At 41.8% G+C, this 288,358-nt stretch overlaps 2 protein-coding genes across 8 annotated transcripts; one reads left to right on the forward strand and one right to left on the reverse strand.

Moving 5' to 3' along the window:
* Nucleotides 1-5,612: 5,612 nt before the first annotated feature.
* On the forward strand, nucleotides 5,613-96,434 carry ELK3 (ETS transcription factor ELK3). 3 transcript variants are annotated; one of them, XM_001364421.4, is made up of 5 exons: nucleotides 5,613-6,109; nucleotides 59,505-59,713; nucleotides 82,207-83,004; nucleotides 90,184-90,306; nucleotides 93,719-96,434. In XM_001364421.4, exons 2-5 carry the CDS (start codon nucleotides 59,507-59,509, stop codon nucleotides 93,815-93,817), a joined length of 1,227 nt encoding a protein of 408 aa, XP_001364458.2. In that variant the 5' UTR covers nucleotides 5,613-6,109; nucleotides 59,505-59,506; the 3' UTR covers nucleotides 93,818-96,434. The 3 variants fall into 3 exon arrangements, with proteins under 3 accessions (XP_001364458.2, XP_056654652.1, XP_056654651.1); XM_056798674.1 differs by lacking the exon at nucleotides 5,613-6,109 and adding an exon at nucleotides 6,519-6,538; XM_056798673.1 differs by lacking the exon at nucleotides 5,613-6,109 and adding an exon at nucleotides 7,389-7,407.
* A 1,357-nt stretch (nucleotides 96,435-97,791) lies between these two features.
* On the reverse strand, nucleotides 97,792-235,827 carry CDK17 (cyclin dependent kinase 17). Of its 5 annotated transcripts, none has more exons than XM_001364494.4 (17): nucleotides 235,342-235,827; nucleotides 174,215-174,363; nucleotides 157,619-157,783; nucleotides 153,213-153,346; nucleotides 139,814-139,939; nucleotides 126,676-126,732; nucleotides 125,403-125,517; nucleotides 124,688-124,782; nucleotides 119,450-119,512; nucleotides 116,936-117,059; nucleotides 112,205-112,325; nucleotides 110,113-110,210; nucleotides 107,567-107,672; nucleotides 105,554-105,596; nucleotides 101,258-101,348; nucleotides 100,088-100,165; nucleotides 97,792-99,548 (listed from the first exon to the last, which is right to left on the reverse strand). In XM_001364494.4, exons 2-17 carry the CDS (start codon nucleotides 174,330-174,332, stop codon nucleotides 99,511-99,513), a joined length of 1,572 nt encoding a protein of 523 aa, XP_001364531.1. In that variant the 5' UTR covers nucleotides 174,333-174,363; nucleotides 235,342-235,827; the 3' UTR covers nucleotides 97,792-99,510. The 5 variants fall into 5 exon arrangements, with proteins under 5 accessions (XP_001364531.1, XP_007503303.2, XP_056654649.1 ...); XM_007503241.3 differs by having other exon boundaries at nucleotides 97,792-99,912; nucleotides 235,342-235,778; XM_056798671.1 differs by lacking the exon at nucleotides 235,342-235,827 and adding an exon at nucleotides 206,842-207,312 and having other exon boundaries at nucleotides 97,792-99,912.
* Nucleotides 235,828-288,358: the final 52,531 nt, after the last annotated feature.

Genomic DNA, 288,358 nt, shown 5'->3' on the forward strand with positions numbered 1-288,358 from the left:
AAACTGTGGCAAACAGGCCTCCTCAAGGTCACATAACTAGTAAGCATCTGAGGCCACATTTGAACTCAAGTCTTCCTGAGTCTGGGCTAGGTGTTCTAGCCTCGCATCACCTAACTGCCAATTCCTAGCTATCGACACATTTTTCATTGTTGTTTTTGGTCTCAGTCTGTGATTCACTGGTATCAGGAACTTCTACTGTGCAAAAGTCTTGCACTCATTCAGAGCCTGAATACTTACTTTACAACTTAGAGTCTTCTAAAGTTACCTTTGGTGCCTAACAAATGCTGACTGAATTGAATACCCAACCTATTTGCAGAAGGGATTAGAACCAAGGCAGGGCAGCTAGGTGAAGAAGTGGATAGAGTGTTGGGCTTGGAATCAGGAAGACTCACCTTCCTGAGTCTAAAATTGTCTTCAGTCGCTTCCTACCGGTGTGACCCTGGGCAAGTCATTTAACCTTGTTTGCCTCAGTTTCCTTATCTGTAAAATGAGCTGGAGAAAGAAATGGCAAACTGCTCCTAAGAAAACCCCCAAAAGAGTCAGTCAGACATGACTAAAAACCAACATATTTGGGCTTCAACACATTATATATACATAAATATAAACAACACACACATATGACTGTAAATCCGAGAAAGATTTCTGGTTTCATTGGTAGGAGAATAAGAGGTTCCTAGGAGAGGAAGTTCCTTTACCAAAGCAGACACACATTTATGATTTAGTGGATATGGATCTTGGGGAGTTGCCTGAGCCCCTGAGAAGTTGAAATGACTTGGCCAGGATCACATAATCAAATTAAAGGTGGTAGAGGTATAGTAGAGATGATGCTGGCTCTAAAGTCCGGAAGGTTTCTTCTGTCTGGTCACTCCTCAGTCTTCTCATTGAGCCATCATCTCTGTTCTACCCTGTAACCGTAGGCGTATGACAAGGCAGTCCCCATCTCTCTTCTTAGTTCTCTCTCTATTCACCTCCCCTGTGTTCAGTCATCTTCATACAGATGACTCACAGATCAAAGCAGCTCTTTCCTGGGCACTACTACTGCATCACCAACTGCCTATTGGATGTTTCAAACAGCATATCCAAAAGGCATCTCAAATTCCACATGCCTAAAACAGAACTCATTCTCTTCCTTCCCAACCTATCCCTCCCCTTCCCACTTCTGTAAAGAGCATCATTGTTCTGTGGCGGCTAGGTAACACAGTGGATAGAGCGTCAGGTCTGGAGTTGGGAGGACCTGGGTTCAAATCTGACCTTGGGCACTTCTACTTGTATGACTCTGGGTGAGTCACTTAATCCCATTTGTCACCCCCCTTCGCCCCCAAAAATTGATACTAAGACAGAAGGCAAGGGTTTTAAGAAGGGGAAAAGAACAACATCATTCTTGCAGTCACCCAACTTCGTCACAACTTGGAATCATTCTGGATTCCTTTCTTTCCCTTAAACTCTCAGATCAGTTGCCAAATATGTCACTTTTCACCAGCTTTAGAATCAGACCCCTTCTCTCCTCTTACAGGATTCAGTCCCAAATAGACTGTCTCTGAATTGGTGCAGTAGCCTTGCTCTCCCTCCCTCAGGTCTGTCCCTTCTATTGTCCACATAGCTGCCCAAATGATTTCCTAAAGACTGGTCTATCTATCTCCTGCTCAGTCAGTACTTTACTGTTGCTCCCTATTGCTTGGAAAAACACAAACTCTTCTGTCTGATGTTGAACTCCCATTGTGGCCGGTCATCGCTGCTTCAGCAGCTTGCTTATTCCCTTTCGCCCACACTAAGGTCCAGCCATCCCTGCCCACTTGTTATGCCTCACAGGGGGCTGGCGCCCTTCTCTCCACCATGTTCCTCCTTCTCCTCCTCTTGCCCTCTTTGAAAGTTCAGTCCAATCACTACTTTCGACATGACTCTTTCTAATTCCCAAGCTACTAGTATTTCCCCCTCAACTTGATTGCCTTTTTAACATTTGACATTATTTATATTTAAATATGTTATCTCCAGGGGCAGCTAGGAGGTGCAGTGGACACAGTACTGGGCCTGATATCAGGAAGACTCCTCTTCTTGAGTTCAAATCTGGCCTCAGACACCTATCAGTTGTGTGATGCTGAGAAAGTTATTTTAAAAAAATCCTTACTTCTTATCTTAGTAACAACTCCAAGACAGAAGGGCAAGGGCTAGACAGTCAATGTTATGTGACTTACCCAGGGTCACACAACTAGGAAGTATCTAAGGTCAGATTTGAACCCAGGTCCTCCCAAGTCCAGTGTGTGCACTTTATCTACTGTGCCATCTAGCTATCTCATAAGTAAGTCACTTAGCTTTGTTGACCTCAGTTTCCTCATCTGTCAAATATGCTGGAGAAGGAAATGACCACTCCATCATCTTTGATCACACAAAGAGTCATACATTAGTGAAATGACTGAATGACAGCCAAATGTTGTCTCTCATGATAGATTGTAAGCCACTTGAAGGCAAGGACTGTTTCTTTGTACCTTTGTATCTCCTGGCACACGATGGGTGGGAGGGGGCGAAGAAGTGCTTATTGATTGGTTATATGCCAATAACCTGATGCCTGATCAAGCTGAGAGGGGGGAAGCAGGGCAGGGCAGCGGGGCAGTACTGTGTAGTAGCACCTGTCTAAACTAGCCAGAGGCAGCTAGATGGTGGGCAATACAACTCACAGAGCACTGGACTTGGAGTCAGGAAGAACTGATTTCAGATTTGACCTCAGAGGCTTACTGGCTGCGTGACCCTAGGCAAGTCACTTAATATCTGTCTATTTCAGTTCCCTCAATTGTAAAAGGAATAATAATAGCACCTACCTTCAAAGGTCACTGTGAGGATCAAATGAAATAATATTTGGAAAGTGGCATGGCACCTGGTACGCAGCAGGCACCATAACAATGCTTGTTTCTTTCCTTAGATTTCATCTTGCTGAATCTAAGTTGGTAGTGGGAGAGAGGGGTCCAGAACCCAACCAGTGCCAGTGGTTTATGAAGTGCCTACTATGTGTAGAGCACTAAACACTGGCAATGTAAAGAAAGGCAAAGGCACTGTCCCTGGGTACCACAACCTATCGGGGAAGCCAATATGGAAGCAACTATGCACATGCAAGATATCCGGACTAAATGGGAGGTTATCTGGGAGGGAAGGAAATAGGAGTAGACAGGAACAGGAAAGGCCCCTTGCAGAAAGTAGGATTGGAGTATTCAGGTATGGAACAGCCAGTGAAAAAGCACAGAGTCAGGAGATGGGAGGGTTTTGTTTGAGGAACCACAAGAAGGCAGGTATTTCTGGACAGTGGAATAAATGGAGGTAAGGAAGGATTATCAACTGGGTTTTGGATGGTTCAAGGAAGGAACTTGGGTTGTTCCTTTGGGAACAATGAGGTCACACAGTGGATTGAGAGCAGGCCTGGAGCTGGGAGGACCTGGGCTCAAATCTTATCTCAGACACTTCCTTCCTAGCTGTATGACCTTGAGCAAGTCACTTAACCCCAATTTCCTAATCCTTACTGCTCTTCTACCTTAGAATTAATACTTAGTATCAATCTATGACGGAAGGAAGATTTGTTTGTTTTTTGAAATTACTTGAGGGGGTGGGGGGCAGCTAGATGGCTCAGTGGATTGAGAGGCAGGTCTAGAGATAGGAGGTCTTGGGTTCAAATTTTGTCCTAAGCACTTCCTTTCTAGCTGTGTGACCCTGGGCAAGTCACTTAACCCCCTTACTTAGCCCTTACTGTTCTTCAGCCTTGGAACCAATATCCAATATTGATTCCAAGCCATAAGATAAAGGTTTAAAATAATACTAATAAATAATTTTTTAAAATTGCTTTGGACAGTCCACAAAGTGGGCGATTTTCTATGGATAATCACGAGTTGGAGAGTAAATCAAGCTTCTTGGATTTTCCTCTCACTCCGGTCTCCAAACTTGGCTCCTCTCGGACCCCTAAACCTGTCCAGCTCAGCAGGCAGCTTCTTCCTTGGGCCCATTTTAGGCAGGGGATAGTCACTCTGCCCTGAGCCTCCTTGAGAAAGGATCTGGCGGAGGGCTCCTTGGGTGTGAGAATGCACATGGCCCCCAGCCCCTCTGCTTGTCTCTAGTATGGGGCCATGGACACTGCATCCTCTTGGGGCTGCTTCCTGGTTGGAAGCTGCTGGTTTCATGTAACCCTCCCCAGCAGCCAGGAAATCAGCTCTGTGGCATACAGCTAGCCATATGGAATTCTACTCTGAAGTCCTTCTGAACTCCCCGAAAAGGACTTTTCCAATAGGAGCTTGACTTCAAGCTCTGAATATTCTACTTGAAATTGGATTCTCTTCTTTTCTTGCACATGCTAAAAAAAAAAAAATCTTGCCTGACTCTGGGTTGCCCAGGCAGAGGCTGTGTTAAGTCAAGGGATCAATTAAGTGTCTACTACGTGCCAGGCACAGGGCTAAGCGCTGGGGACAGAGAGAAAGGGAAAAGCAGTCCACACCCTCCAGGAACTCACAGTCTAAAGAGAGACTCTGGCAGCTTGCAAATAGCTGGGTACAAATAAGCTACCTGGGGCAGTCTCAGAGGAAAGGCACTATGATTAAGGAGGGTTGGGTGGACTTGTTACAGAAGGTAGAATCTGAAGGCAAGCAAGAGTCTGAGAAGAGAGGGGAGCAAATTCCAGGCTGGGGGAAGGGCGGAGGAAGAGACCCAACCTCCAGATGACACTTCTTCATCTTGGGAGATGCAGCAAGGAAGCCAATGGCACTAGATCACCCGGTGCCCTGGGGAAGAAGTCTGGAAGGGTAGGAAGGGCTTTAATAATGAAATAGAAGGTTTTGTGTTTAATCCTGAAGGTCATTGGGAGCCATGGAAGTTTATTGAATAAGGGTGTGCCATGGGCAGATTTTCACTTTAGGAAGATCACTTATGACTGCTGAATGGGAGATAGACAGAAGTGGGGAGAGATTTAAGGCAGGTAGATCAAGCTGTAGCCTCTTGATAAAACTAAGATGCTCTGACTCAAATGACTGCTTTGGGTCTCAGATTCTTTCAATGGAAAGTGAAGTGATTGGACTCCATGACCTTTCAGAAGGAACTCTTCCAGCTTTGATCCCTTAAGACTATAGAAAGAGAAGAGGGCCTCAAGGAGACACAACTGCTGCAATGGAAAGGGTATTAAATATGGGGCTAGAGGAACTGAATTTGATTCCCAACCCAGCCTGGTGATCTTGGACAAGTCCCTTGCGGCCTCAGTTTACCAATCTGTAAATAAGAGTCCAAGGGCCTCTGAGGTTCCTTCCAGCACCAGATTGGTAATCCCAGGATCTCCAAGGTCCCTTCTCCAATTTTACCATCCTGAGATGCCCACTGGCAATCCTGCTCTTTGAGGATGTAGGAGCTAAGCAATGATTCGAAATGGAGCTACTTCAGGATCATGAAAGGAATCCCCATCATGCCATGCCATCTCTGGGGCTGCCCTCTAGGGTGAAGTAGGAGAGTGTGGAGGATGGGGGACAAGGGGAAAATGTCTTATTTTTCTCCAACCCCACCACCTTGTCCTATGCTAGGAAAAGGCTGCTGTTGTATCAAGTTGGAGCTGCTTAGAAGCTCCTCCCCTGGGGTGGTGGAACAGGAAGAGGTGGGGGGTCAGGAGCTCGGCTGAGTCTGTTCGGGAGAGAGAGGGAGAGGGTGTATGTGTGTGTGTGTGTGTGTGTGTGTGTGTGTGTGTGTGTGTGTGTGTGTGTGTGTGTAGTTACCGTTACCATTTTATTATGTGTGTGTCTTATATTACAGCCATGCTGAACATCAGCGGCCAGAGAGAGAGGAGAAGGGAGGAAAAGCCTGTTTACACAGACTGCAAACCGCCTGGGGAATAATACAGTAAAGGAAGTGAGCCGGCTCTCTGTCTGACTGCTCCAACTTCCTGCTCTCTCTCGCACACACACAGCAGAAAAAAAGAGAGAGAGGGAGAGAGGGAGAGAGAGGGTGAAAGGAAAAAAGGGGGAAAAATCAGGATCTCATTACAAGAGCAACAGACCGTTCGCAGACGCCTGTCAGCATGGAAAATCAGGGGATTTTACCCAGTTCCTCTTAAAATATTACCCAGCAGAAGAATTGGGGAAACTCGTCCGACATCTGGGTAAGTCGAGGGGGCTTCGTTTGTTCGCTCTTGTGGTTGCAAAGTGAAAGTTGTGGCAAAGTTTGCGTGCTCTCGGGCCGGGGCTAGGGTTTTCTGGTGGGGATCTCTAGGGGGCCCCCTCCCCGACGAACGGCTGTTTTATTGCAGAGGCGGTCTGTGTATGCGTGTATGTGTCTGCAGCCGGACGGACACACTGACTGATGCTGCTCTGGCGGCCACTCCCCAGGGCAGATGCTCGCCCTGAGCCTCTGGCCCGTCTGCCCCACTTTGTCTGCTCCGACCCGAGGGGTGCAGGGCTGTTTTCTGAGGCTCCTCATACTGGGCTAGGGGAGACAAAAGGAGAGGGCATGCCCTTGCATCTTTGGGACCCTCCCCCTTTCTCCTGTTCAGAGGGTGCTTGCAGTAGGGAGTGAGGTGCACCCCCGCAGGGTAAGGAGGTGGGAAGGGGTGGCCGAGGAAGATTGGGAACTTCTGGGAGAGTGTCTGGAAGAAAAAGGGACAGAGACGACTGCTTTTTGTCGTGAGCTTAGGAGGGTGTGCTCATTTCAGCACTGAGTTAGAAGAGGCTGCCCCGTCCCAGGCGGAACCTCTAGGGCTGAGGGAGGGCAAAGGCTCCTCTGGAAAAGTGAAGAGATCTTGCGGGCCAAGGGAGGGAGCGGGGTGTAATAGGTTGGGGATGGGGGGACAGGGGGGATGAAGTCGTTTTCTTGGGGGAAGAGAAGATATAGGTTGGTTAGGGAAGAGAGTGAGGAGCAGTCACTTTGGGGGAGCCTTAATCTCCCTTCCCAACTCCATGTGGAACATTTAAAGGTCTGAAGCTGGCAGGGATTGGAACCAGGGCCAAGGGCTGGGGAGATCTAAGCTTCAGCTGTGCTAGAACTGCTTTCAGAGTTTGCAAATGTTTGTCAATAAAGTGTGGGGAGTAGGTAGGTGTGATATTGGAGGAGGGTTGATTGTGCATTTTCTAGTTATTTTTCCAGTCGAAAAAATGGGATCTGAGTTTGTTGGCTGGGCTTCCCCCAGCTGATCAAAGTGTGTGCAGGGGGAGGAGGAGGAGGAGGAGGAGGAGGAGGAGGAGTCATTTCTGGGGCCGGGGTGGGAGCAAGCGCTATGATTTCAGAAACTGCAAAAGGGGCTTAAAAAAAAAGAGGAGAGTGTCGGGAGAATTTCTGGCTTGTCTGGAAACAGGAGGACTAATTGCCATGCGCTTCCGCTTTGAAACTGGCACCAGACAACATCTTGAAAATGAGTCACTTCAGCAGCTCACAAAGAAACTCTGTGGTTTTTCTCCTGCTCAGGTTTATGTATTTGCGCTTTTTACAGTTTCCTTTGTAGTCTTCAAGAGTCTCTCCAGCCCCCAGTCCCCTATTCCCGCCGTGCCCCCCCCCCCCAGCTTTTTAAAGCTCCCTGGCCCATTTTGCCACTTTCCACCCTTCTGCAAAAAAAAAGGGGGGGGGGGAAGGAGAGAGTTGTTTTTGGATTTGGCTTTGCAGGAGAAGGTTAGAGGGACTCTGATGCTGCAGGGGGAAAAAAGTTCCCTGAATTTTCCACTGGCTTTTGCAGGAAGAGAGCCCCTTTAGTCACCGCTAAGTAATGTCTGCACACACACACCAACTAATCTCATTAGGAGTTTCCGTTCTTTTAACACAGGAGGGTTTTTGTGAAGCCAGCCCCTGTCCTGCTGCCTTTCTCAGACAGAGCCCAGCAACTGAAAGGGAGACAAGTTACATCTTTATTTATTTAGGGGCTCAGGAACAAAACAAGACTTGCCAGGCTCAGCATCCTTGCAAGAGAACAGCCCCTGAAGCTTTTGTGGACTCTCATCTCTCCCTTTGCTTTTCTTCTTCTTCGTTTTATTTTCTGGACAGCCAACTTGCCATCCCCCCTCCCTAATTTGTTTTGCATGTGCTTTGAGCCTTTTGGCTTCCAGAGGTTCTTGCAGACCCATCTTCTCAAATACTTACAGTAGTTTTTGTTGGGGCGGAGTTGGGGGGGGGCAAGAGGGAGGGAGAGAGGAGAAGCTGAAACATGTTCCAGACCTCTATTAATGACCCTAAATCAATTTCAGATCCCCGTTGCCAAGCCAAATAACCCTCTGATATCTCCCTGTCTGTTGTACAAGTTTATTTGGGAAAAGGTCCGTTATGAGTTTCAATTTATGGGGATTATAAAGTTGGAGATTGTCTTGGAAGGTTCCTGGATCTGTCCATAGAGAAAGTTGTTTGTTTGTTTTTTAGAGGTGCCAGTAATAAACTTGCAAGTAGAAACTGTGTGTGTGAAAGACTCTGGCATTTATAAAGTAGTTAGGGAAAGGAGGAAGGCTTTAGCGGACAAATTTGTTTTTTTTAAGACCATTTGTGATTACAGAGAAATGGAGTTGATCCGTGAAAGAGATAGAGGGGTGTGGAATTGAGGCAAAAATTGAGAAGGTGGGCTTGAGAGACAGGAGATGCTTGAAAAGGACCTGCAGAGCCTTGTCTCTCTTGGGGTATTATTAGAAATTGCAGGTGCTGGATACCCTTTGGAAAACCCAACAGTCCCACTTCAGGGGGCGTCTTGGTATACTGGGGAGTGTCAGAAGCCTGAAGTGAGTGGAATTGAACTGCGGTTCAAATATTGACTCCGTGTGACAGTGGGCAAGTAACAGAGCACCTTTGGAACCTCAGTTTCTTTGTTTGTAAGACTTGGATAGGAATACTTTGTTTCATTTCTCTCTAGATCATTGGGAAGAAATTCTTTGTAAACTGTAATGAACTTGCATGTCAATTGTTATGGGGAAAATGTTGGGTAATTGATATAGAGAGTTGGTCTCAGGGTCAGAGAAACCTGGGTTCCAGACCAGCTTGTGATACATACTAGTGACTCTGTGACCCTGGGCAAACAAGACCCTTACTCTCCCAGTTTCCTGGCTAACTAAACTCAAGTTTCATGAGAGGGTTCTAATTTGTGTTGGTAAGAGAAATTCTCTCATCCTCAAGTTTCCTGTATCAAAGGAATCAAATTCAGTCTCTAGCTTATTGTTATTAGTATTATTATTATTCGTAGTAGTAGTAGTAGTAGTAGTAGTAGTAGTAGTAGTAGTAGTAGAAGTAGTAGTAGTAGAAGTAGTAGTAGTAGTAGTAGTAGTAGTAGAAGTAGTAGTAGTAGTAGTAGAAGTAGTAGTAGTAGTAGTAGTAGTAGTAGTAGTAGTAGTAGTAGAAGTAGTAGTAGTAGTAGAAGTAGTAGAAGTAGTAGTAGTAGTAGTAGAAGTAGTAGTAGTAGTAGTAGTAGTAGTAGTAGTAGTAGTAGTAGTAGTAGTAGTAGTAGTAGTAGTAGAATGCTCTATCAAAGCAATCTGGCAAATTGTGTTTGTCTCCTCTCCTCTTTGACTGGGGACAGATATATACAGATTTGTTTCCAGCAAAGCTGTAACAGAAAGATTACTCTAACAAGAACCTTGAAGGTTGGAGACTTAGAACATTCCCATTTTGAGACTGTCCATCTAAAAATTGTAAAAGTCGAGGGGCTTCCAATTCAGGATTTTATTTGGAAAGTATCAAGCCTATATACAATTTCATATTTCACTACTGGACTTTGAAATTTCAAGGTGTAATCTGAAATTAAATTTGCTCTTTTTTTTGGAAAATATAATAAATTGCATCAATCTGATCACAGAGGCATCATTTTGTAGCCACTTTAGAAGAGTTATGGGTATCTGGGTATCTGGGCCTCCTCTAAGTAGCACTGGCTTTAGAACTGGGGGCATCCAGGGCAGGGGTTCTTGACCATTTGGGGGTGTTCTGGATCCATTTAGGTGACTGCTGAAGCTTTTGAATCCTTTCTCAGAATCATATTTTTAAACTACATAAAATAAAATCTATAAGACTACAAAGGAAATCAATCCTGTTGAAAAAGTTATGAAAATATTTATTAAAAAGTCCATGATCTCCCACTTAAGAACCCTAATCTAGTCCAGTCCCATCATAGCAACTAACATTTATGAAGCAGTTTAAGATTTTCACGGCTCTTTAGAATGCGGTCTCATGTTATCAATTTACATATGGGGAAGCTGAGGTCCAGAGATGGAAAGTGACTTTCACAAAACAACACAAGTGTCTAATCTCTAAGAGTCAAACTCAAGTCCTTGGATTCCAAATCCAATGTTCTTTCTACTGTCCCAAGCTGTTAGTGTATTGGATTCAAGAAAGATTTATTTGAGAGGGGCTACTGTGTATCATTGTAAGTAGAGTGAAGGACTAGGAGTTGGAAAGATTTGATTTCAAATCCTGCTTCATACCTATTTCCTGTATTACCTTAAGCACTCTGTGCCTCACTTTCCTCTTCTGTAAAATAAGGGGGTTGAACTCTATGACATAAAGATCCTTCCAGCTCTCAGTACTGCCCCTGAACTATGATACTACCTCACTTAACACACAAGACATCATCCTGTCATGACTTTGGACCTCTTCAAAAGGATAAAAAACAACCACCAACAACCATCACCAACCATCACCAAGCACTACCAACCACCATCACCACCACCCAACTTCTATCACCACCAACTCTCCACCCATAACCAACAACCAACGATAACATAGTTCCTAGAGACAGAGAGACAAAAAACAAAGAAATGTAGAAACAGTTCCTTCCCTCCATTCTCTTAGAATGACCGATACTAACTGAAGTGGGGGAGAAATTACAGATTATTTTCTGACCCTTCTGAATGTCATATTTTCCCGCATTGAAAGAGGAAGGGAATAAATATTTAGCAAGCCCCTGCTACATGCCAGGCATATGCTAAGCACCTTCCAAATGTTATTTCATTTGATCCTCACAAGTGCTGTTATTATCCCCATTTTATAGTGGAGAAAATTGAGGCAGAAGTTATGACTTGACCAGGATCACACAGCTAGTTAGTATCCAAGGCTGGATTTGAGCTCCAATCTTCCTACTTCTGTATACTCTACCACCTAAATGATCCTTTTTCCCTTTTTATCAGCAGTAAAATCTTAAAATGAAGAAACATGCTTGACTGTATCCTTAAGATGATGTCTGATTGTCTATATTTATGACACCATTAAGCAATTTAGAAATATGACTTGATTCTCTTCCTAAATGTATTTGTAAGTAAGATGACTTCAGGCAATAGGAGAAAAATGAAGTTTTCTTAATCTTAATAGTCCACATTGATAAGATACTTTGCCATCTATAAAGTAGCAATTGTGTTATTTAAGCTGTGTAATCAATCAGTAAATGATTAGGAAGTGCCTACCCTGTGCCAGGCACTGTCTTGGGTGGTGAGGACACAAAGACAAAAGGAAGCAGCTCGTGCCATCAAGGGCCTTAAGCTCCATTGGAAGAAAACAACCTATCTATATAGAACTCAATGCAAAAATAAACAAAATAAATATAAAGTAATTTTTTAGGGGGAGAGGGAAGTGCTAGTGTGTATAGCATTTGCGGGGACCAGAAAAGACCACAGGTAGGAGGTAGAGCTTGAGTTAAATTTTGAAAAAAGCTAGGGATTCTGAGAAGTGGAAATAATGCATTCCAGGAATTTATTATCATCATTATTATTTCTTTTTCAGTGCAGTTCCTATAGAAATAGACCAGGGATAAGTTAGCATCTTGCTATTATCCTTTTAACATTTTAGATTGTGCTTCTTGACCATTTGGGGGTTAAGAGTGCCCTTTGGCAGATCCCAATAAAACCTGTGGATGTCTTCGTTTTTAAATGCATCAAATAAAATATATAAGATTGTGAAGGAAATCCATTGTATTGTAATGAAGTTATCAAAACATTGAAACTCATTCATGGAGCTCTGTTCTAGAGACCAATGTTTTTGCTATTGTCTCATTCCTCAAAGCATCTAGGTTCAGAAATAAGAATGCTGGATTTAATAGTGATATCTTGCATTTATATACACTTCAAAGTTTGCAAAGTTCTTTACATCTAGTATCTCATTTGATAAGACACTACAGCCCTGAGAGGTAGGCATTTTTGTCCTCCCCATTTTTAAGACAAGGAAACCAAGGCAGGCAGAGATTGAGTGACTTGTCCAGAGTTACAGATAGTTGTGTCTAAATCTGAGGATTTAGAGTCAAAAGAATCACAGTTCAAATCCTAGTTCTGTCCATTAACATCTCTAGGATTACATCTAAAATTTTCTGGCAGGACAGCTAGATGGCTCAGTGGATAGCAAGCCAGTCCTGGAGACAGGAGGTCCTGGGTTCAAATTGGGTCTCAGATACTTCCTAGCAGTGTGACCCTGGTCAAGTCACCCTAGTTGCCTAGCCCTTACTGTTTTTCTGCCTTAGAATTCTAAGACAGAAGGTAAAAGTTATTTTTTAGTGTTCTTATACCCACTGTGTATTCTGTGATCCAGTAGCACTGGCCTCAAATTATACAACCCCCTTCCCCCATGACACTCATGCCCCTGACTCAGGGAATTTCTTCCCTTTTTTCCTTCCTTCCCCTTCCCTTCCCTCCCTTTCCCTTCCTTCCCCTCCCCCTCCCTTCCCTTCCCTTCTTTCCCCTCCTCCTCCCTTCCCTTCCCTTCTTTCCCCTTCCCTTCCCTCTTAGAATCAGTACTATGTATTGGTTCTGAGGTAAGTGTTAAGTGTTAGGCAATGGCGGTCAAGTGACTTGCCCAGGGTCACATAGCTAGGAAGTGTCTGAGGCTAGATTTGAACCCGGGACCTCCCATCTCTAGGCCTGGCTCTCAATCCATTGAGCCACCCAGCTGCCCCCCTTTTTGCCCCCCCCCCCAACTCAGGGAATTTTCACTGGTTATCATCCATGCCTGGAACTCTCTCCCTCCTCATTAGTGTTTTCTGCTTTCCTTCCCTAGTTTTTCTCAAGTCCTTCCTCAAATCCCAACTTCTACAAGAAGCCTTTCCCAATATAATACTTCAGTTAAGCACTTTTTTCTGTTGAAAACTTCCAGTCTCTGTCTCTGTCTCTGTCTCTCTCTGTCTCTGACTCTGTCTCTCTCTGTCTCTCTCTCTGTCTCTTTCTGCCTGTCTGTCTGTCTCTCTCTCCTTCATAGTTACTTACATGTTGTTCTCTCCATTATTCTGTGAGCTGCTTGAGGGCAAGGATTGATCCCCCCCCATTTGTTTGTTTTTCTTTAGATCGCCAGTGCTTGATAAGGAGGAGGTGCTCCCTAAATGTTTGTTCTCTAACTCTGTGACCTGGAACACATCTCTTAACTTCTTTGGGCTTCAGTTCCTCAGTTGTGAAAGAATGAGGGGTTTGAACTCGGTGGGTTTCTAAGGTTCCTTCTGGCTCTAATGCAATGATCCTATGCTCTTTGTTGACAGCAACCCTCTTGGGACAAGTCATTATCCTGATATTAGTTGTTGTTTAGTCACTTCAGATGTGCCCAACTCTATGACCCTTTGGGGGTTTTTCTTGGCAAAGGTGCTAGAGTGGCTTGGTTTGCCACTTCTTCTCCAGTTCATTTACAGATGAGGAAACTGAGTCAACTAGAGTTAAGTGACTTTCCCAGGATCACACAGCTAGTAAGTGTCTGAGGCTGTATTTGAATTCAGAAAGATGAGTCTTCCAGATTCCAGGCCCTGCGCTCTATTCACTGTGCCACCTAGTCATTGGTTTGTTTCGTTTCTTTTCGCCACCCTATCCTGCTTTTATGCTTTTTCACTTAATGATGTGTGATGGGTAGATGCAGAATTTTTTGGCAACTGAATTCAGATATTGTGAAGTAGCTTCTTATTACTCTTATTTTAGAAAGGAGAATACTGAGATTCTCAGAGGAGACTTGCTTTGCCCTCCATTCACATGCCACTGGACTTATGGCTGGAGGCCTGTTCTTGGACTCTTTCCGTGCCATTAGGTCCCCAGTGTTGTATATTTTTGAGTGCTTAAAAAAACAAACAAGCCTACCTGTGCCTCAGTTTCCTCCTCAGTACAATGAGGGGTTTGGACTGGATAACTTCTGAGATCCCTTCCAGGTCCTCTAAAGTCCAAATCCTGGAACTTCCCCATATTCCATTTCCAGAAGCACCTTCCCACAGAACGTTTCCAAACAATGGACTCATTAAAGAAATTAATTAAAAGCTCTCCACAGGCATGCTTTTACTTCCTGGGGTGAAGGAAGAGCTTTGTTTTCCCTGAAAATGATTTACTGCTTGCTAGTTCACAGCTATGCTTTCTTCTCTCCTAGGAGTGAATCAGTGGTCACTCTGAGAGCTCCCTGGGAGCTGGTGAATCCTTTACTCATTGTGGTTTTTTGAGGGCGGTGTGCCATCCAGTTTGTTCCTGGGTTAAAAAGAGGAGGAAGTTGGCAGTCAGGTTGCCAAAGGGCCAGGCACACACACACACACACACACACACACACACACACACACACACACACACACACACACAGAAAGAGGAATCCAAAGGGACATCTGGCCAGTCAAGGGCTAGGCAATAGGGGTTAAGTGACTTGCCCAGGGTCACACAGCTAGAAAGTATCTGAGGCACATTTGAACCCAGGACCTCCCATCTCTGGGCCCAACTCTCAATCCACCCTGTTGGCCCCCAACTTTCTCTCTTTTTTATAACAGATGAAGAAACTGGGGCTTTAGTGTAGGAAGTGATTTGCCCAATGCCAGACAGGCAATAAGCACTCTTACAGAATTTGAACCCAGGTCCTCCAATACCAGAGCCATTGCTTTTTCCTGTCATTCTTGGTGATCACAACCTAACATATCAAAGCACCATTTTTCTACAGGGACATTAGGTGTCTTTATAGCTTGATTGACTAACTCAACTCATCTTCCTGGAATGTTGAGCACTCTTGAAGGGTTCAGCTGCTGGGATGATGAAGTGGTTGGTTGCTTTCTGGGTGACTTAAGGATGAGTCACAATTTGCAGCTTACTATCAAGATAGAGTAACAGGAAGTCCACTCTACTACAAATCCAAAGAAAATGTTAAATAGATGATGGCAGGAAGCAAGCCAGATGAAATGCAAAATTACTTTGTCTCTTTCTAACAGGATTTCCTTGGGGATGGGAGGGAGAAGAGAAGGAGTTCCTCTACTCTTCTCACTGGTCCATCATCCCCAATTTGTTGCATTACTGGCTGGTGGACCAGACTTTTTGATTGTGAGAGATTAAATTTGTTGTTGTTGTTCAGGGCTCTTTTGATCGATGGTTATTCATCTGTGTAGTTAAATGAAAACACTGAAACCTGAGAAAGGAGCTGCTCTGGGGGTGTGGAGCGGTGGGAAGGCAGCTAGTTCCTGGGGGAGTTATGCCAATCTGAGTTTTCTCATTTTCCATCCAAAAGAGCTTTGTGCAAACCCCCAGGCTGGCCTCTTAACTGCTTACTCAAAATTGGACTGGTGTTTACTCCCTCCGATACAGCAAACCCGTGTGAAGTGCCTACAGGTAAATTTGACATTCCTGACTAGGGCATTCGCTTTGAGAAGAGGCAGATGTGACTTCCGGTAACTCTAAATATTAGCATGAACATAAGCAGGCAATTCCTGTAAAGTGGACTTGGATCCAGGAAGGCTTGGGTTTGAATCCAGGCTCATGTATTGGCTGGATGGGTGGCCCTGGGAAAAGGACTTCATTCTGCCTCGGTTTCCTTATCTGTAAAATGGGGTTGATAATAGTAGTACTCTTCTCACAAGGTTGTCATAAGATAATATACATGTGAGCTACTGTTGTTTTTTTTTTCCTGTGGAATGGGGAAAAGCAAGGTGAAAGGATTTGGGAAGAGACTTTTAGAAACTAGGTGTTAGGAATTGGTTAAAAAATGCACAGGCCACATTTCTAATCATTTACAAATGATTAATGGTCAGTTCCCTTTTCCATGCTCAAGGAGGGCAAGAGTGGAGACAGGAGGACCTGGGTTCTAATCCTGCCTGATAGACATATTACTTGTGTGTTATTGGGCAAGTCAACCTCTCTGGGCTTCAGCTTCCTTATCTGCAAAATGAGGAGGGCTGGAGAAGATGGTCACTGAGGTCTCTTCTGACTGGAGCTCCAGGATCTTGTGAACTTGTCATTATGGTTTGTAGGTTTTTGCCTGGAAGGCACCTTAGAGGGCATCTACCTCAATTCCCTCATTTTACAGGGGAGACAATGGAGGCTCAACAAGACTGACCAAATTGCCCAAAGTCATGCAGTCAGTAAGTGTTGGAAATGAGCTTTGACTGCAGGTTTCCAGATTCCCAGAGCTAGCATTCAGTTGTCACGCCATGATTAATGTTGCTTTGTAAATTACCATAAAAGGAACAAATCTGCCATATCCTCTGTTTTACATTTATTTAAAAGTAATTACTAAAACTAATGGATATATAGTTTTCTTTTTTTTAGTAATCAATCAGCAAATATTTATCATGCACTATGCAAGGCTCTGGGGAGGGCACAAGTACAAAGAATGAAATAGTCCCTACTTGCAATTCTAATGAAGGAGACAAGCACATATAAAAATAAATGCAGCATAAATATAAAGTTAATAAATAATAGTATGTAAAAGTAGTTAAATACAAGAGAGTTTGGGATGGAGACATGGCAATTGGAGGAGAAAGAAAGGGGAGATTACAAACATTTAAGTGCCCACTGTGTGCCTGGATGTGTTTTATTAATACATTTATTTAATCAATTAAAATTGATGAATAATAAAACTAATTAGCAGCAAAAGGGGAAAAAACTCCCTCCTCACCCTTTGCTGCTAATTTTAACAAAAGATATCAATTTATTAATTAAATATTTATCCATTTTAATTTATTTAAATAATTTAAAATTTAAAAAATTATTTTTAAATATTTTCCATGTTTATATGATTCATTTTCTTTCCTTCCCCTCTTCCTTCCCCTCTCCCAGAGCTGACAAGCAGTTCTACTGGGTTGTACAAAAGTTATCACTTGATACCTATTTCCATATTATTCCTTTTTGCTATAGAGAGATTTTAATTTAAATGACTTTTAATAAAACATCATTATTTTTAGTAATTTGGTATCTTACCCTAATAGATGATATAGTTCAGCCCCATCATTTTTCATATGAGGAAATTGAGAGGTTCAGTGATTATCTACCCAAGTTAAATTAAGAAACAGAGAGGTTTAAGTGATTTTCCCAGCTTCCACAGCTAGTAAGTAGCAGAGGTACAAGTGGAGAAGGAAGAATTTCTTCTCGCTTCCACCACTATCCAGAGCCCAGGGTGATTCTCCTTTAGAATCAGAAGGAGAAGACCTGGCTAAAGATTATGAGAAACTGAAGTCACTTTTCATTCCTTTTCTCTATGTGGACATGTTCTCTCTCCTTACAGAATGTAAACTCCTTAAGTGCAAGAGCTGCTTCATTTCTTTATTTGTACCTCCAGCACCTAGGACAGTGTCTGGTAACTGGTAGGTGCTTACCTAATAAATATTTGTGGAAGGAGCAGGTAGGAAGCACAATAGATACAGGGCCAGGCCTGGAATTGGGAGGTCCTCGGTTCAAATTTGGCCTCAGACACTTCCTAGCTGTGTGACCCTGGGTAAGTCACTTCATCCCCATTGCCTAGCCCTTACTACTCTTCTGTCTTGGAACCCAGTACACCGTATCAATTCTAAGACAGAAGGCAAGGGTGAAAAAAAACAAACCAAAAGAACCAATTACAATCAGCCCTCCTCAGTTGGGCAATCTATCTCCCGGCACAGCCTTGGTTGAAATCGACTCATGCTTTCCTATTCCACGGGGCTCTCCCATAAGTGGTCCACAAAGAGTCCATCCAGGATGCTGATCACCTTCCCATGACATCACATGGTCACACCTCACTCTCACCTTGTTGATGATCTCATCTTTCCCCATCATGTAATTTTTATTGACATCTTTTTAGTCCTGATCTCTTTTTGTGTTTTTCCTTGCTAATGTATGGTCGCTCACCCTCACCTGCCATGTGTCTCTCCATTGCCTCTGAAGTAATATTTTCTGTTCTTTTTTTTTCTTTTAATTCTTTTAAGGTTGTAGAGTTCTTTGACTCACTGTCCTAAGATTCACCTCCTGTTAAGGCATCCCTTCCCTAAGTTACTATGTATTTTGGGGGGGTATATTTTGTATATTTTTATGTGTTTTCTTCCTGGTATTAATGTAAGCTTCTCGAAGGTAGGGATCATTTCTCTTTTTTTCCTTTGTATACTCAGTGCCTGATACATAGTAGCTGCTTAATAAATGCTTGTTCATTGATTTATAGAATACAATGTAAGCTAAATACCAGAAAGGGCTTTCATTTAATTGGCTATTTAAGGCTGACTCACCCAGTTGGAAAAGATTGTAGATGAACTAATCATGTTTCAGACTTTTCCAGTCTTTATTGTACATTTGGCAGCGAGGTAGCTCAGTGGAAGACACCTGAGTCCAAGTCTAGCCTCTAACACTAACTAGCTATGTGATCCTGTGCAAGTCACTTAACCTGTTTGCCTTGGAGGCAGCTAGGTGGCTTAGTGAATAGAGAACTGGGCCTGAAGTCAGGAAGACATAAGTTCAAATCATACCTCATATTTGTGTGTGATCTTTGGCAAATCACTGAACTGCTGTTTGCCTCAATTTCCTCATCTGTAAAATGGCACACCCTTTTATCTGATTGGAGCCTCCTACAACCCTGTCAGGTTTGGGCTACAGGTATCATGGTACCCATTTTACAGATGGACAAAACTGAGGTTAAAAGAAGTTAAAATAATTTGTCTATGGTCACACATAAGCAATGAGTTTTAGAGATAGGCTCCAGATTCTGCTTTCTATCCACTGTGTGCTACCCTCCCTTTCAATAGGATTGCTTAGGGGATTCTGTTAGTTAGAAGAGATTCAACCTCATCATTATCTTCGTGCTAAGAAACACAGGAATGATTGTGTTAACTGATGCAGAGTGGGATAAGAAGACCCAGAAGACTGGGATACAGAGTGATGATGTTATAAGAATCTAAAGGAAAGGGTAGCTAAAAAGTCCAACTTTCAATGCCTCCACCATCAAGGATGAAATCAATTCTATCACGGTTGGTACCCAAGTAGCTGCTGATTGGTTGATTGATTCTGCCCTTGATAATCAAGACAATAATAAGGAAGGGACAGGAACAAGCATTTATTAAGCACCTACTGTATACCAGGCACTGTGCTATGGAGGTGGAATTATAGATAGAGCAAAAAAAAAATTCAAGAACTTTTGTCTTCTAAGGGAAATTTTTCTCAGATTCCATAGTAGTAATTGTCAACCTTTCTTAAGTGAGACTTAAGTAATCTTAAGGGATATTAAAAAAAATTCTTAGACCAAGAAAAATAACTTTAATTTACTTTTTAAAAATACTATGTAGTTTTCTTTTTCAACTCCTGGCATTTGTCTGCAGAATGGTTTTATCATTCTTAACAGCTTTTAGTAAGTGCTTAGCACAGTGCCTGGCACATAGTAGGCTCTTTGTAAACACTCATTCCCTTAGCCCTTCCCCTACTAGTGATCTTACTTAAAACCTGTAGAGTCCTACACCTTCTTCCTTCCCTGTTCGTCTTGTTTCTTTGATCCCATAGTTCTCTTCTCATTGCTTCCCTATCCTTTCCCTCATTGCTATTATGAATGGCACATGGGGCAGTGAGGTGCCTCACTGGACAGAGGCTTGGAGGTGGGAGATAATGAGTTCAAATGTGGCCTCAGACACTTCCTAGCTGTGTGACCCTGATTGCCTCATCCTTACCACTCTTCTGTCTTTGAACCAATATTTGGTAGTGACTCTAAGACAAAAGATAACGGTTTTGTTTTCTTCTTAAATGAGTGGAATATAAGTCCATTGAGGGCAGGAACTGTTGATCCTCCTCCTCATTATTAGCCATAGTTTCTGGCATAAAGAAGACACTACATAAATACATGTCGATTGATTGGTCAGTGCGGGGGAGGGGAAGAGAAGGAATTTTATTGGTCCAGAGAATAATTTTGAGTGATGAAAGGTTGCTATGTAGAACTTTTGGAAGGAATAGTTCAGCTCATAACAAATCAAACAGGTGACAGTCGGGTACTGCAGCTCTAGGGAGATGGGTTGTCACTCCTCTGGAGAGTTGTGTGATTTAAATCATATCTGAGCCACAACAACCCCATCTGTTTCCTCTTTGCCACATCCTTTTTTCTTTCCTCTTTTTTAAAAATCTGAGTTGTGAAAACCTCATAATCTGGTTGAATTTTGACACCAAGAGGAAATAAACTGTAGGAACAGATGACAGAAAACGCACAGTACTTTTTATTGTCTTATTTAAAAAAAAATGTTTTATCAATTTTTTTCCTTTTTGTCTTTTATTTCCTCACCATTGCTTTTCCTGGATATCGTCTCCCCCATTCTCTTCCTCTAGTCTTCTCTCTTATAAACTGAACCCTTTCTTGTAACAAATACACAACGAGGCAAAACAAAACAAAGCAACCTGATAAATTGTATTGGAATCCCCAGAGCTGAGCACTCTGTCAGGTGGGGAAGGGGTGGTGGAGTGGAGATCTGGTTTATTAGCTGTTCTCTAGGATCATTATTGGTTTTGCAATAAAGGTTTTACTTCTTTTTAAAGTGATCTTTTCATGATCATCATTGTAATTACTGTGTGGATTGTTCTTATCAGGTTCTTCCCGTATTTCTCTGCAATTCCTCAGATTTGTTATGTTTGATCCTTTTTTTTTTTAACCCTTACCTTCTGTATTAGAATCATTACTGTGTATTGGTTCTAAGGCAGAAAAATGGTAAGGGCTAGGCAATGGAAGTTAAGTGACTTGTCCAGGGTCACACAGCTGGGAAGTGTTTGAGGCCAGATTTAAACCCAGGACCTCCCATCTCTGGTACTGGCTCTCAGTCCATTGAGCAACCTAGTTTCCAACTCGATACTATTTTCTTGAAAGAATACTTTGCCATTTATTATTAATGGTTGCTGTTGTGATCTGCAGTGCTGTTCTCAGGTAGTGATTAACTTGGATGGTTCAGGGATAGAGAATCAGGAAGATGGGGAGTTCAAATCTTCTTAGCTGTGTGACCCTGGACAAGTCTCTTAACCTCTCTGCCTCTGTTTCCTCATCTGTAAAATGGAGATAATGATAGCCCCAACCTCCCAGGGCTGTTATGAGGATCCAATGAGATAATAGTAAGGTACTCAGTACATAGTGGATGTCATCTAAATGTTATTAGATTAGCTAACATTTTATAATATATTAACTAAGAATTTACATGCCACATAAATGCCATATAGTATTATTTAATATTTAAATAGCACCTACTGTGTGTCTGACCCTATGCTAAGTGCTTTACAATTATTATCTCATTTGGTCCTCACAACTCTGGGAGACAGAGGCTATTATTATCCTTTTAAAAATTATTATTGGAAGTTGAATTATTAAATTGGGGTTAATAATAGCCCCCTCCTCCCAGGGTTATTGTGAGAATCAAATGATATAATAATTGTAAGTCACTTGGCACAGTGCCTGGCACATAGTAAACATTATCTTAATGCTAGCTATTAGGATGATTTGTTCCTTATAAAAACCCTTTAATGAGATAGATGGGAAAGGAGATTATTAGAATATGTTTATCTTTTTACAGATGAAGAACCTTAGAAGTTGTGACTCTCTCCTTAGGGCTACTTATAGGGAAAGGAGAGTGGATTTGAAGTCAAGGATCTCGGTTCAAATCCTGTCTCTCTTGTTTTACTCTCCTGGATGATCTTGGGCCAATTCTTTAAGTTCTCCAACCCTCCATTTCTTTACCTGTAAGTTGATGAAGATAGGTTTTGGGAATACCTTCTGTTTCTTTATTTGTGATCCTAGTAAGCATTAGTAGTTGAATTTGAACCCAGATCTCAGCCTCTTCCATGTGACATTTCTACCATCATCTTGTGACTTAGGGTGGGGGCAAAAGAGAGTTCTTTTCCAATTTAAAAACAATTCCTTTTAGCAGATTCTGTTGTTTCATCTTGGTTTTTGTATCCCCAGCACTCAACACTATGCCCAGTGTCTAGGAGGCTCATCATTGGATGTGAGCTAGAAGGGGTCATCCCACCCTTCATTTCAATGAAGCAGAAAGAAATGAAGTCATTTGCCCTGAGTCACACAAACACCAGATACTGGAGAGGAATGAAATGTTTTGTTTTGTTTTGTTTTAACATTTTCAGACTTTAATTCTTTTTTAAAAATTTTAATTGAAAATTTTAATTAATTAATTTAGAATATTTTTCCATGGTTACAAGATTCATGTTCTTTTCAACACACAATTCCACTGGGTTTTACATGTATCATTGATCAAGTCCCATTTCCATATTATTGATATTTGTACTAGGGTGATCATTTAGAGTCTACATCCCCAATCATATCCCCATTAACCCATGTAATCAAGCAGTTGTTTTTCTTCTGCATTTCTACTCCCACAGTTCTTTCTCTGGATGTGGATAGCGTCTTTCTCATAAGTCCCTCTGAATTGTCCTGGATCATTGCACTGCTGCTAGTAGAGAAGTCCATTACATGGAATGAAGTGTTTAATGACTTATTAGTGTATATATTTCATGTATATAGGAGACCGATTGATATACCAGGGATCCATCCTTGGAGAAGAAACAGTGTTACCTCTTGTTCCAAAATAGGTCTGGATGGATTAACAGACCTTTAAAAGGCATTTTTTGGGGGCAAGCAGAGAGGGTTTGGTTTCTCTCTCAAGTTTTTGAAGAACAATCATGACTTTTCACCACAAAGTCTCAGGATGTTTTTGCTGGACCTGGAATCAGGAAAATCTGAGTTCAAACCTGACTTCAGATGCTTAATAGCTTGTAACCCAGGGCAAATCACTTAATATCTGCCTGCCTCAGTTTTCTTAACTGTAAAATGGGAGTTGTCATGGCACCTATGTCCCCCAGGGTTTTTGTGAGGATTAAATGAGAGAATAATTACAATTACAATAAGCATTTAATCTAGTACCTGGCACATAGTAGGTGCTATAGAAATGCTAGCTGTTGTTAGGGACACCTTTCTGAGCTGAACAGATCCAGCAGGTGCCATTCTTAGCAATTCTTTAGTGTTAGGATTAGGGTTAGGGTTTAGGGTTAGGGCTAGGGTTAGGGTTAGGGTTATCCAATAAATTTTGTTTGCTTGTCCAAAAAAAGTACATTTTAAGGGTGAAAAGTAAATTGTAGCACTGAGAAAATATATTTTGCTTTTAAAATTACTTGCTGGCCAGAATTAAAACAAGCTTTTTAGAAATAACCAACATTTTGATCAAGGACACATGTAAAACCCAGTGGAATTTCACGTTGGCTATGGGAGGGTTTTGGTGGGAAGGGAGGGAAAGAACATGAATCTTGTAACCAAGGAAAAATATTCTAAATTAACTAAATAAAATTAAAAACCAAAAGAAATAACCAACAGTTGCCTAAACAAGAGCCATAATATTTTAAAAGGGTCCCCTTGGGGGCAGCTGATGGCTCAGTAGATTGAGAGCCAGGCCTAGAGACAGGAGGTCCTAGGTTCAAATGTGTCCTCAGACACTTCCTAGCTGTGTGACCCTGGGCAAGTCACTTGACCCGCATTGCCTAGCCCTTACCACTCTTCTGCCTTGGAACCAATACACAGTATTTCCAAGACAGAAAGTAAGGGCTTAAAAAAAATAAGAAAAAGGTCCCCTTCAAGAAATTCAAGATTTTTTTTTTAAAAGGCTACTTTTCTGGAATTCTTTTACTTCTGACTTTTTTTTTTTAAATAACCCTTACTTTCTGTCTTGGAAATACTGTGTATTGGCTCCAAGGCAGAAGAGTGGTAAGGGCTAGGCAATGGGGGTCAAGTGACTTGCCCAGGGTCACACAGCTAGGAAGTGTCTGAGGCCAGATTTGAACCTAGGACCTCCCATCTCTAGGCCTTACACTCAATTCACTGAGCTACCTAGCTGCCCCCTACTTCTGACTCTTAAAAAATAATACTAAATATTTGTGTAACTAATTAAATTTGTTTAGCCATCATTTGCATTTAAATTAATTTCTTTTTTTTAAAAACTCTTAGCCTTGCATCCTGAATTGATACAAGTGTTGCTTCCAAGGCAGAAGGGCTAGGCAATCAGGGTTAAGTGACTTGCCTAAGGTCACAAGGTAAGAAGTTTCTGAGGCCAGATTTGAACCGAGGTCTTCTTGATCCTAGACCTGACACTCTATCCACTGAGGCTCCTAGCTGCCCCAGATTAATCAATTTCAATTTTACAAGTATAATACCTTTTTGATCCCTCCCTGTTGTCCTAATTACATCATACTATTCAATTACATTAATGTACCACAACTTATGATCTTATTGGACAATCTGTTTCCTTCATTTAAAAACAATAATTACAAATGCAGCTGCTAGAAAATCCTTGAATAAAGAGCTCTTTTGTGATTGATAATTTTTTATATTTTTGTTACATTCCCATCACTGGATTTAGGTAGTCAAAGGTTATGGTAATTTTAGCAGCTCTCCTTAAAGATTCTACTAGTTTGCAATTCTACCAGCAATGAATGAGTGTGTCTGTTTCTCCACAAATTCCCCAAGGATGAGCTTCTTACATTGTTACTACTTCAGTTACAATATTAGATCCAGGAGAAGAGATTATCTCACTTCTTTTCTTTGTGTCCTTAGGGCTTAGTAGACTGCTTGTCACTTAGTAAGCACTTAAAATATGCCTTTTCATTCATTCATTTATTCATGTTATGTTATTTTTACCAGTTTTATGGGTGAGAGGTAAAACCCGAGTTATTTTAATTTCTTTGATAATTAGTGACAATGATCATTTTTCAAGTGATTATTAACAATCTGTTTTTTTCACATTTATTCCTTTTTTAGAAAGTTATTAATTTGAGAGCAGCAAGGTGGCTCAGTATACAGTGTTACATTTAAATTACAATCTCCAAGTTCTTATTTTCCATAAAGTTTATTAATAGTCACTTGAGATAGAAAAGGTAGATAAGCATAGATTTAAAGTCTCTTTCTTACACTCAATTTGACCACATGCAGCCCATCCTGCAGGAATCTCAGTCTGTCCCTCATCCCTCACCTCTCTGCTCAAGGAAGTAGTGAATGCCAAAAAGACCCAGGTGGACTCCACCCATCCTCTTTTATTTATGACCATGGACACAGTGCTGGCTTGTAAAAAATGGGATGGACTGAGTCAGCAATCCAGGAGGGGGAGGGAATGAAATTCCCTCTACATAACAGAGAGCTAGTCCTAGAGTTGGGAGGCCCTGGGTTCAAATGTGGCCTTACATAGTTTCTCACTGTGTGATCCTGGGCAAGTCACTTACATCCCATTGCCTAACCCTGCATTGGTGAACCTATGGCATGCATGCTAGAGAGGGCTGCTTCCTTCCCCTTCTCCAGGCTCATCTGAAGACATTTCTCTCATCATCAATCCCTCTGCCCAGCAGCTCAACTGGAGCATTTCCTCCCTCCCTTGTCTGGGGTAAGATGGAGGGCTCACATGAGAGGCGAGGGTTGCAGTTTGGGCATTTGCTCTCCAAAAGGTCTGCCATCACTAGCCTAACCCTGACCACTTTTCTGCCTTAGAACCAATATAGTATTGATTCTAAGACAGAAGGTAAGGGTTCAAAAAATAATTATTTGTTTGTTACATTAAAGTTCCCAAGTGTCTCTTCCCCTCTTCCCTTTCCTGTACTATAGAAGGCTTCATTTGACCCTAAATAAATAAGTGTGTTTGTATGTGTGCACACAGGCACACTAAAATATGTATATATAAAACTATGTCATGCGTGTTCTCTCTCCGGAGGAAGATAGTCATAGATAGTCTTCAAACAGTATTTCTCTTGTGGAATATATTATTCTCTTGGTTCTGCATGTTTCATTCTTCATAATTTCATGTAGGTCTCTCTATGGATTTTTAAAAAAACAATCTTCTTCATTTCTTCCCACACAGTAGTATTCCATCACGATTATCTGCCACAACTTGTTTAGCCACACATTTATTCTTCACGTTTAAAGGCCAGCTTTCCTAGAAAGCAGATTTACGAAAAATATACGCCACCACTTTCAAGAATTTGCTTTCCATGCGGTCCTAAGTATAATGAAGAATTCGATTTTCTAGTCATTTGCAGAAGAGTGAATTATGTTTATGTCGATGATAAAATAATGCTATAGAATGGACCAGCTTAGAGCAGCCTTTCAGTTTTAACCAGACATAGTTCAAATATGCTACAGATGTACTCCAGATGGAGCTCTTCTGGAGAATGAGCATTCACTATTTATTATATAGTCCTTCCGAGGTGAATATATTATCATGCCAGATTTATAAACTTGGGTGCATTCCCCTAGTTTGCAGTACCTGAACCCTGAAATGTCTTACCCCCCAAAAGTGCAAAATCATATAGGATACCGAATGTAAGATATCTGGGATATTACAGTGTAATAGACTTGTAGTACAATATAATAACATAATAAGAACGAAATTGATAGGATTGTGGATTCCCGGGGCAGGTATAGACAGTACTACACAGGCGGAGGAAAACTCTCCAGAGAATGGATCTCACTGTCATACTCTCTTGGTAACACATCTTAAATGTCTCCGGACCTTCTTTATTTGCTTGTAACATTAAATTCTTATGGAGTCTCTAGCTACATTTTCCTCTTTGTAAAAACATCTTCCAGTACTTGTTCAGATCAGCAATTCGTCCATAATTCAGGGTTAGAGAACTGCCCACTGCCCGAGGGGCTGAAAGATTCCACTTTATCTCCCACCCCTCCCTCCACAACGCTATTGTTCTAAATGAGATTCAGAAGAGGGTGGGGTTAATTTAGCTACCATTTTGATCTGGGGCTTTGAGGTTTATAAAGGAATTTACAAATATCTCATTTGCTCCTCATGACAACCCCGCGGGCTAAGATCTATTGGTAATATTCCCATTTATAAGATGAGGAAACTAAGGTTTTAACTAGAGGTCAAGTGGCCTGCCCAGGGCTGTAAAGTTAGTAAGTGTCTGAGGCAGAATTTGAATTCCTGACTCCAGGTCCAGTTCTTTATCCACTGCCCTGCCTACTTGCTTTAGTCAAGTCTAGAATCATAGTCTTGAAATCTCCGTAGAAAGGGACCTTGGAAGGCATCTAACCTAATATGCCCTTGAGCAGGACTCCCCTCTACAATGTCCTTGACCAGTGGTCATCCAAGCAAAAAGATCCAGTGACTTGCAAGGCCACACAGCCAATATTTCATCAAGGCAGCAATTAAACCCAGGTCTCCCAGACTAAAATTTGGCTCTCTGTCCATATTTATTTCGTACTGTCTTTCTTTCCTCCAAGGATAATAATCTTTATGTGTTTGGATTAAAGCCAAAAGTGAACTTCAATGTAAATCTTCAGAATGGACATTAGAAAAGTCTAGCCAACTTTTTTAAGCCTTAGAAGAATAAATACAAATTTACAAATATCTTCATTTTAGTAGTCCTGTTATATGATATGGATTCTACCTCTTTAATTCTGTCTGTGTTAAAGCATTCATTGACATAGAGCTGAAGGAGACCCCTGCGCCTAGATTGTCTAATCCCTCATTTTCCAGATGAAGGAAACTGATTCCTAGGGAGGTGGTGAATTTCCAGTGTCCATCATATCGGATGCCCCTGATGTGGGATTGGAACTAGAGTGCTCTGGTCCTAGAGCTAGCCTTCTTTCTACATACCGCACTCCTCCCAAATACGAAATCTGTTACTTAGATGTGTATATGTGTGTGATGGTGGTCTTAAGTTTTGGTAATGTTAAAATTTAATTTAATTAACTAATCAATTAAAAATAAAATTCTTCTGGTTAATGTTGAGATTAGCCAACTATTATCAACATGCATGTAACTAAAAAGAATGCTTTAAAAATGAAATATTTTTCAATTGATTAAATGAATAAAAGTCTACTTTCTTTTCCTCCCATTTCCCTCTATTGAAAAAAAAAGGTGGGGGTGGGGGGAGGGAAGCTTTAGTGAATATACAAAGACAGGGAAAACTAATTTCTACATTGGCATGTCCAAAAAATAGATGTCTCAATCTCACCCTGAGATCATTTTTCAGACAGGAGGACGGGAGCCTTCTTCATCCCTGGCTCTCTGGAATCATAATTGGTTAATATGCTGCTTAGGGTTCTTAAATCTTTCCAAGTTGTTTGTTGTTCTGATTATGCTCATTCCACTCCACATTCGTTCATACAGGTTTCCCTGAAATCATGCCATTTGTCATTTTCTAATTTATTCAGCCATTCCCCAACTGATGGGGAATTCCTTAGTTTTCAATTCTTTGCCAGGATCAAAAAAAAAAAAAGCTGCTATTATAAATATTTTCATATGTACTAGTTAATCCTCAAGAAGGAACATTTCAAATAGATTTTTGGCATAGCTAAGTGGCCCAGTGGGTAGAGAGTGGAATTTGGAGTCAGGAAGCCCTGAGTTCAAATCCTTCTTCAGATACTCACTAGCTGTATAATACCAGGCAAGTGAAAAGAAAGTCTTTTCTGCCTCATTTTCCTCCTTTATTGAATGGGAATAAAAAGAACCTGCCAGGATTGTTGTAAGGATCAAATGATATTTGCTTTGCAAACATTAAAGTGCTGTATAAATGTTAGTATTTGTTAATGTTCTTAAAATGGAGAAGGGGCAGGAAGTACTAATTCACCCTCTTTACAACTACTTTTGGCATTGGGTTTGAGTATTTTAATAATGTGGTGGCACATTTATGATTATGGATTTTTCATTATATTTGCATTTATTTCACCTAATATTTCCCAATTATGTGAAATTTTTAAAACATTCTTTTTGAGTTCCAAATTTTCCCGTGCCTCTCCTACCCCTTGAGAAGGCAAGCAATATGATATCACTTATATATGTGAAGTCACATAAAATGTATTCCAAATGAGCTGTGTTGCAAAAGAACACCCCCCAAAAAAATCCAAGAAAAATAAAGTGGGGAAAAAAGCATGTTAAGATGGTGAAATTTCTTTTCTTTTTAAAAAAATTCTTTTAAAAATTAATTTACTAATTGATTAAATGAAAATTCCCAGGTATTTCTCTCCCTCCCTCCCTTTCTGTACCAGAGAAGGCATTACTTGCCAAAAAAAAAATCTACAAAGTATGTCTTTCGTATTTCTGTTTACTAGTTCCTTCTCTAGAAATGGACGTTCACAAGTTATTCTTCAAATGTTAATTCTGTAGCTGTATATAATGTTCTCTTGGTCCTACTTGTTTTGCATTTTTTTAACATTATCTTCTGTCTTGAAATTTATACTATCTGTTCTAAGGTAGAAGAGCAGTAAGGGCCAATATGCAATTGGAGTTGTGACTTGTACAGAGTTGCTCAACTAGAAAGTGTGTGAGGCTAGATTTGAATCCACCTCTAGGTCTGGTGCTTTATCAACTGAACCACCTAGATGTTTCTCATTTCACTTTTAATAATTTCATGTAGGTCTTTTCATTAAAAAAAAATTAACCTGCTCATCATTTCTTACTGCACAGTAGTATTCCATCACAATCATATTCCTTCAGACATTTCCCAATTGATGGAAATCCCCTCAATTTCCAGTTCTTTGCTACCACAGAGAGCTGCTATAAATATTTTAGAACCTATATGTTCTTTTCCTTTTTCCCCCTGGTCTCCTTAGGAAACCAATGTTAACAATCATATTGCTGGGTAAGCATGTACATGGTTTTGTAACTCTCTGGGCATAATTCCAGATTGTCCTCTAGAATGGTTGGATCAGTTCACAGTTCCACCAACAGTGTATTAGTGTCCTTATTTTTCAACATCTCTAATATTTGCTATTTTGTCCCTTCATTATTTTAGCCAGTCTGATAAAGTGTGAGATACCTCGTAATTATTTTGATTTGTATTTCTCCAACCAGTGATGATTTAAAGCATTTTTAATATGCCTATAGATGACTTTGATCCCCAAACTGCCAATTCATATCTTCTGACAGTTTGTCAATTGAGGAATGGCTCATTCTTTTAAATTTCACAAAGTTCTCTATATTTTTTTAGGTATGAGTCCTCTTTTCCAGAAAGGGTGTATAAAAGTTTTCCTCCTCTTTTCTGCTTTCCTTTTCATCTTGGTCACTAATATTTTAATTTAATGTAATCAAAGTTATCAATTTTATATCTCACAATTCTCTCTTCTTTAGTCAGAAATTCCTTTCCTATCTAAAAATTTAATAGGTAATATGTTGTTCCCTGTTCTTCTAACTTGCTTATGATATCTCCATTTATGTTTAGGTCATGTATTCATTTTGATCATATCTTAGTAAATAGTGTAAGATATTGTTCTATACCAAGTTTCTGCCAAATTTCTTTCCAATTTTCCCAACAATTTTTACCAAATAGTAAATTTTTATCCCCAAACCTTGGACATATATTTGTATAAAATACAAGGTTACTATAATCTTTTCCTACTGTTTATGTTCTGTTCTACTGCTATTTCTTAGCCTGTACCACATAGCACTGATAATTACTGCTTCATAATACAGTTTAAAATCTGGTATTGTTAGACTTTCTTTACATTAAAAAATTAATTTCTCTGACATTCTTGACTTTTGTTCTTTCATAGGAATTTATTTTTTTCTAGTTCAATAAAAAAAAATATATATATATATTTTGGTAATTGAATTGGAATGTCTTTGAATAAGTGGATTAGTTTAGGTAGAATTATTGTTTTAGTTATATTGGCTCTTCCCTCCCATGAACAATAAATATTTCTTCAGGTATTTAAATCTGTATAAAATGTTTTATGATTATATTCATGTAGTTCCTGGGGTTGTTTTGGCAGGTATTCTCCCAGGTATTTTCTTTGGTCTACCGGGTATCTATTCTTGTAGGCTTTTGTTAGTGTTATATAGAAATACTGATAACTTATGTGGGTTTCTTTTATACCTTACTACTTTGCTAAAATTATTGACTGCTCAACTAACTTTTTAGTTGAACTTCTAGGATTTTCCACAAATATTATCATATTGTCTGCAAAAAGAGATAGTTATATTATCTCTTTGCCAGTTCTGATTAATTTTATTTCCTTTTTTCCTCTTATTGCTACTGCTTGTATTCCTAATACAGTATTAAATTATATTGGTGATAATGGGATACTTGTTTCATTCTTCTTCTCATAGAGAAGGCTTCTAACTTAACCCCATTATAAATAATACTTGCTGAAGGTTTTAGGTAGATGCTACTTATTATTCTAAGAAAACATCTACTTATACCTATGCTTTCCATTATCTTTAATAAGAATGAGTGTTGTATCTTATTGAAAGCTTTTCTTCCAACTATTGATTTAATCATATGATTTCTGTTATTTTTGTTATGGATATGAACAATTATGTTGATAGTCTTCCTTATATTATATTATCTCTATTCCAGTTATAAATCCTCTTTTGTCACAATGTGTAATCTTTGTGATATACTATAGTCTCCTAGCTACAATTTTATTTTGGATTTTTGCTTCCATATTCATTAGTGAAATTGGTCTATAATTTTCTTTCTCTCTTTTTGCTATTCCTGGTTGAGATATCAGTACTATATTTGTTTCATAAAAGGAATTTGGTCGGATTCCTTCTTTACTTCTATTTCAAATAATTTATTTAATAGTAGAATTAGTTGATCTTTAAATGTTTGGGGGAATTCACTTGTAAATCCATCTGGTCCTGATGGTTTTTTTTAGGAGGTTCATTTATTGTCTATTCAATTTCTTTTTCTAAAATAAATATATTTTGATATTCTATTTTCTCCTCTCAATAGTCTAGGCAGTTTATATTTTTTTTAGCTTTCTATTTCATTTACATTGTTAAATTTATTGGCAAATTGGGAAAAATAGCTTATAATAATTGTTTTGATTTCATCTTCATTCATGGTATATTCATCTTTTTCATTTTTAATGGTAGTGAGTTGGTTTTCTTCTCTCTTTTTAAAATCACATTAATTAATGGTTTATCTGTTTTGTTGATCTTTTTAATAAAAGCAATTCCTATTTTTATTATTTCTTACATTTAATTTTACTAATCTTACCTTTAATTTTTAGGCTTCCTAATTTGGTGTTTAGTAGTGGGTTTTTTTTTTGTTTGTTTGTTTTTTAAACCCTTGTCTATCTTAGATTCAATATTGTGTATTTCTTCTAAACACAATAGCCACCTAGTTGGGGATTTTTAATTTGTTCTTTTTTTCATTTAAAAATTTTAGTTCCCAATTCATTGATCTGTTCTTTCTTTTATTGATAAACATGTTTAGAGATATAAATTTTCCTCTACTGCTTTTGCTATATCCTATAGGTTTTGGTATGTTGTCTCATTATTATAATTCTCCTTTATAAAATTACTTATTATTTCTATAATTTGTTTTTTAACCCACTCATTCTTTAAGATTAAGTAATTTAGGGAGCAGCTGGGTAGCTCAGTGGATTGAGAGTCAGACCTAGAGACTGAAGGTCCTAGGTTCAAATCTGGTCTCAGACACTTTCTAGCTGTGTGACCCTGGGCAAGTCACTTAACCCTCATTGCCTAGCCCTTATCACTCTTCTATCTTAGAACCAATATATTAGTATTGATTCTAAGGTAGAAGATATGGGTTTAAAAAAAGATTAAGTAATTTAGTTTCCTAGTAATTTTTAATTTGTGTTTCCATGGTCTTTTGTTATATATAATTTTTATTGCACTATGGTCCAAAAAAGATGTATTTAATATTTTAGTTTTTCTGCATTTAATTATTGGGTATATGCCACTGAGGAAAAGTTACTCCTTTCCATTTTCATTCTGTTTTTTTTCAGATACCTATATTTAGCTTATCTAAGATTCTATTCACCTCATTGCCTTTCTTGTTTATTTTTTGGTATAGATTTGTCTAACTCTGAGAGCAGAAGGTTGAAGTTTTCCACAATTATTGTTTTGCTGTCCATTTCCATATGTTAATTCATCTATCTTTTCCTTTAACATTTTGGATGCTATAATATTTGGTATATCGAGATTTAATACTGGTAATGCTTCATTACATATGTACTTTTAAACATAATATAGTTTCCTTCTTTATCTCTTTTAATTAACTCTATTTCAGCTTTAACTGTCTGAGATCATGATTGCTATCTTAGCTATTTTTGTATCAGCTAAAGCATAGCATAAAAACACCAGCCCTTTATTTTTACTCTATGTATGTCACTCATTTTTAAATGTGTTGTAAACAATATATTGGTGGGTTTTGCTTTTTGATCCATTTTGCTGTTTTTATTTTATGGGTGAATCCATCTTATTAACTATTTAAAGTTATAATTGCTAGTTGTATATTTCCTTCCATTCTGTTTTTCCTCACTGTTTGTCCTTTTCTTTTTGTCCCATCCCTCCTTTGAGGACTAATTTCTTCTATTCTTTAATTAGCACCTTTTCTAAGAGTCATTTCCTTATCCTTTCTTCTTCCTCTCCAAATTCTAAATCAGCTTGCTCTTCTAAGGGTCTCTCCCTTATGTGTTCCCCTTTTCTTTCTAGTTCTTATTCTATCCATCCTGCTGAGTATCCTACACTTATCCTATCCCCTCACTTTCCTCTTTCTCTTTAAGTTAAGAAGACTTTTATCCTACTCATTGTATATGGTCTTCCCTTTTTAACCCAGATCTGATGAGAATACGATTCTTTAAAAAAAAAAAAAACTTACCTTCCATTCTAAGATGGAAGGTAAGTTGCTTTTTTTCTAAGTCAGAAGAGTGGTAAGGGCTAGGCAGTGGGTATCAAATGACTTGCCCAGGGTCATACAGCTAGGAAGTGTCTGAGGACAGATTTGAACCCAGGACCTCCTGTCTTTGGACCTGGCTCTCAATCCACTGAGCTACCCAGCTGCCCCCAAGAATAGGGTTCTAGCATTATTGTCTCTCCAACTCCCCTTCCCCTTCATGGTAGCAGTTCTTTCACTTATATATCTTTTGTATGAGCTAAGTGTTCCATTTTGCCACTTCTTACCCTATATCATCATCATCATCATCATCATCATTATTATTATTGGCTCATTCCATTATATTCATCTTGGCTTCAAATCTTCTAACTATATATGCTCTTTCAACCTACCCAAGTAGTGATATAATTCTTTAGGACTACAGATAATATTTTCTTATATAAGAAGTAAACAGTTTGATCTTACTGAATCCCTTATACTTGGTCTTTCATGTTTACCTTCTTATGATTCTTGTAGATTAAATTTTCTACTTATTTCTGATTTTTTCCTTAATAATAAATAAAAATTGGGGGCAGCTTGGTGGCTCAGTAGATTAAGAACAAGGCTTAGAGGCAGGAGGTCCTAGGTTCAAATTTGGATTGACACTTCCTAGCCATATTTTCCTGGACAACTCAGTTAACTCCCATTGCCTAATCCTTACCACTCTTCTGTCTTGGAATTGGTTCCAAGACAGAAGGTAAGAGTTTTTTTTTTTAAAGGAATTTTTAAAAGGAAAGTCCTTTTTAGTTCATGAAATATCCATCTCCCCCTCCCCCTCAGCCCCCATATAAATATATTCAGTTTTGCTTGGTATATTATGCTTGGTTGAAAACCCAGCTGCTTTGTCCTTTGAAATATTGTATTCCATGCCCTTTGTTATTTTAAGGTTGAGGCTAAGTCTTGTGTTATTCTGTTTCACAGTCCTCAAACTGTTCCCCCCCCCACCCCCACCTCCCATTGCTTCTAATATTTTCTCTTTAACCTGGGAGCTGTGGAACACAGCAATAGTGTTTGTGTGAGTTTTCATTTTGGGATCCCTTTTTAAGTGGCAATTCTTTTAATTTCTATTTTACTCTCCAGTTTAGAATTTTCCTTAATGATTTTTTGAAGAGTAGTCTCAAAACTTTTTTTTTATCATAACTTTATGGTAAAATAGTAATTTTATTTTAATTTTAGTAAATTTAATTTTAGTTAATTAATTTTATCGCCTCACTTCAATCTGATTTTCAGTCTGTTTTTGTAATAAGGTGTTTCATATTCTCTTCTACTTTTTTTTATTCTTTTGATTTTGTTATTTCTTGTTGTCTGAGGAAATCATTAGCTTCTCCTTGTCTAGGTCTAATTTTTAATGAATTATTTCCTTTGGTAAGTTTTTGGATCTCTTTTTCCAATTGGTTGATCCATTTTTAAAATTATTTTCTTGCACTGCTCTTATTCTTTTTTCTTAAAATTTCCTCAACTTCTCTCATTTGATTTTTAAAGGATTTTGTAAACTCTTTAAAAAACTCTTTTTGGGGCTTATAATCATTTAATGTTTTTCTTTGTTATCTCAGAAGTAGGTATTTTAACTTCATTGTCTTCTCAATTCAAGCCCTGGTTTTCTCTTTCCCTGCAGTAGTTAACTATGATTGAGTTCTTTCTCTTTTGTTTACTCATTTTAGTGGCTAGTAGGCTTAGCAATTGTTAACTTTATGTTAGAATTGGATTCTCTTCCCAGGATGTGGAAAATGATATCTTAGATTTAAGGATTTTAATTTTGTAATTTCTCGAGCCCTACTTAGTTCTTCCAATTTTTATATTTCAGGGTCGTGTATTCCTTTCCCCCTCCTTATAGCCCAGTCTGTGAGTGAACTCAGGTGTTCTGACCAGCCCTCTCTCCCCATTGGGGTCACTGCAAGCAAATGCTTTTATTCCATACCCATGTTGGCAAACCTATGGCATGCATGCCAAAGGGGGCTGCTTCCTTCCCTTTCTCCATGGACACCTGAGGACATTTCTTACATGACCTGCCCCTCTGCCCAGCAGCCCAATTGGAGTGCTTCCTCCCTTCCCTATCTGGTGTGAGGGTTACAGTTTGGGCACTTGGTCTCTAAAAAGTTCACCATCACTGTTCTATGTGGTTCCCAGGTGACTGCATACACCAACTTGCCTCTCTGCCCTGAACTCTGCCCTTTGGGGAATAACCACAACAATAAGGGTCCTCACCTCTCAGCAACTACACCCACCCAAGTGTGCTCATTTCTTGCTCCTCTTCTCCTGAAACCACAGCCTGAGAAGGAGTGATATCTGGTCAGGAGACCTGAGTCCCCAAAGTCTTCCCCACTTCAGCTGACGAACTCTGCCCCTCCATGAGTGGGTAGGAATCTATGGAGTTGAGGCTGCTTTCTATACATCTGCTCGCAGGGCTTATTGTTTGTTGATTGGGTGGTATTTGCCCCTGGGATATAAACTCTCAAAAGAGGCTCTTTCCCCACAGTTGGCCCCAGGGCTTATTGTTTATATTGATTCTGTGGTATTTGCTCAAGGGTGCTAGGAAGTTGTCCTCTGCTGGACTATTTCCCCTCTTGACTCTTAACTATTTCTGCTACCTTATAGTGGACTCTGAGACACTATTTTTATTATTTGTGGGGAAATTTGGAGAATAGGTAATCGTGCTCCTTATTCTGCCATTGTTCCTATAGGTTGTGGATTTTCAAATGGAGAAAATAACTGAGCCAATGTGGTGTGATGGATAGAGGACCTGACCTGGAGTCTGGAAGACCTGATTTCAAATCTAAATTTTTGACACTGGCTGTATTACCCTGGGCAAGTTGCCTAACCCTAATAATTATTTGTTTCCTCATCTGTAATAGCCCCTCACTCCCAGAGTTGTTATAAGGATTAAATGGGTTAATAATTATAAGGCACGTGGCACATAATAAGTTCCATATAAATGTTAGCTATCATTATTATTAGAATAGGGTTAATAATAGCCCCTATCTTCCAGGATTGTTGTGAGGATTAGATGAGATAATAATTGGGTTTTTAAAAAATCTCTTACCTTATGCCTAAGACGGATTCCAATGCAGAAGAGTGGTAAGAGCTAAGAAATTGGGGTTAAATGACTTGCCCAGGGTCACATGGCTAGGAAGTATCTGAAATCAAATTTGAACCCAAGACCTCCCATCTCTAGGCTCTCTAGCTACAGAGCCACCTGGTGGTCCTTGAGATAATAATTGTAAAGTGATCAGCACAGTGGGTGCTGTATAAATGTTAGTTATCATAATTAAAGTCATCCTTTGTAGATCAGCCAGAAGAGAGGGAAGTTGAGAGTTTTCTTGTGTTGAATTTGACTTCTTGGCCCAGGGGACCTCCCTCCTCCCCCACCAGGAGAGAGCATGAATGTAGGAGAGGAGGTATTATCACTCTCTTTAATCCCCAACCACCTTAATGCCTGATGTATCCTGAGGAGAATTGAATTACCGATAAAGAGGAACCTTTTTGTTCCTGAGTTGAACCAAAAGACTCTCGTCCAAAGCCGAAGGAACAACACGCTTGTTACAGGAGAAGAGTGGGCCCAGCTGAGACTGGCAGCTAGCCAGCAGCGAAAGGTGCCTCTTTCTTTGGGTTGAACAGAAATATGAGTGTAGTGCAGGGTGCCCCCAGGTGTGTGTTCCTCCGAGGGATGGTGGTTATCCAGAGCGGGTGGGGATGTGCAATTTTCCTTTCCGTCAGGAGCCAATGAGTTTGGTCCTTGGCCTCAGAAGATAGCCATAGAGCAGTGGACACTACCTGGTAAGAATTGCTGGTGGGAGAGCTTCAGCCCCGGACCCCTGGCTAGCCTGTTCTAGGGCTCTCGTTTGCAGGGTGGCTGCCTCCTGAACCCCCCAAATGTGTCGCTTCAAAGGTGGGCTTTTCCGAATATGTGAGCACAGACCTACAATCTCTGCGTGTGTATATGGATACCCATGTATGCGTGTATGTCAGGGAGACATCAGAGGAAGGTATGAAAGTCTGAATGTGTGGGTGAGTGTGGTTAAGTTGGGGAAAGAAGAGGAGGAAGTGGTGAGAGAGAGACAGAAGGGGGATAGAGGAAGAGAGAGAGGGATGGAGGGAGGGGGGGAGAGAGAGAGAGAGAGAGAGAGACAGACAGACAGACAGACTGAGAGACAGACAGACAGACAGAGACAGACAGAGAAAGAGAGGGGGGAGAGAGAGAGAGACAGCGACAGAATGAGGCAGAGAGAGAGGGAGAGACAGACAGACAGACAGACAGCGACAGAGAGAGAGAGAGAGACAGACAGACAGACAGACAGACAGACAGAGAGACAGACAGAGAAAGAGAGGGGGGGAGAGAGAGACAGACAGACAGAGAGACAGACAGAGAAAGAGGGGGGGGAGAGAGAGAGAGACAGAGAGAGAGAGAGAGAGAGAGAGAGAGAGAGAGAGAGAGAGAGAGAGAGAGAGAGAGAGAGAGAGAGAGTTGAAGTAGAGTAGGGAGAGGCTGTCCAGTTCACTGAAAGATCTATATGTAGAATGTGAAATTCTGAGGATCTGGATTCAAATTTCAGCCCTGCCCACTTGCAACCTCAACCCAGAAGCCAGTCATCGGCCTTTTATTAAGTGTCTGCTTCATGTCAGGTCCTCTTGTGCGAGGCACTGGAAGTACAAAGACAAAAATGAAACCAATAGTTCCTGCCCACCATGAGGTACCATTCAATTGCAGAGAGGCCATTTGTGAAGGCAGCATGGCATGGTTGCTAGTGTTGAGTATTCTGGGCTTTGAGTCTGGAAGACCTGGCTTCAGATACTGCTTTTAAAACTTAAGGGCAGTTAGATAGTGAAGTTAATAGATAAGTGACTGGGCTTGGCATCAGAAGACTCATCTTCATGAGTTCAAATTCAGCCTCAGATGCTTATTAGCTGTGTGACTCTGGGCAAGTCACTTAACTCTGCTTTCCTTAGTTTCCTCAACTATAAAATGAGCTGGAGAAGGAAACAGCAAACCTCTCCAGTCTCTTTGCCAAGAAAACTCCAAATGGGGTCACAAAGAGTTGGACATGGCTAAAAAAATGATGGGATGACTATAGACCTAAGGCAAATTCATTGCAATTTTTCAATCTCAGTTTCCACATCAATAAAAAATAAGAATTGGACTTCTAAGATCACTTCCAGCTTTAAGTTTATTGGCCCCCTCCCCTCCATTTTAGGTATATGGGCAAGTCAATCAATGTACATCTCTCAACTTCAGTTTCCACTTCTGTAAAAAATAGAGTTAATCTACATAACTTTTGGAATCTGTACTAAATTGATCTTGTAAGCCATTTCACTCTTTCCTGCCTCCCTTTCCTCATCTGAAAAATGAAGTATTGGGGGTCTAGTGGCCTTTATGGTTCCTTCCCGCTCTAAATCTAGAATCCTGTGACCTCCCTTCATAACAAGTCACTTCTCTCCCTGGGCCTCAGTTTCCCCATCAATAAAATGAAAGGGTTAGACTAGAAGACTTCTGATGTCCCTTCCAGGTTTACTGCTCATGACTCTGAAGCAAATGAAGCTATTAGCAGCCATCAGCAGAAAAACTGGAACATTTGGAAGTTTACTTTGGAGAGCTGGGTACTTCTTTTCTTTTCCTTTCCTGAAAACAAAAGCCACATCTTCCTTTTCATTTTTTTTCTTCTTATGTTTCCACTGGGTGGTGCTGCAGGAATTCCTACCTTCTGCCTCTGATGGGGCACTTCCCAGAAAGACGCCCCTCCAGCATAATAGGAGGAAGTCCTGATTTAGAAAGTTTTTACTGTTTCAACACAATAGGAAAAAAGTTGGAGGATGCTCAGTCAGGAAATATTGGAGTTGTTGGAGGTGGAAAAGCCACCATTGTTTTATGTCAGACCAAGTATGTTCTTAATATGTATTGGAGGAAGGACCATTCTGACTTTCACTGATTCTTTTAGTATCTGATCTCAAAGAATTTTCAGCTTTGGCTGTGACTTGTCCAGGGTCACATAGGTACTCTACGTCAGAGGTTTCATCATCATTGTCCTCAGCACAACAACTAGAGTTTATATAACTCTTTAAGATTTACAAAGTATCTTTCTTATCTTACGTGCTCTTGTATTATGTGATTTTGTCCTCATAACACTCCTGGAAGGTAGGTGTTAATAGTATCCCCACTATTAAGAGGAAAAAATAAGCAGAGGTTGTGACTAGCCCAGGGTCATACAGCTAGAAAATGCCTGAGGCTGGATTTGAACTCTGGTCTTCCGGATTCTAGGGCAAGCATTTGTTACACTTAGAGGTGAGACTTGAACACAGGTTACCTTGACTCTAGGTCCAGATTTCTAGACACTCTAGGAATGGAGGCAATCCAGATTAAGTGACTTGCCCAGGATCATCCTGACGGTGCCATCATACACTATGCTGTTGTTAGCATCAAAGTTAGTAGTTTCGGTTACAAAAATCAGTTATCTCATCTCCCTGCCTAACATGCCAGAGGAGAGTATTATTGGAATTTTATAATATTTATTGATTGTCATAGATTTAAAAATATACTTATGTAACTTGTTATGTATGATATATTATACATAATAATTTATATGACAATTGTAACAGCTAGTATTTGTATGGTGCTTTAAAGTTTGCAAAGTATTTTATATATCCCACCTTATTTGATCTTCAGAAAACCCTGAGAGGCAAGTGCTATTTTTATCTCTATCCTACAAATGAGGAAACTGAGGCAGACAGTGATTAAGTGACTTTCCCGGTGTCTCACAGCTAGTAGGTATCTGAGTCTGGATTTGAACTCTGGTCTTACTGATTCCAGGCCTGGTGATCTTATCCACTGTGCCACCTAGCTTCCTCAAACATTAAATATAAAAGAGTTGGGGCAGCTAGACAGCTAGATAGCTCAGTGGATTGAGAGCCAAACCTAGCGATGGGTTCAAATCTGGCTTTAGACACTTCCTAACTTTTCTGCTTTGGAACCAATATGCAGATGGAAAGTAAGCATATGTAGAAAGGAATTATAGCAAGAGAGCAACTTAGCTTTGAACTGTTTCTTTTTTATTTTTGGTGATGATAATACTAAATTCTTTTTCCTGGGAGTGTGATTTCACAAATATGGGAAATTTCCAATGTAGAAATCCCCTTTTCTAGTGAAGACTGGCAACTCATGTCCAGCTTATAATCTTGGAAAGGCTGCTAGGTGGAGCAGTGGCTAGAGTACCAGGTCTGGAGTCAGGAAGATTAGAGTTCAAATCTGGCCTCAAACACTTCATTGTGCCAAGTCTGCCAGTGTATACAGTGCTCCACTCCCATAGTCCCTTACGTGTGCAGAAAAGAGCTGGGAACGTGCCTCTTCTCATGCTCTGACTCATTCCTTTAGAGTATTGGCTGGAAAGGGAAAATATTCCGACCAGGGCAGAGAGATTTCTCCAAGCGCTGGGGTCTTCTTTGGTATCCTAAGCGAGATCCAACTTGGAAGACGCAGAAGAATAGCTTGCTTAGGAGCAGACGTGAACGAGATGTCCTGCCTCGTCTCCTGCCTTCGGTCCCGTTGGAATTGAAGACAAGGCTTTTCTCTGAGCTGCCTGTCCTTCCATGAGTGAAGAATTAAGCCACTGTTAAAAAGCAACAGAAAATCCTTCTTGGGGATGAGTAAGGTGCTTGACGACTTGGCAGGACCCATTTAGAACTGGAAGGGTGGAAGAAAGAGCGAACATCTGGCTTCATGGCTTTCCGTATTGTAGTTGGCTCCCTCTGTCTGTAGCTCGAGAGGCATCATGGTATGGGAGTGGAGTGTCAGATCTGGCCATCGGAACAATAGTGTTTTCATGTTTGCGAAGCGCTTTACAAATATTAGCTCCTTTCATCCTCACAACAACGTTGGGAGGTGGGTGCTAACCTTATATTACAGATGAGGAAACTGAGGCATTGTCTAGTTCTGTGATGGCAAACCTATGACACACGTGTCAGCACTGGCATGCGTAGCCATTTTTGATGACACACAGCTGCATGCCAAGAAGGACATTTTTTTCCTGAAGTGACACACCATCCAAGTTATGTTTGGCTTTTTGGCAAATTTTGACACACCAAGCTCAAAAGGTTGCCTATCACTGGCCTAGTTGTTTCAGTTGGGTCTGACCCTTTGTGACTCCATTTGGTGTTTTCCTGGCAGGGATACTGGAGTGGTTTGCCATTTCTTTCTCCAGGTCATTTTACAGAGAAGGAAACTGAGGCAAGCAAGGTTAAGTGATTTGCCTACAATTACATGACTAGTAAGTGAAGCTGGATTTGAACTCAGGAAGGAGAAATCTTCCTGACTCTAGATCTTACACCATATTCATTGTACTGCTTAGTTGCCCTAGGGGAGATAGGTGCAAACTTTATTTTATAGTTGAGGAAACTGAGGCACTTCTTAATGCCCGAGACACTATTAGTGCCATTAATATGAGGCACAGGTTAAATGATTTGCCCAGGGTCACATAGCTAGTAAGTCTCTGAGGCAAGTCCAACTGCTCTATCCTCTGAGACACTGAGCTGCTTCTACAGCCTGAGTTTGAATCCTGTCTTAGAGACTAGCTGTGTGCCCTCAGGCGATGTGTTTATTCTCTATGAGTTTTGGTTTTGTCATCTACAAAAAAAACAAACAAAATCAAAGAGACTGAACTAGATGACCTCTGGGTCTCTTCCAAATCAAGGTCTGTAATTTGGAGGAAAAGGGCCTGAGTGAAAATGTGGCTTTGGGGATTGACACTGACAAGTCACTTGCCTGGGCCTCAGTTTCTTCATCTGTAAAATGGCCATAACAATAGAAGTTTTTGTGAGGATCACATTAATTTATGTCAAGTGCTTCATAGGATTATACACTGACAACTGGAAGTGATATTGGAAGCCATCTTGCCCAGAGAAGTGACTTAATTTGCCCAGGGTCACCCAGGTAATAATCATGTCTGATATTTCTGTTAAAATTTATAAGGCACTTTTCATATGTTCTCTCATTTGACCTTCATGAAACACTATTATTTATACTTTACTGTTGGGAGAATCCAGCGTGAGGAGTGAAGAGACTTGCCCAGAGTAGAGTCTCATAGCTAGTAAGTATCTGAGATAGAATTTAAACCCAAGGTTCTTGCTCCACCACCAGTGTTCTGTCCACTGTCATATGATCTCCCTGTTAAGCTATGCCAAGGAAAGTGAGTGGGATTTGAACTCAGGGCTTCTGACTTCACATCCATCCGTCTTCCTAGTGTGCCTCCAGTGGGAATCATTTTTGTTTATGGCTGGCACATCTTGGAGACCCTTGTCTGATCCATTATCTGTATCAGTTGATATATCTATTACAGTGGTGTGTGCAGGGTTTTCTCATTATCATCTCAAATGGTAGGACTTTGGCTTGAGGGAAGATCAGTGGCACCATGATGCACAGAGTACCTGGCCTAGAGTCAGAAAGATGCTTTTTTTCTGAGTTCAAATCTGGCCTCAGACATTTACAGGTGGGTGATCTGGGCAAGTCCCTGAACCTTGTTTGCCTCAGTTTCCTCATCTGTAAAATAACCTAGAAAAGGAAGTGGCAAACCAATAAATCTGCCAAGAAAACTCCAAATGGAGTCACAAAAGAACAGGCACAACTGAAACAATTAGACAATGCCTCAGTTTCCTCATCTGTAAAATCAACTGGAAGAGGAAGTGGCAAACCACTCCAATATCCCTGCCAAGAAAACTCCAAGTGGAGTCACAAAAGATTAGGCACAACTGAAACAACTAGACAATGCCTCAGTTTCCTCATCTGTAGAATGAACTGGAATAGGAAGTGGCAAACCACTCCAATATCCCTGCCAAGAAAACTCCAAATGAGGTCACAAAGAGTTGGACATGACTGATACAACTGCACAACAACAATTTTGGCTTTGGAATTGGAAGGGACTTTAGAGATGAGGCAGGCAAATTTCCTGGTTTAAGAGTTGAGATTCAGTTTCAGAAAAAGTGACTTCCCCAAGGCGAAAGATACTCAGAGCCTGAGCTAAGTTTTGAACTCAGGACCTCCAACTTCCTATCTAGTGTTTAAATTAAGTTAAAATAAAAGGTCAATAGAATTTTGCCAGTCAATTCTTTTGAGGCAATATAAAAATTATTGACATAAGGCCTTTGTTAGAGTTGAAAAGACCTCAGTTCAAGTTCTCCCTCTGACACATCTTGGCAGTGTGACCTCTGTGCTCTCAGTATCCCTGAGGCAGTGCTCTCAGGATATAAGTTGGAGAACTGCATCTTTGAGGAGGGAGTTCCCAAATCAAAGATTTTCCCTGCCCTGATGAAATCAGTTTGGAACCTAAATAAAGAAAATTTATGTATCATATAATAAATATTATATATAATATAGAAATATATTATGTATTCTAATAACATAATGTATAATATATTATTTATTATGACATATAAAATATATATTATGTGTTATATAACACAAAGCATAAATATATCATGTCATGATATATAAAATATAGATTATGTATAATAATATTGTATATAATGTACATATATATATAAAATAAAATGCTGAGTAGTCTTGACTTTTCATTTACTGGGAGTTTATCCATTGCATTATCATGCCTAAGGAATTCCATTTCCATTTTCATATTCTCCCAAGCAAAATTACATTCCAGTTTTTAAGATAAAAGTTTTATTAGTATCTTTTGTCAATAATAACAAAAATAATTTACGATACATAGATCACTCTCATTTCAAGATTGTTTCTCCTTCTTCCTCTGCCCTGCAACTGGGATTGAGCCCTCCTTTGTTCAAAGAGTTGAGCAGAAATGCTGGATACACTGATTGTGTTTGATGGTGTATGCAGTTTTCTGCCCTGGCAGTTCCCTACCTCTCCCAAGAGATGTATACAGTAGGGCTCCCTTATCCCCCTTTCTGCAGTCTTAATTAGCCAAGAGCATCCCTAAGGCCCGGAGATCTGCCCATAGACCTCCAGAAGTCTCCCTGCAACAGTTATCTGTCCTGGCTGCAATCTCTTCTGCTTCTACTTTCATTTTTTTTTCTTCTAGGTGAGGTGGGGAGTGGGAGTGAGAGGCCCTGGGGTGCTGAGCCAAGGAGAAGGGGTGAGGAGAGAGAGCATGTATACATGAGGTTGGCAGGTGTTTGTTTATACACTGCTGCAGTTTCAGCAGTCAGTGGTAGGTCTTGGAAGTTATCTTCCATGGATACGGGGGTGCTACTGTATTTCATGTGCCTTTTCCTTGACCATTATTGGTTTCTGAATTCCTTAGAATATGGCTTCCTTCTACTATTAGAACTGGGGAGAAAAAGATAAAAGGGAAATATTGCTTGTCCTAAAGAAGCTTATTGCATCCTTTTTGTACCCTCGGTGCTTGGCACATAGTAGGTGCTTAATAAACATTGATTGACTGGAATTAATTGGGAAGAAATGAATGTTGTGCAGTTGTTTCCTACTCTTCATGACCCCATTTGGGGTTTTCTTGACAAAGATACTCGAGTGGGTTGCCATTTCCTTTTCCAACTCATTTTACGGGTGAGGAAACTGAGGCCCAAGGTCACACAGCATTTATTAAGAGCTTCCCTGGCATATCTGTTTATTAGTAGTTCATATTCTAATGGGAAGACAACACATATTGAATTGTAGGAAAAACATATAGCAAACCAGTGTGGCTTGGCGGATAGACAGTGCTGGCTTTGGAGCTGAGAAGATGTCGGATCAAATCTCATCTCTGAAATATAACTATCATGTGACGTTGGGCAAGTCACTCAGGATTTCAGAGCTATAGATTCCTCAGTTGTAAAATGAGAGGGTTGGATTTTGTTCCCTCCATGTTAGCCTTCCAGCCAGGAAACTCCGATCTTTTTGTTGACATTTACTGATTCAAAGAGAAGGAAAGGAAAGCAGATCTGTAAGAAAAACCAATCTATCAACCCATTCGCACAGTGGGTACCATGTGCCATATTTTCTCATTTCTTCATGGGAGTCAAGGCTGGTCATTATAATTATAGTCAATAAGTAAACATTTATTAAGCACCTACTATGAGCTAGACCCTGTGCTAAGTGCCAGAAGTTAAAAAATAAAAAGATTTTGCCCTCAGGAGGCTCACAGTCTAATGGGGGAGAAAACATGTAAACAACTATGAACAAACAAGCTACATGTAGGATAAATCAATCAATAAAGCAAGAAACATTTATTTAGCATCTACTATGTGCCAGGTGCGGCAACTAGGAGACTCAGTAGATAGTACACTGAGTCTGGATTCAGGAGGACCTGAGTTTGAATCCAGCCTGAGGCATGTACCTAGCTGTGGGACCCTGGGCAGATCACTTAACCTCCATTTGCCTTAATCCACTGGAGAAGGAAATAGCAAACTATTTCAGCATCTTTGCCAAGAAAATCTCATGGACAGTATGGCCCATGGAGTCATGAAGAATCAGATACAGCTGAACATGTGAACAACAACAAATGTGCCAGGTATCCTTAAGGAGTGCCTATTAAGCTCTCTTTACCTTCAATGGCAGACAATAATCTGAGTGAATAAATTAGTATTAAGGATGTTTGGGGAAATTTTCCTGTAGAAGGTGAATTTTAGTTAGTAGTTGGAAGAACTATTTGGGATCATTCGTGTGTGTGTGTGTGTGTGTGTGTGTGTGTGTGTGTGTGTGTGTGTTTAAACCTTTACATTCTGTCTTAGAGTGGTTACTAAATATCTATTCCAAGGCAAAAGAGTAAGGGCTGGGCAGTTGGGGGTAAGTGACTTGCCCAGGGTCACCCAGCTAGGAAGTATCTGAGATCATATTTGAACCCAGGACTTCTCATCTCTAAGCATGGCTCTCTATCCACTGAACCACCTAGCTGCCCCTCTCTTTTAGCTCTGCTCAAAATGACTATCTATAACACCCTTTTTTTTTTTGGTATCATTGACCTCTTTTGGTTGAATGAAGTCTGTGAGTACTGTCTCAGATCAATGTTTTTACATGCATAAAATAAAATGTAAAGGATTACAAGGGGAACCAATTACATTGAAATATAGTTATTAAAATATTGGGCGGCGGGAGTTCATGGGTCTAAGCTTGAGGAGCCCTGCTTTAGGAGAAAGCTTTGTTATATTGAATAAAAAATATTACTGGGCAGGGGATAGGGGGAACAGATTGGGTGGTAGAAAATGTCCAAATGATTTGCCCAGGAAGCAAGACTAGAGGCATTCCTTGTCCGGATGGGGGTTAAACTAAACCTGAGACACCAGGCAAAATCAAACCAGAGCAGCGATTACAAACTGGGACAGATGTAAGAGGCCAGGTTTCCTGTGGCCCATTTTCCGGTTTCCTGAACTGCAACCTGCAGAAATAGAGGAAGCCAGAAATTAACGAGGAGACAGACGCTAACAATGTCCAGCGTCACTCTTTGGGGACAGTACTCGACTCACAAATGAGCCAACACCATGAACAAAAACAATAACAGAGAGTGGTCCAGCCAAATCGCTAGCCCTAGGGTGTCCGGAAAGGGGCAACCCATCTGTTTCAAGGGTCTGCAAAACATGGGCTTCCCTTTAAGTCTGGGGGCCCTGGTTGGGGGGAGCTAAGGGAGCCAGAGGCAGCCTGAAGCTTTTACAGCTGCCCTGGTCACGCAAGAAATGGTTCCCGTCTTAAGACAGTTAGTTAAGTGAGCGTTTTCCCTGGCCAGCCCTTCTAAATCTCTTTCATGGGCATGGTGATATATGAGGGAGGTGGATGTGGTTAACCCATGTGACGATAATGAGTTACAGACTTAGTACTGGGATGCTTGGTGACCACTTAGAGGCTTTGATCTATCTTGCTCTTGTTCCCTTAACTGTCCAATAAAACTTCAGTCTGATATTTTCAAAGAATGGCTTATGTGGAGATGCATGTTTATGATTACAAATAGACTACAGTATTCTTATGATGTATGATTTGTTTTTTGAACTGGACTTGTTCATTGATTTTCATTTTCATTTCAATAAATATTTTATCAATGTAGGATGCTCTCTTCCAAAGCAAATTGGCCCCTTCTCTGTAACAAAGTGTCACCTGACCTGGGGAATCAACCACAGAATTGTAGACCAAAGCTGGGAGGGCCCTTAGAAATCTCTGAGTTCAAACTTCTAATTTTGTATGTATTTTCGAGTTAATAAGCCCACCCCCCCCCCCATGTTCCCTTCTCCCCCATGCTGAAAAAAGGTTTGGAAGATGAGAAAGAAGGTAATAACCTTGTAAGAAATACATATAGTCAAGGGCAGCTGAGTGGCTTAGTGAATTGAAAGCCAGGTCCAGAGAAGGGAGGTTCTGGGTTCAAATCTGACCTCAGACACTTCCTGACTGTGTGACCCTGGGCAAGTCACTTGACCCCCCATTGCCTAGCCCTTACCACTCTTCTGCCTTGTAACCAATACACAGTATTGATCCTAAGATGGAAGGTAAGGGTTTGAAAAAAGAAATACACAGTCAAGCAATATATATATATATATATATATATATATATATATATATATATATATATATATATATATATATAGAGAGAGAGAGAGAGAGAGAGAGAGAGAGAGAGAGAGAGAGAGAGAGAAAGAGAGAGAGAGAGAGAATAGATGAGTTTAGATATCCCTATATCCCCATGTTGGACATATTAGACATGTTGACAATCATCATTTCCCTGGAATCATGGTGGGGCCAATGCATTAATCAAACCTCTTGGGTTTTCCAAATCTCTCATTTTACAGAGGAGGGAAGTGAGATCTAGAGAAGGTAATTGGCCTTCCCAGGACTTACATAGCCAGGATGTGTCAGAGGCAGGACTTGAACACATATTCTGTCTCTGAAACTTGTGCCATGTTGTGTCTCTCATTGTGGTGACCTGCTACTCTTGGAAAGAAAAAGGGAAACCATCAAAGTCAGTCAGAGTCTTGAAGGAGTTGATTTGTGAATGAGTTGTTTGTTTTTGGAAAAAAAGAAAAGCTTTCCTGATGATGTTAATAACATACTTATTTTCTGATTAACTTTGCTACCAAATGATAGCTTGTAACAAAGAAAAACAATTAAAGCCAATTAACATAGTAACTATGTCTGACAGCTTATGTAACATTTTATACTCAGAGTCCTCCAACTCTCTATTTAGAGAAGGAAGTATCCTATGACCCTAGATTTAGAGCTGAAAGACCATCTCCCCCCTCTTTCTCCTCTTTTATTCTGAAAAGTCTAACCCTAACCGACATTGCCCAGCCCTTACCACTCTTCTGCATTGGAACCAATACATACTGTTGATTTCAAGATGGAAGATATATTTTTTATACTTAGATTTATAAATATATTTAGATTCATAAAATATATATCTCAATAAAAAGCTTTTCTTTTATTTATTTCCTCCATAAAACCTTGGTCTCATAAAGATTACCCATGATCTCACTGAATTATATCCTTTTGTTTCCCCCCTTATGTTTCATCTTTTTTGTTTTGTTTTGTTTTAAAACCCTTACCTTCTGTCTTGGAATCAATATTGTGAATTGGTTTTAAGAGAGAGGAGTGGTAAGGGCTAGGCAATGAGGGTTAAGTGACTTCCCAGGGTCACACAGCTGGGAAGTGTCTGAGGTCAAATTTGAACCCAGGACCTCCCGTGTCTAGTCCTGGCTCTCAATCCACTGAGCTACCCAGCTGCCCCCACCTTTCATCTTAAAATCAAAACTTTGTTTTAGTTCTGAGGTAGAAGAGTGGTAAGGCCTAGGCAATGAGGATTAAATGACTTGCCCAAGGTCACAATGCTAAGGAGTGTCTGAAATAAAATTTGAACCCAGGACCTCCTATCTCTTGATGTCTCACTGAACCACTTAGCTGCCCCCTGAATTATCTTCTAATGTACCTTGAGAGAATATAGATTTTCAAAAGGAAAGAGACCTGCCTTAGACTCATAACAGAAAAACTATGATGTTAGTCAGGAAGTTATCAATATTTTGCCCAAGAAACTCATTTTTTCCCCTAGTTGGACCCTGGACTTTGAGGAATTTCACAAACAAAACTTTAAGACTGAACAACTTGGCAATTTCCAGTATTGCTTTTGAACAACAAGTTAGTCTGACTCAGACTTCTTATTTTATAAAGGGCACTGAGGCCAAACAAAAGGAGATGACTTGTCCCACACTGGGAAAGCCAAGAGGTGCTGGAGGCATTATTCAGATCTAGGTCCTTTGTCCTTTCCACAGGAATAGTGCATGGCCCACAAACATCACTTAGCTTTTTAAATGTGGGATCCATATTAGAGCAGGAACATTTATGAACATAAGCATCTTGGACGAGTAATCAGTGACAGTAATTACAACCTGTTTTGAAAATGGTTTTACATAATCTTAGTTCCTCCACCAAAGGAGTAATTTAAAACAACAAAAAAGAAAACTCCATCGCATTCATTTTAGGATATGGGTAATTTTTTTTAGAAAACGTATACATGTTTCATCAACGACTTTTTGGAAAATGTTCTCTTCTGAGAAACTGAAGTAGCTTTCAAAATATTAAAGTGCTTTTGGCTAAGTCTAGATTATCCTGATTTTAAGAGAGGCAGCAAGAGCCATGGAATGGTAGGTAGAATCCTGGGTATGGAGCAGAGAGTGTTAAAGTTTGAAACCCTGATCTGCTTTTGACTGTGAAATTATGGGTAAGTCTCTTCTATCTTCTGGGCTTCCAGATGGTCTCCTCATCTGTAAAATGGAAGGCCTGGACCAGATCACTCTGAAGGTCATTCTCAGTTTCAAATACAGATCCTTCTGAATTTTTTTGATTATCTAAAATGTTTTCTTTCCTTTTTTTTCTTTCTTTCCCTCCTTCCTTCTTCCCTCTCCTTTCCTTCCTCTCTTCTCTTTCTTTCTCTCTTCCCTTTTTGCTTTTCCTCTCTTTCCTCCCTTTCTTCCTTCTTTCCTTCCTTTCTGCTCTTATATTTTAATTTATTTTATTTTTATATAATCTTTTTCCCAAATGTATTCCTCTCTCCCAGCAAACCATCATGGGGGGGGAAGAAGGGAGGGAGAGAGAGGGAAAGAGGGGGAGAGAGAGAGAGAGAGAGAGAGAGAGAGAGAGAGAGAGAGAGAGAGAGAGAGAGAGAGAGAGAGAGAGAGACTTGAAAATCAATACAGCAATGGAGTCTCACAGTATATGCAGTGTTATAACCCTCTGCAAAGAAGGAAGGGAGATGGGTTTTCTCATTTCTTCTTTGGAGCCACACTTGGTTATTATAATGCATACAGTTTTGTTTTTTTCATTAGGTGATTGTTTTTCATTAGATATCTCTTTTTAGATAACTTTTTTTTACAAACCGATTCCTGTTTCCTGCCTAGAACGTATTGGGTATTTGATACATTTTGTGACTGATTGAACTATGATATGATGGCGGAGAAGTCAGTGCTAGATTTCTGTTCATGAGAGCCATTGCCTGATTTCAAAGTTTCTGGTGGAGAATGTAGAAAATCTGCTCCAACTTCCTAGTGACAAGATGGCATGAGAAATCAAGGTGTGGATTTTAGAAATAGCATATAATAAATAGAAAATAAACTCTCCACCAACACCCACTATGTACTTTCTTTGTATTTTGGAATACTAGGGGGAAAAAGTATTATTTCTTCCTTCCCCCCATTCATTGTGTAACACCCTAGGTTTGCTGGTTTCATTCATTTTTGCAACATAAAATCTTAAGGAAGGAGGTTATCCCCTGCCATGAATGTCACTTTCTTAACAAGAGCAATCAATAAGTGAATAAGAATTTCTTAAATAATCTTCAGCACCAGGCATTGTGCCAGGTATTCTGTTGGGTACTAGGGATGCAACTGTGAGTGAAAGAGTCCTTATTCTCAAGGAACTGAAATTCTTACAAGGAAGACACCCTCCAACATATATGTGTATGTGTATCTATATGTGCATGCAGAACAGAGAGAAAAGCTAACAGTAGCATATAATTTGGGCAGATACATTTCTTTGCCTTGGTTTTCCCATCTACAAAATGAGAGGGTTGGACTTGATTCTAAAGTTCCATTTAGCTCCAAACATACAGAAATTGGGAGCTGGAAGGGACTTCAGAGTTCCTTTTTACTCCCTCGTCTTACAGATAAAGAGACCAAGATGTAAAAAGATGATGTTCACACAGGTGGGATTTGAATCCAGGACCTATGACAGGAGCTACATCCTATATCTTTTCTATGATGAAACAAATAGATTTAGAGCTCAAAAGGACTTTCAAGGGAATCTGTCTAGACTAACCTCGTTTTGCAGATGAGGAAATGGAGGGCCAAAAACAGTAAGATGAAAGACATCTTAGGGATTATCCAGTCCAACTTCCTTATTTTACAGATAAGGAAACTGAGGCACACAGACGGGATGAAATTTGGTTGTCACAAAGATGGAAAGCATCAAAGGTATGATTGTCCTCTCTAGCTAAGTGGTGCAGTGGATGAAACACCAGACTTAGAATCAGGAAGACTCATCTTCCTGAATTCAAATCTGTTTTCAGACACTTACTAGCTGGGTGACTCTAGACAAGTCACCTAACCTTGTTGGCCTTAGTTTCTCCTCTGTCAGATGAGCTGGTGAAGGAAATGGCAAAGCACTCCAATATCTTTGCCAAGAAAACTCCAAATGGGATCATGCAAAGTCTGACAAGACTGAAACAACTCAACAAAAACAACCACCTCTGCCTTCAAATCGGACACTTTCTACTGGGCCATGTTGCATCTCTGCTACTTATTCTTTCTGTGGCTGGCCTCAGGCAGGTCACACTGGGCCTTGGTTTCCTCATCTGTAAAATGAGAGAGCTGGCCTAGATGATCTCCCAGGTCTCTTCCTGCTCTTGGTCTGTGATCTAAGTCTTTCTAGGTCTGTAACTCTGGTTCTATGAATAGGAAAAGCTGAGACAATTCAGTCTAGACTGGAGATTGGTATTCAGGCCACCCTCCCTCTATAGTAAGTTGCCTTGTGCCATCTTGTGGTAGGCACAGCACAGCACAGGCTGAAGAGTGATTCTCTGATCTACACCAAAGGAGAGAGGAAGGAAGAGGAGGGAGGGGAGTGAGCCAGAGGGAGACAAGAGTGGGAGTGCAGGGAAGAGAAGAACAGATAAAGAAAGGGAGAGGAAGGGGGCAGGCGTGGCGGGAGAAAACAGAAACGGGGGAGGAGAGAACAGGGAAAGAAGGAGAGAAGGGAAGAAGGGAAGAAGGGGGAAAGTGTGTAGGGAGGGGGGACAGGAAGAAAGGGAAAGGGAGGGAGAGTATGAGGCTGGAGAGAGACAGAGAGAGGAGAGAAAAGACAGAGAGAGGAGAGAAGAAAGAGACAAAGGAGACAGAGAAGAGATGGAGAGACGACAACAGAAGAGAGAGAGAAAGAGAGACAGAGACAGAGAGAGAGAGAGAGAGAGAGAGAGAGAAGAGAGAAGAGACAGAGAGCGATTTAGTCACACAAGCCTGAAATGGGGGTATGGGGGTACCCTGGACGTTGGGGAATTGGGCCTTTGGCAGATGTAGGGAAAAAGAGAGAATCTCTGTTCATAGTCTGGTTTGCTATGAGCACAAATTGGTTGAGCCGAGTGACCTCGGCTCTAAGGAAGGGCGCCCCTGTATATATATTGCCTATACCTGTTTCCATATAGTCTCCCCTTTGGCTGAGTCCATGTTCGCTTAGCCCAGTGCTTGGCACACAATGGAAGTTTTCCTGTTGAACAACTGGCAAAGTCAGGGGCTATGGAGCTGAAAGAAATTCTGCAGTCCATTTAGGCCAGGAGTTCTTATCATTTTTGTGAGCATTGACTCTTGGGACACTGCAGAATTAGGGTTTTTAAAAGAACAAAAGACATGATTACACTGGGAAACAATTATATTGAGATAATTATTTTAAATAGTTAATAATGTAAACATTAATAATAAAATATTTGATAATTTATAATTATAGGTTAAGAATCTTTGGTTCTCGATAGATTGGTTCATTTTACAAGTGAGGAAACTGAGGTCCATAGAGGTAGGGTCTGGATTCACACAGGCGAGACTGCTTTTGTTCCTCCTAAAAGGTCAGTATAGCACACTGCCCAGCTGCATTGGAGTGAGTCAGAGGATCACAGCTGTAGAGCTACAAGAGACTTCAGGGACTAACTAGTCCACTCTCCCTCATTTTACAGATGAGGAAACTAAGGCCCAGGGTGGGGAAGTCACTTGGCCAAAGTCACATAGTTAATAAGTGTCAGAGACAGGATTTGTACCCGTGTCCTCTGACTCCAAAACCAGGTGTGAGCCTGTGCTGTGCCCAGGAGAGCATAGGAAGCTAGGACCCACTTGATCACAAAGGAGAGAAGGGAAAGCATTCCTTGGAAGCATTAATGACACACCTGAGTGTTCTCTGGTCCTATGCAAAATATTTGCTCCAAAGTACATGGAGCCATTGTGGGCAGGCAGTATAGATTGAAGCTGGCAGAGACCTCAGAAGTCAATTGATTGAACCATATCATCCTGTTTTCACATTTTTTTTCTTTGTTGCCTCTTGTGTGTACACCAATCATTTCCTCTCCTGCCAAACCTTCCTTTGTATCAACCGAAAACAGAAACAAAACCAAATGATACAGTCCGACAGGATATGCAACATTCTGTACCTTTAACCCTGCCCCCCCTTCTCTATGGAGAGAGGGGAAGTATGCTTCCTCATCTCTTCTTTAGATAGAATGTGATTATTGCAAGTACGTTGGAGTTTGGCTTTTAATGTTTTCATTACGTTGTTGGTTATCAGGTGTATTATTGTGGCTCTGCTTCCTTTAGTCTGTATCCACTGATAAAAACCTTCCCATGTTTCTCTGCCAGTCAACTTTATATTTGTAATTTCTTATGGAACAAGAGTATTTGAGTTTGACTAATTCATTGCTGGTGGAGCTGTGAATTGATCCAACCATTCTGGAGAGCAATTTGGAACTATGCCCAAAGGGCGATAAAAGATTGTTTGCCCTTGGATCCAGCCATGGCACTGCTGGGTTTGTACCCCAAAGAGATAATGGACAAAAAGACTTGTACAAGAATATTCATAGCTGCGCTTTGTGGTGGCCAAAAACTGGAAAACGAGGGGATGCCCATCAATTGGGGAATGGCTGAGCAAATTGTGGTATCTGTTGGTGATGGAATACTATTGTGCTCAAAGGAATAATAAAGTAGAGAAGCTCCATGGAGACTGGAACGACCTCCAGGAAGTGATGCAGAGCGAAAGGAGCAGAACCAGGAAAACATTGTACACAGAGACTGATACATTGTGGTACAATCAAAGGTGATGGACTTTTCCATTAGGGTCAATGCAATGTCCCTGAACAATCTGCAGGGATCTAAAAAATACTATCCACAAGCAGAGGATAAACTGTGGGAGTAAAAACACCGATGAAAAGCAACTGCTTGACTACAGGGTTGGAGGGGATATGACTGAGGAGAGACTCTAAATGAACACTCTAATGCAAATACCAACAACAGGGAAATGGGTTTGAGTCAAGAACACATGTGATAACCAGTGGAATTGTGCCTCGGCTATGGGAGAGGGAAAGGTGGTGGGAGGGGGGGAGAGGAGGAAAAGAAAATGATCCTTGTTTCCAGTGAATAATGTATGGAAACGACCAAATAAAATAATGTTTAAAAATTTAAAAAAAAAAAGAGTATTTGAATTTGGAGTCAAGGACAGGTTAGAGTGTTAACTCTATCACCACTCACTTTGTGAACTTCGGCAGGGCACTTACCTAACTAGGCTGAGCCCCATTTTTGCCATCTATAAAGATTAGAATAAATGTCTGCTCAGGTCTCTAGTTTCTGGGTTATCATTCCATGATGTTCTCGGCCCACAGTGTGTTGAACCATTACCCCATTGTTGGGAGCCCCCTTTTCATTCCAGTTATTTTGTTCCCTCAAAACCTTTCCTATAAATATCTTGGCATATACTCAGCAGCCTATTATTACAGTTGGGGAAACTGAGGCCTATAGAGGTGCTCTAATTTGCCCAGTCACACAGGGAGTAGTAAGTCAAAGTAATTTATTTTGTTTTTGTAAACTCTTACCTTCTCTCCTAAAATCAATACTAAGTATCTCTATACATGTATACTCAGTGTATCTGTATATACTATATATGCTAAATTATATTATACTACATCTGTATACTAAGAATATCTGTGTACTAAGTATATCTGTGTACTAAGTATGTCTCTACATACTAAATTATACTATTTATGTATGCAAAATATATCTGTATACTGTACTATATCTGCCTACTAAGTATCAATTCTAAGACAGAAGAGTAGCAAGGGCAAGGTAAACAGGGTTAAGTGGCTTGCCCAGAGTCAGATAGCTGGAAAGTGTCTGAGGCCAGATTGGAACCCAGGTCTCCCCAGCCTCAGGCCCAGCACTCTTCCACTGCACTACCTAGCTGCTTGGTTAAGGGAACTCAGCAGGTATCTTAACTGTCCATCTTGGTAATAGGTTTTGGTTGTTGAACCTTCATGATGGGTGGGGAGGTAAGAGTGAGAGAGGTCAGACCTGAGAGGAAGACAAAGAAAAGAACAGAGTGTCACGCAGAGGACAGTTTCTCAGACTCAGTCGGTGAGGTAATAGCTTAGTTAGAAGAAGATTCAGGAGTCCTAAGGAAACTCTCCATATTATTTGCATTACCCTCCATAAATCTGTGTATTCTTTTCCCTGGTAGTTTTAAAGTTGGGATGCTGTTATAGGCAGCCACTGGGCCCTCATGTCAAATACTTCCTTTTCTATCCCTCTTCCTCTCTGGCTGGTATCACTGACCCACATCTATACCAGAGGCACATGACAGATAAGGACGAGATAGCCCAGAGAGAGGTTTAACAGAAGATTTCACTGTCTTTCCTGCCATCCTAATCCTTTCCCAACTCCCTTCTGGAACTTCATCATTCATGGCATTAAACTAAGTGAAATGGCATAATATAGTAGAAAGTATACTTGCTCTGGAGTCAGAGGACCTAGGTTCAAATCTTGCTTCTTCTATTTATACCTTGTGAAACTCTGGATAAGTTGCTTAACCATTCTGGACCTCAGGTTACTTCTCTATGATAAGAATTTTACATTTTTACCAACAATATTTATATCTTACAAATAAAAAATTACATATTTATTTAAAAGTCTTACAAAAATCTTTTACAGCAGTGAATCTATGATCCATGATATTGCAGGGGCAAAGAAGATCAGAAGAAGAAACCTTAGAGACACTTGATTCTAAGCCTCTTATTTTATAGATGAAGAGATTGGGTCCCAGAAGTCATAGGTAGTAGGTGGCAGAGACAGGATTAGAACTCAGACCATCCAAGTCCAGACTCATCACTCTTTCCATGATACCACATTGACACTTCCATCTTTTGTTTTTGTGGTTTTTGTTGTTTAGTTGTCTGACTCTTTGTGACCCCGTTTGTGGCTTTCTTGGCAAAGACACTGCAATAGTTTGCCATTTTCTTCTCTGGCTCATTTTATAGATGGGACAACTGAGGCAAATAGTGTTTAGTGACTTGCCCCGGGCCACACAGCCAGTAAGTGTGTGAGGCTGGATTTGAACGCAGATCTTTCTGACAGATGTGGCATTCTCTCCCCTGCACTACCTACCTAGCTCCCCTTGTTGCTCACATCTTAGTCTTGCTATCCCATTCAACATTTCTGTTCTATGTCTGATAAAAAAAGGTGGGAGGAAGTTGTTAGATTCTCATCTTTCATTTTGTAAACTCACTGGAAAATCAAGATAATTGGCCTTTCTGTATAGACTGAAGGCTTTTCCAGAAGCTTTGTGTTTAGCTCATTTGATTTTCCTAACAACCCCAAGCAGCAGGCACCAGAGTTACCGTTACCCTTAATTTACAGATGAAGAAGGTAAAATTGAGAGAAATTCAGTGACTGACTTTGGGTCATGCAGGATTGGAACTCAGGTGTCTCCTGTGTCCCTGAACAGATGTCTCACACTCTCTCTGAAATCAGTAATTATTAGTTCAGGCTCACCAGTCATATGTGTGAAAGGGAACTCAAATACTGAAGATGTATGTGGTTGGAGGATCATGGGAGATGCCCATGCATGTATTTTGAGTAAAGGAGTAGATTACATAATCTCAAGGAAAGGAAAAATCAAATCCACCTGCCCCAGACAGAAGAAACCAGAACCAGTGAGTCATGTCAGGTGGAGAAGATGTTAGTTACTCTTTGTCATCAGATTGGGATCTTAATCAGAGGAGTAGGCTTCCAAAGTGTGGTGTGGCGTGGCATGGCGTGGCATGGGGAGGGAAGGGAACCATGAGCCTGCCTTTCTGGGTTCCCAGGGCAGCTGTGTCATGTACTAACCCACACGTCATCACTATCTGCTCTGTCTCAATCTAGGCTGGGCACACTAAAGCCGGGAGTGGCGCAGCACTGGGCTAGAATTCAGTTTTGTTGTTGTTGCTCAGTTGTTTACATTGTGCCTGACTTTGTGACCTCATTTGGGGTTTTCTTGGCAAAGATACTGGAGAACTAAAACCACATGGCTAATTACTCCCTGACATTGGTCCAGCTCTTTAAAAAACTTTGTAAAAAGTTCACAAAGTCCTTTATCTCATTTCTGGTGTGGTGGAGAGGGCTCCAGAGTCATAGGGCATGAGTTGAAATCCCACTTTTTCCATTTTCGCAAATGAGGAAACTGAGAGTAAGAGACAATGAGTGAATAGGTCATAGCTTCACTACAAAATGGGATTTGAACTCAAGTCAACTGCAGCTTAAGTCTAGGGCTTTTCCCACTTCGTTATTGTGTTCTTTTTGTGGCCATGCTGCCAATCACATCCCCCCTCCCCCCCCCCTTTTTTTTAAACCCTTACCTTCCGTCTTGGAGTCAATACTGTGTATTGGCTCCAAGGCAGAAGAGTGGTAAGGGTAGGCAATGGGGGTCAAGTGACTTGCCCAGGGTCACACAGCTGGGAAGTGTCTGAGGCCAGATTTGAACCTAGGACCTCCCGTCTCTAGGGCTAGCTCTCAATTCACTGAGCTACCCAGCTGCCCCCTCCCCCTTTTTTTTTTAACCCTTACTTTTTGTTTTTTACCTTCACCTTGGTTTTCTTGTCTGTAAAATGGAGATAATATTCTTGTGACTACCTATATCAACTAGGCCAGTTTTGTCTGGAAGAAAGAGTGCATAAAAGAATAAGTAAAGGATAGAAGTGTTGAAAAATCATCTAGAACTCAATTGTGGAGGTCTTTAAGTGCCAAAAAAGAAGTTTATATTTTATCCTAAAGGGTAACCATTCAATTAATTAACATTTATTAAGTGCCTACCAAGTGGCAGGTACTGTGCTAAGCATTGGAGATACGAATAAAAAGGCAAAAGACAGTCCTTGCCCTCAAGGAGCTCATAATCTAATAAGGGAGACAACATGTAAACTATATACAAATAATATCTACAAGATAAATTGGAAACAATCAACAGAGTGAAGTCACTAGAATTAAGGAAGGAATCAGGAAAAGTTTCCTGAATAAGATAGAAGCAACAAAAAGTCTTTGAAGCTCATTTCTTGTTTTTCAGATTTCTCAGTTGGGAAACTGAGGCAAACAGAGGTTAAGCAACTTGCAAACAAAAACAAAAAAGCAAAACAAAACATTCCCCTGGTTTTCCATTGATCATCCCTGGTATGATGCTAGCAATAGTTGCTTTTGAAATTCCCTTGATTAGGCAGAGAATGGGATGCAAATGCTGGCTGGCTACTGTTGACCTTTGCCTACTTGCTGTTCCTTCAGGTATGGAGAGTGCAATCACACTGTGGCAGTTCCTGTTGCAGTTGCTGCTGGACCAGAAGCACGAGCACTTAATCTGTTGGACATCCAATGATGGTGAATTCAAACTCCTCAAGGCAGAAGAGGTGGCCAAACTGTGGGGGCTACGCAAGAACAAGACAAACATGAACTACGACAAGCTAAGTCGTGCCCTACGATACTACTATGATAAGGTAAATAAGCCCTTGACTTTGATAGAGACCAGCCAGAGTAGAGGGGAGAGATGGCTACTTTCTCATGGAGTTGAACAAAGCAATAAGCTGAGCTTGTTCAGGACAGTAAAACACCACTGAGTTTGTTAGTCAAGAATGAGAGGAATTAGCAAGACAAGGATTCTAGTCTTGTCTGGGATGGACTGGTTGTGTTCCTTGGGCAAACCACTTCACCTCCAAATCCTCCAAGCAGTTCTCTAATACTATAAGTTACCAAACAGTTGCTGCTTTCCTTGTCTATACTGATAAAGGGAGTTTCTAATCAACTTGTTAATCACTAAGCATTTAGCAAGCACCTACTATGTGCTGGGCACTCTTCTATGAAGCCAGAAAGGGGATAAATCCCTGCTCTTCAGGAATTTATATTCCATAGGAGTAGACAACACATATACATACAATTATTATAAAATCAGCCAGTCAGTAAGTATTAGAGTGCCTATTATGTGCCAGGCATGTGCTAAGCACTGGAGAAATATATATGAAATAGATAAGCTACACACCCATAGAGTCATGGGGTAAGGAGAGGCATTGACAGGGCACATCTGGAAACACATCTGTGAAAGTAGGACTTGGACTGATTTTTGAAGGGTATTATGGGTTTTGAGAGGGGGAAATGAGGATGGCATGCATTCTACTGATGGGTATCACCTGGCTGAAGGCTTGGGGATAGAATCTGGGGTCTGAGGAACAGCTTAGCTATGCCATGAGTTAAGGTGATTAATATCTAATAAATCTGGAAGGCTGGCCTGGAACCATATTACAAAGGGCTTTAAATGCCAAGAGGAATTTGTTGCATTTGATCCTAGAGGCAAGAGGGATTCCAATGGGGCTTCTTGAGCAGGAGACTGAAATAGTCAGAGCTATACTTCAGAAGAAGAAGAATGATAATAATAACACGTTTATATAGGGCTTTAAGGCTTAAGAAGTTTTTTCCCTATGCTCCCTCACCGCAAACCCTGACTTTTTTGCCTCAGGAACAGCACTAAGACAGAAGAGCAAGAGTGAGGCAACTGGGGTTAAGTGACTTGCCCAGGTCACACAGCTAGGAAGTATCTGCAGTCAGATTTGAACCCAGGTCCTCCTCACTCCAGGCCTGGCCCTCTATCCACTGTGCCACCCCGCTGCCCCCAGTTTGCAAAGTTCTCAATACTATCTCAGTCTACTACCCCACAATGATAGGTGAAAACAGAGGCAGACAGATGTTAAGTGGCATTCCCTGGATCATATAGCTAGTAAACAGCTGAGATGAAATTTAAACTTGGGTCTTCCTGACTCCAAGCCCCATGCTCTACCTAGATTGCCACCTAGCTGCCTCATCACATGAAAGGAGCTATATAAAGGTTTATTCCCTTCTCAATAGCGATTTGGAAGTTTCTTGTGCTCAAAAATGGACATCAGTAATCATCATAAGCTGCTGTGTAGATTAATTTTAAAAACCACTTATTTTCTGTCTTAGTAACAAGTCTAAGACAGAGAAGCAAGGTTAGACACACAGGGCTAAGGGACTTGCCCAGGGTCACACAGGAAGTGACAAGTTAAATTTGAACCCAGACCCTCCCAACTCCAGGCCTGATCCTCTGCCCATTGAGTCACCTAGCTGCTCTGGGTCTTGATTAATTCTGAAAGAGGATTAAGGAAATATTCAATATTAGCTCTGAATCTATATTTAGTGAATTCAGCCAGTTTGTCACTTCTTCCTAAGTCAATTCATGAAGAAGAAACTTTTCCCATAGTGGAAGTTATTCATTTGGAAACATTTATTCATTTAATATTAATTTGCTTAATAAAATGGCTTTGGAACACCAAAGGTATTCAGGAAAATCCAGCTGCTACTTTACACTGGCTGCCAGAGAGATGTCTTTATTTTTACCTTCTTCATATCTCTCCTTTATACTGCCTAACCCTCTTGCAACACTGCCACCTCCCTGGTGCAGATCCTCATCACTTCATGCCTGGACTGTTGCAGTAGCTGTTGGTGAGTCTGCTTGCCTCAAGTCTGTCCCTACCCCAGTCCATCCGCCATTCAGCCACCAAAGTGATCTTCCCAAAGGACAGCTCTGATTATGTCACCCTTGTTTCAGTACACATGGATTCCTGTTACCTTCAGGATTAAATATAAAATGCTCTGTTTGACTTTGAAAGGCCTTCACAATATGCTTCATTCCTATCTTGCTAACCTTAAAAAAAAACCCAAACCTTGCCTTCTGTCCTAGAACTGATACCAAATAACAGTTCTAAGGCAGAAGAGTGGTACCGGATAGGCAACTGGGGTTAAGTGACTTGCCCAGCTAAGGAAGTATCTAAGGTCAAATTTGAACCCAGGATCTTCTAGTCTCCAGGCCTGGTACTTTATCCTTAGCTGCCCCATGTCTTAATTGATTTTGAAAGAGGATTAAAGCTCTCCTTCAACTTCTAATTTTTTTTACGCCTTACTCATTGCCACATACTCTTCCATCCAGTGATGATGATAGACTTCTTTTGGTTCTTCACAAAGAACTCCATCTAATGAATCCTGTGTATATGAATAACAGATTTCCTCCCCTTCCCTCCTCCCTCCATCCCTTCCTCCCTCATTTCCTTCCTCACTTCCTCCTTATTTCCTCCCTTCCTCCCTCATTTCTTCCCTCCCTTCCTTCCTCCCTCATTCCCTCCATCCTTCCCTCCCTCTCTCCCTTCTTTCCTCCTTTCTTCTTTCATTTCTTCCCTCCCTTCCTTCCTCCCTCCCATCCACTTTTTTATATCAAAATAATTTCCAGATTCATTCCTCACCCCTGGCAATTAAGTAATTAAGAAAGCCCATAGTGACTTCATCTAGTTGTGTATGCCACATTCTGTACCTCTAGTCTTTCACCTCTCTAAGGAAAGATGGGAAATGTGTTTCCTCACATCTGGGGCTGGTATTCTCCCTTTTCTGTGGTGATGTGTTGAGCACAAACTCAGGCTGAAAGGTTTGGCTGCTTCTTTCCCCAGCGAGAGTTAAAGATGGAACAAAAGCCCTCTCTTGCTACATTTAAAACAAAACCATCACTCATGTCACCAAGCAAAGGCCTCATGTAACAATTTTTTAGTTAATTAGTGATATATGAGGACAACGATTGAGGTAAAGTCACTGACTGGGCATTTTCCTGGAAAGTAGAAAGCTTCCCTTCCTAACTTAATTGGATAATTCATTTAAAATTAAGTGGGCAATTGTGACAGGAGAACGTTAGTATTAATAATACATACCTTTGATGGAGTGCCTGTGTCATGAAGCCTGGACTAAGTATAATTATTTAACTTGGAAAAATAAATTTTTAACCAACAACACAATTTATTGTGAAAACAGAGAAGGAAGGAAGAGATGCCTCTGTGATCAGAGAATAATGGTATTCGCTATAAAATTCTGCGGCAGAGGTATCTGCCTTGGGCTCCTTCCAAGGGGCTGAAGTAACTAATTCTACTCACTGACTCTCCCTGGGCTTGGCTGCTCCACACCCACTACGCCCAGGAATTTCTATTCCTATTGTAGCAGCTGCAAGGGTTTGGACAGTAATGGAGGGGCCCAGTGACGTGTGTTTCTTCTGCCTTTTAGCATATATTGGTTAGTAGAGGGCAGAAACAGATCATGGTCTTAGCTGCCCCTGGAAAATTTTGATTATCTTGATCAGGTCCTTTCACATGAGAAGATCATAGGACCATAAATCTAGAGGTGGAAGAGTCCTGACTGTCTAGTCCAAGGGCTCCTAACCTGAATTAGAGGTTTAACCTGATTATTATTATTATTATTATATTAATTATATTATTATTTTTATTTATTTTTATTATTTATTTATTTATTATTAATATATTATATATTAATATATATAATAATAATTAACCTGAAGTGTGTAAACTAAGATAAACATTTTTTATGCTTGTTCTTCAATACAGTTGGCTTCCTTTATAATCCTATGTATTTTGTTTTATGCATTTTAAAACATTCTTCTGAAAAGGGATCAATAGACTTCACCAAACTGCTGACAAGTTTACCACTCATCAAAATCTGAGATTCATTGTTTTAGGTCAGAAAGAGCTCTTGGATGTCATTAAGTCCAACTGATCATTTTACAGGAAAAGAAACAAAGTTCTGGAGAGATGAAGGGGCCAAATCTCACTGGGATTTCCTGTTTCCCCCACCTTCCTTGCCAATTTCCTTTCATTCTCCTGGCTGCATGTTGAAATCCCCTCTCATTCTTACCCCCATTAGAGGGTTTCTGGAACCCCAATTTCCTTCTGATCCTTGAGCCTAGGTCACCTCTCTTAACAGCCTTGGACCTGAGCCTCTCCCGCTGAAGGGAAGACATGGTTGGTGACGTTGGTTTGATGAGCAGGGAATTACCAGCTACAGGGCTTCCAGTAAGATGGAGGACCACTAATCCTTTCCAGTTGTTTTCCTGCTACATTCTCCATATCATTGCCACAACCAAACCCCCCTCTCCCAGTTAGACTATGAGCTCCTTGAGAGCAGGAACTGTCCATTCATTCATTCATTTTGTGTTTAAAATCCTTTCGGGCCTCTGACATTTCACATTGTAAGGGAAAAGTGCTATGATTAAAATGATTCTGAGAGACTGATTTTGGGTACGAATATCAGTTTATTGATTGAGTCCAGTATTACAAGCAATAAAGTGATAGGTCTGTGGCCCCCTTGAACAACCAGAAATCCCCAAACTCTATCAGGCAAACCTATAAATAGAGTCTGAGGAGCTCATTCCTTGAATGTCCCAAGGCACCTCTAATTGGTTTATAGCTAATTAGGCAGTGGTCCATCAAAATAGCCACCCCATCCATCCACTTGTGATGAAGTTCATGCAGGCAGGAAAAGAAATCCCTGCCTCACTTTTCTAGTAAATAAACTTTGTTAAAAGGAAGACATTCATTGGAATTCCTAAGATAAAGAAAATGTAAAAAGCAGAATCTCAGGTCCAGAGAACCCAAATGTAGGAATGTACAGATTCTTGCTGATACAGACTTAAATAGAAATTAACATCATGTATGAAAAATAAATTCTCACAGAGGGAAGAAGCATTTATTAAATGCCTCCTATGTGCCAGGCATTATGTTAAGCCCTTTATAAATCTCATCTCATTTGTTTTAAGGGCCCTTTCATCTCTGACATTCTAAGTTCCCTGCATCCTTCCATTCTGTGCTAAGATCTTCTTCAGATTCTGTTCTAAAGCAGGTAGGTAGCACTGTGGATTGAATACTGGAATCAGCAAGATTTATCTTCCTGAGGACAAATCTGGGCTCAGACATTAATCGATGCATGACCCTGGGCAAGTCAATTATCTCTGTTTGCCTCAGTGCCTGGAAAATGAGCTGGAGAAGAAAATGGCAAATCACTCCAGTATCTCTGCCAAGAAAACCTTAAATGGGGTCACGAAAAGTCGGACACAACTGAAACAACTCAGCAATAGCAACAGGGCTCTTTCCAGATTTAATAGTCTGTATTCCAAGGTCCCTCTAATCCTTGCCATTCCATATTCCAAGGCTCCTTCTAGTCTGTCTTCTGAGCTCCAGCATCCTATGTTAGGAGGTCTCTTTTACCCCTATCAGTCTGTGATTTTTTTTTCTGGCATCCCACATTCCCCCAAACTAGGCTTGTTGCTTAGAGACCAGAATGGGGCTTGTAGACTTAGCATCAGCCATAAAACTCGTGTTTATGAGGATATCTCCATATTACATGCTCAGCTGCCAAAGCTTGAACCAGCTGGCCAAATGAACACTTACATCATACCACTGCCTGGAGCTAGCAACAGATGCCTGCTTTGCCAGGAGAGATTTTCTTGCTCCTGGACTTTTATTGGCCAGAAAAATGGAGAGGTTCATTTGTTGAAGTTTGCTGTTAGACATGAAGGCAAACTGATAGATAGCTTAATCATCTCATTTTGCCACCTACTGTCCCACCTTACCCTGTCCCCTCTGATCTCATCTCATCCCCTCTAATCCCTGGCCTATCCCATCATCCCATTTCCTCTTCTCCAGTCTCATCTCATCCCCTCCAATCCCACTCCCTCTTCTCCTGTCTTAAACCCACCCCCTCTAATATCAGTCTTTAGTCTCACCTCATCCCCTCTCCCAGTCCTTCTCCAATCCCACCCATTCTCTGCAATCTCACCTACTACCCTCTCCCTTCCCCTCCCATCTCCTCTCTTCTCTTCCTTCACTCATCAAGGCCTCTTGCCCCACCATATGCCCCCAATGTATTTTCCATCCTGAATTTATAACGTGCATGAGCCCTATCTAGGGATTAGTAAGACAGCTGACATATAACTAACCCAAATCGGAATCCTTTGCAGAGTATTCAAGTTAATTAAGGAACAGAGAAGCTGGCAGAGGCAAAAGGTCTTCGTGCCTCATTTATGCATTGAAAGGGCCATGGAAAACACCTCTCCCTCACAAGTCTTTGACTCAGCTGAAGTAGAAAGGTTTATTACAGCTCCTTGATGGCAAGAATTGCTTTGAATCCTCAAGGCACTGAGCATTAAAAAAAATGACCTGTAATTTCACCGGGAAGGAAACTCAGGCTTCTCTCTTCATACTTTGCAACTTCTGGGCTAAGAGAATTGCCTAGATTACTGACAAGGGAAGTGACTTGCCCAGAGTAACACAATCAGTAGGTCTCAGAACCAAATCTTCTGGCTTCTAGACCATCACTGGATCCATTCCACTACACTGCCAATTACATGTTGTTATTGTTCAGTCATTTCAGTCATATCTGACTCTGTGACCCCATTTGGCATCTTCTTGGCAAAGATACTTCAGTGGTTTGCCATTTCCTTTTCCAGCTCATTGTACAAATGAGAAAACTGAGGCAAATAGGGATTGCATGATTTCCCCAGGTCACACAACTAGGAAATGCCTGAGACCAGACTCTAGGACTGATGCTCTATCCATTGCCCACCCATTATATGATAGACAATAATTTCTAATCTCTCTCTCTCTCCTTCTCTCTCTCTCTCTCTCCCCCCCTCCTCGCTCTCTCTCTCTCTCTCTTCCTCTCTCTCCATCCATCTCTCCATCTGTCTATTTCTCTATCTATTTGTTTGTTTTTTCACTGGGCAATAGATTCTGCTAAGCCAGGTTGTGTTTTGAATTTGAAATAGGAAGTTCTGGGTTTTAATCATGTAGTCTACCCATCACTCTGACCTTTGGTTTCTTCATCTATACAATGGGGATGATAATATTTGTACTACCTATTCCCAGGGCTCCTGGGAGGAAACTTCCTATGTAAAAAAACAAGATCACTGGGATTCCTTCCAGATAGTATCAGCTTCTGTGAGGGAACCTATTCCTGTTACGACCAGAGGGGTTAATGGGATTTTAATCCTGTCTCTTTCTTAGGATTGGTTTTGTTTGACTGCTGTTTTTACTTTCTTTTTAAAATCTTTGTTATGAGACAGGAGAAGGGATATGTTTTGAACTCAGGGAGTTGTACGGGACATAATATGGAACCCCAAAACAGTAAAAATGAAAGTTATAAGGGACCATACATGCTCTATAAGCTACAGAACGTTAGAGCTCATTTTCTCACCTGTAAAATAAGGTTTGGAATAAATGAGCTGTATAGTCCTTTCTGCCTCTAAATCCTGTGATCCAGTGATGCTTGCTTGTTTTTGATTATCATTCTCAATTTGGTTTGATGGAAAGAGCATTAGCCATAGAATCCTGGCTCTCCACAGTGTAATAACTCTGAGACTTTGCAAAGCAGTATGGAGGGGGTGACTGGGCTAGGCTTGGAGCCAAGAAGACCTGGACTCGAATCCCACTTTAGACACTTACCAGCTAGATGACCCTGGATAAGACATCAAGCCTTTCTAGGTTGTAATTTCCTTACATATAAAATCAGAGATCTGGACTAGGTGGCCTCAGGCTGTCTTATCTTTATCTCTTCCTATTCTTCTTCTATTTCAGTCCCCTCCACTCTGAGGTTTGGCCAAGGTGGCTACCTTGCAATTCTTCACCTGTCTTCTATCTATATCTGGCCTTTGCATTGCCTGGAATGCACTCCCTCCTCACCTGTCCTTTTAAAATCCCTGTGTTCCTGTTAAATCCAGCCCAAGCATCTTCTACAAAAAACTTTTCCTGATTTCTGCTCTTTCATGATTAATCTTTATGGATTTCCACCATCCCACCTCAGCTGCTAGGGCTCACTTCTTGCAAATTTTTCTTGCATTTGTTTTGTATGTGCTTCTGTACATGTCACCTCCCTAACAGAATGTAAACTCCTAGAGGACAGGCAGTATTTCATTATTGTCTTTGCAGGCCTGGGACAGTACAGCTCATCACTTAGCAACAGCACTAGAGTAGAGGATGTAGGGCTCTAGAGAGCCTGGGCTAGAGGAAACCTTAACCTATGCCCACATGTAATGTGGGAATTAGCAGGACCCTTAGAACAAAGAAGATCATAAGAGGCAGAGACTTTGGCATCTGGTATGTCACCATTTAAAAGGGCCTTAGAACATAGAATGTCAGGGCTGGAAGGGATCTTAGAATACAGACTGTCAATGCTAGGTAAGACTTAGGGATATGGAGTGAGTGGCAAGACTAGAAAGAAGCAGGCAGCTGGGTGGCTCAGGGGTTTGAGAGCCAGTCCCAGAGATGGGAGGTCTTGGGTTCAAATCTGGCCTCAGGCACTTTCCTTCCTGTGTGACCCTGGACAAGTCCCTTAACTCCCATTGCTTAGTCTGTAAGGCTCTTCTGCTTTAGAACCAATACACAGTGTTGATTCTAAGATGGAACGTAAGGGTATATTAAAAAAAGAAAGACTAGAAGGAGCCTTAGAAACCAGGATGTCAGAGCTGGGTAGGACCTTGGAACATGCAAGAGTAGTGCTGATGTGAGGAATAGAGCCCAAGTGTCATTCATTGATTTACCTTATTCAGTTAGCAGATTGTATTCTTTCTTTTTTGGTCAGTGATAACATAACTAAGGTCTTTGAGTGCTCTGCAGAACTGAGGACTACTTCTGGTATTTGCTTTTCCTTTCCTTCTCTGAAAATAAATGAGTCCATTTTCTACATACAATTAAATTCATTGAGCTTTCTAACCTCTTGCATACACTATAACATCCAGTAAATGAATGAAGTAATCAAACAGTAGCCAATTTCCTCATTTTTTTCTCCTTGAAAACACTTCTTTATTCTCAGACTTGCCCCTAGTAGTTAATCAACTAAAGGAGCCCATTTGTACAAATAAAGTTGGAAGAGGCTGGGGGGGAGGGGAGAAGTGTAAGGGGGAAAAGAGAGTCATTTTTAAAGGGTTGGACTTGATTATTTAAGAGTGTGGTCGCCAGGAATTTAATTAATTCCAAAGAGATTTTATTTACAATTTATTTACAAAATGTGGGATGTCAGAGCTGGTGGGGGGTGGGGGGACCTTGGGATACAGAATGTGAAGAACTGGAAGGAATCTGGAATGTTAGGTCTTAGAATATAGGATGTTGGAGCTGAAAGAGATTCTGGGAACACACGATATCAGAGTTGGGAGGGGCCTTAGTGCCAGTACGGAAGACAGATTCCATAGCTTCTAGCGTCACTTCTAGTTATATGAATCTAGAATCCTATGATCTTTCTAATGTGGTCATCTATGAATGTGATCTGAGTACAACATGCACCTTCCTTCTCACTTCTCTCTTTTTTTAAGAGTGAAGAGAAAGTGAAGGCCACTGAAGATCACTTCCCTCAGTTTCCTCATCTGTAAAATGAGAAGATTGGGCTAAAAAACATCTAAGATTGCTTTCAACTTTTAATCTAAGATCCTAGCTAGACAGCTGAGGAGATAGGAGATTGGCTTAGGAGTCCAGAAGACCTGAATTCAAATCTAGCCTCAGTATGGACTGGCTAGGTGACCCTGGGAAAGTCATGTAACCTCTATCTCAGTTTCCTCAACTGTGAAAAGAGAATAATAATAGCCCCTGCTTTCTATAGTTACTGCAAGGATCGATTTAGAGAATATTTGTTAAATGCTTAGCATGGTGCCTGGCACACAGTAGATACTTAATAAATGGGAGGCAGCTGGGTGGCTCAGTGAATTGAGAGGGAGGCCCAGATACAAGAGGTCTTGGATTTCCATTTGGCCTTAGACACCTCCTAGCTATGTGACCCTGGGCAAGTCACTTAACCCCCATTGTTTAGCTTTTATGACTCTTCTGTCCTAGAACCAATATTTTTTTCCCATTGATAATTCATTTTTAAATTTTCATTTATTTATTTAAATTTTCACATTTTTTTTTAGAATAATTTCCTACAGTTACATGATTCATGTTCTCCCCCTCTTCCCCCTCCTGGAACTGACAAGCAATTCCACTGAGAGCCAATAGTTCTAAGGCAGAAGTTAAGGGTTTAAAAAAATGCTGGTGTGCATCCTCTGCTCATCCCCCTCTGATGCTCCTAACACAATTCGGACGTAGCCCAGCGCCCTTTACGCTCTTGCTCTTCTTCCTTGCGGTTGTTTAATAGCAGGGGAACAAACTCCCAGAGTGGCCCAGTGGCTTGCCCGGAGGCACCCAAGCAGTTAAGGAGTCCCCAGCCAGACCTCGTCCCTGCAACAAAGAAGGAACCGCCATCACTTGGCAATGCCTCGGCTCCTAGCTAGCGGCACCTCTGCCCAGTAGCAAGAAACAGGGGGAGTCCTTCCTTCTCTTTATTTGGGGAGCCCCTTTTCATTTGATTTTTATTCCACTTTAGAGGGCTTTAAATGAAAAGCGGCCACGAGTGTTTATAGAGAGCCAGGAGGCAGGCTGAGCTCTGAGCCCAGGGACAAGCGGTCAGCACACCAAAGGCAGCCCCCTGGCTTGGGTGAGAGCGAGCGCACAGGCTCAGCATATGGTCTAGTGAAGCCTAGCCAGGGCGCAGGGCCAGGGAAGGCTGGGAAGGCCCTCCTGGTGGCCCCACGCACAACTGACTCCATTTCCGTGGGCGAGGGGAGGGTCCCAGCCTAGCCGATTTTGGCTGGCTAATTTGGGTTTGGCTTCTCGCACAGGACAGCTTCCCAGGGCCGGGGAATAAGAGACTCCCTCTGCAAACCGCAAGGAAGGTCCCCTTGGGGTGGACGGAGTCAGCCAATTTGGGCTGACAGCAGCCTGTTATTCTTAGATGTTGGGAATAGGGTTGCTGTCTGCTAGTGGGTGGGTGTGCCTGCTCATATGTGGCTTGAGTGGCCAAGAGGAAGGGCTGATGGGAAAAAGGACTATTTGGGCTCCACTGGGGCTTTGTCTTTAATATGGTCACGAGGGACAGTGCTCTGCCCACTTATCAATTACAGAGAAGGTTTGGTCGTTCAGTCATTGTCTTTTTTCTTAAAAAACAAGCCAGCCAACCAACCAAAACCTTTACCTTCCTCTGCCTTAGAATCAATACCAAGTATTGGCTCCGAGGCTGAAGAGAGGCTACATAATTGGGGTTAAGTGACTTGCCAGAGTCACACAGCTAGCAAATGTCTGAGGTCAGATTTGAACTCGAGGTCACCTGACTTTATCCTCTGAGCCATCTGCCTGCCCCACTCCTTCAGTCATTTTCAGTTGTGTCCAACTCTTTGTGAATGCATTTGGGGGTATCTTGGCAGAGATACTGGAGTGGTTTGCCATTTCCTTCTCCAGCTCATTTTTGCAGATGAGGAAACTGAGGCAAACAGAGTTAAATGACTTGCCTAGGGTCACATAGCTAGTAAGTGTATGAATCCAGATTTTCACTCAGGAAGATGAGTCTTCCTGACTTCTTGCTTGACACTCTATTCACCGTGCCACCTAGCTGTTCACAGAGAAGAAACTAATCTGCGTTAGAAGAGGAAATTTTTTAACCTAGGAGTTCCCTATACAAAAGAAACCACAGATTCACTCCTGGTCATCCTCCTCCTCCTCTTCCTCTGACTCCTCATCTGTTGTTACCATTATGTACTGCTGAATGGCAGGTATTGGTGCACAATGGTAGCAGCTTTTCCAAGATGATCACGAAGCTATATTAGCTCTGGTTAGGACAGTGGGAGGAGCGCCTGAGTTTGAACCTCATCCTTAACCACTGTGGGCGACCTTGGGCAAATCATCTCCTCTCCGAGCTTTCCTCTCTTCTTGTGTAAAATGTGGGGGTTGGGTGAAATCATCTTTCAGGGCCCTTCTAGCTCTAAATATGAAATCCTTTCATTCCCGTCCTACTCATGTGCCTCTGGGCAAGCCAATCTCTCTGGGCCTCAGTTTCTTCACCCTTAAAAATGGGGATGTTGGACTCCAAGGTCCCTTCTACTTCCAAATCTATGACCCTGTGATCATAGTAAGCTAGTGAGTTCAAGAACACCTGAGTGTGAATACCGCCTCAAATTCTTTTTTTTTTTGGAACCCTTACCTTCTGCCTTAGTATCAGTTCTAGGACAGTGGAGTAGCAAGAGCTAGGCATTGGGGTTAAGTGACTTGCTCAAGATCACACAGCTAGGAAGTGTCTGAGGTCAGATTTGAACCCAAATCCTACTGACTCCATGTCTGGTGCTCTATCCACTATGATTAATCTATAAATAGAAAAGTGTTCTTGAGCTGGGCCCTGTGTCCTTTTTGAAGGCTCAGGAGGACTTAGAGCCTGCTTTTAATTAGTATGCCCAGTGACCTCACCATTCCAACATTCCAGGTGATCTCTAGATAACTGGGTTCCTGTTGACACAGAAACTACTAGCTGCCTTGTTATCTCCTGCTCTATTCTTTGGGTTCCCTTGGGTGTCTTGGTCATGGGACACTTGGTTCATTCCCGGCATCTGTATACCAGCCCCATCAGTCCCAGAGGAGACACAAGAGCTATGCTGAGTATTGGAGAACTTGCTTTGAATATTAATTCTCCTCCCATACTTCTACACTCTCTCTCTCTCTCTCTCTCTCTCTCTCTCTCTCTCTCTCTCTCTCTCTCTCTCTCTCTCTCCCTCTCTCTCTCTCTCTCTCTTTCATTCTCCTCTCCCTCCCTCTCTCTCTCTCCTTCTCTCTCTTGCTCTCTCTCCTCTTCCCTCCCTCCCTCCTTCTCTCTCTCCCTCTCCTCTCCCCCTCCCTCCTTTCCTCTCTCTCCCTCTCCTCTCCCCCTCCCTCCTTCCCTCTCTCTTCCTCTCCTCCCCCCTTCCCTCCTTCCCTCTCTCCTTCTCCTCTCCCCCGCTTACTCTCTCATTCTTTCTCTCCCTCTCTCTCTCATTCCCTCTCCCTCCCTCCCTCTCTCTCTCCCTCTCCTCTCCCCTCTCTTCTTCTCTCTCATTCTCTCTCCCTCTCTCTCATTCTCTCCTTTTCTTTCGCTCTCTCACTTTCTCTCCTCTTCCCTCCCTCCCTCCTTCCCTCTCTCTTTCTTTTTCCCTCACTCTCTCTCCTCTTCTCTCCATCCTTTCTTCCGTCTCTCCCTCTCTGCTGGTGCATGTAGTTAGATCACTTTATAGCGTCTCACATGAGGATCCTCTGTTATAATTCATAATGATAGTATAAGAAAAGGACAGAGTTAGCCCTCTGTAGTATTGCTCACATCTGACAACCATCTCCCTCCTCTCCAATGAATGTTGGTTAATGAATCTCAACCATTTGGGAATTTCTCCATAGTGAATGTCAAGTGATGCCCACATTAGATGTGAGATGCCAGGGGTATGGTGTCTGTTTCTTTTCTAGATCCAGCTGAATAAAGCATCCTGTTTCCCCAGTTCAATGGTGATATCTAAACCAGATGTCAATTTGCCTACTTCATGCCTGAACACATTTTCTTTTTTTTTTTTAAACCCTTATCTTCCATCTTAGAATCACAACTATGGCAGAAGAATGGTAAGGGCTTGGCAATGAGGGTTAAGTGACTTGCCCAGGGTCACACAGCTAGGAAGTGACTGAGGCCAGATTTGAACCCAGGATCTCCCATCTCTAGGCCTGACTCTCAATCCACTGAGCCACCCAGCTGCCCCCCAAAATATTTTCTAAGTGTTTTTTATTGAAACAATCAAAAAAGACATCTGCATTCTTCTAAAAGCTTGATATTAACAATGTAAATCATGAACAATAGTGAATAATAATAATACTATTAGGACCAGGGACTGGACATTAGGATAGGGAACAATGCAGGTCAGAACCTTTTCTGTAATTTATAGTCATAAAGTTCATAGACTATTGGACTTAGAGTCAGGAAGACCTGAGTTCATATCTTGCCTCATATACCTAATAGCTTGGGTAAGCCATTTTGCCTCTCTTAGACTCATATGTAAAATGGGGTGATCATGGCACTTGTTTTCCAGGGTTGTTGTGAGGGTCAGATGAGAAAACATAGGTAAAAGCACTCTGTAAACCTCATATAAAAATATGAGGGGCATAAGGTTAATAAGCATTTACTAAGTACCTATAAGGGGAGATAGGTGACAATGGGGCTAGAGTGCCAAGCCAGGAGGCAGGAAGACTGAATTCCTGAGTTCAAATCTGGCCACAAACACTTACACTTATTAGTTATATGACCCTAGACAAGTCATTTAACCCTTTTTGCCTCAGTTTCCTCATCTGTAAAATGAACTAGAGAAGAAAATAGCAAACCACTCCAGTATCTTTGTCAAGAAAACCCCAAATGAGGTCTCAAAGAAATGGACACACTGAAATGGCTTAACAAATACTTACAGAGGTGTCAGTGCTTTACAAATGCTACTAACTACAACTATGAGTGGTAGGTGCTAATATCATCCCTATTTTACAGTTGAGAAAACTGAGGCAGAAGTAAAGTGACTTGCCCAAGGTTATATAGGTAATAAATGTCTAAAGCCAGTTTTAAAATTTTGATCTTCCTAACTTTCTGCCAGGTCCTTCATCACTTTGTTTCTCAACATAGCTATCCTTCCTTTCCAGACAGCCTTTCACTAAAGTAAAAAAAAAAATGGAAAGAGATTAGGAACTCATTACTGCAAAATTAACTAAGACATTAACTGAACATGAGGGCATATGCAGTGTTCCTCACCCAGAGTCCTCCACTTTTTCAACAAAGAGAGGGAAGGACATTATTTCCCTACCTTCTTTAGGAACATGTGTTTGATCATTATAACTATATAGTGTCCAGTTTCTGCTGCTTTTCTTTCCATTTGCATTATAGTCATCATATATATTGATTTCCCGGTTTTATTTACATCATTCAGCACCAATTATGTAAATCTTCCCATGTTTCTCTGAATTTTTCATATTCATCTTTTTCTTCCTGGTGCAGTAGTATCTATTACACTTGGGACCACACTTTGTTGTTTAGCCCTTTTCCATTTCATAGGCAAATAACAACATGCTCTTCTTACAACTCTATGAGGTAGGAAGTGTAAGCATTATTGTCATCTTCATTGTGGAGATGAGAAAGCTGAATTTCAGAGGCTGACATGACTAGTATTAATGCCAGGGATCAAACTCACAAGATCCAGAGGTTTCCCTACTGTATCAAACTGTCTTCTAGTGTACAACCTAGGCAAAGATCAACCGCCAAGTCCTATTCTTCTAGCTTTGGTCACTGATCTCTATCTCAGTTCAATTTGCAGAGGAAAATAAGAGTCTTGAGACCCAGGACAGTCCTTGGGGGCAGAGTTACCAGCTATCATAACTATCTATTTTTCCTCGGGGCCTCAGGGCAAGAAAGCTGGAAATTCAGAGGCAGCTACACTGAAGGTACAGAAACCTTGGAAAGAGAGGGTCTAGGGTGTTTTTCAGCCCCCCAAGGGAGTGATAGTTTTGGGGAAATGCTCTGAAGGTGCACTAAGCCTGAGTGAGATTGTGGGTTCCACTTTAGTTGAGTGAAAAGTTTTTGAGCAGTGAGATCTCTAGGATAAAGGGTATAGCTTTTTTTTTTTTTAATCCTTACCTTTCATCTTAGAATCCTTAGAATCAATACTGTGGTTTGGTTCCAAGGCAGAAGAGTGGTAAGGGCTAGACAATAGGGGTTAAATGACTTGCCTCAGGTCACTCAGGAAGTGCATGAGGTCATATTTGAACCCAGGACCTCTCATCTCTAGGCTTGGCTTTCTATCCCTAGAGCCATCTACCTGCTCCCCATCACTTCTCTTTAAGGTGGAAGATAGAATGCTTCATTATGAGTCCTCTGGAATCCTGGTTGGTCATAAAATTGATCAGTGTTCTTAAGTCTGATTTCAGAGTCATTTGCCTTAACAGTGTTGTGATTGTATAAATTCTCCTCTTCATCCTGCTCATTTAATTCTTCATCAGTTCATACAAGTACTCCCAGGTTTCTCTGAAACCACACCTTTCATCATTTCTTATGGTACAATAGTATTCCATTACATTTGTATTATAGCCTTTTTTCAGCCATTCTCCAAGGGGACACCCCCTCAGTTTCTAGTTTTCCATGACAACAAAGAACGGTTACAAATATTTCTGTACCAGTGGGTCCTTTTCTTTTTTCTCTGATCTCTTTGGGACTTAGAATTAGTCGTCGTATGGTGAGGTCAAAGACTGCCTTTGGAGCCATAATTTCAAATTGTTTTCCAGAATGGTTGGTTGGACCAATTCATAGCTGTCATCCACATTTTTAGAGTACCTGCTCTATATTCAGTATAGGATGCTGGGGTAGAGGGAGAAGGATGGGATGTGGTGGAGGCAAAAAAGGGAATACAAGAGCAAGTGGGTCTCCTACTCTTTGGGATAATAGATTCAGTAGAAGCTGTTGGGGATTCATGTATCTGATAGGAGTAGCATGAGGCAATTCATGGAATCTATTCCAACTCTAAGATTCTTTGGAATAACCTTAGAACGTACTTAGGAGTTGATAGAAAGAAATACACGTGGATGTTAATGGAGATCGGGGAAAAGATTGTATTGTTATTAATGGTGTGAAAGATCCTTTTGGTATCTTCCTACAAGCATAATCAATCATACAAAGTAAAGGCCCTTGTCACTAGGGGGTTTCGATCTAAAACCTTTAGTTGAAGTGATATTCCAAAGACATAATTAGCTTTCCCACCCTGGAGTGGAATGTATTCCCTTCGGGTTGAATTTTCATTCCCTCTGGCGCCATGATTGTACCCCATCTGATTCCATTATTCTCTTTCCAAATACCCATACAGACAGATCAGCCATTTCTTGTGAATCAAATTTTAATGGGGAATTTAAAATGAGCTGATTCAACACCTCCCAGGTACAGCAGATGTGTGTGATTGTCCTAAAACCATGGTGAGCTACTTAGTAGAGCCCCCCATAGGTCACTTCTTGCCAGGTTGCCAGGCAACAAAAAGCATGAATCCCCTTATCCATTGCTATGAAATATTCTAGGCAACTGGCTGTCTTTCAGACTCCATAAGCTCCTGTCTCCTGACTCCACTTCATGTCTGATAGGCCCTGACCTTGTGGTTATTTATGGTGGTAGGTTCCACAGTCTATGCTACTTTTCCCATTCTAGTTGAAAGGCCTTTTCTTTTTCTATCATTCTTTTTTGTTCTTAGTAAATATAATCATCAACAAACACCAACATCAATATAAAAAGGATAAAAAATTATATATGAAATTTATAATAAACATGTTAATGAAATCACAAATGCTGTTAAGTTTATTTTTTTAAATATGTAATACATTCAAGGCACTAATTGAATTGCTGTTTTTCTGTCACTTAAGCCTTCCCTCCCCTCTCCCCCCCTTCTTTGTGCATTTCTAAATGTTTTATTCATCTCGTTTATATTTCTTGGCATTTCCATCCTTATCCACTACTTGCCCAGCGCCTCTAAAATGGAACCTATCTCTCATAATAAATGGACGTAGTCAATCAGAACACATCAACACTCAATCCGAAAATGAATGCTTTCTTCTTCCTAACCTCTTCCAGGAATGGGAAGGCATGCTTCATTAGGGTGTTCTGAAGTCCTGAATGGGTGCATCATTATCTTAACTGTTTTCTTTTGATTATGACCAGCTTGGAAATTGTTCTCCTGCTTCAGTTCCCCTTACTCTGCATCAGTTCATACAAGTCTTCTCAAGTTTCTTTGAATGCTGCATATTTCTCATTTCTTAACTTGAAAAAAAAACTTCTTGAAACTTTTTTTTTTTGACTGGGTCTCCCTATGTCACTCAGGCTAGAAGAGTACTGGCCACTCACGGAACATGTCCCACTGCTAACTGGCATAGAAGCTTTGACCTCTATTTAAGCCATTAAATAAAATAAATAATATTTATATAATATAAAAATATAATAAATTAAATAAAATTTACTTAAGCCATTTTGCTCCTCCTAAGCTAACCTGGTTGGTTCTCTGCTCCCTAAAGCTCACCAAATTGAAGCCAAACCTAGTACAGACACCTGATTGCTTTTAGTCCTGCTGAAGCTCAGAAATCCTGAATAAAGACATGTCCATCAGCCTTGGCTTCCCACTGTAGCCCATTGTATTCTTCATTTCCAAATCTTGCTCTCCTCCTCCTCTTCCTCCTTTTTTTTAAGTTGGAAGGAAGGAAAGAAAGAAACAAGGAAACAAGCAAGTTACTATTTATTAAACTCCTGCCATGTGCCAGATTCTGTGCTAAGCCCTTTGCTATTATCTCCTTTGATCTTCAAAATATCCCTACTATCCTCATTTTTACATATGAGAAACTGAGGCAAGAAGATTAAGTCACTTGCCAGGATCACATAATTAAAGCCCTGTCCTGTTTGCGTTCTCTTGACTTCTGTTCATAACTGGTGTTTGATATCCTTTGATAATCCCATTTTCTCTCCTTTCTCCTAATTAATTGCACTTAGTTTTTTCTTCTCTCAGAAGATAGGCTGTCATCTTGACTCTTCATTCTGAATTTTGGATTATTTTGCTTTCTGATCTTTTCACATGCTTTTGCCTCTTGTTATATTATAGTTCTGAAAGGCAGTGTGGCATAGTCAATAGAGAGTTGACTTTAGAGCCAGGAAGACCTGGGCTCTTCTCACCTTGGACAGGTAAAGGCTTCATGCCTCAGGCAGACTACTTAACCTCTTGGTACTCTAGTCAAGCTTCTAAGCCAAAAAGGAGCAGAGATGTTGACCTGCAATGGAGGAAAGATTGTCCTCCCTCTTATTCCAATGAAATCAGAAGTTTGGACCTATTCTCTGTTTTGTAGTTATCAGTTTTTATAATTAAAAAAAATATGCCTGTGTAAGTGACAACTTATTAACCAAAAACTGGCTCTTTCAATATGAATAACTTACATTTATATAGAATTTCTGGGGCAGCCAGGTTACACAATGAGTGTTGGACTTAGAATCAGGAAGACTTGAGTTTAAATATAGCCTCAGAAACTTCCTAGCTGTGTGACCTTGGGCAAGTCACTTAACCTTATTTGCTTGTGGATCAGAGATCCACTGGAGGAGACGATCAGTCACTCTAGTATTTGCCAAGAAAACTCCATGGATAGAGAGGCCCATGACATCATGACTGAAAACTCAACAATAATAACCACGACATAATAGAATTTCAAAGTTTATAGCTTTCTTTTTTCACAATAACTTTGGAGTCAGGTAGTATAGGTGTTATTATTCTCATATTACTGAGATTTTCCATTTGTTTAGGTATTTCTTAACTTCTGGATATTTGATTCTCCCCAGCTTTTTGTTATTAGTTTTATTTTTTGAGACTCCTCCCTATCACACCCAGGGGGATAGTTCAGTGGCCAGTCACTAGCTCTGACCTAGGCCAATTCATCCTTCCTCGGACAGCCTGGTGGCACCACCACATTGCATCTCATTGTATTTATTCATGGATGCTGGCTTTCATAAGGAATTGGCTTTGGTACACTGAAGCTCTGAAATCCTCAGCACCAGAGGTCTGCCAGCCTCAGCCTTATTGGTTCCTGGAAGGACAAATCTGCACCAGCACAACTGATCTCTAGTTTTTTGTTATTATAAACAATTCATTGAGGCAGTATGGTACGGTGGTTTATGTCTCTGGGTTTGGTTTGGGGCTGTGATGCCCTGGACAAGTCTTGATGTCTCATGCCACTCTCTAGGACTTAATCCACTAAGCCACAGGCTCATAGTGCTTGAAGGAACCCTAGAAGCCCTCTAGTTCAACCTTCTCATTTACATTTACAGATGAGGAAACTGAGGCTTAGAATGATTAAGGGACTAGCCCAGTTGATAAGTACTAGAAGAAGGATTCAAATTCAGATTTTTCCTCACTGTAGGTCCGGAGTTCTATCCACCACACCACTCTGTCTCCATCTGTAAATGAAATTAGAAAAGAAATTAAGTCTTTCAGCACCTGGACAGCAACACAGGCCTGGGGACAGAACATCCTGGCCCTCCCCTTTTCTGCACTGTGGCCCCTACAAGTCATTTTACATCTATTAGACTATGGTTATTCTTTTATGACTTCCTGGAGGGGGAGGACCATTTAAAAAGCTTTTTTGTATCCCTGGCACATAGTAGATGCTTAATAAATGTTTGCTGACCAACTGGCTGAACCTCTGGGTTTCAGCTGGCTCATCTGTAAAATGAGACAGTTAGAGTAGATAATCTGTAAATATTCTTTTCAACATGAACTTAAGAGCCTCAATATTAACTCCCAGCTTTCAGCTAGAAACATGTTCCTATGGAGGACCGAGGAGACCCCTGAGCCCATGGGATCTGGGGGCACTTAGGCTGGCTCCAAGTTTTGCTGATTTGTTTTGGACTTCAATTTAGCTGTGAGAATGAGGTCAGGTAGAATCAATCAGAATTCAGTTGGTGAAAATGTGGATTAGAGCCCAAGATACTGGCAGCAAACAGAAGTGGGGGGCTGGCAGAGCTGATGCCTGGAGAGTTTGTCCTGATGTTTCTGAATTTCAGCTCTTAGAATTAGCAGAGACTTTTTTAAAGCTGTTGCCATTAGAGATTTGTTGTTCTGCCATTTTTCAGTTGGTCAGACTCTTTGTGACCCCATTTTGGGGGTTTTCTTGGCAGATACTGAAATGGTTTCCCATTTCCTTTTCTTGCCCATGATGTCAGATTTGAACTCAGGAAGAGAAGTCTTCCTGAGTGGTTTCTTTAGGGTCACATGGCTAATAAGTTTCAGAGTTAGGTTTTGAACCCAAGTCCTGGACCTCTAAATCCAATGCTTTTTCACTGTCATTCACTCTATCATTGAGGCAGATAGGTTGTTCAAAAACAAGGTATGATTATAAGGTAACAAGAGCAGAATGTGTGTGTTTGTGTCTGTTTCATTAATGCCCTTTTGAGACAATCCCCCCCCCCCTCATTCTTTAAAAACAAAACAAAACTAATGTGGCTTATGACTGATAAAAAGGTGGATCTGGAGTCAGAAGGGACTTGCATTTGAATTCTGCCTCAAACACTAGCATGGTGATCTTGGCCAAGTCACTTAAATTCTGTCTGGCTCCGTTTCTTCATCTGTAAATGTGAGGATCAAATGAGAATGTTTCCAAAACCCTCTGCAAACCTTCAAGTGTTCTACAAATGCAAGTTATCATGATCATTACCATCATCATTAAGAGCATGTTCAGCTTTCTGACAATAGCACAGAAAGGGTCTTTTACAGTGCTAAAATTTCAGCTCTAAGGTCAAAGGATCAAATATCTTATATCTACATCTGTGAACTTTATTCTTTATTTAACTAATTTGTATTTGTTAACTTTGTATTTGTTGCATATATTTTATATGTGCTTGTTATCTTCCCATTAGAATGTAAGAAAAATGGGGGGGGGCAGAGAGAGAGAGAGAGAGAGAGAGAGAGAGAGATTGAGAGAAAGAAAGAGAGAGAGAAAGAAAGAGAGAGAGAGAGAGAGAAAGAGAGAGAGAGAGAGAGAGAGAGAGAGAGAGAGAGAGAGAGAGAGAGAGAGAGAGAGAGAGAGAGAGAGAGAGAGAGAGAGAGAAAGAGAGAGATTTTGAGCAGATGAATAAACAAGATATAAGGATAAAAAAAATTTCAGCTCTGCTTATAGGTTTCACCTATATCAAACATTCCCTCAATCAGTCATTTCCTTTAATTAAATTTTAAAATCCTTTCTTTCTGTACTTTAATTACATTAAAAAACCCTTTCTTTCTGTCCTTTAATTAAAAATTAAAACCCTTTCTTTCTGTCTTAGTAATGACAGAGGGGCAAGGGCTAGGCAAATGTAGTTAAGTGACTTGCCCAGAGTCACATAGCTAGGAAGTGCCTGATGATGATCTATCAACAGAACAACATGATCCTAAGTGTCTGTGGGTTCCCTTGCCTTATTACTTACTGCTGTTAACAGAGTTTTTTGGTTCACTGAGTGTAATGAAAAGGCTTTGGCCATAGTGGGCTGACCATCTCTGCTGATTATCTGTGTGATGATGATGATAGCCAAGTGATTTAGCATGTGGGCTTCTATTTCCTCATCTCTAAAAAAAAAAAAAAACATTGGGGTTGGACAGGATAGCCTCTGAGATCGCTCCAAACATTAGTCACGTCAACGCCTGGGTCTCAGTTTCCCTTGTGGCACTTCTCCTCAGTCTCTTTTCTCATACTGATGTTTCCAACCTCTCTTGTGTTCACAGAACATCATCAAGAAGGTGATTGGCCAGAAGTTCGTGTACAAGTTTGTCTCGTTCCCCGAAATTCTCAAAATGGACCCTCACTCCATCGAGCTCAGTCGGGAGAGTCTTCTGCTACAAGACAGTGATTGTAAAGTGCCTTCCGAGGTCCGTGACCAGCACAAACACAGCTTGTCGGCCCTCAAAAGTGCCAGCCGGAATGAGTACATCCATTCGGGCCTCTACTCATCTTTTACTATTAATTCCCTCCAGAACCAGCCAGATACTTTTAAGCCCATTAAAACGGAGAAGCTGGAGGAACCGCTGGATGGGGGCGCCCCTCCAGTGGATGAGGTCAGGACGGTCATCAGGTTTGTGACCAATAAGACAGAGAAGCAGATCATGAGACCGGTGGTGTCTCTGCCGTCCACCTCGGAGGCCGCCGCTGCTTCGGCCTTTTTGACCTCTTCGGTGTCTGCGAAAATCTCCTCCTTAATGTTGCCCAGCGCAGCCAGCATTGCCTCCACTTCCCCGTCCTCCTCTCGGTCTCCTTCCCTGTCCCCGGACTCGCCGCTCCCTTCGGAACCCAGAAGTCTCTTCCTAGAGTCCAGCTGTCGGGATTCAGACTCTTTGGAGCCCCTCAATCTCTCCTCTGGCTCCAAGACAAAATCACCGTCTCTCCCCCCAAAGGCTAAAAAACCCAAAGGTTTGGAAATCTCTGCCCCGCCGCTGGTCCTGTCCAGTAACGACATCGGCTCCATTGCCCTCAACAGCCCAGCCCTTCCCTCAGGATCTCTCACTCCAGCCTTCTTCACAGCACAGGTAAGACCCATCCATTGGAGTCTCTCCAGGGCCCCGACGATGGGTACGGCATACTCTGAATGGCCCGAGAATCCCTATGAGATACAAATGGGCGTCCTCATGCCAACAAGCATCCATGCTCTTTTCCCTCCATGGAGAGCATCAACAGGAGGAGAGGTGTTCTGCCTGGGGTAGCTTTGCATATTGGTCAAGGACCGCAAGGGGCCACGTTCTTTCCAGTGAAAAACCACTTTTCACCTACATGATTGGCTCTTTGCTTCTCATCATGGTCCTTGTTAGTTGGGCAGTACAAATACAGCCATCAGCCCCATTTCTCAGATGGGGAAGATGAGGCTCCGGAGGGTAGTTTATGGTCATAATCTCATGAATTAACCCTTTGCTGCAGATGAGGGAGAAGTGAAGCAGAAGAGACTGGTCTAAAATCACACACAGCAGTTGAGGGAAATCAAGACAATAAGGACTTGTTTGGGAAGGGAGTAAGCATTTATTAAGCACCTACTATGTGCCAGGCACTGTGCCAAGCGCAGGTGGTACAGAGAGGCAGAAAGTGCCCCTGCCTTCAAGGAGCTTACAGTCTCTGGAGGAGACAACTTGAAAATAACTTTGTACAGACAAGATAGGGAAAGGATAAACTGGAGGTCATCTTGGAGTCGGCTAGAGATAATCTCAGGGAAGCATCATTAACCCATTGGAAGCTTAGAGGCAGGGGACTAGCCTATGGCCACAGGGCAGTTAGTCAGGGTATTATCCAGTTTTACAGATGGGGAAACTGAGGATCAGTGAAACTGAGGATCTAGTTACTTCAGTAACTAGAAGGGAAGGTCACATAGGGTATAGGTTAGAGTTAAATCCATCGTCTCCACTGCCTTTCATTGTTCGGAGTGCCTGAACTGATTTCTGTGTTTGGAATATCATATGCTATACTGGCTCATAAAAAAGGTTGTACCCATTAATTTTGGAAAAGTCAAATCCATATTCTCTTAAGAAATGTTGAGGAGATAAGTTGAAATTTTCATAGGATCAGATATCTGGTGCTAAAAGAAACATTAGAGACCATTGAGCCCAACCCCTTTCATTGACAGGGACATTCAGGCCCTGGGGAAGGCAAGTGACTTATCCAAGGTGATATAATCACTTGGACATAGCCAGGATTTGAACTCCAGGATCTTGGACCTTCCCTGCATTAAGCTATCTCATTACTGCTTTATGAAACCTTTCTGGTACATACTCTTTCTGTGTACACATAGGAAACAGACATTTAACATCATTGTTGTAGGGGTGAGTGGTGGTGGTGTGCTGCAGTGGTCTTGAAGACAGGGGGCAGGATTCAAAAGGGTATGAAGAATTAGGTTAGCTAAATCAGGACTAATTTGTCCTGGGGAAATTCAAATCCCACATATGTAGTAGGTGAGGAGAGCAAAGTTCTTGAGAAATAAATGAAACATATTTAGCCTTTCCCTTTCTAGTGGGGAGATAAAATAAGCTTCACTTTAGAGAAATTTACTTTTAATCTTTTTTTTAAAATACTGAGTTTTTACAAAATCGCCTTGCTTTCTAAATACGTCCTTTCGCCATCCTCCCACCCACATCTAGTAAGCCATTCCTTGTAACAATAAGAGGGAAAAAAAAGCAGTTTAGCTGTGTCTGACAGGATTTGCAATATTCCACACCCCTAGCCTTTCACTTCTGCAAATAAAGGAGGAATATGTGTAGTTAATTTTTATTGATATTGTTTTAATATATCACGCAAACTCTAATAGATGCTATAGCATACAGCATACAGACAGACAGCACACAGTAGTTTTTTGTTTATTAACATGTATGTTAGCTAAGTCTAACCAGTGTTATCTAATGTTTGGGGACCGCATTCAGAAGTTGTCATTTTTCATCCAGCTGGGGTACTGTGTATATTGTTCTTTGATTTTGTTTTGTTTACTCTGCATCACTTCAAACAAATTGCTTCCATCTCTCTTTGAGTGCTTCATATTCATTGTCTCTTATGGGACTACCTACCTGTCTACCTATCTGTCTATCCATCCATCCATCCACTTATCTATTTCTCTATCCTCTGTATCTTTCTATCATCTATCTTTCTGTCTCTATCATCTATCAATCTATCTCTATCATTTCTTTTTCTCTCTCTTCTATCTATCCATCCACCTTTCCATATATGTGTGCATATGTGAATAAAATATTCCTGCCTCAGTTTTCTCATCTGTAAAATAGGGGTGCTAATCATAGCAACCACCACCTATTGTTAGCAAACAAATTACTAAGACAAGTAAACACAAAGTATATGTGGGCTATATACAAAGTGATTTCAAGAGGAGGAGAATACCAATATCTGGAGGGAGGTAGGGTGAGAATCAATCAAGAAAAGTCTGGAGTAAGAGGGGACACCTTGAAATAGATGGATGGATAGATGGATAGAAGGACAGATGGACAGATAGATGGATAGAGAGACAGACAGACAGATATACCTAGACTGGAATGGGGGGTTGATAGGGAGCATAGAGAAATGTCTTCTATTATTCCAGTTCAGGATGCTAGAGGATGTCAGAGTACACTGAATTTGCTAGGCCTGGAATTAGGAAGACCAAAGTTCAAATCCACCTGTAGACTCTTGTTAGCTGTATGACCCTGGGCAAGGCACTAAATTGCTGCCTGCCTCAGTCTCCTTCTCTGTAGAATGGGGATAATTTCAGTATCTATATCCCCAGGAGTTATGGCTAAGATTATATTTGTAAAGTGTTCTGAAAAATTGTAGGGACTTTTAAATGCTAGCCATTCCCTATTTCCTCATTACCCTCGAGGGCAGAGATGACTTCATGTCTGTTTTCACATCTCCAGGGCTTTGCACAGTGCATGGCACATTGGCTGGGCTTAATTCAAGCTTGTCTTGGGGAAAGTTGGCTTCTGCCATGAGCCCTCCACTTTAGAAGAAGTGATAACAATAGGTCATAACTATCTTTATTTTATTTTTAAAAAATCTTATCTTCTGTCCTAGAATCAGTAGTAAGTATAGGTTCTAATGCAGAAGAACAGTAACAGCTAGGCAAATGGGGTTGCGATGTGCCCAAGGGCACACAGATGGCAAGTATCTGAGGCCAGTTTGGAACCCAGATCCTCCCGACTTCAGGCCTGGTGCTCCATCCACTGTGCTCCCTAACCGCCCTGTCATGCGTATCTTTAGCATGATACCAAAAGAGATAATATATGTATATAAACATAAACACTTTATATAATATTAAAATACCATATAAATATTGTTGTTTGGTCACTTTTAGTCATGTCTGACTCTTTATGTGGGTTTTCTTTCTCCAGCTCATCTTACAAATGAGGAAACTGAGGCAAACAGGGTTAAGTGACTTACCCAGGATCATACAGCTAATGAGTGTCTGAGGATGGATCTGAACTATATCTACTGTGTCACCCAGTGGCCCATATAAATATCAGCAATCACATTATTATTTAGCACTTTACAGTTTACCAAATGTTTTCCTCAGTACTACCTTGGGAGGCAGGTAGAAGAAATATTTCTCTTTCTACTTTACAGATAGGGGAGCAGAGGCACAGAAAGATTAAGGAATTTGCCCACAGTCACATCTCTCTCATGACTGACCCAGACACAAAGCTAGTCCATGGCTTTCGCCTCCTGAGTCCGGTTCTGTTTGTTCTCGACCCTCTTTCCAGGACACACGAGGAGGCTGGGAAGGAACATGAGACCGGTCTGATGAGGCAGATCCATTCCAATAGCTCTGGCAGCCATCAGGGTGACAGATGTCTCAGCCAGATGGACTTCTCCTCCCAGGGAGAGCTTTTCAGGACAGCCAGCAGGGCTGCCAGGAAGCTTAGCCCCAGTTAGGCTCCTGGCATTTCTTCTCTGGACTAGGAGGGTCTTAGACTGTATTGTGCTTCACAAGTGGGGAGACTGAAGGGCAGAGGGGAAGAAGCATTTTTGCCTAAGGCCACACAGCAGCCTTAGTGGCAGATGGGAAGCCAGGTCTTTGGGCTCTCTGTCCATTGGTCTTTGCCCTCTGAAGCCTCCCCTGTCTGGGTAGGGCTCCAAGTTTTTGTTGGGATCTTAAGATTTAAAGCGATGCACTGAGAGGTTCAAAGCCGAGGCTCTTTCCCTGGCTCCTGACCCCTTGCCAGGCTTCCACATCACAGAAGGAGATCAACCTTCTTCATTTTACAGATGATGAAACTGAGTCCAGACGGGCCAAGGGAATGCAATCATAAATGGGATTAAGTTGGCTCATTTTCCACTGTGCTTGGTTTGTTTTATCTATGAAATGATGCTCTCTTATGTCTATTCCTGCTTGACTTGTAGGCAAGCAAGCTAGAAGGAAGGGGCAACTAGGTAGCACAGTTTGGGGGATGACCTGGTTCAGATCTGGCCTCAGATACATCCTAGCTGTATGTCCTTGGGTATGTCACTTATGTGACAGAGTCTGGCACTAGAGAAAAAGTGCCAGGCTGAAGAGTATGTGAAATTGATCACCTCCACAGGGGGAGGGGCCCCAGGAGTGGAATCCAGAGGAGGAGAAGACTCTGGCTGGGAGAGCAGCGAAGGTCTCTCAGTCTTGAGAGGCCGAAGAGAGAAGCTGGGGAAAAGACTTCCAGTCACCAGCAGGAAAAACTGGGTAACCCTCAGGAGAAAGTCTTTTTCCCAGTTTCTCCCTTTGCCTTCTCAAGACTGAGAGACCCTCACTGCTCTCCCAGCCAGTCTTCTCCTCCTCTTCAGCTTGGCACTTTTTCTCTAGTGCCAGCCTCTGTCACACTTAATCCTAATTGCCTACTCATTACTGCTCTTCAGCCTTAAAATCGATTCTTCCTATTGATTCTAGGACAGTGGTACAAATTTTCTTTTTCAAAAATCAATCATTAAAAAAAGAAATGAAAGCGATGTAAAAACAAGAAGAAATGCTTAAAAATTTAAACAGAAATAAGTGCAATCTTGGTAAAACTATTACAAAAACAGTAGGTTAATTGAATGGAAGAGAGGGAGGGAGGGAGACAATTTGGCTCATATAACTTAGGAAAAACTTATGTGGAAATTTGTTATTACATGTAATTGGGAAAATAAAATATCCTTATAGTTAAAAAAATCAATCAATAATAATAAAGACAAGTGATTTATTGTTACCACTTGATCCCTTAATTAATGATATTGAGACAGAAGGAAAGGATTTTAAAAAAGAAAAACAAATGCAAGAAGAAGCCTTAGAGGCTGGGACTAGATCTGGAGTCAGGGAGCCCCGAGTTCAAATCTGTTTGGAAATACTTACTAGCTGGTGACCTTGGGCAAGACACTGGACCTCTCACCTGCCTGTTCCCTCATCTCTAAAGTGGGATGATAATAATAGCTTCTATCACCTATGGTTATTGTGAGGATAAAATGAGATACGGTTTTAAAGCTCTTTGCAGACTTAAAGCATATAAATGCTTCTGTTGTTATTGCTGTGTTTTTTTTTTTTTCAGATATGGAATCTGAGGCCCAGGGAGGGAAAGTGGCTTGTCCACAAAAGTTGGTCTTTTGTTTGTTTATTTGTTTTTTGACCCTTACTACTGGCTTAGAATCAGTACTAAGTATTGGTTCCAAGGCCGAAGAGTGATAAGGGCTAGGCATGGGTTTGAAAGTGACTTGCCTAGGGTCACCCAGCTAGGAAGTATCTAAGGACAGATTTGAACCCAGGCTCTCCTGTCTCTAGTCCTGGCTCTCTATCCACTGAGCCACCCAGCAAGGAAGATTAGCTTTGGAATTGCCAGAGTCAACACAAATGGGAGCATCCATGGCATGCTGGGTAGGGATTAGGGAGAGATTACAAAATGTGAGAATGGGTTCAAATGAAATGAGACCCAGGTATTTTCACACTAAACAAAAATGTCAAGTAGCAAAGGGCAGGGACTAGACCAGATCTCCAAGGCTCAGCATGAAGAGTTGGGAAACTGCAGTCCAGCGTGGACAGCTCCAGAACTCCCTCCCATGCAATTCTTTTGTTCTTAGAATTTTTTTAATGTTGCAGAAATGGCACAATTCCGATATTGGTTTGGTATTTACGTGTCACCGGTTCTGGAGCTCTGGTTCTGGCAGGTTAAGAATGTGACCAGATTATCCCATCCTTCCTCACCCTTGAAGCCTCCAAGGGAGTTCAGCTTCTTTCTCCTTTGTTCACTTAGTCATTCAATAAGCATTTATTTGGTTCCTCCTGGGTACCAGGCACTGTGGATAAAAGGACAAAAGGGGAGAGTCCCTGTCCTCAAGGAGATGACCTGACATGAGTGGGGAACAATATCTACATAACTGTAAGAGGCAGCTTAGTCCAGTGGATGAAGTGCCAGAAAAACCTGAGTTCAAATCCTGCCTCAGACATTTACTGACTGTAATGACTTGGGGGGGCAAATTCCTGAATATCTTGGGGCATCTGTTTCATCTCTGAAATGAAGAGGTTGCTTTCTCTAGGCCACCTTTAAATAGAAATAAATCTATGCCCATTTACGTCCACAGATTGAGGGGAAGAGAGAACACTGGCAAGTGGGTGGAACAGGAAAGATCTCCCTTGGGAAGTGATATTTGAGTGAAGCCTCAGAAGCAGCCAGGGATGTGGGCGAGGAGGGAGAGCACTCTAGGAAGGAGGAAAGAAGAGCAGTCAGGCCAGGGCACTCTCTGGGTCTTGAAAAGGAGCGTAATAGAGAAAGGATAGCAGCATTAAAAAGTGTTTGAGGCTCATGGATAGGTTTGAGGATGGTGGGGGTTAAAGCCTTTAGGAGACGGTCTGTGCACGGCGGGGCCTGGCAGGCCATGCTTTGGGAGCAGAGGTTTTTGGTCTTTTCTGTATTGGGGGTCCTTTGGTGGTCTTATGAATTCTACGCATTGAAATATAGTTTTAGGGGGCCGCTGGGTAGATCAATGGATGGAGAGTCTGGCCTAGAGACGGAAGGTCCTGGGTTCAATTCTGACCTCAGCCACGTCCTAGCTGTGTGACCCTGGGCAAGTCACTTGGCCCCCATTGTCTAGCCCTTACCACTCTTCTGCTTTGGAACCCAGTATTGATTCCAAGACGGAAGGGGAGGGTTTAAAAACCAGTCCGAAGTACCTTCTTGGTGAATGAATGACTGAAAAGGCAGGCAGCAGCCTCTCTGCAGACACCTCCATGTGACTTGTTTGTGTTGCAGAGCCCCAGCGGACTGCTGCTGACGCCCAGCCCGCTGCTGTCCAGCATCCACTTCTGGAGCAGCCTGAGCCCTGTGGCCCCTCTGAGCTCCGCCCAGCTGCCAGGACCCAATACCCTGTTCCAGGTGAGCTTCTGGGGTCGGGGCCTTGGGGCGGGGCTCTTACTGCGCATCCTCCCCGGCTAGGCTGGGGGAAGTCCCAGGCTCCCTGCCTGCCTGCCTGCCTGCCTGCGGCAGGGCTGGGACACACAGATCTCTATGGCCGCGGGAAAAAGTAAGCATGGCACGAAAACCCTCCACTTATTTTTGTTACTGCACCGAAAAGAAAAATGGGCACCAAAGAGCTCCGTGCAGGTGGAAACAGGCCCGGTCTAGAGTCAGGGGTCTGGATTCTAATCCTGAGACCTTGGCCAAGCTGCTCTGTCTCGGTTTCCTCATCTGTAATAAGAAAGGGAGAAGAGTAACCCCGGGTCTCACAACCCGGGCTGTGGGAAGTGGGTGGTTAAAAAATACATCCATCTCATAACTACTTTAATAGCTCAGTCAACGAATGTTGGTCAGGACTGTGCTGAGGGCTGGGGACACAAAGGAAGCTCAAAGACAGCTTCACAGGAGAGGCCTTGTGCGGGCAGTTTCATACAAATGAGACTGGAGAGATTCGAACTCTTGTCTCTGGGACATCTATCTCCCTGGGCCTTTTTTTAAAGGGCATATTGGGGGAAAAAGGTAAGGGAATGGGAGCAGCAAGGTGGCTCATGAGCCAGGCATGGAGTGGGGAGGTCCTGGGTTCAAATGTGGCCTCAGACACTTCTCAGCTGGGTGACCCTGGGGAAGTCAAGGTTTTCGTCTCAGCTTGTCAGATTTCCTTTTCTTCTTTTTTTTTGGGGGGGGGGGGGGGAGAATTCACTCTGCCAGGCCCATTCTAAACCCGGGCCCTGGGTCTGCTTGAGTTTTAAGACCGGCCTCAGCCAGACCCTCTAGGTAAAGCTTCAGCTCATCATCTCAGACGGAGACCTCTCCAGCTTTCTATACAATGGCTGCCTGGCTGGGAGCAGGCACTGAACAGATCCTGTCTGCCTTCATTTACCATTTTAATCATTTTGGGACTTGGCAAAAGGGGTGTGTGTGCACCAGCTCCTCCTTTAGTCTTCAGTCAATGAATGGCAAGTCCAGGGGCATGATGGGTGACTGTAACTACAGCCACAGGGTCAGGGTTTTTAACCATTTTTCTGTCACAGCCCTCTTCCCAGAATAACATTCTTAAATGCAAAATAAAATACAGAGGATGGCAAAGGAAACCCGGCATACTGAAATAGTTGTCAAAACAAAATTCGTGGAAACCAGATCAATTGCTGCTGCATAGAAAACTGGGAATTTGGGGGCCAGTCCAAGAAATGATGGATAAACAAAGCCCAGCCCCTCATTCACGCCTCCCCCCCCCCATAAAAGGGGACATAACAGGGAGAGAGAAGATATTCCAGGCAGCCTGGGGGAGGCAATTTTTAAAAATTCATTGTGCCTGAAAATAACTCCCTGAAAAAAATGACTTCCCTAGACTCTGTCTGCCATCCCGGCTAGAATGTGAGAACCAAGCACAGACTTGGCCTCTAATGAGTTTTTAGCAAGGCTGGCAACTTTCCTGTGGTGATAATTAGAAGAGAAAACTCGATCCGAATCCTTCAGGTGAAAGATGACAGATCTCGGATGGCTCAGCCCCATCATGAAAAAGATGTTGAGTTTGGGGAGAACAAAAGAAATCAGGGATGACAGTTATGACAAATTAGTGGGAGACATCAAAGGAGACCAGAGATGATGAAAAGAACAACTCGTCCCTCCCCAAGAATACTTTGCAATTAAGACAATCTTAGGGACTGAAAGGCTGTAGGCAGGGAAAGGCAGAAAATTTCTCCTCAGTTCAACTCGCACATACTCATACAAACACACTCGACACACTCTCTCTCTGTCTGTCCCTGAAGTCTTGGTGCCACTTTAAACTTTAAAAGCTGAAATAGATTGGTAAATTCCCAAAAACACCAGCAAAGGGAGAGCCTGGAGAAACTCCTTACCCTTTTCCTTCTGCAAAAAAGTCATGGGGTTCTAGCTGTGTGACCCTGGAAAAGTCACAACCCCCACTGTCCAGTCCTTAAACAGTCTTCTGCCTTGGAACCATTACCCAGGATTGAGTCTAAAAACTGCAGCTAAGTGTTTTTAAAAAGTCATGGGTAGATAGGATGTGAGTGGAGAAAAGTTCTGGAATTTAGAGCCTTTAAGTAGCACTAAGACTTCTGGGACACATTGACTGGGACATTCATATCTTTGGCAGAAGAATCTGTACTTCCATCACATCCTTGACACACAGTGGTTGTGTGACCCTGGACAGGGCACTCATCTGTACTAAACATAGCCCACAACACTCCTAAGTGCAGCCAGAACCACATTAAAATGTAATTGGGAACTATTTAACAACATAAGTAAAAACGCAATAAAACAAGCTGTTAAAATTTGGAGCGGAGTTGCTAAGCCTGCAGGGATCTGGGTGCATGGATTAGTGCTCCCCCCCCCCCTCCAGCCCCCTATTTCTACTTGAGGTTGACACCTCTGCTTTAAGCCATTCCTCAGTAAGAGATTTTCAGAGCCTCTCAGTTACTAGTGTCCCCCACAAGTTATCTTCCAGATTCATAACCTTCATGTTGTCCCCAACGCCTCATTCTCCACCTCTCTCCTATCTTCCCCCTGCTCTCTACTTACACAGCAACCCCTTCCTTTCATGGAGGCCATCACCTCTTCCCTCAAGGACGTCCCTGTCCCCCCATCTTCTTGCTCTAGAGCACCCCCTAAATGACTGCTAAAGAAGTTTTCCATAAGCAGAGATCTGGCTATGATTTCTCTACTTGGGGAAGACCTCTCTAGAGCTTCCTATCATGTCTGCAATAAAATATGAACACAAAAACCCCACAAACTCTTACTTTCTGTCTTAGTAACAACTCCTAGAATGGTGAGGGTTAGGCAGACAGGGTAAAGTGACTTGCCCTAGAAAGTGCTGAGGCCAGATTTGAAACCAGGACCAGGATTGAGGCCTGGCTCTCAATCCACTGAGCCACCTAGCCCCCCCACTCCATACTGCAATTCCTCTATCACTTAGCAACTGGTTTGATGAACTGCGGTGGCTTTTCCCAATGGTGTCTAAGCTGGCCCTCAGACAACAGTCTTACACTGGGATCATACCCCCAAAACTCTTCTAGAGTGTTTTCATAAAGTGACATCACTGTCATGGTCACCTACCTTTCACGATGAGACAGGAGCACTTGAAATGTCACAGGAAGAGGAAATATTTCTCCTCTGCTGCCAACAGTTGCCTGGAGACCTCTCGGCACTCTCTGGAAAGCTGATGGCGAGTTTCGTGGAACATTTGTACAGTATTTATTCGTTATTATTGATTAAAAAGCCAATAAGCATGGCGCTGGGGGCTGTGCATCGTGCTCCAGGCTCCTCCTCCCTGGCTGGTGGTGATTTTGTGCTTTTTCTCCCCCTTGTCTAGTTCCCAACTCTGCTCAATGGACACATACCAGTGCCCATTCCCAGTCTGGACAGAGCCTCTTCCCCAGGACTGCTTTCTTCAAGTGCTCAGAAATCCTGATGCTCTCGGCATTAAGAACTCATTAACTGATCTAAGACATCTGCCACGATGGCAATGGGCTAGTTCTCCTGCGCCGCGACAAGGACATTGTGAAACCCCGTTACTATGGTTTGCACTTTCCATTACCTGGATAGTCTAGTTTGTTACCTTAGCATTTTTATCAACAGCTTTTTATATATATGTGTAAGTATGTATAAAAACCTGGTTTGCATTAAAGCATCTTTTCATGTTTTTATATCCCCTTAGCTCTCAAGTGTTGAACACTGTTGACAGTGAAGACTTTTCTTAATGGATTTCATTGTATCTAATAAGGATGTGAACCCCCCCCCCCCCATTCTGCGCCATGCTTATGTACACTATAACCGGCTGTGCCTTCCTTTGCATAATGTTTAATGTTATGTAAATGATTTATATATTTTCTAGTATTATGAGAAAATGGTTGAGAGACAAAAATTTGTATCCAACGGCGCTATGGTAGTGTTGCATTATTCCTCACAAGGAGGCAATGTGAAGGCACATTCATATAACTTTTTTACTTTGTGCTTTCCAATTGTATACAAAATTGCCTTATAATTTTTGAACTGAAAGACAATGGTAAGTCTACTGTCCAAAGTAGAGTTTTTTTAAAAAGAATAAACCAAGCCATATCTAGACAATGAATATTCACAGACTAAAATGTTCTGAGGGCATATTTAAAGCATCATTTCAAAAGACAAACGTTCTAGCTGCTGCCAGGACCTTTCTGGATTCTTTGCAAACAGAGACTGGAAGATGCAAAAGCCACAGAAGGAGACCCTCCCTCCATCCCCGGCCTGTGTTGGTTTGCTGCCAGTCATTACCTGGTCCATCGAAGATGACTTCCCAACTTCCATAAACAATGACTCATCTGACTAGATTTGCTGTGTCCATATGTGTTCAGGGTTCCTCCAAACCATTATACCATTATAGGTAGAATATCCCAAACCTAGTGTTTTGAAAGGGGTTCTCAATTTTGGAAATTTGGACAGAATGTTCTACTTGCTTGGATCTTACATTTATGGTCACGGTGAAGGAAACCTGATACAAGTTCAGATTAATTGTTTTCTGAAAGCACCGTGGTTGTTCATGAAGCTCGATCGAACTGTTTTCCAGTAAATTGGAATAAGCTGTATAGTTGATGTGCATTTGCAACTTAGAACCGTGATTAGGAAAATGTGTCCTGAGGGATGAAGCTAAGTGAAAGGCAACCTTCCTTCTAACTGTATTTTCTGGTTTGTTTTTTTGATGGCATATAGGCATCCTAATAGAGGATAGAAGAAAGGCCCTGGGATAAGTGTCTGGGACTGGTAAATTCAAGATTGGGTTAATGACAACCCCTAATTACTGGTCATGAAAACAATCTAGAGCAGTGGTTCTCCACCTTTCTAATGCCGGGACCCCACAATACAGTTCCTCATGCTGCGGTGACCCCACACCAAAACATGATTTTGGTGGCTACTTCAAAGCTGTAATGTTGCTACAGTTATGATCCGGAATGTGAATACCTGATATGCATCATGTACTCTCATTGCTACAAATTGAGAGGTTGAGAACCGCTGGGCTAGAACCATTACTATGTAGCTAATTGTTCTGGACCATCCATTAAAGGCACTACGATGGGACATCACTAAATATTAGCCTATATGTAAAATTCTTCTAAATATCCTTAGATATTTTTGATTCCAATTCTAATTTTTCAAATGCTCAGCGATTCCAAATTTTTGGATCCTTTGGAAAGGAACAAAGAAACTTGATTCTGTGAATAGCAACTATGTTAGGAGAAAAAAAATCAAATACACAGGCTACGACTTTTTAGTACAGTTAGCCTTGGTAGTTTATACCCATATCTCATTTCCTCCCCCCAAAAAGTATATAACTGACCAGAAACGGAATATAGCCCAAGGTAGGGGCCCGAGATTCCACTTACTTCTTCCTTTAAACGTGGCATCACAAAGGCCCAAGGAGATGAGGTGACTTATCCCAAATCCCAAAGATGTCACCGAGTCAAGATCTGATTCCCAACTTATTACTTTTCCCAATATGCCATTATGTCATTAACAGTGTTCCTCTGGTGGGAAAAAACGAGACGGCAGAATCCTTCTGACTGCTCGAGCCCCACAGAAAAACGGGGATCGAACAGTCTCTCAAATCCCCCAACCATGATAAGCGATCACTCCCACAACCAAGTTCCTCCAATTCTGACCAAGGACGTGTCCGGTGCCCTCGCTCCTCCCCCGTCAAAGGCTGGCACGTACCATGCAAGGGGATGCGAAGCCCCCACCCCAACTGCCTCCGACATCCATCACGCAAACCTATGGTGAGTGGCTGAAGATGGAAAAATACCATCCCTGATTGAGCTAAATGGATGCTAGCTGGAGGCATCTGAAGGGGCCGCTGCCCCTTCTCTCTTCCACACGGACCTCCCCTCCTCCCCTCCCCCAGCCTGTTAGCTAGCTCTTCAGGTGACGATAACCTCGATGGTGGACTCCGTACAGACATCTCACCAAATGGGCAGAGCTGAAAATCCTCATTCACTTGCATTTATATGTATCATTTTTACTGCTACATTTTTTTGTTCAATAAACAATGTTTTTTTAAAGTTTGTACCAGTATTTTCTAATGCACGCTTTGTCAGCAGCGGGGGGGGCTTCAGGAGGCTTGGTGGGGGGTGAGAGCAGCACCGGCTGGCAGAAGGCTGAGTAAGCAGCGTGCGCCGGACGGACTCCGGTTCTGCTCTTCCACAGGGGGGCTCTACCAGGGAAAATGAGTTGGGACGGACGAAGCCATGGCGTGGGAAGAAGACTTGTCCCCTCTTTCCAGTCCCAGTAAAGCACCGCCTCGACTAATCTGTGGCAGGCGGAGACCATTAAGGCATCAATGTCCGAAGGCCGGGTTGTTGTTTCCTTTTGTTTGTGAGACCCTGACCTTCTGTCTACGTATCCCTTCTAAGGCAGAAGAGCAACAAAGGCTAGGCAAGTGGGATTAAGTGACTTGGCCAGGAGCACACAGCTGGGAAGTGTCCAAAGTGAGATTTGAATCCAAGAGTTCCCAACTCCAGGCCTGGCTTCTTTTGAGGAAAATTTGGCATCATTTTTTTATGGGTTAGAAGTGTCATACGTTTGAGTCTGTAGGGAGGAAAGTTTTTACGTTGTCTCTGGCATTTTGGGGGATTATGTTTCTCAGCTGCCCACAGCACAGGGATGGGACTCAGTTGAACTATTCTATCTGAGCCCCCCCCCCCCCAATATTTGCCATGAATTAACTATGGAACAAGGGGATCTGCAATGCAAAAAAAAAAGACAACGGTGCCAATGAGGCGAGTTTCCATTTCCTTGTGAATCTGCACCAATAATTCTGAATTTGATACAGGGCTAAACCAAGCCCCACATCCCATCACACAGCCCATTTTTATTCATATAGGCATTCTTAATTGTCTAAAAAATAGGTTACCAAAAGGGTAGAAAAAATGTTTCTTACCTCTGAGAACTGAGCTGGTTTTCCATGAAAGGGAAGTTTCTGACAGGAACCCTAGGACAGAGGTTCGGGATCCTTCCCTCATACTGTTGGCCAGGGATCCCGGAGCAGCCCGGTACAGCGACACCGTAGAGAACAACCCACCTCCGTGCCCCCCCCCCCCCAAAAGAGTTTGGATGGCAATCACTGGAGATGTTTCAACTCTCTTGGGAGAAACTCAGGCTTTGGGGATGAACTTAGGCAGGTGAAGGCGGTGACCCACCCTCCACCCAATGCACAGAACCTCTATCCCACGGATCCCCAGGAGATGAAAACTGGTCCCTGCATGGCCACCACAGCCAGGGAAGGACAGAAGGAAAGGGTGCCCCTCATGGCCCTCCTCCAGATACCTCCAGACCTAAGGAACCCAAGGAGGGGAGGGGTGGGTGACTCTGCCCATCGGTCCCTCTTCTGTAGAAGAATCACAATTTGACAAAACCATATTTTAACAACATGGAGATTTTGTTATTATAAACTTCAAAACAAAACCAAGGAATTCCACATAATATTTATACTTTCAAAAGTACAATATTAATACGTGTTTGTCAGTTAGAAATAACAGCAGTTTGTTAGGTCTACAGGATTTAACGTAAAACCAGTTTACAAATGCTGGAAAGCAGTAGTGGTCCAATATTCACCAGTATACATGAATCTGTTTCTTCCAGAAAAAAAAAAAACCCAAATAATTAAATTTACCAGTATCATGAACTATTAATAATAAAACATCCCCCCTTGAACATGCCACAATCATTATTCACAAATAAAGTTAAAAGGAAATATACAAAAATTCACTTAATACTGTTAAATAACAATAAACTACAAGATTTCCTGAACAGAAATGGTAGGACCCCTGAATGTTTTACAGTGAATGTCAGGAAAAAAATTGAAGTCATCTATGACTATTTTCATGATATACCAGCCAGAGATTTACATGACCATTTCAAACTATCCCAATAAAGATTTACAGTCTGTAAGATGCACGACACAAATCAATTGTTAAAGGTGAACACAAATGCTTAAAGACCACCATTCTGTCATCCACCGGGTGCGTTTCTGACGCTCAGCGAGATGCCCAGGCAGAGCCAGACGTCCATCATCTCCGGTAAACGGAGAATGGCGACGAGCTGCGAAAAGCCTCCGAGTTCTCGGGGTGGGAAAGGCATGGAGTTAGTCCTGGCTCATGTCACCTACCTATCACAGCGTCCAGCTGACTGCAAGGGAACAGCATGGGGAGGCGGGGGAGGCAGGAATTCAATCTGTTCTCCAACAGAGAAAACCGCCCTGCTTCTCATCAAAGGAAACAATTTCAGAAGAACAACGGGACAAGGGGGCGGGCTGGATGGATTGTGCCTTAGTCCTTACTGGATTAAAACACAATGTGAATTAAGGTCAATGCATTGTACACATGTTCAGGAGCACGAGACGCTGCTAAACGAGAGCTGACGGACAAATGGACAGTCCCGAGGCTCGAGACCCCCCTCCAGGGGGAGGGGGCAGGAGGGCAGGTATTCACTGGCTTGAATCAACTTGGGCAACACGTAGCTTTGCTAAACATAATGTGCTTATAAATCTCAGAACGACTATCGCCAATGTTAAATAAGAAACTGTCTCGTGAAATTGAGAGCATTGAACGGTTCACCTCTCTTATGATGAGCAAAGCTAAGTTTACATTCCAGGAAACATTGCAGTTTAATAAAAATAACAGACAAACAAACAAACAAACAGACTGCAGCAGTCAAACAGTTTATGAGGAGAAACAGATGCATTCACATATCATAAAGCCATTGCAACTTCTTCAGGCATTCAACTGTTGTGTTAAATAGACAGACAGTAGTTACTTAGCAGCAATGATTCCGCAATAAATAATGCACTGTGTTTCTCAGTCCTGCACAAAAATTGCAGCTCCGGTTACAGCCATAGTTGTAACCGACTGGCTCTAATGGCAGAGGAGACCTTAAAACCAACTGTACAAGAAATTGTCACACTGTGACAACAAATATAAAAACATAATCTGCAGGTTGGAAATAAAACGACTCCACTGGGAAGAGGACAGCGTAGACAAACGGAGATTCCAAGTCCACCAAAACAAAGAATGGCCTTCAGATCTGAGTCCTTGATTGGTAAGGGAGGCTGGGGCTGAGCTTGAAATCCTGCTATCGAACTTAAAAGAGCATGCTCTGTCTTCTGTTCTTCCCGTGTCCTAAAATATAAAGTCATTTGGTGAGGCAGTTCAGAGTTCAGAGTTCACCCCACTTATCTGGTGACCGAGGTCACATCACGTTCCCACCAGCAAAAACTAAGACTCGGTGGTCGGGGCGACTGGAGGTTTTTTGTTTGTTTGTGTTAAATGAACCCATTTGGGGCCGGGGTCAGTCTACAGCTTCTATGCTTCAAAGTGATGAACCTGAAGGCTAGGTAAGCACAGGGTCCATCTTCTGCTTCGGGTACCAGGCAGGGTGCGGTCAATGATCGAGCCGGGCCCTCGGAAAAGGTCTTTGCGTCATCGGTAGCGTTCAGGCTCCCGGACTTGACCGAGTCTGATTTCTCTCTGAAGATACACTGAGCTGCCCACGTCATATAGAAAAGCGAGTTACGTGCGGTTCTAAAAGTATACCATTGTGGTATGCACAGGACACCGAGTTTCACATTAATAAAATGACTAACCAATTTATAAACAAAAAGCTTGTTTCCACTCAGAAATTCAAGATCGACATGTGAAATGGTTTATTACAAACACACCTGTCTCTGGATAAGAAGAATTTCGAAAACCGGGGTCCTTTTGCAACTGAATTTCTTTCAAACTGAATATTGAGACACCTAGAATGAGGAGGAAAACAGTCAGCTATAAAGGTGAAACAGCAGCACCCTTTGCCCAATTTCAAGACATGAAGAAAATCTAGACAAACACTCTTCATGCTTCTGCTTTCCCACAGGGGTTTCTCCTGCTGACACACAAGTTCTCTGCTTTTGCCACAACAGGCAAGGGATAAAGGAAAGGAATTTAAGAGCAACAGAACTGCCTAGTGATGACCACAGGGGGGAAGGAGAATGGAGCGTCATCCAGATGCAGGTTATATGTTTGGGCCCCGGATGCCACTTCAGCTCCATGGAGAGATAGAGCGGGGAGGAGAGCTACCACCACTGTCCCAAACATAAAGCACCATCATGGCCCAGGCACAATACCTCTGCCTTACGGCCCTTTCTCAGAGAGGCATTATTTTCTGAGAATATCTAAGAACTACTGAAGGAAATGAAAAATGGTAGGAAGGTTAGATTCCAAATAATTTTGCCACTGACTGCTATATGTCAGGATGGGGAAGTCAACTTGCTTTTTTTGGTAAGTGGCAATAGAACTCAAAAATGAATGGATATTGGAAGCAGGTAGCCCAGTGCCCGAAGGTAGGCACAATTCTCTACCATCCCACTTCCATTTTAGAATGAAAGTGTTGGGGGGAGAAGGAGAAGGTGATATGAGTAAATTCAATGGAGTCTCCTTTGGAGACTTTAGGAAGTATTCCTTATTATCTTATGAAAGTCACTGTAAAGACATTTTAATATCAAGGATAAAAAGTTAATGACAAAGAAATAGAAATCTAACCCATTAAGAGAAAAATCTATTTTTGAAAAGGAATCTTTTGGGGCCTTGAAATGCTGAACAACAAAATTGCATGATAACAGCTATACTTAGATCAATGACAGCATGTCTTTTACTAGAAAAGGCACATGTCAGTTTTGTTAGAGAGTTAAGGGCTTACTCCTACTTGTGATCCTTCACCTTTACACACTAAAATAAGGCGAAGAAAAGACTAAACTATCCCCTTTTGGAATGCTGGACCAATGTTGGCAAAGATAAGGCTCTTAGGTTTGAAGGAGAAAACGAATGAAAATACACTTGAGAATTCCTCTTACTTTCAGGTAAAGCATGTATTCTTGTTCCCAGACTTCGGAAGTATGCGTGTTTCATGGCTTCCTCTGCGGAAACCCTTTTCTTTGACTCATACTGTGAAAAAACAAAAGGATCATTTCATCCATTTTTTCCTGGAATTATTCTAATAGAAAAAAGAAAACATACTGCATTTTGGGTCTATTTCTCTACTCTTGGCTATTTTATATGATGACTATGTATGTTTTTGGAGACATCAGGCCTATTCATAAATGGAGGTCCTACTTCAAGTAGAGATAGAAGAAAAGTCATTTTCTAAAAATGAATGTGATCTAAAATATAATTTAAGTCTTTTTATAGGTCTTAAAATGACAGAAGAATCAGCTGATCTTGGTTTACCTCTCTTCTATAAACACAAATGATTAAAAGAAATACTACAATGCACTCGCTAAAACCATCAAGTCCCCGGTGCCTGTTACCGGAATCTCCTCCACTACTACATTCTAGGCAAATTCCACAGCAGTCTAGTATGGCTGGGCAGCAGAGGCCAAGGACTGACTCTCAATTTGAAAGCAATGATCAAAGAAACTGACGGGGGGGGGGGGGGGGGGGGAGGGGGAAGGGGGGAGGAAGAGGGAGAAAGAGAGAGAGGAAGAGGGAGAGGGGGGGAGAGAGGAAGAGGGAGAGAGATGAAGAGGGAGGGAGAGAGGAAGAGGGAGAGAGAGAGGAAGAGGGAGAGGGAGAGGGGGAGAGAGAGGAAGAGAGGAAGAGGGAGAAAGAGAGAGAGGAAGAGGGAGAGAGGGAGAGGGGAGAGAGAGAGAGGAAGAGAGGAAGAGGGAGAAAGAAAGAGAGAGAGAAGAGGGAGAGAGAGAGGAAGAGGGAGGGGGAGAGAGAGGAAGAGGGAGAGAGATGAAGAGGGAGAGAGAGATAGGAAGAGAGGAAGAGGGAGAGACAGACAGACAGACAGACAGAGAGAGAAAGAGGGGGGGAGAGGGAGAGGGAGACAGAGAGAGGGGAAGGGAGGGGGAGACAGAGATTAAGTGTAACATCAAAAGAAGTCCATGGGCTATTGAATGGTCATGGTATTGTTACACTAATGCAGCATTTAGCTCTACTGGAGGAGGAGGAGATAAAATGCTAGACATAAAGTGGGTTTTTCAGCAAACCCTCACCCGCACGCCCCCTGTCTGCACGCCCGCCCCCCCCCCCCCAGTCCGCACGCCCCTCGCCCGCGCGCCCCTCCTCCGCGCACCCCTCGCCCGCACTCCGGCCGGCTTTTGGATTCAGGCGGTGGGCCCTCTCTTGTGCTTCCATGGCGTGCAGAGCTTACAGGTAGGGCCCGTTCGAGGCAGGGCACTCCTCGCTCCCTCCTGCAGTGCTCTTCTCTGCAGAAGGGACTGTGGAAAAGGACGGGCTGAATTTCAGGCGTGTCTACAGAGTTCTTGGGCCCTTGGCCTATCCCACAAGGCTGGCCTCGCACCGAAGCAGCCCCTTTGGGCAGGCATTGGAGTGGAGCTGGCTGGCCTGTCGGTTGCACTCAGGACGTGGGCACGCCCCTGGTCTGTGGGCCTTCCGCCCGGGCCCCACAACCAAACCGGAGGGCAGCGAGGGGCGCTCTGGGCCCCTGTTGGCCGTCTGCGCGCTCGCTGGGCTCTCCCGCCCTCTGCCCTCAGAAGGCCACCCGAGGGCACAACTTGAAGCCTGCTTTTGTCTCCGGCCTTCCTTTCCTCGTGCCGTGCATGGGGCTCTGAGGGCATCGAGGTCCCGCACGGCTGGCGCACTCTCTGCGGAATTCTGGAGAGCGGCTGCCAGGGAGCCACTAGAAATACCGACGGGCAGACGAGGCGATCTGCAGTGTTCGTCTGCCAACGTGTACACGGGTCTGAAGGCGTCCCCTCCCCTCCGCGCCTGGGGACCACCGAAGGGCGGGCCCATCCCCCACGTTCTGTCTACCCCGTGCACACCCGAGCACTTCCTTTTTCTTTAAAACTGGAATCCTCCCGTGACGTCTTCCTATCGACTCTCAAACGGGAGGGCGAGGGAGGAAGCAGGCCGCCCCAGCACCTGGGGCCAGACCCCCGCGAAGCCCTTGTAACCTCAGGGCCCCCGCCTGGGGCAGCTCTGTCTGCCCCTTCTCCCACAGGCCAGAGGGAAAGCGTGGATGGCGAGGGGAACCCCAAGCACCGTAGTCCTAACACCATCACGAGACCCCGGCCAAGCCGGTGCGGCTTCCCAGGAGGCTGGGGACGGCGGAGCTGTCCTCGATCGATGAGACGGCATCCCCGGCTGCCTTCCAAGCTTGCAGGGGAAGAAGATGAGGACTAAGCGCCGGATCTGGGGCCTAAGGAGCGAGTTCAAATCCGGCTGCCACTCAGGACTCTGGTCCCCAGGCAGAAGCAGCGCCTCCTCAGGCCTTTCTCGTAAGAGGACGACTTGGTCCCTGGACCCCCAGATCCCAAGGCTGCGGAGCCCGGCTAGAGCTCAGCTGGGCACGCGCCCTTCCTCCAACGACTCCCTGAGGATTCCCAACGCCCCCTCCTCTGTGAAAAGGACGCAGCAGCCGGGGCAGCCTCTTCTGGGCCGGGGCCACGGCCAAGCACAGTTTCGTCGAGGATCCACATGTAGAGCCCGAATGCCCCGGGACAGAGGAATCCGGGGCCATAAGAAGGGGCCCGCGGAGGGACGGCCAGCCCAGCACGGGGGCTCCAGAGAGCACCCTCCCTCCCACGAGGAGCGACAAGCCATTCCCAGGGCTGCCCTGTCTTGGGCCTGAGAGGAGAGGCGGGAAGCGGCTGCCTCCAGCTGCGGAGCGGCCAGGCCGGCCGGCCCGGAGAAGCCGAGAATGCCAGGGCAGCCTGGGAGGGTCCCGGGAGGCTTCCCTGCTGTTGGCGTGCTGGCTTCTCGGGGAAGGGCAAGCCACGGTGAGCGGGGCCGGGCGTGCCGAAGGCTCAGGTGGGGCAGGACGGGGGAGAGCGCGAGGGCGGCTCATCCCGGGGACTCTCCCACTAGAAGGCTCACATTTTCTGAGACGCTGGCAAGATCTGGCCAATGAGCAACTGCCAAATGAGACTCACAGGGGGCGCTTCCTGCAAAGACTCGGGGCCAGCTTCCGGGGCAGCCCGGGCTCAGCTCAGGGCACAGAGGGCCACCAGTTACCGACAAGTTCCCGGGCTGCCCAATGTGGAGAGGAGCTTGTGACTGTTGGCTTGCTTATTTTGGGGCCCTCCCCTTCCGCCTTGGAATCAATATGCATGTCGGGTCCAAGGCAGGGCCATTTTTGGTTTGAAAATCCAACATTTACTGGAGTGTTTGGTACAAAAGTTTCCAGGCATAACACGTAGATGACGAATCAATGAAAAAGTCACTTGGCACACACGTCTACTCTAAAAGAGTGGTTGAAATGCTCGTCTAGATGGCCACGGCTCTCGGGTGCTCAGCCCGGCATCCTCCTATCCATAGTGGGTGCCGCCATAACTACTCAACTCAGTAACGTAAGCCCTTTTGACAGCAGCGCATCCATAAGGCCAGACGGAGCTATGGCCTTCAGTCATCATCTTTAGGACAATAGTTTAAGGCGGGCAGGGGTCATCGGCAGGCCCCGGGCCGGTGTTGCTGAGCTTTAGCATGATACCTGGGAAGGCCGCTGGCCCAACCCAATCAGTGAGGAGCCAAAGTGTTCAGGATCTTGGAGATGAGCTCATAGTACCTTTCACAAGAGTAGCCCCGCCCCTCCCCCCCGCCCCCCTGGGATCTTTTCTGGGGTCCTCGCTGCTGCCCTCAGCTAACGGCTGTTTCTTCCAGACGTTGGCATGCCGGGAAAAGGCATTCTGTTCACAGACAATAATGGAAGGTGGATGCGGGCCGACACAAAACAAGGAGAAAACGCCTCTCAATGATTTCAAAAGTGGTGCAAAGCGAAGCCTATTTGGGGGCAAGTCAAATTCTGTTTCCTGGGCTGTGTTGACGCTGCTCAATGTTTCCAAATAGTCTGTTTCCATTTTCTGCCAAGGGCTACCATGCAGTCACTGACCAGCTAACCTTCCACCTAAGAGCCTCCCTCTAGGAAGCCAGTTCTAAAAGCAGAGAGAGCTAGGAAAGGGCTCAAGGCACGCGTAATGAGCTCCTGGGCCTGCCTTACTCCCCAAGGACCCCCTTGGTCAGACTGGGGGGTCAAGTGACTTGCCCAGGGTCACCCAGCCAGGAGGTGTGTCTGAGGCCACATTGGAACCCAGGACCTCCCATCTTCAGGCCTGGCTCTCCATCCACTGAGCCCCCAGCTGCCCCCCCCCCATCTGACATTTTAACAATTAAAATGAACTTACCTGAAGAAATCTTGTTATCAATTCAATTCCTTCAGAGTCTAGCCTAGAAAGAACAACAAACAGGATCAAGTTTTAACTTTTTGCCTTATTGCCAGAACATTCACGAGCCCCGCGCTGCGCTGTGCCCGCCTGGTGCCTCTCAGCCCGGGGGTCGGCTCTGTTGGTCCACAAGGAATGGTCTGAAAAGGTGGCTGTGTGCCGGGAGAGCCAATCCCAGGGAAAAGGGCGCGCGAGCACACCCCACAGGAGGGACTTGGCTCGGGCCCTCCCGGAGCCTCGGACCAGCGCTTCGCCACTGGTAAGCACGAGGATGCCACCAGCATACAGGGAAGGACCCCGCTCCTTGGCCTCGCCTCCCGCCTAGGCCTCCCGCGGGCCAAACCCAGCCTGCAGAGCCCAGGACGCCTTCAGCTCCTCCAGCGCGCCTCAGACGGGGCTCCACAGACAAGCAGCCGGAAGTCCCGCTAGCAATCTACACAGGGTAGCCATGGAGCTCCTTCCCTGGGGATGGGGGGGGGGGGGGGGCGCTCGCTGGGTCAGCAATCGCTCTCTTGCGGGTCCTCCCATTGCTTGAGAATAGAAGCGGCCCCCTCGCAGAGGGACTGTTCTGGGCGCAGTTCTGGGAAGGAGGCCGAGATCAGGGCGCGGGGGGAGACGTGGGAATCGCGGCAAACAGGTCCAGAAACCTCTCCACGTGCCAACTGAGCGCCCAGGGCCGGGCATCCGCCTCCGCGAGGCCTCACAAAGAACCAAACATGCCAAGCCCCGCAGACAGAGGAGGCCCATCGACTGGGCTCCCGGGACAGGGCTGTGCAGGACCGCGGAGGACTGGCATGAGCCGAGGGGGATGCAGTGAGCAGAGCGAGGGGAGGCAACAGATGACACAAAATAGCTGAAAACACTGCAAAATCAGCAAGAAAAAGCCGGACCCCAAAGGAGAGCTCTGAGAAGACACACCTGCAAAGAGGCAGGGCCTGCCAGATCTAAATACTGGTATTTTGTGAATTTTTCTTTTTAAGAAGAAATTCATGGGGGGGGGGGGGGTGCAGAAAGGGATAGAAGGAAATACAAGCAATGTAAATGCAAAAACGAGCCGTAAGATTTAGAAACAAGTTTTTGTTGTCATTAAATGTTCTCTTTTTAAGTTTTCTGCCCTGAAAGGAATCTTGGCGCCAGACTGCTTTGAAAAAGGACATTTCTCTTATTTCTCTTGGAATGATTTCCATCCGATTTCTGAGGGTGCGAAGCATGTTCAGAATTCTCCAAAGGACTGTTTCAAAGCTTGATGACCTCCGAGCTGAAACGGTATGCGCTGGGCCAGTCCTTTATGCAAGAGCCAACAGAGCAGGGCCTCCCCGCGGTGCCAACCCTCCAAGACAGGGCCCGGGCATCGGCGAAGGGTCTCGGGGGTCCGGCTGCCTTTCCTGGGGTTGGGAGGGGCTGGTTCTGGAGGCCGTAACTTACGAAGCCCTGACGCTATGGAAACGGAATGGGATCCACAACCAAGCGGAGCGCCCGAGAAAGGCGCCAAGCGGGTGAAAAAGCTGGACCGTGAATCCGACTGTGCACAAGGCGGGCTGAGAGCAGAGGCTGATCCTGAGCCACAGGATCCTTTGGGGGCTCTGTGTCTGCAAATCTCGGAAAACCCCGAATCAGGAGATCACAGGGCGGCCCGAGAGCAGCAAACCTCTTTCCAGGGATAGCTTCTGCTAGAGAAGCGGGGACTGCAGGGCCAGGAGGGAGACCGAGGCAGACGACAGCCCACTCGATGGGCTCGAGCAGGCTTCCCAAAGGGACGAGGACAGAGCTGCTGAGGCGATGGGGCAGCAGCCTCTGTGGAAAGCAGCCAGGCCATCTGCTCTCCGCTTTAGACACCGACTAAGTACTCCACAAGTGGCTCAGCCTATCACGGCCCCTCAAGGGCCCTTGTCCTGGGCCTGGGCAAGTGCATGCTAAGGCTCACATGAAGCACAAAGATCGCACAATCTTTACTGACAGAACAAATACAAGTACCTGGGTGCATGATTGATTAGAGGCTGCGGCTTGTATTTAGGAAAGTTGTAGTTCTTGAAGTCATCGTTTGAAGAAACGCCCGGCCAAGTTTCTTGAGATGGCGTTCCTGGGTTTTGAAAGAGTACACACACAGTTAATACCATCAGAATGCCCGGGCCACCCAGGTGTATTAGAACTAAGGCAGAAGTGCTAAAAAAAAAGAAATGGGGGGGGGGGGGCGCACTCAGGGAGGCGTTAACAGACCGCCCGGTCTTGGCTCGTTTTAGCTCCCTTGTTACAACACAAGCGCTCCTTTCTGTAAAGATGGCGGAGGAGGATAGTGCTAGCTACCATCAGGCAGAGAAGGAAAAAAAGAGAGCCGCTGTCCAAACATAAAAGCAGGGCCCAGCCCCGGCACCAGGAAATCAGTAGGATGTGAGGGCGGGCAGGCGCTTCGCAAAGGTGATTGCATCCCCGGGAACAGTGACTCGGGTCAGTGCGTTGCTAAGGCTATGGTGGGCTCCTCCAGCAAAGGGGCCATTTCTGCAGTTTGACCGAGCTGGAAAGGAAGCTGGATGCCTGCTGCCCAAGCGTCAGGCGAGATAAGAGAGGAGAGGCTCAGCACAGGTATAACTAGACGGGGTTGAATTTTGTTTTACAATCATCAAAACATTTTTAAAATTTATTTCACCAAATTACACGTAAAAAGAGTTCTTAACATTTGAAAAAGAATTTTGGATCTCGAATTCTCAGACTCTCTCCCTATAGCTACTCCTGACTGAGATGGCAAACAATGGCAAATGATCCCACAGATTTTATATGTGCAATCACGTGAATCATACTTTCCATAATAATCCTTTTATGGAAGAAACTCAAACCAAAAAAATCAAATTAATGAAAAACATTGGCTTTGATCTGGATTCAGATTCCGTCCATTCTTTTTCTGGAAGCAGATGGCATTTTTTATCACGAGTCCTTGGGGATTGTTTTGTATCCGTGTATTGTACGGTAATCCCGCCATGCTGTACAACGTTCTCCTGGTTCTGCTCATTTCACTCTGCTTCAGTCAGTTCATGCAAGTCTCTGCAGGCTTTTCCGAGCCGCCCTACTCATCATTTCTTACAGCATAATAGATGAGCACAACCATTACAATCATATACCGTAACTGACTCAGCTGTGCCTCGGTTGATGGGCATCCGTCACTTTCTAAATCTCTGCCCCCTCAAAGAGCTGACGGAGAGGTTTTTGTACATACATAGATGTCCTTCCCATTTTTGTTTCAATCTCTGGGATACAAACCTAGTACGAGTCAAAGGGTATGTGCTGTTATCTGGGCATAGGTCCAAATGGCTCCCCAGAATGGCTGAATCAGGTCACAATTTCCCCAACAGTGCAAAAGAGTCTCAGTTTTCCCACAGTCCCTCCAAGTTTTGTCATTTTCCTTTTCTGTCATAGTAGCCAATCGGACAGGAGTGGGGTAGGATCTCAGAGTTTTAATTTGCATCCCTCTAATAAATAGTGATTTGGAGCACTTTTTATATGTGACTATAGAAAGCTTGACCATTTATCAACTGGAGAATGATTTGTATTCTCATATATCTGACTCACTTCGGTTATTTGAAAAATGAGGCCCTTACTAGTGAGACTTATTTTGGGGCACCATTATGATTACTGAATATTACTCTTGGTCCTATTTTTCCCTGTTTAGTTCTGACCACCCCATCCCCCAATTTGCCCTCTTTTCTATCAGTCCCACCCCCTTAACCCTCCAGGAGGGTAAGACAGATTTGTATACCCAGTTGATTGTGTGTACTCTTTCTCCACTGAACCATTTCTCTCCTCCCACCTCTCCTGTCTTCTCCCTCCACTAACAGGGATTAATTTTTCAAGCACAAACACATCTCAAAGCCCATCTCCTGAACTAGAAAGGATTCACATTACAGAATAAGGCGGAATGTGCTCAGAGGAAGGCAACCAAGGTGGTGCTGGAATTCAAAACCAAATCACATGAAGACAACTTGATGGATTAAGGGCGCTAAATCCGGAGAAGAGGAGATCATGTAGGCTTCAGCATTTGAAGGGTTGCCACATGCCCCACCAGACACTTGGCTTCGACTCCAGGCCAGAACTAAGGCCCAGTGGAGTGATGGTAAGGGAGACAGATTTCAATTTAATATTAAAGAAAACTTTCTTGAGTCTAAGAGCTGCTCTCAAATGAAAGTTCTGCTCTGGTAGCTAGTGAGTTCTTCAACATGAAAAAGATTTAAGCAGAGGCTGGAAGATCACGCACTAGCAATTCTGAAGAGAATTTACAATTTAGGGATTTTCTCCAAGGTTGGATCACCTTTGAGCTCTCTTTGAACCTCCATACCGATACTTGGCAGATGGTTAATAAATATTTCCTGAACCAAATCATTACAGGAAATGCTTCTCTCTCTGGGAGAGGAGAGACACGTGGGAGATGAAGATGATGTCAAAACAAGACAGAACAACAACGTTAAGAATGCGCTCAGCCAACCTTTTCAAAGCAGGCAATACGCAGGTGCAGAGAGGAAAACGACCCTTACCGAGAAGTCGAAAGATGAGGTGTAATTCATCCTCCACAGTAGAACCTGGGAAAAGGGGTCTTCCTGATGCCATTTCAAAAAATATGCAGCCAACACCCCTTTACAGTGTGCAGTGGGGGAAAAAGAGAGAGAAATCAATTGACACAAGATAAAGCATCACACACAGTCTTTGCTTTCAAATAACTATCTGGGAATTTTAATTTTTATCTGCTATCTGCTAGAAGATCTCCTGCCCAAACTGGTCACACTTGCCTGGTGGGCATTTGGCTCACTTGCTTGCATTCCTTCCTCGTGCCTCTGGACATATCATTCACCCTACATAAGTCCTCCTCTGCCTCCTCTCCACTAACCTATAAAGCAGCCTTCCCTACCCTTGCTCTGGAATACCATCCCTTTCCAAACACTTGACTCTGCAAGTCACAGTATTCTGACCCCAAGGATGGTCACTCGACGAATCTGTTTTGCTTAATTTTTTTCCTTTAAGTGCTTGTCCTGGGTATCTTGTGGTTGTCCATTTTTTTTTTAAAGATTTGTATTGCTCCAGTTTGTTTTTACAGCACCCTTATTGTCCTCTTCGTCCCTCCTTACCCAAGAAGGCCGTCTCTCACAACTAGAGACCCGACCTCAAAGGAATCTGCATCCTACTGAGAACAAACAGCCAAATAATGATGTGATTTCAAATAACTGTCCAAGGCAAGATAAAAGAGCTTAAAAGTCAGAGGGTTAGTTTATTTCATTCAGTGACTACTGCAGACAAAGAGTTTTAGAGAAGCTTTGAGGAGGGAGAAATCCCTCGAGGCTGGCTCATCCAGGAAGACGCGCGGTCCCGAGGGAGGCACAGGAACGGGCAGGTTATTAGAGATCGTGAAGCATGCCACGTGGGCTCGCCATGAGCAAATGCTCTGTGGCAGGAGAGGAAGGGGTATTTTCAAAGGGGAGCGCATGGAGCCAAAGGCTCACTTAAAGAAACAACCAGAAACAAGCGTCAGAAGCTGAGCTCAGTCCAAGGGGAGAGGACACATGGGCTTGTGAGTAGAGGCACAAGGGAACGGCATAAAATTTCCCCCAAGTGATCCCTGATGCTACCGAGTGTTCCCCACTGAAGCACACAGAGCGTGGAGGGGAGATGTCAAAGGCTGCATAGAGCAGCAGATCCAGGACGATCCCTTGGAGCCAGGCTCCATTCGGACAGGCTGAAGAAGGGAGTCGGGCGTGCAAGAGCACACTTTAAGGTGGGCCAAACACGCCTCAGGACCTCCCCAGATCCATGCAGGAGGGCTTCTTCTGCCCGCTTTGTGGCTCAGGAAGAGGCTCCTGTGCTGACAGGCGTGCCACGGGGCATGGTCAGGTGGAGAGTGGAGCCAGGGAAGGGGGCTTCAGGAGAGGCGGGAGAACGCCGAAGCGGTCCCACAGGGAATTTCGGAGTGGGCCTGGAGGACGGCACTTGTTAGTCTCTTCTGGGAGACAGATGAGAGGGTGGTCGGAGATGGGTAACATCACAATCGCATCTTGTTTGGGTCTGAAGAGGAGCTGCGGTGCAATGGCTCAGAGCCCTCTGGGGGCCGCCAGAGAGCAGCCGCGGCCTGGGACTAGCCTCTAAGATATGGGCTCTCTAGCCGTTCAGCGATACTTTGTGGTGCAGATAAGGGAGGGATGGCCATTTGGTGAACAAGAAGGCTTCTCTCGCGAGAAAGGTTTTGGGGGTTACAGAGTAGAATTCATTAGTGAACAGGGAACCCCTTACAAATACTTACTTTCCCTTTGTATGATTTTTAAGAGTTATAATAAATACGTTTTTCTTAATAACCAGCCTGAAAAGATTTTTCCACAATGCCTGGCGGCCATATTTCCAAGGGAAACTCGAGAGCCTGTCTACTCCTGACACAAATATTGGCCCCATCAATATGCCAATTATTAAAAGGGCCCGCACCCGTGTCAGCAGCTAGCCTTCAACACCCAGAACCCGAGTGACGGGCTCAGGGGCCCTCAAGCGGGGCTGTGAGACAACAGGCCGCTGCGTGGAGGGCTCCCTAGAAGTCACGGACAACCACAGCCCAAGGGCACGAGCCTGCCACGGCGCCCGCACACTCACCACATATCGATCTGCGTCGAGTACTCGGAGGAGCCCAAGAGCACGTCAGGCGGCCGGTACCAAAGCGTGACGACTTCATTGGAGTAGGTCTTTGTGGGAACTGACTTGGCTCTCGCTAGTCCTTTACGGAAAAATAAAACATGTAAGAAACACAGAACTGGTGATCCCTGCCCACCCCACCCACTTCCTAGCTCGCAGCCCTGGTTTCAAAAAGGAGCGTCTTTGGATCACTCCTTTGTACCTACTCAAAACTTGCCAGAACCTCCTTGACAAAGAAGGTGAAACATGCCAACTCCTTCCTTCCACATTTAATGAAGATTCTCATTGCTTTGAAGCATCCCCCAAATGTCCACTTCAAAATTACTTCCTAGATGAGATTATTATTATACCCTAAAAACAACAATTAAATAGGGACACCTCGATTTGATGTGCTATTTTTTCTTTTCTTTTCTTTTCTTTTCTTTTTTTTTTAACTCTTACCTTCCGCCTTAGAATCAATGCTGTGTATTGGTTCCAAGGCAGAAGAGTGGTAAGGGCTAGGCAATGGGGGTTAAGTGACTTGCCCAGGGTCACCCAGCTGGGAAGTGTCTGAAATCGGCTATGAAATTAGGATCTCCCATCTCCAGGTTGGGTTCTCTATCCACGGAGAGACTGAGCTGCCCCTCTGATGTGCTATTTTCATAAGTCTGTTTTCTCTTCTCAGCCAATTTTAAATTTCTTTTGCTGGACTCTTTAAGATGATCAATTCACCAACCACTATCGGTATAAAAGAAGCTTCCAAGTCACTCCAATAACCTCTGAGTAGCAATACCAAAGAATTCCCTGTTAGGACAGCCACAAAGAGTAAATTGTAGAAGCTGGTACAGAGTGGACTTGGTCGGAAAACAAGGCCATTGGTTTTGCGGGGTACGGGGGGGGGGGGGGGGGGGGGGGCGGGGCGGGGCGCGGCGGCACGGGGACGGCCTCCACAGCGCTCCGTGTCAGGAGGAGCTCCCCGAGGCTCGAGGGAGCCAGTGGAGTTCAGGTGAGCTTGAGGCCGACGGGGCCCAATCTGCCCATCAGGAGAGTCCCTTTGGCAGGTAAGGAAGGCCGAGATGGAGGCGGCTGGCCAACTTTGTGGGAAGCAGAGAAAAGGCACCTGCTTGCTCAGGCAGGGGCAGGAACAAGCCAGGGAGGGCTAGAAGAATGGTGAGTTGACAAAATAGGTCACTCTGGAAGCAGAGGAGGTTGGAGGAAATAGAAACAAAATGGTGAGTCTGGTTTAAAGTGTCTCATATTCAGCCAGCAATGTAGGACTGAAGCACAAGGGAGAGAATAAGGCTGGGCAGAGAGATGGTATGAATAAATAAAAATAAATCAATAACAGGTGCAAGAAAGAAACTTAGACAAGAACACTGATTTAACAACTCACAATAAAGAACATAAAGAGAACTTTACTAATAAAGTAAAACTTCGAACTGAAGAGAACCAAACCTTCCTGGGAAAAAGCAGCTGATGTGCAAAAACAGAGGGGCAAAAAAGAAAAAGGAAAGGCTTCATCTACACACAAATGGTGACAATAGCTCTTTCTGGGGTGGCAAAGAACTGAGAACTGAGGGATGCCCCTCAATTGGGGAATGGCTGAACAAGGTTTGGTGCACAAGAATAAAGGAATATTCTTAGGCTGTAAGAAATGACAAGCAGGATGCTTTCAGAGAAACCTGGGAAGACTTCCTTGAAATGACGCAAAGTGAAGTGAGCAGAACCAGGAGAACAGTGTACACTGCAACAGCAACACTGTTATGGATGACTGATCAACAGCAAAAGACTAAGCAACTCTGATCAATAGAATGACCCAAACTCCAAGGCACTGATGAGGATGAAAAATGTTGTCCTCCTCAAACAGGGATTCCCCCTGCCATTCCTTTACTTTTCTTCCTTCTCTGTTTTTTAACAAGGATAATGTAGAAATGTTTTGCATGACTTCTTAGGTATAATGGGCATATTACTTGCCTTTTTCAATGAGTGGGAAAGGAAGAGAATTTGCAACTGAAAATAAAAATGAAAAATAAAATAAAAAAAGTGTACTGTGGGTAGAGAGCACAAAAGAATATTGTATGAACCATTTATAGTATCTCTGTGGATACCATGAAGGTATAGCATAATTGGTAGAGAAATAAAGTTTCTTCATTACTTAGTTTAAAAGAGAAAGAATAGAAGCACAGGAGAAATAAGGTGTGTTTTTTTTTTGAAAGGGGCTATCAAAGGGCCATGAAATCACAAATTAGAGGCTTTCTGACTAAGTTAAATTGTGTAAGGTTAAAAAAAAAGGGCAAAAAGACTTAAAATGTGCTTACATACAAAAACATTTCTCATACCTGACCTTGATGTAAGCCTCATTCATGTCCTGTGATGAAAATTTCAAAGTGGCTAAAAACAAGTAGGACATTAAGTTCTTTCAGAGAAGAGGAAGAAAAAGAAGAAACAATCACTTGTTTAAGTTGTTGACAAAGCAAGGCGGAGATAACTGCCGCTTCTTTAAACGAATTTGATAAAGGTGGGTCCTGTGAAGAAGGCCCAGTCTGAGAGACAAGAGTTCAGATGCTAAAATCTACACATTCTCCCATCACCGAGGAAGGCTTGAGTGTGAGTGTGAAGTGAGTAGGTGGGAGCAAGGTGTTCCATTCAAACTCTTCCTTCCCAGTTCATAATGGGAACTGTGGCACCGGTGCTGGGATCAACGAAAGTCACAACGTCAGACTCGCCTAAATCTAGATTAATTTTTACATGACTCTAGTGTTATTCAAGCAATTTCCAAATACTTCAGATGAAAGCTACTGAGTTCGGGAAGAAGATTCGGAACAGTTTTTCAACTTGATCCAGAAAGAACAGGTAAATTGCAAACAGTTGGAAATCTGAGATCTTACTGGCTGTGTGTGTTTGTATGTACATGTCCACACTGGTAACTCCTTATAATAAATGGCCAGGATGGTAAGTAATTTCCCCTGGTAATCCATTTCAACTTCTCTAAAGTTTACTTAGGAAAAGAAATATTTTTTGTCCATAAAAGCAACTCCTGGGGGTCAATTACTGTACCAGACTGCCCGGAATTTTTCAATTCAGTAAACACTGGGTGCCTATGACACATCCATGCAAGGCCCTGACGGAAACAGTTTACTTAACCCAATGGCATACATATGACAATCAAAGGATAGGAAGCAGTCAGTACCTCCTTCCTATTCTCTTTTCTCCAGAATTAAAAGGGCTAAATTATGCCCATGACGATAGCCAGTCCTTGCTGGTGGCCTCTGAGACAATCAAGACTGTTTTAGATTTTTATGTAAAGGGAGAGGAGAGTCTATCTGACATATTCTGAGGCCTGGCGTTAGAGGGATTTTGGTGGCTGGCCTGGAGACAGGAGATACCACTTTGGAAAGAGGATGCTGAAAACAACATTTTCTTAACAATATCCTTTCAAAAAGGTTTGGTGGTCCTTGCTGTCTGCTTTCATTCCTCCCCAAATCCTTCTAATCGATTCTTAGTTGGGAACTTGGAACAATGGAAGTGGGGGTGGGGGGGAGAAGGGGAAGAAATCGGGATCAAGAAATAAAAATAAGTTAGGGTTAATTATTTAATTTTAATAATGCCTGAATACAAAAGGTGCAGTCTATGCAGGCAGATCTAAATAGAATGAATTTTTCTTTGTTGTCTGAATCATGTGTGCTCCATTTCCTTTATAAAGGAGAAAATAAGAAATTAACTATACCTTTCAAATGACCAAGGGATGGCTACAAAGAAGACTTAGCTCTACTCTTGACTCACCGTGAATACTAACCAGTTAATCAGCTGTTAAGTCTGACTGCTACCTCTCAATTTATCAAATTAGTGAATGCCCACAACTAATTAAAAATAGAAGAATACTTAAATTTTTACTAGGAAATTTTTTGGAATAAAATTTAAGCCCTGATAGGGAAAAACCACCCCAGTAATACATAAGCTGTTAGTTTTTTTTTAATTACATAGCTCTTTTAGAATAGTAAAGAGCATCATTCTGAGAAGAATGAACTTAAAATGATCATTCCTGAAGCTTCTACACCACCACATTCTAAATTCCTAAGGGGCAGCTAGATAGAGCACCAGGCCTGGTGTCAAGAGGACTTGGGTTCAAATCTGGTCTCAGATGCTTCCTGGCTGTGTGTGACCCTGGGTAAGTCACTTAACCTCAATTGCCTAGGCCTTGCCATTCTTTTGTCTTAGAACTGATACTAAGAAAGAGGGTAATTTTTTTTTCAAAGTCACTGTTGTTTGATTTTCAAGATGTTCTCTTATTTATTCTAGTCACTAGAATTACACAATCACCCGAGTTTAACAAAAAATAGTCATGAGATCCTAGACTACTGATCTAAAGCTAAGCCTTTTCAGAGCAAGAAGAAGATACTGAATTTTACTTTATTTTCACTCTTGAATTCTTATTCATTAAGAGACAAAAAGTGAGTAAGCAGCTTGCAATGTCAATGATGGCACAGAAAGCTAAGTGTTGCGGAGTGGCAGGCAAACAAAACCCTTTTGGAGCAGTCAACACAAAACACTGTTCTAGGTTACAGAACACATTTCTCCCTGCCATGGCCATGCCTAAGATCCTAACTGTCAAATAGCCTATATTTCTGGTAACAAGAAAACCACTAACTAATGACTGTTCCTTTAGGCTACAATCTAACCACTCTTAAAATATTTATATTTTATGTTTCATACCAAAGTCTGCTAGCTTTAATTCTCCTTTCTCATTAATGAGGAGGTTCTGTGGTTTCAGGTCCCGATGAAGCACCTTCCTTCTGTGGCAATAGGCCAACCCACGAAGAATCTGGTATAAAAAAAGCTAAAAAACAAAAAGAAAACATACCTATATCCACAAACACACACAGTTCAGATCAACAGAAATCAGTCTTCCGGACAAACAGATATTCCTTTGATTAAACAATTAAGCTTAAAGCAATCAGATGGTCTTGTATAAGGAAAACTCACATCAGGGACCAAAAAGCAATTGGCTTTGTCTGCTCTCAAATTCATCATGTTGTTCCTTTTGGTTTCGCGCATATTCGTAAAGCAGATGATATTAGACAGCATTTCAACATACAAGAACAGGCATTTTAAATACTTAAGCACTTGCTCTTGGTCATGAGATAGAATTTTAAATTGTTAAGTTATACTGGGTTAAGCTACACAAACTCCCCGTAGCCTGTTCTGAGATCAACTTTGTTAAAATAGGTCTGGGTCAAGGAGGCCTCTGGGTCAGAACGGGGGTTGTGAGGGCGCCCCCAAGAGGTCACAAGAACAGAAGCAAGGGCACGATGGAAAATGAGGTTCTTAATTATAATGTCTAAGTACGTTCTATAAAGAAGCTGATGCAACACAGAGCTCAAAGGCTATATAACATGTCATTATCCTCTAAGGCAGAAAAGTTTAGAAAAGGCTTACTTTAAAATTACCATCCTCACCGACCTTTCTGCTAAGAGAAACAAAGGCGCGGTTGCGAGACTTTGCCCTCCTCCTCCTCCATACACAGCAATCCAATGCAACAAACATTTAATACTTCAGTTGGGCTAGAAGCACAAAGACAAACCGGTCTAGCCCTCAAAGAGCTTCAATTCTATGAAGGAGAAGGGTAAAATATAACAGGTAGATGGGGAGACAAAGGGAGATGCAGAGGAGGGGCAGGAGAAGACGGAAGGGAAGAAGAAGAGAGGAATGAGGGGAAGGAGACTAAGAGAGGGAGAGAGGCTGACTGACCACGGCAGACAAGTGAGAGGAGGAGGAACAGGTCACAGTGAAGTCTCTGGGAGTCTGGGAGAGGGTAAGAGATGAGCAAAGGTGCCCTCTGATTTGGGCCTTAAAGAAAAAACAAGGATTCACTAGGTAAAGGTGAGGGCATTTCCAGGCCTAGGGCAGGGTATGTGCATGAGCGAGGAGCGGACTGAGAGCCCAAACGGCCCTGCTTTTTGGCAGGCATGCAGAATTCAGGGCAGAATCAAATAAGGATGGAAAGGGAGGGAGGAGGCAGCCTGCAGAAAGCCTTCCATGACGGTCTAAGGAATTTGTAGCTTTTTACTTTGGTGATGGGAAACTTTGGTGATGGAGGAGATTTCAGCAGGCCAGTGACATAATCTGTGCTTTAGGAATGGAGGCTCTGTGGAGAGCAAACTGGACATGGGCAAAGACTGGAGGAAGGTCAGGAGACCAATCAGGAGGCTAATATGAGTCTGGAGAAGATGATGAGAACCTGAACGAATAGAACAGCCCTGAAAATCAAAATAAGATTAAGAATATAGGATGCTGTGAAGGGACGAGGGACAAAATAACTTGTCACAAGCTCAACTGACCCTTGAAGGTGGTGCCTTCAACGGAAATAAGGCAGCCTGGAAGAGGAGGAATAATTTAAGAACATAAAAGGTGCCACCTATTTGTATAAACAATCTCTTAACAAATAATGGTCTTGGGTTGGTCCATACAAATTTTAAGTCATTTTGATCCAAGCTGTTTTATTTTTTTAAACCCTTACCTTCCACCTTAGAATCAATTCACAAAGACTAGGAAATGGGGGTGAAGTGACTTGTCCAGGGTCACACAGCTAGGAGGTGTCTGAGGCCAGATGTGAACCCAGGACATCCTGTCTCTAGGCCTGGCTCTCCATCCACTAAGCCGCCCAGCTGCCCCTGATCTGAGGCTTTTTTTAAAAGAATAATCAATTTCTTCCACTAGCTTCATCACTCTTTCCTGAGTTTGCACTGCATTAGTTACTGTACCAAACAGTACATCACACAGTGTTCCTTTCATCCTCAGATTTACAGAACAAAACAGAGATGGGTTCGATGTCTGAGTGACATTTCCTTCTAACTATATATAGAGACTAGAGGTGAAGTTTAAATGAAATCGCTTACATGCTGATCATACCACTGTAGCTATCCTTACATAACAGATTTAATTCTGACAAACAGATATAATTGCGGGGTGGAGGGGGAGAGGGTGGGGGTAACTGACTCATCTGTTGATGCGCCGGGGGAGCTCATCTTTTAAAGGATTACTTCAGTGAAATTAAATTAGGCTTGCTCCACCCTCCTCCGGCCCTTTTATTTATTTATTTTTAACATTCATTTCATCAAATAAATGAAAAAAAAATCAATATGAAGGTAGTGATGAAAGGAAAAGAGCTTCACTTTTAACAGGTTCATCAGGTTAGAAACAGTGTTCCTATGTGCTCATTCCGCTCACCTTTACATTATGCATGCTCATGATGTTGCCACAGTCATCCATGTACTGCTTTAAGTCTTTGTCCTACAAGAACAAAGTATCAGAATTTAGTACATAGCACAAAACGTTTAAGGTCCAAGTTCTTTCTAAATACTTCATTTAAAATATAATGAACTACTAAAAAGTTTTTGTAGAAACAAAACCAATGCAACCAAAATTAGAAGGGAAGTAACAAATTGGGAAACAATCTTCATAACAAAAACCTCTGACAAAGGTCTAATTACTCAAGTTTATAAAGAGCCAAAACAATTGTATAAAAAATAAAGCCATTCTCCAATTGAAAAATGAGCAAGGGACATGAATAGGCAGTTTTCAGTTAAATAAATCAAAGCTATTAATGAGCACATGAAAAAGTGTTCTAAATCTCTGATAATCAGAGAGATGCAAATCAAAACAACTCTGAGGTATCACCTCACACCTAGCAGATTGGCTAACATAACAGCAAAGGAAAGTAATGAATGCTGGAGGGGATGTGGCAAAGTGGGGACATTAATGCATTGCTGGTGGAGTTGTGAACTGATCCAGCCATTCTGGAGGGCAATTTGGAACTATGCCCAAAGGGTGAGAAAAGACTGTCTGCCCTTTGACCCAGCCATAGCACTGCTGGGTCTGTACCCCAAAGAGATAATGGACAAAAAGACTTGTACAAGAATATTCATAGCTGCGCTCTTTGTGGTGGCCAAAAATTGGAAACGGGGGGGGGATGCCCTTCAATTGAAGAATGGCTGAACAAATTGTGGTATATGTTGGTGATGGAATACTATTGTGCTAAAAGGAATAATGAACTGGAGGAATTCCATGGAGACTGGAACAACCTCCAGGAAGGGATGCAGAGCGAAAGGAGCAGAACCAGGAGAACAATGTACACAGAGCCTGATACACTGTGGTACAATCGAATGTAATGGACTTCTCCATTAGTGGCAATGCAGTGATCCTCAACAACCTAGAGGGATCTATGAGAAAGAACACTATCCACATTCAGAGGAAAAATAGTGGGAGTAAAAACACCAAAGAAAAACAACTGCTTGACTACATGGGCTGAGGGGGATACGATTGAGGATGTAGACTCTAAATGGACATCCCAGTGCAAACATAAACAGAGTGGAAATAGGTTCTGATCAGGGACAAATGTAATGCCCAGTGGAGCTGCACGTGGGCTAAGGGAAGGATGGAGCTAGGGGAGGGAGGGATAGAATATGATTCTTGTGACCAAGGAATAATGTTCTAAATTGACTAAATAAAATAAATGAATAAATAAATAAAATATAGTGAACTGCCCTTGTAAGAATAAAGCTGGGTCTGAGATTTCTACGAATCGGCTCAGCACCTGGGAAGGGAATATTTCTAAAACCCACATTATCACACTAATCTTCCATTAGAATTGCGGGGTTTTCTACTCAGTTCAATAGACTCCAAATCCAAACTCAGCCTACTCTTTGTAGTCTCAGTTCCCTTCTTTGTCTTCCCAAATGCTTATGTGTTTCTCTCAATGATCTGTCCGGGCACAAACACACATTACCTGCTACAGCTCCCTATTCTTCAAGGCAAGTATGCTAAGCCCTTTTCCCTGTCCTTGATCTTATGGGCAGTCTGTTGAAACCTAATGACCAATTATCAAAGTAACATTTAAAAATAACTAGAAGTTAGAGAAACCAAATTCATGAAGCCCCTGAACCGATCTACTGAATTCTTGGGGAAACTACGAGCCGCAGATGAAGAATCCCTGCTCCAAGTTGATCATCACCTCATTAATTCTTTTCTAAGCAAGACCCCCAAAGAATAGACATTTCAGTGATGAATTTGCTAGCACTCTACAATTCCTTTTTCCTATAAACTTTCACTATATCTAACTTGTCAATTCTAATGTTGGGCAGGCATCATTCATTTCCCTCAAATCCATTTAAAGTGTTGAGCAAAGTCTATGCCATCCAATCCCACAATAACTCAAACTCTCCACCTTCAACTAGATCCGCCCTCTTTGTCTTTAGTTGACACACTTAAATCCTAATGGCTATTCCAAATCTTTTCTACTATGACAATCATCTCTTGACCTTCCAATTATGAGTATGTGATCAACTACTAATCAACTCTCTCAACCTTTCTCCTATCTACCTCAGCCTCGATCTTCTCCTTTCCAAGGGGAATTCTTCTATCTGGATTTGGGGCCCGTCCCTCCCCACTTCCTCTGGGACCCTGCTCCACCAACTCTCTTCTTCCATTTCGGTATCTTCAGTCTCCCTGGGCAACTGCCCCTCTCTTATCTTCTGACAAATACACTTATGGCTATTCTGCCCTCAGGACTCCATCCTACAGTCAAACTGTTCCTCATTTTTATCCTGTCTATCTTGTTAAAGCCTAGCTAAAATACTCCTAAGCCAGAAGTCACCTTCATATGCTTCGGGAGCATTTTATTTTTACCTCTTGTGGTATTATTTAAAGTGTCCACCTCTGACCTGCTATCACTCAGATTCAGTTCCATCTTTCTCCTACTTACTGGCAGACTGGAAACGGTGGCACTCCTGCTTCTTAAGGTCAGTCTAATTTTTTTATATATCTCTGTAATCCTGGGGACTGGCATTCCAGGTGCTCAATGAGTAGTGTTGACATAAATTATTCCAAGTTCGCTAGTTCAAAAGGGCAAGGTGGGGGGGGGGGGGGGAGAGGGGAAAGGGGGGAGTGGTAGCTGGGTGGCTCACTGGATTGAGAGCCAGGCCTAGAGACAGGAGGTCCTAGGTTCAAATCTGGCCTCAGACACATCCCAGCTGTGTGACCCTGGGCAAGTCACTTGACCCCCATCACCTAGCCCTTACCACTCTTCTGCCTTGGAACCAATACACAGTATTGACTCCAAGACAAAAAAGGCAGGGCAGGAAAGGATCTAGAAAAATGAAGGTTCCCTCCAAGTCATCTGAGTAACTCTAGCCCTTTGATCTGAACTCTTCCTGTTCTAGTCCTTTATGGCTCTAGGCTAAAGTTGGCCTCTAAGCCATAAGTGGATTTTCTGCTATAGGGTTACCTGATTATCTTGGATTCTCTGGGTCCCCTGCCACTACTTCCCTACAAATGCTCTGGATCCTCCCTCCTCATGCTACCCAGGAGGGCCAAAACATCGGGAATAAGACTAAATCTCCAAGGTCTTCACCTCCTCACCCCATGTCCACTCATCCACCTTTGGTAATCTGACTCCGGCTTCCACTATGCCAATGAAATCATTCTCTTGAGGGCTAATCTTGAAGGCAATCTCCTAAAAGCCAAATCCAGGGCTACCATTTTTTAAAATGTCTTATTTTCTTATCTACCTCTCCATGACAGCACTGTTGACTATTCCTCTTCTGGAAATTTCTCCTACCATGGCTTCTACTCAGCTCTACACTTTCAACTGTCTTTGTCACCTTCTAAGCCCCCCCGCCCCCCCCATGGAAGTTCCGTGAAAGACTAGACTAGGTCTTGGTTCTTTCTTCTGCTTTCCATTCTTTATTCCTCAGAAATCTCAGTCATTCCCATGGCTTAAATGATCAATTTGATTCAATATTTAATTCTCGCCTACTCTATGTAAGCACTACGCCAGGCCCTGGGAATGCAAAGTCTACACCAAAATGCCACAGTTCCTGTCCTCACTGAAGTGAAATTCTACGCAAAGAATGAGGCTTCTCTACACAGAAGACTCAAAAATCTTTACTACCAACTTGCTCTATCTCCAGTACTCTTAAACCTATCCCATTCCAAATGGAAACTCCTCATTTGTATTCCAAATGCTACTTTCTATCTGACTTTCTCTAATCCTCTTGTTTCTCTTTCATTTAGGTATGAACTCCACTTTTAGGATTCCTTCCTTCCAATATCTAATCCCTCCCCAAATCCCATTATTCCAACTCTATGGCCAATAAGCACTTCGGAAGAGTCTCCGGGCCTTTTCCATAGCCATCGCCATTCACTTCATTCAGATGAGCGCGTCTCGCTTCCCATCTGAATTCATGGCCTTGCAGCTCTGCTCTAACCCATCTCCTGTTGGTCTAATCGTCCTAAAGCACCGCCTTAGCTTGAATTGAATGCCTTCTCCAATCCGGCCCAGACTGTCCTTTCCAGACTGCCTACTATTTCCTTCGTAAGGGTTCCATCCTCTAGTCAAACTGTTCCTCAATCCAGCTCACCTTGTGAAGGCCCAGCTAAAATACCACTAAGCCGGAAGTCACCTTCACCAAGCCTTTCTTTTTTACCTCTCGGTTCTCTGGCTAACTGTCTGTTTTCTCCTTCAGAGCAGGTGACGTACCTTCTTTATATTTGCATCCCCCGCCCCCCATTCTCCAAGGCTGACGTATGAGAGCTTCTTTTCCTAGGTAATACACTTGGTAGTGGAATAAAAGTCACCAAGACATATCCAAATTCAATTCACTTTTAAGTTTGGAGGATAACAATTGCTGTGATTTAGTTGTGTATTCAACCCAAAACTTGGCCACGTCCCAAGCAGGTGAGGCCATAACTCTCGTGGGCATCTGTAACAAACTGTACCAGCAGCTGGGATAGAGGGTGAAACTCAAAGGGGAGGGCTTATTTAGCGCCACAGGATTGTGGGCCTCGAAGGGTATCTCCACGTTCCTTCCGGCCGAGAGACTTAGAACCGTAATCTCCTGGCTCCGAGTTCCCACGGGGTACGTCAGACTGTAACGAAGTTTTCTTTCTATTATTCATATTACAACAGAAAGTGAGCAATTCTATACTTGAAACTAGAATTTATTCTCAATTATAATGAACTTTTTTTTGGTGGGGGAGTAGATATACATAAGTAAAATGGAAAGGAGTAAAAACACCTCGAGGACATCCCATTCCTGCCAGCCCACATCTACATTCATAATGGCACAGAAATAAGTTAAAGGTAATAATACAGTAAGCACGGTTCTGAGAATGTTCATTTCTAACCATTAACAAAGCCAACATAAAACCAAAATACCATTGGGGGTTAATGCTCACCAAGCACTCAGAGATCTGTCCTCTCACGGCCACTGCTCCATTGTTGGAGAGTTCTTTGACAAAGGCACACTCTCTTTGCAGGGAGGCAGCATATCGGATTTATATTGGCCCCCACCTCCACCCCCCAGGATGGACTTAACTGTTCGATGACAATGTGTGAGACCTTTTTTCTTATGTAATTCACTTGGAAGTAGAACAGAAGTAGAATAAAATGAAAAAAATAATGCTTACCAAGTACTCAAAGACTAGAGTCAAGGATTTGTCTGTGTGAACGATGTCATGTAATGTAACAATATTGGCATGCTTTAGGTCCTTTAATAATGAAACTAGGAAAAAGAAAATAAATAAATTGAATTAAAATCTGAGGGATTAAATTTATCTATAAACTACCAGTATGCTATTAGAAATGAATTAAAAATCAAATTTAATTGAAGTGAGTACAGTAGCCTCTTTCTTCTTTGAAACTTCTAACTTTTATCTAAGCATCAAGTCTAAGGTAGAAGAGCTACAAGGTCTAGTTAATTAGGGTTAAGTAACTTGCCCAGGATCACTCAGTAGGGGGTGTCTGAGGCCAGATCTGCACCCAGGTCCTTCAGACTCTAGGCCTGGTGCTCTATCGACTGAGCGACCTTGCTGCCCCACCTTCTAATCTTTAAAAAGCAACTCTGCCTAAATAGAAAGATTTTTACTTCATCACAGTACAATCCCACAAACAAGAAGGCTCTTGTGTAGTTGTGGAATAAATTTGCAAACTACATAGTCATAAGGTTTAATAAAATATGCTTGACATTTGCTCTTTTTCAAGGCTTGGACTATTCCCTTTTCAGATGTTTACTCTTTTTGCATCTTTGAGCCCCTCTCATTCACAAATGATGAAGTTAGAGCAGCCCAGTCCTAAGAAACCTTCCCCAAGACTCTCTTATTCTTATACATGTGACCATCCTACCTTCTCTTATGGCTGTGCACGGAGCTCCCTCTTCATGTTCCAAGCGGATCTCCTTTAATGCTACCAAGTTCTCGGTCAGTTTACTTCTTCCTTTATATACAGTTGCATAGGTTCCCTAGTATCACAGTTGAAAAGACAATATCATACCAAGAAAACCCACGATGTTCTATCTATGCCACAGAGATAGGAAAAGGCCTCTGCCACAGTGTCTCGCTGTATTGCATCCTCTACAGAAAACACCAGTGGGATGCCCTTTTGTTTTCCCAAAAAGGCACCAAGAAGCTTGTGTGCCAGATGCCTGGCTTCTGTATCTTCTGCATTCTACAGTAACTGTCCGTTTCCATCAAACATTTGGTCCAGGAGCTTTGGAGCTCTGAGTCTCCTTCTCTCTGCTCTCTGGAGTTGCCACCAATTCGGGGCTTTGGAATCTTCCTTTGGGTTACTGGCCACAACAGGCAGGTACTGCTGAACTTGACTGACCTCGGCAGAAAGATCCAGGTAGAGCATGGTCCATGTCTTAGTTTTATGACTTGATTAAACAGTAACTGTCTAGCTCCCAATGATGTCTGCTCTGATCATGCAGGATACCACTTTAAACCCTTGAGGATTTGGATTTATACTATTTGCTGTTCTTCCCATGCTAGTATACAGAGTTCTTAGCCTAGAAGTCCTAGTTCAACTAAAGGGAATTGGAACTTTTGAGATAATACTTATTTCTAAGTCAGCAGTATTTTGAAATTTCAGCAAAAATCATTATGAGAGCAATAATCACCTCCCCACTGCCCATTCTGGGGTCTATTTTACAACATTAAACGTCTTCTCAATAAAAACGACATCATATTTTTAAGTCATGAAGTAGATGTTATCTAGCAAAAGAAAGGCAAGAGAAGTTCTTTTAACGAAGAGGGATTTCTTTTTTTAGGCAGATAAAAAAAATAGTAAGCTAATAGGATTTTTTTCTTTTACAATATACTTGGATGGCCAACTAGAATAATTTACTCATCAATGTGACATACAGTATCACCTTAAAGAATGAAAAATGTGAAGATCTAAATATAAAGCAAAAATTGGAGCTGAACTAGGAACAACACTTATTGTCTGAGATTATTTTTGAAAAATCTGTCTAGGTATCTATAGAAATGCAGAATCACAGGAAATCAAGAAGGGTTATAAAGTGATTCATATGGGTAAGTTATGATACTTGTATTGTGAAGTATGCTTTTTAATGCAAAAAATGATCACAGAAAAGAAAAAATTTGTGTTCATTCCTCACCTCTCCAAGCTTTTCCAATTTGATATAGGTCTCCATTTTCCCAAATCCAATCTCCGACTACAATTAAAGCAGAAACACAAATTTCAACATTTCTTCTTAAAATGTCATATTCTCTGCATCTTCTGATATTGTTATCAGAATTAATGAGTTAATTAATGCGTACTACAGTCTGGTCCAATTTCATTTGGTGGACAGCTATTTACAAGATTAAATTCGACCAGCATGGAAGTGGTTGAATCAAAACAAAAGAATTTCACTGATAAAATGTCATCCTACATTTTACATAAAATGGTGCCTAACCAATATCTAGAGTAAAGACAAAATTATATATCTTCGAGGGACTGCAGTTTTCAAGATAATGAGGTCTTTGCAAAGACAAGTGCCCAACACTGCTGCTTTGATTATGATGTGGATTACAAGGAAAACTTTTCCTCCTGCCTTCCCCACTATTCCTTACTATGAGGAACAACAAAAAGGAAAAGTACTACAATGTTCATACCAAAAGCTACGGAACTTAATCACTAATGAAAAATCATACTCAGATGCTGCACAGAAAATGGTAGGTGAAGAACAAGAAAAAGCAATGTGTATGAATTACATGGAAAGAATCCACAAGCTTTCAAAAACCCTTTACCTTTTCTCCCCTTTCTTCTTCTTGGTCCAATTTTTTTCAAATGTTCTGATCTAGGAAAGGGGGTATCTATACATACTCTTGATTGGGCAGGTATAGGCTAGAGATTCACTACTTAAGAGAAATCCAAAGATGCTAATATGGAAAGTTTCAAACAGACAGAAAAAGAAAGGACATCTATAGAGCTGGAGGAGTCCTACAGAAAATGTGGAAAGAGAAAACATGAGGCTAGAGAAGAAAAGAAAAAGACTCACATATCCTAATGGCAACATGGAATTATCCAGGAGTGACTATGATTCTATGGGGTAAAAGAAGGATGATGGGGGACAAGGAGGTAGTGTGAGAGAGCTCCTGAAATACAAGAGATCATTATTCAGCAACTGCTCATGGTGAATAAAAGAGGCACTGGGGGTTATCTGTGAAGGGAGCCAGTTAAGAGATCTTTGTGGTGCTGTTTTCTTTATATAGAAATAAAGGAGCCAGAGAGGAAATAACTGTTCCTTAAAACTGTAATTTTGTTTCTCAAAGGAACATAAACCAGGCCAGGCTGTCAATGTCATCAGCAGTAATCTCTTTGGTCAGGAATAATATAGCATCATCTTTGGAGGATGAAGAATTCTTTTCTTGAATAGCCAGTATAATGCAAGACAAAGCTTTCTTTATCCTCTTCCATTCTCTCAGCAGAGGACTTCATCTCATTCTCTGCTGAGGAAATAGAAGACATTTGCGATGAGATCTCTCTTCAGTCCTCCTTTCTACCTCTCAAAAGCCCTGGACTCCACGCCTCCTCTTTTCTTTTTTCCCCAATCTCTGCTGAAGAGGTGGCCTTTTCCCTCACCAAGGTCTCCCCTCCCGACTCTTCTAGCTGACTGCCTCCACAAATCATCCTCTTCCCCTCTCATTTTCCACCACTCCCCAGCCACACGGGCCCATTCCCTGCCGCCTACAAACACACCCAGATGTTCCTCCACTGGACCCTGCCTCACCATGGCTGCCCTGTGCATCTTCCCTGCTTTACAGGCTCTCCTTGCACTCACTTCGCAGCCCCTTGAAAACTGGCTTTCAGTGTCTCTCCTTATATGCTCTCTCCAAAGCTAGCCTGACCGTCCCAAACAATGGCCTTCTCTCAGTCCTTGTCCTCCACTCTGCCACTGCGGCACTCCCCTCCCCCTCACACCTCTGAATCACAACTGTTGGTAGCCTGAATCCAACCAACCATTAAACATCCTCTGCCTTTCTTGCTGGCATAGATTACCATATAGTACTGAAAAAGTTCCCCAGGGTCCCAAAGCACATGCACAGGGGATCTAGAAATGCTACCCATTAGCGAAGGTTATCTTCATTCCTTGTTAAATTTCTATCCTCCTGCAAACATCCTCTTGGCATCATGCTCAATGTCTTTACAAAACCGTCATAATAGAGACTCTCTTGCGGAAAACAAATGCTTGCGGTTGATCTAATTTAATATTTGCATGTTTACACATCCACTTAGGGAAATGTAATTTGAAGGTCCAACACAAAATGACTTTTGTAAAATTCCAAATCTGAAAATAAGTTCCAATACCACTGACTTTCTAGATTACAGAACTAATTGTTGATATGGCTATGAATTATGCTGCAACCTCACTGAAAATCACACCACATACTCTTATCGCTCTCTGGCAGCAAAATCTTATGACTCATCAATAATGAGTGCATTTGTTACTCTTAAAAAAATAAATTGCCAAAAGCTAATTGATCCAATAACAAATCTATTAACTATAGATTAGTGCTGTCCATGATGTTGTAAAGCATTACTTAGAAATATTAGATCCTTGCAAAACGAGATGGAACAGATAACTCTTCCCATCACGGCTAAGGCCTTTCAAAAGGCATCAAACAGCCTACCATGCAGGTCATGACAACCTGATTTGGAAAAGCTCTTGTGTATGGGCCACATTTTATGCATGTCCTCTAGATGTATGCACACACATCTAGACTCCAATGCATTGGTAATTTTAGGCAGCAAGCATGCTATTTTTAAAAATTCTGTAACTAAGCCATGGGAGCCATGATTAACACACATATATCTGTCTAATAATTGTCACTATAGGATGCAGGTACCTGACTTAACACATGTGGTAGCACTTTAATTTTTCCCAGCTTAAAAAAGGTCTTGTGAATTGTCTCCAATAAATGCACTAAAAATTATTTGAGAAACATGGGAAAGCAACCAATATCAGTAGAAAACTTGCCAGATTTAATCACTTAGTAGGAGAAAAACAGGAAAGAATAAAGCCTTCTTAGTAACCAGAAGCACAGAGACTTTTCTGGGCAAGTTCTTTAACTATATACTTGAAATATCAAAGAACATCAACATAATATAACTTGTGATTAAAAACCAGAACCAGTTTGAAAAAAATCATATGGATTTTCAGGTCCTTACGGACAGAAACGTCACTGATACCTAGTGACAAATACATCCAATAAATGGATATATACAGTTCCTCTGCTGACCAGAAGAGCTATGTCTAATATTCCAAATTACAAAGAAGAGTTAGTTCTGCTTCCAGCCCCCTCAGAGAGGAATTCAGTGACATCATTAGAATTTGCTGACAAGCTATAAAAATGGAAAGTAAATACTGTACTGGAATCGTAATGTCAAATTTAGATTTGAACAGTGGGCTATTAAATAAAGTGACTGGCACTTTCACATGCCTCCCACTTAAACCACGAGTCTTGCTGGTTTATAAAACCCAGAATCATGAGTTAGTTACCCATCAGGCTCTTTTCAGGGATTAAATAATAAAAAGTCTAATAAGCCAATGTATATTCCTCCTTGTTAAAGTCTAAAATGCAAATCTGGGTGAGTACAGTTATTCTCCCTCTGTCTGTTCTCTGTTCAGCAGGACAAAACCAATGAGCTTACTAACATTCCTCCTTAGAAAATTCAAGAGACAGAAGTGAGAATGAACTCAGCAACAAAAAGGATGATTTTAGTTAAACATTCTTTAGGAGGGTACTAATAATCCCGGTTGCAAACTGGAGCTAGACTTTTAAAATTCTGGGCCAGCATCCCCTGCGCCCTTTCTGAATCTGCTTTCCCAACAAAAGAGCACGGTTTCAGTTTCAGCGTTTGGCACCACCACCAAACTCCAGTTCAGACAGGAACACTAGGGGATGCAACTGAAGTTCTGCCCAACCCAATGGAAATAGCTCCATTAATTCCTTCTGCCTTATTTCTCATATAGTTTTACTTAAGAAACTACCCCCAAACTCCAAACACAATACCAGCAGAGCACCATGAGCCTTCTTGTGGTTAAGCCCAGCACGTATTATTAAGGAAAAAACAGGGGAGAGTTCTTGATTGTGTAGGGACCTACACCCACACAGCTGAAATGGTTCCTAAAGAAATACCATTAGCATTGTGCCAGTTATGAATACAGATGTACATGATTATGCCGTTTAAAATTAGTTCAGGGATGGTTTTCCAAAACAAGTATAGACTTTCTATGACCTCAGAGCAATGACCAAAGTTGCTGAAATACTATCATTGTCTCTTCCCGGATTCTGTGCAATCCTCAATTCTATGTGAGAAAATTCAGTGGTATGTAACTCTTGGGGTTGGTGTTTCATTTCCACATAAGAAATGTGGTGGTATATTTATGTGTTATGGGTGCAATTTTGCTTTTAGATACTTCTTTATCCCTGGAAAATCAAGGAAGTAGTTAGCTCTAATACTTGTATTGATAAGGCCCACAGCTTTGTGGGTTTTTGTTGTTGTTGTTTTCTTTTGTTTTAAGGAATAAGAAAAATGGCAGTGAAAGCACAATCATCCTGCCCTATCATAGTTCTCTCCAAAGTGAAGTGTGGAAGATGGTCCACTAGAAAATGCCCTGATAACAGAGCCCTTTACTTGGGCTATTAATCAGATGGAGATATTTCACTTCTGGCATGTGGACCATCCTGAGGGAAGAGCTGGAATTGCACTATCACTGGACCGGCATCCTTGCTGGCTTGTTCACTTTCAAAAACCAATAGAAAATGATTAAAGATTACTTGTGCCAAGTCGACTTCAGGATGAACTAGTTTTAACTAAACTTAATGGCTTAAAAGGACTGAATGGGTTGAAGATGAATGTGAATTCAGTCAAACAAAAAGTAAAAGAACAATGCTGATATTTCTGGTATAGACTATTTGTCAAGCGTGTTGGTAGAAATAATGACAATTTAATTAGAACAGTAACAGCGAACTTCATCTTGCATATGGGTGTGCTATGAACAGTGACTAATGAAAGTACGATGTCATCATCATCATTAACAAGACATTTGCAACTTAAGCTTTTGTTGCCAAATCATGATGTGTCCTATTAAAAAAAACCCACATCTATATACTTTAAAATGTAGAAATGAAATTTTTCAACCTACTTACAAAACCTCAAAATTAAGTTATTTAATGGGTTTTGAACTCATTTTGTTACTGCCAATAAGTTTGCAAAAACGACTAGTTCACATAAAGGAAGACAGAAATTTATATATGTATGTATGTATGTATGTATGTATGTATGTATGTGTGTATGTATGTGTGTGTGTATATATATGTAGAGGGATATAAAGAGAGTTAAGGGAAAGAGGAAGAAAGATACTTGGACTCAAAAAAATTCACTGTACAGTTATAAGGAAAAAACAACTGAAGATATTACAACATGCAATACAGTTGCCAGAAATGTTAAGATATGCATTAAGAGAATCAGCAGCTAGGTGGTCAGAGTGCCAGGTCAGAAGTTGGGAGGACCTGCCTTCAAATCAGGCCTCAGATGCTTCCTAGCTGTATGATCCTGGGAAAGTCACTTAACCTCTACTGCCTAGTCCTTGCCATTCTTCGGCCTTGGAACCGATCCTGTGTTGATTCTAAGACAGAAGACAAAGATGAAAGAAAGAAAAGCAGTGTTCAAAACTAGAGAGAAAATAGTTCTTCCCTATCTGGGCACAATATTTTAGGAAGAGTATATAATAAGCCAAAGATGTCCAGAACGACCCCAGGAAGGTGAAAGCCTCTGAGTTCAAATCATATAAAAATCTATAAAAGAACCAGGGATGTTTAGCCTAGAAAAACATTTGGTGCAATATGATCTCTGTCATTAAGTATCTGAGTTCCAAGAATAGGGAACCAATTTGTTCTAATTGGCCCAGAGGGAAGAACTAGGAACAATTACGGGTAAATAATGGGTGACGAACAGGCAAACGTGGCCTTGAGATAAGGAAAAGCTTCCCAGTGCCCTCTTCCAGAAGGTAGGAGCAGGCTGCCTGGAGGAGGAGGGAGAGCTTCCTCCTCTAGCAGTGGGGATGCCCTGGTCCAAGGCAGACGGACGACTCAGTCCATCTGGGCTCTGCTCTGGAGCACGTTGTGGGTCAGGGTGAGGTCTGAATCAGACTGCTTTGGAGATCAGTTCTGTGATCATTTCATCATTTTACAGTCCCGCTTTTCCTACCTGATGTTTGCAAAGTCCCACTAGCTGTGCGGTGGAATAGTGGCCAAAGCTGCGTTTTCACACAAGATCCCTCTGCCGAGGCACTGGGACAGCCCGGAGTTGGATACTTGGGAAAATAAAGTGTTCGCTCCCGTGCATGACAAGAGTAAAGAGCATGGCCTATCGATCACCTGTCTGTTCACCAGTCCATTTAACTGAGGAGCCGCCAGACCCCAAAGTCCCTTTAGAAAAAGAAGCCACACGTATGGGCAATGGTACGTACTTCATCATGGCAAGACTGTGAAAATGGAGAATTAGCTATGCAGGCAACTAGTAATCAAGGTAGGTGATGAATACAACGCTCTGTTCCAGGACCATCCCAAGTGATGGAGGTGTGTAGTTTCTGTGACGTACTTTTTTTTAAATATGGAAAGCTTCATGAATGTGTGGCCATGCTAATGTTGTCTATGGTGTTCCCATTTCCTTCTATGTGAGCCAAAGCCAGCATGATGCACCGTGTTTGAAGGCAAGATGCGGTAGAAAGAAACCAGATGTGCCACAAGGCTTAGGCTGATTGTTTCTTAAAAGAGACCGAAATGGCCGAGGCTCGGCTGCAGCTTGTTGGTGGTCTCAGCTCCAAAGGTCTCCCTGAGGAGGCGACACTCAATGATCCTATTTTGAATATCCTTGCCGAGTATCCCTTCCATGCTATGGTCAGCTCCTTCTGGTAACTATGCGGATGAGCTAAACCAGACTGGCCTCAAGCAAGCCTGTCCTTCACAGAAGACGTAACAAATTTCATAGAAGTAGGTGGTCTTTTTTTAAAAGGTGCCATTTCAAAACAAGAAAATGTTTGCCCAAATTCTAAACATGAACCCCTGCACTGTTAACCAGCTCATGCAGGAATGACATGTTATAATACTAAAGGTGATACTGCAAAAGTTTTTAAACTTGACCTGATACTGAAAGTCTTCTAAAGCTTGGTTTTCCAGTAGTTTAAGAAAAAATTCAAGTGATATCTAAAATCAGAAGCAGTAAGCCGTATCAACAGTTGTACCCATCCACTGCAAGTCTCAAGTTAGGTTGGGTTAGGCTAACCATAACCCTAAGATTCAGTTTGCCCAATCTTGGACATCAAGGTTCTGAGGCATTACCCAAGGCTGGGCAGAAATTATAAGGTAGGAGATGGTGTGTGCATTTTCACAAACCAAAACACAGCTGGCAAATTTCATTTTCGGTCCCCAAGTTAAGAGAGAATAAATCTAAATCAAGGAAGGAGAAACAACAGCCAGGCCTCGAGTTCCTCTGGTGCCATTCTCAATACACTGAAAATTCATTAGAGGGCACTGTTTTCCTTAATTTCATCACAAAGCAAAACAGAAGCTGCAAATATGAAGTTTTTGGTTTTTCAAAATACCCTAATATTCCAAATCTAGAATTTCAATATACTAAGTTAGAACTTGTTATATTACCAAGCCTATCAATCTTTGATAAAGACACTGGAATTGCAGGCATAAAAAGAAATTTCAAAACTTTATTCTTAGCAGTTTAGTTCAGTCAGGACCACACTGTTAAACTTTATTTAATAATAAAGAAAATTTTCAACCAAGAAATGCCTTCCCAATTCCATATTCAAGTCACCTCCACACTAGCCGACCTTCTGCTTCTTGCCCATATCCACCCCTCCACAGTCCATTCCCCCTCATTTCTCCACTGACCCCTTGCTTGCCGCCCAGAATCAGGGGTAAATCTCCTTCCTTGAAAAATCTTTGTTACCCTCCAAAAGAGGATTTCTACATATGAAAGCAGAGGCTGTTTCACTTTGTTCAGCCAATCCATTGACATTAAAGCACCCACTATGTGCCAGGCACTGTGCTAAGAGCTAGAGATAGAAAGACAAATAAAGACAGTCCTTGACCTCAAGGAGCTTACAGTCTAAAGAAAGACAATGCACAGCTAAAGGGGGGGAGGGTACAAAGTGCCTTATACAAGGCAAACGTTTGTGCATTGATCTCTAGTTCTTTCTTCCTTTTCATAGCTGAATTTCCAGAAAACTCTCTCTTCTCATTGGCTTTGCTTCCTTTCCACTCACTCATCTTTGCCTTTGGTCCTGAGGGCCGGCTGAGCCCCGCTGCCAGTCCGGCTGGACACCTCCATCCTTGACGGCCCTCCCAGATATCTCAAAATCCAATACATCCCAGATAAAAGACATTCCTCTTTCTTTCTCAAGCATACTGTCACATGCGTGTTCCTGGCTCTGGCACAGACATCCCAACTCCTCCCATTATCGAGTTTACAATCTCCAATTCTGGTCATTCCTGCCACCTAGCAGGTAGTTAACAAATGCTTATGGAAGGACAGCCCTTTGAAGCTCTAAAATGAGCATCATTTCCAGAGCAACTCTGTGTAGAACATCTTAGCATAAAGCATGAGATATGAAGAGGCAAATTATACTTCGACCTTTAGTTAACTAGTAATCACAAAGCCTTAAAAACAGTTCAAGATGTCGTGATGCACAACTCCAATGAGCACCCGCAGCCACCTGGGCCTCAGAAGGGGGTCCTGGTGAGTTTCAGAACCTGAAAGATTCATTACTCTGGACAGGGAAGTCTAGTAATAGACCCAGACTTGAAGTCTTTCCAGACCGTCAGGAGTGCTAGGAGGTTGGGTGTGTGCTTTCTGTTGAAACGTTGTGGATGGCATTTCAGTTCAAGCAGAACATACTGGAAATTTGGGAACACTCTTCCTTTATATCCTGGAATGTTTGTAAAATGAATTGAGTTTACAACCTTGATCAAATGACCCAGAATCATTATGTAAAGGCTATAATGTATAAAACAAAACAAAACCAGAACATTTCTGCCTAAATAGACTGATGTAAGATCCAGGTAGGTAAGCTGGTTTTTCATTTCATTTCTTTTCTTTCTTTCTTTCTTTTTTATATCCCCAAAGCTTCAAACAGTCATTTGCCCATAGGAAACACCTAATATTTTTGTTGTTGAAGGAAGAAATTTAAATCTCCTGGAAAGATACAATATATACACAATTAAAAAGTCCTAGCCTTGATTTCAACGGCTATGACAACAGAATGAATGAGGAAAGATGTCAGACTAACCTCCATTTAACACCCACATAAGTTCCACACTCTTTCATTGCCCTTCATCTCTAAGATACTAAGGATAATTACAAACTACTAAGCTCCAGAGGGAGAGATTTAGTCAAATCTAGTGGCAACACTCCAAGGTAAATTCACAAAAAAAAAAAATCTCTTCTTTTTGATATTAACCTCAAGAATAAAAAGAAACTAAATGAAAGAGAAAAATCTTTTAGAGCAATGACAAAAGGTAGCAAATACATGGAGGTAAACTTATCAAGACATACAAGACACCTATATGTAAAAAACTCCAAAATGATTGGGAGAGGAATGAAGGAGACAATGGAGACTGAATGGATTATTCCTTAATCTATGGTTCGTCTGAATAAAGAGGGAATATCAACTAATTTACCAATATCAATGGAAATTTACCAATTGTATACAAATAGGTCTTATTTTTTTCTTTTCTTGATTTTTTGGATGATAAAGTACTAGCCAAAGAATCATTGCTTTCCAAGATGCTTGCAGTAGTACCACCAATGGATTTGAGGGTCTGCTACAGCAGGATCTTTACTTTCTTGGATTGTTATCACTTTTTTCTATTTCTCATTCTAGTGGGTATAAAATAGCAAATATAAAGTTTTTCTCAAATTCTCCACGTGCAATAACAATAAACTGTTAGGCAGAATTGGAAAACAGCTTATATGTCCAACACCTAAAGAAAGGCTAAATAGGACTAAATCTTTTGGTCTGTCCTTGAGATTTCACCTCTTGGAAAAACTTAGCACTTGGAAATTTCTTCCACTAGTGCAGATCAGCATCTTGGAGAACCAGCTAGGGCATAGGAAGGTCAAGCCATGCCAGGGCCACCCAGAGAGTATATATCAGAGGCAGGACTTGAACTCAGTTCTTCCCGACTCCAAGGCAAGCTGCCTCTCATAATGGAATCTTATGATATTATAGTGAAATGAAAAGGCAAAACAAAGAAATAGGTTATGACCTATTAAGTTATGAGAAACAAAGTCAAGAGACTGAGAACTATGCATACATTGACTATAATTTTTAAGGAGGAAGGGAAACCGAGAAGGGAAAGGGAGAGAAACATTGTAAACTTCACACAGATTATTAATCACTTATTATTGTTCGGGCACTGTGCTGAGTCCTGAGAGTAAAAATACAAGAAAATAAAGATAGCCCCTGTCCTCCAGGAGCTTCCCGTCTAACTGGGAGCAGGAGCAGAGAAATGGCCTAAGAAGTCAGGCGCTGAGGTCTGCTTACACAGGAGAGAGGTGACCCATCCCCTTGGAGCCAGAGCAGTTCTGGAGGTCCTCAGGTTCTGGGTCCTGGTGGGAGGGATGGGGAGAATGGCCAGAGTGCTGAGATCCTGGTTTGGAAATGCAGCCTTGCTGGGGGAATTCATTGAGCTCTAAACTTTTACTACAATTGGGGGATTCATACTGACTTATTTTTTTTTTTTGAGAAAAATTTATTTAGTCAATTTAGAACACTATTCCTTGGTTACAATACTCACTTTATTTCCCTCCCCCCACCCTTCCCATAGCTGATGTGCACGTGGTTGGTGTTTGCACTAGGATGTTCATTCAGAGTCTACATCCCCAGCCACATCCCCCTCGACCCATGTAGTCAAGCACATACTGACATTTTAAAAAAAGGTTTAGTTGCAAGCAGAGGTCATAAGTAGAAAAAGAACTCTTGGGTTCGCCCATTACAGAACAAGTGGCATCAGCAAATAAGTGAGGCAGACAGAAAAGCCCACAGAGCAGGTATGGAAAATTCACAGCTATTTTTCTCTGGAGGTGAAGCATTATCACGGCGCACTTTCATTTAAGCATGTGAATCAAGGTATAGCTTTTGAAACAGCTGATGAATAATTTCAAGAAATCTAGCAATTTGTACAAAATGAGTAAGAAATCATAAAAAAATTTTCCCAAAAGAAAATATGTCAGAGAGAATATCCACTCAACTCTGCTTGGAGAAGTCTGGGAAAGGTTCATAAGGGCAGAGGTCACAGAGGAATTCCATCCCCTTCCTTAAAGAGCCCCTCCTAATTCCAGATCCTGAGTGACTCTTCTAGACCCCACCAAGAACACAAAGCAAGGTCCAAAAGAAGGGAAAAAACTCATCTCTGAGTTATGGTAAAAATAAACCAGACCATATTCAAAATCCTAATCTTTTAAACTGTACTGGGAAAGCTTTGGTTACCTGGTGCTTATTTCTGGAATTTGGCTTGGATTCCACTAAAAAAGGAATTTTGATGGCTTATTCAATGATAGAGCCTACTCTAGTCTCTCAATTCTTCTTCAAAGCCTGAAAAGGAAAGCAGCCTTGAAGCCACTCTCCAATCTTCTACTTGGTCCCACAGATCCTTTCCTGGTCATGTTCTCTAAAAAAAGAATCCAGAATCTGTGGAAGAGAAATTCAACATGATTTCTCAGGAAGTGTTGTGGACATACAAGAATTTCTGACCAAACCCATATTGGGATAAACAAAGGCCACATTCCTATAACGAGATGGGGTCGGGGGGAGGGGAGGATATACATGTGCATACACACTGAAGTATATTCACTCATTAAAAGGTTTCATTCCATTTTATACAAATATAATTTTTTTTTAAACCCTCACCTTCCATCTTAGCATCAATACCATGTATCGGTTCTAAGGCAGAAGAGTGGTAAGGGCTAGGCAATGGGGGTCCAGTGACTTGCCCAGGGTCACACAGCTGGGAAGTGTCTGAGGCCACATTTGAACCCAGGACCTCCTGTCTCTGGGCCTGGCTCTCAATCCCCTGAGATACCCAGTTGGTTCCTACAAATGCAATTTTTGAGGAAAAGTACAACCTATATATGTATATACCAATTTGGCTAATAAGGTAATGATGTGAAAGGAATCTTCTTAATCTCTCCCTCTGTCTAGCTTAAGAGGGGAGAAAGCAGGGTCTCTCAGTGAATCAGAGAAGTAAGTCAGAGCGGAAGATTCTGTTGCCAAGGAGACCAGGACACCGAGGAGAGGAAGGAGGAACCGCTTTCTGGCAGGAAGGCTGTAAAAGGGCAGTCGGTCAGTGAGGAGATAAAGGAAGCAGCTGCTGAGGGAAGGGGGCTTTTTGGCTCTGGGATCTCTGAGCAGGTGGTTTGGCTCTCAGGCAAGGGGCTGCTGGCAGTTGGCTGTCGATTGTTGTAGGAAATTACTTAGTTAATATTTTACAGAGTAGAGTAGGTTAAGTCTGCTGTGCCAGGTAGAAGAACCTGTTCTAAGAAGACAGAGATAGTATTGGGAAATTTTAGGTAGTTATTAGGAATTATTTATTAGTAAGACTTAGTTTAGGTAGATTTATAGGGTATAAGATTAATAATCTCTCTTTTCTATCTTTCCATGCGTACTTCTTTCTAAATGAAACAACGTTTTTATTAAACTGCTCTCCTCACTTTGTCAAACTCCTACATTTAACTCTTACAATAGGAAAAATGAGAAACTAATACAAATATGTGCCTTCAACAAAACATAATGAACGAACCAATTTAAATGAAGACCCAAAAGAAATTTCTTAAACTCCGATCCAGGTGACCACATAATTTAAATATGTTGTGAATAGTAATATGCGTAGTTTCTGAAATAGCATAGGGCATACAAAATCATATCCAAGTACTGAAATAAACTTCAACAGTCAGAGATGTTGAACAAAAGTGATACAGAAATTCCAGCTAACCCAGCTCCAGCACGGGAAACAGAACGCGATCAAGCCCCTGGGCAGGCAGATTGCAGAGGTCTTCAGCACGCAGTCACCCACCTAGTCACAGACTCAATGGGCCTGACAGGGCAATATGAACTCAGGCCTCCTGGCTCTGAAGCCTCATAAAATTTAGAATGTTGAAACAACATTTGACGCTGTGTCCCGAGAAGGTCAGAGGCTGACTTGATCAGAAGGGGAAAGAGACTGAAAACTTACCAAGGAAGCTCTCCGAGACCGCCGGCTCATTGGCTGATCAAATGGAGGGCTATTTATCTGCAGCTTTTCTAAATAACCATCAGGTATTCTAATGTCGGCAGGAAGAGACAAACGTTTGTTTAAATCCTGAAAGAAAAAAGAAAAGACAACTCAAAATAACTTTAACAAGGTTGTTTTTTCAGTAGATCTCAGTGATAATTTGTTAGATTTTATTTGGGTTTATAGAATAAACTGAGAACATGAGCCAGTAGTCACTGAAGAGCAGAGGAGGAACATGATCCACCAGGCAACAGTGGGAGAGACAGATCGGAATTCAACCCTCCTCAGGCACTTCCACGAAGAAGGATCAAGGGAAGGCTGCACACCAGATGGATGCACTGTGTAGGAGCAAGTCAATGAGCTCCAAGGTCCCACCATTCTTCTAGGCCAACATTCTTTCAGACTCTATTCTTCACGGCTCCGAATGTCAGCTCTGCTAATAACCATCGAGCCTCTCTCTCTCCCAGCCTTCACCTTCTGCCTAGTTAGTTCTGTATTCCTCTCAGACCCTCATGTGACCCTCGCTATGTCGAAGGTGGAATTCATCATTTTCTCTCTGAATGAACCTGCTGTCCCAAACCACCATTTGTAAAACTGTGAGGAGGTCCTTGAGTCCTTCCCATCTATTACCTCCCAAACCCCAACGGCCCTCTGTCTAGTAGTTCTAGACCCACATTCCTTTGCCCCATCACGTCTTCCTCCTCGATGCCCTGGCACAGATCTTTCCTCCAACCTCACTATTACCACCTCATTGAGATAGTCACTGGCTCAAATGGGGCCAACAGCAGAAAACACTATCCTACCTCCAGATTTAGTCTTTCCATTCCAATTCTTCTTGAATACGGCTGACAATTTAATTAGAATGATCATCTAATTATGCCTCTTCATCCAAATAATTAAAACATCTGCACCATGCAAGACTGTTCCAGGGATTCAGATACAAACAGGCTTGGATACTGAAGGGGTTGCCTTCCTCATGGTGCAAGGGATGGGGGTGGGGAGTGTGGGGAGGCAGGGGAAATGGCCACCAGTAGCTGCAATAGGAAGAGTAATAACAGCCAGCATTTATACAGCACTGACCATGTGCAAAGCACTTTATAAATATGATCTCGTTTGATCCTCGCGACAACCCTGTGAGGTGGGTTATTAGCATCCCCATCCCACGGTTGAAGAAGCCGAGGCAAACAGATGCCCTGACTTGCCCAGGGTCCCACAGCTAGTGAGTATCTTAGGCCACATGTGAACTGGGTCTCCCTGACTCCAGATTCGGGGGGGCCGTGTTGCCCCCCCCAAAAAGTGCATTAATTGCAACAGTTCAAGTAAAGACTATGGGATATTGGAAGGTATCGGTATCGTACATGTGGGGGTGGGGAGGACAACCATTCCCCTCTTAAAGGTCTCTGGATTTTAGCAGACAATGTCTCGGCCCAAATGGTGTAACAAAGCAACAGAAAACAGCTAACAATGGCGCGAGGTCACACCGAGGCACTGGCGTCATAGCGGAGTCCTACTCGCCTCTGCGCCGATGATAACGCTGCTGTTACTTTGTTCCCCTCTGGCTGGAATTCAAAAGTGCCCAAAGAAAGGAGACAATGACGGTGAGAGACCGCAGACCGCGTCACTGGTCCCATCCAACTGGTTCTTCCTATTTTCTCCCTTCATAATCTTATCCACTCCCATAGTTCCATGGCCATCTCTCTGTATGCGTGTGATTCTGTACCTGTATCTTGACCCAGAATGCCAGTTTTACTTTCCATCGCCTGTTGCCTTCCCCACCCAGATAGGACTTCGCTCCCCTTTGCACTCGCCCTAAGCGTCTCACCCTCCAAAACCCAACTCAAGACCCTCCCCCATGAACCTTCCTCAGGGATCCCAGATGAAAACAACCCCTCCCTGGCATGGACAGTCCTTGTGGTCTTACCAGGCCTTGCACTATTGGCTACCATTTCACGAGGGTCTTTTGTCTCTCTAATCAAATGATGAGCTTCTATTTCTGCATATTTGCCACAGTACCTAGCAGATACTCAAAAATAAATGACTCTTTATGAGGGATTTAGAATCAGCCCCTTCCCAGGGGCCAGGACTCCTGGCTGGAGACTTCACTTAAAAACAACAACAAAAAGCTCAGTAAGTGAAAACAAAGGGCAGTTCCATACAACAAACCAATGATTCTACTCCAGCTGATAGATCACTGAAACAATGCCTTCTCTGTGGGACACAACAAAGTCTATAGAATAAGCAGTCCTATAGGGCCCGATTTCTCTCCCCAGAGACACTTGTCATATAAAGATAAACACAAGCCCACTGTGTGACCGAGAAGAATGTTCTCAGTCCCTAAGCTCCTCACCCGCCTGCTTGTCCTGACTTCCCTTTCCATCCCAAACATCAGCTCAACATCTCCAAAGCCACTTCAATCCCAAAGCACACACCAACACCGAGCAAGAAACGAAAAACCTATAGCTGTCGTGACACGATTCTAGAGATCATTAGCCACATTTTTCCAGGTCTGGGGCGGATCAGACATTTATAAAGAGAGCTACTGCAGGGGCCACGGAGATTTGTGAAAAGAATTAAGCGTGAGGTCCAGGGCTTACGGGATAATTCCTGGTGTAACGTTTGATAGCAGATGGTGGTAGGATCTAAAACTCTACGGACTTGGGTGTTTGGTGAGCTGCGTCTTGAAGGATAATTCTTATCAGTGGCCTGAAGGTAAGAAAACCCATTCCCGAGGGTCCTATTTCCGCAGAATCTGAAGGCTGAACTGCTCGTCGGAGTATGCTTGGTGCTCACCATCTCTCAAAACAAGCGGAACTCTTGGCAAGCCAGCTCTCTAGTCCTCCTACTTCGGACCTGTCAATTGACTCTTCACAAGTTTTCCCCAAATACGCCCTTGGGTCATTTCCAAGTTCTGACCTCAAGAGCAGAACGCATTGGATTTCTTTCCCAGCCCATAGCAGAAGGCAGTCATGCTGTTTTCCAAGTCTATCCCAGGCACAGGAGGGTGATTTTAGATGAAAGATAATGGGGGGAGAGGTACTGTGCCTCATGAAAGGGTTCTCTCAGGAGCTTCCCTTGACTGAGGCGAGCCTCGAGGAGGCACCCCCAGCCAGCCATTTAGAGAGGCGGTTCCTAGGTCCACCCTATACCGTGCTATCGCTCAGGAAGAGTCCAGTGAAAAGGAGAGAGGTAATAAGAGGTTGGTTAATTCTGACCAAGTCCAATTTAAGTTAGAAAAAATTTGTATAGCCTGGGAGAAAAACTCCATTATGTAAAGTGACAATAAATGGGATCCCCCCAACAGATAAAAAAATCCAATATGATAAACATGGCAAAAGCGGTTTTGGATGGCACCTCGGCCGGGGGGAATGGATGGGGCAGGAGAGGCAAGGGAAGCCTCCTGCTCACTGACGGCCACCAGAGCCCCTGGGCCAGGCTCCTCCTACAAGCCGGCTCACAAGAAGGGAGGAGCCTGGGGTGGACAGAAACGGGTTCGGGGAAGGGAAGAGTATCTCTACGGAGGAGCCTGCCATGGCATTTTTATAGCCAACCTACCTTCCTGTGGAGCTTTCATTCTCTCCACATGGACCCCAGAGAGGTCGGCATGCCAGGGAAGCCAGTCACACGCGGGCCTAGTCTGTGCCAGGCGCTGCCCTAGAGCGCCTCTGCTCAGCTGGAACAGGCTTGGGAAGGAGGTGGGACAGAAACATTCTCCTCTTGGAAAAACTCTCCCGGGGGAATCTTGGGTCCGTGGACGTGCTAAGAAGCGGAGGGACAGCGTGCTGAACCGGCCGGCCGGCCACGCCAAGACGGGGACGAGGAGGAGAGCCAAGGGGAAGGGCCGCCCGGAGGGGCCCCAAGGAGCTGCTCCCCGTTCCTGTCACGGTCTCTGCCCCGTGCTCTCCAGGGGCCCAGCGGCCCGCCCCCCGGACGGGGCCTGCTCCACCCTGTCAACGTGCCCAACGCGCGGTCAGCCTGCTTTTGCTCTCCCTTCTTCCACTGGATAATAATCCTTTTCACCAAGCTCGTCCTGGTCAGGCCTCCGTCTGGGTCTGCGGCCTGCGCCATAGCCCGCACTGCAGGCTCATCATCTTCGGCCCTCACTCGGGGCAGTCACGCGGCGTCATCTTCTGACAGTTTCAGAGTCAAGCCGGACCTTCTTCCTCAGGATCAGGTCTAAGACAGAAGAGCAGGAAGGGCCAGGCAGTGAGGGCTGTGCCCGGCCCGAGGTCCCATTTGAACCCCCAGCCTCTCTACCTACTGGGTTGGCCAGCGGCCATTCGGCCAGTTTAAACCTAGCGACGGTCCCTAGTCTCGTGCTCTGTCGGCCCCACCGCTTCCCGTCCCCCTCCCCGTCCTCGACTCACGCCATAGCTACAAACACGCGGCGGCCCACGCTCTCGCACGTGAGCTGAGGACACGAAAGGAGGAAGCCGTCGTGACGGCCAGGCCCAACACACCCTGGGAAAAGCCCCCTTCTGGGAGGGAAACGGCTGTCTGTGCCCCCACGCTGAGCCGAAGTCCATCCTGGTCAGGAAAGGGAATCCCCGAGTTCCTATGGGGGCACCCCTGGGGAGCAGCGCCGAGGCTCTTGCAGGTTAGCGCTTCATGAGAGCGCAGGGGACGATGCTTATCTCACAGGCTACGAGGGCTAAATAATCAGAAGTTTCCAAGTTTGGGGGGGAAGGGGAGTGGCGGTGGTGTAAGGAATTTCTGGTGATAAAAGTCCTGCTTTGTTGCCTGCCATCTAAAAAAGCTGCCTGGGAGCACCAAATCAGATTCAGTGACTTGTCCAGAGTCACAGAGCTAGCATGGGTCAGAGGCACCCTTGAACTCAGATCTTTGTGACTTTGTATGGTTGTTCTTTATCCACTATCCCACACAGCCTCCTGGAATACGCTGTTATAATAGCTTTAAAAATGTAGTCCAGGATTTTCTCAGAATACTATCATTAAAAGGGCACCGTGTATCACATTATGTGATAAAAGTTTATTCTCTTATTGCTGAAAATGGAAATTTCTTATTAATTTGCAGCTGGTCATCTTAGTAGTTATTAAACTTGTTATACTGAAAAGCCTACTGTATTCAAATGTCTGTTTTCCAAATGATTCAAGAAAACTTCTAATTTGGTTCCTAACTCTAACCTGTATAATTCAGGAGCCAATAAAATAGGCATCACTTCCTAAGTCCATGGAATAAAATAGCACCCCCCCCCCAAAGAGAACAGAAGGCATGCTAGCTGCAAATACAAAAGGAATGTGATGTTGCTGCAGCTCTCTCTTCTGATGGAGAAAAGGGTTAGGTCATGATTTCACAGTAACGTTGAAAAGTGAAGGACGAGAGCAAGCGAGGATTAAGACCAGCTAAAATCTTAGATGACTTTTTTCTCTTCCTGAATCAGCACAAGCTTTTCTTCCACCATCCATGATCTCTTTCCAATTACTCTGAATGACAATATTCCAAAGCTCAAATGTCAAGTAGTGGGAAGGAGAACATTTGAACATTCCCCTTCTTGTCAAATCCCAACCCCAAAGAATTCTCCATTGCTAGAGCAACAGTAAGAAGCCAAGATGCATCATTTTATTTATCTTCAGAACAGGCTGGACTCCACTTGAAAAGGGAGAGAAACAGGCACTGTTTCCCCATGATGATGGTTCCCATTCTAGCATTCTACTACAGCTTACCCATCTGTCTCGGGATTTCCTTCTCCGAATCATTGCAAAGGGGGCAAACTAACTCAGCAGAGGGGCCCTGTTCGGTTTGGGTTGTCTTTTGCCACAAGGCAGAAGGAGAAGGCTAGAGAGGGACCAGGCTGCATTTGGCTGCACGCTAAATGTGTCTGTTCTAGTTCACATGTCTTGGATTTCTAAGGCTCTTCCATTCTGGAGACTGATTATGGCACACACCAAGCAAGCTGAGTGCAGAAACAGCATACAAATGATGGTCAGGGCTTTTCCTCCCTACAAATTCTTCCCCAAAGCACTCCTTCCTGAATGCCCCTAAAACACTGTACACATTTTAGTATGAACTTCTGGAGCTAACCCATGAGGCATCTTCATTACCAACTAGAGACCAAAAAAGGCTCGTCATTGCAACATCAGCTGATGTCAGGCTGATTGGTCGCATAATCCGCAAAAGGTCAAACAAAACTGATTTGAGTTTGAGAAAAATCATCCTCAATTAGTTATCTCATGAGCCCAGCTTCTTTTCTGTCTTTAGAAAGAACATATTGGCTGTTGTCCCCAATGGCTCATTAAGAAGGCTGCTACAAGAAGGCTGCATTTGTTCACTGAAGAACATTCAAAGAGATCCAACCATGTATGACGATCTCTACAGGTTAAAGGAGACGATAAGCTGACCTTAAATCTCTCTATACTGCACATCAAGATGTATATGAAATATCCTCTTATATTTGATAAATTATTCATTTCAAATGACATCTCATTCTATACCCCACCCTACTTAGATCCTTCGTGAGTTTGAGCTGATCTATAACCAATGACTTTCAAAAAGTGGCCTCATTTTTATTCTCAGATAGATAAGATTTCTATAAAAATACTATTGAATATAAATTTAAATGGAGGGGCAAAAGGCTGCGAAGAAGATGGAGGCCATGAATATGCAGGAAGGACCCATGTTTCCAGAAACTCTTCTAGAAAAGAAATGCTGTTAAGTTAACATTTCTACAAGATTGAATGGTTCCCAGAATCATGGAATATTTTCAGGTAAAATATCAGCAGAGGAAAAGTATTTGTGATACAACTTTTTAGAATATGACAGATACAATCTGTTGTGACCAACTACTAAATTTACCTAATAATGCATAAAAGTAAATTTGATCCTATGGTCAAAATGGATATTTACTGTAGTTGAACATTTGAGATGAAAACAGAAAGAACAGCTTGAAGGGATAGTAAGAAGAGGGCACGATCATAACAGCAATTAAGTCTGGGGGAACTCATCTAATTGAGATATTTGAATGGTCTATGTCAAAATGAGAAGAAAAAATCCGTAGAGAAACATTTTCAAATGCTTAAAGAGTGAAATCACACCATTCTGTTGTGCAATGATGAAACTTCTCATTTGCAAATGGGGTTTGGAGAATGTTGGAAGATGACTCACGTTGTAGGATTTATTAATACACGGCAACCATCATTCTCTCTCGCACACTGCCAACAAATGATAATGTGCTTCTTTTTACAGGAAGTGAATGAAATCTTCTATATTTAACTGTTTAAAACTTGCTATTTTAAAATAAGATCCATATATTATTTCATTCATGCCAGTAGTCAAAATTACACTGACTGCTGCTCTATCCAGATTATAAAGCTATAAAATGAAGAGGTAACAATTGCTTTTCACATTGGGCCCCTGAATAACTATCCCAAACTACAAGGGGGTCTGATACTTTTAGTCTTTCCAACTACTTTTAAATGCTATGAATTAATCATGCCAAATGGGGCTTATTAGGTCTCTAATGAGCAAAGAAGTAACATTTTTAATTTTCTAGTCAGGGAAGTGATCTCTTTTTCCTTGAATATTCTCAGACCTATTTAAATTTTTCTAATACCTTAATCACCTTCCAATTTGTATTATAATTATTTATATGAAAGTCACATCCGACTACAAAAGCTGAAATGTAAGTCCTTGGTTTCTTACATTTTTCCTCTGAAAAAAAAAAGTCACCACAGCAAAGAGTCTTCGATGTCCTTCCAGCATGAGGTTTGCTGCCACTTTTATGAGGAAAAAAAGCTACTCTTTTGATACTGAAAGGAATGTGATCTTGAAGGGAAAATATGAATGCGACCCAATGGAAGTGCTTACAGAGAGAGGACCCAGGGATAGGGGATGTCCGTGGATGTTTAATTCCATTCCACAAATATTTCTGAAATGTTTACCACCAAGTCCTCATTGGATGCTTGCTTCTGGGGTTGGAGGTGGCCCTACCTGGGGGCTCAAAGACTCCATAAAGGAGGCAGAGAGAGCACCGGGCTGCAGCCCCCTGCGTCTGTGTCAACAAGGGCAAAGGGCCTGGGAGGAGGGAAGAAAGGAGCAGGCCCCGGCCTGAGGGCACCCACACACTAGGCAGACACACTGCACGGTGCCAGGCTCAGTGGACATTGAAGAGACAAGGTGTGGGCGGCAGACGGAAGGAGCGGGCCAGGAGCGGGCCGATCTCTGCGGCCGCCCCTCTCCCCGCAGCCCGCGGGCTGCCCCTCCCTCTCGCTCCAGGCCTGGCTTCCCTGGGCCTCCAGCCTGTCCGCAACGTCCGGCACAGAAGAGGGCTTAGCCAACGTGCAGGCTGATTCTTTAGAAACCAGTCCCAGGAACACAAACGTGCTCCTCCCTATTTGAAAAGAATGCTTTTGCTTGCCTGTTGTGGGGAGCTCCCAAAGAAGAAACTCCCTTTACCAGGGCAGATCTGAAGCGACAGAAATGCCTAGATGGCTGGAAGGAAATGACTTGCCCAGAGGTACAGGGTTACACAGACTCACGGGCGTTGTATATGTCTGGATCTGAACCCAAGTCTGCCTAACTGAAGCGGGCTGGGGGCAGACTCAGGATTCAAATACTGTGCCTGCTGTGGGGCCCTGAGCAATCACTGTTGCCCTCAGTTTCCACGTCCGTGCCTCCGGCTCCCGGCCCCTTTTCTCCGCCCTCCGTCAGAACCGATGGCAGCACCGAGCTCCTTCCCTCCGGGGGCCACAAGCTCCCCCGACATGCGGCCCCGGCCTGGCATCTCCGCGAGGGAACCATGAACAAAGCGCCTGTGGGGCTGCTGATGCTGTCCAGCTGCTTCCCAACGTGTCTGACCCGCCGTGACTCTTTTGGGGCTTTCTTGGCAAAGGGCGGCTTTTCCAGCTCATCTGACAGATGAGGAAACCGAGGCAAACAGGGTTGAAGTGACTTGCCCAGGGTCGCAGCGCTAGTAAGCGTCTGAGGCTCAGATCTCCCCGCAGACGCCGGGCCTGGGAGCGGACGCGGACGTACAGCTCCTACAGCCCAGCAGGCTCGTCTTCGTGAGCTGCTCCTGGGCGATTCCGGAGCAGAGGCGGCGCCGCTGCTTTGCTGGATCCCGAGCAGGGCCGAAGAAGGCTCTGCGAGGCCGGCGCCCGGCACAGCCAGGCTCCCTTTCTGGGGTTTCGCCTTCCGTACTTCCAAAGCCCCTAGAAGCGGCGAAGTCTGCGCCAGCCATGCTCTCCTCTGCCTCCATCTTCACTTCTTCTGAGGTTTTAGCTGCTGCTGGGGGGGGGGGGGGGGTGCACACGGAGCCAGCTGGGGGCCATAGGGCAGCTCTTGCTCCCATGAGCCTCCTCTACATGAGAATGCAGCTTCTGCCTGAGGGGGCAGAATGGGCCGGACCCCAAGGGTCATCCCATTAGATGGAGTTTGGCTGAAGGAATTTCACTTCAGAAGGGTCGTCTTCAGGACATTCCCCCACTGACCAGTGGTCAAAGGGTAGGGACAAGCCGTTGAAGAAATCAAAAGCATCCGCAATCCTAAGAAAAGAGCTCTCCATCCCTCGTGCCCATCAGTCTGGCCCACGGGAGAGCCAAGCAGGGACCACGGGTGGAGGGCAATTGGGGACGGCGTCTACCCCTTTGGTGCTGGGTCCGGACGCTGTCCTGGAAAGAGAATGAACGGGGAAGCGAGCATGGACAGAAGGACTGACAGCAGCTCTTCGTGCGGCCGCCCGTCCATCGGTGGGAGAAGGCTACGGTGGGTGAGGAGTGATGAGCAGGGCGGCTTCAGAAGTGGTGCGGTGAGAACGACCGGGCGGGGCCCAGCTCCTCAGCCAGAGCGCTGCCCGCCTCCAGAGGAAGATGAAAGCACACCCTCTTTCCCGTCAGCGGATTTAGGGTTTTACCGGGCTTGGGTGGACCAATACGCAAAAGAAAAGAAAGCCATGATGGGAAAGACTTGAGGTGAGCTTGGCCCACCTTGCAGGAGTAGCAAGGATCAGCTACAACGGCAGCCACAAGAGGAGCCCAACAAAGAAATGGGCCATGTCTTAAGACATGTAAAGGGCATGCTCAGTCAGCCAAAGGCAGATTCTGAGAGCCGATAACAAAGAATCAAACCGTGAAAGTGAACTTCTGTTCAGGGCACATTTCAAAAGTATCTGATGATAACAACTAGGATGGCACACATCGTAGGAATCCATCTTAAATGCCAAAAATAACAACAAACAAATTAATAAATCAATGTATGCAATAGGACTGCAAAAAGTATTACACATGACAAACCTCAAGACAGGTTTCATTATTATCCCTATTTTACAAATGAAGAAACTGAGGCTGAGACAAGCCAAAGTCATATCGCTCTTAAGCATCCGAGGAAGGATTCAAGCCCATAACATCCTGAGATTAAGTCCATCATTGTTCACCACACCACATTTTGGCTGAAAAGAGCTATTCACACGAAGAATACACTAAATTCTTACCTCCCTTGTTTAAAGACAATGTATTTGTAAATAAATCTATGCAGTAGATGTAGTATATAACTGAAAATTCATAATATGAATTGAGTGGTTCAAAAACAGGTTAAACCTCAAATTAAAAACAAATGCTTCTCTTCATTTAAAAATTAAAGAATACAAGAAAAGGAGAGGCTTTCCATTCATGTGCTTTAACACAGACAGACACAGACCAAAAACAGACCACAGAACTCCAAATTCTGCCTTGTGCTTAATATAATACAATCGGATTGCTCATCATTTGAAGGTCTGTCTAGTACACTCCTAAGAGGCAATGCCTTCAATTTCCCAATAGAGAAGGCAATTTATTACAGACTTGAAATCCATTTCTTCAAGGAAAAGAAAGCGAGTGGGTACTTGCAACATACATATCCAAATCAATTATCTATTTTCCTGTTAGAAAGCTAATGTAGGATTTTCATTTGTCTTAGCAAAACTTCTTAAAAATCAGGCCATCCTTAAGATGAAAGCTTCCTCTCTGTGCTGAAAGACTCCAGGAGATAAGGTCTGATTTTGTCAGTAGTCAAATGTTAGTCTCTTGCCATTAAGACTTCCTTTCTACTTCTAATATATTTATGGTTTTATTTGGGGGTTTTAGTTTTGTATGAATGTGCTCTTACAATAACCAACATGGAAGTGTATTTTGAGTGATAATACAAATAAAATCGATAAAAGAAAAAAAACCAGTCATGATGCACAAAACATTACTAACTATGAACATGTCAGATCATAACTTTTCTATACTTTAGCTTCTGTGAAATGGAGATAAAACGGCAGTTATAATTCCTATAGAAGAATGAAATAATTAAATTTCTAAGTTGGTAGTTTGCTTCAAAGATAAGAATGTGCTGAGGGCTCAGAGTTCAAATAAAACTTCAAAATGGAAGACATGGAAAACAAATGGAATGATCCAGAAAAAATAATGGAAGAGACACAAAATAATTCTTATGAGGTAATGGGAAAAAGAACTGGGAACAATAATTATAGGCTCTAATATTTATTGATCAAATTTTATCAAAGCAATGGTTAAGTAAAGAAAGTATGACAGTGAAGTGTTCATTTTCCAGCTCAATGACTAAAGGAGAATTCATAACCAAACAAGGGAGAGAAGCAATCACAAAAGACAAAATAGATAATTTCTATTACAAGAAAAAAAACTAAGCTTTTGTTGTTGTTTTTTTTTTAAGTCTTACCTTCTGTCTTGGAATCAATACTGTGTATTGGCTCTAAGACAGAAGAGTGAAAATGGCTAGGCAATGGATGTTAAGTGACTTGCCCAGGGTCACACAGCTAGGGAGGTGTCCAAGGTCACATTTGAACCAAGGACTCTGGGTCTAACTCTCAATCCACTGAACCATCTAGCTGCCCCCAAACCAAGCCTTTGTATGAATAAAATAAATAGAGCTAAAATAAGGGGGAAATGATGAAATGGGAGAGAATCTTTGCAACAAATATCACTAATGAAATCTTATCTATCCAAGATAAATAAGGAACTGACACAAAGTTACAATCATTCTCCAATCAACATACAAAGAATGAATAGGTACAAAATGCAAACCATGCATAACCATATAAAAAATGCTCCAGATCAGTAGTTAAAAGAGAAATGCACAATGAGCAAGCTGAAGGGGACAGCAATGACAAATGCAGCAGTGAGGTCAGGTGGGACGGCACCTAAGAAAAGGCCAAAGCTCTGGAAAGAAAGCAATCACTGACAACTACAACAAGAGCAATCTCTCTTGAGTGATGAGGTCAACAAACAGCCTGTTGATGAGTGAGAGAAGTAAGGGCAATGAGGATCGATAGCTTTTTTCTGGAGTATGGATGAGAAGAAAGGGAGGATTGATATTGGAGGAGAGTTTTCAGGGATGGTGGAGCCGGGGAAAGGTTTTCTAAGGGTGGGGAGATTTGGGCACATTTGAAGGCAATGAAGGAAGAGTCAGTAGATACAGGGAGGATGAAGCCTGGGGGGGAGCTTCCTGATGCCATCCGTTGGAGAATCCAAGATATGGAGTCAAGGGCACCAGTAGGAAGGCTCAGCAAGGAAAAGTCTTGCTTTCTTAGGTAGATTCCAAGTGGTTTTGAGAAGGGGAAAGAGGGAAATAATGGTGAACAGCCTCAATTTTCTCAGTAAGGTTAAGAGGCAAATCCTTTGCCTAAGGTGGGGGTCAGCAGGGTGGGGGGGTGGGGGAGAAGACTGAAGAAAGAAGAGTATTCAAATAACAATGATAACCACTTTTTTCTGCAAAAGCATTGAATGTATTTTTTTTTTTAAGGAAACCTGTATTCTAGAGGTTTGCCTCAAGATAATTACAGGAGGATATTCCCCATTTATACCACATCATTCCTGAATAGTTACAATATAAATCTCACCAAGAAAAATAACCATCTTATTCTTTAGTAGAGACACACAGGTGCTCTATTGTCGGATTTGTACTTGATAGTAAATGTGAAGATATAAAAGAAAGTATGTGTCCATTTATTTCTTTCATTTAATGTCTTGGAATATCTGAAGCAAAGAAAGATGCAGACACCTTTCCTACAGTACCGTGAAAATCAATCCATACACAAAAACATAGAGGAGTCAAGCTCAATTTTCAGACCTGTAGCCAAAGCAACTGTTCAGATTTATGAAAAAGAAAGGTTCCCAATTACAAAATACCCTGGTACTATGCACACTAACTTGGGTTTTTCCAACAAAAGGAAATATTCTCCTCCTCTACAATTAGGTGACTCATATTTGGTAAGCTACAAACACTGTCTAGGAGTTGTCAGATTCCCAAAACAAAAGCTATGATCATAGTTTTTCTTCAGTAATGTAAAAACATTGATTTTAGAATGATACAGTAGGCATTATTTGATCTATTTAAATAGAAAAAGTATTACCTCCATAGAGATTCGTCTGTGTATCCTGTTTCTGAGACAAACACCTGTGGGAGACTGGACTTCATCTGATGAGGTTCCAGAAGCTTGATCACTTTCACCATCTGATCCCATTTTTAAATTTTCATGAACAATATCTGAATCATAAAAAAATCATATTATTTTCTTTGAATGAATGGAACAAACTCTTGAGACATGTTTTCAAATACTGTAGAAGTTATCATTTAACTTGAGCTAAATTGCAGAAATTATGCAATGATTTTTTTAAATTCTAAGAACCAAGCATCCCAGTATAGATATTTCATTAACTGAATACCAAAACAACATCATTCCTCAAAGTAATTCTAGTCAATAGTTTAGGATTGGGAGGTCTATGTATGTATGTAGGTATGTATGTATGTATGTATGTGTGTATGTATGCTTAAGAGATAATGAACACCTTACCTTAATATGATGCAAAATAAAATTTGAAAAAAAAATGTGTACATGTCCTCCAACCCTTGCACACATCAATCACCTTGTGCTTTATCTGTCAATAGCAGAGTCACCTGCCTCAATTAGTTTAAATTCAACTCGGACTAAATCAAGACACTGAAGTAAACCATTGCCCTGCTCTGATCCTTTTCCATGCCAGACCTTTTGGGATGTTCTACATCTGCCAATTTGACTTCTCCTTCACTCAACACCCCCCACCCAAAGCTTTCCTCCCTGACAGTTGTCTGTAAGGTGACTCCTGAACTCAACAACCTCAAGAGTGCTTCCTCAGTTCTCCTTAACTACAATTCTCAAAGGCTGCACTTAGCACTCTTGAAATTCTTCAGTTTCTGACCAATCCTTTCATTTTTCAGACTGACTTCTTGAACCAGAACTACATGTGCCCACAAAGCTCTACCCTCTGCCCTGTTCTTTTCTTTTTTAAACTCTTAGCTTCCATCTTAGAGTCAAGATTAAATATCATTTCCAAGGCAGAGAAGTGGTAAGAGCTAGGCAATGGAGGTTAAGTGACTTGTCCAGGGTCAGCAGCCAGAAAGTGCCTGAAGTCACACTTGAACCCTGGATGTCCCATCTTTAGATCTAGTTCTCTGAACCCCCTAGCTGCCCCTTACTCTACTTGTTTCTCTCTGTAGATTCATTCTGCATTCAGTGGCTTGAGGAGCCTGTCACTTGGACACCAATTATCATCTCAATACGAGGTTTATTAAATTTCCAGCCCCGTCTCTTCAACACATAATCCTATATTTCCAACCGTTTTGTTTCTATTTTCTAAGTTTATTAAGTCAGCTCTGATAGTCAACATCTTTTAGTCTTTACAAAAAATGATGAGTGACATATTAAAACATTCCACACATTTTGACCCAAAGAGAAGATGAAAATACACTGCTCTCTATTGTTCATAACAGGCCACACTGGGTTGGAGGCTATAGATCATTGCTCAGAAAAAACTAAAGTAGGAATATACATGTTAATGACCCAATGCTGGACAGTTCATCATTCCACTTAAGAAGTCTCTGGCTCAAGAAAAAATTATATAGATACTAAATTGTTTTAAGTGACAATCATTCTAATTCTGTTCTAATACTGACGTGTCCAAAGCAAATGTATCAATTCATAAGCTGGAGACTATTGAGGAAAGTCACTTCCTAGCTGTGTTGTACCTTCTATTTACTTTAGTCAGATATAAAAATAAACCTTTTTTAACAGTTTAAAAAGCAAACATGTAAATGTACACACCCAGAAGTGTATATAAGTCAATAAAAATTTAGAATGCTACCACCTGCCTCAGTCATCTCCTAACCGTCTTCTTCTAGTCACTCAGTCTCTCACAGCACTGTCAGACATCCTTTATTATACATAGATCTGGTCATGGCACTTTGTATCCATAGCTCCCCATTACCCAAATCACAACCGTGCCTCACACCAAAGGATTTTCACAGTCTGCTGCCAGACTATTTTCAAGTTTCATACAACCTTTCAAGTATTGTACGTTCCAGCCAAATTAGATCCTGACTATTCCTTTACCTTTCCTGGGCTCATGCCTTTCTCTCTTTGCCTCCTATGACTAGGATGTCCTCTTTTCCCCTCGTGCTAAGCCCCGATGAGGGTTTCTCTGCCATTTCTGTCACAAATGACCGTTCTGACTGTGACTCAGAGACATGTCTCTGAAGCATCTCAGAGAACATCCTTAGCATGCACTGTAGACATCTGTATGAGTGTCTCCTTCCTCGTACACCATTAGAGTGATCTAAACTTGAACCTTTTCTAGTACCTACCATGCTTTTTAATACTACACATACTTCATAGACTTGCTGTCTTGATCTCAACATAGAAATTTATTGTGAGATTTATTCCAAAAATTGTGATGTTATCCATAAAAAATGAAATTTTAAACTATATCATTCCCCTCCTAATTTGTATATGTAAGAAGCATTCACCAATTAAAAATCATATGAGATGGTGTTGCTAATGTTTATGTCTGTGATCCTTTTCCCACTTTTCACATCAATGAACGTTTTCATGAAGTTTTCCTCTAAGACTGTCTAACCAAACTTCATTTAATTTTTTATATTAGCTAACAGAACTAACATTGCAATTAGTGGTAACATTCTGTTTCTTATTTTCCTAGAAAATATGAATACAAGGCTTGGGCAAGTTAATAAAATATTTTTTGCAGATAAAACACTTTAATTCAGTGAAAGCCTCAATAAGATGATCATATTAGCATCTTGGATTTTTTTTCAATATGTAGTATTAAAAAAATATAAAAAAGTAGTAGCAGCTCACATTGACATAGTGAATAGATCCTGCCCTGAAGACAGGAAAATGTGGGTTCAAGTTCTCTCATGAATACAGAATAGCTGGGACCTAGGCACAACCCCTGAATGCTATATTGAGTGCCCCATAGCAGATTGGAACATCTGTATTCCCTCCTAGAGTCCACTACAACAATGAAATCTCTGGTCAGGCCAAAAAACCCAAATGATTTCTATAAATAGTAAAAAAAAAAATTTTTTTTAAATTTAAAAATCTTTTTAACGATAGAAATAGCAACCTGAAATTAAACACTTCTCAAAACTAAATATTAGACTGGAGTAAACAGTTGGCTTCAATTACCACCCTTTTCCAAGTTGCGAGACACAAGTTTATGATAGGAATGAGTAGAGAAGCTTACACGTCTACCATCCTTTTCTTAATTAGATTTGTTTCTATTTCAAGCTAAGCAAAAGAGTCAACAATATAAAGAATTCAATGTAGAAATTGATCTTATTAGCCAGAACACAAAATGGCTTAGAGCCAAATTTAACAGCCTATTTGATAACAACAAAAATCAGCTTTTACCCCTAAAAATTATGCAGAAATGCAGAGTGGATAAAAAGCTAAATTGTATATGTAAACTACATATGTATAAAATATACTATTCTTAGTATCTAAATATATAAAAGTGTCATATCAAAGTATGATAAAAAAAAACAAACAACCTGAGATTGAACTACTTAGGAATCCTAACCAGTGGGTTCTTCGTTTCTGACCAATGATATTACAAGTACTTTGTGTTTTCTAACTATGTCACATTCCAAAATGTGTGGAATTGATCTTAGGAAATAGCAACCTTATTCCAAAAACTCAAATGAGACTCATTTTTTCTTCTCTTTGTTTCCATAGCCTATCTTAATACCAGTAATGAATGTCCCAAACTTATTTTGAACCCAGGAATTGGAAGCTACATATCTGATCAGAACAAATAATATTTATCATTAAGGAATGGAGCCATTCCACATATCAATAGCTTCCAAATAACTAATTTTAGTCCTTTAAATGGATAAAAATATAAAAATTACAGACCATTTGGTGGTCATTGAAGGTGTTTTCCCTGCATTCTCTACGTGCCCACTGTCTTCCTCTAATGCCTCCCCCAGGACTCCGGGTCTCCTGTGCTACGCCCTTGGAGCCTAGCTCTGTTAAGTCCTACTAAGAGCCAGGATGGGCTCAGAGACGACTGTTTGGCACAGCAGAGGGGCCCCGAAGGCTGGCCACCAAGTCATGTGTTTGAGGGTACGGGGGACAGTGAGATCCTCGGGGAGCAGAGGGAGGCCTTCGGAGGCTGCTGTACTATGCAGTAAAAGGAGCCTTCGGCTAGGGATGCCTTTTAAAGTGGGTTCCCTTTTCCCCTTTTGTCCTGCCTTCTTCCTCAGTCACAAGAAGCAATTACTTATAACTGTCCCTGTCCCTTCATCTGGCAAGCCGTCCCCTTCCCCAGGCTGACTTCCTGCTGCTCCTCTCTGCAAGGAGCTGGGCCGGGAGCTGGTTGAGCTGCCTGCCGGTTCTGCTTGACAAGTTCATGGAAATCAACGAGGGGAGCTGTGCGAGGTTTCAGACCACAAAGTAAAAATAAAATATCCACAATGAATTACCGAGTCTGCTTCCATTTCTGGGCATGGCCATGAAGGAGCCGAGGCTTCCCCCTATCACACTGTGCGGTCTCCGCAAGGGGGGCTTCTTGAAAGAGCCCGTGTACTGGTGGAGGAAGGAGTGCATGCTGTGCGACGCTGGAGGCCTGCCATTCTTCACAATGGGCTCTAGCATCCCCGGGGGCCAAAAATGTCATTCCATGCACATCCCAAGATCCAGGAACACGGCAGAGGAATTGGATAAGCAAACAAACAAACAAACAAAATAAAACAAAAACAAGAAAGTTACTATGCAGATCTCTGTAAATAACTCTTGTCTCCATCATGAACACACCTACATTAGGACTTCCCAGTAACAATTTCTGAGGGAGACCCTAGTAAAGCTTCATTCAGTATATGTTTCTTGTTCAAGTGAACCTGGAACATTTTGTCACATGCTTGTTAAAGCTTCCCAGAGGTTTATTTCCAGTTTTAAATTAAAGATTGTCTCAACTTTATTTTAATAAAAAAACTCTACTACATACATCTGATTTTAAAATCAACCAACACACAGCAGAGGAGCTACTCAGAGCAAAGTGGCGAGGACAGCATTTCCTGAGTCTTACAAGGGCACGCGCAGAACGGGGTTTGCTGTTCCTCCCCGCGATCTAACCGCCTCATCAGAAAGCAGCTGGCCATGGAGGGGGAGAAGACCTGTGGATGCAGCCGCGCGATCAAACCAGAAAACTAGGCAGGCACATAGCTGGGAAGCGCCAAACGCCCAGTTACTGGCTACAGATCGTCAGTTGTTCTGCATGTGAAAAGCCTTCACACATGTACACAGACACGTACACACACACACCCCGATAACAATGCCTTCAGGATTACACGTTTATAGAAAGTGCACTAAAATGCTAATATTGGAGCCAAACATATACTAGTTTGTGACCAACGACGCTCTTCGAGGAGCCGGACTGACACAACAGTGACAACGTCAACAACATGACAAAGACAACAACAGCCACCACCATGGTGCGGCTCTAGGAGCACTGCGGAGAGAGAATTGTTTAAAAACCTCAGGTTTAGGCTGAACTTTTATGTGCAAACAAATGTGCACACCACCAACATCCTTCACTGATTCCATGGACCAAACCAAGCTTTGGGAGCAAGCACGCTGGGGGTAAGAAGACGGTTTAACGGTGCCGATGTGGCTCCTGGGAAATCGAAAGTAGAAACACTGAAGTTTAAAATTCAGTCTTGTGTGAGTGGGCTGACTCGACTAGAGTGGGTGGAGCTTCTCAGCCCATGCTCAACTCTGGTCAGAACGGGGCTGGGTAGTAGGGCTGTGCAAAAAGGGGTAGGGATGCACCAAAGAAGAATTAAAAAATGTTTCTTAATGTAGCAATATTTAAAAGATAAATGAAAAGAGCTAGTTCTTCCCCAGAGGGATCTCTATTTCTAGGTGAAGATTCAGTTGAGTGACTTTTTTTAACACTTGTTTCTCAAAAATAATCTATTCTTCACAGTTAAGAAAGGTACATTTTCACCAGAGCAACATAAAAGTTCCGAGGCCCTAGTGTGACTTACTGATCAGTGTTTGTCTGGGAGGTCAGGAGTCAAATCCCTGATCTCCTTTAATTCACTCCCACAAACATGTCCAAGTGTGGGTGCAAAACAGACAACAGATCACCACAGAAGAGTAGGAAATGTTCAACAGGTGAACAGGCTGACGTGATGCCTTGGGGATAATGGGAGAAGAGGAAAAGCTGGGCACATGTAGCCCACTCATGCCCATCAACAGTGTTCCTGTGATGTAATAACAATAAAAGTCATTCTAAACATTTTAAGGTTACCAGTGTGCTTTACCTTTTGTCATCTCATTCGATCCTCACAACAACCCAGCGAGATAGGAAGTATTATTATCTGCATTTTAAAGATGAGAAAACTGAGGTCTGCAGGTTAAGTGAACTATCCAGGGGCCCATGGCAAAGTCTCAAGAACTCCACAATGCAGCACTCTATCAACTGTGTCATCTGTAGTATATTAAATTATTTAACCCCCTCAATAATTGCCAACCACCAATTATTCAATACTCAAGGGTCAAATACAATACTTTGGTATATTTGGGATACAAACACCAACAATCTCTATTCTAAAGGACTTTTAATTCTAATGAGGACGATGAAAAACATACACAAATATTTACAAATCAAATAAGCAAAGTTCTTTGTGCTGGAGATAGAAATGTTAAGCTGTAAAATCTTAAAACATATATATATGTATATATATGTGATACAAATGTTAAGCTAGAAAATGTTAAGATACTATGTTAAGTGCTGGAGATACAAAGGAAAAAAACCAGTCCCTACCGTCAAGGAGCTTATAGACGAATGGTGGAGAGAAATAAGACAATGTGCAAACAATTAAGGCTATATGGAAAACTGGTAACTTCAGGGGAAGGTACTAGCTAGCATTAAAGGGGATTGAGAAAGATTTTTTGAGAAAAGGATAATTATAACAAAATAGGATGTTGAGAAATGTACAATTGATAATCATAACTGTGAATGTGAATGGCATCAACTCACCCATTAAACAGAAAGGATAGCAGAATGATTAGAAACCGGAATTTAACAACATGTTGTTTACAAGAAAAAACCTTAAAAACAGAAAGATACCCAGAGTTAAAATAAGGAGCTAGAGCAGAATCTGTTATGCATCAATTGAAGTAAAAAAGGTAGGAAAAATAATCATGACCTCAGTCAGAGGATAATCAAAAATAGGCTTAATTGAAAAAGAAAATTGGGAAAACTAGATTTTGCTGGAAGATACCACAGACAATAATTTTACTAAACACATATGCACAAAATGGCATAGCATTGAAATTCCAGAAGGAAAAGTTAACCCAATCATAGGAGGAAATTGATAGTAAAAAACTATAATAGTAGGTGATCTCAATTTATTCCTATAAGACCTCGATAAATCTAATCATAAAAAAGTTACAGAAATTTTAGAAAAATTAGATATGGCAGGTCTCTGAAGACTACTGAATGGAAATAAAAAGGAGTATACTCTATTTCTCAGCTGGGCATTTGAAAGGCTTTTTGCATAAAATGAGATTTTAGCTGAGTCTTTAAGAAAGCCAAGGGAATCTAGGAGGTAACAATAACAAAAAGAGAATACCAGGCAAGGGGTTAATCAGAGGAAATACTTGATTCCAGAGGAACAGGAAGCCAGTAGACTTTAATGACTAACAGGAGGGAGAAGGGCAGTGGAGCACAGTTCAATCTGTACTTTAGGAATATTAACCTAATGGATAAGTGGAGAAGGGACTAGAATGGGGAAGAGTTTCAAGTCAGGGAGACTAGCCGGTAGGCATGAAATGATTGTAGCCTGCACCAGGCTGCCAGCAGTGTCACAGGAGAGAAGAGGGCACATACAGGAGATGTTACAGAGGTAGAATCAATAGGCCCTGGCATTAGATTGGATGTGGATAGGGGTGATAAGAAAGAACAGAGAATTGAGGACAACACTTAGGTTGAGAGCCTATGTGACTGGAATGATAAATAATAGGAAAGTTATGAAAAGGGGAGGGAACGGAGGGAAATATATCATATATAATATATATATATATATGTATATTATATATATGATATATATATATATGTAAGGCAGCTGGGGGGCACAGGGGATAGAGTACTGGGTCTGAAATCAGGAAGATTCATCTTCCTGAGTTCAAATCCAGCCTCAGACATTTACCAGTGCCCTATAACCTTGGGTAAGTCATTTAACTCTGTTTACCTGTTTCCTTACATGTAAAATGAGTTGGATGGAGTCATGGAGAGTCAGACATGACTGAAAATGACTGAACAAGTTAAATAAAGGACCATTTCAGAGAGGGGATAAATGGGGGAGGGAGACTAAGGAAAGGCTTCATGAAGGTGGTTCAAGGTTAAGGACTTTAAAAAGTTGAATAAAAGGATTTTTTGAGCAGGAGTGACATAGTCAGATCTGAATTTAAGGAAACTCATTCAAGAATACAGAGGATGACCCAAAGGGGGGAGGAAGGGAGAGGCGGGGAGAGAAATATGAGGCAGGGAGACCAATCAGAGGGCCAGTGCAAAAATCTAGGTAAAAGCTGATGAATTCCTGCACTCAAGTGGTATTTGTATGAGAACTGGTGAGAGCTGACAGCATTACAGACAGATGGGGTAAAAAAGAGTGACAAGTCAATGAATTAGCAAAGACATGAACCTGGAAGCTGGAAGGAAGGGGAGAGCTTTCCATAGCAATATGAAAGAGAGGGGAGAGTTTGAAGAAAAAGAAAAGTTTTAGTCTGTTTTAGTCATTTTGTGATTTTTCTTTTGGACGTTTTGAGTTTGAAATATCCCAGAAAAATCTGTAAGAAGGGTCCTACTTTTTACCATTTTACACATAATAAAACTGAGACTACAGAGAAAGAAAAAACTGACTTACCAAGGATAACAGATAAAATACCTGAGGCAGTATGCAAACCTAGATCACACTGACTCTGAGAATTTAACTCTAGCCTGAACTCCTCATTCTTTTTCTTGGTATGCTAAGATCAGTCTTGAACTTTAAGGAGTAAAATTTCATACTGAGTTTGAATATAGCCCATTCTCTGAAGTTGCACTTCAACCCCACCCCTTGACAGAATTAAGAACAAGGCCTGGGGCTTGTGTGTATAAGGGGTATTTGTGCACACTCTGGAGGGACAGCAGAAACCTCGTGGCTCCCTGGCACCCAGAAGACTGGCCGCTGATCCAGAATGAGATCAAGTCTACCAAATCAGAGAGACCCAAAAAAGTGACATCACTGGAAGATATGTTTGGGTCTGGAAAAGAAATAGGTCTCTTTTGCCCGGAACCAAGGAGAGAGAGGCTGCGAGGTAAGTGTAAGCTCAGGCAAGTGCTAAGTGCTGGCTAGCGAAGGACACTTGCAAAGGGAATGGCCAGCCATGTGTGGCTGGTGCCTTTTCTTCCTCTGACCCACTCTTTCAGTTTATCCTGTAATTATAAATTAAGATACAGTCTTCAGAGGATTTTCATCTTAACATTGCCTCTTCACAAAATAAAGAAACTTTAAGCCATATTTTCCAGAGTCGTGTAACACACGGGATAGAATTACAGAAGTCAGAAATAAAAGCAAAATCGAATGAGCAATGTAATTATAAATTACTGTCTGTCTTCCTCGATGGTGTAGCCAGCTGGTCCAACATTTACATTAAAAATAGTTGAGATGAGAAGCAATCCTTTGCTCACCACAGAGCCTAGCTTCAAAGGGGCATAGAGGTCCCGACAATTATCCCTATGGATGAAGGGGTTGTAGTGGAATGAGGGCAACTGTCTGCAGTAAGAAACAAAGTGTGAAATTATATCCTCTGACCCCCTGTCCGTGGGAGACTTGAACCTTCATCTTAGCTTGAATTTTGATTAAATGACGATGGACCATGAAAAACAGAACTTTCTGCCACTGGAACATTATATGTATGCGTGTGTGTGTGTGTGTGTGTGTGTGTGTGTGTGTGTGTGTGTGTATTTTATATTCTGAACTTAAATACCAAGCAAAATAGGCTTTTCCATTTATGACGTAGAACATAAAAACAAGACTATATATAAAAGGGTAGAATTCTCTTATGTACAACTTGTATTTCTTTTTAAGCAGATGACAAGCTTAACCTACGGCTTTCAAAGTTATCCTGCATGCCAATGTTTCTTCTGCGCCTTCCTTTGTCTCTGTCTAAAAGATGATTCTAGGATTTCCTTTTCTCTCCTTTGCACTGCCCTCTTTCTTTCCCTTTCACTGTCCTGCATACCCACACTATAAAAACTACAAAAGAAAAACAAGCCCTGTTCAAGGAGCATATACAGGTAAGCAAAGCCAAGTCCAAGGCAGGCTGGTTCTCAAGGAATGTTCTCAACACTGCCTTTTGCCTCTTACATCCATCATTTCTTTGTTAGGAAGTAGGCTGTGCTTTCCCAACGGTCCTCTGCAATTAGAGCTAGTTCTGGCACTGATCAGAGCTCTCCAGGCTTCGACATTGAAGAAACAGGCTTACTTATCAACAGTATTTTGGCCAAACTTGGCCACCAAAATCATGAACAAAACCCATTCCTGCCCTGCCCTGTCCAAAGGGTACTGGCTGGAGGAAGGAGACCCCATCCTGCTGCCCCCAAGCTTTGTTTCCTCTTCCCTATATAATGAGAGGCTTGAGATAAAAATGAGCCCTGAGATGCCTTCCAGCTTGAAACGCCACAGGGCCTGTGCCCTGCCTGCCTTGTGCACAAAAGCTATTTTTAGTGCTGGGTATGTGGTTTGTTTGGGTTTTCACAGGAGGATTTGCGGGGAACAGTGAGAGAGCCCTGGGTGGCTGGAAGAGAGCCAAATCATGAAATCTTTTGGACACGTCCAGATTAATTTTATCCCCTCTGCTTTGGGAAAGGCCTGACAGGTTACAGCTAACCCAAAGGGTATATCTTAAAACTGGACCTAGTCAGCCCCAGGGGCTACAGCACCCTGGCAGTAACAAATAGGGAGAAGGATTCTTCAACCTTATTCCACACTTGTTACCATCCGGGCTGTTTTGTAGTAGAAGGATCTTAAACATGTGATGCACCATTTTATATTTACATACTCCTTTACATGATCACCATTTAGTCCTCAAACTAGATCTATAAAATGTCTAAAAAAGACAGTGAGGTGCTTCAATGGATAAGCAGCAGGCCTAGAGATGGGAGGTCCTGGGTTCAAATCTGACCCCAGACACTTCCCAGCTGTGTGACCCTGGGCAAGTCACTTAACCTCCATTTTCTAGTCCTTACCATGCTTTTGCCTTGGAGCCAATACAGAGTATTGTCTCTAAGATAGAAAAGGTTTTAAAAAAAAAACCACATTATCCCCATTTTACCAATGAAGAAACTAAGGCTAAGGTTAATCATGGTGATTTGCCTGAGGTCATATATCAGTGACTCAAACTTGGATGTCCTGCCTGCAAAGTACAGAGCTCTCTCCATCACATCTCTCTGCTTCTGGTGTGTGCCAAATGTGTTAAAAATGATCTCTGTGCTTCTGTTGAAGTTCTTTTATTTATAATCAAGCTGGCTTCATAGAAGGTGTTTATATTTTTTCAGCACTGGCTCAGGCATTCCCAATTTCAACTTAATGTGTTCATCCTGTTCAAAAGAAAAAGAAAACCCTTGGCAAAGAGACCTCTTAGTCTACCTTCAAAATAGCAAAAGTAACTTTGAAAGAGAAATAGAGCTACCACGTAATAAGGAAGAAGGAAGAGAAAACCAGGAAGCTTAGGTTCTGAGAATTCTACAAAGGTCAGTTATAAATGCTCACATGGAAAATGGTTCACAATACTAGAATGAACAAAATTATTTTTTAAAGAAACTCTAACACAATTGTTTCATCTTTTTAAAAATGTTCAATTATCAGCCCGGAAGATAGGATGAATTCTACAGGTTCGGACTAAGTGCAGAAGCATCCCACCTACTGAATCCCACCAATCCCCAATACAACTTTAGATCAGGCACTCGGGCTTCCTTTTGCCCACCATGCTCAGCCTCAAAACCCAATATGGGAGTGGAGGACATGATCTCAGCTTGGGAAGGAGGGTCTGTCTGCCAGCTTTCAAAGCTCAGGAATGCTGCCGTGGGGGTTCCAGGTTCCCAGACCTGAAGTTGCAAGCTGCACATCTTTTAGGTCAACAGCCTTTTTTTTAGGACTTTTCCTAATCAATTAAAAACAAACAAACAAAACCCTAACATTTCCAGGGCAGGATCCGAATGTCAGGAAAATCACTTTGGCAGCTGAAGACAGGTAGATTGGAGCAGGAGGACCGCAACAGTCCAGGTGACAGGAGATGTGGGTCTGAAGGAGAGGGGATGGCTGTGTGGAGGGAATAGGGAGGACAGGAGGCATGTGGTGGGGGCAGAACTGAAAAGGTTTAGAAATGTCTTACGCACACCGGGAGAGGACGACTGAGGAGAGGATGGCTCTGGCTGCAAAAGCCTGAATGACAGGAACGATGATGGCGCCCTCAACAGAAATAGTAAAGTTAGGAAGAGGAATCAGTTGGAAGGAAAAGTTGTGTCCTAGAAATGCTGGGTTTGTGACTTGGGGTGCTTATGAAACGTGAGTTTTGAAATCGAGGGCACCAGGCTCGAGCTCAGGAGAGATGAAGGCTGCAGGCCCACACCTAGGAGTCATCGGCATGGAAATGGAAATCGAACACTTAGAAGCTGATCTTAAGGGTTAAGAGGTAAAACCTCTGATAGGTTAAATGTAATGAAAACACAAGGAAATGAGAGGAAATCAGATAGTGTAGGAAAGGGTGTTAACCTGACAAAGAAAAAAATTATTTTCAAAAAGCATTTTAGCATTTTTTAAAAATGTGCTCTGAAATACAAAAGTCCTTAAGTGACTTGCTTAAGGAAAATGTCCAAAACAAAACACTTCAAAAGGTATGAAAACATGGGTAAATGTCCATTCTCATTCCTTGGCATATACAGACACCTTTCTACACAAATTAAAAAAACAAAAAACAAACAAAATAACCCAAGATTAATAAGGCTAAGGAAAGTCATAAACCTATTGCCACTCTTGATAATAAAACAACTTTACATTTTTTAAACTTATATATGTAAAGGACTCAATACACTCGAAAGAACTATATCATGTAAGCCAACTCTTAAAAATAAATGTGCTTGAAATTTATCCAGAGGTAAAAATGTTTCTAAAAATGATCAGATCTGTACATTGTTAGATTATTCCAGTGCCAATGAAGATTCTTTTTCCTCCTCAAATTTAACATTTGTTTCTAATTCAAGTGAAAAAGGATTAAAAACTGGATCATTTGAGGTATAACCTATGATATATAAGAGAAGGGGGTCTGAGCAGGCCATACACATTAGTAACTTCTGTGTAGGTGATTTCAACCCTAGTCCTTACGGGGTAGCTAGGAGGATGCAGAATTCCACTATTAAAAATGTAGAAATGAGGGTGGGAAATGGAAGCAGTGTTGGGAGAAGAGGCATTCCTCCCCGGAACTCTGGCCGCACTGCCATGAGCCGCTCTCCCTTTTCCTTTCCCTCCTGGCTGCTAGCAATGCGTCCCCCATTTCTTTCAACAGCCTATTTGGCTTGTTTCCTACATCTTGATCTAGCTCAGAAGAAAGCAGCTGTTCAGAGGTGGATGCTAATGCTAACAGAAGAGAGAGGGCCTGGAAAAGAAACTGTGATATCATGGAGCAAACAAGCCCGTGTGTTGTCCTCATCCAAGGGACCATAAAAGCACCAATTATCTGAATTACTTGTGGGTTTATAAACACGAACTGCCTGCCCTTTCCTCCAACAATCCTACCAGCTCCCTGTCAAAGATGGAGGATTCCTGGAGACCTGGAGGGCTTGTTTTTATCAGAAATTGCTTCTATGTGACCATACCTTCCTCTCACTTGGGAAACTGGTGAAGGATGACATGCCCAACAAAGAAGGTTTCCTGAACTTTCTGTTCGTCTCTTACAGATTTGTTAGGTTTCACGCACATTCAACATCAGGGTGCCAGATGGTCCCTTTAATGCGAACATCAAACGCTTATTGGATTAGTCACTTTCAGCCCAAAGGGAGTGGAATGTGCACTGAGCCATAGAAATGTTGCTACCTAGTGGCCATCTAGACCAGTGGTGTCAAACTCAAACAGAAAGGGGCTGACTTAGAAAACCACAAAGTCACATTACCCACGTTGTACTGAATTTCTGCTTATTTTGTTCAAGCATTTCCCAGTGCGGCCCAGATCGCAGGTCCATGGGGGGCCCTCTGCCACAAACGAGGGCCACCCAGGCCTCCGGGGAACCCCCCCCCCATCTCCGATGGTTAGGAATGGCCCTCCTTCTGGCCCCAGGAGACCCCAAACCAAGTCCCATCCCTCTCCCAGCCTGGCGGTCAATCAAGTGAGCCACAGCCCCGGCCCTCAGGGAGTGTCCGTTCTGTTGGGGAATCAATGAAAGCAGTTAGACAGGGTTTCCAGCAGAAGGTGACTTCAGGGAAGCTGGGCAGCGCACCAGGGATTCTCGGGAGATGAGGAGCGAGCACGGCCCGGGCAGGGGGATACGGTGTGAGGAGGGTCAGGCCAGTGGAAAGAGCATCGAGGGAAGCGGTGTCAGAAGGCAGGTCGGAGCCGGGCGGCAAAGCACTTAAAATGCCCAACATGAGTGTGCATTTGATCCTACGAGTGAGAGCGCGCCTGGAGCCACGCTGGAAGAACGGCGCAGACTCGCGCCTGGAGGAGATCGCTGGCCCCTCGACGGCGCACGGAGGGCAGACAGGCAGAAGCCTCGGCGTGCAAACGTAGGGACTACGGTGGTAAGAGGTACCAGTACGAACGGACCAGGCAAGAGAGGAGAAAGGGGAGCAGCAGATGTAGAAAGGGCCGTGCAAGAGGGACGAGAGAACCTGGAAGACGGCGGATGAGAAAGAAGCAATCCAGGACAATGCCGCGGCTGCGAGAGGGAAACGAGTTCACTCCGTTTCGGACGCCACGTCGCCCCCAGAGTCCGGGGTCTGGGAGATGGGTTTGGGCGGAGCTCGGGAAATGGGTGGCAAATCGGCAAGTGACACAAACCGAGGAGAGGAGAGGCGCGGCAGGCGGTCACACATCAAGAACCAGGGGTGGCGTCCCCTCTCTCTCGTACGGCAGCGTTTCCAGTTGACTTCTTTTGTGCCGCTCCAGTTTGTGAATGGCCCTCTTCACGGTGCCAAGAATCCAACACAATAACCCATACAGAGTCACACTCGGCAAGGTACAGTGGGGCTATTATTTCTGGTGGTCTGGACACTGTAGTTCTATTATGCAGCCTGAAATGACATTAGCTTTGGGGGACAGCCTTGTCACACTGCTAACCAGGCACGGGAAGGCCTCGGGGCTCTCACCTTCCCGCAACCTTCCGCTGGGCCGCTGGCGCTCCCCCCAACTTAAATGCAGCCGTCCTGGCGCATTTCAATGCGCAAAAGTGTGATCCTTTACATTCTATAAGGCTTTGCTCTTGGCAGAGGACTTTCCTCACCCCACCAAAGGAGGCAGTACTGCAAGCAATAGCATCCCCACTTTACCCAGGAAGAAACCCCGAGTCAGAGGCTGCCCTGCCCAGCACACCTCGAGAACATGGAAGGGCTGGGCCTCCGTGCTCTTGACAATGTACCACACCGGGCGATGTTTATTATTCAGCACAGTAACTTCCAGATCTGTGTCAGGTCTCTGATAAAGAGGTTTATGCTCATCCAATTTAAAAAAAATGTTGATAAAAGCACAGTTAAGGGCTATATCATGCTATGAGAAATTCCCTTGTCTAGGCTGACATATGACTCTTTCCCTTTTAATTCTACACCTAAAAATTGATGAAAACCAAATAGCATTTTATCTCCAGAATGTCCCTAACCTAAGAATTTTTAACCTTATTTAAAAAAGGAAACAAAGGTATTCTGGTATGCCTTATTCTTCAGGACTCTATGCTAATGCAATCATCTCTTTTCTCCCTGATAAATGATGTAAGCAATAAAAAACTATGAAAAGGGAAAAACTTACTTATTATAAGAATGGACAGAGAAGTAAGTTCTCTAGGTTGCACTATACAAAATATTACAAAACAAACTGAACAGGCAAGGTGAATATACCTACCCTGCTGTTCTTACCTTACTCTCTCTGGTCCTCTTTTCCTTAAAAAAATTTTTTGTTTTCATTTAAATTTTATTTCTCCCTCAAAAAAAAAAAAAAAGAGAATCCAAGATTTTTAAAAGAACTTCGAGTCTTGAATTGTCTCCCCTCCTCCTGCTAAAACATTAAGCAGTCTTCTATAGATTTTACATGTGCAACCATGTAAAACATTCTTCCATGTTAATCTTCCTGGTCCTCTCTTCTAATGAGTACCTAGGACACTCAAGGGGACAAGTGAGGCCTGGACGTCATAATTTTGAGACAAAACCACCAAGGGCCTAAAGATTATGTCCACAATTGCAACAAATCTCTCTCTCAGTGGGCAAAGAGAACTCGCTCAGGTACCAGCTCAGCATTCAGAAACAATGGAAGGATAAATTTAGAGACACTTTTAAAAAGCAATTTTTTTAAATCACCACAATTTCCCCCAGTCTCTCTCCCAAAGAGTCATGTCATATAACAAATAATACTTTTTAAGGGGAAAAAAGGTTATTGTCTTTTTAAAATTCTGAAAACAAGTGTACTATATAATACTTGTGGACCACTCATCCTAGCAAAGGGCTGAGGTGGAATTACTATCTTCATATTTCTTCTTTAAGTCATGTTTATTCTCTGTAATTCTGCAATTATTCCCCATGCCTTTATTTTATATTTCTTTCCATTGGCCTTACTGTGTAAATTGTTTCGCTCTCTTTGTTTCCTTCACTGTCCCTGAGTTCATGTAGATCTCTCCATGCTTCTTGTCATTTCTTATATCACAGTGACATTCTTATCTCCAATTTGTTTAGCCATTCCCCAATCAATGGGCATCTATTTTGTTTCCAGTTCTTTTGCTCAATACTTTAGTGTACTCAGGTACCTTTTTCTTGTTAATGGCTTCTTTGGGGTATAAGCCCTGTAATGGAGTCTCTGGGTCAAAGTATATGGACATTTTAGTCATTTATTTTCATAATTCCAAATTGCTTTCCAAAATGGTCACACTGATTCTCAGCTCCACCAATAATGTGCTAGTGTGTCTATCGTACCACAACTTCTTCCCAATATTGACTATTTTCATCTTTGGTCATCTTTGTCAATTTGTAGGGTAGACAGTAACAGCTCATGGGGGAATGACTATTAGTTATATATGTAAAATCCATTCATTGTTTCTATATTTTGGATGCCAAATCCTTATCAGAGAACTGTGATACCAGGATTTTCTCCCCCTATTCAACTACTTCCTTAAAGGGATATTTCTGATGTAAATGCACCTGAAGAAACAAATGATGAGAATTATAACCAAGGCAGAGACAATGAAGAAAATGTAATATCTCCAAGACTAAAAAGAGAGAGAGCACAGAATGACAGGAATAGCGGACAATACCAAATGCTAGTGAGTGGTCACAGAGAACACTTAAGATTGTTCTTTTTAAGAAATTATTTTCTTCAGCAAATTTCTGTACCTCCTTTACCGGCTTTAGAAGAAGTTTTTTTTCTTCAGTGATTTTTTTGTGCCTCTTTTACTATTAGGTCAATTCTGTTTTTTTAAGTGTTATTTTCTTCAGTATGCTTTGGGCTTCTTCTGCAAAACTATTAATTCTCTTTTCAGAATTTTTTTGCATCACTCTCATTTCTTTTACCAATTTTTCCTCTGCCACTCTTTTATCTCTTTAACTCTTTCAGGAATTCTTGTTGGGCTTTTTTATTTATAAGTGCAATTATCGTTTTTCTTTGAAGCTTTGCTTGTAGCTATTTTGACATTATGTTCTTCTGAGTTTATGACTTGCTCCTTTTTGCCACTGTTATACCTATTTTTGTTGTCTGCTCATTTCCCCAGCCTATTTCTTGACTTTGAACTTTATGTTAAAGTACTGTGCCAAGCTTCAGACTTTTCCATGCTGTTGTTTTCAAATCTAGTTCTAGGGGACTGTGAGTTTTTAATGCTTTCAAAGTGGTGTGATCTGGGGAGAGGCATGGGCACTGCTCTCTTGGTACATGCTCTAGTCTTTCCCCGGAAAGGGCCCTATTTCTCTTGTAACTGAAGTAGTGGCACTCTTGTTCTTCCTGACCCGGTTTTCTTGTGGCTACCAGTGCTAGTGCTCCACTTTGGTTTAGAACTGTAACCAGGGCACCAGACTCCTTGTGAATAACCACAAAGGCTCCTCTCCACCCTGTAAGGATAACCCAAGACTACTTATGGGCAACAGAACTGCCAATCACTGCCAACTTCACACAATGCCAGCAAAGGTACCTCTGGAATCGCTAATCAGTTGTCCAACTTCTTTACCAACCCTGGACAGAGTTCCTAAAGCTGCTGCTGCTACCACCAAGGCCCACAGAAATAGAAGGAAGCAATTAAAAACAATTCACAAAACAAAAAGAACCATTCCAAATTAGTCTACTAAAAATAAATAAATAAAAGGAGAGGTTTGAACATAATATACAGAAAATAAAACTGTTTTCCAAAAATTTTTCATCCAGAGTAGCTGTTCACCATCATGAGAAATAATAATCTCACATGCCTTACTGTTGGTCCTGTTACCATGCCATCCTGCTGAACCCCAGATATTGTCATGTGAATTGTCAGGGAAACTTCAGGACTAGTAAGCCATGCCAGTCATCATGCAGCTCCACCTTAGTACCATCTGGCCCTTCCATATGCCTAGCAGGTAAAAAGGTATGTCTGTGGTGCCTCCCCAAAATAGAATGCAAGCTCTTGGAAAGCAAGATCTATCAACACACAGTACACACAATAAATAATTTTATTCACTTACGTCATTCTCTGACTCACCTAAGAATTTTACAAAAACTGATCATATACTAGGAAATAAAGAACTAAAAACAATGTAGAATGGTAGGAATCCTAAAGCATGTCTCTGATAGACCCTAATTAAATAAAATTGTAATCAATAAATGAAATAAATAATAGCTCATACTTGTAAAGTATTTTAAGGTTTGTGAAATTTTACTAATTAAAAAAAATTTATTTAAAAATATTCTTCCATGTTTACATGATTCATGTTCTTTCCCTCCCGTCTCACCTCCCCCTCCCAGAGCCAACAAGCAATTCCACTGGGTTGTACAAATGTCATCACTTGATCCCTATTTCCATATAATTCATTTTTGCTATAGAGCAATCTTTTAAAGCCTGGATCCCAAATCACACATCCATATATGCATGTGATAAGAAAAACTTACTAATTATGATCTTCATATCTGTGCCAAGCAAAGGACTTATTATTTCTACTTGATGGTAGCAATTCACCAAGTGGCAAATGATTAAAGGATATGAATCTTTTCTTTTTAGAGAAGAAACAGAAGATAAAAGAGTTATATAAGAAATGTCATAAATCACTAGTAACTGGATGAACGCAAATTAAACCAATTCTATGGTACCACCTCAAATGCACCATTTTGGCAAAATAGCCAAAAAAAAGGAAAATGACAAAAGTTAGATGTGCTATGGGAAAATAGGTATACTGATGTATTGTTGGTAGAGCTACAAACTGGTTCAGCTATTCTGGAAACAACTTAAACTATGCCACCCAAGCTGCTAAATTCTACATACCCTTTTGACCCAATGATCCTGGGTCTACTAGGTCTCCATGCAAGATATCAAAGGACCCATATGTACAGAATTATTTTTAGCAAATATTTTCTTGGTGGCAGAGAATTGCCACTGAAGGGTGTTCATTAATTGGGAAACAGTTGAAGAAGTTATAGTTTATGTATGGGATGGAATGCTATTGCATTATTTTTAAAATGATAAATTGGAAAAAATGTTCTTTACATTTTAAAAATAAATATTTCTAAAGAAAACATTTTAGAAAGAAATTATTAAGGAGATGGACTGAGAATAACTCAGAAGCACTTGCATGGGCTGACCTGATCAAAAGTCAAGTGAGAAGAACCAGAACAACTGATACAATAACAACAAGAGTACAAAGACAAACAACTCTGAAAGACTTAGGATCTCTGATCAACATGGTTGGGTTGGATGCCGCTAATATGGAAATTTGTTTTGCTCAACTATACATATTCCTAACAAGTTTCATTTTTCTTAATTTCTCAGTGAATAAGGGAAGGGGAAGGGAGAAAATTAAAAATAAAGCTAAACTTAAAAAATTATTCCTATTTTACAGATAAGGAAACCAGGCCGAGACAAGTTAAGTGATTTGACTTGCCCAGAGTCACAAAGCTAGTATGTGTCATGGCAGGATCTGAATCCAGGTCTTTTGGCTCCCAATTACTACACTGTACTCACATCATGTTGCCTCTGATATAAAAAAAGAATAATTCTAAGAGTCTAAAAAGTGATATTCTAAATAATGAGTATGTCAACAATCAAAACATAGAAACAACAATCACTAATGCCCTAACAAATAAACATATCTCTTCAGGGATATACCCTGTAGAGTATTACTAACAAAAAATAACAAATTGAACAATTAAAAAAATGTTTTGCAAATGAGTAAATTCTGAAAAAGAGTAACCGTTTTTCTATCTGATCAGATCAAGTACTCTAGAGATAATATTTTCAGGGTATTGTAGCCTTCTCATCATAGCAATTATTTTACAACTACTAAACTTCTCATTCTCTTCAAAAAGTTATGGTTAAGGAACTTAGTTTTAGAACAAGAAGAGACCTTAGATACCTCCTAACACACACAGCCTTTTATTACGGAGGAAGAAACTGAGGCTCCCAAAAGATAGGGTGTTATACAGGTAGTAAAGTTATATAGGGAGTAAAGAGGCAGAAATCAGGACTTGAATCCAGTACCTCTGATGCTAAATCCAAGTTCTTTTTCTACTGGACCACAGTTAACATGAGCCACTCACTCCCAACCCCCAAATTACGGTTTTAGATTGGTCACAAAAATTAATTGGGGAAAAATAAACAAATGTATTTACCATTATCCTTGCTACTGTTTTCTTCAATAGTCATTTGTTCAGCCAGCTCAGAAAGTGATTCATCAATGGTCTGGCTTCCACGAAGGGTGAGGGATAGTCTTCTCTTAAACTTTTTCATTCTACCAATTTATAGTCTGGCTTAGAAAAGCCTAAAAAAGAAAAAAAGGAAAATAAATTATAGCCATGATTACTTGGATACTTAGAAAACATTCTCTCTGAACTAGATCTTCAATTCACTGGAAATTTCTAGAATTGGGATATAGTGGAATCTTTCTTAATGAAGACAATGTATTTATTTTAATTTTTTTCCCCAAAGTTAAATGATACATATTGTCTCCCTTCCCACTTCTCTCCTGGTTCCCAGAGTTGACAAGCAGTTCCACTGGGTTATACATGTGTTATGACTCAAAACCTATTTCCACATTGTTCATTTTTGTAATGAGGAATCCTTTAAAACCAAAACCTTAAATCATATAACCAAATCAACAAATGATAAATCATATGTTTTCCTTTGCATTTCTACTCCCACAGTTCTTTCTCTAGATGTGGATAGCGTTCTTTCTCATGTCTCTCAGAATGGTCCTGGATCACTGCATTACTATTAGTAGCAAAGTCTGATATTTGATTGTCCCACAATGTTTCAGTTATTGTATATAATAACCTTCTTCTGGTTCTGCTTATTTCACTCCGCATCAGTTTATGCAGGTAAGATAATGTATTTTCATTTAAATTTTCACTCTAAAAAAAGTTATTAGTGTTATTTAGGCACCAGTATGTTAGTTTAGAAAACTTACTACCATTATCCAAGCATCAGAAAGTTAACCCAAAAAAAAAAAAGAAGTGTATAGTCATTGAGCCATTATGGAAAAACCAATATGTGGAATGTTGGGTGTGTTTGCATGACAATTTCAAGAGTTCTGCAGAAGTTCAGGGGGCCCAACGTTTTCTAAAGAGGTAATGGAATGAAGAAAAGCCCAAAGAGGTCATGTAGCTAACTAAGCCAGGAGCTAGAAGAGTTTGATGATAAATGGACTGAGCTATAGAGTAGATCTCACATTTTCCCAAATAGCCAACTAAGATGGCCAGAAGTGAGTGGGATGAATCAATGGTCCAGGCATTTGGAAAAAAAGTGGAAACAGCAGGAAAGATGATCAATTCTGATATTCATTTATTCTGATTTGCCCTCTCATCAATCATATGAGGCTATAAGGGACTTAATGAATGAATAATTACAAAATAAAATATTCTAAGAGAATTTTTCAGAGACTCGTTTGATCATCATACTTGTTTTAGTTTAATAGTTCTTTGATATCACCTCATACCCATAAGATTAGTTAAGATGACATGAAAAGAAAATAACAAATGCTGAAGGGATACTATTAGTGGAGCTAAGAACTAGTCCAACCATTCTGAAGAACAATTTGGAACTACCTCCACAAGAGCTATAAAATATTGTCTTAAACTTTAGTCCAGCAATGCTGCTACAAGTCTTCTATCCCCCCAAAGAAAAGCAAAGGAAAAGGCCCCGTGTGTACAAAAACATATATAGTAATTTTTTGTGGTGGTAAAGAATTGGAAATTATGGGGATCAGTTAGGGAATGACTGAACAAGTTATGGTATTTGATTGTGGTGAAATATCATTGTACTATAAGAAAAGGTTAAAGGGGTACCTTCAGGAAAACCTAGTAAGACTTATATGAACCGATGCAAAATGAAGGGAACAGAACCAAGAGAACAATGCACAGAGTAACAGCAACATTGTAATGATGATCAACTACAAAAAAGTAACTCTGGATCAATACAATGATCTATTGAATCCAAAGAAATCATGATAGAAAACGTTATTCACCTCCAGATAAAAAACTGATGGACTCAGTGCAGACTAAAGCAGATTTATTTTCTGTTCTTTGTTTTTCTTGCTCCCTTGCCCTAGAACAGAGCTAATTCAGAAACATGCTTTTTGCATAGTATATAATGGGTGTGGTATTTCCTGCCTTCTCAATAGGTAAGAGACTGAAGGGAGAGGATTTGTAACTAAAAATAAAAATAAATGTTAAAAAAATCTCTGATGGGAAACTTTCTAATATAGATAATTTCCTACTTTCTTATCCAGTAAAATGAATCCTGTTCACCTTTTCTATTGACTGACAAAACAAAATCACAGAAAGAGAAAACTGGAAGAAATCGTAGAGATTAGTTTCATTCAACCTCTTAACTTACAAACAAGAAATGGAAATCCAGAAAGGTTAAGAGACTTCCCAAAGATAACAAACTAAGCTAATTAATGGCAGGTTCAGAACAAAAGCCTAGGAAACTGGACCTTTACTCTGTTGGTGGTAATGCCAATAAGAATACTGAAGATTTTGATGCCCACTTGACTATAAGGCATCAGACTAATTAATTACTGAGCAATTTTAGTTCCAAGGTTGTCATCCTCCCCCCACCCCCCATCTATATCTATCATATCTATCAATATGTCACTTCTGGCTCTTATCACTAAAACTCTCTCTTAGTCTTCCCTCAAAATGATTCTTTAATCCTTAAGTCTTCTAGTTGAATCTCTAAGGACTCCATTAAGTGGACATCTAACCTCCATTTGAAGATGCTTAGGTCACAAATAACATCAATATCCAGTGATTTAAAATGTGTCTATAAAGGACTCATATTTCTTAGGACACAGACTAATTTTTTTATTTCCCAACATCATTTTTGGTTATTTTTCAAATACTTAAAACTAGTCTTGTTTGTCTGGATTTATTATTCCTAAATAATGGCAATTAAAACCCTAAATAAAAATTACAATAGTAACTCTAATCAGATATGGGTAACACCTTGTAGAGAAATTATCTACTGTCTACAAGTCTCCATTTTTACTTCTGATTCAACTCAAAACAGAAGGCAGGCTTGATCTAGCCTCAGACACTCCTTGTCCTGTGACCCTGGGCAAGTCAATTAACCCCAATTGCCTAGAGCTTACTGCTCTTTTGCCTTAGAACTTATACTTAGTATGTATTCAAAGACAGAAGGTAAGGATTTAAATTTTTTTAAACTACATTAAATAATGCTATGAATCACCTGTATTTTTTCTTTCACCAACTCCAAAGTCCATTTTTACTTAAATCTTCTGTACGGATACCTAGATTTATACAAACTTTTTAACAGGTCTAACTCAAACATTTAACAAGTGTAAGCTGAAATAAGCAGTTAATTGTTTTAAGAAATGAGTATCATTTCACTGGCCAGATTAGTCAGGTACTAGCTAAGAAACATTTTTTATATAAGGATGACATAGACACCTTATCAACTATATTTTTGCACATATTTCACAATTACATTTTCTTGGTCTATACCTAGGATTTTCTATATAAATTTACTTAAAAAAATACATATTATTCCAAAGGAAAAGACTAAATGAATAGAGCAACCAAATAGCACTATATTGTATGCTTCTATTTTACCTTACTATTTTAAAAAAAATTGTCTCCACAGTATTCATTTATATTTTGTTTCTAAGCTTTTCAATCACTTGACCTATTTTTTTTTGTTTTTTTTTTTAATTTTATAGTATTTTATTTGATCATTTCCATGCATTTTTCATTAAAGACAAAGATCATTTTCTTTTCCTCCCTCCCACCCCCCGTGGCCGACGTGTGATTCCACTGGTATCATATGTGTTCTTGACTTGAACCCATTGCCATGTTGTTAGTATTTGCATCAGAGTGTTCGCTCCGAGTCTTTCCTCTGTCATGTCCCCTCAGCCATTGTAGTCAGGCAGTTGCTTTTCCTTGGTGTTTCTACTCCCTCGGTTTGTCCTCTGCTTTTGGATAGTGTTTTTTTTTCCTTGATCCCTGCAGATTGTGCAGGGACATTACACCACCACTAATGGAGAAGTCCATTACGTTTGATGATACCACAGTGTGTTTGTCTCTGTGTACAATGTTCTCCTGGTTCTGCTCCTCTCGCTCTGCATCACTTCCTGGAGGTTGTTCCAGTTCACATGGAAATCCTCCACTTTATTATTCCTTTTAGCACAATAGTATTCCATCACCAACATATACCACAATTTGCTCAGCCATTCCCCAATTGAAGGGCATCCCCTCATTTTCCAATTTTTGGCCACCACAAAGAGTGCAGCTATGAATATTTTTGTACAATTCTTTTTGTCCATTATCTCTTTGGGGTACAGACCCAGCAGTGCTATGGCTGGATCAAAGGGTAGATATTCTTTTGTCGCCCTTTGGGCGTAGTTCCAAATTGCCCTCCAGAATGGCTGGATCAGTTCACAACTCCACCAGCAATGAATTAATGTCCCTACTTTGCCACATCCCCACCAGCATTCATTACTTTCCTTTGCTGTTATGTTAGCCAATCTGCTAGGTGTGAGGTGATACCTCAGAGTTGTTTTGATTTGCATCTCTCTGATTATAAGAGATGTGGAGCACTTCTTCATGTGCTTATTAATAGTTTTGATTTCTTTATCTGAAAACTGTCTATCCATGTCCCTTGCCCATTTATCAATTGGAGAATGGCTTGATTTTTTGTACAATTGATTTAGCTCTTTATAAATTTGAGTAATTAAACCTTTGTCAGAGGTTTTTATGAAGATTTTTTCCCAACTTGTTGTTTTCCTTCTGATTTTAGTTACATTGGTTTTGTTTGTACAAAACATTTTAGTTTGATGTAGTCAAAATTATTTATTTTACATTTTGTGATTCTCTCTATATCTTGCTTGGTTTTAAAGTCTTTCCCTTCCCAAAGGTCTGACATGTATACTATTCTGTGTTTACCCAATTTACTTATGGTTTCCTTCTTTATGTTTAAGTCTTTCACCCATTTTGAATTTATCTTGGTGTAGGGTGTGAGGTGTTGATCAATTCCTAATCTCTCCCACACTGTCTTCCAATTTTCCCAGCAGTTCTTATCAAATAGTGAATTTTTGTCCCAAGACCTGGGATCTTTGGGTTTATCGTATACTGTCTTGCTGAGGTCGCTTTCCCCCAGTCTATTCCACTGATCCTCCTTTCTGTCTCTTAGCCAGTACCAAATTGTTTTGATGACTGCTGCTTTGTAATATAGTTTGAGATCTGGGACTGCTAGGCCCCCATCATATGTGTTTTTTTTCATTATTTCCCTGGATATCCTTGATCTTTTGTTATTCCAAATGAACTTTGTTATGCTTTTTTCCAAATCAGTAAAGAAATTTTTTGGGAGTTCCATGGGTATGGCACTAAATAGATAAATAAGTTTGGGCAGGATGGTCATTTTTATTATGTTGGCTCGTCCTACCCATGAGCAGTTAATGTTTTTCCATTTGTTCAAGTCTAGTTTTAGTTGTGTGGCGAGTGTTTTGTAGTTGTGTTCATATAGTTCCTGTGTTTGTCTCGGGAGATAGATTCCTAGGTATTTTATTTTGTCTAAGGTGATTTTGAATGGGATTTCTCTTTCTAGTTTTTGCTGCTGAGCTGTGTTGGAGATATATAGAAAAGCTGATGACTTATGTGGGTTTATTTTGTATCCTGCAACTTTGCTAAAGTTGTTGATTATTTCAATTAGCTTTTTGGTTGAATCTCTAGGATTCTTTAAGTAGACCATCATGTCATCTGCAAAGAGTGATAACTTGGTCTCCTCCTTGCCTATTTTGATGCCTTCAATTTCTTTTTCTTCTCTAATTGCTACTGCTAGTGTTTCTAGTACGATGTCAAATAATAGAGGTGATAATGGGCATCCTTGTTTCACTCCTGATCTTATTGGGAATGCATCTAGTTTATCCCCATTGCAGATGATATTAGCTGTTGGTTTTAGATATATACTGTTTATTATTTTTAGGAATGACCCTTCTATTCCTATGCTTTCTAGTGTTTTTAATAGGAATGGGTGTTGTATTTTATCAAAGGCTTTTTCTGTGTCTATTGAGATAATCATGTGGTTCTTGTTGGTTTGCTTGTTAATGTGGTCAATTATGTGGATGGTTTTCCTAATATTGAACCAGCCCTGCATCCCTGGTATAAATCCTACTTGATCATGGTGGATGACCCTTCTGATCACTTGCTGAAGTCTTTTTGCTAGTATCCTATTTAAGATTTTTGCATCTATATTCATTAGGGAGATTGGTCTATTTTCTTTCTCTGTTTTTGACCTGCCTGGTTTTGGAATCAGTACCATGTTTGTGTCATAAAAGGAGTTTGGTAGAACTCCCTCTTTGCTTATTATGTCAAATAGTTTGTATAGTATTGGGATTAACTGTTCTCTGAGTGTTTGATAGAATTCACTGGTGAATCCATCAGGCCCTGGGGATTTTTTCTTAGGAAGTTCTTTGATGGCTTGGTGGATTTCATTTTCTGATATGGGATTATTTAAGAATTCTATTTCCTCTTCTGTTAGTCTAGGCAGTTTGTATTTTTGTATATATTCATCCATATCACTTAAATTGGTATATTTATTGCCATATAATTGGGCAAAGTAATTTCTAATGATTGCCTTAATTTCCTCTTCCTCAGAGGTGATGTCCCCCTTTTCATCTTTGATGCTGTTAATTTGCTTTTCTTCCTTCCTTTTTTTAATTAGATTGACCAGTACTTTGTCTATTTTGTTTGTTTTTTCAAAGTACCAGCTTCTTGTCTTATTTATTAAATCAATAGTTCTATCACTTTCAATTTTATTAATTTCTCCCTTAATTTTTAGGATTTCTAGTTTGGTTTTCTGCTGGGGGTTTTTAATTTGGTCACTTTCGAGTTTTTTTTATTTGCATTTCCAATTGATTGATCTCTGCTCTCCCTAGTTTGTTAATATATGCACTCAGGGATATGAATTTACCTCTGATTACTGCTTTGGCTGCATCCCAAAAGGTTTGAAAGGATGTCTCGCCATTGTCATTTTCCTCGATGAAATTATTAATTGTTTCTATGATTTCTTCTCTAACTAAACGATTTTGGAGTATCATATTGTTTAGTTTCCAATTAGTTTTTGATTTGGTTTTCCATGTACCATTACTGATCGTTATTTTTATTGCCTTGTGGTCTGAAAAGGCTGCATTTATTATTTCTGCTTTTCTGCATTTGTGTGCCATGTTTCTGTGACCTAATGTATGGTCAATCTTTGTGAATGTGCCATGTGGTGCTGAGAAGAAGGTGTATTCCTTTTTATCCCTATTTATTTTTCTCCATATGTCTATTAATTCTAATTTTTCTAAGATTTCATTCACTTCTTTTACCTCTTTCTTATTTATTTTTTGATCTGATTTATCTAAATTTGATAATGGTTGGTTTAAGTCTCCCACTAATATGGTTTTACTGTCTATTTCTTCCTTCAATTCTCCTAGTTTCTCCATTAGAAATTTGGGTGCTATATTATTTGGTGCATATATGTTGATTAGTGATATTTCCTCATTATCTAAAGTCCCTTTTAACAAAATATAATAACCTTCCCTATCCCTTTTGATCAGGTCTATTTTTGCTTTGGCTTTATCAGATATCATGATTGCCACTCCTGCCTTCTTTCTGTCACTTGAGGCCCAGAAGGTCTTACTCCATCCTTTAATTCTGACCTTGTGGGTGTCTACCCGCCTCATGTGTGTTTCTTGGAGACAACATATGGTAGGGTTTTGGATTCTAATCCATTCTTCTATTTGTTTACGTTTTATGGGTGAGTTCATCCCATTCACGTTCAATGTTATGACTGTCACTTGTGGACTCCCTGGCATTTTGATATCCTTCCCTAATTCTAACCTTTCTTCTTCAGCTCTACCTTTTAGTCCAGTCATTTACTTTAAATCAGTCCCCCTTGTATTTCCCTTTCTACCCCCCTCCCTTCTAATTCCCTCCCTTATTTTCCCCTGTAGTCTTTTTAAAAATTCCCCCCCACCCTCTCCCTCCCTTGTACTGCTTCCCTCCCCACCAGTCTGTTTTTTACCCTTCTACTCCTCTATAGGGCGCAAATCTATTCTCTTCCCCAATGGATTGGATTGTTCTTCCCTCTTTGGGTCAGTTTCAAAGTACGTAAGAGTTGAATATTTCCTATCTCCGACCTCTTTACCCTTCCAGTGTATCGATGTTCTCCCCCCTCCCGCCATGAGCTTCTTTGTGACATATAAATTTACCCCCATTTGTTTCTTTTCTCATTTCTTTTAGTCATAACCTCTTTTCTTTTTTAGCTTTAGTCATGTATATATATATACATACACATGTATATGTATTTATGCATGCATATATCTATATACCTATTTATGTCTTGTCCTTTTCTTGACCTATTTTTTTGAGAAGGGACCTCAAATAAATGTATGTTTATAAATTCTATCATTATAACATTTGTGTGTTCCTAAAATATACATGGGGAGAAAAAATAAAAAGGTAAGATTTAAAATGTTTTAAATATTTGTATTTTATTAGCAATATAAAAACCATTTTTGTTCACACTAAGTGATATTTTATAAGTGATTTTTGATTATGCTTGTTAGTTTTGAAAATTTTCTGTATATGTGATAAGGCAGGATAATAAATAACTCTTTGTTAGTAATTATTTGGGCGATTTAATTTATGTAGCTAGCCAATAGGTCAACTTCTTTTTTAAGATTCATTTTTGTTGGAAGCTACAAAATGTAGCAATCAAGTAACAGCTCATGGTAGCACTGAAGCTAACAACTCTTCTGCAAGAGGGGAGGAGGCACTATTCTCTGGATGTGGACGGATACCACACATAATGCCAAAACAACCACAGCAAAAGTAAATGATCTGCTTCCCATAAATCCATTCCTTTTTACTTCTGCTTCCTGGACAGTATCAATCCATGCATTTCCTGTTTGGATGCTGCAGTCAGGTTTGATAGGAGCATGAGGAAGATGGTGCTGGGTTTGAGTAGATTAATACATGGCAGGCTGGGGGCAAGTTTGTGAAGGATGCTGAAAAGCCAACCAGAAGAGTTTATGCTGGATTTTACAATGGACCACAATAAGGTATTCACTCTACTAATCAAGAAGTGGAGGCTACAAGATGTGTGTTCTAGAGACGTCCAGTTTGCTAGGGCATGGTCTCTGGGGGCAAGAAGATGGCAGTGAAGTCGACTGCAAAATAAATGGGTGAAGAATTGAACTGAAACCCTGGGTAAAGGTGTCCTGCTCTCTCCTGATTTATAGCAAGGGAAGTGCCACGCCTCGTATAATGTAAACTTTAGCAGAAAAGATTTCAAAGAATTTAGAGAACAATGTGGAGCATCCCTTGGCCTAGGCAAGACTTAATTCCATCCAAATATTTGTTAAGTTCCTACTGTGTACAAAGTGATGTGCTAGGCACCAGAAGAGCTAGGAAGTCCAAGAAGGAAAGACACAAGTGGATGACGGTAACATAGCCATGGAGGTATAGCTAGAGAAGAACAAAAGAGGTCAGAGAGAAGAATGAGAACGCTACAAGGAGAAAGGGGGCGGGGAGCAAGACGATTCTCTTAAGTAAAACACTGAAGATAATCACAAATGACTTTAGATGGCTTGCCAATTAAACCGGGAATAAGCAGAAAACTAGGGCAATAAACACAGTGAATGGCAGAATCAACACATATTTGCAAAGAAAATTGTGATAGGCAGGAATGAATGATGTTATCTATTAAGAAAGTGGATGGGGGCAGCTGGGTGGCTCAGTGGATTGAGAGCCAGGCCTAGAGACAAGAGGTCCTAGGTTTAAATCTGGCCTCAGACACTTCCTGGCTGTGTGACCCTGGGCAAGTCACTTAACCCTGATTGCCTAGCCCTTACCACTCTTCTGCCTTAGAATCAATACAATACATGGAATCAATACAAGACAGAAGGTAAGGTTTAAAAAAAAAAAGAAAAATAAAGTGGATAAGTTTTCCAAGGGATAAAATATACAAAATGAACAAAAGTCTGAAAACTGAACCTTAGGAAATATTCACACTTATAAGCAAGAAAAAAAAAAAGAGGATGAGGAAATTCAGAACAGGATACCATGGAAGACCAGGAGAAGAAACCTAAAATAGAGAGCAAGTCGTCAGCTGGGCCAAATACAAGGAGGGGAATGAGGTTGAGAGGAGATGCCCCTAGACTTCACAAAGTGGCCTTTGAGGGAAAGGGGGCATTAGGAGGGCAGGAATGAACACACAGTCTGTACAGAAAACAGAATTATTCTCTTTTGGATACAAAGATATCTGGCCTGTAGCCTTCCAGACAATGTTAGGGTCAGTACAACATTTTTAGAGGAGGGGAGCATTATCTGAACAAGGGGAAAAGCTGTGACCACCAGATGAGGGTAAAAAGCTGACTAGTCTGTAAACTCACCTAGCAATTTGAAGATTTCTACCTTATTTTTGTGACCCTACGTGGGAAGACAGATGACAATGTGTTTAAGGAGAGAGGTAAGGGAAAGTGCACTTTCAATTTTGCTTTTTAAAAGCCATATAAAGCAGCATCCTTAACTTCCTTTACCAAGATGCAAAACCTGTTTTAGCTGCATTAAAAGGAAATAACATTTTTTTCTACACATAGTGGTGCTATATTTGTACCTTAATTTTCCCTTCATCACTTCAGCAAAACTTTTCATTTCAGCTCAAGTGTTATAAAGCAGTATTCAATTCAGGATTCATTTCAGAAGAAGTCCCTTGGAAAATCCAGGAATGAGAATGAAAGCCAAGTCCAACAAGTCCAAAACCACAAGAAAATGGTTCTCTGTTCAAATAGTACTTGCCAACTAACCTAATCCCATATATTCCTTGGTTCTATTAACCTTAGTCCAATTAAAAAACAAGTTATTGAATATATAAAGGGATAAGCAGCATAAACTAAAGCCAGAAACAGTTTAACAGAAAGATAGGTACCTCAGTTCAATTTTTACATTCGATTTGAAAATAATTAAATACACTTTTAAAAAAAGCTTTATTCTAGAAAAGCAAGACAAGGAGGCCTTTGTAATCTGGTGATCTGAAATGTTGGGGGCTTCAAGTCAGTGGTAATGTGGACTAGAGGAAAGAAAACTGAATTCATAAAGAGCCTTCTTTGTTCAAACCTCTGTTCTCCTGCCTACATGGGAGACCAGAGGAGAATGAGTCACTTAAAACTCTCTGGGTCATTTTCCCCTTAGGTGCAAAGGTGGGATGAGTTACATAACCTGTAAGATCCCTTCCAGCTCTAAATCCTAGGATCTTCTAAATTCAAATGCTTAATATTTATTAAAAGAATTTTATTTTTCTCACCCTGACCTGACTTATAACCCCCTCATGGGTTATAAGGAGCAGAGGGGGTTGGAAGAGAAAATCAATTTCTAGTCACTGAATAAAATAAAATTTAATTACAGAAACAAAAACAAAGTTCAAATGCTTATGACACGTATTAGATAAATACGTCAACTTAAGCTTACTACAGGAGGTCAAATGTTAAATGAATCTTTCACTGCAGGCTTACACAATGAGTGCTGCACCCTTTGCCCATGGAATATTGAATTTATATTACATCTTTTCTGACATTGCAATAGGTCATGTGAAAAATGAAAGTTGACAACCTGGAGAGGCATTAGAGAAAACTCCAGCACAATCAACATTCACATTAACCATTCAAGATAAAAGCACTGGTGGTCAAAAGAAAGCACAAGATTTACAGTTTGGGGGCTAATCCAGATGGGCACCTTCTCCTCAAGTTAACTGTCTCAGATGTGCTAATGTCAGCACAGGAACCCAAGTGGTCCTGACTCAAGGACTAGGGGGAGGGGAGATATAGGGGACGAGGTGTCAGAACAAAATTACAACAAAACCAAGGGCTGGGGGAAAAAAGATTATTAAAAAATATATCTGATATCAAAAACAGACCTAGAAAGTAAATTCAGAGATCATTTAAGAAGTAATAAAGTCCTTGAAAAATCCTAATTTAAAAAATAAAACTGGACACTATTTCAACAAATGATAAAGAAGATCCACCTAGAGCTACTAGAACTAAAAGGCAAAGTGAAGATAGTGAAGAAAAAAAAAATCTATCCATGAGATCCATCCAAAAGAAATCCTTATAAAATCAAGTCCTAGAAATGTCACAGTCAAATCCAGAGCTCCTTACTTGAGAGGAAAAATCATGCCAGCATGCAGAAAGAAGCTGTTCAAGGCCCAAAGAAGTTCAGGTGGTTCTTACATGGGACACAAGTGCATTTCAAAAGGCAAGAGAGACTGGCTTACAATTAGGAATAACTTACCCTGAAAAGCAAAGCATAATTCCCCTAGAAGGACAAAAATACCCAATATGGAACTGAGGATTCATGGGGATTTCTGATGAGATCAGAGCCAAGCAGACAAACACAACAGTCCAGAGACTGTGTAACTGGGAGGATTTGCTTGATGATGTAGTGCTAACATTCTAATGGGGAAAAAGAAGTGTGTCCTTTCTAAAACTGAAGGTCTTTAAAGGAAATTGGGGCAGTAGTAAAAAAGTAAAAACAAGAACCTGGGACAAGAATGATTCTGTTGTGAGGACTCAAAAAAGGGAAAAAGAAGAGAGTGGTGGCAAAAAGTAAATAGAATAGACTAGTGCAAAAGGAGGAAGGAATGGAGCATAAGAGGGGGAAAAAAGCAGGAACAGAGGAAAGGGTGAGGGGAACGTGCATTAGATGAACCTCACTGATATCAAAGGGAAACAACACAAACATGCAATTCATGCAAAAATAGACCAAGAGAGAGGGAATGGTCACAACAAGCAGAGCCATCTTCCTGAAATGGAGGTGGGGGCACAAAAGAGAAAACAAAAAGAGAATCAAAATCTTAGTAAAGGCCTTAAATTGCCAAGCAGACACTGGGGAATGAATGGCTCAACAAGCTATCGTATATGCATGGAATGGAATACTATTGCATTGTAAGAAATGATGAAGAAAGATAATTTCAGAGAATCCAGAAAGCAGGAATCTATGCCAAGTGAAATGAGCAGAACCAGAAGAATAAATTTATAAAGAAAAACAAATAGGACACAAGACCTTTGATCAATTCAGAACCAACCCTGCCTCCAGGGGACAGGTGGTGAAGCAGCAGATGACTCAGCTCCTGACAAGCAGGGAGTGGAAGAAGAGAAAGACAGACATTTCTGTGCATGATTATGCAGAGAATTTTTTTTTTGCCTGACTTTATTGGTTACAAGGGACCTCTTTTTTTAATTGTGGGGAAGGGAGAGGTAAATGAAAAGAGAGTAACAGAATGATGCTCTGATAGAGTGCCAGGCCTGGAGGTCCTGGGTTCAAAACTGAACTCTAACACTTCCTAGCTGGGTGGGTGACTGAGCAAATCACTTCACCACAATTACCTAGCCCTTACCTCTCTTCTGCCTTAAAATGTATACTAAGACAGAAGGTATGGATTTTTTTAAAAAAATCACATGAGAACAGAAATTAGTATAGACAAATGGGATGGTTTTTTAAAGTAATGTGTAGAATTTATTATATACTTTTTAAAAAAGTAAAGCAAAATGGAAATTAACACATTCATATATAATTTTTTTTTGTATTCTGTGCATAGAGAAATGTCCTTTTTTGGTGTTCAAGTTCACCCCAAAAAGCAAAAATCAAATGGATTATTTTTGCAAATCATAAAATGACTACAGTTATGATTTAACATAGGCTGCTAAGTAAGGCTCTCAAAACTCATTGCTTCATTTGGCAAATGTTTATTAGATGCCTGCTATGTGCTGGGCACTGTGCTACACACGACCAAAAAGAAGATCTAACTAGGCCCGGAGAAGTTGAGAGACTTATTCGAGATCAGAGAGGTGTCAAATGTTGGAGCTGGGGTCCCCTGGCTCCCAATCAGCATCCTGCCTACTGCCCCAAAAGAGGGACAAAACTAAATGGCTCTCGGAAGAATTCCGCTTAATGGAAATACAAAGGAGATGCAGTCAACTTCTTGGGGTAACAGCAAGTGGAAAGGGCAGGAAGAGTCCCCGGCAAGGAGAGGTAGCAGAACAGTTCTCTGAAGGAAGCTGGAGTATCTCAAGAGGCGGCAGGGATAAGGAAGAGCATTCCAAGGGGCAGGAAATGGAATGTTGTGTTCAAGGAGTAAAGGGGCCAGGGGGCAGGTTTGGCTGGAACACAGAGTAAGAAGGAGAGTCATGTGTTTTAATAAGCTTGAAAAGTGGGCTGCAGAGATGGTAATGGGGGGCTGTAGGGAGATCTTGGAGCTGTCAGAGCAGGGCAGTGACATGCTGGGTTGGTGTCTGCAGAGGATGGACTGAAAGAACAGGAGAGAGCTGGAGAGGAAGAGAGGGGAGAGGGGTCGCAGGCACAAAAAACTGGGTGCCTGCTGGCACACAGGTCAGTAAATGTTTAGGAACTATCCTTCCCCTAGTTGTCCCCTGTACAAGCCATATTTACTCATCTGTGTCTTTCTTTGCATGTGCTATGCAGAGCAGATCTTTTCAGCTAATCTCAACCCAATCCCCTTCGAAACCCAATTCCACTTCTATTTTGTCCATGAAGTCTTCCTCAACTACTACGACCCACATTTCCCATCTCAACAATTCTTTGTGTTTCTGCAACTTTAAAATATCTTCTACCAGCAAGTGGATTACAAGTTCCTTAAAAGTAAAGAACATTTTGATTTCACTAAACATTGATTAAACACCCAATGTGTGTAGGGCACTGAAATAGGTGCTGCGGACTCAAGTATGAATTCAGATTGCTATCGTCTCTGAACTCAAGGACGTTCAAATGGGGAAGAGAGGGTGGAGTAAAGATAATACAGGTAAGCAAATAAATATTTTTGGAAATGAGAAAACTGACCAGAAGTCCAAGCCAAGGAAGAAGAGAATACTTCTAGCTGGGAAAATCAGAGAAAGTTTTTTCAAGTAGGTAGCACCTTGAAGGAATTTCTTTTTTTTTTTTTAAATTTGTATTTGGTCATTTCCAAACATTATTCATTGGAAACAAAGATCATTTTCTTTTCTTCCCTCCCCTCCCTCCCACCACCTCCCCCATAGCCAACGCGTAAATCCACTGGGCATTACATGTTTTCTTGATTCAAACCCATTTCCGTGTTGTTGGTATTTGCATTAGAGTGTTCATATAGAGTCTCTCCTCAGCCATATCCCCCTCCACCCCTGTAGTCAAGCAGTTGCTTTTCATCAGTATTTTTACTCCCACAGTTTATCCTCTGCTTGTGGATAGTGTTTTTTTAGATCCCTGCAGACTGTTCAGAGACATTGCATTGACACTAATGGAGAACTCCATCACCTTCGATTGTACCACAATGTATCCGTCTCTGTGTATAATGTTTTCCTGGTTCTGCTCTTCTCACTCTGCATCACTTCCTGGAGGTTGTTCCAATCCACATGGAATTCCTCCACCTTATTATTCCTTTGAGCACAATAGTATTCCATCACCAACATATACCACAGTTTGTTCAGCCATTCCTCAATTGAAGGGCATCCCCTCATTTTCCAATTTTTGGCCATCACAAAGAGCACAGCTATGAATATTCTTGTACAAGTCTTTTTCCTTATTATCTCTTTGGGGTACAGACCCAGCAGTGCTATGGCTGGATCAAAGGGCAGACAGTCTTTTATCACCCTTTGGGCATAGTTCCAAATTGCCCTCCAGAATGGTTGGATCAATTCACAACTCCACCAGCAATGAATTAATGTCCCTACTTTGCCACATCCCCTCCAGCATTCATTATTTTCCTTTGCTGTCATGTTAGCCAATCTGCTAGGTATGAGGCGATATCTCAGGGTTGTTTTGATTTGCATCTTATAAGAGATGTAGAACACTTTTTCATGTGCTTATTAATGGTTTTGATTTCTTTGGCTGAGGCCTGCCTGTTCATGTCCCTTGCCCAATTATCAATTGGAGAATGGTTTGATTTTTTGTACAATTGATTTAGCTCTTTGTAAATTTGAGTAATTAAACCGTTGTCGGAGGTTTTTATGAAGATTGTTTCCCAATTTGTTGCTACCCTTCTGATTTTAGTTACATTGGTTTTGTTTATACAAAACCTTTTTAATTTGATGTAGTCAAAATTATTTATTTTCCATTTTGTGACTCTTAAGGAAGGAATTTCAATGGATGGAAATGGGACAGAATCCGTTCCAGACACAAGAGTGTCATTACTCAAGATATGGCAATGAAAGGGGACAATAGTGCAGGGAATGTGGGCTATCTGAAGAGGGGTTGTATAAGCAATACTAGAAAAGCATCCATCCTGGAGCAGGGGTTAGGGAATGCTCACCTTACTTGGGGAATAAGTAATTTATAATAAAGAGTTCTTACCATTTTTTGAACAGAGAGGTGATATAACAAGAAGTCATAGGATCAGAGAAAGCTGGAAGGGCTCTATTATCTAACGTGACCCTCTCCTTCTGTGGGGGGAGAAACTCATGGTCCAACTAAGTAAAGTGACTTGCAAGGTCAAGAATTCCAAACCAGGATCTCACACTGAATCCAAAGGATTCTGCCTTACAAGTCCCTCCAAAGAGAGCTGATAGGAGGCTTGGTCTCTTTTCAGCAAGATGGATGGTCCAACTCATCCTCAGTCAACGACTTAACTTCTAGCCTCACTCCTAGGAGGACTATTTACTTCTTTTTTGCATTAGTAGGATGACTGAGGAAAAGAGGCTGAAAGAAGAAGGAAAAGGCCTCAGGGTCAATCTATTTTGTTCTAAATTATTCAACACTAGAAATTGTAGTGAAGTTCCTTCCTATCGGTATAGAATTTTTGCTTTAATAATTACAGGGAAAGGTGTAGAAATGAATTCAGAGAAGTTTAGAAAACACCTTTTGGATGAAAAGATTTTCACTGTTTGGTCATGACGCCAAACTTCTTTTCCCACTAACAGACATTACTGCTATTTAGTTCTTGTTGAAATGAAGTACATTAGAAATTGGAACAGGTCCATTCTTCTTAATCTTCATAATACTTTAGTGGAACAGTTTTACCTTTGAGTATAGCCTTCTGGAAGTAACATGATGTGCTAATGACCAATAACGGTCAATGGCTTCTGTCTAATTTTCATATTATCTTCCTCTCAATGTTTAAACAATGATAAAAGCGCAACATTCCAGCAGTCTTAAACCAACAATTATGAATACAATAAATAGCAACAAATGGGTACTTCAAAAATTACGGCATTTTCAACATGACTATATAAATGAATAGAATAGACATGAAAGTATTCCATTTTATTCCTCACACGTCTTGAACCCTCCCTCGGAATGATTTTTCCATAGGCAGTAAGTATGCATGTTCTTATAAACAACAAAAAGGGAAGACTTGGGGGTGGCGATCCTCCATTTTGGTCAAAAATCATGTCTTTGAAGAAATCAATGAGGAACAAATGCATTTCTTTTCATCTGGTCTAAGTAATGCCAATGTTCTATTTTCTCAGAAATTTTGTTTTTGGTTTTGGTTTTGGTTTTTGTAAATCAGTCCTCATTTTTTCGGACTTCTGTACATCCCTCCCTTCCAGCCAGCGGCATCCCTCTAAGCTTTCTTTAATGATGAAACCAGTTCCTAACATGGCTGTTTCTTCCTCCGAGTCTCCTCTAATGGCCCACCATCTTCTTCGGCCCCCATCTGACAGGTCAGTGTAGCCCAAGGCTCCGGCCGAGGCCTTCTAACTCTATTCAATCACTTGCTTCCCTGGGTTCAACCATCCCAGAGCCACCGTCCCCATCACCAAGTGCCTCCTGGATACCTCCAACTGGATGGCCCCAACGTACTGAACAGTGCACATGCTAAGCAGAAGGCAGGACCTTTCCCTGATGTCCCCGACGGTCACTAGTCCCACCCAGGCAAGGCCATTCTCCCTCACGGAGCCTCGAGGACTGCTCCATCGGGCCCCTCCTCCGCCAGCCTCAAGCACCCTCCTCCACCGGGAAGCCCTTCCGGCGCCCCCAGCCTCAAACTCCGCCGGTGCCCGCAATTCCTAGAAGCAAACGTAAGCGTGTAGAGCCCTTTTGGAGCCCAAATGGCATGCTCTCTCCCACATTCGTGGACCTCACGCGCCATCCCTCCCCTCCATACACTCCCCCTCCCCCGTCCTGAAAACCCGAGAGCCCACTCAGGTGCCATCCAGAGCCTCTGCCAGGCTGGCTGCCCTCCCACGTTAGAACAGAAGCTTTAGGCACAGGGTCTAGCATGGAGCAGCCTTACTGATTTCGCGCTTTTACGGAAGAACCCGGCGGAGCTTCAACCTGGCAAACTGTAGCTGTGCCCACTTCCTCCTGCACAAGGTGAGGAGGCCTGCATGCCAATGGCCTGACGTGCCTTACGCCTTGCTCTACCAGACTACGGCCCAGGACTTTGAACCCGAATCAAGGGAGATAAAGGAGGAAAGAGGCTAAAGTCCAGAAAACCAAGGTTCGCCTTCCCATGCTGCCACCGCCTCGGCCTCCTGCCACTCACAGATCTCTCTGGGCCTTGGTTTTCTCAAACGTTAAACGAGTGGGTTGGATTAAATGATCTCTGACATTTTTCCTGGGTTTCTTCTATCAGCCTTGAACCTTCCAGAATTTCCTCTCTTCTAGATTATACAATGATCAACAACTGAATAGTGCTCCATCTGCATACAATTACAAACAAAGTAGAAAAATAAGGCAGTCTGTTTCTCTTCATCACAGACATAGGAAGAAAATAAGAGATTGGTGATTATCGAAAGAAGATTCCCAAGGTGACGTGTCAGCAATAGATATTCTCTAGCATGACAAGTCACCGGGCACTGTGGTGTTAGGAGGGAGAGGCAGGATGAGACTAGGAAAGCAGACTAGGCTGGGGGTAAATGGGGAAAACCATGACTTGGATTTTACTCAGGAGGCCATGGTTTACTTGCTTAAGAAGCTCTCCAAACACTGGGAAACCTAGGCAGATCCCACACAGACTTGAAGATGCAACAACTAACATTCCTCTGCTTTCTCTACAGCAGGAATTTGACTTATTTGAACACAGCATTATTAATTAAGCACACGCAAAGGCTCAACAAAAACTCTAACAAAGAGAACTGAAAAATATAGATCTTTTAATAGCACGACAGAAATGACTAATGTCATAGGATTATTCCTATGGGGAGAACAGAAAATGTGTCATGTCAGGCCCATTTGGAAAATTCCCCCTCAAATTATAATTATGCTGAAATTCTGGGGTCTTTCCATGGTGCTTGATTTTAGTTTTCCTTCTAAGCCCAGCAATCATCATTTTGGGAAGATAAATGAAAATGAACTATGGAAAATATTACCACAAGCTTCTAGGTTATTCTACTATTACATGTTTGTAATGAAGTCAAATTATTCTATTGGCTCAAGTCAAACTGAAGACCTTCTTTGCAGAATCTGGACTAAAACAAACTACCTGTCTGAACACTCAGTAAAGAGATAAACAACCTGCAAGGATAGAGTTGTAGCAGTCATCTGGCTGGTCAATATGATCTTGCCTTTGTCATTTGAAAAATAAAGACACATGGGACCCAGAAACTCATCCAAAAGTCACGCTGCTGTTCAGCAGGCTTGCAAGACTCATGGCTAAGCAGCCTACCTTTTAAACCAGCTCTTTCCTCCTCACGTCATCACTCCTCCAAAATTCACCTTTGATGTTGTTACACAGGAAAGCAATTTAGCTCAGTGACTATGACTGTCATATAACTTTTCAGATTCTGTAGAAACTGAAGAAATGCTATCCCTTCCCTCTTTTTTGCCTCCTCTCCCCTCAAAATAAAAAGGCCTAGGACATTGGGAGACAAAAAAGAGTAAAGGTTGAGAAACAAGAGCCAACTTTATACTATATTTTTGACACCATTTTCCACAAGGGCTTAAAAAGATTTATTGCCATGATAAATTCAATTACAGATGTAGGAAAGATAAAACCAAATCCTCTTTAAAAATATTTGAGATAAGGAAACTTAGGATAGTGATCCGTAAGTATCATTTAACCAAAACAAACCTCAATAAGATCCTCAAGAAAATAACACGTGCACGCCTCTTTTGGAACTCTGAAAAAACCTACAAGCTCTTTAAAACATACCCTTTAAAAATTCCCACCTCTCAGCTCACACATTTCTTTTACCTCTAACTATACACTCATGTAAAGAAAACAAATAGAGTGTGGGGTGATACAAGCCTCTGAACTACACTGAAGGAAGAAATAAAAGTCCCAATTGCTTTCTGGGAACACCAAGTCAACATGTGTGTTCCATAGTCTGATTCTGTTTTCCCTTATATGCTAAGAAACGGTTAAGACCTAGCTTCAAAATCTGCATTCAAGTACCTAAATAATGCTGGGTCACATTCAAATCAGACCCCCTCCACACAGTATGTTCAGCTGTCACTTATTCACACAATTACCTGGGAGCCAAAATTTCACTTAGCACACCTGCTGCTTTTGACTTTAAGAGATGATGAGGCAACTAGACTGCACAGTGGATAGAGTGCCAAGTGAAGTCAAGAGGATCTGGGTTCAAATCTGGCCTCAGACATGTCCTAGCTGTGTGACCCTGAGCAATTAACCCCAGATACCTAACTCTTACTGCTCTTCTGCCTTGGAACTAATACTTTGTATTGATTCTAAGACAAGAGGAAAGGGTTTTAGGGGGAAAAAAAAAGATGATGCTTTCCCCTTATCCCATACACATTTCAAATTGGACAAGTCCAACTAAAATCAAGGTCTAATAAAGACTCTAAAAGACATTCAATGAGTTCTCCAAACAGTAAAGAATCAGACAACTCATCTGACAGTCCCACTGTCAATAAAATGCTAAAAACGTTGCCTCCTCTGCATGTTACTGTCTGGGTACCACGGGGATCTTGTGAAACATTCCTGAGCCCCACCAAATGTAGACCACCAGAGAGTGTACCCTCATCATATAAGAAAAGGCATTTTACTACTTCCAAGAAGTTTCCCTTTCAGGCACAATGTAAGTCACTGAAAGGCAAAAATCCCTCTGTTGCTGTGTCTTCAGCCACAAGCAAAAACCTGCAAAGGAACAGAGCAAAGACAGCTGAGGGGACAGGAATTGTGAGTGGCAGGAGCTAAGAAGCAAGAGGCAGAAAAGCTGTCAGGGCTAAGGGACACTCTCATACATCCAGAACCAGGACTGGCAAGGAGGGATTTAAGGAATACATTATTGTAGGCTTGTCAGTACTGCTAAGGAGCACATGGAAAACTCACTACCCTGGTTCAATATTCTTCCAGAAGCCATTTATACATTTAATCTGCAGAACAGATGCTCTTGCCCTCATAGAAGCCAAAGACCAAATTCTGCCAGATGTACCCTAAATTCTGAACTGTCAGAAAAAAATGAAGCTTTAACTTACCAGACTGCACTATCACTTTGGGGATATTCTATCCAATCACACAGAAAAAAAAGGTCCACGTCTCATTGTGATGACAATTTAAGAAAGTGAAGTTCAAGCAGCCTCAAATGTAATCTAGTTGTCAACAGAACTAAAAAGACATACTAACCCAAGAGGCAAATAGGCTTGGAGGGCTCCTTCTCAAAGCTAAAAAGAATTCAGAAATAAAAACACAGGCCAGTACAGATGCATTGAGACGAACAGATAAATTCATCCTTTAAGAAAACAATACCAAATGGCTACATTGTTCTACCATGTGGTGCTCAAATAGAAACCCCCAAAACCATTATACTAAAAAGTGTTTCTATTACACTTTGGTTTGTGTTTTTGCAAGAGCGAATGAGTCTGTAAAGTAAACAGCCCAAGAGCAGCAAGGGCCCCCATAGGCGGGGAGGGAAGAGATTCCGTCCCCACCAAGTGTTGCTACAAGATTTACTATAATGAGAAGTGGAAAATGCTGCATAAAACATGCATGGTTTCAAATTAGAGATTACAGAATCCAGAATCCTTTCCCCAATATTCTAACTCAGAAGTGAGAATGTACCAAAGCTCACTTTGAATATCTGAAGGCAGAACAAGCTGTAATAATTAGACATACCAAAGTTGTAACTGTTATTTTCTGGGGAAATGCAGTAGAATGCCCAAGAGGTTCTCCTCAAATGAAACCGACAGACTCAGTGTTTGGGGCCTTCTCAGAAGCCCAGCATGTCTGTCATCCATCAGTGGCTCCCTCCAAAGTTCCAAGTGAGGACTTGTCCATGCCTTTCCCCTCTTCTCAGCATTCACTTCTGGCACACACATCCTTCTCCCTCCCCTGGGGCAGTTATGTCCTCTCATCATCTCACCCCTGGAATACTTCAATAGCATACAGGGGTCTACCTAACTCACATCTCCCCCTCCTCTAGCCTTTATTTAGCCACTAAGTGATTTTCCAAGGCTCACCATGTCTCCCCAACACCCACACATATTAAAGAAACTCCAGGGGCTTCCTTTAAGTTCTAACAAAATCCCACCTTCTACAAGGAAGCTTTTCTCAACCACTCACTCTTAATTCCAGTGCTTTCCATGTTTTAATTACGTCCTATTTATCCTGTATATAGTTTGCTTTTTAAAAGTGTGTTTGCATATTGTCACTCCCTTTGGATTGTAAGCTCCTTGAGGGCAGCAACTGATTTTGCCAATAAATCTCACGGAGCTGTCTTTTTTCCTCTTTTAATTCTTCTATAAAAGATGGCTCTCTGGGAAGACATTGAAATCTAGGCCATGTAAAAAGAGATGAATAGGGCTCTGGCAGGAACATGAAATTTGGGCTCAACGGAAACCATTCGATTTCCAAAAGGGATTCCAACTCTGTTTCTTCCTACTCAATTCCAGGTCCTGTTCCCTACACACTGGCAGTGTTCATCTGGTACCCAAGTGCGGGATGGGTCATGGTCACATGCTATCATTTAGGTGTTATGCACTTTAACCTCCTTTGCTTTCCAAAAGAGATGAATAATCCAATCATTCTCACATCTCCCAGTTCTGCCAAAGAAACTGGTTTGTTGTTTTTTTTTTTATACAGAAGGTTCAAAAAAAGGGTAAAAAAAAAAAGATAAGCACTGGACCTGTCAGGGAGACCTAGAGGCTTGAACCAATTATGAAATTATATCATTTGCCACCTGGAGCACTTGTAGAGCCTTGCTAAGCAACAGAAAGCCCTTTTTTCTGTCTTGGTCCATATGATCCGGACATCCAACCATCCTTGATGAATGTGCATCTCTCTGTTTTAACACCTCACTTGATTGTCAATAGAATGGAAAGACACCGTCAACTTTACACAATAACTACAAAAGTTTTCTTCAAGAATGTAATTGGTGGGACAGCAAGGTAGGCCAACGGATAAAGCTTCAGGCCTGGAGTTGGAGGATCTGTGTTCAAATTTGAGCTTAGACACTCTTAGCAGTGTGACTCTGTGAAAGTCACTTCACTGCAACTGCTTAGCCCTTACATTCTTCTGCCTTAGAGCTGATGCTAAAGAAAAGATAAGAAAATGAATAAAAAAAGTAAGAATGTACTTGGTGAGACAATCCCCAGGGATTCCTGACAAAAAATGTGATCTGTCTCCAGAGAATGGAATCTGAATGTAGATCAAAATATACCATGTTTCACTTTCTTCATTTTTTTTGTTCAAGTTCTTCTCCACAAAATGACTAATACAGAAAAATGTTTCATATTATTGAACACATAAAATCTATATCAAAATGCCCTTCTCATTTTTTAGTTCAAAGAAAGTTCTTATGGTTAAAATTATTTTTACATGTAACTGAGTAAAAAATAAAATTATTTAAAAAAGAAATCAATTAAACCAAAAATATTTTCCTCTCTATGACCAACTGTATAAAAATGAAGTCTATTCATATAAAAAAAAGAATGTATTTGTTATAATTAAAAATTTTTGTGAAGAAAGCATCAATGTAGGTCAGTAGCTGCTACTACCCTGGCAATTACATAATTTCCTATCTTGAGAATCAATCATCATTTAAAATTGTGTTATCAAAGGAAAACCCATGAAAAGCCAGATATTCTGTTATCCTTAGACCATCAAGGAAGGCTCCAGGCATGTTGAAAAGACTCTCTGTAGTAGGAAGACCTAAGCAGAAGCAGAATGGTACAAGGTAGACCAAAACCTGGATGGGTTGTAACATGAATCATTGTAGAGAATCAATGAGGTTGCAAATCTAGGAATATTTTAAATCATCTTCAATGTCAATTTCTCTTGGTTCTATTTTTTTCAAGTCCAATTGCTCTTCCTGAATTAATCTTCTTAAAAACATGCATTATGTGAAGACATCAATATGTCTAAACATATGGACCTCTGTATAAGAGAAATCTAGGATAGGCACTGGAGGGGCAGCTGGTAGCTCAATGGATTGAGGGCCAGGCCTAGAGATGGGAGGTCCTAGGTTCAATTGTGACCTCATACACTTCCCAGCTGTGTGACCCTGGACAAGTCACTTAATCCCCATTGCCTAGCTCTTACCACTTTTCTGCCTTGGAACCAATACACAGTCTTGATTCTGAGACAGAAGGTGAGGGTTAAAAAAAAAAAGAAAGAAAAAGATAAGCACTGGACCTGTAAGGGAGACCTACATTTGAATCCTACTTCAGACATTTATTAGCTGTCCAACCCTAAGCAAGTCATTTAACCTCTATCTGCCTCCCTTTCTTCAACAATAGCCTCTATTAATGGCTATTCAAGTTGTTGTGAGGATCAAATGGGTTAATATCTGTAGAGTGCTTTGCAAACCTTAAAATACTCCATAAATGCTAGCTACTTTATTGGTATCATTTAAACCAATATGTATCAAAAATGTACAATAAATTTCTCCAAACATTCCTTAGGGTTTTTCCCACTTTTACAACCACTTTCACTTTTTTAAAGTGATTCTCTACAGAAGATTCTCTACAAAGAAATTGCTTTTGGCTTTAACGACTATTTAACATCACAGATATAGCATCTATAATGTTTGACCCCAAAGCGTTTTGGGTCTACGGCAAGTACTAAGAATGATTAGCTTCAAGTCACTGATAATTCATGTAAAAAATGTCTTAGTATAACACCTTGATGACTAACATGCAGTTGTTTAACCCAAGTCCTACAGCAAGAACTTGATTTTATTAGCTCTCATTAGCACTGTTTATCTCCTACAGAAATCATTCAAATCTTGAGTTTCTTCCACTAAACCAGTCTAATTAAAGTAAACATAATCCCTGCGAAACAACAAGGATCAGGAAGGACACTAACAAGAAGTGGGAGCAAAGCTCACCGCGGTAGATAGAAGGGCAGTGCCTTAAGGGCCCATTGAGGGCCTGCTAAGGAGACAAAGGCGCGGCTCCAACAGATGAGGCAGACCTCTTGTAGAACCTTAGAAAAGGACGCACTACAAATGCTGGCTGCTATCATCACTCTCCAGAACAAGCGATACCCGCCTCACCTCATTTCCTTCATGCCGGTTATCAGACAGGTAAGCCGGGGGGAGCCATCATGCACCGGGATTTCAGAGAGGCATTTGGCAAAACAAAGTAGAGGACAGAAAAGAGAATTCTGTAGATTTGCAACTAGTTGAACGCCTGAGCCCGTGGAGTACTGACAAGCGGGTCTGTGTCAAAACTGGAGGGGGCAAGAGCAGAGCAGGCCAAGCATCCTCCTCAGCATCACTCTCTTTAGTGCAACGGTGCTGCCAATTACTTGGATGAGGGTACGCGTGCCACATCCTGGGCGAGCTGACGCTGCCAGGGAGAGCTAACAGGTTCAATGGTCTGATCCAGGTCCAACACATCTCAACAAGCTAGAGAGATCAAATCTAGTAAGATAAAATGTAAGATACATAAAGTCCTCAGTTTAGATGCTAAAAGGGGGGGGGGGGGCAAAGGAAGGAAAAAAGCATTTACTGAGTGCTTACTATGTGCCAGGCACCATGCTAAGCACTGGACGGTTATTATTTCAGTTAAAGGTAGTGGGGAGAAGTGAGAGTTAACAGACTCAAGTCCAATTAAGTCAGGAGTAAAACAAAAACCCCAAATGCTAACACACGAAGGAGGGAGCAAGCAATGGTCTGGTCCCAACAGCTCCTCTCTGACCTCGTCTCACTGCATGGGCAATATCTGCACCAGCAAACATCTCAAGGGGCCAGAAGTCAAGGACTAGGTGGAATGCTTCTAGAAGACTAGTGTGTCACCTGCTAAAGAAACTCGTGATGATGAGCTGAAGACAAAGAAAAGGCTTAGGGAAGACACGAGAGCCTTCTTCAAGTATCTTAATGTTATCGTGTGGAAGGAGGATTTTCTTTGACTTCTCTATTAGAAGAGAGCACAAGGAGAAGCAGGGGCTAGAAGCTGTGGATAGGGAGATGCCAGAGAAGCACAGATCAAGAGCTGGCGATGCCCTCGTTTTACGGAAGAGGAAAGTAAAGCCCAGGGAAATGACGGAAGAAGTCGGATCTTCCTGACTCCGAGCCCAGTGCTCCAACCATGGCGTCACCTTGCTGTCCTATCAACATGAGGCTTTGTCACTATAAAGAAAAACTTTATAATCCGCCATCTCAAAGTAGCACAGGCCACCTTGGCAAGCAAGGAGTTCCCCACCATGGAAATCTTCAGGCACCATTTGAACACCTGCTCATCAGGGAGAGTGTAGGGAGATTCTGTTGAGAGGGTTTACACTTCTCAAGTCCCTTCCAAGTTTGCGATTCTATGATTGTCCTTCCCAAAATTACTTGGCTGTTGTCTTTCCATAAATCCCGCAGAGATGCTGGCCAGTCCTTCCCAATGCCTGCACCATGCTGGAGGTCTCCTGATTCTTTTCCTGTGTCTCTCTAGCCTAGTATTTAGCTCTCTCACTGTCGTCTCTCGTTCTCACAACCTGACCAGCCATTTCCTTTCTGCCTTTCCTACACCGTTCAAGTCGCTTCAAACCCAAGCCATTCTCATGCTTATATGCTGAAGCCTATTTTTCCAACCAGGTTTTTTTTTTTCCTGAGTTTATTCATAATTTTGAATAATATCCTATTGCCATGTTTTATGATTCAAAGTCTTACAGCAGCACTGAGAGAACAGTGGTCAAAGCTTACATTTGTTAAGCTAAATGTTGAGGATACAAATACCAACACAAGGCAGATCCTACCTTCAAGGAGCTTATATTCTAATAGGAGAAGTTAACACATAAGGGGGACGCTGAGAAGGAGCCTGGGAAAGGGGAAAGGCCACTAGGAGGTAGATTAGTCTGGTGAGTTGAGCTGTGAGTGAAGCTGGAGCCCTGTCATGAAATGGGAATCCGCACCCTGAGACAAAGGCATTTGACCCAGTGTATGGGGCATTCATAGATTCGATTCTCTTTCTTCTTTGAAGTAAGGACAGGCAGGCCCCTTTATCTAACCTGTTCTTCTGGAATAGAGTGCACCCTTTCAATGCCAGATACTAGCCAACAGTCCCATCGTGATTTCAGTTAAAATGCTTTATATTAAAATCTCGACTCATTTTATATCCCAGACTCTGTCCATCTGTATACAGAGATCAGAAGCCATGAGAATTTTTAGTGTCATTATTTCTGGATGTTCTCCTAGTTCCTAGTCCTTCCCACTGACCTGAACTAGTTACAGTATTCTGTCTCTCCCTTTACTCACTCTGCTTTTCAAAATTTAAAGCTCCTTAAGTCCTTTTTTGGATACACCCGATTTCTGGTCCAAACCCCAAGGTTTTATCTTAAATTCTTAATTCAGAAATTGAAATCCCATCCTTAAACACCACCCTTTAAAAAATACATGTGTTCCATTTTGTTTTGACAGGATACATTTCCCAAGCGACCCTCCCAGCCCTTACTTTACAAAGTATAGTCCCTGAAAACAGCAAAGCCAAACCATTCCAGGGCAGCATTGGTACAAGTCACTTTCCACATTTGCAGTTTACTGATTAGCAAAAAGGAAGGAAGCAAGCATGCATGCCTTAGCTCTGATAGCAGTCACTGTCCCTTGTATTGAACTCTTGGGTGTTGTCTCGGGGTCCCAGGGCTTATCATTTACTCTGCTTCCTTCATCCAGCTTCCCTCTGAACCAGCTCCCTTCAGAGCACAAACCTACTTTTTCTTCTGAAACTCCTATTTTCTACCAGGTAAAGGGATAAAAACACCCCAGGCTCTAAGCGTCTAACTTTATTCGAAGCCCTCAACTTCATAATCCCCAGTAACTGTTTCTACATATCCTTAAATCATCTCTTTGAGGCTGCCAGAGACCCTCGTCCTGGTAGAACAGGTTCTGGTCTCTTGGCCTTCGGTACAAATGATGCCGTCACCTGGCACTGGCAAGAGACACCAGTGCAGCACTCTGCTCGCCTCGGAGCGATGGTCCTCAACCTCCAGACTCAGAAATACAGTTTCAGGAGCAACTAAATCTTCATTTACTGCTGACTTTCCCACCTTCTCTTGGGGCTTCCCTTCACTTTTGTTCCTTTTCTAATCCTCAGCTAAATTTGAACAACTAGCTGAGTTCCACCCATATCTCTTAAGGTGAATAGAGCTTTCCTAGGCTGCTGTCTCTGAGATGATCTTGTGTAAAAATCCAATTTAGCCATCCCTGGATTCTTCCCTTCTCTTCTTCCTAATCTCACTTCCTTGTTATGTCCATGCAATTATAGCAAATTTTCTAAAGAGGCTGGGAAACCTGAGATCACCAAAATAACAAAGAAAGTTTAAAAAAAGCAAGCTTCTTGATAATTTGTAACCACTTCCCAGGTAGTTGATAATTTGGAACCATGTACAGACATGATTGTCTGTCTGCAAATAAAGAGTATAAAAGCATATGTATGAGCAGCCCCATCCCCGGAAATTTGACTCGAAGACCCAAGTGTCCATGCATGTCTCCATTTGAAATTAGCTGGGGAGGAGGGTTGAAGAGTGATTCTTTTTTTTTTTTCCGAAAATTTTATTTAATTATCAATTTAGAACATTATTTCTTGGTTACACGAATCATATTCTTTCCTTCCCCCTTCCCCCCCCCAGAGGCGACATGCAATTCCCCTGGGTATCACATGTGTCCTTGATCAGAACCTATTTCCATGTTGTTGGTGTTTGCCCTGGGATGTTCGTTTAAAGTCTACATACCCAGCCATATCCCCCTCAACCCATGTAGTCAAGCAGTTGTTTTTCTTCTGTGTTTCTACTTCCAGATCTGAGGAGTGGTTCTTTATTGTTTTTCTATAATTAACACTAACTTATACTACTTACCATGAAATAAAAATTATAACTGGTCAGAAAAAATAAATTCTAAATCTTAGATGTCAAAAATCAAAGTAAATTTCAAGCAGAATGCAACAATTGAGTTGTGTTCTACTTAAGCTCACTAGCCAAGGTATTAACATCACGGTCAGATAAGGTTGTTCTACAAAGGCTTTTGTAGAACAGTTAAGAATCACTCTACTTCAAGGCTTAACCTTTCCTCTAGCTAAAAAAATTCCAACCACTGGTCACAAGACAGGCCAGGAAAGAAGTAGATGGATCCAAAAGGATGGAGAAAATGTAGTCTACGATACCAAGAACATTGGGTTTGGGTTCAGGGATTCAATTCAATTTTGTTCTGCCACTTACTTATGTAACCTTGGGTGAGACACTTAAAAATATCAATTTCTTCACCTATAAAATGGAGAGAAAGGTAAACTAGATGACTTCTAGGTCCTTTTCCTTCCACCTCACAAGAGATCTTAAGAGCTTTGAATGCATTATTAGAAAGAGTACTGGGCCTGGAGAACGGGAAATGGTAATGAGATTTCAGTTGGGTACAAGGAAAGGAATTCTAGCCCTGAGAGCCATCCCAAAACAGAATGAGCTGACTTGAGAGGCACAGGTCTCCAAGCAGAGGCCCAATGCTGATTGTCAAGGATTGCATGAGTTCAGATCAAGGTGAGCCCTAAATGGTCTTGGAGGCCATAGCAACGCAGGCTGACAGGAGTCAGGAAGCCCAAAATTTTAATCCTGCCTCAGATATTTATTCCCTGTGTGACTCTGGGCACACAATGTAATTTCTGTCTGCCTCAGTTTCCAAATCTATAAAATGGGATCTACCTCACCGAGTTCTAGTTAAGATCCAATGAGAAAATATTTGTAATGTGCTAAGTATTAATTATCGTTATTCTAGCACTGCTATTAGTATTTCTGTGGTCCTGGAAAGTAGCCATCATTTGTACTTCCAGCTTCATCAGGCACTGCTTTACAACCTTGCCCAATTCCCCTTCCTTCTTAGGGTTTCTGTTTCCTTGTCTATAAGAGCAGATGTGTCCAAAATCTTCTATTCTCAGCAAAATACACATAATATTTGTTCTTTAGTTTTTGAATTTGAATCTTTAGTTTTCTTTAAATATGGATGCTGAAGGCTCTTCAGCATCTTATTTATTTTTTTAAAAGTTTAAGGCCATTTAGCAAAATCTAAGAAGATTAATATGATGCAAGGTGAAATGAGCAGAACCAGAACATTGCACACAGCAATGGCAATACTGTAAGGACTGTTAAAGACTGCTGAGGCAGCTAGTTGGCATAATGAATAAAGCACCAGGCCTAGAGTTGGGATGACCTGGGTTCGAATTTAATTTCAGACACTTCCTAGTTGTGTGGTCCTTGGGTAAGTAAAGTTGCTGAGCTCTTTTTGTGTAGCCCTTGCTGCGCTTCTGTCTTAGAATTGTTTCTAAAGTAAGGGTTGTTTTGTTTGTTTGTTTTAAAGAAAGATTTAGCTGGCCTGATCAAGAAAATGATCCAGGACAATTCCAAAGTACCCATGAAAAATGCTATCCACTTCCAGAGAAAGAACTACTAAATTCTGAATGTAGATTGAAGCATACCATTTTTTTTTACTTTTTCTTTCATGTGTCAGTGTGTAATTTCTTTTGTAACATAGAAACACGTTGCATATTTCTTCACATGTATAAGTGATATCAACTTGCTCTCTCCTCAAGGTAGGGGGTGTGACAGAAGTGAAGGAGAAAATTTGGAATTCAAAATTTTTAAAAATAATTTAAAATAATTTTATATGTAATTGGGAAAGTGAATGAAATAAATAGAAAAAAAATTTAAAGCCTAAGGCTAATGCTTTAATGAATTGATTCTAATGTACCAAGGGTCAGAACAAGCTTCCTTAAAGTAGATAAGGTAAAAATTGAGGAATAAAAAACTAATCAGAAAATTTTAAACTATAAAGATTAATCTCAAACCCTAATACCAAAATTATGACAAGGTTCAAATGCACTAGGACAAACAATGACAAGGTAAACACAACTATAAATTAACTAAAATGATGTCTGGGTCAATAGCAAAGAAACTTAACCTGGCTCCAGATTAAAGTAATTATGTGGATCAGGACAGACTGTACATCAAACAGTCAGAAGCAGCTACAGAGCCTGACAAGTCCTCATTATAAAGGGGTTTTTGTCACCAGAGAGAGTGAAAGCAGGCAAAGATACAATATGGAAAGACTCAGGCTGTGAGGCAAAGAATGTGAGGCCAAAGGAATGCTCTCCATAAAGCCCATGGCTATCAGAGCGATGATGTGTACAGGTTACATGGAAGAGGAATCTCTGAGCTCGGCACTAGCCAGAGCAGGGCAGCTGGGAAGAAGAAAACCTCCAGACTGGGCCAGATGGAGATCAGCTGAAAGAAATGGGAATGTTTAGCCTCGAGAAGAGTTAGGGGGAAAGTGCTCCGTGTCTGAAGTCCTCCAGGAGTTAACAAGTAGAAGAGGATTCACCTTCCTCGGCTCAAGGAAAGAATCAGGGGCCAGGGGTGGAAATTGCATAAAGAGATGTTGCTTTTCCCCTAACAACTCAGGCTATCCCCAAGCTCCCCCCGGAGGTCCCAGGTGGGGGCTCCTCAGAGACCCACTTGGCAGCCAGGATACAGAAGAGAGCCTCACTCAGTGACAGGTTAGACTGGATGGCCTCGGAGATTCTGGGATAAATCACTCCTCCCTTTCATTCATTTCGATGAGAGAGCAAGCTGTAGGCATTTGGCTGGCTCCCCCTCGGAACAGCCTTTAGCATTCTGGAAAAATGGTCAAGCTTCTTTGTGAGCTGGCCCAGGGAGCTGGGAGGGCCTTGTGGGCAGGAGCTGGCGGCAGGGCGTGTGAGCTCAGAGCCGTAAAGGCTTTCATTGTTTGAAGGAAGGGCGAATGTCAGCGATCCAAGCGGTGCTTACGTAACCCAGGATGACGAAATGCCCAGCCTCTTGGGGGAGGTGTTGGCTATTGAAGGAGCCGCACAGGGAGTCTGGAGGATGGCCTCAAACTGGTCAGCAAGTGCAATGTTCTCACTGGCTTTCTCAGGCCTCTTCTGGGAGAGGGCCCTGGGAAGGGGGACTGTCCAAAGCAGTATAGGATGGATGACTAATGGCATCTACACGAGTCCGAGACCTCTGAGGAGCCCGAGGAAGAGGCCAAGAAGGCAGAGCCGGAGCGCGAGGGCCACGGTGTGAAGCGCGAATGACAAACTGCCGGGTACAAGGGCTGCCGGGACCCCCAGCAGAACGGCTCCTTGAAGCTGGGTCTGGACTAGGCCAGGGATGGCTCTTTCTGGGGAGCCTGGGTTTACCTCCGACAGAATGGATCAGTTACAAAGACAAGCATGAGGCGCTACGATTCACAGCGCCAGAGAATGTTTTAAGAGACCTCAGGTCGCTTCCTACACGGCCACATCATCCACTCATTTCCCTGCACGCTGTCAGTAGCGCTTCCTAGGGGCTCCAACAGGGGCGGGCCCAAATGCCGTGCAAACTTTCTGGCTCCAAGGTTAGCCCAGGGTCCGGACGCAGCTGTTCTTACCTGTTGGCAGTGCTACAAGGGCTCCGAGGAGAACGCAGGAAGACACCTACTAAACCAATTCAATTCAATTCAGCAAAGACTTCCAGAGACCTTCCTATGAGTTTACTGCTGTGTCAGGTCCTCGGGAAGAAAGGCAGGCGTGCCCCGCGTCCAGGCCTCTAGCACGTAGTGAGGGAGACCAAGCTTCTAAATCGGCCCCTGGCAGAAGACAGATGGATCGGGAAAGCACTCCTGGCATCTCCTGGAGAATGCGTCGGGCCCATGCCACAGCCAGGAAAGGAAGGCTGCGGGGGGCAGGGGCGGCTGGGCTGCCTTCCAAAGCGTCCCTAAGGAGGGGAGAGGAGACGTGGGTGCTCAGGCCCTGGGATGGCCCTGGGCGCCCCATAGGAGGAGCACAGAAGAGCCGGCGTGGAGGGCGGCTGGGAAGAGCTAAGGGAATGCTGCTCGGGCTTCCGTGGGGAGCGGCCTGGGGAGTGGCCTGGGCCCCGGACCAGAGACCCAAGCGAGAAGCCTGCAGGCCTCCGATAAGAAGGGAGAGATCACACGGAAGAGATCGGTGGAGGCCCAACAGCAGGGCTGAAAGCTGGAAGCACAGACCTGGGGAAGTGCAGGAGGCCCCTAGGAGAGGCGGCCGAAGGAGAGATAACGAGTTGTTTCCAACAGGCAGTGGCGGAGGAGGGGCTGGAGCTCAGGAAGGAGACTGAGGCAAAGTCTAAAAGGCAACAACCCACAATCTGCTACTTACAAGAAACTGTTCCTTTAGAGATTTCTAAAAACTTTACGTGACGGCCAGTCTAAACGATGCCACATAAATCAGTTAAAAGCAGCAAGGGCACAAACCATTCTATCCAAGAACAGGCAGAACACCTCTAGTGACCAACGAAATGCAAGGACATACCCAAATACAGACAAGTGTCATTCAACAACATTGAGGGAACTATGGGGGGGGGGGGGGTAACCCTGTGGAAGGCCGCTAGGTAGCCCAGGGGAGAGCATGTGACCCTGGGTTCAAGTGTAGCCTTGGGCAAGTCACTTAACCTTATTGGCCTAGCCCTTGTTGCTCCTCTTAGACTTGATACTAAAAGTAAGGACTTAAAGGCTATTCCCACAAGGCAAGGATGAGCTTGTCAACTGTCCTCAGGACACCCTGGCTGCAACGGAAACGACTATAATTGAAACAGGAGAGCACAGAGAAAAAAAGCTACAGGTCGAGAACACAGAACTATTATGAACTAAGACACAAGGGGGGGGGGGGCAGCTTGAAACAACAAACTACTTATTAAGAGAAAGAACGGTAGAAATATCCTATTTGCACTGGGCCATCCTCTCAGGACCAATATGCTATGCAAAACTGTAGCAATGGCACCTTTTAGAACTGGAAATTGAGGGGATTCCCATCTCCTGGGAAGTGGCCGCCCCAGCTGTGGTCTGGGATTGTAAGGGGATACTACTGCATATCCACAATAGGATGAATATGGGGAAATGTATGATGGGATGTTTAGAGGTGGTCTATCAAACCATCTACCCTCCCCATCCCCATTAGGGAATAGAGGAAGGGTTTGCTACATACACCAGTAAAGAATCTTCCACCCCTTCAGTCATTAACCAACTTCTGCTAAGAAGGAAGACATTCTTTGGAATTCCTAAGGACAAACAATGCTCAAAGCAGTAGGCTGGATGGTATCTCTGACCCAGACTCCAGACACAGAAATTTTCCCTAATATACAGGAATTGATTTGGGGCCTTTCCACTGGAGAACCCTGATATAAGATTTAATACAGTATATGAAAAATAAATTCTCCCAATACAAATACAAAAGCAAGGCAGTATCTATACTCAAAGAGCTCACATTTTACTGGTGGGATGAAATATGTTAACAGGCAGAGATAAGGAATTACATTCAAAGGGATGGGGGTGGGAGAGAAGGAAATATTAACAACTGGGAAATCATGAAAATCACAACCCTCTGACTCAAAACAAATTGAATAGGAGATAACTTTGTTCAATAACCCACTAAGCATTAATGTCAAACAAGGTATAACAAAATGCTACCAGGGTCAGATGTCATGCGTAAGGTCCTCCTCTCCCACTAAAAAATAAAAAGCACAACATATTTTCTCGTGGTGCCAAGCTTCTAAATAATCTCTATTCACCTGAGACGATGTGTAGATTGCATGGAACACTACCACGCCTACTCAAAAAAATCCATGTCAATCTGAAGAACTGCCTAATCAGCCATGCCAGACAAAGCTGATAAAGGAAGTTTTATTGCCCAGGTAATAACATCAAATTTGGCAGTCAGCCCACTGAATTAGTTCATCTATATGTATAACAAGCAAGCATGGATGGAATAATAAACTAGGTCCCCAAATTGGGTAGAGAAATGAGATTAGATACATCAAAGATGGTTAAGATAATTAAAAACAATGGGCAAAACTTCCTATCACTGAAATGGTCCATCTTTTTAACACAAATATCTCCAAGGGATGCTATATGGTTTCAATTCATGGAGTACCAAAATTTCTGAATTAAAATGACGGACAGTCTCAAATGTTCTGAAAGAAGCAAAATGGGCAAAAGGAGACCTCCAAACCAACAATAACTTACATGCAAGAAAAGTACTGGAACAGACATTGCTGAGGTTATGTATAATGGCAAAAGAAAGTAGGCTAGGCATGAAAGAATGGAAGAGCACAGATAGCCTGCTTGGCACCCTGGGACCCCCAATGCCCTCGTAGAACACCTTCAGTACATTGGTTCCATTTTCTGTCAATGAAATCCTGGATCAAAATATGAAATGACTTCTTCAATAATCAGAACACCAATCTGTCTTTTATGCATAGTCTGGTTTTAGAAATCAAGAGTATTTATTATTCATGCTTTATTCCCATGTTTTCTGATTACACAGAAAATACTTCAAGGAATCCAATAACTCCTCAATGTGGGCCCCCTACTACCCCACAAAAAAAAAAAAGCAATCCGGTCCTTACTCCGCATTCTCAGGCTCCTCAGGAGAGGTCTGACCAGTGTGCTCATTCTACTTCTCCACAGGTTTGATAAGGGTACAGGGTTGGAAGGAAGCCCAGAAGTCATCTTGTCCTACACTTCCATCTTCTCAGTGAGGAACCAAGCTCAGAGGGGCTGCCTTCTAGGTCATTCCTCCCAGTGAGTATCTCCAATTTTGCCTCTTTAGGTCTGGTTTGTTCATTGCTGTTTGCACATTGTCTCTCCCATGAGACTGGGAATTCCTGGAGGGCAGGGACTATCTTGTGCCTTTCTTCCTATCCCTGGCACTTAGCACAGAGTCCAGAACATAGGAGGTGGTTAAATGTTTGTTGAATGACTGAATTCCATATGCAACAGTCACCACACCAAAGACCTTCTTCTTTTATTCCTTTTATAATTAGTTTTTTCCTTGTTTAGGCAGTCTGGCAGGATGGCGCTGCCAGAAATGACCCTCTCCTGACCTTGCCTTTGGGAATCCATGGACACAACCACACCAGAAGAGCAGGAAAAACAACCATTTTTGCCTCGTAAAACAAAGTACTTTAAAGGAAGATCGGTATGGCAGCAGGTTGTGCTCAGAAGGTCTGGATTCCAGGTTCCCACTTGGCTACTTCCTTTATAAATCTGTAATAAAACAGTTGCTCTCCCACCTGGTCTGTTTCTTCCTCTGGTCCTTTATTTCTCATAATTACCTACAACTAGCCACTAGTCCAGAGCCCTTACTTGGGAGGTGCTTTAAGAAGGTTGGGTGAACTGGATTCCAGCACCAGAACTCCAAGAACATTCCCATCCTTCCAATCATCCTACCATGGTATCAACATCCAGAAAACAGCCAGGCTTGACATTCATTAATGTAGGTATAATTTGGAAGGCTCAATTCCTTCTACAGGACATGAAAAGCAACCTGGTAAATGATTATGAGGAAAAGAAGGAAAATTGTACTTTACCATTTTAATGAAGGAATTTTTCTGAAATAGTTACGGCTCTTCAGGAAAGCCTATATTTCTACATACAATGGACCATACTCTTTAGAGGAATAACTGTGAATGCCATAAGACGCATTCATTTGAACAACAAACATTAGGTAAATTTTAGGAAAACAAAACTTTTCCAAAATACATTTGATATCTGAATGCTTTAATGAGCCTGACGTGTGCCATGTTTTTTTTTTTTAATAATCTCACAAAAATCTTCCTTACATTAATCATAAAGACAAAATCCCAGCTCGGTTCCCAGGGGCACGAAAAAAACCTTTCAACTATTTATAGTCTCACACTGACCCTTCTGGGAGCAGACTGACTCCCGAGACAAAGAGGGATCCGCCAGTGCTGTTCGGCTTTTTCAAGCTGCCTGGGATCCTCAAGCAGGAAAAGAATCCACTTGGAATTAGTAATAAATTATTTCAATACTAACAAGAGCTCGGTATCCTATTACAGAGATCGGTTCCATCAATCTATTGTGTGAGCACATACTCCTCCAGGGGCTGTAAGGAGAAAGTACAGCCTCTGTGCAAATGTAAAACAAGAATCAACACCAAGCCTCTCCGTGTATTAAATGTTAAGGTAAATTTTGCCATCATGGTAGTTGTTTGTGTCGTATGAATGTCATTACGGAAGAACAGAAAAATAGAATGTCATTTCATGAGCATCGTCAAAAATAAACTAGCTAAAAGTGTGTGTGTGTGCATATGTGCGTGTACGTGCGCGTGTGTCTGTGTGCGTGTGCGTGTGTATGTGTGCGCGTGTACATGTGCGCGCGTGTACATGTGTGTGCGTGTGCGCGCATGTGCATGCGTGTGCTCGTGTGTGTGCGTGTGCACACGCCCGCACACAAACTGCATATTCGCGCTGAGCCGGGGGCCACCAGACTGCCTTCCATTCGCCGCGCTCGCTCCGATATCGGTTCTGGAAGCCCCAAGTTCTCCGGGCCTGGCTCTGCAGATGAGCAGGTCTCCGGTCTCCTCCCAGAAGAGCCTCTCCCCTGCTGAGAGGCGTCCCCCGCGCTCCCTGCTTGCAGCCAGCCAATCTTCGGCAGAAGCCTTTGCCCAGCGCCCGGCACTAACGGAGCAGGCAAGGCACATCCTCCCTGGCCTGGCGCGCGGCTCTCCATCCCGCTGCACAGTCCCTCTTCAGAGCCCTTCGGGAAGCCACCTGGCTGCCGGGCCAGGCAGAATGGCCCAAGGGCTGCCCCAGACCCACGACCTACAGAAATTCATTCCCCCTCCAAAGAGTGTGGCCGAAGCGGACAGAGAAAAACCAAGCGGAGGGACGATGCTTAGTGTCAGTGGGGGCTGCCCAAGCTGGTCTTTCTGGCCAGACCCTGCCCGAGCGCTGCCCAGCTCCCCGGCCCGGCTGGACAGCCCCCAGGAACAAAGAGCTCTGTCTTTAAAAAGCAGCTCACAGAGCAGGAGGAAGGCAAACAAGGGCTGCTGCATAGCTAAACTTTGCTCCTAGCCATCCTCCCAGAACCCAGGACAGACATACTTAAACATTTGCTGAGCAGGCAGCTGGGTAGCTTAGTGGATGGAGAGCCAGGCCCAAAGACGGGAGGTCCTAGGTTCAAATATGGCCTCAGACACTTCCCAGCTGGGTGACCCTGGGCAAGTCACTTGACCCCCATTGCCTAAGCCCTCACCACTCTTCTGTCTTGGAACCAATACACAGTACTGATTCTAAGACTGGAGGTAGGGGCTTCAAAAATAAATAATAAAATAAAAATAAACCTTTTTTTAATGAATAGCTAAAAAACGGGCCCATATATACTTCAGGTCTAGGAGGATTTCACAGACATTTTCCTATTTCATCCTGTTAAGAACCATGTGTGGTGATGGCAGTGCAATAGGGTACTAGACCTCTAGTGAGGAAGATCTGAGGTCAAATCCAGGCTCAGATACTTATTAGCATTTCAAAGACTTGCTAGCTGTGTGACCCTGGGCAAGTCCCTTAACCTGGCTTACCTCAGTTTCCTCATCTGTAAAAATGAACTGGAGAAGGAAACCGCAAACCATTCCAGGATCTCTGCCAAGAAAGCCCCCAAAGAGGTTGCTGAACAAAATGCACCTTCCTGGGCAAATTCAAATGTTGCCACTGAACCTAAAAAAGATATTTCTGAAGATTCTAAAATCTGAACTGTGTGTCCCTCCACAGATCTCCTTTTTGACGAGGAGTGGAGGTGAAGACCTGTAGGGCCAGGCACAGTGCCCAGAAAGGGCCACGGGCTTGTTCTGGGGGGTGGCGAGGAGCAGCTGACTGAACCAGCTGCAGAGCACATTAAAGTGAGCGAGGCTCCTTTCATCTTAGCACCAGTCTGTCTAATCAGGAGCCAAAGAAGCCCCTCCCCAGGATAATCTCCCCCACTAAACCCCTACTTCTTTTCTGCCTTTGAAGGAGAGGAAGCAATTAATTCCACTACCTGACCCCCCCAGCCACACACACCCTTAGGCGCAAACTGTGACCTCTGAGAATTTGACAAAAGGATAATCTCAAAACAATCCCCTTCAAATATTAACAAGGATTCTTTTGAACTATTAATTGTCATTCTCATCTGGGCAAAATAAACAGCTGGTTCCACCATTGTCACCCCTCCTCTGCGGAGATGCCAGGCTACTGGCACCCTTTACTAGGCCCATCTCCAGGAGACCCTCTCGCCAGGGTTCTAGCACACCCCAATCCCCTAAAGCCTCCAAGAGGGACAGACACCTCCATCCGCTCCAAAGCTGGCGCACTCTCTTAGCTCCCCACTTGCCCAAAGCTAAAAGGTCCCTCTGGGCCTCCACTCCTCCTCCGGGCCTCGCCGAGAGCGATTCGTGCCCTCATCCCATCAGGGCCAGGCTCTCCCGGACTTCCGGGGCAAAGAGGAATCTGACCCATTCAAAGGTGCTGCAGAGGGTCCCATCTAAGTGCCAAGGCAGCCAAGAGGCCGACCCGAAGGGGGCCAGGACCAGGGCACTGCAATGGAAAAGGGGGAGTGCAGCCCACGCCAACAGCATTAAGCAATCTGTCAAGTTACAGGTAAAAAAAATCAAGGGAAAAAGGCAAGTTGCACTCAGGAAGGCGGACAGGACTTCGACTTGAGGCACTCCCTTTTCCAAGCCTCCCTCACCTATAAAGGGCGGAGAGGCCAGGGCGGACAATGAATGAATAAGTGTTTTGCAGGCTATTCCCCTCTACTTCCCAGGCCATGTACATACATCATAACGAGGACCTTCTGGGAAGTTATCATCATATAATAAATTGTAATAATGTTCATTTATAATCTAATAACTTTATATCATATATGACTTTATAGACTATGATGACTTTATTCTAATAATGAAATCCTAATATTATTGCAATCACTTAGCAAAATGTAAAGAAAGCGCTTCAGGAAGATAGACGATGGTTTCAAAGGAGCTCAGAATGAAGAGTTTACCAACTCTTTTGGTTCAAGTCCCTTCTTTGACTTACTCCTAATACCTGCTACCGACGGAACTGCTTTCCACTTTTCACTGATGAAGGTACCTAGCAAGGAGGCATGATTTTGAAAGAAAGTTAGGGAAAAGGCCAGAAGGGAAATGAAATCCCTCCAAAAACTTGGGGTTCCGGGAGGAACGCACCAATGGGAGAAGGGGAACAGGCCTTAGGAGGAGATGTTCCACAGGGATCTGAGCAGAGCGGAGCAGGTTCCAGGAGTTCCCAGGAAAGAGGTCCCTCCGAAGAGGGCTGAAGTCAGAGACAGGCCAGCCTCATCCATTCACCAGCAGGAGGAAAAACCCAATCTTGCTTTTGCCCTGTAAAATACTCATGATGGCCCTGGTGACACCTAGCTTCAATTATGAGCGATTCGCATATTCCAATCATGTTCCTAGTATTGTGCCACCATATCTAATGTCTTAAACTTAAACTGCTAAAATGGTGTTTGCAACCACCCCGGCTCATAAGGAATGCATTCACAACTCAAAGGTTTGACAACTGCAGGAGCCATTTATTCCCTCCGTGCCCTGGGTTTTCCATCTCCTTTACACTTACGAAACTTCTCCAAAGGGGGCCAGACTGAAAAGCGATGTAACTGGAGAGCAGGTAAGAGGCAGAGCATAGAGAAAGGCTCCCAGTCTGTGCGTCAAGAATGCGGGGAATATGGGGGGGGGGGGGGGGGTGCTGGGTAGCTCAGTGGATGGAGAGCCAGGCCCAGAGACTGGAGATCCTAGGTTCAAATCTGGCCTCAGACACTTCCCAGCTGTGTGACCCTGGGCAAATCACTCAACCCCCATTGCCTGACCACCCTTCTGCCTTGGAGCCAATACACAGAATTGGTATGGGTTTAAAAAAAAAAAAAAAGAATGCTGGGGACACCAAGCCCCAAGGCATTAACCCTTTGCATCCTGGACTAGTTACAAGATCTTCCTCCAGATACAATACACACTGTCAGATATATTTAAAGAGACAATGGGGGCAGTTTAGGTGGCTCAGTGGACAATCAGTCCTGGAGATGAAAAGTCTTGGATTCAAATCTGAATTCAAGACACTTTCTAGCCGCACACCCTGGACAAGTCACTTAACACTAATTGCCTAGCCCCAGTGGCAGGAAGGGGGGGGGGGGGGATGAAGAATTTCCAGTATTTATTACTGAATAAAGAAATATTTTCTCTTATTAAGTGACTAATTTTATATAAAGAAGAGAAATAAAATATTGAGGTGGGCCCGATAACACTTTAAAATGTCCCTTTAAATGCATATGTTAATTAAGTTATACTTTAATACAGCATGTGAAGAGTGCTTCAACCAAACAGATGGAAGAAACCATTAAAAAGGTTCAACGGCTGAGAGGGCGACGCAGCAAAGCACTGTGGAGTGCTCAGGGTGTGTTGGAGCACAAAGGACAACACGGCCATCCAATGCAGCTGAGGAAGTCTCCAGGTGTAACGACTTTTCGTGCCACTGGACCCAGGCTTCCAATGCCAGAGAGTGGGACTGTCTCTGTGCATCGACTTTTCCACTTAAATCTCCATGCACAAGTGTCTTTGTGCACACTCATCTATACACCATAGGTGAAAACGCACAAAGACAATCGTCATCCTTGGTTACCGAGAGACTACTACTACTTTAATACTGTTTATAGGCCAAAATATGATTGTCATACAGAAAAATAAAATGGTACAATGAAAAAAAATGTCTATGTTGATGTAACACCCAGTGGAATTGCATGTGGGCTACGGGAAGGGGGGGGGGAAGAGGAGGGAGGAATAGAATGATTTTTGTTACCAAGGAATAATGTTTGAAATTGACCAAATAAAATTTAAATAAATAAATAAATGAAAAAGAAAAATGGAATAGGAAAAGAAAAAAATAAATGTCTATGTTGACAAAATTCTACATAATTTCAAAATCCAAATTTTTATCTTTAATTCAAATATTTGTGGTGGTATATTTTAATAAAGAACTATTTAAAAAACAAGAACTCTTCCAACAAAAGAACCAGGTGTTTCCAAATGTAATGTCGCATTTACTGTACTAATGCTCTTACAAATTTAAAAAGTGGGAATCAATGCTGGTCTTCTCTCCCCACCCCACCTATTAAACTAAGGTTCAAGGCCATCCCTTGTGTGTAAGGCCCTCCCCCGCTGAGGCTCCATGTTCCCAGCCCAGTTGCTGTTACAGTGCCCCAGGTCCCGGATTCAAAATAGATAAACAAAGGCTCACTGTAAAACCAAGTCTATAGGACTGGCATGCATTAATTAAGTCAGATGACAAGTTCTTCAAACTTACTGACAAACTAGAGGGCCCGATCTATCACCAATGGGGCAGCGCAAGCTTTCAATGGATTTCCTTTTCAAAGGTGCCCCATGAATCATCAGGAGTCAAAAATGCAGACAGACCAAAGGCCAGCCCTAAAAGTCACAGGGTCACCAAGCACCCAGTCGGTGGCCAGCACTGGACTAAGCGCCAAGGAGAGGCAGGGCCAGGAAAGGCTTCTCAAAGGACCGCTGGATGGAAGGGAGTGAAAGGCAGGCATGGAGGGGGGTTCTAGTCTAGACAGCTTAGGACAAAAATGGGGGGGGGGGGATACATGGGACCCAGCCTGGAGAATTCCGAACTCCACAGGGAGGAGTCCACAGTTAATCCTAGACCTAATAGGACGTGCAAAGTGCTGACATGAAGGTTATGAAGGGGAAACCTACAGGGAATCCAATGAAAAGGCTGTGCTACTGGAGGCAGAAAAAGAGGAGGGAAGACTGGAAAGGCCTGGGCCAAGGCCCGCTTCTAGAATGGACAAGGCACCCCAATGCACAGGGTCCCAAGCAATTCCGAGATACTCCGACTGACTTACTGGTCTGCTTCAGTGAAGGGAATCCATATACTCATTAAAAGCCCTCTCCACCCCCACCCCCCCAATTATACTTGATACAACAGAGACCCAACAAATATTACTGACAATTCTTTACCTCCCAAGAATACACTTCTCCTGGAAGCATAAAAGCTTGCTCTCCTTTGCCCATTTAATAGTACAGTAGTATAGCATAGATGTGTATATGTCTAGCAAAGTATTTTCACATCATTTTCTCTGTTCAACTCATTTACAAATCACACTTGCTTGTCAAAACCAGAGGAAACTTTCAGAAAACCCAGGGTTCACCAATCTAAAAAAAAATGCACCCAAAGTTTCCATTCAAAAATATTTATGTTTGTGGTGCCCCCCCCCAAAAAAAGGGATACTGAAGGGATATCCATCAATTGGGGAATGGCTGAACAAGCTGTGATGTATGATTGTGATGGAATACTATTGTTCTATAAGAAATGATGAAGAGCATAGTTTCAGAAAAACCTGGGAAAATTTGTATGAACTGATGCAAAGTGATGTGAGCAAAACCAGATGTATGTAGGCAGCAGTATTTTAACAACCATCAACTGTGAAAGACTTACCAAGTCAGATCAATACAATGATACAGAACAATTTTAAAGGATTGAGGCTATCCACTTCCAGAAAGAAATGATGGATTCAACTTGCAGACGGAAACATTTTTTTCCTTTTTCTTGTTCCTACCCACCCAACCCACAACATGGCTAACGTAGAGAACTGTTTTGTTGACTTTATATGTATACTGGATACTGTATTTTTCACCTGAAAGAACTGAAAGAACTGCAAGAGAATTTGGAACTGAACATTTTCAAAAATCAGTAAAGATAAAAACCAAAGTTTTCATTTGGTCTCATGGTTAGCTGTTTTCTTAGCATTGTCTCTAACCCATTTCCATCACTCTACCCTTCTTTCACCAAACGAAGATTTTATTTAGTGACCCATAATTATTCTTATCCATTATGTCAAAAACAAAACTGCTCGATTTCGAGATTGCTGGTGTTTTTAAAAAATTCAAGAATTTATTTCCACTTCCATGCCCAAGTCCCAAAACTCCTTATTCTAACACTTGAATAGCTCAGGTTTATAGCATTCTAGGCTCACCTTAAGTATCCTGCATTTGACAAGGAAACAACTCACCAGGGTCATCCAGTGAGTGTTGAGGCTTCACTCAGGCCTCTGCTGACCATTATTATAATATTATATTATTATTATTGTTGTATTATCTTTATCTTGAACCAGAAATTCCTTCTAGCTAAACTTATATTCTTCCCAAAATTAGTTGTTAATTAGTAAGTTTAACCTTTTGTAAGTTGCTTCCCCCACCAGGAAATGCCTTGTTCCTCTCCACCTTTCCAAAGTCTAGATATTTTTTATGGCATAGCCAGTTCTCACCATTCTGCAGACCTCTTCTTAAGGAGATTTTTATGGAATGCAAATTTTCCCCTGGAAGTGAGGAAGGAGGGAGGGAGGAATGGGGCCATGTGCTTGTGGAGGGAGGAGGCTGGCACACGATTCAAAAATCTGCTCTGGCCAGAGACAGAGAACTGGGAGCAGAAGGAGGAACACAGGGCCAGGGCCAGCCACATGAAGTTCTGGCCAGAACTAAGAGGCAGAACACACATGGGGATGAGGGAAAGCCAGATCCAGACAAGAGAGCACTGGTAATAGATCAGGAATAGGCACAGGGTACCTGAGCTCAGAATGACAAAAGACAGTTCAGTGGCCAAGCATGAAGGTAAGTGGTCTCTGTGCCTCAGTTATTCTGAGATGTTTTAAGGGTTTTCTGCACAGAGAAGAGGGTTGAGAGAGCCTGGGGAGCACAGAACCAAGGAACAAGAGCAAAGAGTACCATTAACATAGATTTGTTTTTTCTTTTTTAGAATTCAGAATTCTTTCTGGGAAGACAAATGTGCATAAGGTGAATTTATGGAAATTGAGAACTGCCTGCACAAGTTAGTCTTGAACTAGATCTCTAATCTCCACTGGCATTTCCTTTTATTTAGTAGTAGAGAGCCCCTGTACAGTATTCCACTGGTTATCAATAATCACACACTTTGCGCCACTGCCAGGCTAGATCTGTGATCTCAGCCACGTGCCATTTCTTTTCTGGTGTCACCTGCACCCTCTCTACATGTCACCCTGAGGAATTTTCAGAGTGCCTGAGAGTTGGAAAGGACCTCAGGGGGCACTCTATTCTAGTTTGTGGCTCATTCGTGAACTTTAGTGAAGATATTCAGCACTGCCTACAGTCTGAAAAAAGGGTTATTAGATTGTGACCCTGGGTAAGGGTCATTTAACCTGCCTACTTCCTGCTGCTCTTCTAAGACAGAAGTTTCAGACAAGAAAATGGGTTAGACTAGTTTGGGGTTTGGTTTCTCTTACAATTTTCCTGGTTTAATATGAGGTTTTAGTATGAATGTCCTATTCACAGCACAACGGAAAATAAAACAAGGTATAACTGTTTAAAACTACTCATAAATACTGGATTTCCATTATGTAATATTGTTGAAGCTAACACAAATTCTGGTTTAAAAAAAGAGAAATTAATTCTCGATGCTCCAAGTGAGGGCAAGTTCCCCAGACAAGAAGAGAATTGACTCATCTCTAGATGGAGCTAAGGATTCTCATATTTTCAAATTTACTGATGGCTAGGAATAGGCACTATTAGATAATATATTCTTGAAATTCAGCTTAAGTATACAAAGTTCCATCCAAAGGAATGGGGAAAATCCAGTGAAAATAGCAACACACTGAATTAAATAACATTTACCAGGATGTGATGCAAGGAGCTTAGTTAAGCCCCAGCTTTTTGAGTTGGAAAAAGAAGCTGGTTCATTAAAGTTGCAGAGACCAGCACAGTGAAAGAGGCTGCATCTTTTCAAAGAACTATAAAAGATCTGAAGAGTACTGCAAAATTAGGCTTAGGGGTTAGGTATGCCAAAAAATCCTGGGGGGCAAGCTACTTGACCCCAAATGCCTGTTGTTCTGCATTGGAGCCAATACTGTTTCTAAGACAGAAGGGAAAAGAAAAAAATGAACAAATACATAAAATATCAATACTCAGTAGGAAAAAACAATATAACTAAACAGAATACAAGTTAATAATAGAGAATGAAGTGGGCAGCATATGAGTATATTTTCTTAAATCCTTACTTTCTGTTTTCAATTCTATGACAGAAGGGCAAGAGCTAGGCAAACAAGGTTAATTGACATTTGAACCCAGGTTCTCCTGACTCCAGGTCTGGTGCTCTATCCACTAAGCCATCTCGCTGCCCTGACAGTATTTTTAAAGCTGAAGTCACTAAAAACTAACATGATTATGGGGCTCAAAATTCAAAGCCTCAATCAACATGCAGGGGTATGCATTGTATTTCATACAATGACGTCAATTGTTATATTATTTTCTAATACGCTCTTTTTTAAAGTATTAATACCCACGAAAATATTCAATTCGGTAACATTTTCATTAAACTCTGTCCTAAATGTCTGTCACCAACCCTAAGTTCAGTATCCATGGATTAAAACAATGTCACCCAATCCGAAGACGACAGATGACACTGTGCATCTTAGTGAACTAAAAAGAAAAATGGATTTTGGAGTCAGAAACTGTTGAGCCCCTTATTCCCTGGGGGGACAATCAAAGTCCAAGAGGCGCCTTAAAATGTCTTTGCTCACAACCACCAGCTAACCTGGGTGATACAAGTACTGAGATTCCCATTCCACATTGTCAGAAAACAGACTCATCAAATGTTAATCCAAAACAAAAAATTGAAGGAATTTAACTTCTAGAAATGACTAAGCCATCAACAGTCAGAGGAATCAGCTGGTTTAGAACCACTGGCCACAAGACTATTTATAAAAGGTAATCTCCAATTTACCAAAGGTTATGTTCCCAAAATTTATTACAGACTTCATTACGCAGGACTTGAAATACATTTTCCCTCAGAAATAACACTGAAAGTTGGTAGGGTCTTACAAACCCCCAACTGGTTTCTTCAAGGAACCTTAGTTTTCTTAAGGGTTGGTACTAGGCAATGATTTTAAAATGTTTCTATACCTTGAAACTGTGAAGGATTCTAAGTAAAAAAAAAAATGAATAATTATGTTTTACTTTAATAACAACTATTCTGCCATTATTCATAATCTAACAATTTTTAACACGTTAAATTTTAAGTCAGAATTTTAGAGTTGGGATTGGTAACAAGAATTTTAAAATCAACAAGTAAATTTAATTAGCTAATAAAATTAAGCACACCAAGATCATGAGCAAACCAAGTTATATATAATGCATTTTCATTTCTTTGGATGTGTATATTTCCAGACTTTCATGAAAATGGGTTTTTTTCCCAGAAAACTTTTTTCCAAGATTCCAAAATTTCTATTAACTGTCTGCCACCAGGAGGAGCTAAGAAAACTACAACTAGAATGTAAGAAGAAACACCCATGTCACCTATATTGTTTACATATGTTGGACAAGGGTCCAAGAAAAGTATCCATTTAATAGACAGAAAAAGCAAATAAGAGGATCTGTGAAAGAGAATAAATCTATTTTTGCCACAGGCCCAGGGACCAGTGGTCTCTTCAATGTGGGTCCTCCTCCAACAACCACCCACACCTTCCCTTTGCTCCTGTAATTCCTACAGAGAGGTCACCCAAGGTGGAGAGGCCTCAGGGCCATCTCTTAACATTTTTCAGGCTGTCGTTCTGTTACATAGTTGCATGGTTTCTCATAATGTGCTCTGGCCTACTCAAGGCCATTGTTTGGGGTGAATCTCAACTTTAATTTTTTTGAAGACCACGGTACTTGTGATAACCAGATGCAAGTGTCTCCATAGGAATGCTGTTGCTTTAAAAATTAATCTTTTTTTCCCAGGAAAAGTTGAGGTCACTCAAAGAACTTTACAATTCCCTCTCCTCTTCAATTCGGGGTCCATTCCAACGTCCATGCTAAGTGTCTCTCCATGCTCTAGAAATATACTGCTGGATCAGTTCTACAAGTTTTGCATTAAACTGCTTCTAGCCTCAAAATAGGTATTCTTCGTTCTCTGCCCTGGCCACCCCTCTGCTGAGTCAGGAATGCACTCCCTCATCACCCCAACCTCACTGAATGCTTCTTTTCCTTTGAGGCCCAGACCAAACACCATCTTCTAGATGAAAGCAAGGCCTTTCATAATTCCTCCAACTATTGGTGATCCCCTAACTGCCTTGTGCTCATTTGTATTCTCCTGATAGCTATTCTGTGCATGCTGACATATGTATGTGTTGTTCGGATCAACCCCCAACCCTTACAAGATAAGCTCCTTGAGAGAAGGAATTGTTTGATTCTTTCTATGGGGATCCCCAGCACCTAACACAGTAGATGATTAATCGATGATCACTGACTGATTCATCCACTTGGGCTTTCCTGTTTGGATTAAATCAGAGTGAGATGAATCTTATAAATGTGACTGCAATGTTCTGAGATAGATTCATTAGCACAGCATCAACCATAAATGCATTTATATATATTAATACACACACATATTAAAGGATCCCAATTCTACTGGACACCCTTGGTGACAGGCCAGTGTATGACCTTTGGCAGGTATACATCTTTGATGGAAGATTAGGTGTGAACTATAAATCAGTTACAATCAAAGAATAAAAAATAAAAGAGTAAATCTAAAAAGGTGGATCCATTTAAATAAGCAGAGACTAATGACATGTAACTAAGAAGTTTAATCATATTTAAAAATGGCCAGATGGGAGGCCGAGCCACCACTCATTATTTTTCCAGAGTTTCTGACAATTTAATGTCATGCTAAAGTTTCCAAAGTAAAACTCATGAGATCTTCACAGCACCTTGTGACCGAGGGTCAACATTTATTATCTCCATTTTTTATAAGGAAACCAGATCAGAAGAGTTAAGCAACTAGCCTTTTAGATCAAACTGAGTATTAGAAGCAGAATTCCAACTCAAGTGTCCTGGGACTCCAAAGGAAAGCTCTTTCCATTTCACAAGGACCAAAAAGAACCTGAGAATTTGAAAAGGAAAAATGGTGTATTACTGTATTATTTTCATCCCAGGAGCACCTCAAATTTAATTTAACTGACCATTTTCCCCTGGATGCCCTGATCCTCTTTCTGACTCTCCTATCACTCTTAAAGGCATCCCCATTCTTGATAGCCACTAATGTTTACAACCTAGTTGTCATATTTGGTCACCTTATTTTCCACACACCAGGTCCTATCAACTCTTAATTCCATGAAGCCTTCCCTGATTTTCCTAGTTGGAAATGTTTTTTTCTTTGCTGCTTCTGTTTCTATGTTTCCTCTTATGAATTTATATGTATCTAGATATGTGTCTATATACATATAGACTAGACTGTAAGAACCTTAAAGGGCAGAGTCCATATTAATTTTTTATTTTCCCCAAGTATCTAGTGGGTGCTTATTAATGTTCATGGTGGCACATTTGGGTGAATATTACTTTATGCAATGGCTAATGCACACTTAATGGATTACTTCAAAAAGGAGTAAAGACTAAAAATATAAGGTCAAGAAAGGTTTATTCATGGATACATATTCATGATTCTTCTTTTGTTGCTTTTTTGTTAGAAAAAACCTCTCTCTCTGAGCCACTAATAGGATTCCATTTTTAAAGCTTTATGAACACAATGGACAGAGACATCCTTGGAGTCAAGAAGACACTAGCTGACTGTGTGCTATGGGCATGTCAAGGTCTCTCAGGACCCCAGACCACTCTCTCAACTCTTTAACAAGTTAAAAGTGCTCTCAGTTTTATAATTAAATTCAACACACATGTATTTATTGAATTTGCCTGTTATTTTTTGAAAACCTACTATTATTTGTCTATCGAACACCTACTATGTGCAAGGCAGTACACTAACATTAAGGACACAAACATAACGCCAACCCTCTCTCTCTAAGGGATTATATTCTACTAAGGAGAGACAAATACACAGAAATATGTGTAGAATTTTTCATGGTTTCAATAAACTGGGAACAAAATAAGAGTCCACCAACTAGGGAATAGCTGAACAAACCAGGACCTATCAGCTCTCACATGGTCAATTATCCTGCCAATGACTTGTAGAACTACATAGCTGTCTCTAGTCTTTCTCCTAACCTCTAGCAGTACTACATACTCAACAGGTTCAAAGCTGAACTCATGCTCTTCCCTCCAACCCTTTTGTCAAACTTCCTTTGTTCTATAAGGTCTTCACTGTCCTTCTAGTCTCATAGGAGTCACATTCAACACCTCACTACACCCACCCCCTGGAGTGGATTGGGTGCCAGATCTTGTCATTAGGCTTTAGGATTTTACACATATAAATAACCTCTTGAGCCTCAGTTTGAATTAGATGATCTCACAAATCCACAATTCCGCAAATATGCTAAAAACTTTACCACAAAGCGCCATGAGGATGTTGAGTGACCAAAGGTTGATAAGTTACTAACTGGACAACTGACAGAGATTTTCCTTAAAATAAGTAATAATTGTTTTTATTTCCTCAAAACAAATCATTAAACAATACTACCTTTCTAGAAATGATATAAGAAAATATGAATTTTAATAAAATGTCAACCATAAAACTATAGCAGTAGATGAACTCCAAACTAACAGATACCTTGTCAATAAGTCTTATGCTTAAATCATGCCCACTAGATCAAAGGTATAATTTTTTAAAGGTTAGCTACTTTATAGTCTTTAAAAAGAACCATAAACCAGGTTCTGTATTTAATTACTATAATTCAATTGTGTTTGTGTAAAAATTGACACACACATCTTCCCAAGTAACAAATATTGCATTAGAAGTCATTGCTGTATTCTTGCAAAGCTCAATGATGCCACCAACTTCAATGAGGGTATTTAAGTAGGATAGCTGTAGAACTGGATTTGGGATGCCCTGGAATTTTATTGGTCACACTGAATGACTCATTCCAGCTCTAGGGAGTTCTGTTGATATCCTAAATGGGTATCTACATCCTAGTACTCATTTTTATTGAGCAGACTCAAAACTCATATGACCTCTGAAATCTCTTTCTCATTCATCCATTCCTCTCTACATCAAGTAAATTTGACTACTGCTCTCTAGCCATCTTGTATATAGGGTATTCCAAAAGAGGTATTAAAGCTCCAGGAGGGCAGGAAATTTGTCTTACCTAAAACTGTTATATTATTTTTAAATTTTAAATTTTATTTCCTCCAATACCAGAGGATATTCAATGTCAATGTTCTCAGGCATAGAACCAACCCAACCTATATCCAAGCTTCCTCCTGCTTCCTTCCCTCTTCTATGACATCTTTCCCTACCCTCTAAAGGTCTCGGAGGCCCTCCTAATACATATCATTTCTAGTTTATACCATACAATTTTGTGTATAATTATATACAATTAGCTACTTGAAATCTCTAGGAAATGGATCTCTTTATTAAAGTGTTCCAAGTGTTAACCGCTAGAATGGAACAATTTTTATTTTAACCATTTTGGAAGGACATGGATGAAGAGTCTGCTTGTGTCAGGAATTATGCTAAATCTTTTATTGTGAACTGCTAAAATAAAGTATAGCCAACATAATTCTTCAGATTTTGTTTTTGCTTTTGTTTTTCCAAAGGGTAATTACTTTTATACTGAACTCTCAAGGAGTTAGTGCCCAAGGAAGGAAAGGAGTAGTAAGAGGGTATCCAGCTGTCTTTAATGTACACAAGTCCCAAGCCTAGAAGAACACCATCTGATGTGAGAGCCATGACTGCCAGGGACATCTGAAGGATGGAGAGTATGGCTTATGGAGCCGCACAATTTAAGGGTAGGAAGTAGAATGTTCATGAAGGGGATGGTGGATCCTAGAGTCAAGATGGCGGTATAGAGGCAGCAAAAGTTCAGACCTCTGAAAAGCCTACTTTACCAATTACAAACTAAATGCTCCTAGGGAACTGAAAATCAAACCTAACAACAAGACAGAGCCAAGGAACCCTCCTGCTGAACTCAATTTAAAAGGTATGCCCCCCAAAGAATTCAAGAACACTCCAGTTTAAGGGGAAGGGAGAAAGAAGGTCCCAGGTACACCCCCCACCCCACCACCACCACCCCCAGCTCTAAGCCTCCAGCCACAGATGGAAACTCTGGGCAGGCAAAGGCACTAGTCTGGAGGGAGTACCTTTCAGGCAAAGCTGTGCCAGACTCAGAGTGTTGAACACAGACAGTGGGGAAGGAGTTAGAGAAGGAGCTCAGAGCAGGCAGCCTAGTTGCAGTAGAGGAGACCCTCCCTATTGCAACCCCCTTCCAGGAGGTTTTGGCCTCAGGGCACATCCAGCCCAACCCCCTGCTGGACTTAATCCCATTAAAAGTCTTCAAAGGGCAGGGAAGCTCAAGCTCCAACATCCCTCCCCAACAGACTGCTGATCTTTAATCTAATCAAAGCCTCCAGAGGGCAGGGAAGCTCAAGCTCCAATATTCCTCCCCCACAGACTGCACTGAGAGATTTGCTGACAAAACTCCAAGAGGGAAGACTGGCAGAAAAGCCCAAAACAAACAAACAAACAAACAAAAAAATGAGAGGAGCAAGAACAAAGACAACTGCAGGGAGTAAAGAAGGGGTAAATATGAGCAAACAACAGAAAAAGAAAAAAAGAAACTACATTTGACAGCTTCTTTACAGGCAATGAACAAAGAGCACACAGAACAGAGGAGGAGGGAACACCAAGCAATAAAACAGAAAACACAGCGAAATGGATACAGGCTTTAGAAGAACTCAAAATACAATTCAAAACACAATTAAGAGAGGCTGAAGACAATTGGGAAAAGAACTTAAAAACTAAGATAAGTCATTTGGAAACAGGCACTTGAACTAAAATGAGAAAATAGTGTCTTGAAAGCCAAAACGAAGAGGATGGTGAAGGCCCATCATGTCATACGGGGATGAGCTTCAGGAACTGACTGTGCCTATCCCAGAGAGAAGGCCTGGGGAGATATAGTAGCCAACTTCTGGTATCTGAAGACCCAGCATGGGGAGAAAAGAGCAGACTATTTCAATTTGAATCTAAAGGACAGAACTAGCTGCAAAGAGTGAATATTGCAAAGAATCCACTTGAGACTAGATGCCAGGAAAGAACTGCGTGGCAGTGAGAGCTCTCTATGCAGTGGCTTCCCTCCCCATCCTTGGAGATCTTCAGGCAGAAGTATGTTACAGAGAGTGGAGATTGATTCTTTCATAAACGGGCTGAACTGGATTGCTACCAAGGTCCTTTCCAACTCCCAGATTCTGTGAGAATTTTCTTGAAGACTCTGGGTTGTGCTTTTAGTCACTATGTAAGAAACAAAACTGTAAATATTGCATACAATCCTCCCAGCCTAGTGAGAAATAGTAATCTACACCAAAACTAAATGACCCGCACTGCTAGGATGCTGGAGTTCTAGTATCTCTCGTTTGCCTCCATGTTGGCTGATAATATTCAACCATTTCTGCAAACCTGCCTGCTCCACATCCCATCTGATCATCCTCCCAAGACTCTGGCCCATAGAGCCCTGCTGTTCTGGGCCAGTCCTTCAGGGAGAGGGTTCTCCTGCCTCTATATCTGAGCTCCAATACTAAGCACAGGGCAAGTACCCAATAAAAGTTTTTCATTCATCATTCATTCATATTATAAATTCGCTACCCTATTCCAATCTGCTAAGCACATCTGACCATAGCACCATTTTTGTGAGAGTTGTGCATAAATTAAGAAAAAGGGAGGATGAGGGGCTTTCCTATGAGCAAATTTCACCAGTTTTAGTATGACTTGGTTTACTTCTATTTTGTCTTCTGAGAATCTTGTTTCCCTTTCTGATTTTTGGCTAAGTTCCAGACAGATGAGACTGCCATATTGATGATTGGCAAATGGGTGAAGTCTGTTGTTTCACAGTATAAAAAGTAGACTCCTTGAGAAGGAAAATTATGTGTTCTTACCAACTCCTTGAGGGAAACAATGCTGAGTGCATGGAGCTCCTCAAGAAATTACTAAGCAGAGCCCTATTCAACTCATTATTTTAAAATAACAAAAAGATGGATACAAAGGATAATCTCTTAATGGCATGGGTAGTCTCCTTTGGAAGCTAAGCCTTTGTTGAAGAATTCAAACTCTATTTTAAAAACTAAGTCCAGTAAAAAAATAATTCTCCAAATACAGTGTCAACCTGTAAATGCTGGGGAAACCAAAAGAAATCTGACAGCATGTTAACTAGGTTAGAAGTATGTCCCCCAAATATGAAATGATAACACTTTCTCGTGACATTTTTATCTGGGCACTTCCTACAAAAGTGGCATAAATATTGGCTTTGACTACACAGACACTTGGTATAGTTATTAAGGTGTTCTTTGACACTTCGGTCTATCCTGATTTCACCACATGGAAATAACATCTAATGACCTACAGGGCAACCCATGTCCATGTCAGCTCACATCTAACCAACAGGCTGAGGGCAGAGAGAGAACTCCTGACACTGCCTGAAAACCACTGGAGCTCACAGGGGAGCCCTACAACTCATGATGCGGTCATGTCTTTTTTTTCTTCAAATCACACCCAGGATGTCTTGGATGACATCCTTTCTGCTACTCTAAGGAGTAAACAGCACTATCCGGACATTATGCATCCTAAATCTACCCCCTATTTGGTCCAACAAGGTGCAAGACTAGGTGCACCATCCAGTGCACCACCAACCCATGTACAGAGCTTTCTGCCAGCCCTACCCCCAAGAACCAGGGGGCTCCTCCATCCCATAACAAAGTCATGGGTGAAAACATTCCACTTCAATAAATGTTCCCTTATGTATCTTTATACTGCTCTAACCTCGTTGAGGGCCAGGCATTGGTATGAAATAAACATTGAACCCCCAGCACCAAGCACAGTGCTCTAGTGAATGGATTTTACATTGGATAATTAATCAGGGTGTTTACTATCTAAGAAATTCATCATAAAATCTAAGGTTAAGCTCAATTTTTATTCATGTTAACATGGCAAAAAATGGAGTGGGATTTTTACCAGTATCTTCATGTAGCTGTTTACAGAACACGAAGTACACACACTTTTAAGCATCAAATTACTCTCATCCACTAATATGCCAAAGTAAAAAAAAATTAGATGATATGATACACAACTCTAAAATATTTATTAGAGAGGGAACTCAACCAGTAGAGAATGATCTATCAGGATATCTCAGAACCATGGAATTTTAACAATGGAAGGAGGCTTAGAGTAAATCTTTACCTAACAGTTTACCAAACCTGTTTGCTGGGACTCTTCTATCTTCTCTGAGGTTTTCAGTGAAGCCGAGTGTCCAGTTGATGGCAGTGACCTCTGCTCATAATTTGGGGCATTCCTTGAAGTCATAGTTTTCCTTTACCCTCCCTAAAATCCCCAAAGAAGAGTTCTCTCCTCATAAAAAAGGAAAGAGTATCTATTCTGATGCTTAAGTATATAAATATGGTTTAAAAAAAAAAAGAACGCTAGATTTGGACACTGAGGACCCCAGTTCCAATGGCCATCTTTTCTCTTTACTAGCTCAGGGACTTGGGCCTCAATTTCCTCCTTAAAAAGACAAACAAACAGAAGAGTGATAAGGATTAGGCAACTGGTGCTAAGTAAGTTGCTCAGGGTCACACAGCTAGGAAATGTCTGAGGTCACATTTGAACCCAGATCTTCCCAACTCCAGGTCTGGTACTCTCCACTGTGCTACTATCTAGCTTTCCTAGAAGTTTCCTCTTTATAAACAATAATGGAGTAGATGATCCCTAAGGTCTCTGGACAGCTCTAATTGTTGGGATCCTGATGGGTTCACTTAGTGTTTTATACTAAATACTTAGTGGGGAATCAATTTGAAGAATAATAGTTTCAGGAGGGGAAAAAAGACAAACAGCTTAATAAGCATTTGCCATTTTAGTTTTGAAAGATGTAAATTGCAAATTTAGCCAACTGAAAGCAAAGCCTCTCTGCTATGTGTGATAGGAATTTGAGCCATCCTCATTACCTCCTTATCAGGAAACACTCCGGTCCATACCTTCCCAGAATTCCTCCAGGAAGTCCACCCACTATGCCCAGGGCCTAGCTTCCCACCTCCTCCTTTTCTGTTTCTCAGAGCCACTTCTCCTGAGGCCTCCTGAAGGCTAATGCCACTGCCTGCTAGCAGAGATGCACTTATAACTGTGGCCCACCCCACTTCACTGAGGATTGAGGGAACAGTGGCATGGAGAAACTGGGAGTCATTCTGAGTGCTGGGGAATTCCTTTGGCTGTCAAACAAGCCAGGCTCCTACTGCTTCCCCTTGAGGGAGCAGCTCTCTGGGCTGTCTCTCCAACTGCACATTCAATCCAACAAGCATGTATAAAGTCCTACTTTGTGCCAGGCACACAAAGGCAAACCCAGACAGCTCCTGCCCTCCATAAGCGTGTGCTCCCCTGGAAGAACACAAGGTATACGTATACATTGGTCCGCTGGGGGCTTGCACAAGCACAAGGTGCCCGCCTAAGCTGAGCCTAGAAGGAAACTGCAGCTTCAGAGGATGGGAGACTGGGGGGGGGGGGGGGGGGGAGACAGGCTAGGGAACCGCTAGAAGGGGAATATTATGAAATGCCTGGAAAGGCAAGTGGGAGGGATAAAGAGCATTTTATCCTAAAAGCAGGAGAGGCGCTGAAGATTTTTTTAGGCAGAAAAATAGCATAGTCAGAATGATGTCTTAGGAACATTAAAATCTGTCAAATGTGCAGAGGAGAGATTTGAGAGGAAACGACCAGAAGCAGGGAAACATGAAGAGTTGGGCCAGTCTTGGGGAGACTGTTGATTTAATTTAGGGGGTTTTGTGAGCACTTGGATCTTGATATCATCAGTCCAAGTCACCTGCAAATAAGACCATCTGGAGGCCCTTACCTACCTACCATCTACAGGGAATACTTCCCTTCTTTGGACTTGGTGGCATATATCCCCCAAAGCACTAGCAAACACCTTTGGTGAGGACAAGTTTGATGCTTGATATATTTAACCCAATGGCCAAAGCTTTTTCAGTTGTTCTTTCATTCAAGGCATCAGCTGTGATTAATGGTGATACAAACGGGGCAGCTGGGTTGCACAGTGGTTTACAGAGCATCAGGCCTGGAATCTGGTGGACCTGGGTTCAAATGTGACCTCGACACTTCCTGGCTGGGCAAGTCACAACCCTAATTGCTTGGTCCTTGCTTCACTTCAATCTTAGAAATGATACTAAGACAGAAAGTAGTAATGGTTTAAAAAAATAAAAACAATATCAGTGACAAATATGATTAAAAATAAAGCGATGAAGATGTTTGTTTTCAGTTTTTAAAGTTATATAATGTTCATGAAGTAAAAATATAACTTAATATAACTTTTATATTAAGTTCCCAATGATCAGAAACTTATTTGAAGGTAAGAGATCCCTAAAACTACTCCAGTTTAGATAGGAAAAGGAAAAAAGAGAAAAAAACTCTTCGTGTTTAATAGAAAATTTTTATAAGCCAGCAATAGGCCCATTAAGCAAGTTACTTACACACACTGGAAATACAGATGGGCTGCTGAAGCTGAGCTAAACACTTGATCCTCCTTTGGTAATGTCAATTAGAAGGCAAGATTTAAATGTCTTCTATGTATCCACTATTACTACTCAATAACAAAGAAAATGCTATACTGGAGGGAAAAAATCGTTCAGTGAACAGAGAATTCAATATAAAACACAGTGAAGAAGCATTTCATCATCACTTTCACCAGCAACTAGTTTGTGGTTCTACTGAATGTTTACTTTGTTTTTTTCTGATAATCCTTAGGCTGCTCAGTTACAAAAGTGATGGGTAGAGAAAAAACAGTTGCAAGTAGGCAAAATAATGGAGCCTAGAGGGAGAAAAGAGCCTTGTTTCTAAATGCTATCAACTGTCCACAGCAAAGGAGCATTAATATTTCAAAACTAAAATATCATTGCAATAAACATTGATGAAAAACAAGGCATACAGCAAAAATGATTTGTTTTTCCTATGAGCTCTCAAGATGGAGCACAAAGAAAATGAAAATTCCTTTTTTCTAGTTCTTTCAAGTATATATTTTTTAAGCTAATTAATTGTTCTAACAAAGCTCAGGATACTGAATCTTTCCTTGAACACAGCCTGTTTCATTCAACTGCAAGATGCTTATTTCAAGCTGGATTGCTTAAAATACCTGACTCAATCTCACAGCATTAGGTTTGGTTCTAAGGAAAAGAATAAATTAAAATTTTTACTAAAAGCTTAATTGTTCCATTTAGTAATAGGCAATTTAAGAAATTAGCATGTCTTTAACTTTGATGATCCATCAACCAGAAGGAAAAAAAGTGTTCTAGTCTCTCAAACTACCACCTTTCAATACACATGTTACACGTCCTAAGCTGTCATATTAATACAGACCTTTAATTTGGGAAAAAGGAGGGAGGAAAGGGAAAATTGCAAAATGTAAGAGAAAAGGAAATTCTTATGTTGAGAAAAATCAATTGGATCACCCAGCCCAAAAAACAAAGGTTTGTTTTTTTTACTAGGTTTTGGAAAGACTCAATTTTTTTAAAAGCAACAAACATAATGTAACCATTTTCATATTAATGTCAATGACATATTAGCCTCTTTATTCTAAACATATATATATATGTGTGTGTGTGTGTGTTTCACTTTTATTTTGTGAAATATTCTGGAATTTCAAGAGTCAGACTTGGTTTTACTGGATATAAAATGTAGGTCCTTCTGGCCTAAGGCACCCATTTACCAAGTTAATGGCAAAGCTTTAGCACACCAGGCATTTTATCAAAATCCTTCTTAAAAGAGAAAAGGGATTCCTTCACATAGTGGGAAAGCATATTCCACAAATTCATTCGTATTTTCTTTCTATCTTTTGGCAGAATCAGGTCTGCTTATTTTGAAATATGCAAATGTTACAATCACAAAGAGATGATGATTTCAACAAGAAAAGCAGTTACCCCCCTTAGAAAGCATATTAAGAATCCCTTAAATAAGCACAGCACAAAACTGGCTCCAATTTACCTTTTGGATCCTTAAAAAAAAAAAAAAACCAACCACTCAATTTAATTTGAACTCCAGTTTTCCAGGTTTTATCCGACCAAAAGGAATAAAAGGCTTTTAACATTCTATTTACATTTTCTCCAACCTGAAGGACCCCAGCATTTCCTCACTAAATGAAGCAATTTTACTATCAGTAACAGACTAACTAGGCTGCCTTCAGAAATATCTGAGACTCAATACAGGCACCTTGTAAAAGCACATGAATAAAGTAGCGATTGGGCAAGGCTGAAGGCATTTTTTTTTCTAGGGGAACCAGAAGAGAGAGGCACATGGCTGATTGAGGCCAAGGGGTTATCAGCCGTTTCTTTCTTCAAGAAGAGCTCGGCTCCATGTGACTTTAGAGACCTCAGAAGGAAGAGGTGGGAGGAAGAGAGAAGAGTTCACAGCACTTTGGGGTCAGTACAAGCACAAGCATCCTGTCCTCATTAGCCAACCTGAGGGCAAAAACCCTGCTCATCCACAAGGAGTGGGTAAGAACAGGAATAGGAAGGAGGAAAAGTCCAGATCAGAACCAGCGTGGCAGTATGTGAGAGGCATATCCGAGAGTGAGGCAAACCACTTAAAAATAAATACAAATAACTGGGGCAGAGACCTGGCTGCACCGGCGACCCATTGCTCTCTTCCTCCGCACGGTTTCTCAGGCAGCCCAAAGGGCTCCCTTTTGCCTTGTGCCAGGAAACAGGGCAGGGTGAGGGTGCACGGAAGGGAGCTCGCTGGTTGCCCTCATCTTTGTCTGGGTTTTCCCTCCTCCTTCCCCGCCCCCGCCTGTCTCCAAGGAGCTGGAAACGCACTCCCTCTCCCTCCTACGGCGCCCAGGGAGCTCTCTCCGGTCTCCAGGGGCCGGCCCTGCCACTTCCTTTCTTCCCTTCGCCTCTGGCTCAGACCTGCCACCCCCATCCCAGGACCTGGCTGCGTCGCAGCTGCCGCCACCGCCTCCTCCGGGAGGCCAACGTTAGCGGTCTCCAGGGACTCTCCGGCTCTTCCTCCACCTCCTCGCGTGGGGATACCTCCCACGTCCCCGTGGGGGCGGGGAGGGAGGAAGAGAAAAAGGAGGCGGCAGCCGCAGGAGTATGGGAAAGGAAAGGAAAGAAAGGACCTTAGGGATCAGCTGGTCGAATGCCTTCTTTTATGAAGGAGGAAACTGAGGCCAAGGGAGAAGAGAAGGAGGGAAGATGGGACGGGGACGGGACGGAAAAGGAAAGAAACTGGGAAGGGAAGAATATAGAAAAAGGAAACCAGAGGAGAGGAAAGAAAAAAAGCAAAGGGACAAGAGAAGAAAGGGAAAGATAAGGTATAAGACAAAGTAAGGGAAGGGCAAGGGAAGAGCCATGGAAGGATAGGGGAAATTATAAAGGGGAAAGAGACAAGAGAGGGAGGGGGAGGCAAAGGGAAGGGACAGGGAAGGAAATGGGAAGAGACAAGAAAAGGAGGAAAAGACAAGAAAGAGAGGGAGGAGGGAGGGAAAGGAAAGGGAAAGGATTAAGTAAGAGAAGGGAAAGAGACCAGGGGGAGGGGAAAGGAAAGGGACAGGGATAAGGAAGAGAAGGGAAAGAGAAGGGGGAGGGGGAGGAAAGGAAAGGGACAGCTAAGTAAGAGAAGGGAAATTGACAAGAGGGAAAGGAAAGAGAGTTATGGGAGAGGGAAGGAAATGGACAGAGAAAAGGAAAGGGAAAGAGACGAGAGGGAAGGGGGAGGGGAGGGGAAAGGAAGGGGAAGGAACAGGACTAAGTGATAGAAGGGAAAGGAAAAGAGACGGGGAAAGAGACAAGGGAGGGGAGGGAAGGGGCAGGAGAGGCCGGGCAAAGGGAGAGGAAAAGAGACAGGACGGGGAAGAAAAGAAAGGAAAAGGCGCAGCGGTGAAAGGCACGGCCGGACAGACAGCCAAGCAGCAGCAGCCCCGAAGCCCTCGCCCCCGCCCCCCGGAAATACCGGGGTGGCTGCCCGGTGGGGCGGGCCCGGGCGCGGGTGCGGGTCCTCCCCAAAGCGGCGGCGGCGGTGAACAAAAAGAGCCGAGCTCCGCGGGCCTGCGGCCCCCACCCTGGGCGCTGTCTCTCCTGCCCCGGCCAGGACCACTTACCAGCCGAGCCCGAACGCGGGGAAGAGGAGCGGAGGCGAGCAGCCCCAGCAGCGGTCCGGCGGGCGGGCGCGGGCCCTGGAGTCACGCCGAGCGAAGCCCCCGGCCCAACATGGCCCCAGAGCGGCCGAGCTCGGCCGGGCGCTGACGGGACAACGGCTGGGTCGGCGGGCTGCGCTCGGGCCCCGGGCGGGCGCAGGTCCTGCGGCTCCTGCTGGCGGCGGAGCGTCGTCAGCTCCGGGCTGCGCTCCGGACCCGCGTCGTGGGCCGCGTTCGCACTGCGCCGACGGACGGACGGACGCCTCCGCCTGCTCCCCCCGCCCGGCGCGAGGGCGGGGAGTGGGGGGGAAGAGGAGGGGGAGCAGGAAAACGAACCAACCAGCGGCCGCGGCCCGGGGAGCCCGAGCGAGAGCTGCCACCGCCCCCGCCGCGACCAGCGCGACCCCTAGCGGCTGCGGCCTCGCAGCAGGAGCGATGGGCGGGGCGGTCTCCAGGGAGATGCGGAGCGCCCCGCCCCCAGCGCAGCATCTGCCCCTGGCATGGGGGAGAGAAATCTGGAACCGGGGTTGGGGGGTGGGGAAGAGTTGGGGACGGCGGCGGCGGCGGCGGCGGCGGCGGCGGCAGCAGCGAGCAAATGCCCCCCCCCCCCCCAACACAGACCTGCATCTCCTGGCCGGAAGATAAAATAACTTGTCATAAAGGTCCTGGGATCTCTAAGGCTATGTAGCCCAATTCCCTCATCTTACAGATGGAGAAATTGAGGCCAGAGAAATTAAATGAAGATATAAAAAAGGCAGAGGATTTTCACCTTAAAGCTGGTAGGGTCTCCAGAGACCATATAATACCACCCCTCGTTTTACAATTTGGGAAACTGAGGCCTAGGAAATTGAAGTGACATTATAAAGAGGTCATAGGATTTTCATCTTAAGGGTGGTAGGGTCGATAGAAGCCTAGTGCAACTCTCTTACATTACAGTTGGGTAAACTGAGGCCCAGGAAGAGAAAGTGAAGTGCCCAGATTCACAGAATTCATCTGTCTCCTAGATGTTTTTCCTGCTAGGGAGAAAACCCTTCTTTAAGAAGGGCTCCTAAAAAAAGGGCCCCGTCAACATTAATTTATATTGGTCAATCAGCAAGCCTTTATTAATATTCATATAATAAGAAACAAATATCAAATATCACCCCAAACCCATACTGGCTATGACACCCTGTACAATGTCACAACCTCCCAATTCTTTAGGCAATGCATAAGAATCAAGAGTGGCCAGAATGTGCCAACAGATGAAGTCTCTAAACTTACATAATGTTATCTTTTCATTAACAGCCTAATTAAGCACCTATTATGTGCTGGGAATACTGAGACAGAGCCCAAGATGGAAATAATGCCCATTTCAGTGTCTAGCTAACAAACCTCTAATAGAATCTGGAAAGGACTTCAAAGGCCAATCTCTTCATTCCACAGAGATGGAAACTGAGGTCCAGAGGAAATTCTTGATTTGCCCAAATTTGAGCAGATTGTAAATGGTGCAGACTCCTTCCTCCCTGAGACCTTCCCAGAGCCCTCCCACTTGAAAACTGCTAGTGCCATCATCAGCTCAATTTGCCTTTTGCTGTAAGTTTGTAAATTGCTTAAATGACCAGAATGAAGGACAGCATTGTAAAAAATCATTAGACTCAGCATCAGGAGACCTGTCCATCTTTGGACAAGTCATTGTACCACTCTGGACCTTGGTGTCTTCCTCCAGGAAATGAAGTGTTTAGTCTAACCTCTAAGGTCCCTTGCAGTTCTCAATCTACAACTGAATAAGTGGTATTATACTTAAAATGATGCATTATTAATTCTCTGAGAGCAGGAACTGTAACTTTTTAAAATATTCATGAGCTCCAATAGCCTGGAGTCAGAAAGACTCACATTCCTGAGTTCAAATCTGACCTCAGATACTTAGTAGCTGTATAACCCTGGCCAAGTCACTTCACCCTATTTGCTTCCATTTTCTCATCTGTAAAATGAGCTGGAGAAGGAGATGGCAAAGCACTCCAGTGTCTTTTCCCAGAAAACCCTCAACGGAGTCACAAAGAGTCAGACACAGCAAATGGGGTCAGGAAATATCAGATACATCTGAAAATGACTGGACAAAAACAAGACCCCAGTGGCCTAGTACAATGCACATACAAGATTTAATGAGGGTTTCTTGACTTGATATCCAAAGTTCAGATAAAGTATTGATTCCTGCCCTCCTGAAGCTTCCAATCTAGAAGAAGGAAAAGACACGGAGACAACCCTTGTTTGTAGCATCATATAAGTATGCTTCCTGAGGTTAAAGGCATCCAGCTTCCTCTTTAAGATTACACTTTATCTAGCAGCATTCAATAGTTTATTTTAATTGTTGGACAAGAAAACTAAAACGTAAATGGACTTCTTCCTTTTTTTAATTGTAGTAATAAAAAGGGAAATTGAGGAATGTGAGATTGGGTTTTAAAGAATGGGCAGGAAAGTTCAACAGGGGAAGGAAGGATATTTGGAATGACCTAAGCTAAGGTATTTTGGGAAAGAGGATGCAATTTATCTTAGGAAGGAGCAGAGAATAGTTTGGTTTGGCTGCAGTCTTAAGTCGGTTTAGTTGAATCATTTTTCAGTTTTTGCCCCACTTTCCATGACCCCATCAGGGATTTTGTTGGCAAAGATACTGGAAGCAATTTTGCCATTTCTTTCTCTAGCATATTTTACAGATGAGGAAATTGAGGCAAACAGAGTAAAGTGACTTGTCCAGGGGCCCACAGCTAGGTAGCATCTAAGGTCACATTTGAACTCGGGTACTTGAAGAAGCCTGATTTCAGGCCCAGCACTCTATCCAACTAGTTGCCCCCTATCTATGACTTTGGTTGGGCAAGTAACTTCTCTCTGCACCTCAGTTTCCTCATCTGTAAAATGAAAGTGTTAGACTGGATGGCTTTTGAGATCCTTCCCATCTCTAGAGCTATGATTCTATTAGGATCCTTCTCTCCCCTGTGCAGAAGCCAGCATAAAGAGGACAGATGAAAGTAATTATGTATATGAGACCAAAAATTAAAGGCCTTTGCCTGAAGCATCCAGGTAATGGAGCTTTTAAAAATCCTACCTGCTTCAATTTTCCACTTTGTTTTACATAGACAGAGATTAAAGATCAAGGACCTCTACGATTCCTAAGGAGCTTTATTCGGGAGATGGGGGGAGGGGTGGCTCTCTTTTTAGGGGGTGGCTGTTTCTTTCAATTCTCACCTTAAAAAAATAATTTGAAAAAATTCTCACCTTCTCTATTCTCCACTTCTGAAACCAACTCAGAAATGAACTACTGAGTGAAAGTGGGAAAATAGCATGAAAATGACCCAGTTTGGTTTCCCACCAACAAGGATAAAAGTATAAAGTTAAAATGGAACTAAAAAGGAGATGACATGAGGACTGAGGAGTGGAGGGCAAGGCAGGCTGGGGCTGGGAATGCGGAAAACCTAAACAATGGGAAATATTTAAAGGCCGCAAAACACCAGGTGAAAAATACAATGAAAATCTCAATTCTTCCCACTTTAATTAACTGAATCATAGAAGTCAGAATGGATGGTTCAATTCACATTCCAAGTAACAGCAAGAGGAAATTCGACAATTGTCCTAGGGGCCATTACTTCCTTTCCTTCTCCTGCCCCCTTCCTTTACAAAATGTTGATTTATGCTTACAGTTAATTTAATTCTCTTCTTCTGTTGGCTAGAGTTCAATTAGAATACAAAACACTATCCACTTTAAAGTTGTCACCTTCCTTCTGTTGACTCTCCAATTTATCTGTCTCCATCTTGTTTGTACTTTCTTGGTTTTTTGATTTTCTTTTTTTGCCTTTCTTGGTAACTCCAAAGTTTAGTAAAGTGTCTGGCATATAGTAAAAACTTAATAAATGTTTGGCTGATATCCAATTCAGGACAAAAATATATCTTCATAATATTCTTCATAAATAGATTTGGCCATATCACTCAACAATCTTCAGTAACTCTATTACCTCTAGGATAAATACAAATTCCTCTTGTTATAGCAAGCTATTACTAAAGCATAATAATATTTATTATATGATAATTATTGATCATTAAGCATTTTAATTAATTATATCTTCTATAATTATTAATTAAAATATATAAGTAAAATAATAAAAATGAAATATCCTTCGTTCATTGAAGATTGTTGTTCAGTGTTTTAATCAGATTTGACTCTTCATGACCCCATTTGTGGTTTTATTGGCAAAGATCCTGGAGTAGTTTGCCATTTTCTTCTCCAGAACATTTTACAGATGAGGAAACTGAGGCAAACAGGGTTTAGTGACTTGCCTAAGTTAGTAAGTGTCTGAAGCCACATTGGAACTCAGGAATCTGAGTCTTCCTGACTCCAGGCCTGGCTTGCCCCTCTGTGTACCATACCACCTAGCTACCCACACGCTCCTCCGCTTGGTAGTTAAAATCTTTCACAGTCTGGCTCCAGCTTCTCTTTTCAGAGTCCTGTCCCCATGCAGTGATGCTGGTCTCCATGCCCTTCCTAGAACATGCTTTCCACCTCCTCACTAAACTGTTCCTCACACCCCTCCCTCTTCACTTTCACTTCCCTGGCTTCCTGGGCTTCCTTCCAGTCCCAGCTAAAATCCCATCGTCCATAAAATGCCTTTCCTAATCCCCTTCAAGGCTATCGCCCTTTCTCTGTTGATGCCCTCCCACTTATCCTGTATCTTGCTTGGAAATAATTGTTTGCCTGTTCTTTCCCCCATTCGACTGGGAACTCCTAGAGAGCAGAGAAAGTCTGTTTTCTTGCTTTGTATCCTCAGTGCTTAATGTTTATTGACTGAATGTACAGGACCCTGAGCTGTGCTCTGCTACGTTGTTGCTCCTTGCAGTGGAATCAAAGCGTACAAAATGAATGAATGGATAAATGAATGAATGAATGAATGAAATTCTTCTTAAGTATAGTAATTACACAGGAAGCTATGGACCAACCACTAAACAAATAGAACAGTAAGACTGTCCCTTCCCTCAAGGAGTTCACATTCAAATGGAGGGGAAGGACATCAAGGAAAGCTTCACCTGTAAATAAGCTGGAAGGTCCCGTGGTCCTCAAGAGGCAGTGAGAGGCAAAATAGATGGTAAAGCCTCTGCTTCCGTATCATTTCCACTGCTACAATCATAAGTGTTTCTGTGGAACATTTAATGGTGCCAAGGAGTGTGGGGGCAAGAACTTCGGCACCTCTGGCTTTGGCGCCTGCAGGAGCCTGCATCTCCACAGGGCTTGGTTCCCAGCAAAGGAAGGATGATGACTGGGCACCCTGAGCTGGAAGCAGGGCTGTTGGTTCAAGTTCCTGGACTGTCCCCAGCAGAATCACGGTGGTGCTGGCAGTGGTTTGACTTAGGCACGGTCTACCTCAGATCTTTCCCTCAGGGCGCCTTATTTCAGCCAGGATAACTTTTTTGGCCCCATATGTGGAGTAAGACTATAGCCTAGGACTGTGTTCATGAAGCAGCAGCTTACAAGGACGTTTTTGGCATGTCCCACCCCTCTGTCCAGCCACCCAAGGCAAGCACTTCCTCCCTCTGCTGTCTGGGGTAATGCGGGGGACTCACAGGCAGCTTGAAGTTGCAGTTTGGCCACGAGATCACTAAAACTTTTGGCAAAGCTGCCCTAGAATGTCCATCAGTTGGGGAGTGAATGAACAAGTGGTGGTACATAATTGTAATGGAATAAATAATATTGTGCCATAAGAAATGACAAGTAGGATGATTTAAAAAAAACAACTCTGGAAAGATAAAAACTGAGGCAAAGTGAAAAGAGCAGAACCAGGAGATCATTATACACAGTAACAGCAATATTGTATGATGATCAATTGGGAATGACAGCTATTATCAGCAATATAACGATCCAAGAAAACTCCAAAGGATTCATGATGAAAAATGCTATCCATTGCCAGAGAAAGAACTGAAGGAGTCTGAATGCAGATCAAAGCATAATATTTTTTCACTCTATTTTCTTCGTGAGTATTTTTGGTGTCTTCTTCCACTATATGACGAATAGCACATGTATAACCCATATCAAATTGCTTACTGTCTCAAGGAGGGAAAAAGAGAGGGAAGGAAGGAAATTGGAACTCAAAATGTGAGAAGAGAAATGCTTTAAAAGGTTTCTGTATGTATTTGGGGGAAAATAAAATATTACTGAAAAAAAATGTACTTCAGGCACATTCCACCTCCCATCTTTTCCTCAGGGTACCTTGTTTCAACCAGGTGAACTTTCTTAACCCATGTGTGGCAGTTGTTTGGCAATTGATAAGAATATCTGGCCCCAGGAGCAGCTGGGTGGCTCAGTGGATTGAGAGTCAGGCCCAGAGACAGGAGGTCCTAGGTTCAAGTCTACCCTCAGACACTTCCCAGCTGTGTGACCCTGGGCAAGTCACTTGACCCCCATTGCCTAGCCCTTACCACTCTTCTGCCTTGGAACCAATACCTTCCAAGATAGAAGGTAAGGGTTTTTATTTAAAAAAAAAAAAAAAAGAATATCTGGCCCCTTCTCTAAAGGAGTCATTTCCCCAGATGATGGCTGTGAAAGCTGGGCTGGAAGCAGGATTAGTGGACTTGGGAGGGGTTGGGGAAGGATGCTAGCTAGCATTCCCAGGGCTCCCTTACTCACTTATCTGCTTATTGGTGGTGTTTGGTGTGATGTGACCATCAGGTGATGAGGAAGATGTGTTCATCCCCTCACAATGATTTCTTTCCTCAATCATGGCTCTAGGGACTTGGTTTCAGAATAAGCTTCACTTGAAAAAGTGTGTATATATATATATATATATATATATATATATGTATACAGTGTGCATATATATATCCCTGGTTCTGATAAAGAAACCCAATGCTTTTTGATTTTTCCAAATTAAAAAAAAAGAAAGAAAGAAACCACAGCAGAAAGTAGCATCATTTTCAAACCCCTTTCCCAACACAAGTACCATGTCATGGGCATTACTTAATAAAAAGGTATTGAATATTAATAATTAAGGTAACCCTAAAAGAGCAGACTGAGACGCTTTATTGAGTCAGTATTTGCAGCTTCCTTTTCAGATCACATTGTCTCTAGTACAAATCAAAGATTATCCTAATTGCCAGCCTCAGAAATGAAAAAGTAACCTCTATTCTTCCTACTTTTATTGCAATAAAAGTCTGGCAATTAGAGGATAATTTTATTGATGATAAATAAAGGATAGACTCCCAACTAGGTTTGTTTTTTTGTTTTGTTTTTTTGTGTTTTGGTGGCTTTACAGCAGCCTGAAAGAGCCATACTTAGGTCATTATTATTTTACTCAAGAAAGGACTATATGATACATAGAAGTAAAAGGGAAGAAGGCGTGTTTTGATTTCTAATCTAATCTTTGTTGCAGGATTAACAGTGGTGTAATTTTTTCCACATCTTTTTATTTAATCAGCTTTTTGGTTTGGTTGGAATTGTTTTCTCTGACTTTGTAAAATTTCCAAGAAATCCATGATTTCAGGAGTTTCAGGAAGTACTCCTTCCACCTGTACAGGTCACAACTCCTGTGACCCCTTAAAGAGTTCATTAGTTACTTTCTCTGCTTCCAGTGTCTTCCCTGCAGCTACCAACAAATATTATAGTCTTAATAAACGGATTTGACTACGTCACTCAACAAGCTTCGATAGCTCCCTTTTACTTCATTTCAGTACCAACTCCTCTCCCTGGCATTTAAAGTCTTTCTTGGTCTGGTTCCAGCTTATTTTTCCACTTCATGTTACTTCCCTTCACACACACATTCCAGCCAAACTGGTTTATTTGCAGTTCCATGAAATTTAGATTCCTCACTCCATGCGACGTCTATGTTGTCTGTCCTGCCTGGGATGTCATCCTTTTCTCCCTCATAGAATCTCTGACTTCCTTCAGGCTTCTTGTGGGAATCCTTTTCTGATCTCACTTGTTACTAAAGTTCTCTCCTTTCTCAAATTCTCTTGTATCTACTCCTCTATTAAGAGGCTATGAGAGCCAGCATGGAATAGTAGAGAGAGCTGTCTCAGAACCACAAAGACCAAGCTTGGTTCAAATCCTATCTCTACCACGTACTGACTATGTGACAGAGGACAAGTTGCTTAACCTCTCTGTTCTAGGCAGCCTTGTAAGACTATTAATTGCACAGAAGGTGAAAACTTACATTGGTAAAGGAAGTTTCCTTACCTGAGAGGCCCCCATAGCTATAAAATCATAGAGCCAATTTCTATCCTCCTCATTTCTCACCAGGCTGTCCTACCATGCCCCAGGATGTTTATTATTGGGATAAACTGTTAAATCAATTAGCCTTGGTGTTCTGCCTCATCACCAACCTCTACCTCTCTGACTGGAGGAGCCTTAAACTCCAAACTTCCATTTAAGCAGAAAGCTCAGCTCTAAAATTTTATTTCTCACCTGGCTGTACTATATTGGGACTTTTCTCACTGGTCCCAATTCAGTTACCTCCTCCTCCACTTCTCCCTTTCCAGCTTCCCTCAGAAGACTGTAAGTTCCTTGAGGGACTTTGCCATCAGTCTTAGAATCAATACTAAATACAAGTGCTAAGGGTTGGGCAAGATTAGGCAAATGGGGTCAAATGACTTTTCCAAGGTCACACAGCTAGGAAGTGTCTATCCCTAGATTTTAACCCAGCACCTCGTCTCCCCAGGCCTGGCTCTTAATTTCTGAGCCACCTAGCTGCCTTAGGACTATTTTTTTTTCATATTTATTACATCATCATTTAGCACAGGGCCTTGCACATGATGAGTACTTAATAAATATTTATTGATTATTTATTAACTGATTATCCTCTTTAGATATTATACTACCTTGTTCTAGTCATAGTGCCTTGCACATAGTATGTATGTGCAAACATTGAAAAATGTTTGGTTTTCTGGGAATGAGCTTTCTTGCATTTGGCCACTCTGGTCCTCCATCAAATTTATATGAGTCCCACAAACTTTATTAAGCACCTAACTATCTAAATTATGAAAGATAGCATGACACTAGATGGATGGATGAATGAATGAATAAATGAATAAAATGAAAAAGCATTTATTTATTATGTGCTTATCTGCCAAGCACTGTGCTAAGGTCTATAGCCACAACTGCCCTCAATTGGAGCATAGGAATTGGAGAATAAAACATATAAAAGAAAATTCAATTGCAGAACAGATAGAAAATCCCAGAAGCCTTAAGGGTCCAATAGCAGGTGCATGGCAAAGCTAATGGATCCTTCAATTATGTCAATAAGTCAGTTGACAGTGCCAGTGATCTTCAGAGTGTATAGTCAAAATAGATAGTAAGGTCTGGTGGTCCTTAGAGGATTAGAAACACCCTGCCCTTATATTCCTACTCTAGGGGACCTTATTGGTCTAATTACTTCATAAATTCTATTCCCCATAACAGTGGTACTTATTAGGACTCCAGGGGAACATTTTTTGCTTTCTTGCTCCTGTAACTCATGTGCACTGCCTTCCTGGTTGTGCTAACACATGGATGGGTCAGCAGAAGCAAAGATACAGAAACAGGAGTGCTTAGGTCAAGAACAAAGGAAAGAAAGTAAGCTAAAATACATGGAAGGAAGAGTATTTTGGGGGCAGCTAGATGGCTCAGTGGATTAAGAGCCAGGCCTGGAGACAAGAGATCCTGGGTTCAAATTTGGCCTCAGACACTTCCTAATTATATGACCCTGGGCAAGTCACTTAACCCCATTACCTAGCCTTTACTACTCTTCTGCTTGAAACCAATATTCAGTATCAATTCTAAGACAGAAGTTAAAGGGGTTGGGTTTTTTTTTTTTTTTAGGTATTTGGAAGGGAGCTAGGATAGTATAAAATATGTCTGGAAAGGAGGTTAGAACCAGCTTGCTTGACATCACTTTCTGGAAAAATTCTAACACATGCTACTATTAAAAGGATGGTTTGTGGGCATTTGCAAAAGGAAGTGATGATTACTAAGAGCCAGAAAAGTTCACCAGGAATAAATGATGCCAGGCTTACTTTACTTCCTTTTTGAATAGGGCATTACACCAAAGGAACCCTATTGACATAGTCTAAGTGCTGACATCCTTTTCAAATAGTTGAAGAGGCACTGTTACTATAGAGATGATGCTGGCCTCCATGGTAGAAGTGATAGCGACCTTGGGAACAAGAGAATTCCCATGTGCAAGGAAGTGAAGGTCAGGTAGGTACAGCTTGACACTTACACATACCCTGACTTTGGGGGAGCAGAGATTGCAAAGAATTGAGAGAAAAGATAAGTGGAATCCCTCACTTCCACAGGGGACAGAAGCCCATGCTGATTTAACAAAGATGAGAAGCACTTCCGAACTGAATTCTGAAGATCCAAACACAAAAAAGCCAATTAGGAAGGAAAAGAAAAACTGTTTAAAGATCAATGGGTAGTTGTGTGACCTTAGGCAAGTCACTTAATTCTGATTGCATATCCCTTGCTGCTCTTCCTTCTTAGAATTGACACTAAGACAGAGGATAAAAGAAAGAAAGGGAGTAGAGTGGAGGAGGAAGGAAGGAAGAAATCAATGGGGATACTCAGGAAAATCAACTACCAAATAGATTTTTTTTTAAATCCCTTACCTTCTGGTGTGGAATTATTACTAAGTGTTAGATCCTAGGGAGAAGAGTAGTAAGGGCTAGGCAACTGGAGTTAAGTGACTTGTCCAGAATCACCCAGCTAAGAGTCTGAGGCCACATTTGAACCCAGGACTCTATTCATTGAGCCACTTAGCTACCCCCAAATTTGATTTTTAACACCCTCTTCTCACCTCCAACACTACTACCACCCTGACCTCAAGCCTGTTTTATTGTGTAGTAGCCAGCTTATTAGATTCCCTTTCCTAAGTCTCTTCCCCATGCCAATTCATCCTCTACTCAGCTGTCAAATTGATCTTCCATAGATCTGAGTACATTGCACACAATCCCACATCATTCAATAAATTTCATGGTTACTTCAAGGATCAAATTGAAAATCCTCTACTTGACTTGCATTGTTGGAGTTGTCAATTGATCCAACCATTTTGGAGGGCAATTTGGAACTATGCCCAAAGGGCTATCAAATTGTGCCTACTCTTTGAACTAGTAATATCACTACTAGGTCTTTATATCAAAGAGATCATTAAAAAAAAAAAAGGAAAGGATCTACCTGTACAAAAATATTTAAAGCAGTCCTTTTTTGTGGTGCAAAAAATTGGAAAATGTGGGGGTATCCATCACTTGGGGAATGTCTGAAGAAATTATAGTATATGATACTATAGTGCTGAAAGGAGAAATGAATAGGAGGATTTCAGAAAGAGCAGGAAAGACCTACATGAACTGATGCAGAGTGAAATAAGCAGAACCAGGAAAATATTGTTCACAGTAACAGCAATATTGTGGAACGATCAAATGTGGTAGACTTAGCTACTAATGGCAATACAATGATCCAGGTTAATTCTGGAGAACTTATGACAAATAATGCTACCCACCTCCAGGGAAAGAACTGTTGGAGGAGGGATACAGATCAAAGCATATAATTTTTCACTTTAGTTTATTTGTTTTTATTTGGGGATTTTGATTTTATATGAGTATTCTCTTATGACAATGACCAACATGAAAATATGTTTTGCATGATAATACATGTATAATCCAGATCAAATTGCTCGTCATCTCCAGGAAGGGGGGAGGGAAGGAAGGGAGAGAAACAATTTAGACCTTATAACTTCAGAAAACTTATGTGAAAATTTATTATTACATGTGATTGATGAATAAAATATCTTTACTAAAACTTTTTTTTTAAGGAGAGGAATTAGTTTTGTTCCTGATTTTTTTTTGCCACCACTTAGCACAATGCTTGGTACATTGTAGATACTTAATAAATGCATTTATAATATACAATATTATATAATAGTATTATTGTAACATAATATATAACAGAATGCATTTATTATAATACATTATAATAAAATGCTTAATAAATACATTAATAAATGCTTATTGACAGATTGATTAGAAGACATGGAAAAAAGATGGAAGCAAGGACAGGTAACTTTGATAATAAAAGAACAGAACTACCCTATAAGATTGGTGTCTGAAGTGTGAGCAAGTTGAGGCTAATGATGAATGTAAAGGAGATTAAAAAGATAGCCTTTGTCAAAGACCCTTTATTTAGGAATAAGAAAAAGAGGGGAAAGGTTCCAGACCATGGTTTTAGGTATCTATCAAGTCTGAGAGGCTTAGATCCTGTGTGGCTGGTATTCTTTATGCTCCTAGGTGCCCAGAAAGCTGAAACAGGAAAGTTGGGCAAAGCCATGGGCAGTCTTATCCTTGGTCTACTCCATGTTGACTTGGGGAGGGAATTGTGGAAAGAAACCACATTAAGGAAACTGATTTTTATCTTCTTTTATGTAAAACTTCCTACACTGAGGCAGAAGAAAAGCTAGTGAGGTGAATGCTGAGGGTTAGGTAGGACAATGGATAGAATGCTGGGCCTAGAATCAGGAAGATTTGAGTTCAAATCCAGCCTCAGGCACTTATTAGTTGGGTGGTCTTGGGCAACTCATAATTTCCACCTGCATCAGTTTTCGATTTAAAATGGGAATAATAATAGCACCTACCTCCCAGGGTTGTGGTGAGGATCAAATGAGATAGGATTTGTGAAGCATTTAGCTTAGTACCTAGGAGATGATCGATAGTGTTTAATAAATGTTTATTTCCTTCCCTTCTACCATAGTACCAAGGGATAGGTCTCTAGCCTTGGAATCAAAAGGACATGGGCTCAAGGGGTAACTGATGACACAGGGGATAGAGGACTGGGTCTGGAGTTGGGAGGACCTCAAATTCCAATCTGGCCTCAGATACTTCCTAGCTGTGTAACTCTGGAAAAGTCACTTAACTCTGTTTACCTAGCTCTTGCCCTTTTATCTTAGTCTTGTTATTAAGACAGAAAGGAAGGGTTTAAAGGAGGGGAAGAAGATAAGGTTGGTAAAGCACTTAACCCCCCTCGATCTCAGTTTCTATATCTGTAAAATAAAGAGGTTGGAGTCCATGGTCTCAGTGGTCCCTTCTGGCTATGACAGAGCTGGTGGATTCAAATGATGAGAAGCTCAAACTCTGCAAGGTCCTGAGAGTGAGAAAAGTGTCTGGCCCACAAATGGAGACAGACTCACATCCCGATTTTCCGAAAAGGGAAGAGGGAAGGATCCTCAAATGTTAGGCTGGCAAGCTTGAGATCATTTCCTGGAAAAAGTACTAGAGTATTTTATTAAAAGGATGGTCTGTGGGCATTTCTAAAGGGAAGTTATGATTATTAGGAATCAACAAGCTCACTTAGCGTGCCAGACTAATTTCATTTCCTTTATAAATATGGTTATTGGGCCAGGAGAATGTCCTAGACCTAGTATATCCAGAATGAAGCCAAATCTTTTTTTTTTTTAAACCCTTACCTTCTCATCTTAGAATCAATATAGTGGATTGGTTCCAAAGCAGAAGAGCCATAAAGGTTAGGCAATGGAGGTAAGTGACTTACTCAGAGTCACATAGCTAGGAAGTATCTGAGGCCACATTTGAACCCTGGACCTCCCATCAACAAAGTCTTTGACAGAGTCCAATGTAATATTTGTTCCTGAGGACAAGATGAAAAGAGAATTGAACTAAATGAGAGTGTAACTGCATGGATTCAGAGATGGCTGGAAAAAACAGATCCAGAGCATTGCCATTTCATTGACCAGTATTACCTGGGGAGACTGTCTCTAATGGAGAGCCCCAGGGAGATTTCTTTGATCCTTTGAAGTTCACTATTTCCTCAATGATTTGGATGAAGACATAGGCAACTTGCTGTCAAATATACAGAGCTGGGAGGGATAGCTAATAAAAACAAATGACAGGGGCAGTTAAGTGGCTCGGTGGACAGAGAGCCAGATCTGGAGTTAGGAGGTACTGAGTACAAATCTGGCCTCAGACACCTCCTAGCTATGTGAACCTGGCACAGGTCACTTGACCCCATTTGCTTAACTCTTGTCCTTCAATCTTAGAGTTATTAGTACGACAGAACATAAGGGCTTGAAAATAAAATTAAAACAAAAATAGATGACAGAATCAGTATCCTAAAGCATCTGGACATGCTATCACAATAGACTCAATTTAAATATTATTGAAATTAAGTAAGTAAATAAATAAATAAATAAAAATTCCAAGTTCAAATCCTATCCTTGACACATCCCAGCTCTTTGACTTAGGCAAGCCATTTATCTTGTCAGTGCTTTAGGCACCTCTCTAAAGCAAGTCAGCTTTGTTTTTTTTTTTTAATATTATTATTTTTTTAAACCCTTACCTTCTGTCTTGGAGCCAATACTGTGTATTGGCTCCAAGGCAGAAGAGGGGTAAGGGCTAGGCAATGGAGGTTGAGTGACTTGGCCAGGGTCACACAACTGGGAAGTGTCTGAGTTCAGATTTGAACCTAGGACCTCCCATCTCTAGGTCTGACTCTCAATCCACTGAGCCACCCAGCTGCCCCCTCAACTAGCATTTAGCAAGCACCTATTCTGTGCCAGGCACTGTGTCAACTACTGGGACACACAGAAAGGCAAAATTGCCCATGTTCTTCAGGAACTCACAATGTACTGACAATAATAATGATTTCTAAGACTGTAAGTTGCAGAGAAAGTGCCAGCCTGAATTGGTAGAGGGAGTTTCCTCACCAGGGAGTTCACTATATCAATGAAATCACAGGTCCAGTCTCCATCCTGTTCCTTTTAATATTGCAAAGTTATGTTACCTCATTTGGTCCTTCCAACAACTCTGTGGAAGTAGGCTCTAAAGTTATTATCTTCTTATTAATATGATATAAGATGTGATGTGACAATGTGATATAAGATGAGCATATAATATGTGATAATATGTTCTGTTCTATTTTAGCACTATTCTGTTTTATTTCTAGTCTATTTTAGTTCTGTTCTATTCTAGTTACTGTACTATCATGCCCAGAGAGATAACTGGTGGTGCTTGTGCATAGTATGGGGGCCCAGAGTCAAAGAGATCTGAGTTCCAATACAGCCTCAGATGCTTACTAGCTGTGCCCTTTCACTAGAAAATCCTACTCAGCCTCTCTTATCTACTCACTATTCCATGTTTCCTGGTGATTTTTCCAAATCTTTTCATTTTTCCTCAAACTTCCCATGCATCCCTCTTCTGCACTCTCAGCTGAGATTCTTGCCTCGTAGTTTGCAGAAATATCGAGGCCATTCAACATGAACTCCTTCTTCCTCGTCTCTTATCACTCAGATACCTTCTGGTATTATCTCTTCCTTCCCTCCAGTCTCACATGATGAAATGATCTTGCTCCTTAACAAGGCTAATCTCTCTGCTTTTATTCAAATCATCCCATTCCATCTCACCTCCTCCAATAGATTGCCTCCTCTGTGATCTCTCACTTATTGTCAGTCTCTCCCTTTTTACTGTCTTATTTCCTACTGCCCCAAAATGTGCCTATGTCCTCTCCATCCTGAAGAACCCCTTGATTGATCCTTCCACCCCGGCTAATTATCATCCTATATCTCTTCTGCTCTTTGTAGCTGAATTCCTCAAAAAGACTATTTACAACAGGTGCTACCATTTTCTAATCTTTCACTCTCAACCCTTTACAATATGGTTTTTGACCTTATCATTTCATTGAAAATACTCTTTCCAGGGGGCAGCTGGGTAGCTCATTGGATTGAGAGCCAGACCTAGAGATGGGAGGTCCTGGGTCCAAATCTGACTTTAGACACTTCCCAGCTGTGTGACCCTGGCCAAGTCACTCAACCCCCATTGTCTAGCCCTTACCACTCTTCTGCCTTGGAACCAATACACAGTATTGGTTCCAAGACAGAAGGTAGGGGTTTAAAAAAAAAAGAAAAAAGAAGATGCTCTCCCCAAAGTGATCTCTCAATCCTCATTCTCTTAGACTTCCCTGTGGCCTTTGACTGTGGGTCACTCTCTCCTTCTTGATATTCTCTTCTCTCTAGATTTTTGAGACACCCTTCTCTCCTGGTTCTCATTCTACCTCTGTGACCTCTCCTGCTCTTTCTCCTTTGCTGGATCTTCCTCCAGATCACACCCTGTCTCCATTGGGGTGCCTCAGGATTCTGTCTTGGGCTCTTTTCTTCTCTACTACTTCACTTGGTGATCTCCTCTGTTGCCATGGATTCAATAACCATTTCTATGATGAATGTTTTTTCAAATCCACCTCCAGTCTCTCATCTCTAACTAACTACCTTTGAGACATTTTAAACTGGATGTCCAGGAGACATCATGAACTCAAAACGTCCAAAATAGAACTCATCATCGTTTTCCCTAAATCTCTACCTTCTCCCCTCCTCTATCTTCTCTATTACTGTAGAGGACACCAGCACTCCATCAGCCTCACAACCCAGGAGTCAGCCTGGACTCATCACTATGTCTCACTCTCCTGCCCCATCCCCAATACCCAAGTGGTTGCCAAGGTCTATCCATTTCCCCTTTGCAGCATCTCCTGAATATGCCTCCTTCTCTCCTCTGACACTGCTGCTAGGCAATGTGGGCTCTCATACCCGGACTTTTTGAGCTGCCTCAATTCTCTGCCTACTCCAATCTGTCCTCTACTCAGACACTAAAGCAATTTTCCTAAAATATAGCTCCAATCATATCACCCCCTTACTCAATCAACTCCACTAGCTCCTTATTGCCTCCGGAAGCAAATACAGAATAATAATCTTCAGCATTCAAAGAACTTCATAACCTAGACTCCTTCTACCTTTTCAGTCTTCTTATTTCTTATTCTCCCACATGTACTAGTCTATCCAACAACACTGGCCTCCTGGATGTTCCACAAACAAGACTCTCCATCTCTCATATCTTCTCTGATCTTCTCTGGCTATCCCCCATGCCTGGAATGATCTTTCTCCACTCCAACTACTGACTTCCCTAGCTTTCTTGAAGTCCCAGTTAAAGTCCCAACTTCTACAAAAAAAAAACCCTTCTCTAACCTCGCTTATTTTTGGTGCCTTCCCTCTATTAATAATTTCTTATTTAGCCTGTGTATAGTTTGATTTGTTTGTATTTGTTTGCATGTTGTCTCCCCCATTAGACTATAAGATTCTCAAGGGTAGTGATTGTCTTTTGCCTCTTTCTATATCTCCAATGTTTAACACAGTGCCTGGCAAACAGTAAGGGCTTAATAAGTGTGCTTAATAAAATAAACAAAATTTATTTCGTTTGCCTCAATTTCCTCAACTCCAAAATGGGGATAATAATAAACACATCTTCTGTAATTATTGGGAGAATCAAATATGCATACATACATACATATATATGTATATTTGTAAGGCCTGGGTTAAAATCTGGGCTCAGACACTTCCTAGCTGAGTGACCCTGGACAAGTCATTTAATCCCAACTGCCTAGCCATTGCCACTCATTTGCCTTGGGACAGATATTTAGTATCAATCCTAAGACAAAAAATAAAGGTTTCCCAAATCCAAAAAGGACTTAGCTCAGTGCCTAGCATACTTGTAGGCACTATAGAAAATTTTATTCCTTCCCACTCTTCCTGTCTACCATTTTGCAAATGAAGAAAATGATATTCAGAGATATTAAATGAGTTTTCCATCATCATATAATTACTGAGTGAGAGCAGGAAGATTTGAATTCAGGTCTTTGAGTCAAGATTTGGAATACCTTTTCCCATGTAAATTTGTCCCTGTTTCAGTTTAATGGGGATAACATACATGGCTTCAAAAATCAATTGTACAATTAAGGATGGAGATGCCTGATGAGAGGATGTTGCCATGTGGAAAAAAGAACTAACAGTTTTATTGGAATATAAACTCAGAGACATCAATAGTGATATAGCATGGCAGTCAGAAAAGCGAACACAGTTGGGTGTTTCATTACTAAAGTCATAGCAACAAGAGCAAGGGAGAAGTATTATGTTCACTTCATAGCAACACAATTTAAGAACAAAATTTGAAAAACTGGCCTGTGTCCAGAGGAGAGCTGCCAAATAATGAGCGGACTAGAGACGATGCCAAATGAAGAAAACTTAGGGGGTAACGTAATAGTCTTGAAGCATGTGACAGAGAGTTTAACTCGTTCTGTTTGGTTCCAGATGGAAGAACTAAAAGCAATGATGTGCCCATGAGCTCTGAATCATAGATTTAGAGAAAGGAGAAACCTTGGCAGTCATCTAGCCCAATTCTATCATTTTACAGATGGGAATCAGAGGCTTCGAGAGGTGACAAGATTTGTTCATGGTCACACATAAATTACAGAATTAAGATTTTGAACCCAGGTTGCCTGACTTTAAATAGAGTGTTCTTTCCTTATAGATAGATAAGCAGATTTATTGACTTGCCTTGAAAGCATCACCAACAACTTCTTAGTTAAAGAAGCCCCAAAGTAAATAGCTGCTTTCCAGCATTAAACATCTTCAAATGGAAGCTGGATGACCACTTGTTGGGGGTTATTTTAGAGGAGACCCCTGTTCATATATGAGCTGTATAATGTATCTGAGGGTCCTTCCAACTCTAAGAGTCTAGGTGTGGTTTTTACATTATGTATTAGGCAATGGGAATCAATCACTTAGCATGCATTTATTAATACACTGATTGAAAGAATTTTTACTCACAAAAAAGCTTTCATGGGCCCTGCAAGATCTTTGGTTTACCCTGTATAACATTTGAGAATTTAGAGCCATTTTAACAGTGAAGGTGTGGCAGGTCCAGGTAGGGTTCTATTGGAGATCATTTTGTAAACTAAAGCTGAATTACTAAAAAGTATTTCTAGGAAGTAATTCATTTTAATATATATTAATGAGTTCTCCTGTGGAATTTGCTTACTTTTATTCTTTTTAAAGTATTCCATGAATAACCTCCAGGAAGTGATGCCAAGTGAAAGGAGCAGAACCAGGAGAACATTGTACACAGAGACTGATACACTGTGGTATAATCAAAGGTGATGGACTTCTCCATTAGTGGCAATGCTGTGATCCTGAACAACCCAGAGGAATCTACGAGAAAGAACACTATCCACATCCAGAGGAAACACTGTGGGAGTAAAAACACTGAAGAAAAACAACTGCTTGACTACATGGATCAAAGACTCTAAATGAACATCCTAATGCAAACAACAACATGGAAATAGGTTCTGATCAAGGAGACAAGTAATACCCAATGAAATTGGGCATTGGCTGTGGTAGGGGTGGGTGGAGGGGAGGGAGGGAAATAATGTGATTATTGTAACCAAGGAATAATGTTCTAAATTGACTAAATAAACTAATTCAAATGGGAAAAAATAAAGTATTCCATGGTCTTAAAATCAGAGTCTCAGGAATATTCCTCTCTGAGGGGTTACCTCTCTGATCAGTTTACTTATCTGTAAAATAAGGAATTTGACTAATCTCTGAGGTCCCTTCCATTTCCAGAGCTATAATTGTATAGATCTAAGTATTGATATTTTTCTAGAATTACTCCAGGAATTGCCATAGGTTTGAGGAACTTCCTCTCCAGTTCAGACCAACACATTCTCTATAATCCATAGACCTGGGCCATTGATGGTTTATCATTTAGGAAATATATTTTTAGACAATGTACAATGAAAGAGAAAATATGTTATCAAGTGAATCTTATCAGATTGGCAAATGTATACCTATTGATACTATTGATACTTCTACCAAAACAATTCCCAATTATTCAAAATTCAGAATTGTTTTTAAATTTAGAAAAGAAATCAGCTATGTTGCAAAGAGGTAGCACTTCCATAAATAAGCCAAATTTTAATGAGCTGAGCCATATAATTGGCCTATCCTTCAAGTCAGCTGGAATGCAGCAAGACCTCGTTACTTGAACATCATTTGTATAAAATCAGAAGATCATGAATTCAGATCTGGAATGGCCATCCAGTCTAACCTTCTTATTTTTATAAGCTTAGGTATAGCATCCAGGTAAGGATTTTTTTGCAAACTAAAACAGAATTAAAAAAAAATAAACAAATAACATTTACCTTCTATTTTAGTATCAGTTCTAAGACAGAAGAGTGATATCCCCAGGATCACAAAGCAGAGAAGTCTCTAAAGCTAGATTTGAACCCAGGTCCTCTCAACTCTAGTCCTGGCAGTCTATCCACTGTGCTACCTACCTGCCCCTACAATGGAATTGCTATTTTAATGTATATTAATATATCAAGCACCTTTGAGGATTTAATTCTCTATGTTTTTTTCTGGAAAAGTATTTTATGGTGTAATGGATAGAATCATGTACCTGGAATCTGAGGTCAGGAAAGGTGTTTGAAGGGACACATTAACAAGTGTCATAGACAGGATTTTAACCCCACTCCTCCCCCATCTTGATTCCAAGCTCAGCACTCCATCCACTGCACCATCTTGTTGCCTCATTACAATGGCATTATATAGTTGGGAAAATGAAAAAAAAAAGGAAATTGGGAGCTGCCCAAATCCCAATGGGATATTTGTTACCCGCTCCGAAAATCAAAGCCTGGCTTGACCCTAATATTTGATTTTCTTAATCAGCTCTGTCTGTAATCATCTTCATAGATGAAATATGAATGAAGCAAAATTTCTTGGCCTGGTCTCAGTCTTTGAAAACAGCGCCGGGGCCACCCTTCTGAGATAATATTGTTTCCCATAGATTATCTCTCCACGATTAACTGCACGGCTTTTATGCAGCTCGCTTTACCACTTATGAAACCACAGGCTGGCTATCTCCCCAGACTTAGAAGTTAGAGTAAAAAAAACAAATATTGAAAGGGGAATTCCACCTCCCCTCTCCTTTACCTGTACAATCCCAAGTGGAGGGTGGTTGAGTTTTAACTGCAGAGATCTGATATCATCCCAAACAGCTGCTAACATCCAGAGAGCCTTAGTTAGGAGAGCTTGCTGGGAGGATGATGTCAGCAATCCATGGGAGGAAAATGAAGCCAGCAGTCCAACTCATTCTTGGCAGTTAAGAGAAGGAAGCAATTTTCAAAAGAAAATTTTTTAATGCAATTATTCACTATTCAGTGATAAAATGTTTAGGGAATGTTAGTCGGTAAGTATCCTGCAGGGCACTTTTGAGAGGCTAAGAAGAGGTTGCTGGAATCTAAGCAAAAACTAATTTTTAGATTACAATCCTAGCAGACCCTCTTTACTATACTGGCTTCTGTTCATTAGAGAAAAGAAAGAAAATGAATTCATCATTGAGATCCTTATTTACATAAAGAACACTTTGAAATTAAACATTTAACCAGTTTTTTTTTAACCTGAACTTCTGATTTTATTAGTCCTTTAACCCCTTCCCTGGGACAAACTGGCAATTTTAACCCTAATCTAGAGCTGGAAGGGACTTTAGAAGCTATCCAAACCAGCCTCCTAATTTTATAGACCAGGAAATTGAAACCTAAAGTGGATTAATGACTTGCCCAAGGACACACAGGGATTAAATAGGGGCACCAGGATTTAAAACCAACTCCTTTGCCCCCCAAACTTTCTTATACTTGCTTTTGCCTAAAATACTTGGAAGTTTAGCAATTTACTCATTTTGTTGTATTTATTCTCAATACCTAGCACAGTGCATGACATATAATTGCTTAATATATATTTGTTGATTGAGGGTGCATATCAGAATCAAAACTTGAACCTAGATCTAAGGCTGATTCCTTGTCTTCAGTGTCAGGTTGCTTTCTCTTCTTTCATTACATCCATAAGAATAAGAGAAACTTCCACCATTTTTCCAGTCTCTTGGGTAATCTCATCATTATCCTAAACCCATATTGACAAACCTATAGCATGCATGCCTGCAGGCTGCTTCTTCCCCCTCTCTACCATGCCTGAGGACATTTTTTCATACTACCCACCCCTCTGCCCAGCAACCCAATGGGACTGCTTCCTCCCTCCCCTGTCTGGGGTAAAGGGGCAGTTCACATGTATCATGAGGGTGCTGTTTGGGCACTCAGTCTCTAAAAGGTTTGCCATCACTGTCCTAGACTCTTCATTTCTTCCTTCACTTGACATATCTAATCAGTTACCATACATATCCTGCCTTTTATATTTTTTTAAACCTTCACAGCATTGGCAGAATCTGGTCTCTTTTCTTCATTCACACAACTACCAGGTTGATTCAGGTTGGCATCACTCCTTGCCTTGATTATTATTATTAAAAACCTTTCCTTCCATCTTAGAAACAATAATGTGTATTGATTCCAAGGCAATTCCAAGGTAAGGGCTAGGCAATGGGAGCTAAGTGACTTGTCCAGTATCACACAACTAAGAAGTGTCTGAGGCCAGATTTGAACCCAGGACCTCCCATTTCCAGGCCTGGCTCTCTTTCCACTGAACCACTTAGTGTATCCTTCCTCCCCACCCCCCTTTAGTTTTTTTACATCTTGGCCCCAACCTCTTTGTCCTCTTTGGATATTACTTCCCTTACCACATTCTGCAATTTACCTAAAATAGCTTTCTCTCTGATCTTGGCTCACAAAACTCTATCCTCCACCCTCCCCTCTTTTCTTCCTCCAAGATATAGCTCAAGTACCACAAGAAGCCTTTCCTCAGCTTCCCAGTTGCTAGTGACCTCCTTTTTAAGTTTACCTTGTATTAACTCTTATGCCTGTTACACAAAGGTGTTTAATACTTGTTGATTAACATAGTCTTTTCCATTGCATGTCTGCACCAGTAGTAGAGAATCCAGGAATATGTAGTTTCGGTTCTATCAAGAAGCATTCCCCTGGGGATCACTGGCATTTTTGGTATGTTTATAGAAGAATATCAGTGGCCTGTGACCCCTGGAAGTTTTATCTGGTGATTGTACATTATGAGAATTGTTCAGATTGATTTGTGGAGTATTCTTTTCTCTACACATACTTCCTACTTTAAAAGCAGAAGGAATAACTGTGGTTGAGGAGAGGGGAATAAGAATATTGAACTTGGAGTCACAAGACCCAAGTTCAAATCCTGTTTCTGATATTTGGGAGCTGAGTGACCTTGGGCAAATCACTTAAACTTTTGGATCCTCAGTTTCCTCATCTGGAAAATGAGGAGGTTGAACTAGTGAACTTTTTTTTTTTTGAGGCAAACAGGGTTAAGTGACTTGCCCAAGATCACACAACTAATAAGTGGTTGAGGCTGGATTTGAACTCAGGTCTATCCTGACTCCAAGCCCAGCATGCTATCCTCTGTGCTACCTAGCTGCCCCTAAACCAACTGACTTTTGAAAGGTTACCTTACCTCTGGATCTGTTTCTCTTTGAGATGAACCAAAGTGGTTATCATCCTGCTCTGGCTGCTGTTCTGTGTTAAGGAAATTAACTATTTTGTTTTTGTTCTTTAAAGGGAGAAAACATGGAGGTCCCTCTCATTCCTGATGGTAAGTGGAAGTTTCAGCTATTCAGAATGGTTGTTTCTGTCTATGGCTGTCTGTTTACTTGTACCGGTGACTTTTTGTTTTATAGGGGGAAGAGAGGAAAGAGGTATGAATTGATTCTGTCTTTCTTAAATGGTTGTTGTGGTGATCAAATGTCATGTTTAAATAGAACTTCAAATGCCGTAGAATGTTTTGCATGTCTATAGGGTACTGTGCCTTTCATGATAGTTTGGTTGCTGAATAGACCAGAAAATGGACTTTTGTATAAAGAAAAAGCATACAATCATCTTGTTCAGGATGTAAAGTGTTACTCTTGTGTGTAAGGAGAAAGAATGAAATAAACTTGGGAACATTCATAAAGTATGTGAACAATTTGCTGGAAGAGGCAGAAGAAGAACTTTTGTGTATGAAAAACTGGTCAGATTCATATATAAAGAAACACAGTTTTTATTCAAAATGTGAGGATGGATGCAGATCGGTAGGTAGAGGATCTGTTAGAAGGTAGAGAAATTACTGAGGTTATAAGAAATTCTGGTACCTAGCTTCATTTGCATGTCACTGCTTTTAGGGCTTGAGAAGTTAAAATTCACAAAGAGTTAAGCCAAATAATTGGAGACCATGGGAAGCTTAAATCAGAACTGTTGGTTTCATAACTGACAGAAAGTTGAATTTCCTAAGTGTTACCTCATTGGGGAAAGATGAGTCACAGATTACCAGGAGGCTCTAATTTGAGCCATTAGAAACAATGAAGAACCCAGCAGGAGCAAGAGAGAAATTCAGAAGTCAGCCAGAACAGACAGTTGACAAGATTTCAGCTGGTGTACTTGTCAAGATGATGAATAGAAAAGAATCGTTGCTTGAAGAAAAGGCTGAGAGCCTGTGGATTGATGTAGAGTGTAATTCTGCTGCAGTCTCAGCTCTTACCCTTCAACACTCTAGTTTGAAAGAAGTTCAAGTTCTCTGTTGCCTCCTCTGGAGTGAGAAGAGTCAAGTTTTAGAGTATCCTTAGTATAGACATAGTTTGAGAGTTGATTAGGCGAAGCTGCTTCTTGGTGAGTGAAGAGCTGGCTGGGCTTGCTTAGAGAGAGCCAATGTAAGGAGCTCCACAGTGTTCTAGCTGAAGGGAACTGCTTGCCATTACATCAGGTTAACACTTTTTCACTTGCCTTTTAAGGGTGATAACAAATTAAAAGATTTGCCACTATTTCATCAATTCAGGAGCAAAAGAGGAAAGCAGTTGCTCAGCAGGTTGGGGAGAAGGAACCTGCCAAGAGAGTGGATGGGTGGCAGTGCCTTGTGCCAGGTGCTATACCGTGGGCTGACCCTTGACATTTCACTAGTTTGGGGCATGAATCAGTCAATCAGTCAACTAGCAATAATAAGAGGTAACTATGTGCCAGATACTGTGCTAAACACTGGGAATACTAAGAAAGACATAAAAAGAGGCCCTGCTCTTGGTCTAATAAGGGAAATAACATGCAAACAGCTTAGTACAAACAAGATGTATATGGAATAAATTGGAAATAGTCTTAGAGGGAAAATACTAAGATTGAGCCCTGGGAAAGGCTTCTCAAAGAAGATGAGATTTTAGATGAGACTTCAAGAAAGTCAGAATATCTAGGAGTTGAGAAGGGGAAGAGTTCCAGGCATGGGAGATAACCAGTAAAAATGCTTTGAGTCAGGAGGAGTGTCCATGCAAGAAATGGCAAGGAGATCAGTGCCAATGTATCTAGATATCTACATAGGAATAAGATGTAAGAATACTAGAAAAGTAAGAAGAGACCAGATAATACAGTCTTTTAAAATTATAAACATTTTAATTTATATAAATTTAGAAATTAAAAATATAAAATTATCCTGGAGGTAATAGGGAACCATAGCAGGCTATTGAACGGGGGGAGAGAGTGATATGGTCACATATGGGCTTAAGGAAGAAGGATAGACTGAAATGGAGAGATACTACATGCAGAGAGGCCAACCAGAAGGCTATTACAATTGTCCAGATGTGACATGAGGAAGACTTGTACTAGGATGTTGGCAATGCCAGAAGGCAGAAAGGGTATATGTGAGAGAGGGTATTAATGATAAGACTTGATCATTAATTAGATATGGGGGGGTATAGAATGTAAGAGTCAAGGATGACATCTAAATTGTGAGCTAGAGTGACTGGGAGGATTATGGTTCCCTCCACAGTAAAAGGGAAGTTAGGAAGCAGGAAGACTTGAGAGAGGAGAGGAAGGAAATGAGTTTAATATTGGACAAGATGAGTTTAAGATGTTGGTAGGAAATCCAGCTAGGTAGAGCAGTGGATAGAGTGTTGGCCTAGGAGTCAGAAGGACCTGAGTTCAAATTTCACCTCAGATATTCTCTAGCTATGTGACCCTGGGCAAGTCACTTAGCCCTGTTTGCCTCAATTTCCTCATCTGTCAAATGAGCTGGAGAAGGAAATGGCAAACCACTCCAGTATCTCTGCCAAGAAAACCCCAAACGCAGTCATGAAGAGTCAGACACAAATGAAACACTTAAACAACAACAAAATATCCACACACGTGCATATGTCAATTTCTCACTAACTGTGTGACCCTGAGTAAGTCACTTAATCCCACTGGCCTCAGTTTCCTCATCTGTAAAATGAACTGGAAAAAGAAATGGCAAACCACTCCAGTATCTCTGCCCAGAAAACTCCAAATGGGATCACAAAAAGGCAGACAGGACCTAAAACACCTGAGCAACAAAGAACAACAAAGGACAGTTAGAGATGCAAGACTGGAGGTCAGAAGAGGACTTAGGGCTGGACAAAGGCATCTGAGACTCATCTGCATAGAAATGATCAGTGAAATCACAGGAGCTGATGAGCTCACCCAGTAATATAGTGTCTCACAGTTCGTTTTTCTGGGTTGTAAGTCTGACTCAAGGTTATAAAAGATTCAGTGAAGTTGTCAGTCTTCAAGTTCAGTTTTGAGACAGCAGTTATGCATGTACTTGTCTCATTTCAGCTTCACAACCACCTTGTGAAGTATTTGGGGAAGGTGGGACTACGTAGGGGTGTCTGTTTAAATCAAATAGGACCGCCCAGTTCTATGTCTGGGCTACAGCCACATTTAGCCTCTAAGGATGCTTAAACATTGGATGTAGAAAGGGGAAGAGAAGCGAGTTTCTGAACTGGAATCTTTCCTCCCTCATCTAAAACAGAGAGTAGCTTTTGTTACTCTTCCTAAGCAACAGATACTATCATTATCTTCCTTTGGGAGATGAGAAACAGGCTGGGAGAACTGACATACTTTGCCTAGGGTCACCCAACTAAGAAGTTTCTGAGATAGGATTCAAACTCAGGTCTTCCTGCATTCGAGTCTAGCCCCCTATCCACTACATTACGCCTCTCGAAACAAGATTAGTTGAGGGGTACAGGCGAGGACCTCTCCCCATGCAGTCTATTCCCACCCATTAGAGATTTATTTGTATTAACAGGTTACTTTCCTTTTTTTAAATCCCTTTCCTTCTATCTTAGAATGGATACTATTGGGTTTTAAGGCAGAATTGCACAATTGGAGTTGTGTCTTGCCCAAAGTGACTCAGCTGGGAAGGATCTGATGCCAAATTTGAATCCAGGATCTCCTGTCTCCATGCCTGATTTTCTATCTGCTGAGCCATCTAGCTGCCCCAACAACTGCTTTTCAAAACACAGGTAGAATGTAAGGGGAATACATTTTCACTTACACCCAAGTAAGAATTATTCTACACAGTTAATTAAATCAATACCTAGCTGAGTACTCCAAGAATTGGAATTTTTATTCAGAAAAAAAGGACCTTTTATCAGTCACAGGTGAGGGAGCACAGATATAAATTGTCAATGGAAAACATGAGGGCATTAGATATTTGGTTTAGAAGGGAGGTAAGCTGGGTGGCAGTTAGGTGGCTCAGTGGATTGAAAGGAGGGTCCTGGGTTCAAATCTAGACTTAGATACTTACTGGTTATGTAATCCTGGGGAAGGAACTTAACCTCCATCATCTAGCCCTTATGGCTCTTCTGCCTTATAACCAATATATGGCATTGATTCCAAGACAGAAGGTAAGTTTTTTTGTTTTTTTTTTTAAATAAAGGAGTTAAGTAAACAAACTTCTTGATAGCTAAATGACAGAGATAAAATGTTAGGCCTAGAATCAAAAAGACCTGAGTTCAAGATTGGCCTCAAACACTTTGTGACTTTGGACAAGTTACTGAACCTCAGTTTCTTCAACTGGAAAAATGAAGATAATAATACTGTGTTGGTGAACCTATGATGTGTGTGCCAGAGGAGGCTGCTCCCTTCCCCTTCTCTATGTACACCTAAGGACATTTCTCATATAACCTGTTCCTCTGTCCAGCCGCCCAATGAGAGCACTTCTTCCCTCCCGTTTCAGGAAAGGGGGCAGCTCATCTGTGGCATGAGGATTGCCGTTTGAGCACTCAGTCTTTAAAAGGTTCACCATCACTGTAATAATAGCACATTCTTTACAGGGCTGTCATAAGGATCAAATGTGATAATATTTGTAAAGCATTTAGCATGGTTCCTGGCACATAGTAGGTGTTATATAAGCATTAGCTATTATTATTGTTATTAAGTCCTAACTATGTGTCAGTCACTATGCCGAGCACTGAAGATATAAAAGCAAATATAGACTCTCCTCTCAAAAAGCTCATAGTCTAATGGGAGAAACAACATGTAACAACTATGTATGAATGAGATATATACAGGATAAGTTGGGGGTAATCTGAGAGGGAAGACACTAAGGGTGAGGAGGTCTGAGGAAGGCTTCATGCCAAAGGAAAGGAAGTCAAGGGTACATGGCGTGGGTACAGCCAGCAAAGATGCTCAGAGTCACAAGGTAAGAGTGTCTCCTTCAAGGAGGAGCAAATTCAGAAAGAGAGACATTAGGGTATCTGGAAAGACAATGTGGTAAGGTAGACTGAGTGAGTACAGTAGTTAGGAACATCTGGGTTCAAACTGGGGATACTCATTAGTTGTGGGGACATAGGCAAGTCACCTAATCTCAAGGAATCTCTGTTTCCTTCACTATAAAATGGAAATAATAACAGCATCAGTCTCTCTGGGTTGTTGTAAGGCTGTAATATCATTGTTCCAGATGTCTAGACTTGCTTGTCAATTGGATTTAAGTGGGGCAGAGTTGCACAGTCATCAGCCTCATTCTCTCTTCCAGTCATTCAAGCCCAGTGGCAAGGCAAAAGTCAGGATGACTGGTGATTGCCCAGGATGGAATGAATGACCTTGGCTTCTTCAATGTCTGACCAAACTCTAAACTCTCCAGTTGTCTGCTTTAGCCATCTTCATGGCTGTTGGAACAAATTGTTCTTAAATGCCCATTCCACCAGGGGAAGTCTTCACATGCCTGGAACAGACATCCTCCTAATGGGTTTGTTGCCATCAGTTTCCTTCAACCTGGTATAGCCCATTTGCTGAGACTGTTTTACTAGGATGTGGCCACTGTTCACGCTATAGCTTGCCACAGGTAGGGCTGGGCAAAAACATGGACACCAAAAGTAAATGAGGAACCAGCAAGATAACATATAAGGTGCTTTGCAAACCTGAAAGCAAAATGTGGATTTGGATGCTCGTAATTAAGGTAGGTAATGGAAAGAACCCAGAGCTCTGAATAAAAAACCTGTTGTCCCCCTAGATCTGTCAATTGGTCCTTGGCAACATTAGGGGAGTAGCTCTCAAATAGAGTTTGTAATACCTGCCCTTCCACCTCAACTGGTTTTATGGGGATAAAACAACTGAAAATACTGTACTTTACCCCGAAATACGATATCCTTTGGGAGTTAGGGGCCTTGTCCTAAAGGTGGCCTAGGAGCTGAGCAAGGGATAGTTCAGCTCCAGCTAGCTGCCTTAGTGGTTTAACGGTTTAATGGAAAAATAACAATGGATCCAGGTTCAAATCCTGGATACTCTTCCTAGCCTAGTAATGTTGAACAAGGCATTTCTAATCCCTCATTTCTTCATCTGCTAACTGGGGATAATATTTGTACTTTTTACTTCACAGAGTTATTGTGAAGAAAGGATCAAATGAGATAACACAGGCACTGCGCAGTGCAGCGGATAGAGACACATTTTCCTGAGTTTGATTCTGGTCTCAGGCACTTACTAAGTGTGTGACCCGGGACATGTCATTTAACCCTGTTTGTTGCAATTTCCTCATGTATGAAATGAGCTGGAGAAGGAAATGGCAAATCACTCCAGTATCTGCCCCCCCCCCAAAAAAAAATCCCAGACATGGTCATGGAGAGTCAAACAGAACTGAAAAAATGACTGAACAACAAGAAAAATACTGGGTAGATTTTCGCTCTTGTTATTATCAGGCAGCTGAGGAGTCCGGTGGATAGAGCACTGGTCCTGGAGTCGAGAAAACCTGAGTTGAAATGTGACCTCAGACTTACCAGCTGGGCAAGTCACTTCAGCCCTATTTGCCTCAGTTTCCTCAGGTATAAAATGAACCACATCAGGGAATGGCAAACCACTCCAGTATCTTTGCCAAGAAAATTCCCAAATGGGGTCATGAAGAATTGGATGTGAGTGAAATGATTAAACAACAACACATTATTATTTATTAATCCATTCATCACAAACTTATAGTCTCAGAAAAGAGAATGATTGTGTTAGCTAGAGAGGTCTTTGGGAGTGGGGTTTTTGTGTAGGAGAATGCTCTGATCACAGTTGCTGTACAGGGAAGTTAATTTGGCAGTAGATGAAATAGTGGGTTACTTAAAAGGCTCTTGAAATAATCCAGGTAGGAGGTAACAAGGTCCTGAACTAAAGTGGGGGTGGTGGGAATAGAAAGAAGGGAACAGAGTCAAGACATTGCAAAAATAAGATAAAGAAAAATTGCCAACTGATTAGAAGTGGGGAACAAGGAGTTCAGCTCTACTCTGAGGTTTGGAGCTTAGGTGATTAGGTGAATGGTCGTAACTTTAACAGAAATAGGGAAGTCTGGAAGGAAGGGAATGCACATTTATTAAGCACCTACTATGCGCCAGGCATTGTGCTCAGCACTTTACACATATTTTCTCATTTCATCTTCACTACAACCCTGCAAGGTAGATGCTATTATGACCCCCCACTTTACAATTGAGGAAACTGAGGCTAAGAGAGAAGTGACCTGCCCAGGGTCACACAACTAGTGTCTGAACTCAGCTCTTCCTGATCCTGGGTTCAGAACTAGGTCCACTATGCCACCCAGTTACCTGGAGAGCTAGGAGTTGGTTTTAACGAGGGAGGTGATGGACTCAATTTGAGATTCATAGGGTTAGAGTGGGGCAGAACCTCAGGAGCATCTAATCCAAATCTCATTTCTCAGGTGAAGAAATGAAGGTCCAAGGTAACTATGTTTTGCCCATGATCAGGGAGCTAGGTGGACAAGTCACTCAGACTCTGTCTGTCTCTGTTTCCTTAACTGTAAAATGAGGATAATGATAGCACCTACCTCCCAGAGTTGTTGTGAAGATAAGTGAGATAATATTTATATAAAGTGTTTAGCTCAGTGCCTGGCACATAGTAGGTGCTTAAGAAATGTTCAGTCTTGTACAAAAAATCAAGCCATTCTCCAATTGACAAATGGGCAAGGGACATGAACAGGCAGTTCTCAGCCAAAGAAATCAAAACTATTAATAAGCACATGAAAAAGTGTTCTAAATCTCTTATATTCAGAGAGATGCAAATCAAAACAACTCTGAGGTATCACCTCACACCTAGCAGATTGGCTAACATGACAGCTATGCAAAGTAATGAATGCTGGAGGGGATGTGGCAAAGTGGGGACATTAATTCATTGCTGGTGAAGTTGTGAATTGATCCAACCATTCTGGAGGGCAATTTGGAACTATGCCCAAAGGGCGACAAAAGACTGTCTGCCCTTTGATCCAGCCATAGCACTGCTGGGCTTGTACCCCAAAGAGATAATGGACAAAAAGACTTGTACAAGAATATTCATAGCTGCACTCTTTGTGGTGGCCCAAAACTGGAAAACGAGGGGATGCCCATCAATTGGGGAATGGCTGAACAAATTGTGGTATATGTTGGTGATGGAATACTATTGTGCTAAAAGGAATAATAAAGTGGAGGAATTCCATGGACACTGGAACAACCTCCAGGAAGCGATGCAGAGTGAGAGGAGCAGAACCAGGAAAACATTGTACACAGAGACTGATACATTGTGGTACAATCGAAGGTGATGGACTTCTCCATTAGTATCAATGCAATCCCTGAACAATCTGCAGGGATCTAAAAAAAAATACTACCCACAAGCAGAGGATAAACTGTGGGAGTAAAAACACTGATGAAAAGCAACTGCTTGACTACAGGGTTGGAGGAGATAAGACTGAGGAGAGTCTCTAAATGAACACTCTAATGCAAATTCCAACAACAGGGAAATGGGTTCGAGTCAAGAACACATGTGATAACCAGTGGAATCATGCGTCGGCTATGGGAGAGGGAAAGGTGGGGAGGGGGGGAGGGGAGGAAAAGAAAACGATCTTTGTTTCCAGTGAATAATGTATGAAAACGACCAAATAAAATAATGTTTAAATTAAAAAAAAAAGAAATGTTCAGTCTTCATTTCTAATCTGACTTCACTAGTTTCGAACTTCTTGTATTTGTTTCTCCCAATAGGTCATGAGCTCTTTGGAAGCAGGGATTATTTCATTTTTGTCTTTATATCCTCACTAGCTGTCACAGTCCTTGGCACACTGAATAAATGTTTCTTGACTCTTCCCAGTCCCCAAGGTTATACAGGTAATAAGTTATTAAAGGCAAATTCGAACCCAGCTCTCCCACATCAGTGCCCTTTTCATCGTACAACTGAGCCTCCTGAAGGCCCCGAGAGGTCAAAGCTGGAGTCAGTATTCTCTACCAATTCACTCCAGAATATAGTATTCACATAAAAGTGATCATTGAAATGTGAGACAGAAAGAGATGGCAGAGGGAGGGAATTTATAAAGAGAAACTATAAGGAGAGAAACTATAAGATCAGAAACTTGGGGGACTCATTTTACATACAGGAGGAGGAAAAGGAGTTTTAAAAGGAGACAGAGAACAGATGGTTAGAGGACTAGGAAGAGAATCCAGAGTGTGCAGTGTTATAGAAGTCAAGGGAATCAACAGAGAAGGAGTCAAGAAAGTTACTGACGCTGTAGGTTGCCAACACCTGTCAGTGATTAGTGCAATTATTGGGCCAGAGGGAAAACCTTCACATGGGAAAAGAGATTTAGATCAGGAATTTAAATGAGAGTAAGTCAGAGATTGGGCCTGGCCTGAAACTAAAATTCCTCAGAGATGCTAAAGATCTAAGTAAAACCTGAAATGTAACAAGAACTGAGAGCCAGAGGAAGCTAGATAGCACAGTGGATAGAGCGCCAGTGTCAGAGGTCCTTTGTTTAAATCTGGTCTCAAATACTTCCTAGTCCTGTGACCCCGGGCAAGTCACTTAACCCCAATTACCTAGCCCTTGCTCCTCTTCTGCCTTGGAATCAATACTTGTATCGATTTTAAGATACAAGGTAAAGATTAAAAAGAAAAAGAACCAGGAGCCAGGGGACGCTGTAAGGGATACAAGCAGAAGAAGCCTTTATTGGAAACTGAGACTCCATGGAACTCAGACTCTAGGCTTCACAGTGAGCAAATCTATTAGGATCAGGCCCTTGTTCTTCCTGACTCCATATCTAACACTACCTCCTCTTCTTCAGGTTGTCTCCCTGCAAAAAAGCAACAGAATCTGAAAATGGAAAGAGAATAAGGATTTAGAAGAGTATGGTCAACTGGGTGTTTTGATGCTATGGTAGACTTTGAAAGAGTAGTTTCAATCAAGTGTTAGAGATAGTGGGTTCATGGATTCAGATCCTGGTTCAGACACTTACTAATTTAGGAACTAAGATGAAATGTCTTCATTTTCACCTCACTGGGCTTCCATGGAAGCCTTATGAGGAGTGGAGGATTAAGAAGGCAGAGAAAAAAATTTAAAATTAAAATTAAAAATTAAAAAAAGAAGGCAGAGAATTTGTGGAAATGGTGAAGCAAAGTCAATGTTTCCAAAGAGTTTTGTGGTTAAAGGAATGGTAAAAGGACAAGGGATTTTGGATACCCCAGAATAGAGCCCCAAGGAAAGTGGGCCTCTTTGAGATTAAGACAAATCTGGGCAAGTTTGTAGGCTATGAGTAAAGAGTCATTAAAAGAGAGACTGAAGTTGATAGAGAAAGAAAGAAAGAAAGAAAGAAAGAAAGAAAGAAAGAAAGAAAGAAAGAAAGAAAGAAAGAAAGAAAGAAAGAAAGAAAGAAAGAAAGAAAGGAAGGAAGGAAGGAAGGAAGGAAGGAAGGAAGGAAGGAAGGAAGGAAGGAAGGAAGGAAAGAAGGAAGGAAGGGAGGGAGGGAGGGAGGGAGGAAAAGAAAGAGAGACTATGAGACAAAGTAGCGATTAATGGAATATTTAGTCAATAAGCACTTATTAAGCATTAGCTATATTCCAGGCACTGTGCTAGCAATTGAGGATACAAAGACAAAGATGAAATAATCCCTGCCTCCAAAAATAATTCCTGCTCATAATTTATTGGATGATATAACATTTACATATATAAATATATTCAGAATAAAGTGTAACCCCTATTCCTCCTAAGCCTGGGGGAAATTTTCCTGAGGGTCAGATGAGCCTGTATCACACACTATGTTCAGGTAGGGACAGGTGCCTCTTGACTGGCTGAGAGACCTCTCTGGACCTTCAATGGCCATGCCCCTGTATGAAGTAAGAACAAACAAATATTTCAGGAGAGGCATTCCAGATGTGTGATCAAGAGAGGCAGGTGTAAACTTTGGAATGTTGGTTTGGAGATTTCCCCAGAGGTTCCCCACCACACACACACACACACACACACACACACACACACACACACACACATTCTTGTAGAAGTTGGCCTCCTTGATTCCCAATGCTGGCAACTCCCTAGAGATAGTATCTTACCCAGGAAGTTTATTGAGCTGTAAAGGAAAGCTAGAATGGAAATTACTGAGTCAGGGGCTAGGGAGAAATCATGGGACTGGATAATTCAATAAGATCATCCAAAGAAGCAGGAGGTCAAGAGACTAATCAGAGCAGAATTTCAGAGTTCCAAATCTCAGACATGGTAAAATTCTGAGTGACAATCAAACTAAGGTATATCCATCTGAGACAATGGCCAAAATAGTACATTTACATTCATCCCTTTTGTTGATTTCCTAAATTAGTGCAGAGATCATTGGAACTGAGAAAGCCAAAGAACCTAGAACTGAAGGTATAGGAAAGTTAGTGTACATAGTACTTAGTGCTTAAAAAGTGTTTGAGTTGGGTTGATTGCCAAAAGTACATTGAAGTCTATAACCAGGATAATAGGGGACAAAGTCTTGAGTAAGGCTATGTGATGAGTACTATAATAATGAAGTGTGGGAATGTATCCTGGAGATTGGTAGTTCATTATAATAAGAATTTGGAAAGGATAATATATTTAGATGACATGAACTTCAAAACAGAAAAGATGACTTCTGGGTAAACATGGCAGCAGTCTATACGTGGGACTTTTCCTCTCCTTACCACCTACCAATACAGACTACCTCAAAAAGCCCAAAAAACCCAAATTCATATGAACGAAGGGACTCTATAGTAGGGCACAGCATTGAAGGTAGGTGGGATTTGGGCATTTCCATACCATAAGGGGGTGAAAAATCTTCCACCAAAATGCGAGCTGATCCACCCTTTCCCACTACACCTACAGAACCAGAGTCAGAGCTAGACCGTGCACTAGAATCAGTGAGTGAGCGAGGGGTACCTCTGGAGCGAGTGAGGGGCACCTCTGGGTCCTTGGAAGTTGAGTGAGACACCAAGGACCTACCCTGGAGAGCAGCTAGACCTGAGGCCCCAGCAGACTGAGGAGCACAGACCATGGGTGCTAGCAGGGAGATAGCACAGACAGCGGGCAGCAAACAGCAGAAGCTGCAGAGACTTGGGAACTGGCTTCAGCCAAAATCCTTGCTCCTTAGCTCCATACACAGAGAGCCTGCCCATTTCACTCAGATTTCTAACTGGAAATGGCAAACAGTGCCCAGGAACAACAACTTCCCAACACCAAGAAAAACAAGAAGAAGGGGTTGACCCTGGATGATTTTTATGGAGGGAAAACCCAGGCTACAAAGGAAATAGAAGAGGAAATCCAAATAAATGCACCAAAACCTTCCAAAAAAAAAATGGAAATTGTCCACAAGCTCTTGAAGAACTTAAATTGGAGCTTATCAAAAAGATAGAAGCCTTCTGGCAAAAAAAAAAGTGAGAAATAGTTCAAAAATAAAATAACAGTTTAAAGGACAAAAACTCCCAATTGGAGAAAGAGCTGAAAGCCACCAAAAGCAGGACAGACCAAACCAAAAAGGAAAACCAGTCCTTAAAGACAAGAATTGGGCAATTGGAAGTCGATGATCTTGCAAAACAGCAAGAATTAGTAAAGCAAAGTCAAAAGATTGACAAAATATAAGAAAACAAAATATCTCACTGAAAAGATGATGGGTCAGGAAAACAGCACAAAGAGACAATTTGAGAATCACTGGTCTACCTGAAAACCCAGAAATAAACAGAAATATTGACATCATACTACAAGAAATTACCTAAGAAAACTGCCTTGATGTTCTTGAACAAGGGGGAAAAATAGACATTGAAAGAGTTCATAGAACACCCTCTACACTAAATCCTCAAAAGACAACTCCCACGAATGTAATTGCCAAATTCAAGAGCTTCCAAACTAAGGAGAAAATTTTACAAGAAGCCAAAAAGAGACAATTCAGATATCAAGGAGCACCAATCAGGATTACACAAGATCTGGCAGCTTCCACCCTAAAGGACTGCAAGACTTCGAATATGATATTCAGAAAGGCAAGAGAATTGGGTCTTCAACCAAGGATCACCTATCCATCACAACTAACTATATACTTCCAAGGGAAAATATGGGCATTCAACAAAATAGAAGATTCCCAAGTATTTGTCAAGAAAAGACCAGAACTAAGTAGAAAGTTTGATAGTCAAATACAAAGATCAAGAAAAACATGAAAAGGTAAATAGGAAAAAGAGGGAAAAGGGGGAAAATGTTTTTTGTTCAAACTTTCTTCTTTAAGGGCTTCCATAATAGTATATGGGGAAAATGTTATTTATAAATCTCAAAAATTATATTCACTATTATAGTAATTAGAGGAATCATTCACAGGAAGAGATTGGGGTAATAAGTGCTATAAGATGATATGCAAAAAAGAAAAAGTGGGGGGCAATCGAAGATGCCTGAATAAATAAAATAAACAGGATAATCTTTATCACACAAAGATACACATGGGAAGGGGAAGGGAAGAATACTCTTATAAGAAGGAAAGGAAGAGAGTGCTAATAGGTAATACTTAAACTTTACTCTCAATGAAATCAATTCTGAGAGGGAAGAGCATCTAGATCCATTGGGGTATTGAATTCTATTTTACCCTACAGGGAAAGTAGGAAGGGGAAACTAAGGAGGGTAGGGGGCAGGGAGTGCAAAAAGGAAGGGAAAGAGAGGGGGGAGGGAATTTAAAACAGAAAAGACTACTGAATGACAGATGTAGAACAATCATTTAGAAATATCAATGGGAAACAAAGAATATGCCAACTATTTAAAATAGGGGGACACTGGTCAATGAGTATAGATTCCTTGGGTCATTATAATACAAATCACTTTGAATGGAAAAATGCAAAGGGCTAGTCATTTTCCATTCATGTTTATTACATGCCTCTGTTTAACATTCATTCTTGTAAAGACCCTGTCTACTAATTATGACAGTGTTATAATGATCGACTTAAACCTAATTACTTCTGAGCTAATTGGGAAGGAGGATATGTTAACTCATTCTTTTCTCTTTCATTTGCAACCAATGCAGTAGAGTTTGGAAAAGTTGGAAGCAAAGAGTTAATGACCGAGGAACAAAATTTTAATAGAAACAATTCTTGAATAAAAATTCTTTATCAAGGAACAGTATACTCAACCAGCCCTCTGATGACATATTTAGAGATGAATGTCATTAATAAATCTACCTCACCCAACATTATACAGGTAGTACAAAATTTAAGCTAGGATTTGAACCAAGGTCCTCAGCCTTCAAATGCAACATGCTTTCCACTGTTCCATATTACCTTGTCTGGGATGGAATTTTCATTGTTGAATCTGTACTTTTGACTTTTATCCTCAGAGAATAAGGCAAAGTAGCTTATACTAGCCAGAAAATAATTACATAGTATCTGACTAGACTGGAAATAGTAGAACATACACAGAGAGATTAAGGTCTTTTGATTGGTTTTGTGCCTTTAGCTCTGAATTCCTTTAGTTAAAGAATTGAGTATTGAACCTGGAAGCAGGAATTCCTGGGTTCAAATATAGCCTCATACATTTAGAGACTGTGACTCAGGATAAGCCACTTAACCTCTGTTTACCTTAGTTTCCTCATCTGTAAAATGAGGACAATAATAGCAACTACCTCCCAGGGTTATTGTGAGGATCAAATGAGATAATATTTGTATAGCAAAGTATGTGACACACAGTAGGTTCTGTATAATTTCCTTCCCACTTGCTTCCCTAAGCTTTAAATTTAGGATCGTCCCTTGGAGCAGTGCTGTTAACAAAGCTAGAGAAGAATGAGGGCACAGAAGGGAGCAGGGGGCCCTTAACATTCTTTCTCTCTTCAGCTAATTTTCTTTTCACTGTCCATTGCTAGGCATGATGAAACAGCACCCAGGAGGACTCTGTTATTAAGTGTTTCTGCATGAATGGCTGTTAACTATTAACAAATGCATACTAGAGCTATGATTGTAAAAGTCAGTGTCACATACGAAGTCATTCTTTAGTATCTAGAAGGAAAGAACATGCGATAGATATGGTTGGGAAGAAGAGGGAGAAAGCAGGAACCAGAATGGGCAGCATCCTGGAGGCCAAGCAGGGCTTGGATTTTACAAGGAGAGGCAATGCAGAGCTGAGGAAGATTTCTGAGTAGAGGAATAACATAACCAAATCTGTATTCGTAGAGTATGGTGGCAGACAGACCCCCCAATGAAGCTGTTGCAATAGTCCAAGCAGGGATAAGGATAATAAGGGCCATGATAATAGGAATAAAGAGGAGACAGGCATGAGAGATGTTGCAGAGAGAATCAACGAGACCTGGTGATTGATTGAGGGAGAGGAAAAAATCAAAGATAACCATGTAGTTCCCAACATGGGATTTATATAGATAGAAATAGGTATAGATTATATAGGTTGAAAAGGGTTATATAGATAGATTATATAGATAGAAAAAAGGTAGAAGAGAAGTGTGTTTAGGAGGAAAAGTAAAGAACTTAGTTTTCAATCTGTTGAGCTCGAAGTACTGGTGGGACCTTCATCCAGAGATGTCCTATGGGTGACTGGAGATGTAAGACTGGAATTCCACAGAAAGGTCAAGACTAGGCATGTGTATTTGGGAGTTATCTGGAACTGCTGAGATAATCGGGGACATTTAAGACATGGGGATAAATGTGACAATCAACAATCATCTAAGACTAGTATGTTTGGTCTAAGGGCTTGCCAGGTCCTTTTCTGGCCTGCTTTCCTCTTTTGGTGTCCATCTGCCACCCAGATCTCACCTGTGGCTCCAAGAGGCTATAGCATGCTCATTGCACAGGCACTGTCTTGACAGGCAGGCTAACCCAAGTTGAGGGTAACCAATAGGCCTCAAGCCCATCAGTGAATTGGGAGGGTGGGGTGGAGGGTCTATCCAGGCATGTGAAGACTATTCCCAGAGGAAGGGATGGATAAGAATAATGTATTCTAATATTCATAAAGATGGCAGGAGCTGGTACTATTGAATGCCTAGAAGTTGGTTAGACATTGAAGAAGCCAATGCCATCCACTGTATCCTGAACCATTGTCTTGATTTTTGTCTTGCCATTGGACTTTGATGATTCTGGAAGAGAGAGTGAAGCTGGTGACTTTGTGTAGCACTGTCTCACTTTAATCCAATTTATGCATGAGTCAAAGGACATCACCAGTGGTGCCATTTTGGTCCTCTTAGAGTAAGAAGGACAACTATTTTCCAGATACTGGGGATACAAAGACAAGCAAAAATATTCTCTGCCCTCAAAAAGCATGGATTTGAATGGGGAAAGGAGAGAGAGATATAAAATCTTTAGTCTGTGTGAAACTTCTGAGGAAATTCCCCTTTTCCTCTTTGGGGTCTTGGTAGACACTTTTAACTTGTTCCAGAAAGAGAGGTACTTTCCAACAAATCCTTTGGTTTACCAGAGCCTGATCTGGAACCAGCACACAGATTTACTCAGTTACAGAGCTGAATATAGTAAAAAGGAAGGTGACATTTATTCCCAGAGAGAGAGAGAGAGAGAGAGAGAGAGAGAGAGAGGTTTGGAGGGTAAGGGAAATCCCTGTCACTGGTTCACTAACTGTAAACCCCCGATATAAACCTCCTCGTGGAGGGTCTTCAGAGATTGATTTGCCTACACTTATCACCCTCTCCTCTCTAATCTATAAACCCAGTCCCTGTTCTAAATAACCTGCACTAACCCCCTCTCTTGGTTATTCCTAGAGGTGAAGGCCTGTGACTGATTTGGCAGGGCCCAATGGTAGGTCCCAGGTCCAAATGGACTCAGACCTCAGCTTACAGACAGTGCAGTAAGGAAACAAAGCAATGGGAAAACAAGCAGGCAAGCAAGCAGGTGTAATAATTAAAATGGTGAAAGACTTAAAATGTGGAGCTCCCTCTGAGGAGACTCTGTCCCTCTGGGGTCTCTCTCTCGGGACAGTCAGCTGGGAAAGGCTGAATTGGAGGAGGCAGCTGGCCAAAGCTGCCTTGAAGGGTCACTCTTGGGGCTCCCTCTCAGAGATCTTGTGGTGAGTTGATAAAAGACTGACTGATCCCTCTCTTAGGGTATAGCCCTTTTTTCTCATTATTCCCTTTTTCTCTCTTTCTTTAATTCCTCATTTGTATTAATTAAAATCTCTATAAAAACCCAGCTGTCTTGGGTATATTTAATAATTGGGAATTTTTCCCTGGCGACCACCTTATATTTGATTTAAAACAAGGCACTGTCTTGAAACCATATTTTCTGTGGTCACAATTTAAGGCAACCACTCTTTTATCTGCCACAGTTTATGTCTTCCACTATTTTAATTATTACACAGGATAGGAAGCACGAATAGGATCAGCAGCCTCAGTACAGGCAGCCACACTCCCCAGGTTGCATCCAGAGAGAGACAGTCAAACCCGCTGAGTTCCAACATCACCCTTCCTTCCAGCATTTCAGAATCTTTCTCTGCAGGTCTCATGCATCTTTCCTCTGCAAACTCCACTTTCCTCCTGACAAAGAGAGGTACTTTCCAGCAAAGTCCTTGGTCTTTAAGCCCTCCCATAAGTGGAATTGTACAAAGGCTCTTTGGAGGGTCCCATCATTTCTAGATTTACAGTAAGCAGAGCACTAAGAAGGGCCTACCTTTTTGCCACCATGCAGACCAGCTTCACTGTCCTGCCCCTACCACTGGAAACTGCTCCCTCATATGCTGCTGGCTCAAGTAAGTTCCCCTGGGACCTATAGCTGGGCCTGCTACCTACTCTGTCAGGGTCAACTGCCTCTTCTGTGATCTGAGCCTGTTACTGTAGACCCGTATCCCTGACCTTGGCTGGCCCGCCATAATTGATGACAATAGTTGATGACAGGTCCCTTCCTGCCAGCTGTCATCTTTTTCATTGAAGGAAATTCCTTCTGCTGCCACTGAGACATCCAGGGGGCTCCTGACATCTCACTCATAAGGCTGCTGCCATGACCAGGAATGAAAATGACAGATAATTAAGCCATTATTATGTAAATGATAATAATTCACAACAGGGAAGGCACTAGAACGAAGAGGAATTGGGAACGGCTTCCTATAGAAAGTGGAATTGTAGTTGGGACTTGAAGGCTAGCCAGGAAGCAGAAGTGGGGAAGGAGAACATTCCAGGTAAGGGGGACAGTCAGGGGAAAAGGCTTAGGCAGGATTGGTCCCCCATGCTCAGGGGAAGAGGAGAAGCAAAACAAAGAACTCAGAAGGCAGAGCTATATCCAGGCCAGCAGATTGAGTAATATCTCCTCTATATAAGCAGTAGCCCTGTCTTTTGCAATGGTTCTGGACTTTGTAGCTACCCCTCACTGGACATTCTTGAGAGACAGACAGTTCATAGTTCAGGGATGATATTGATCCTTATAAACCGATGCTGTAGCCCCTTTAAGTGAAGGGGCTTTAAGTTAAGAGTACTTAAGTGAAGAGACTCAAGAACATTTAAGTGTATGAAGCTAAGAGATCTTAAGTAAGGGGATCTAGGAGCATTGAAGAGCTCTTAAGTGAGAGAGGTTAAGAGCTTTTAAGTGTGCAGCCAGCAGTACTTAAGTTAAAAACTTTTAAGTGTGGGGCAGCTGGGTGGCTCAATGGATTGAGAGCCAGGCCCAGAGATGGGAGGTCCTGAGTTCAAATCTGGCCTCAGATGCTCCCTAGCTGTGCAACCCTGGGCAAGTCACTTAGCCCCCATTGCCTAGCCCTCACCACTCTTCTTCCTTGGAACCAATACCAAAACTGAAGGTAAGGGTTTAAAAAAAAAACTGTTAAGTGAGGAGAATTAGGGGTACTTAAGTTAAAAGAATTCAAGTCAAAGGATTTAAGAGCACTTATAAGTACTTGAGTGAATAAAGTTAAAAGCTCTTAAGTCAGGGAAGTAAGTTAAGACCATGTATGTTAGGGGATTTAAGATCCCTTAAGTTGAGAATACCTAAGTTAATGATATTAAAAGACTTAAGTGAGAGAAAGCAAGAGCTCTTGAGTCAGGGAATCTAAGAATACTTAAATCAAGAGCTCATAAGTGAATGAAGTTAAAAGAACTTAAGCCAAGAAAGTTAAGAGCACGTTATCCTTTTTGCCTCAGTTTCCTCATCTGTAAAATGAGCTGGAGAAGGAAACAGGGAATAGGTGATATGAAAGTATTTCATGGGCCCTGGAAGACTAATTACAGATTAGTCTAATATGCCTTATTTTTAATGAACCCTGCCTGGCTAGTAATCTGTACAATCATTACTCTATTTATAAAGGCTTACAGTCTATCCACTTAACAATCTGTTTACATGCCTTCTAACTGATCACTCTACCTGTGTGGAGTCTCTCTTCTTTCCTATTCACTCATTGAAGCTCCAAAAAAAATCTAAGAATCACAATTGGAAGGGACCTTTCAGGCATAGAGAGGGTTAGATTAAATACTATTACATCCTCCCATTGGACTCAAAACTTCAGTGATGGCTCATAGATCTAGAGCCTGGGAAGGACCTGAAAAGCCATTTAATCTAGCCCCCTTCTTTTATAGTTAAGGAAATGGGAGGTTACCTTGCAGTCAGGAACAAATACAACTGTGTCCTTGTTCCCAAGCTCGCCGTCCATTGCCCCTCAAACATTTCAAGGCTAAACTCCTCCTGAAAACTCTCCTTGGCGACTCTACATTATCTCCTCTTGCCCTCTGCTAAATTCTCTAAGGTCTGGCTTCCAAGCCCGTCATTCTACTAACCTTTCCTCACTACTGCTTCTGGATCTTTCTGAGCAAGCTTTAAATTTCGGCTCCAGAGCCAGTGCTCTATCTATTGTCCTGTATTCTCTCCCTATGGTTTGTAGGCAATTCCTTAGCCTGGTATTTAAAGCCCTTTACAGTAGAGGGATCAGACATGTGGTTGTGGTTGCACATAGCCCACAACATTCCTGAGTGCAACCTGAACCAGATTAAAATATAATTGGGAAATATTTTACAAAATAAATACAAATGCAATAAAACATAGACAATATCACATTTTTAAAATGAAGTCAATATGTGGCGGGCAGGGATCTTCATGTGGCTCTTGTTTTTATTTGAGTTTGACACCACTACTTTATAAGATGGCCCCACCCTACTCTTTCAGTCTTATTTCCAATTATTCCTCTTCAGACTCTACACTCTAGCAGATCCACACCATGATGTTTCCCAAATGTGCTGCCTCTGTTTCCATGTCTTTCTTCAAGTCATCCTGATGGCTGGAACATGCCTCTTCATCTCTTCATTCCTTTATCTTCCATCATGACCATGTTCTCTTTGGATATATGAAGATGGAGCATTACCTGCTCCCCCCTTGCCCCTAGTTTCGTTTTCTTTTTGCTAAACAATTGCAATCCTTTGGTTTTGAGTCTCTTTATCATCAGGGTCACTCTCTTCTTGACATGAACTACATTGCCCAATGTCTTTTGTACATTATGGTGCTAGAATGGGACACAAATCCATCAGAGGAGTTCTGACCATAAGAACTAAAAGGAGAAATGTAACTCCTTCCTTTGGAATATTATATATTTATTGGGCCAGCATAATATTGAACTAACTCTTAGGACTAATAGAGATCACATTGTTGAATTCCTATTCTTGGGGCAGCTAAGTGGCACAATGGATAGAGAGCCAGGTCTAGAGATGAGATCCTGGATTCAAATTTGACCCCAGATACTACCTAGCTGTGTGACATTGGGCTAGTCACTTAACCCTAGTTGCCTAGCCCTTATCACTCTTCTGCTTTGGAATCAATATTTAGTATTGATTCTAAGATAGAAGGTCAGGCTCAAAAAAAAAAATTCTATTCTGCATGAAGTTTGTTTGAACACCCTGATCTTTTTCACATTAACTGCTTTCTAGCTACTACATTCAATTACTGCACCTCTGAGTAGACCTTTTATCAACTCTGAAAAAATGAGAAATGGAGAGAAGCAAAGACTGACTATATCTGTTTCTTGGACTCAAGGTTGTTAACTCAGTTTTCTTCCTCCTGAGGTCTCTGGTCATTTCAAACTTACACATTTGTTGTTTCCCAGGTCCCTCTGTTTCTTAATATTCTAGCTGAGTACGTTGCTATACTGAAGTCCCAGCCAGAAAAACTTCTGCCTTTTTTTTCTTGTGATGCAGTGTGTGTGTGTGTGTGTGTGTGTGTGTGTGTGTGTGTGTGTGTGTGTGTGAGGTAAGTGTTGGTGAGGGTAGTGGGGGCAGAATTGAATTCTATTGCAACTCTGGGATCTGCTTATTCATCTTTTTGTGATGGATGAAATCTGAAATAACTGAGGAAACAAATGTTTCAGCTTCTAAGCATATCGATTTATTAAGCAATGTATGCTAATTGCATAACAAATCGGAACCAGGCCTCCTCAGCTTGGCACTGGACCCCAAATATAAGAGAGGGCAGATTTTTATGCATTAAAAGAAAACAAAAGGATTCAAACCAGGATGCAAGATTAGGTAATCTGATTTCTTATTGGAGGAAAAATTAGGGGTTTTCTGAGCTGGGAGGGGAAGAGTGAATAGGTACAATTCCCTGAAATCAGAAAAAGAGATACTCCACTCCTCTCAGATAGCTGTAGTCAATCAGAAGATCAGAGAAACAGTAGCTGAATGACTAGTATGGGGTCAGTTTTCAGATAAGACATATGGAATGTTTGAGAATTGTGGGAAAACTCCTTGCATCAATCTATGAATCTGATTGGATTTCTAGTCAGTATAACCTAGGTCCTTTGTTAAGAGTCTCTAAACAATAAGTAGAGGTGGTCCAGCCTTCCAGCTATGCCAGGCTAAGTTCAATAAAAAATAAAATAAAATAAGTTTTTCTCATAATTGAATGAAGTTTTATCACAAGATGGAAATTAGAACAGACCCATAATTGAATAGAAAAGGAACTGAGCTAGATATAGAAGTGAATCACCTGATGGAATAAGTGTGGTTCAATTAATTCCCACAATTCCCAGTCATGTCAGAGTGTGGTGACTGGGTGGGTATGGGGAGAATGGTGTGCTGAGTGATTGAATTAGGGATTAGGTATTAACCTTTGCCATTAATTCATTGTGTTTTAGCCTTGCTAGGGTTCTTGGTGTTTTGGACCTTGGAAACAGCAGAAACTTCTTTATTCCTTGTATCCAGTTCTAATTTTGTAGATGTTTGAGAGGCCACAAGGATCAGAAGCATTGCCTAGCTAGTCTGGTTTTGGTCATGTGACCAACTATTTCCAATTCTTAAGGAATTTAAACCTTTGAAAACAAGAAGCCCAAGGATATTTCATCCAGCAAGCATTTGATCTTGCCAAGTAGAAATGCAAGTATTCAAGGGCAAAATTGATTTAGTGTGATTTCTTCCCATCTTTAAAGTTCTTTTCAACATTATATCAATTGTGACTTTTCCTTTATCTAATGCATCTGTAGCATACAGATAGCCCATTGACTATGAAATGCTTTCCAGATTAGTAACCTGTCATTTCCCATTTGCTAAAATATACCAGTTGTTTTTTTGTGTGTGAGTACTTTCTTTTAGAAATATTTATGATATGCAGGAATGTAGATCCATAAAAGTTTATAAATCTTTGCCTTGTTTCACTGTTTTTTAATCTCAAACTGTATTTTCCAAAATATTTTTCTCTATCTTTGATTGCCCTTGCCTATGCATTGGAGTCATTGATATCAATGTGTGATCTCTGGGGCATATCTGATTCTCCCAGAAAAGTTTCCCCAGGTTCGAAATACTCTGTGGGTTGGTAATTGTTCAAAGCCATGAACCAAAGTTCATGAGCCAACCATGAGGACACAATAGTTCATGCAAAAGTTATTTGATCCAACATTATAGCAAATTAAATGTCAGATTCCCCCCATAGACATATGGAGTATATGTTTGCACAGGTTACCAGACAAACAGTGAAGAAGGCACACAAAGGAAGAACATGGGCAACCAAAGATCATGCATGGAGGAAGGATCACACATAGAAGGTGCATGATCAGGACAACTCATACATTAAATGCTATAGGACTATCGATGTCATTTGGTGATATAAAAATTATGTGCTCACTGAGGCTCACTGCTGGGTACCTCATCTCTGCTGAGCACATCATCATCAAACTTGTTCCTTCTATAATCTTCTGGGCGACATTCCAGCTCCTTTTCTCTAGGTTACAATGATGACTCAGTAGATAGAGTGCAGAGCCTTCAATTCAAGATCTGAGTTCAAATGACCTCAGACACTCACTAGCTATTTGACCCCAGGCAAGCCACTTCATTTCTGTTTGCCTTAATATACTGGACAAAACAATGACAAAACATTCCAGTATCTTTGGAGTCATATGGGGTCACAAAGAATCAGACATGACTGAACAACAATGATTTTAAGTATTCTTCCTGATAAATTTTTAAAGCATAACTGAAGTTGTGACTTAGCACATTCCCACCCCCCCCCCCAATCCAATTAGGGTTTTCCCAGGCTAAGATGAAGTCATTTATTTATTTTTAATTTTCTGTGGCTAGGGTGGAATCACAGACCACTGTCCCATACAATTACCTGACTTGGGGTTAGATATACCTAAGGTCTTCTCTGTCTTGACATTCAATTGAATATGAGTCAGAAAAAAACAACTATGTGAAGAAGATAGCTTCATCTACCTTCCTGGCCCAAGTTCCTGCTTTTATTATACATATGCCTTGACAACAGCAAAATTTCCTTTTGTGCTATGTTTTAGCCAGTGAATAAAAGCTCACTCTCTCCCTACAAAAGTAGATCAGGACTGTCTCCTGCAGAAAACCTAGGATGATCTTGGGCTACATTTAAAGAAACCATAACATCTAGGATGAATAATCCGAGTCCACTTATAGTCTACCCAATATCTAACACATTGCCTTCATTCCTGGATGTTACATTTTATTTGGACAGCGATAAACTGAGCATTCTCTATAGGAAAGTAACCAGGATGATGAAGGAACTTAATTTTATGCCATATGAGGATCAGTTACCAGCCAAGCTCAAGGATATAGCACAGATATATAAACATTTCTTAAGTTTCATTGCCAATTTGGTATGTATTGAACAAGCACCCAAGGATGGGCTAAATTCACCCTTCATTAAAGAGTTGACTTTGTCCAGGGAATTTAACACCTTCTTTGGAAGACAGTAAAAAGAAGAAAGGATGCCTTGGGCAAACCCAGGCATAAGTTCTGCTTAAAAAGAAAAGATTTTTGCATAAATATCACAATAGCTTGGATGAGAAGATAGCATGAAACTGAAGATAACTAGGAAAAATTTTTGCATTAAGCATTTCTGATAAAAGATCAACATTCAAAATTTGTAGTGGTGTGTGTGTGTGTGTGTGTGTGTGTGTACGGGCCCATTTAAGATATGTGTGCTTGCATGGAAGCCTACCATAGGTCATAAGAGGAACTAAAAGCTATCTATAGAACCTTGTTTGTTGCCATTTAAGGGAGACTGCTATTCCTGCCTTATAGGAGCAAAGAATGTTCATGAGATTGGGCGGTCTTCTTTAGTCTCTGAGAAGGTTATTGGAATGAAATTCTATCTATTCCATTAAGTATTCCTAATCTAGTAATAATGGTCTTTATGTTGGGGGAAAAAGGCTGCTTCCCAGTTTGCTAGACTTTATCTAGGAGGGTGGCCCATAGCTTGGTCTCTTTCCATTAAACTGCTGGTTATATAAAAGATTATCATAAAGAGCGAATGGCAAAAAACAAAAACAAAAACAAAATACCCCAAAACACAAGCAGTTTATGCATATTAGAATATGCCAGAAAAACATACACTAACAAATGAGTTCTTCTGATAGGAGCAACATAGGGTCTAGTTTGAACCAAAAAAGAGAGAGATACTGTTCCTACCCAAGAAGAAAATCTCTTTGTCTCTTTCTCTCTCTCCCTCTTTCCTTCTTCTTCTGTCTCTGTCTATATCTGTCTGTTTCTTCTTCGGTCTCTGTCTCTGTCTCTCTCTGTCTCTGTCTCTCTCTCTGTCTCCCCCCCCCCCCCCAAATCACCCTATTTCACACTTGACTGCATTACCTTGGGACTTCTCTGACTGATTTTTTCACCATATCCACATGTTGGGTATCCTCCCACACCCAAGTTTTCAGCTTCCTTTTGTGTATCGTTTCCCCCATTAGGATTGTAAGCTCAGGACAGCTAGATGACTTGGTGACTAGAGAACTAGACCTACAGCCAGGAGGTCATGGGTTCAGATCTGGTCTCAGATACTTCCTAACAAGAGTAAAAACTATATCCCTATAGTAAGTGATCAAAGGATATGAATAATTCTTAAAAGAAGAAATATAAACCTACCAACAGCTATAGGGGAAAGTGCTCACATTCTTTAATGATCAAGGAAAGGCACATTAAAAATATTAAAATAACTTTGGAGAATCACCTCACATCCATTAAATTGGCAAGGATTAGTAAAAGGGTTGTTAGTGAAGCTATGGGAAAAACATTCGTGCCAACTACTACTGGTAGAACTCTGATTTGTTTCAGTGATTTTGGGAAACAACTTGGAATTATATAAGAAAAGTTGCAAAATTGTTCATTCTTTTTGACCTGGCAATTTCTGTTGGGTTTCTATTCCAAGGAAGTTATTGACAGCAAGGGTTAAATTTTAAAAAATAAGATGTTTTTAAACCCCTAGCTTCTTTCTTAGAACTGATACTAAGTATTAGTTCCAAGGCAAAAAAAAAAAGTGGGAAGGGCTAGATCATTGGGGTTAAGTGACTTGCCTAGGGTCACATAGCTAGGAAGTACCTCAGGCCAAATTTGAAGATGGGACCTCCTGTCTCCAGGTCTGGCTTTCTGTCATCTGAGCTACTTAGCTGCCCCTGTACCTAGGTATTCATAGCAGTAACCAGTAGTAGCATAAAGTTGAAGACAAATCATGCCTTCAGCATTTGGGGAATGGCTGAACAAATGGGGAGATACAAGTATGGCACATTCTTATGCCATAAAGAACAATGAAGGTGAAAAATTCTAAGAACTATTGGAACATTTGTATGACATGATGAAAGTCAAACCAAAATAAGAATATTTTATATGTGACTGTAACTGTGTACCTATGGGCAGCTAAAGGAGCTGGGTCTGGAATCAGGAAGATTTACCTTCCTGAGTTCAAATTTGACCTCAAACACTAGTTGTGGGACCCTAGACAAGTCACTTAATCCTGTTTGACTCAGTTTCCTCATTTGTTAAACAAGCTGGAGAAGGAAATGCCAAACTACTCCAGTACCTTTGCCAAGAAAACCCCAAAAGGGGTCACAGAGAGCCAGACACGACTAAAAAATGACTAAGCAACAACAATAACAACAAATATATAAAGACAACTTTAAATGGCAATAAAATTAGAAAAGAATAATGGATAGCATCAATATTACTTATTAAAGTTAAAGCACACATCCTTTCTTTTATCATATGGGTATCCCAAAAAGTCTCAGTGGAGTTTTAAGCTGTTAAAGCTTAATCAATAACTGTTTTTTTTTAGCAGTTTTCTAGCTTTTTAAGCTTATTAAAATTGCACTTAAAATTTTGGGACACCTTGTATAGTGAATGACTAAGGTGTAAACTAGAATGTCTTATTGGCGACATTTTTTTCTGGATTTGTATACTGGTGGTGGAGGAGTTTAACTGCTTATTTGTGTAAATACTTATCAAGAAAAAAATGAAAAAAAATCTGAGATTCTCTTTTAGGGAACATGGGCTGTTTGCTCTAGATCTATAAAGGACCTCAGAGGCCAGCTAATTCAATTCCTTCATTTTACTAAGGAGAAAACTAAAGCCCAGAGAAATCAATTGTCCTGCCAAAGTTTATCAGCATCAAAAGTGGGATTTGAACTCCTGTTCTCCAACTCCAAAGTGAGTATTCTTTCCTCAGTACCACGTTCCACTCATTTAAAAAAAAAAAATTAAACCTTTACTTCCTGTCTTAGAATCAATACTAAGAACTGGTTCTAAGGCAAAAGAATGATGAGGTCTAGACAACTGGAGTTAAGTGACTTGTCCAGGTTCACAGAGCTAGGAATTAACAGATTTGAACCTGGGACCTCCTATCTCCAGGCTTGGCTCTCTATCCAGTAAGCCACCTAGCTACCTCTGCTCACTATTTCTCATCACTTTTGTTATTTAAGGCTTTCCACAACATAGACACTTACTAGCTGTGTAACCCTGGGTAAATCACTTACCCATCTGCCTTAGTTCCTCATTTATAAAATGAACTGGAGAAGGAAATGGCAAACTGCTCCAGTACCTTTGCCAAGAAAATCCCCAAATGGGGTCACGAAGAGTCAGACATGACTAAAATGACTGAACAACAATAACCTTCATTATTGGTCAGAAATTAGGAGACAATAAGGAGACATTACAGGGCATTAAACAAGGGAGATGCCACCGAGAAGTGTTTTAAAAAGATGAATATGGGAGCATCATCCAAAAGAGGTTCGTGGGGAAATTATTTTCCAATGTCCTCCTCCCCTTTGCCAAAAATGAATGCCTTATGAATCTTGGCTGAGAAGAATTCTTTCAGAATTCAAGAGTTTAATTTCATAAAAGTTCACATTTAGACCTATAAATTTATTTGATTTCTCATGAAGGCTTGCATTTGAAAAAGCTTTTTTAAAAGATGAAATTCGCTTACATTTAAATGAATTAAATATTCCTAAGTGACTGTCATCTGATGATGACTGTAGTGCCAGATTAAATTGAGGCTTAGTGTTTATGCATAGAAAGCTCCTGATGTGGTTAGAATATTAATCTCTTCAGTGAAAAGTTCAAGTATTTTGTTATTCAGAGAAGAACTAAACTTTGGCTTCCTCATTTCTATGTTACTGGAAACTCTTTAGAATCACAAGTAGCATAGGGTTCACAGAATGCCTTGCTACCTTAATGAAAGTGCTTTGAGTAATCCTAATTTTTAAACTTAACTTGGGGTCCTCACCATTCTGTTCATATCCTCCTAATAGACCAGGCATCAAAAACCAGAAGTCAAATAGCAGAGCATTTAGTTGGGACACAATAGCAAAGTAACTGTGAAAAAACCAAGGAATGAATAATTCTGTATACCCCTTCCCAATACATGAAAGGACATCATTTCCCAAAGAATCCCACACCAGTGGAAAAGGGAACACTTCCCTCTAAATGCCTGTTCTTTTCCTATTCCTTTGACAGATGTTTGGGGCCTCTTCATTTGTAAACCATGGAAATTGTGGTTGATCTTGCTTCAGATATCCAGTTTCCCACAGAAAAAGCACCTCTTGTTAGAGTATGGATTCATCTTCCTGATAAACAGTTGTTGTTGAGTCAACTATGCCTGGCCCTATTTAGGGTTTTTGTGGTCAAGACAACTGGAGTGGTTTTGCCATTTCTTTTTCTATGCCATGGTACAGATGAAGAAACTGAGGCAAACAACATGAAATAACTTAGAAACTGAGGGTTCACACAGCTAGTAAGTGCCTGAGGCCAGATTTGAACTCAGAAAGATGATTCTTCCTGCCCCTAGGTCTGGTGCCCCACTTTGATCAGTATTGTCATCCTACTACTAATAGTCCATGGCTGACCTGGAGGGGTCATTATGAATCTAGAGAAGCAAAGACAAATTCCCCAACTGATGGGCATCCCCCCAATTTCTAGTTCTTTGCCATTGTAAAAAGTACTTTGCAAATCTAAAATACAATGTAAATATCAACTGGGCAGCTAGGTGATGCAGTGGATAGAGCAATGGGACTGGAATCAGAATGACTCATCTTCGTGAATTCAAATCTGTCCTCAGACTGTATTATCTTGGGCAAGTCACTTTACCCTGTTTGCCTCAGTTTCCTCATCTGTAAAATGGAGAAGAAAGTGGCAAATGACTATAGTATCTTTGCCAAGAAAACCCCAAATGTGGTCATGAAGAGTTGGACAAGCCTGAAAAAAGACTAAACAACGAAAGTCAATTGATATTATGAATAGAAATATCTACTACCTATTACTTCTGCCTTTCTCCTGGCTTCCCTGCCTTCCTTTGAGATTCAGTGCTAACCCAATCTTCTGCAGAAAGCTTTTCCCACTTATTCTCCCATCCTCCCTCTCCATTGCTAGAGCCATTCTTCTGAGATTACCTTTCATTTGATATATATGGATACATATTTATATGCATACATGTATATTCTTTTGTATATATGTATGTATACATATATATGCATATCTAGTATGTTCATACTTATTTTCATGTTGCCTCCCCCTACTAGAACATGGACTCTGGGGACAGAGACAGTGTTTTTGACTTTTTTTTATTCTCTATACTGGAACATAAGAAGCACTTATTAAATGCTTGACTAATCGACTAAAAAAAGATATCAATCACATTCCTCTGGGTTCTGATTTATCAGAATCACAGAATCTGAGAATAGGGAGACATCCGCTGACGCTGGTCTCCTTGCTATTCCACCAACAAGACATGCCCCCGCCCCCATCTCTAGGCTCTGGACATTTTCATGGACTGAAACCCATGCTTCTCTCTCCTCTGCTCCCTGGCTTCCTTCAAGTTCCAACCAAAACTCCACCTGCTACAGGAAGCCTTTCCCAGCCCCTCAGTTCTAGTGCCTTCCCTCCATTAATTATTTCTTCTTTTTCCTGTACATGGTTTTTCTGTACATATTTCTCCCCAATGGATCATGTATCCTCAGCACTTAGCACAGTACCTGGAATATTTATTT

This window comes from Monodelphis domestica, chromosome 5 (genome assembly GCF_027887165.1).
Source record: "Monodelphis domestica isolate mMonDom1 chromosome 5, mMonDom1.pri, whole genome shotgun sequence".
Taxonomy (NCBI): Eukaryota; Metazoa; Chordata; class Mammalia; order Didelphimorphia; family Didelphidae; genus Monodelphis; species Monodelphis domestica.

What these genes read in the sequence shown, in the direction of transcription:
- CDK17 (XM_007503241.3), bottom strand. Translation starts at nt 174,332, where the DNA reads ATGAAAAAGTTTAAGAGAAGACTATCCCTCACCCTTCGTGGAAGCCAG. An exon ending in CTAATCAATCATGCACCCAG is followed by an intron (nt 105,597 to 107,566) that starts GTACTTGTATTT and finishes TGTTCTTTCTAG; the next exon opens with GCTAGACTCTGAAGGAATTG. An exon ending in AATACATGCTTTACCTGAAA is followed by an intron (nt 100,166 to 101,257) that starts GTAAGAGGAATT and finishes TCCTCATTCTAG; the next exon opens with GTGTCTCAATATTCAGTTTG.
- ELK3 (XM_001364421.4), top strand. Translation starts at nt 59,507, where the DNA reads ATGGAGAGTGCAATCACACTGTGGCAGTTCCTGTTGCAGTTGCTGCTG. An exon ending in TACGATACTACTATGATAAG is followed by an intron (nt 59,714 to 82,206) that starts GTAAATAAGCCC and finishes TTGTGTTCACAG; the next exon opens with AACATCATCAAGAAGGTGAT. An exon ending in CAGCCTTCTTCACAGCACAG is followed by an intron (nt 83,005 to 90,183) that starts GTAAGACCCATC and finishes TTTGTGTTGCAG; the next exon opens with AGCCCCAGCGGACTGCTGCT.